Source organism: Pristiophorus japonicus, chromosome 14 (assembly GCF_044704955.1).
Source record: "Pristiophorus japonicus isolate sPriJap1 chromosome 14, sPriJap1.hap1, whole genome shotgun sequence".
Lineage (NCBI taxonomy): Eukaryota > Metazoa > Chordata > Chondrichthyes > Pristiophoridae > Pristiophorus > Pristiophorus japonicus.
The window spans coordinates 172,625,228-172,869,020 of NC_091990.1; the positions used below are offsets into that span (position 1 = coordinate 172,625,228).

General features: G+C 47.1%; 1 protein-coding gene across 1 annotated transcript; it reads right to left on the reverse strand.

The window, feature by feature from the left end:
• Positions 1-52,614: 52,614 nt before the first annotated feature.
• Positions 52,615-240,570, reverse strand: saxo4 (stabilizer of axonemal microtubules 4). Its single transcript, XM_070898673.1, has 11 exons — positions 240,507-240,570; positions 235,331-235,459; positions 231,114-231,177; positions 212,881-212,993; positions 193,166-193,237; positions 190,501-190,587; positions 167,918-168,103; positions 142,660-142,754; positions 139,709-139,873; positions 125,893-125,973; positions 52,615-52,676 (listed from the first exon to the last, which is right to left on the reverse strand). The coding sequence occupies exons 1-10, from the start codon at positions 240,543-240,545 to the stop codon at positions 125,895-125,897; spliced, it is 1,029 nt and encodes a 342-aa protein (XP_070754774.1). The 5' UTR covers positions 240,546-240,570; the 3' UTR covers positions 52,615-52,676; positions 125,893-125,894.
• Between the last annotated feature and the right edge of the window lie 3,223 nt (positions 240,571-243,793).

A 243,793-nucleotide genomic window follows, 5' to 3' on the forward strand; every position in this document is an offset into this window, starting at 1 on the left:
GACCTCTTCAGCCGCAGCCCTATGCGATCCAGTCGCTGGAGAACCTCCTCCACATTTTGTAGTTGCTCGGCAGTGTCCTGACCCGTGACCAATATGTCATACTGAAAGACACCGTGTGTGGTCCCGACTTGAGTAGGCTCTCCATGTTTCTCTGGAAGATCGCCGCAGCCGATCGAATTCCAAACGGGCATCTGTTGTAGATGAACAGTCCCTTGTGCGTGTTGATGCAGTTGAGACCCTTCGAAGACTCCTCCAGCTCCTGCGTCATGTGGGCCGAAGTCAGGTCAAGCTTGCCGAACATCTTGCCTCCTGCCAGCGTCGCAAATAAGTCGTCTGCCTTAGGTAGCAAGTATTGGTCCTCTAGCGAGAAACGATTAATAGTTACTTTATAATCGCCGCAAATCCTGACCGTGCCATCACTTTTGAGTACTGGCCCACTTGCTGAATTCCACTGGGGAGATGATGCCCTCGCGTTGCAGCCTGTCCAGCTCGATTTCCACTCTCTCCCTCATCATGTGAGATACTGCTCGCGACTTGTGGTGAATGGGTCGTGCCCCTTGGACCAAGTGGATCCGCACCTTCGCCCCGGAAAATATTCCAATGCCTGGCTCAAAAAGGGAAGGAAATTTGTTAAGAACCTGGGTATATGAGGCCTCATCGACGTGTGATAGCGCTCGGATGTCACCCCAGTTCCAGCGGATTTTGCCCAGCCAGCTCCTTACAATCAGTTTGGGGCCATCGCCCGGGGCAATCAGAGTGACAGTTCGTGCACCGTGCCCTTGTAGGTGACCTTGACCATGGCGCTGCCCAGGACAGTGATAAGCTCTTTGGTGTATGTTCTCAGTTTCGTGTGGATGGGGCTCAGGGCTGGTCTGAATGCCTTGTTGCACCACAGTCTCTCAAACATCTTTTTACTCATGATGGATTGGCTAGCGCCAGTGTCCAGTTCCATATCTACGGGTAAGCCATTCAATTTTACGTTTAGTATTATAGGTGGACATTTCGACGAAAATCTGTGCACCCCGTATACTTCAGCATCTGCTTCCTCTCTCTGAGGCTCGAAATTGCTTTGATTGGACCGAAATTGGACCGATCTTCCTCTGCCACGTGGTGGTTAGCAGGTTTTGCAGAGCTTGCAGCTTGTTTGCAAGTTCGTTGGAGGTGCCCCATTGTCCCACAGCTCTTGCAAACATACCCTTTGAAGCGGCATGAATAGGCTGAATGGAAGCCTCCACCACGCCAACAAGGTGTGAATTGCCTTGCATTCATCCTTTGTTGGGGAATCTGAGTCATCTGGGTCACCTGAGGCCTGCTGGCAGTTGCAGACTCGTAGGTTCTGCCCTGTACATTTCTGCTCGCAAACACAGTTCCAGTTAATTTATGAACACTGCTAGCACTTGTGTGCTGAGAGATTTGTTTGGTGTTATCACTGGTGGACATAAACACCTGTGCTATCGCAATGGCCTTACTGAGGATCGGTGTCTCTACAGTCAAAAGTTTTCGTAGGATGGTCTCGTGGCCAATGCCCAGGACAAAAAAGGCTCTGAGCATTTGCTCCAGGTAGCCATCAAACTCACATTGTCCTGCAAGTCGTCTTAGCTCGGCGACGTAGCTCGCCACTTCCTGACCTTCAGATCGCTCGCACGTGTAGAACTGATACCTCGCCATCAGCAGGCTCTCCCTTAGGTTAAGATGCTCCCGAACCAGTGTACACAGCTCCTCATACGACTTATCTGTGAGTTTCACCAGAGCCAGAAAATTCTTCATGAGGCTGTAGGTCGGTGCCCCACAGACTGTGAGGAGGACCGCTCTCCTTTTTGCAGTGCTTCCTTCTCCGTCCAGCTCATTGGCTACAAACTACTGGTCTAGCCGTTCAACATAGGCTTCCCAGTCCTCACCCTCCGAGAACTTCTGCAGGATGCCCACAGTTTGCTGCATCTTTGCGTTGGATTTGTAAAGTCGTTTTTCGACAGCATGAAACCACACAAGGCATTTTCTGGGGACGAGGTCACTCTGTGACCTTAATTCTTTATTCACAGGACTCCAAAGACAATGACCCTGCATGGGACCTGCCTTTTTATATCTGTATGATCAGGTAAGGAGTGTCTCCCACAAGTTCACCCCTTGTGGTCAAGGTGTGCATCTAGGTTGAATGTATACAGTAATACAGTGGTGTTACATTGTGGTTACATACATGACATCACCTCCCCCCCCCCCCCCCGACCCCCCACCAACCCCCGCCACAGTCTTATTGGGATCATAGGTTTAGTCTTTCAGGTGTTCTACGCTCCCTCGTTAAGCGCCGCAGTTGGGGCTCTGGTTGTTGGACACTGACGTGAGTGTCTGTCACCTGTGGTGATTCCGGCCTGTCCGGGCTGACCGCAGGGACTGTGCATTCTTCTGATTGCCCTTGTTGCTCGTTCACTGGCGGTGTTGTGAGCTCCATCTCATGGTCTTCTTCAGGTTCCTCCGTGTCGGTGCTGAACCTTTTTTTTTTACTTGGTCCAGACGCTTACGGCATATCTGACCATTGTTGAGTTTTACCACGATGACCCTATTCCTCTCTTTGTCAATTACAGTGCCCTCAAGCCATTTAGGCCCCATGGCGTGATTGAGGATGAGTACAGGATCATTTATTTCTATATATCTCCCCCTCGAATTACGGTCATGGTACTCGTTTTGTGACTTGCGCTTACCCTCAGCTATGTCAGTCAGGACTGAGTGAATGAGGGACAACCGAGTTTTGAGTGTCCGTTTCATTAGTAGCTCTGCGGGCGGGAGCCCGGTGAGCGAGTGCGGTCGGGCTCTATAGGCAAGCAGGAGGTGCGACGGCAGCATTTTAGGGAGGATGCTTGAATCCTGAGCATCCCTTGCTTAATGATTTGGACCGCACGTTCCGCCTGGCCATTGGAGGCCGGCTTGAATGGCGCAGTCTGGGCGTGGTTGATGCCATTGTCCGACATAAACTCTCGGAATTCGTAGCTTGTGAAATATGGGCTGTTATCACAAACCAGGATGTCTGACAAGCCATGGGTTGCAAAGATCGCATGTAGGCTTTCCACGGTGGTGGATGACGTGCATGAATTCAGAATGATGCACTCGATCCATTTCGAGTACGCATCTACCACAATAAGGAACATCTTACCATGGCCTGGTGGGCCAGGGCCACGGGCTGAGCAGGGCCTCCCTGGGGGCATTACCCAGCTGGGCACACGTCGTGGACCTGCGAACACAGTGTTCCAGTGTTCTGAATCAATTCCAGGCCACCAAACGTGTAACCGGGCAATGGCGTTTATCAGCACAATGCCTGGGTGCTCGCTGTGGAGTTCCCTGATGAATGCCTCCCTTTACTTCTGGGGCATAACTACTCGGCTGACCTATAGTAGGTAGTCGGCTTGGATGGAGAGCTCATCCATCCGTCTGTGGAACGGTCTGACCTCCTCAGGGCATGCTCCGTGTGCGGGCGCCCAATCCCGAGTCAGGACACATTTCTTAATCAGGGATTGGAGGATCTCTGTTGGCCCAGATTTTGATCTGGCGGGCTGTGAAGGGGAGCCTGCGCAGTCAAAGGCATCGACAGCCATGACCATCTCGACGCTTTGCTCCGCTGCCCCGTCAGTGGTGGCCAGTGGAAGCCTGCTGAGCATGTCAGCGCAATTTTCAGTGCCGGGCCGGTGCCGGATGGAGTAGTCATAAGCAGCCAGCGTGAGAGCCCATCGCTGTATGCGCGCTGATGCGTTGGCATTGATAGCCTTGCTGTCTGACAACAGGGATGTTAATGGTTTGTGGTACGTCTCTAATTCAAACCTCCTAACAAAGAGGTACTGATGCATTTTTTTTACACCATAGACACATGCAAGCGCTTCCTTCTCGACCATCCCATATTCCCGTTCTGCTTGAGAGAGCGAACTGGAGGCAGAAGCCACAGGTTGTAGTTGACCCTCAGCATTGCCCTGCTGCAACATACACCCAACCCCATAGGACGATGCATCACATGTCAGAACCAATTTTTTACAGGGGTTGTACAGGATCAACAACTTCTTTGAACAAAGTAGGTTTTGCGCCCGATCAAAAGCCCGTTCCTAACAGTCCCCCCAAAACCAATCGCAACCCTTACACAGAAGCATGTGTAGCGGCTCCAACAACGTGCTCAAGTTCGGCAGAAAGTTCCCGAAATAGTTCAACGGTCCCAGGAATGAACGCAACTCCGATGTGATGCAGGGCCTGGGTGTTCGTCGAATCGCCTCTGTTTGGGATTCGCTGGGCCAAATCCCATCTGCAGCAACCCTCCTGCCCAGAAACTCAACCTCAGGAGCTAAGAACATGCATTTAGACTTCTTGAGTCGCAGGCCTACCCGGTCCAGTCGCCGTAGCACCTCCTCCAGGTTGTGGAGGTGTTCCTCGGTGTCTCGACCCATGATGAGGATGTCGTCCTGGAATACGATCGTTCCCGGAATGGATTTAAGCAGGCTTTCCATGTTTCGTTGAAAAATTGCGGCTGCTGATCGAATGCCAAACGGGCACCTGTTATAAACGAACAGTCCCTTGTGCATGGTGATGGTGGTCAGTAGTTTAGATTCGTCGGCCAGTTCCTGGGTCATATAGGCTGAAGTGAGGTCCAACTTGGTGAACAGCTTGCCGCCTGCCAGCGTGGCGAAGAGGTCCTCGCTCTCGGGAGCGGGTATTGATCTTGTAGGGACACCCGATTGATGGTGGCCTTGTAGTCGCCACAGATCCTGACAGAGCCACCCTCTTTTAGGACGGGAATGATGGGGCTCGCCCAGTCGCTGAATTCAACAGGCGAGATGATGCCCTCTCTCAACAGCCGGTCCAATTCGCTCTCAATCATTTCCCGCATCACATACGGCACCATTCTGGATTTGTAGTGCACTGGCCTGGCATCTGGGGTGATGTGTATCACTACCTTAGTGCCTTTGAAAGTCCCGATGCCAGGTTAGAACAGTGAATCGAATTGTTGTAGGACTTGTGAGCACAAACTTCGCTCCACAGATGACATTGCGTGAACATCCCCCCATTTCCAGTTCATCTTGGCTAATCAGCTCCTTCCCAACAGTGCGGGACCATTGCCCGGGACAATCCAGAGCAACAACTGATTCACTAACCTATTGTGTGTGACAGCCAACATTGCACTGCCTAGCACCGGAATGATTTCTTTAGTGTAAGTCCGTAATTGTGTCTCAATACGTGCTAATTTGGGTCTACTGGCTTTAAGTGGCCATATCTTCTCAAATTCCTGAACTCCCATGAGTGACTGGCTGGCCCCAGTGTCCAGCTCCATGCATACTGGGATACCATTTAATAAAACCCTCATCATCATTGGTGGCATTCTGGTGTATGAACTGTGAATATTCGCCACATGGACCCACTGAACCTCAGCATCCATCGATTTGCCCCAAAAGTCATCCTGCCTCAAAGAACCCTCTTCTGGTCCATCAACCTCATATATTAATCTGGTTGCAGACTTCCTGTACATTCGAGCTAAATGGCCACTGAGATTGCAGTTCCTGCAGACAAACTGTTGAAATCTGCAAGATCTGGCTGAGTGTTTTCCCCTACACCTCCAGCATGAGTTAAAGTTTCCATTGATGGGAACAAAGGGACTATGGCCAGGCATTCCGTGCTGACTGACCCTTTGACTGCTCTTAAGTACCCTATTGGTGGGTGTCAATGGCCCCATCCCGGGCCGCATTGTCCACTGTGATGGCGTGAATATCTGTTCAGCCTGCCATTGTCTCTGTTGAAGTCCTACTCTGGTGTCTATTGCTGCCTGCGGAATGTCAGACTGCCCCTGCCTGCCTGCGGGGCTCTGAGTCGCATTGATGATGTTGACTCCCTGATCTATCGCCGCGTTAGAGGCAGAATTGCGCGCGTATATTATTTTCGTCTCTTCCTCCCCCGCCATGAAAGTTTGAGCCATCAACGCCACCGCTTCCAAGGTCAAATCCTTGGTCTCAATTAACTTGCGGAAAATTCCCACATGACCGATGCCCTCAATAAAGAAGTCCCTCAGCATCTTCCCCCTGCAGGCGTCTGTGAACTTACAGAGGCTGGCCAAACGCTAGAGGTCCGCTACGAAGTCCGGTATGTTCTGTCCTTCACGACGTTGGTGGGTGCAGAATCTGTGTCGGACCATATATATGCTACTTGCCGGTTTGAGGTGCTCCCCGATCAATTTGGTAAGTTCTTCAAAAATTTTGTCCGCCGGCTTTTCGGTTGCGAGTAAGTCCTTTATGAGCGCGTAAGCCTTTGGTCCCCAGCTCGTCAAAAGATGAGCCCTTCGCTTGTCGGCCGCTGCATCCCCCAGCCATTCTTTCGTAACGGAGCTTTGCTGAAGCCTTTCGACAAAATCGTCCCAGTCTTCCCCAACACAGTACCATTCCTCTGTGCTACCGGTGGCCATTCTCGTGGGCCGTGAATTCCCGTTTCTCGTCACCAATGTAAAGTCCTTACTCTACAGCATGAAACCACACGAGGCACATTCTGGGGATGAGGTCACTCTGTGACATGCTCTCTTTATTTACAGGACTCCCAAGACGATGACCCTGCGTGGGACCTCCCTTTTCATACCTGTGTGATCAGGTAAGGAATGTCTCCTACAAGTTCACCCCTTGTGGTCAAGGTGTGCATCTAGGTTGAGTGCATATTGTAATACAGTGGTGTTACATTGTGGTTACATACATGACAGGATTCGTATTCTCGTCGCCAGTTATTGTGTTCCTAACACAAATGAGGCGGCACACACGAGGTTAATGTAACAGTGACCTCAGTCTTTAATAAGACACTCCAGAGTGAGGAACAGGCCTTCGCTGGGCAGGTCACATAGTACGCATGCCAGATACGAGACTCCCGAAGCAAATGCTTTATGCGGAGCTCCTTCATGGTAAACGAGCCAAAGGAGGACAGCGGAAACGTTAGAAGCCTCCCTGGTAAAGTGCGACATCACCACTGACACCTGGGAGACCCTGGCCGAGGTGGAGAAAGTGCATCCGGGATGACGTTGAGCTCTTTGAGTCTCGACGCAAGGAGCATGAAGAGGCCAGGCGGAGGCAGCGGAAGGAGCGCGCGCAAACCAGCCCTACCATTCCCTTCCCCCAACGAATGTCTGTCTCACCTGTAACAGGGTCTGTGGCTCCCGTATCGGATTGTTCAGCCATCAAAGAACTCACTTAGGGAGTGGAAGCATGTCCTCCTCGATTCCAATGGACTGCCTATGATGATGACCATTCAATAAGATCATGGCTGATCATGCAATTTCAGTACCCCTTTACTGCTTTCTCTCCACACTCCTTGATCCCTTTAGATGTAAGGGCCATATCTAACACTCTTTTGAATATATCTAATGAACTGGCATCAACAACTCTCTGCGATAGAGAATTCCACAGGTTAACAACTCTCTGAGTGAAGAAGTTTCTCCTCATCTCGGTCCTAAATTGCTTATCCCTTATCCTTAGACTGTGACCCCTGGTTCTGGACTTCCCAACATTGGGAACATTCTTCCTGCATCTAACCTGTCCAGTCAGAATTTTATATGTTTCTATGAGATCCCCTCTCATTCTTCTAAACTCCAGTGAATACAGGCCCAGTCGACCCAGTCTCTTCTCTTATGTCAGTCCTGCCATCCCGGGAATCAGTCTGGTGAACCTTCGCAGCACTCCCTCAATAGCAAGAACATCCTTCCTCAGATTAGGAGACCAAAACTGAATATTCCAGGTGAAGCCTGTACAACTGCAGTAAGACCTCTCTGCTCCTATACTTAAGTCATCTCGCTATGAAGGCCAACATACCATTTGCCTTCTTCATGCCAACTTTCAATGACTGATGTACCATGACACCTAGGTCTCATTGCACTTCCCCTTTTCCTCATCTGCCGCCATTCAGATAATATTCTGAGTTCATGTTTTTGCCACCAAAGTGGATAACCTCACATTTATCCACATTATACTGCAACTGCCATGCATTTGCCCAGGAAGCAGAGAGTCACCTAACCTGTCCAAGTCACCCTGCAGCCTCTTAGCATCCTCCTCACAGCTCACACTGCCACCCAGCTTAGTGTCATCTGCAAACTTGGAGATATTATATTCAATTCCTTCATCTAAATCATTGATGTATATTGTAAATAGCTGGGGTCCCAGCATTGAACCTTGCGGTACCCCACTAGTCACTGCCTACCATTCTGAAAAGGACCCGTTTATCCCGACTCTCTGCTTCCTGTCTGCCAACCAGTTCTCTATCCACGGCAATACATTTGGCAAATGAGTTGAGCAATGCTGAAAATGAACATCAGTGGGTTCAAATGACCAGCCCTTTCAGAGCCAGCTGGAGATGAAGTTAAGGATTGAAAGCTGATTGATGAATGGAACTCAGCTGAAACTCTTTTTGGAGTTCATCTGCAAAACAAAAAACATTAAACCGTGCCACCCGACCTGGGTGACACACCAGACATTTACAAGGCCCTTTTTTTTTTTCCCCTTTTTTTTTGTGTTTTTCTTTTTTTGGTTTTTTTTTTGGGCACTAAAATCACAATTTTCCCCAGTGCCCCCTATAAAAGGGAAGGGGGACACTAAAAGCACCGGCAATTAAAACAAATTAAACTTTAAAACGTAAAATCAAATTAAAATTTGGTTGCCGGGGGAACTCAGCTGAATAGCGTCCCTGCAGCACCCAGCTGAGGCCAATCACACCTCATTTACTGTCCCCCTTCAATCCTGGAGTGAAAACATAGAAACATAGAAACATAGAAACATAGAAAATAGGTACAGGAGCAGGCCATTCAGCCCTTCTAGCCTGCACCGCCATTCAATGAGTTCATGGCTGAACATGAAACACCCAATTTGCCATAATTTGGGGCACTAAATTTTCCCTAAGAAAAAAATTACTGCCCCAAACGAGCCACTGCCCATTTTTGCCCCCAAAAAAGCTTCAATTTTCAAACACCACTTAATAATGATTGTGCTCCTGTCCACAGCAGGACTGGATTGGGGTATCAATGGTGGTAGCGATATAGTCCAGGACAAACCCCAGTCTCTCAATTCACCTTTGGTCTCACCGTAACCCTTCTCCTCACATATTTGGTTTTGGACACATTTTTTTTACACGAGCTGACGACAAATTTTATGGCTGCAATTATAAAAAATCTCGCTTTGAAAACAGAAGCTCATTTTTCATCTTACATCCATGACTCACTCACTGTGTGGAGATATTATTAAGATTATCATCAAGCTTTCATCATCAGCAAAGCAAAGCTCAGAACTGGAGCCTTGAGCCCACTTACTGCTCCACACAAACTCATTCCCTGTCCCTTTGTGGACTGGGACTTGGAACTGCAGCAAAAGCAACTTGTATTCATGCCGCACCTTTAACATAAAGCCTAAAACATCTCAAAGTGCTTCACAGGAGCGTGAAAAAAGTTTGACATCGAGCCATATAAGGAGATATTAAGGCAGGTGAGGTTGGGTTTAAGGAGCATCTTAAAGGAGGAAAGAGAGTTGGAGAGATGGAGGGGTTCAGGGAGGGAGTTCCAGAGCTTAGGGCAGAGGCGGCTGAAGGCCGACCGCCGATGGTGGAGCGATTATAATCGGGGATGCTCAAGGGGGCAGAATTGGAGAAGTGCAGATATCTCAGAGAGTTGTACGGCTAGACAAGATTACAGAGATAGGGAGGGGCGCGGCGACAGGGATTTGAAAACAAGAATGAGAATTTTAAAACCGAGGTGTTGATTAGCCAGGAGTCAATGGAGGTTAGTGATGGGTGAGTGGGACTTGGTGCGAGTTAGGACACAGACAGCAGAGTTTTGGATGACCTCAAGTTTATGGAGGGTAGAACATGGAAGGTTGGCCAGGAGTGCATTGGAATAGTCAAGTCTAGAGGTATGGAGGAGGGTTCAGCAGATGAGCTGAGGCAGGGACGGAGTTGGGCAATGTTCCGGAGCTGGAAATCTCAGAAAAAGGGGTCGGCCATTTCAGACTGAGATGAGGAGAAACTTCTGCACTCAAAGGGTGTGAATTTTTGAAATTCTCTGCCCCAGAGGGCTGTGGATGCTCAGTAGTTAAGTATATTCAAGACAGAGATCATGAACTTTTGGATAGTAAGTGAACCAAGGGATATGGGGATAATGCGGGAAGGTAGAGTTAAGTTAGAAGATTATCCATGATCTTATTGAATGGCGAAGCAGGCTCAAAGGGCTGAAAGGCCTACTCCTGTTCCTATTGCTTATATTCTTATGTTCTTATTAAATAGGTGGTCTTAGTTATGGCACGGCTATGTAGTCGAAAGATCATCTCAGGGTCAAATATAGCACCTAGGTTGCAAACAGCCTGGTTCAGCCACAGAGAGTTGGTAGGGAGAGGGATGAAGTTGGTGGCTAGGGAATGGAGTGTGTGGTGGGGAGCGAAGACAATGCCCCCTACCCTTCCTCCTCACCAACATTAGATGGAGTACAGAACATCATTGCATCAGAAGCAGTTCATTTAAAGCTGAAACACTTGTGTACAGCAACTGCCACATGCTGTGCTGCCAAGCATTCACACACATCTTGCTCTGCATGAACATTATACACTCTCAGTCTGTCTGATCACACTCCAGTTCAGCCTGTGATTGTAACTTCCTATACGGACTTGTTTACATGTAGTCACATATTACTTAAACTTCGATTCCAACATGTTCCCCACGCTTGCTCGAGGTAGAGGGGAGAATCCTCACTTCAGTTAGCGTGTGATATATATCACAAAGTAATCTCAACTCCTGTAACTTCAAATTAAACAACAACTTTCTATGAATCTTCTAAGATGCATCACAGGAGCGTTATCAGACAAAATTTGACATTTGACAATGAGCCACTTAAGGTGATATTAGGACAAGTGACAGTCAAAGAGGTAAGTTTTTAGAAGTGTCTTAAAGAAGACGTGACAGAGCTCGGCCTTTATCCAGTGGCAAGGGTTAACCAGGATGACTGGAGACCAGCTCTGCTGCACAGACCTGGTGCGCACACATATCACAGTGTGGGCCGGCCCGTGCTGTCCCTGGGCCTTCGCCTCTTCTGGGCCCCGTACCCTCATTTGCCGCACCTCCGCCACAATCCCTCGCCGCACCTCCGCCACAATCCCTTGCTGCTCCTCCGCCACAAATATGCGCCGCACCTCCGCCACGATCTCCCGCTGCACCTCCGCACCAAACATTCGCAGGACCTACGCCACAAAGCGTTATCAGACAAAATTTGACACCAAACCACATAAGAAGATATTAGGACAGATGACCAAAAGCTTGGTCAAAGAGGTAGGTTTTAGAAAAAGACTTGCATTTATACAGCACCCCCCCCCACTTCCCCCCGTGACCCCAGGACGTCCCAAAGCTCTCCTCAGTATTTTGGTGGCTATTGTGCAACGGTCACCACATGTTAAAAAAATCCACGCACAGGTATCTTCCACCCCTTCAATTGGTGTTCAGGACTGGAACATTGAGTCCTTCATTGAAACACCGCCATAGTTGCCCAGGAACTTAGAAGCTTTGATATCGACATCGCTGCCCTAAGTGAGACCCGGCGGGCAGTTGGAAGGCCAGCTCAAGGAACAAGGTGGAGGTTACACCTTCTTCTGGAAAGGGAAACCAGAGGCAGAACGCCGCCTCCAAGGAGTTGGCTTCACCATTAAAAACGAGCTGGTTGACCACCTCAAAGATTCCTCCTGCGGGGCTAACGAGCGCCTCAGGGCTCTTCGACTCACCCTATTCCGGAACCAGTGTGCCACGGTCATCAGTGCGTACGCCCCAACACTCGATGCAACTGATGAGGTCAAAGAGGGTTTTTGCACCAGCCTCGAAAAATCCCTGTCCTGCGTCCCCGCGAGCGATAAACTGATCCTCCTCAGTGACTTCAAGTTCAGATTATATTAGCATATCCACTACCAACCTCTCACTGGGTACACCCAAGCTATGGAGTGCATGAATTAACCCTTTCTTACCAAATCATCAAAGTGAAGGCCAGACCATAAACATTTCTTCATTAAATTTATGATCACAATTAGCAGTAATTAAATAAATTATTATTTATAGGGTTAACTGCCACAATGATTAACAGAGGTTATAAAGTCAATTCAGCTATGTCACAGTAATATAGCATTAACTGGGTTGTTAATTATAATTTAGTAGTTAAGATAAGTGTCCTAAGTCGGCAACGTATTGGTGAGATTAGTTTATGGTTGGAGTCCTTACATAGCTGAGAAGTTAACAGCTTCATCGAGCCAGTCTACTGGATATATTAAAGTCTAATGAGTTCAGCTTATTATTGATATGTTTGCTGTCCAGTAATGATTCTAGGAGCTTGTACAACCTTGTCCTCAGTTGGTGTCGTGGAATTGTTTGTTCTCGCCTTCCTCTGGGATGATGATGTTGGCCTCCTGTGGCATCAGTAATGAGCTTCCATCTATAGATGTTCCCGCTGGATCCTCAAATCCCAGATAAATCCACCTTTAGGCTCGGTAGCAATATATGGACTATTACACTCAAATCTTACTTCCCTTAGTGCATTTTCAGACGTTCCATCACCACGGTTGATGTGGTAATAGATGCCATTTCTGGGAGTGGATTAGACAGTTCAGGATCTGAAGCCATTAGAAATAATTGGCCATTCCCCAGTTTCTGTGTTAAGTTAATTGAGCAGGAATTGGAGGCAATAGTTGGCCTTGCGGTTCATAGCACAAGGAAACTTTCAGCAACACCACTTTCCCCGATCGCTATTCAGTAACACCTCAAAGCCTTCCTGATAAAGTGCAACATCCCCACCAATACCTGGGTGTCCCTGGCCAAAGACCGCCCTAAGTGGAGGAAGTGCATCCGGGAGGGCGCTGAGCACCTCGAGTCTGTAAGGTTCGAAAATCCACGGCCGCATTTCCTTTTGGAACACCCTAAGGACAAGAAAACTAAGATGGGATCGTCCTATACATTTTAAATGAATATTTTTGGCCAAGTAAAATCCTCAGACCAGGCAGGCTGGGAAACGTGTGGGCGGATACAGACATTGTGGAGTCTGGCTCACAAGCGAGACAGAGGCACTGACCAATGGGGGAAAAGTGCACTCTGGCAGGCCAATCGGGGTCGAGTCGGGCCTGAATCGGGGAAATCCTCAACCAATGGGGACTACCCAGCCCAGTTCAAAAATATGACTCACCCCTAATCAAATTATGAATTTGGACCATCATCTACCTAATTAATATGGACAATGGACAATAGTCCTGAGATCACTGCATGATGGCCCATCAAGGGGAGGCCCAAACCGATTGACTCCCAGGACTGTTACAATGGACCAGCAGACTTTGAGGCACCAATGTGCACTGAAACAATAACCCTGTCTTCACACCTGCCTGTACCTGTGACATCTTCTGATTAAATATTCAAAGCTATCTCCCTGCCCAAACTTACACAATGGACCACCAACTGAGTTTGGGCACGAAAAGGCAAGAACTAAATTAGGTACAAATATAGGACCTACAGAACCACCAGGAGAGAAACAGCTGGAGCAGTAGGAGAAGAAGTCAAGGAGCAGTAGCAGTCACAGACAGGCAGAAACCGAGAGAGAAAGGAGACGGTCTGTTACCGGCTGGGAGACATACCATCGAACGGGCTCTGGACTCGACTTGTGTGCAGAATATACAACCCAACTACCGAGAGGCCCAACATCGTCTCAAGAAGCCGAGCCGCACACCGAACAACGCTCCGAGGCCAACCAGCTGAAGAACCGGAGACCGAAGTAACTGGGAGAGGGAACATTCACTCCAACTTACCATGGTTAATCAATTGGACTTACCCGTTTTTTTCGTTCCAAGGACCACTTGTCTCTGAGCGTTTTTTTTTTTGTTTTCCTTTCTTTGTAAACCCACAAGGCTAAAAAAAATAACTGTCAAAAGGGATCGTAAGTATTATCCTGGGGTTTCTTTTCCCAACTGTCAGCCAAGGTCAGTCAGGTAAAAAGGGGGGGGGGGGGTGTTGGGGGTGGTGTTGGAAATGTCTTGTAAAGGTAAAATTGTGCAAGGTTTTTGTTGTGTCCGTTTCTTCCCATAGATTTTCATAGTTTATAAGTGTGTGTCAGGTATGTTTTGATGAAGTTTGACCTTGTTAGAAACTTACCATGGTTAATCAATTGGACTTACCCGTTTTTTTTGTTCCAAGGACCACTTGTCTCTGAGCGTTTTTTTTTGTTTTCCTTTCCTTGTGGGAGCTCATAATCCACCAAAAATTCTGAGGTTAGAACCAGTTAGGGGTGCTAGGGCGCTTCGAAACTTCCAGTTTAGTGGCCAGCGAGTCATAAGCTGCTGAGCCGTCCCCTAGAAGGGACAGAGAGGCCCAATACACCAACAATCACCAAAGACCCCCGCAATTGGGCAGAGCAAAAGCCCCCTACAAGTCTCATTGCCGAGAGCATGCAGGAATCAAGCGCAGGCAGCAGAAGGAGTGTGCGACAAACCAGTCCCACCCATCCCTTCCCTCAACGACTATCTGTCCCACCTGTGACAGGGACTGTGGTTCTCATATTGGACTGTTCAACCACCTAAGGACTCATTTTAAGAGTGGAAGCAAGTCTTCCTCGATTCCGAGGGACTGCCTACGATGATGATTCAGTAACACCACTGTAAAGTGTGCATATTGTAAATATCAAGTGAGAATAGGATCAAGCTCAGCTGTGCTTTCCTCCATGGTCAAATAGTTTGTTGGCACTCAATATCTCCCACATAAATACTGTGGCAACAAGAGCAGGTCAGAGGCTGGGTATTCTGCAGCGAGAGTCTCACCTCCTGACTCCCCAAACCCTTTCCACCATCTACAAGGCATAAGTCAGGGGTGTGATGGAATACTCTCCACTTGCCTGGATGAACAACACTCAAGAAGCTCAACACCATCCAGGACAAAGCAGCCCCCTTGATTGGCACTCCATCCACCACCTTAAACATTCACTCCCTCCACCACCGGCGCACTGTGGCTGCAGTGTGTACCATCTACAAGATGCACTATAGCAACTCACCAAGGCTTATTCGGCAGCATCTCCCAAACCCCTAGCCCTCTACTGCCTAGAAGGACAAGGGTAGCGGGTACATAGGAACAACATCACCTCCAAATTTCCCACCAAGTCACACATCATCCTGATTTGGAAATATATCAGCCGTTCCTTCATTGTCGCTGGGTCAGAATCCTGGAACTCCCTCCCTAACAGCACTGTGGGAGCACCTTCACCACACAGACTGCAGCGGTTCAAGAAGGCGGCTCACCACCACCTTCTCAAGGGCAATTAGGGATGGGCAATAAATGCTGGCCTTTCCAGCGACACCCACATCTCATGAATGAATAAAAAAAACTCACACAAAAAAAAATGGTAATTTGTATGAGATAACGGGGGAGGGGGTTGTTCAGGCTCCCATGGATTCATATATTCGCCTGAAGGCATCAAGGATTAGTAATTTGCCTTGGGCAGAAGTGCAGAATGGATGATAGCACACTGGCCGCCCGTTACACACCTCTCTTGATAGTCAGCTCTATTGAAGTCAATGTAATTGAATGTCAAGCAGGCATATCACAGGCAGCCAATACAATACCCTCGCTTTGCACTGCCACCTGTTAGGTATGTATGTAAACCTCACCAATGTGTGAGACTTGCCACTAGGGGGCACACCTGTGGGAGACATAAAGGTCACCTGTGCACCCTGGGCAAGCAGGTATAAAAGATGATTCACCACGCTGCCTCCTCACTGTGGAGTCTGAATAAAGAGACCAAGGTCACAACAATTTGAGTTTACAATACAGTCTTGTGGCGTTATTCTGAACATAACACCGCCCAAGGCAAATTTCTGCCTTCAGGAGAAGACAGAAGAAAATTGAATGGGATTAAAACGTAAGTATGAATTTAAATCTGACATGTGAAGAAGCTGCATCTGTACAGGAAGTTAATCGTTAGGATGGTGATTTAATTAGCATGCAGGGACAAGGGCTGTTTCTAAAAATGACAAAATACAGAGGAACTGCAGGATTGAGTAATCCTGTTGTTGTGCTGGACTGATCCTAGCCATTGATGTCTCAGAAACACTGAAGATCAGTTACAGCACCTCCACTTACCCTGTATCTCCAGTACTATTGCACAAACTATAGCCTTTCTGTGGCCAGTGTTGAGTTTTGTCAATCGTAAGGCAGGATAGTCATGCATGAGGCAGGGTCATTGCAAGCATCAGTATTGATACTCAGTACTGCACAAGTACCCCCAGATCTCGCTGTACTGCAACACTTTGCAATCTTTCTCCGTTTAAATAATAACTTGCTCTTTGATTTTTTTCTGCCAAAGTGCATGACCTCACACTTTCCAACATTATACTCCATCTGCCAAATTTTTGCCCACTCACTTAGCCAGTCTTTGTCCTTTTGTAGATTTGTTTGTGTCCTCTTCACACATTGCTTTTCCTTCCATCTTTGTATTGTCAGCAAACTTGGCTACGTTACACTCAGTCCCTTCTTCCAAGTCGTTAATATAGATTGTAAATAGTTGGGAGTCCCAGCACTGATCACTGTGGCACCCCATTAGTTACTGATTGCCAACCCGAGAATGAGCCATTTATCCTGACTCTTTGTTTTCTGTAATGATATTGCAATGAAATTAAATTTGGTTCATGTGGGGATAACTCCTGGAAACACACATTATTCAGACTAATACAAAAGCACAATACTGCGAATGCTGGAATTGGGTTCCAGTTATTCAGTACTGCCAAGGAAAAGCAATATGAAACCAGTATAACTTTCCCCCCAGCACTTCTGAGAATTCAATAGCTGCAATCAGTCCTACAATGGCCTTAGCAGAACAGCAAGATTGCTCAATCCTGCAGACTCTCTGTATTTCATTGAAACAAACACCTGCCCAGCTCGACTCCCTACTTTCTAGCTATATTTGCATTGTTACCACGTTAAGCAAGATGTTGAAGTCAGTGTGGCATTGCAAGTTATTATACCAGATACATTTTCCATAGTGAATTTTCTTTTGGCTATTGTCAGTGTACAGAATTCTGCTATTTCACCTGGTACTTCAGTTAACGATCCAAGATAAATCAACAGTCTGAATAACTGGAACCCGATTCCAGCATTCACACTATTTTGCCTTTGTATTCGGAGTTATCCCCACCTGATGTGTGCTTCCAGGAATTATCCCCACCTGATCCAAATTTAATTTCATTGCAACATCATTACAGAAAACAGAGAGTCGGGATAAATGGTTCATTCTCGGGTTGGCAATCAGTAACTAGTGGGGTGCCGCAGGGATCAGTGCTGGGACTCCAACTATTTACAATCTATATTAACAACTTGGAAGAAGGGACCGAGTATAACACAGCCAAGTTTGCTGACGATACAAAGATGGAACGAAAAGCAATATGTGAGGAGGACACAAAAAATCTGCAAAGGGACATAGACAGGCTAAGTGAGTGGGCAAAAATTTGGCAGATGGAGTATAATGTTGGAAAGTGTGAGGTCATGCACATTGGCAGGAAAAATCAAAGAGCAAGTTATTATTTAAATGGAGAAAGAGTGCAAAGTGCTACAGTACAGCGAGACCTGGGGGTACTTGTGCATAAAACACGAAAGGATAGTATGCAGGTACAGCAAGTGATCAGGAAGGCCAATGGAATCTTGATCTTTATTGCAAGGAGATGGAGTATAAAAGCAGTCAAGTCTTGCTCCAGTTATATAGGGTATTGGTGAGACCACACCTGGAATACTGCGTGCATTTTGTTTTCCATATTTACGAAAGGATATACTTGCTTTGGAGGCAGTTCAGAGAAGGTTCACAAGGTTGATTCCGGGGATGAGTGGGTTGACTTATGAGGAAAGGTTGAGTAGGTTGGGCCTCTACTCATTGGAATTCAGAAAAATGAAAGGTGATCTTATCGAAACATGTAAGATTATGAGGGAGCTTGACAAGGTGAATGCAGAGAGGATGTTTCCACTGATGGGGGGAGACTAGAACTAGGGGGCATAATCTTAGAATAAGGGGCCGCCCATTTAAAACTGAGATGAGGAGAAATTTCTTCTCTCAGAGGGTTGTGAATCTGTGGAATTCACTGCCTTAGAGAGCTATGGAAACTGGGACATTGAATAAATTTAAGACAGAAATAGACAGTTTCTTAAATGATAAGGGAATAAGGGGTTATGGGGAGCGGGCGGGGAAGTTGACCTGAGTCCATGATGGGATCAGCCATGATCGTATTAAATGGCGGAGCAGGCTCGAGGGGCCGTATGACCTACTCCTGCTCCTATTTCTTAAGTTCTTATATTTATTACATTAATCTGGAAATCCCTGAGGAAAAAAAATCTCAAAACGTGACACTGGTTTTACCTCAAGAGCCAGGAGGGTGGGATGGATGGTTGCTCGGTGTCCAAGGCTACCCACTGGATTCCTTGCTCACGACATCTTCAGAACACCAAAGGACAAGACCCAAAGAGAAATGTTTAGATGCAAAGAGTTGGTGGAGCAGATCATCAGAATGTTAAAGCAAAAGTACATATGCTTCAACCAACTGGAGGAATCTTGCAGTACAGCCCACCCAAGATATCCAAGATTATCGTGGCCTACTGCACCTTGCACAAATTCACCCGACAAAGGGCTATTGCCACAGAGCAGGTCAAAGAAGCGAGATAGCCTCTACCAGTGGCAGGAGCACTCTGACCAGATCCGGAAGACATGTTTGAAGAACCAGGAGTTCACTCAGCAAGAGACTTAAGTCAGTGTACCGTCCAGTGCTCAATGGTCATCTACACATGTGTGCAATACCCTCCCAAATAGCTGGCCTTGTCCCCAACCTCTGAAAAACATCTCTTACTGCACCAGCATGAATCTTTCCTTTTCCCATACCAGCCATTGTATGGTTGCTCTGAATCTGATTGGAATTAGTTACTAGTTGTGGGCACTCTTATGCTGTAGGCCCATGTCCAAGGGAAACAAAAATCATGTCATGTCATCATCGTCATAGGCAATCCCTCGAAATCGAGGAAGACTTGCTTCCACGCTAAAAGTGAGTTCTCAGGTGACTGTCTCTGTCACAGGTGGGACAGATAGTCATTGAGGGAAGAGGTGGGTAGGACTGGTTTGCCGCACGCTTCTTCCGCTGCCTGCGCTTGGTTTCTGCATGCTCTCGGCGATGAGACCCGAGGTGCTCAGCGCACTCCCAGATGCTGTTCCTCCACTTCGGGCGGTCTCTGGCCAGGGACTCCCAGGTGTCAGTGGGGATGTTGCATTTTATCAGGGAGGTTTTGAGGGTGTCCTTGAAATGTTTCCTCTACCCACCTGGGGCTCGCTTGCCGTGTAGCAGTTCCGTTAAAATGCGTTTGCTTTGGGAGTCTCGTGTCGGGCATGCGGACAATGTGGCCCACCCAACGGAGCTAGTCAAGTGTGGTCAGTGCTTCGATGCTGGGGATGTTGGCCTGATCGAGAACACTGACATTGGTACGTCTATCTTCACAGTGGATTTGCAGGATCTTGCAGAGTTGGTGGTATTTCTTTAGCGCTTTGAGGTGTCTACTGTATATGGTCCACATCTCTGAGCCATATAAGAGGGCAGGTTTCATTACAGCTCCGTAGACCATAAGCTTGGTTCCAGATTTGGGGTCCTGGTCATCAAACACTCTCTTCCTCAGGTGACCAAAGGCTGCGTTGGTGCACCGGAGGCGGTGTTGGACCTCGTCATCGATGTCTGCCCTTGCTGATAGTACGCTCCCGAGGTATGGGAAATGGTCCACGTTGTCCAAGGCCGCTGGGAGGCATTGCTGTGTGGTGGGGTCAGGTTGGTGGAGGACCTTTATCTTACGGACACCTTGGTGAAGATGTTGTTGATGGCTTGGAGTTCAGCCTCTGAATGTGCGCAAATGCAAGCGTCATCTGCGTACTGTCATTCGATGACAGAGGATGGGACGACCTTGGATCTAGCCTGGAAGCAGCAAAGATTGAACAGGGTCCCATTGGTTCTATACTTTAATTCCACTCTAGCAGGGAGCTTGTTGTTAGTGAGATGGAGCATTGCAGCAAGGAAGATCGAGAAGAGGGTTGGCATGATGACGCCGCCGTGCTTGATCCCGGTCCGGACGTGGATTGGGTCTGTGGTGGATCCATTGGTCAGGATCATGGCTTGCATGTCGTCATCAAGCAGGCGGAGGATGGTGACAAACTTTTGGGGGCAGCCGAAACGGAGGAGGATGGTCCATGGTTCCTCACCGTTGACAGTGGCAAAGGCCTTTGTGAGGTCAAAAAAAGCCATGTACAAGGCTTGGTGCTGTTCCCTGCGTTTCTCTTGTAGTTGTCGCGCTGTGAAGATCATGTCCGTTGTACCCCTTAGTGGACAGAATCCGCATTGTGATTCTGGGAGGAGCTCTTTAGCCACAGGGAGAAGATGGTTGAAGAGGATTCTAGCGATGATTTTCCCAGTGGGCGAGAGCAGAGAGATTCTTCTGTAGTTGCCGCAGTCGGACTTGTCCCCTTTTTTAAAGATGGTCACGATTACAGCATCTCTGAGATCTCCCGGCATGTTCTGCTCCTTCCAGATAAGAGAGATGAGATCATGCATTCGTGCCAATAGTGCCTCTCCGCCATACTTTAGTGCCTCAGCGGGGATTCCATCTGCTCTTGATGCCTTGTTGTTCTTGAGCTGACGGATGGCCTTTTCTACCTCGTGCACGGCTGGGGTTTTGCTGAGGTGGTGGCGGATAGCATGCTGTGGGATAGAGTCGAGGACACTCGTCTTAAAGGCAGGGTCTCGATTAAGGAGATCCTCAAAGTGCTCTTTCCAGTGGGCTTTGACTGCCTAGGTGTCCTTAATGAGTGTCTCCCCGTTCTTGGCCAGCAGTGGGATGGGACCTTGGGTGCTTGGGCCGTAGGTGGACTTATCTGGGGTGAAGAATCCTCACACATCATGGCTGATACACAGCTGCTGGATCTCCTTTGGTTTCTCCGCCCACCATCTATTCTTTAGGTCGCGGGTTTTTTGTTGGACCTCGGCCTTCAGCTGTATATTGAGCTGCTTTGCTGCTCCCGAGTTGGGTTGCTGCTTTAAGTTCAGAAATGCCCTGCGGTTGCAATTTATTAGCTCCTGGATCTCCTGGTCATTCTCGTCTAACTAGTCCTGGTGTTTCCTGGTTGAATGACCGAGTGCCTCTTCGCAGGCACTGGTTATGGTGGCCTGGAGGGCAGACCAGGCGCTGTGGGCACCCTGCATCTTGGGGGTCATCCAGGGTCGCCAGGTTGGCAGTGAGGTGCTGGCTGTATAGGGCTCTCTTAACTGGGTCTTTGAGTGCCCCGGCATTGATTTTTCTGCAGCATTGCTTCTGTTGCCATCACCGCTTGGGGCTATATTAATGTTGATAACGGAACGGATTAAGCGGTTTATGTCGGACACTTACAGCCAGCAGACTGACAAGGCTTACACCTCATTAGTTTGAGATGGATTCAAATCAGGGCCCAGAAGTGAAAGGACAATGGGCTAGTCTTTCCATTATTGTGCGGATTGCCCAAAAATGAGCGTTATTTCCAGCGTTGCCGTTTATTGTGGTACTTTGAGATCGCCGGATTATCGCCCAGTTTCAAAACCCCTACTTTCCATTTTATAAAGTGGGCGTTAGCGGGAGTGATGTGAAATAGGCGTCAGCAGTCATTTACTTTTTCTTCTGCCGTAAAATGTCGACGTCCATAGCAACGCCATAGCACGGTCTTTTCTCGCGTTTCAGGAGGTCAGGGGTCATCGGTACATGAGAGAGAGAGAACAGAGAGGAAGAGAAAGCGTTTGTGGGTGTGTTGTCTGGTTCTTTGTGGTTTGTTTGGCTGTTGTGGGAGGTTGGAAAGATTTTTGTGAGGAGTAACGAGATATATAAGCACTATTTAGTTTGGTGACACAGAAATATTGAACAAAAAAATAGCTAATAACATGGAAGGCATGGAGCAGGTGAGACAGCACGATGTGGAAGGGGCGGAGGTGGGTGAGGGCAGTGAAGTTGGAGAGGAAGTCGAGTTGGGAGGACAAAACATGCTCGAAGATTCTCCGACGAGGCAAATGCTGCCCTCCTACAGGAGGTGGAGTCACGTTGGGGACAATTGACCCCGGGGGTAGGCATGGGAAGCCCACCCTGAAGGTTTACCAGAAAATTTGGGCCGAAATAGCTGAGGTGGTCTCGTCGGTGAAGCACAAGGTGTGTGAGGGCAACCAGTGCCGCAAGCGCTGGAACGACCTTGTCGGATCTGCCAGAGTAAGTATTACATTTATTTACATTTACTTATATATTTATATAATTGGAATTGTAAGTGTAATGAGTAAATAAATTCAAATCTGATGTATTTCAGTTAGACCGGGAATGTTTTACTCAAAGCCTACGTTTACATTGTACGTGTTTAGGTTAATAATGATAATAATAATTATAATAATTGTAACATCTGCCGGTTATGTATTGTACCTAGCCATGATCTTATGCAATGATCTAATGCCATGTCGTGCTGTTGTTACCTTTTGCAGAAGAAGCTTACGAAGAATAGGGCTGAGGAGCGGCGCAAGGGGGGGCGACCCACCAGTGATGTGTGAGCTCACCGACCTTGAGGAGCGGGCGCTGGCACTAGTGGGGAGCCACCCCCGGTCAGCCACGCATGCAACAGCAGAATCTGATGTGATGCCACGTGAGTAAAGTCTACACCATTGCGTGATGTAAAGTCAATAGATGCCACACCCACTCATATCCAAACAATATGATAGCTGATTGCTGGAAGTGTTATCTAATTAATGATGGGCTCATGAAAATCATTGTAATGCAGAATTTGGTTATGTTCATTAAATGTGATGTCTGTGATTATTTTAATAGCGGTAGTACTGTTCTCGTGCATATGCTGTGTGAAGCGTTTGAATCACCCTGTGACCCTAGCACCCCCTTCTCTTCTAAGTATCTCACTTATGTTTTGTAGCTCAGCCAACAGCAGAGTCACAGGCAACACCACCAAGGCAAGGTACGGATCCTGCATCGGCGGGGGATCATCATTCTGGTGAGGAGCCCCGAATCTCGCCCATGGAGCTGCAGGGTGCCTTCTCCACTGACGACAGTGAGGATTTTGAGGAGCCTGCAGCAACAAGCTCCATCATGTCAACTACACCGATGACATTTAGTGCTCCTGCGGTCATGTCCACCTCCACTGTGAAGGTAGCACCCCAAGCACTTTGGCGAAGGGCACCCCAATATCTCCATGCGGTGCCGACCCCATGGAGGTTGGTTCGATGCAGCAGGACTGTTGCATGATTGGCAGATCTAAGTGGGGGGACATGATTAATTTGTCCAGGAAGAGTGTTGACATAGGTCAGCAGATCCTCCACACAATGGGGGGGGCATATCCCAACAGCTGGCCACAATATCCACGACCATTATAGAGTATGTGCCACCGATAGTGGTGGCCCTGGAGGTGATAGCCAGGAGCACTGGTGCCACAGGGCTACCAGTGTTCCCGGAACGCAGCAATGAACCATGAGGTGCCGCACCCCCATTGCCAACGACACATGCGAGCCAGGAGGAAGCTCTTGCTTCTGGCTCGGAGGACGTTCCCTCCTCGGGACCGTCCTCTCCAGCATCCGGCCAACCAGTGGATCTGCTGTCGGGCCCCCCAATGAGGAGCACTGCGGCAAGGCGGCTTGGAGTCGGGAGGGGAAGGGGAAGGAGTGTGGAGAAGATGCAGGGGGAGAAAGGAAAGTGCAGGAGTTGTAGTTGTGAGAGTATTTTGATGTTGTTGTTGCTATTGACTATAAATGTTGGGAGGTTTGGGGGAAGGTGTGAGGGGGAGAAGGGTACCTTGTTTTTTTACATTTGTGTTCTCTGTGTTTGAAGTCTTGTTGGAAATTTTAAAAATGTAATAGATGATATGTGGGGTGGGGCGTTTTGTACAGTTCTCAGTATGATTTTATACACATATTATTGGCCCTGAAATTCTGGTTTGGCCTTCCCACGGGCATTTTAGAGTAAAAGTACGCACCTACCTTAAGCTGGTGCCCACGTTGGCCCTTCCGATGGTGTGGCCTCCTTCGACTGCGATTCGCAGAGCATGCACGTCAACGCGTGCGCAGGCCTTGAGCTGGAGTCACAAGGTTCTGGGCAACCAATCAGGTAAGGTATCATAGTAATAGGAGTTTCGCAGGGTCCTAAACTCCTATTACTATGATTGTGATAGAGCCCGAAACACCCAAAACACTAATAAAAATAGAAAATAATTACACTACATTCATTTAAATTAAAGTTATTAATTCTTAAAAAAAACAATTTCCCGATTTTTTAAAAAAGTTTTTTTAAATAAACTTAGCGGTGTGGGGAGGGTTTTTAATGATAAAATATGTTTCAATAACTTTATTTTTATATGTTTTTGTGTGTTTTAAAACACTTGCACCTGTAAAAGTAGGCTATGCACCTGCTTTTTCAGGCGCAAGATTTTTGAGGACATTTGTAAGCGTCAATATCGGAAATCTCCATTTGCAAATGTCCTCGCTTCCAAGGTGCGTGCGATCTGTCGAGCCAGAAATTTGACAGATCGGAAATGGCGGTTTTCAACGCATGCGCATTGCGCGCAGGAAACCGACATTTCCAATGCTTTCCAGGGTCTGTAGGAACTCCATACGGACCCGGGGTGGCTGGGATGTCAGGGCCAATATCATTAAATTTCTTTTATTTAACATAACATTGTTGCGAATTTTCTCAGATAAGACCGCTTCGCCCTGTAAGTGCGTCGGGTGTAAGTTCTCGTCCTCCTCTTCAGTCTGCCACCTCTTTGATTGGGCACATGATGCTCTTCATCTGCAGCATGTGCGTAGTCATCAAGACAGACTGAGAAAGTACTGGCCCCATGACTATAACGATCAGTATTATACCTATTGTTCACAAACAATAAATTTACCTACTAAAACAAATAAAAATAAATTCAAATTGTCCACAGTATGATAAGATGTTTGTTCAGATGTTCAAATCACCTTAAAATAACTCAAGATTACATCAAAGCTCCCCAGAAGTTGAAGCAGCCTTTTTGTATGAAAAGTCCTCCGAATCACAACATGGCATCCATACCACTGGGTTAAGTTCAGGTGAGAGCAACTTTTTCTCAACGTTTGTTTCGGCGAGCGATATTTTCAGCGATATATGGGCGAGATGCCAAAAGTAACGCTCACCGATATTATGGGCGTAGTCTCCATTTTTCTGACATTTACGGTAGAAAAAAATGGGCGGGCGTTAACTAAATGCCGAAGGTAACGCTGGGCGATAAGTGGGTGATAAATGGGCATTAGTTTCCATTTTTTTCCTAAATGGGCGATATCTGGGCGGTATACCTCATCTCAGCATTAAAATGGATGTTAAATGGGCGGGAGCGATGCAAAACTTATGGAAAGTCTGGCCCGATGCTCTAACTCACGGTGCTATCCAAGAACTGTTAGGATAATTGTTAATGAATTGTCTGTGGCAAAACTGTTGGCCCTGTCAAGTCCTGTCCCCTCAGTACAGATTCACACGAGGCATGTAGTGAAGTCAAGGTCACTCTGGACCTGCACCTTTATTTCACAGCTCTGGAATGCTGCACTTGCCTGAGACCTGTCCTTATATACCTGTCTCTTGCAAGTGCACCCCCGGTGGTAAGGTATGCTGGTGGTTACAGGTCATATCTTATTACAGTCATGTATAGCATGTTGGGATACAGTTATATATAATGTAAAATATCAGACATCACCCTCCCCCAAGGTCTTATTGTCTTTATAGGTTCAGTCTCTCAGGTGGTCTATGCTCTCGCGTGGAGCGTCTGAGTTGTGGGTCAGTTGTTTGCCTTGGAGTCTGTTTTTCTTTGGGTGTGGTTGCTGGTATCTCGCCTGGGCTGTCTGTTTCGATTGGTGTGATTGTTGTTGACTCGCATGGGCTGTCTGTTGGGATTGCCCTTTCCTCAGTTTGTTCCCTCTGTCTGTCCACCAGGTGTGGTGCGAGTTCCACATTGTAGTCTGCCTCTGGTTCCGCAGTGTTGTTGGTAAATCTGCTTTTGACTTGGTCTACATGCCTCCGGCAGGTTTTGCCATTGTCCATTTGTACTACCAGTAGCCTGTTTCCTTCCTTGCCCGTTACTGTCCCTGCAAGCCATTTGGGACCCCTGCCATAGTTTACGACAAATACTTTGTCCCCTATCTCATTCCATCTCCCCCTCGAATTTCTGTCAAGGTACTCAGTCAGCTTATGGCGCTTTGCCTCAACGATTTCGTACATGTCTGGGAGGATTAATGAGAGCCTTGTTTTTAAAGTCCTTTTCATCAACAGTTGCGCGGGGGGGATCCCAGTCAATGAGTGCGGATGAGATCTGTATGCCAGCAGCAGTCGCGACAGGCGACCCTGCAGCGTGGGACCTTGGATTTTAAGCATGCCTTGTTTAATGATTTGCACTGCTCTCTCCGCCTGGCCATTGGAGGCCGGCTTGAATGGTGCCGTCTTGACGTGATTTATGCCGTGGTCAATTATAAAGTCTTGGAATTCTGCGCTGGTGAAGCACAGACCATTGTCACTGACCAATATGTCAGGGATTCCATGCATTGCAAACATGGTTGCGAGGCTCTCCACAGCGGTGGAGGTTGTGCTCGAGTTTAAAATGGTGCATTCGATCCACTTTGAAAATGCATCTACAACTACGAGAAGCATTTTGCCCATGAACGGGCCCACATAGTCTACGTGTACCCGCGACCACGGTTTGGTAGGCCAGGGGCTCAGTGGAGCCTCCCTGGGGGCATTGCTGAGTTGGGCACAAATGGTGCACCTTCGGACGCAGAGCTCCAAGTCCGCGTCAATACCAGGCCACCAGACATGGGATCTGGCTATGGCCTTCATGAGAATGATCCCCGGGTGCTCGTGGTGGAGCTCCCGGACAAATGCCTCTCTGCCTCGCAGAGGCATGACTACTCGGCTGCCCCACATCAGGCAGTCTGCTTGTAGTGACAGCTCATGCATGCGCCTGTGAAAGGGTTTTAATTCCTCGGGGCAGGCATCGCGAGCGTCTGCCCAGTCACCGGTTAGGCCACATCTTTTTACTAAGGATAACGTGGGGTCGCTGGTCATCCAGGCTATGATTTGGCGAGCCGTCATGGGTGACCCTGTGGACTCAAAGGCATTGATTGCCATGACTATCTCACAGTCCTGTTCGTCAGACCCTTCCATGGTTGCCAGGGGTAGCCATCTGAGCGCGTTGGCACTGTTGTCTGTGCCTAGTCTGTAACTTATGGTATAGTCGTAGGACGCCAGCATGAGTGCCCACCGGTGAATTCGCGCCGAGGCGTTGGCGTTTATTGCTTTGCTCTCGGATAGGAGGGATGTGAGGGGCTTGTGGTCAGTTTCTAATGCGAACTTGGCCCCGAAAAGGTATGACTGCATCTTTTTGACACCGTACACGCACGCGAGCGCCTCCTTCTCTACCATTCCGTACCCGCGCTCCGCCCGCGAAAGTGACCTGGAGGCATAAGCTATGGGTTGTAAATTGCCCGCACTATTGACATGCTGCAAAACGCACCCGACCCCATACGCTGACGCATCGCATGCAAGAACTAGCTTTTTACCTGGGTCAAAGAAAGTCAGAACACTGTTGGAACACAGAAGATTGCGTGCCTTATTGAAGGCGCGTTCCTGGGTGTCTCCCAAAACCAATCGCACCCCTTTCTGAGTAGCATGTGGAGAGGCTCCAGCAGCATGCTTAAGTTCTGCATAAAGTTCCCAAATTAATTGATTAGCCCGAGAAAGGCGCGCAGTTCTGAGACTTTCTGGAGCCTGGGTGCCAGGAGAATTGCTTCTGTTTTGGACTCTGTTGGGCAGATTCCATCAGCGGCAATCCTTCTGCCCAAAAATTCAACCTCGGGTGCGAGAAACAGGCACTTGGATTTCTTGACTTGTAGGCCTACCGGATCCAACCGCTTTAGTACTTCCTCCAAATTACGGAGATGGGAGCCAGTGTCCCTGCCCGTGATAAGTATGTCGTCTTGAAATACAACCATTCCCGGGATGGACTTGAGCAGATTCTCCATGTTGCGCTGGAATATGGCAGCTGCCGACCTGATGCCGAATGGGCATCGATTGTACATGAAAAGGCCTCGATGTGTGTTGATGGTGGTGAGTAGCTTGGATTCCTCGGTCAATTCTTGCATCATATACGCAGATGTGACGTCTAATTTTGAGAAAAGTTTACCTCGAGCCAATGTGGCAAATAAGTCCTCTGCTCTGGGCAGCGGGTACTGGTCCTGTAGGGAGACTCTGTTTATGGTAGATTTGTAGTCCCCACAGATTCGTACGGATCCATCAGGCTTCATGACTGGGACGATGGGACTTGCCCAGTCGCTAAATTCCACAGGTGATATAATGCCTTCCCGCAGAAGCCTGTCAAGTTCGTGTTCAATCTTTTCCCTCATCACATAGGGTACAGCTCTGGCCTTGTGATGGACCAGTCTAGCATCCTGTGTGATGTAGATTTTGACTTTGGCCCCTTTGAAAGTGCCCACACCTGGCTGAGAGAGATGTTCAAATCGCTTTATAACTGTTGAGCAGTAGGTCCATTCCTCTAATGAAATGGCATGGACATCATCCCATTTCCAGTTTAATTTTGCCAGCCAGCTTCTCCCCAGCAGTGCTGGGGGGTCTCCGGGGACAATCCACAGGGGAAGTCAGTTCACTGTCCCTTTGTGTGTGACAGAGAGCATGGCGCTGCTGAGGGCTGGTACGATTTCTTTGGTATCGGTCCTTAGTTTGGTGTCGACCCTTGTGAGTTTTGGTCTGCCTCTTTTATGCGACCACAGTTGATCAAATTGTTGAGCGCCCATGAGAGATTGACTCGCTCCCATATCCAGCTCCATGTTGACAGATATCCCATTGAGTAGGACCCTCATCATTATTGGAGGCATCCTGTTGTAGGAGCAGCGGCCATTGATCGTGTTGACCCACTGTACATCGGTGTCCCGGGTACTGTCCCCACCATCTTCTGGTCCGCTTTCCGACCCATCCGATTCGTATACCAGCCATGCTGCCATTTTTTTGCACATGGGGGCCAAATGTCCTGTATATTCACAATTTCTGCAAACAGCCTGCTGAAATCGACATCCCCTTGACGAGTGCCCACCCCCACATCTCCTTCACAGACCTGTTCCATTGTTCAAAGTGTTCCCAAAGAATGAGCTGCGTCTGGCTGATCTCTCTTGAGCTTCTCTCAGTTTGTAGTTGATTGCTCGCATTGTGGTTTGATGAGGTGTGAACGGCCGTTCCTGTGGCCCTTGATGGCTTCTGCCTGCTGTCGAGTGCCTGTTCTCCTGGTTTTGTCTGTGTGTGGGGGTAGCAGCTTGTTTCATGCTGTGAACTTCTTGTTCCGATATTTCGTTAATTGTTGTACCTGCATTGTAAATCAACCTCGTTTCTTCTTCCCCAACCAAGAATGTCTGTGCAACCAGTGCTGCTGCCTCTAAGGTCAAGTTCTTGGTCTCTATGAGCTTTCGGAATATGCCTGCGTGGCCTATTCCTTCAATGAAAAGGTCTCTCAGCATTTCTCTCCTCAGTTCATCGGAGAACTCACATAAACTAGCCAACCTCCAAAGTTCCGCCACGAAGTCGGGTATGCTCTGGCCCACACAGCGGCTGTAGTTGTAGAACCTGTGTCTGGCCATATGTAGGCTGCTCGCTGGCTTCAGGTGGTCTCTTACCAGTGTGCTCAATTCTTCAAATGACTTGCTTGCTGGTTTCTCGGGTGCCAACAGATCCTTCATTAAGGCGCATGTTTTCGAGCCACAGCTGGTCAAGAGATGGGCTCTTCTCTTGTCTGCCTTATCGTTGCCTAACCAGTCTTTGGTTACAAAGCTTTGCTGGAGCCTTGCTATAAAGTCCTCCCAATTGTCTCCCGCATTGTACTTTTCATCTGATCCGTTGTTCGCCATTCTGTGGATTCTGTAATCCCATCCTTGTCGCCACTGTAAAGTCCTGTCCCCTCAGTACAGATTCACACGAGGCATGTAGTGAAGTCAAGGTCACTCTGGACCTGCACCTTTATTTCACAGCTCTGGAATGCTGCACTTGCCTGAGACCTGTCCTTATCTACCTGTCTCTTGCAAGTGCACTCCTGGTGGTAAGGTATGCTGGTGGTTACAGGTCATACCTTATTACAGTCATGTATAGCATGTTAGGATACAGTTATATATAATAATGTAAGATACATGACAGGCCCCACTTCACAAATATGAAGTGCACGGGGAGGTCAATGAAAAAGTTAAATTGGGGTTAGTGTCTGTTGTGTTAGCGTTCTGGAATTGACAAATCAGCTGATTGTGACTAGTTCAGAATCTTATGCTCTGCTGGGGATGTTTGCAATGTAACTGTTTCATGTCACATCATCGCAGCTAAAATGGATTAGTTGAGAAAGGTAGTATCTGTATATGCTTCCCTGTCTTCGTACTTGCTTAAAACCTGTTACATCTCTAACTTCTTCCAGTTCTGACAAGAGGTCATCAACCTGAAATGTTAACTCTGTTCCTCTCTCCACAGTTGCCTCCTGAACTGCTGAGTATTTTCAGCATTTTCTGCTTTTATTTCAGATTTCCAGCATCCGCAGTATTTTGCTTCAGTACATGTTGGAGCCTGTCATTATTTAGAATTAGCAGCAAACATTGCTGTGTTACTCTGAAAATGAAAAGTCATCCTCGGATATGTATTATTCAATGGGGATGGAAACTGTGGAGTCATTTTTCATCCCCAGCTTGATCCACCATGCAGTGTTGACATCATGCTCTCTTTAATTAGTTCAGACCCTACTCAGTATAACAAGCAAGTGTAATGAGTCTACTGCAAACCAGGTTATGACTGAAACACGATTCCTGAGCCTGGGTCAAAGCACTTAGAAAGACAAAAAATGAGTAGATGGATCAGCTATTCCATTATTTGTTTTCAAGGAAAATGGCAGATGCAGCATAGATGTGAAATCCTGTAACTAAAACACATAGGGAGGTCTTGTGTCTCAGCCCGATTTTAATCAATAATTATCACAGTGTGGTCTATCTCCTTTCACACCCCACCCTTCAGCAATCCAACTGAGACAGAAATTCTTTCCTAGCATCTGCCAGTCCCTTGCTGTGAGAAATCACTTCTCTTTCTAGGTGATGTCTTGGCCCAGCCATGATTGTCATGTGCGGATTTGTATGTATCTGGGGCAGATTCTAACCTTTCCCGTCTGGCAGAAACAAGGCAGTTAAAATGGCCTGGGTCACTTACCCGCCGTGGATCGCGCCGTCCATGATTTGGTCCCGCTCTATAAGCAGACGGCAAGGACACCCACCCAAAGTTGGCAGGGTCTTTCTTTACACGTGCACGGCGGGTCCCAATGAGATTGTCAGGCCACGACTGCAATTTTAACTCAGGCCTGAGTGGGGATGTTGCTGCAGCTTTTCGTCAGAAGGAGATCAGCTCCAGAGGAGATCGAAAAAGTCGAGTGCTTTTCTTTCCTTTGTGACAGCACGAGGAGCAGGTGATCCTCCGGGGCCCACAAGGAAAGCTTATACTTCTCTCTACCCTGGACTTCCCAAAAGTGAGAGCAACCACCCGCACCCCCGCCCACCACAAGTCGCCGCCACCTAACTTGTGTCGGCGGGCGGGCAGCCTCCATGCCGCATCTATTTTTGCCACTTTGCCACCGGCATTCTGCCCAACGGCAGTGGAAAGTCAGCTGGTGGGATTTAAATGAGGCCTGGGTCTCATTCTGCCGCAGGCAGGCAGGAAATTAACTCAGAATTAACTCGGTCAGAAACCCGCTGCCAGTTAAAATCCAGGTCCATGTGTTTCCACTCCATGCTGCAACCAATGCTCGGAAGTGTTAATTGTTATGGTCACATGATCCTCATTTGGGACCACAGGAGTCATAGGCAGTCCCTCGAAACGAGGATGACTTGCTTCCACGCCGAAAAGGGATGAGTTCACAGGTGTTTCAATGAAGGATCTAATATTCCGGATCCTGAACTACATCCTGAAGGGAGGAAGATGCCTGTGCGTGGATTTTTTTAACGTGCAGTGGCCGTTGCACACCAGCCACCACACGGGCTTGACAGAGCTAGGCCTTGGTCCAGTGGCAAGGATTACCAAAGCCTAACTGGAGACCAGTTCTGCTGCACGGACCTAGCGCACACATCGCAGTGTGGGCTGGCCCGGGATGCCCCTGGGCCCTCGCCTCTTCTGGGCCCCGAACTCTTGCCTCTCCTGGGCCCCGATCACGTCCCTCTACAATCTCTCGCCGCTCCTTCGCCCCGACCTCGCTGCTCCTGCTGTACCTGTCCACACTGCAATCAGCCATCAGCCTCCTGCAGCAACAGGCACTGCCGCCACACATTGCTACCTCTAATGGCCCCGGCCTGCTGATGGTCTTGCAGGCCTGGACCGTGACCACAGGAATATTGCTATTCTGAACCCCTTTGATTTTGATGCTGTATCCTTTTCCTCAGCTACAATAGCAGAAATACCTTCATTAAATCTGCTTTTTTTTTATCTTGCTAAGTTTACTGATCTGTTTATTGTGATATTTATCTGCGCTGTGCCTCTATTGAAACAGAATAAAATATGCATCACCTAAAATTGACCTGTTGCATGCTTGTTTTCTCTTCCAAAGAGCTGGGTGACAGTTATTCTCAGTATTAGATGAGCCAAGCATTGTAAGTGCGTAGGGCTAGAATTTCCCTAACCTGTTTTTCTGGCGCCCTCACTTGAGCTGGGCCGCTTTTGTCCGCCTCCAAGCGCGCTGAAAAAAGACCTCCTTATTCTGGCCGCTCCCCAGCCTCTCCTCCGTCATGGCACAGCATGGCCCAATGGATTGGGGGCAGAGCCAGGTCCCGGCGCTGAAAACAGTGCCGCGACCTCTCCACATTCGCGCTAGAGTCTGCGCGCACGTGCAGTAGCTCCTGGCAGGCCGTTTCTGCCAACGCGCACTGCAGGCTGTGTGGGAGGGGCCCGAAGCACGCCATCCCTAGCCCTGGCCGAATGGGCTCCCTCATCGGCGGCCAGAGTGTACTCTGCAGGCTGTGTCATCTGATTGTTTTCTTCCCTTCATGTCAAAAGATGATTTGATTCTTTCAGCCTTGGATTAGGGGATTTACAGATCAGAAACACTTTAAGAAAATCAAGATGGAGCTTTGGCCTGGGAGGGGCCAGCGGTGATGGTTCTTGAATCCACCAGTGGCGATGCCTCTGACCCGATTGTAAAACTCCTGAAGAGTTTCTGGGGCTCTGGGTTTGTAACTCTCCACCAGATGAACCGGGGATTCATGCGGGTGTTTGATGCCATGCCGGACATCAGTCTAGACCTGCTTCGCAAGAGGGTACTTCCACCTCCCCCCCCTTCCCCCTCCTCCTCTCTCCCCCCTCTCCTTTCCTTCCCCCCCTCTCCTCTCCCCCTCTCCTCTCTCCCCCCCTCACCCCCCTCCTCACTCCCTCCTCTCCCCCCCTCCCCTCCTTTTCCCCTCCTCTCTCCCTCCTCCTCTCTCCCCCCCTCCTCCCCCTCCCTCTCCTGTCCCCTCCCTCCCCTCTCCACTCCCACCCTCCTAGCCCTGGCCGAATGGGCTCCCTCATTGGTGGCCCGCTGCATTCCCTAAGGTAGGACTTCTATTTTTTATTTGTTATTTATTGATTGCTTATTACTTTGGTCTTGTTGCTTTAGGGGCAGGGTTCCTTCTATTTTATTTGTTGATTAATTGCTTATTACTTTTTGTGCTTTGTTTGGTGCTTGGTGGTGCTTTAAATATAGTTACTTGCGCCGATTCCTTAACTGTAAGTAAGGTCTTTTTGTGCGGACAAAAGTGAACACATACGCTGCCCTAAGTTAGTTCAGTACAACTTTTTTCTGGCCAAATTGGCATAAATGGTGTAAGTAGCTGGGAACGCCCCCTTTTGAAAAAAAAACTGACCTAACAAAAAACCTAACTAACTCACTTACACTGGCGCAAATTAAATGGCCATATTTGCAACTAAAAAGATACACCAGAAAAATCAAGTTACACCAAAAAAAAACAGTGCAACTCCTGGGGAACTTTGGGCCCGTAATAACATGCATTGCCACAAGAAGAATCTCTAATATTCACATATATTGAAGGAAAGACACTGCATCAATAATTCTTCTGCTGGAGCTGTCCTCTCTGACCTTGTGTTCTCTGTGAAGATTGACAAGAATTAATGAAGCATATTTAGGAAGAAAATAATCATGTTTGGTGTAAACAATGGCACACGCTCTCCCTTGCAGCTCTTCCGTGTTTGTTCATCCCTTTCCAAATCATTTGCATCTTTGGGGAGTTGTATTTTACCGTGTAACAATTTAAAGAAAGTTTATTAGTACTTGCACTTTGTTTTTCTCTGAAGTCAGCCAAATTCAATCAAGTGTGATGAACATGAAAGGTCCATCACTGTAAAACAAAACAAAAAATTATTTCACGGCCTTCAGGTCCACAAGTGTGTTACAGCCAAGTAATTACATTTGAAATATAATCACTGTTGCTTTGTTGGCAAATGCAGTGGCCAAACTATGCACAGCAAAGTCCCACAAACAATGAGGTAAATGACCTGTTAATCTAATTTTGGTGGAGGGATAAATATTGACCAAAGTACCTCCCCTGCTCTTCTTTGAAAGGTATTATGGCACATTTTACATCCATCTGAGAGAATAAACAGAGTCACCTACTCTCTCAGTACTGTCTCAATACTGGACAGAAGTGTTAATTGAGATTATGTGTCAAAGTCCTTATCATAGGCGGTCCCTCGAAGCGAGGATGACTTGCCTCCACGCCAAAAAAGGATGAGTTCACAGGTGTTTCAATGAAGGGCATAATATTCCAGGTCCTGAACTACATCCTGAAGGGTGGAAGATGCCTGTGCGTGGATTTTTTTTAACGTGTGGTGGCCGTTGCACACCAGCCACCACACGGGCTTGACAGAGCTAGGTCTTCGTCCAGTGAAAAGGGTTAGCCAAGACGATGGGCCTAGTGCGCACACGTATCGCAGTGTGGGCTGGCCCGTGCTGCCCCTGGGCCCCTGGCCCCAAACTCTCGCCTCTCCTGGGCCCCCATCACATCCCTCCACAGTCTCTCGTCGCTCCTGCTGTATCTGCTCACGCTCCAATCACCGACCTGGACCTTGATGACGTCACTCTTCGCCTTAAGTGGGGCTTGAACCCACAACCCTCTGTCTTAGAGGCAAGAGTGCTACCATTATACATGATCTGTCAAACAAGCCTCAAGCTAGCTGCAGGTGGCCAAGAATACATGGCTGCAATCTGCTCAGACCTGCCTGTGCTGGTCAGGAGGAGGATATAAATTTTTTTGAAATGAATTGTTTTAAAAAATTGCTGATTATATATTTCTCCATTTCTCTCATCTCCTTCACTTTCTCCCCTTAATACTCTTCCCTATAAGGTGTCACTCATTCTGGGGTATTTCCATGGGTAACTGTCTGGCGCCTCATCAAAATAGCCATTTTAGGCGTGAGCCTAGACATGTGTTAACAGCCTATCCAATTGCTCATTGGAAACCCTGCTTACTTTCCTCCATTTTCCCTTTCCATATCAATGATTCTGAGGGTAATTGTGGTGTTTCAGTGCATCTTAGGCTGAAACCTTTCTTTACATACAAAGACCCACTGTGGTGGACCATTGCAACAGTGGTTAATGTTCAAAACTCATTTAAAAAAGCATACAATTGATGAACCAAACAGTGTAGTGAATTGTAACTCATGGGCTACCTGATATTCCACCCATATCTGAGCTAAGTTATCAATTATGAAGGCAGGTACTCTCGCACTCCTGTCTTGCTATCATCCTTGTGGTCAAGCCCTCCAGAATGGTACACAGTGAACATTGAGTACTACTGGTATACCAACCCGCTGAAGTCCATTTTTGCCTACTGTGTTTTCACCCTCCAACCAGCAAGACATCATAATTGATTGATGTACTGTTTATTATTATACATTTTCAGCCAATTTGCTTCTTTTCTCAACTATTTAAGGTCCTGAAAAACTCTTAACCCAAGGAAAACTTTAATAGGATAAAGACTCAGCCTAGTACTGAGATAGAATCAAACTTGTTGGGGACACTGGAGATCCTTATGCCCCCAAAAGCTTTGGCTTGTCACAAAACTTTCATTGACACTGATACAAAAATTGTGCATAAAGGTATCTACTGGTGCACAAAAATTGCACTCAGCAAGACTTCAGTCCCGAGGTGTTAGTTGCCCAAGGAACAAAAATATCCAAAACTGTGCATGTTTTGGGAGTTGGTCTGATCGATTGTCTCATTCATGTGTATGTGTGAGAGACTGAATGCATGCTTGTGACAGAAAGAGATGACTGCATGGTTCCGGTTATGTTCGTCACTGGAATAACATGATTACTATTTGCCTATGTGTTCTATTCCTTCTGATCCCACAATAAAGGAGCAACTTATTTCCTTGGGGGGGTATTGGGGTAAATCTGGTAATTGAAACAAAATTGGCAGGGCATGTAGTCTAGCTGAAGTCTCACCTGAAACACGTGACAGAAAGTATGATGCTTTCATTATCACTGTGATTGCACAGGTTGAGCGTCCGAAACCTGGAGTTCTGAAATTCATAATGTTCCAGAATCTGGACACTGGGCCGATCCATGGCGGGGTCGTCCGGAATCCGGAAAATGTTACGTAATCCGGACATTTTTTTAAACCGAATTAACCGCTGAAAAATAATGACAAAATAAAAACTTTAACTTACCTTTTTTGCAGGTCTTCAACGCAGGTTTTTCCCGGCCGTCGACCCCTGACCCGGAACCCCCGACCTGCAGCCGATGCTGCCGAATGGAACCGTCGACATCCCCCAAGCCCCACTGCCCGCTGGACGCCCCGCTCCTTACCTCGGTCCCCCCCCCCCGCTCCTTATCTTGGTCCCCCGCTCCACTTACCTCGGCCCCCCCCCCCCCCCGCTCCACTTACCTCGCTCCCCCGCTCCCCTTGCCTCACCGCCCCCCCCCCCGCTCCACTTACCTCGGCCCCCCCGCTCCCCTTGCCTCACCGCCACACCCCCCCGCTCCACTTACCTCAGCCCCCCCGCTTCCCTTACCTAGCCCCCCGCTCCCCTTGCCTCGTCCTCCCCCGCTCCACTTACCTCGCCCCCCCGCTCCTCTTGCCTCACCGTCCCCCCCCCCCCCCGCTCCACTTACCTCAGCCCCCCCCGCTTCCCTTACCTAGCCCCCCGCTCCCCTTGCCTCGTCCTCCCCCGCTCCACTTACCTCGGCCCCCTGCTCCCCTTGCCTCGCCGCCCCCCCCGCTCCCCTTGCCTCACCGCCCCCCCCCCACCCCCGCTCCACTTACCTCAGCCCCCCCGCTTCCCTTACCTAGCCCCCCGCTCCCCTTGCCTCGTCCTCCCCCGCTCCACTTACCTCGGCCCCCTGCTCCCCTTGCCTCGCCGCCCCCCCCGCTCCCCTTGCCTCACCGCCCCCCCCCCACCCCCGCTCCACTTACCTCAGCCCCCCCGCTTCCCTTACCTAGCCCCCCGCTCCCCTTGCCTCGTCCTCCCCCGCTCCACTTATTTCGCCACCCCCCCGCTCCCCTTGCCTCATCCCCCCCTGCTCCACTTACCTCGGCCCCCCCGCTCCACTTACCTCCCCCCCCCACTCCCCTTACCGCACCCCCCCGCTTCCCTTACCTCGCCCCCCCCCCCCCCCCACCCCGCTCCACTTACCTCGGCCCCCTGCTCCTCTTACCTCATGCCCGTGCCCCCCCCTACTCCCCCGCTCCTTACCTCGGCCGAGACTTTTCTGGATTCAGGATGCGGAAAGAAGTTCCGAAATCCGAAAATACCCGAAATCCGGAACGGCCTCGGTCCTGAGGTTTCCGGATTTCGGACGCTCCACCTGTATCACTAAAGCAGAAGAAAAGTTATGTCCTTGTTCATTTTGATTTTGGGAACTTTTTGAGTGATTTGTACCCTTGCTATCAGGATTTCCATTTTAGGAGAAAGTATTATGTTTAAACAATCAGTATGAAATAGATTTGGGTTTGAATTGATAGATTTACTTAAATGCTACTGATCCAACGAATAGCTGCCCATTGTGCACAGGCAGGACCTGAATCCATCAAATCCTAGCTTGTTATTAAATTAATTGTGGCAGTAAAATATTCCTGTTTGTGAAATGTCACTTTGAAAGTGTAGTGATTTTGTATTTTCTGGTAAACTGTGTTGAGTAATTAAAAAATAAATTGGATTTTTATAGCACCTTAGCACATCCCCAGGCTATCTGAATCAATCACGTTTGCCATTTTTGCCAAGCTAGAAACAGGACATGAGTGATACAGAGATAAGCAGTGTTTGAGATTTATGGCTTAAGTTCAAATGTTTACTTTGACTGATAGTGAAAGTTTAGCTAGAATCTGAACAACTTCAATAATTAATGTCTCCAAATGATGAGACTTAGAAGGTAGTGTCACAACCATTCCAAGGACGCTGCACTACACTGAGGTGTCTAGCCTAGATTTTGTGCTCAAGTCTCTGGAGCAGGACCTGACCCCACAACCTACTGGCTCAGAGGTGACAGTGTTACCTCTTATATGGCTCAGAGACATGGACCATGTACAGGAGACATCTAAAGTCGCTGTAGAAATATCACCAACAATGTCTCCGCAAGATCCTACACACCCCCTGGGAGGACAGATGCACCAACGTTAGCGTCCTCGACCAGGCCAACATCCCCAGCATTGAAGCACTGACCACACTTGATCAGCTCAGCTGGGCGAGCCACATAGTCCACAATCCAGACACGAGACTTCCAAAGCAAGCGCTCTACTCGGACCTCCTTCTCGGCAAATGAGCCAAAGGTGGACAGAGGAAACGTTACAGGGACACCCTGAAAGCCTCCCTGGTAAAGTGCAACATCCCCACCGACACCTGGGAGTCCCTGGCCAAAGACCGGCCTAAGTGGAGGAAGTGCATCTGGGAGGGAGCTGAGCACCTCGAGTCTCATCGCCGAGAACATGCAGAAATCAAGCGCAGGCAACGGAAGGAGCGTGCGGCAAACCAGTCCTACCCTCCCTTTCCCTCAACGACTATCTGTCCCATCTGTGACAGGGACTGTGGCTCTTGTATTGGACTGTTCAGCCACCTAAGGACTCATTTTTAAGAGTGGATGCAAGTCTTCCTGGATTCCGTGGGATTGCCTATGATGATGATTTTACCCCTTCTCAATTATTTTTACCCAGCTGACTGTAGACGTTTTACACAGACGGGTCTCTTGGTCCCTGCCAATCTCATTGTGTAATTTGGCATATTTGGGCATTTTCCAATAAACAGCAGACCCCTTTATGAACTTCTCTGACATATTATGGCCAGTGATATTGTTGCACTAAGTAATTCTCAAGTTTGAAATCAAATCTCTGTTATTTTAACTGATCTCTGCTCGACCAACAATGGAAGCATTACATTGGCCCTACTGTGCCTAAACTGGGAGTCAAAAACAAAGTTGGGATAATGCTCCTGATCTTTATCCAGTGCCCCTTGGTGAAAAATTAATTGGTGTGCATGCTGGATGAGGACAGGATAGAGCTTAACTGTGGTGTCACCCATGATTGAATATCCTGCCATGAAGGATGACAACTTGAGGGAGATTTAAAGGCTTCCATCACCCATGGAATTGTACCTCAGTATCAATCTCTTTAAGAGAAGAGGGGAGAAATTGGGATGGGACAGAAATTAGGTATATTGTTAATGCTGATTCTTGGAGAGAGCATGTATAAATACCCTATTCATATCTTATTTCCTCAAAGGAAGTATAAATGGATCAATCATCTTTAAGGGTTTTATGCAATACAGAAAGATAAAATCCAAATTTAGAGCAGAAGATTAAATGAAAATTACATTTCAATTAAAGTGAAGATAATTATTGATACTGTTTACATTCATCAGCATATAAAATTAGGATGGAGAAAATATAGTCTTAGCTAACAGCACTAACTACATTTTATTGATGAATTTATGATTTGCAAGTTAGCTTCCATGGGGAGGAGAAAAGACGTGTCAAGTAATGCGGAAAGTATCCAAGTCCTAACTTTGCACTTTTCACTACTGAGGAGAATACCATTGCTTCTTCTTCTTGCAGTGTATTTTGGAGCAGGATGCTATTACTGTAGCCTGCTTATGCTTAGTAACAATATTCTTTGGAAAGATTATAGATGACAAATTTGCTGGAATTTTTTGAGGATGTAATGAGCAGGGTGGATAAAGGGGAACCAGTGAATGTGGTGCATTTGGACTTCCAGAAGACATTTGACAAAGTGCCACATAAAAGGTTACTGCACAAGATAAAAGTTCACAGGGTTAGGGGTAATATATTAATATGGATGGAGGATTGGCTAACAAACAGAAAACAGAGAGTCAGGATAAATGGTTCATTCTCCGGTTGGAAATCAGTAACTAGTGAGGTGTCGCAGGGATCAATGCTGGGACCCCAACTATTTACAATCTATATTAACGACTTGGAAGAAAGGACCAAGTATAACGTAGCCAAGTTTGCTGACGATACAAAGATGGGAGGAAAAGCAATCTGTGAGGAGGACACACAAAATATGGAAAAGGACATAGACAGACTAAGTGAGTGTCAAAAATTTGGCAGATGGAGTATAAAGTTGGAAAGTGTGAGGTCATGCACTTTGGCAAAAAGAATCAGAGCAGGTTATTATTTAAATGGAGAGAGATTGCAAAGTGCTGCAGTACAGCTGAATCTGGGGGTACTTGTGCAAGAAACACAAAAGGTTAGTATGCAGGTACAGCAAGTGATTAGGAAGGCCAATGGAATCTTGGCCTTTATCGCAAAGGGAATGGAGCATAAATGCAGGGAAGTCTTGCTACAGTTGTACAGGATATTGGTGAGGCCACAACTGGAATACTGTGTGCAGTTTTGGTTTCCATATTTACGAAAGGATATACTTGTTTTGGAGGCAGTTCAGAGAAGGTTCACAAGGTTGATTCTGGAGATGAGGGGTTTGTGTTATGAGGAAAGGTTGAGTAGGTTGGGCCTCTACTCATTGGAATTCAGAAGAATGAGAGGTGATCTTATCGAAACATATAAGATTATGACAGGGCTTGACAAGGTGGATGCAGAGAGGATGTTTCCACTGACGGGGGAGACTAGAACTAGGGGGCATGATCTTAGAATAAGGGGCCACCCATTTAAAACTGAGATGAGGAGAAATTTCTTCTCTCAGAGGATTGTGGATCTGTGGAATTCGTTGCCTCAGAGAACTGTGGAAATTGGGTCATTGAATAAATTTAAGACAGAAATAGGCAGTTTCTTAACCGATAAGGGAATAAGGAGTTATGAGGAGCGGGCAGGGAGGTGGACCTGAGTCCATGATCGGATCAGCCATGATCATATTGAAAGGCGGAGCAGGTTCGAGGGGCCGTATGGCCTACTCCTGGTCCTATTACTTATGTCCTTATGAGCTTTGGTAAGTGTTTTAGTTATAATGTTCAAATCTGGAGAAAGCTGTAAAAGACAGATAGGGCTGAGTAATGTCATCCAATCTAAGGAGGTATTGTAAGATGAATAAACAATGGTATCTTGCAGAAAGTGCAGGAGGAGAGAAAAAACTCAATGGCCTAGAATTTTCTTGAAATCAGTTACGCATCGATTACACAACGAGGTGGGTGACTTTGAGTGCACACTGGAACCCTGCTCCCATCTTCGTCCGACTCTGTCCATGTAATTGTACATTGATGGGCTTGATAAGCCCACCCAGAGCCATTCCCGGCTACTTAAAAGGAAGCAGGTCTGATGACATCATTTGATGATGTGTCATCAGCCGGTTTCCTTAAAGGGTCCATGCCCACATTTTGAAAATTGTGCTGTCAGTGTTCTACAGCATTGAGGTGCTGCAAACACTGAGCAGCACAGCACAAAGGTGCATGGCTGCACCCAGGCTCTCCCATGAGTCCCTCCATATGCTTAATAAGGGAGTCACAACACGTAGGGAGGCTCCCTTCCAATGGGCGGAAGAGACCTCCCCAGGATGCCAACGCAGCCTGGTTGCACATTGCACAGGAGGACACAAGCAGGGATGTCATCAGGAGCACCTGGCTGCAGTGGCACAAACCTTTCAATTTTCTCAGTGGATCACAAAACGTTACTGCAAAGCCACACTCAACCTCATCCTGCTGTGCCACTCATCACATCCCCATCACTCTGCCTTCCCTACACTACTCCTGCACATCCTTACTCACACCAACTTACCTTGCACCTCCACCCATCCCTCCCTCTCTATCTACATTCTCACTTCCCCATCTCACGAGTCACCCCTCACACTCACCCTCATATTTGTCCAATCATACCAACTAACAACACACCAGGATAGGCACGCGTCTTTTAGCCGATGTTCATGTAGAGTTTCTGCTGATGTGATGTCAAACATGAAATCTTTATTTTCAACACTCTGCCTTTTTGGACAGATTTGTGTGCACCTTTGGAAGTGGCTTAGTGAGTTGCAGTGAATGGTGAGTCATAACGGTACCTCCCTCCCCCCCCCTTCCCCCACCCTGCAATGGTGCTGAGTGTGAAAGGAATGGCTTGGGCATTGCAGGGATACGTTGTGGTGTTCACGTGGGGTGGAGTCAACCTGGTGCATCACATGACAGCCAGGGTATACAGCATCAAGTGAAGTAAATTTGGCCGTGGTGAAGACATCCCTGGTGTCCCAGGCAGCAATGTACTCGGGTGCTGATGGCTTCTGTCCTGTGCAGCATCAGGTGATTGCAGAGACGGTTGGTGTTGTTGTTGGTGCTGCTGGTGTGCCTGGTGCTGCTGGTGTTGGGGCTGATCATGGTGGGATTCTATCAGTGGTTTCCCTTAGGTGTTTTCGAAGCACCCCTACTTTACAATAGTTCCAGTGCTGGGAGTGATTACTGTACTGAACAGATGAATGAGCCACGGACAAGTACTTTGGTCTCAACCGGCAACTTTTATTAAAGTTAAAGGACACACCTGCACCCAATAAAACCCTGATGTGTAAAACAAACAAATGCAGTACAATACACAGTCTGACCCATCTAAACAGCTCCCATCTCAAGTACCCACGTCTAAAATCTCCCCTGAAAACCCCTAGGATATTGGTTGGGAGAACCCATGATACCCTCCTCACACCATGGCTGTGATAAAAGATGTGTGTGCGGGGATGATGCTCACCGATTCGTTGGCTTAGTCGCTGCTTCTCCTGATGAAAACGTGTCTTTTCTGCTTTCTTCTCTCCGTCCAACATGGAGGGTTCGGTCCTTGTAGGAGTGAAGCGAGCGAGAGCAGGAGAGCGATGTGTGGTCATGTGGCCTCTTTTATAGCTCCATACTATCCGCCCTTTCAGGCTGAATAAAGTTTGTTGTTGTTTCGAGGCTTCCTGTGGATTTGTCTTCTTTTGGCCCAATAAAGTTTTATCCTTGTTTTCGAGGCTTCCTGTTTTGAGTCCATTGATGGGTTTTCGCTTCTGACCGATCTGGGCTTAATGGCTTTTTATTGTTGTGGTATCTCATCCAGATAATGGCTCGATCACTGATCAGTTCACCTAATCTACATAGAAACATAGAAAAATAAGGGCAGGAGTAGGCCATTCGGCCATTCGAGCCTGCACTGCCATTCCATAAGATCATGGCTGATTATTCCTTCAGTACCCCTTTCCTGCTTTCTCTCCATACCCCTTGATCCCCTTAACCGTATGAGCCATATCTAACTCCCTCTTGAATAAATCCAGTGAACTGGCATCAACAACTCTCTGCGGAAGGGAATTCCACAGGTTAACAACTCTCTGAGTGAAGAAGTTTCTCCTCATCTCAGTCCTAAATGGCCTACCCCTTATCCTTAGACTGTGACCCCTGGTTCTGGACTTCCCCAACATCGGGAAAATTCTTCCCGCATCTAACCTGTCCAGTCCCGTCAGAATCTTATATGTTTCTATGAGATCTCCTCTCATCCTTCTAAACTCCAGTGAATAAAGGCCCAGTTGATCCAGTCTCTCCTCATATGACAGCCCAGCCATCCCTGGAATCAGTCTGGTGAACCTTCGCTGCACTTCCTCAATAGCAAGAACGTCCTTCCTCAAACTAGGAGACCAAAACTGAACACAATATTCCAGGTGAGGCCTCACTAAGGCCCTGTACAACTGCAGTAAGACCTCCCTGCTTCTATATTCAAATCCCCTAGCTATGAAGGCCAACATACCATTTGCCCTCTTTACCGCATGCTGTACCTGCGTGCCCACTTTCAGTGACTGATGAACCATGACACCCAGGTTTCGTTGCACCTCCCCTTTTCCTAATCTGCCGCCATTCAGATAATATTCTGCCTTCGTGTTTTTGCCCCCAAAATAGATAACCTCACATTTATCCACATTATACTGCAAGTGCCATGCATTTGCCCACTCACCTAACCTGTCCAAGTCAACCTGCAGCCTCTTAGCGTCCTCCTCACAGCTCACTCCGCCACCCAGTTTAGTGTCATCTGCAAACTTGGAGATATTACATTCTATTCCTTCATCCAAATCGTTAATGTATGTTGTAAAGAGCTGGGGTCCCAGCACTGAGCACTGCGGCATTCCACTAGTCACTGTCTGCCATTCTGAAAAGGACCCGTTTATCCCGACTCTCTGCTTCCTGTCTGCCAACCAGTTCCCTATCCACGTCAGTATATTACCCCCAATACCATGCGCTTTGATTTTGCACAACAATCTCTTGTGCAGGATCTTAAAAGTCCAAATCCACTGGTTCTCCCTTGTCCACTCTGCTAGTTACATCCTCAAAAAATTTGAGAAGATTCATCAAGCATGATTTCCCTTTCATAAATGCATGCTGACTTGATCTGATCCTGTCACCACTTTCCAAATGCGCTGCTATTTTGTCTTTCATGATTGATTCCAACATTTTCCCCACTACTGATGTCAAGCTAACTACTCGTTTTCTCTCTCCCTCCTTTTTTAAAAAGTTGTGTTACATTAGCTACCCTCCAGTCCATGGAAACTGATCCAGAGTCGATAGACTGTTGGAAAAAGATCACCAATGCATCCACTATTTTTAGGGCCACTTCCTTGAGCACTCTGGGATGCGGACTATCAGGCCACGGGGATTTATCGGCCTTCAATCCCATCAATTTCCCTAACACAATTTCCCGCCTCATAAGGATATCCTTCAGTTCCTCCTTCTCACTAGACCCACTGTCCCCTAGTATCTTCACAAGGTTATTTGTATCTTCCTTCATGAAGACAGAACCGAAGTATTGGTTCAATTGGTCTGCCATTTCTTTGTTCCCCATTATAATTTCACCGGAATCTGACTGCAAGGGACCTACATTTGTCTTTACTAATCTTTTTCTCTTCACATCTTTATAGAAGCTTTTGCAGTCAGTTTTTAAATTCCCTGCAGGCTTCCTCTCGTACTCTATTTTCCCCCTCTTAATTAAACCCTTAGTCCTCCTCTGTTGAATTCTTAATTTCTCACAGTCCTCAGGTTTGTTGCTTTTTCTAGCCAATTTATATGCCTCTTCCTTGGCTTTAACACTATCCTTAATTTCCTTTGTTAGCCATGGTTGAGCCACCTTTCCAGTTTCATTTTTACTCCAGACAAGGATGTACAATTGTTGAAGTTCATCCATGTGATCTTTAAATGTTTGCCATTGCTTATCCACCGTCAACCCTTTTAGTATCGTTTGCCAGTCTATTCTAGCCAATTCATGCCTCATACCATCGAAGTTACCTTTCCTTGACTTCAGGACCCTAGTTTCTGAATTAACTTTGTCACTCTCCACCTTAATAAGAAATTATGGTCACTTTTCCCCAAGGGCCTCGCACAACAAGATTGCTAATTAGTCCCTTCTCATTACACATCACCCAGTCTAGGATGGTTAGCTCCCTGGTTGGTTCCTCGACATATTGGTCGAGAAAACCATCCCTAATACACTCCAGGAAATCTTCCTCCACCGCATTGCTACCAGTTTGGTTAGCCCAATCAATGTGTAGATTAAAGTCGCCCATGATAACTGCTGTACCTTTATTGCACACATCCCTTATTTCTTGTTTGATGCTGTCCCCAACCTCACTACTACTATTTGGTGGTCTATACACAACACCCACTCGCGTTTTCTGCCCTTTGGAATTCCGCAGCTCCACCCATACCGATTCCACATCATCCAGGCTAATGTCCTTCTTTACAATTGCATTGATTTCACCTTTAACCAGCAACGCCACCCCGCCTCCTTTTCCTTTCTGTCTATCCTTCCTAAATGTTCAATACTCCTGGATGTTGAGTTCCCAGCCATGATCCCCCTGGAGCCATGTCTCCGTGATGCCAATCACATCATATCTGTTAATTGCTATCTGCGCAGTTAATTCATCCACCTTATTCCGAATACTCCTCGCATTGAGGCACAGAGCCTTCAGGCTTGTTTTTTTTAACACACTTTGCCCTTTTAGAATTTTGCTGTAATGTGGCCCTTTTTGTTTTTTGCCTTGGGTTTCTCTGCCCTCCACTTTTACTATTCTCCTTTCTATATTTTGCTTCTGCCTCCTTTTTGTTTCCCTCTGTCTCCCTGCATAGGTTCCATCCCCCTGCCATATTTGTTTAACTCCTCCCCAACAGCACTAGCAAACACTCCCCCTAGGATATTGATTCCTGTCCTGCCCAGGTGCAGACTGTCCAGTTTGTACTGATCCCACCTCCCCCAGAACCGGTTCCAATGTCCCAGGAATTTGCAGGCAGCAGGCTGATTTGAAGGACAACTGAAGCATAGCTGATGGAGACAGCCGCATGAACAAAAGCATGGCTAGCCCGCGCAGTACTTAACATTTAGCAAAGTCACACTGTGGAATTTGCAGGACTTACCCTCTCCCTCGAGCGTGGGCCCAGCTTGTGCAGTGGTGGTTGCTTTTCTCCAGGCAGGACCCATCAAAACAGCGACCCTCTCTTCCACGGGTGTCAGTGGGTGCAGATTTGCCGGGCCTCCTCCTGATCGTGTTCTTTCCCTTTTGTTGTGTGCCACCTTCCTCTGCAAAGATAAAAATATAACTTTTTAGTGAGGGTGTCTTTCTGGGGGTGGGACATACAAATGGTCACATTTACAATTGAATAAATGAAAATATTACTTACACTAAGTCCTACCACTTCTTTTTGCATTGGCCTCCAGACCTCTGGGTGGTCACCATTAGACAGTAATCTTCTGCAAGTTGGTTCCAGCGTTTCTTCATTTCTTTAGGTGAAACTTTTATGTGGCCTCTGCTGGTGTCCAGCTCGTGCCACCTGGCCTCAATTACAGTAACTAGTGCCTCCACTTAGTCCTGTGAGAAATTCTTGGTCCTTGAGCCACGTTGCATCTTGTATTGCAGCTCTGATTTTAAATTCTCACACACCACTCAGAATTACAATTCTCACACACAACTGGCTCTTTAAAAATGGGTGAATGCAGACCGGGAGCTATAGTGGGCATGTGCGCCCATAGCAGTCACATAAAAAACGGCATTTTTTTTGGTGCGCATGCGCAGAAGTGGGGAGGGGGACATCGTTTTTTTCGGTGCAGACATTAGGCTCCACTCCGCCCCCCCCCGAAGCTAAAGGACAGGCTGCATGGCATCAATTTCAAAAATTAGAACGGGGAAACTTTCACGTTTTTTTTTTGAGTAGTCGAGGCCAAAAAAAACGGGCGTAACTCTTGAAATAAACCAAAAAATGGCATTGGGGAAAATTGAGCCCTGAGAGTAGTAGTCAGCTTTGTAGCGTCTGAGAGAGCGGTGTGGGCAAGTGACTGTGGTTGCAGACCTTTGTAAAACAAGTCACAGATGCTCTTTTGCCTTTTTGGTGAAGCTGTGGCTCAGTGGGCAGCACTCTCGTCTCTGAGTCAGAAGGTTGTGGGTTCAAAGTCTCACTCCAGCGATCTGAGCACAAAATCTCGGCCGACACTCCAGTGCAGTGCTGAGGGTGTGCTGCACTGTCGGAGATGTCGTCTTTCGGATGAGACGTTCAACCGAGGCCCCCATCTGACATCTCTGGTGGATGTAAAAGATCCCATGGAACTTTTTTGAAGAAGAGCAGGGGAGTTAGCCCCGGTGTCCTGGGCCAATGTTTATCTCTCAACCAACATCACTAAAATAGATTATATGTTCATTGCCACATTGCTGTTTGTGGGAGCTTGCTGTGCGCAAATTGGCTGACATTACAACAGTGACTACACTTCAAAAGTAGTTCAGCAAAATACTGCGGATGCTGGAAACCTGATATAAAAACAGAAAGTGCTGGAAATACTCAGCGGGTCAGGCAGCATCTGTGGCGAGAGAAACAGAGTTAATGTTTCAGGTCAATAAGCAACCTGAAACGTTAATTCTGTTTCTCTCTCCACAGACGCTGCCTGACCCGCTGAGTAGTTCCAGCATTTATGTTTTTACTTCAAAGGTAACTAATTGGCTGCAATGCATTTTGGGCCGTCCTGAGATCATGAAAAGTGTTCATTTTGATATCATCATCATAGGAAGTCCCTCGAAACGAGGATGACTTGCTTCCACGCCGAAAAAGGATGAGTTCACAGGTGTTTCAATGAAGGACCTAATATTCCAGGTCCTGAACTACATCCTGAAGGCTGGAAGACATCTGTGCGTGGATTTTTTTAACGTGTGGTGGCCGTTGCAACCCAGCCACCACACGGGGCTTGACAAAGCTAGGTCTTGGTCCAGTGGCAAGGGTTAACCAAGCTGACTGGAGACCAGCTCTGCTGCACGGACCTAGTGCGCACACATATCGCACAGTGTGTGCTGGCCCGTGCTGCCCCTGGGCCCCTAGCCCCAAACTCTCGCCTCTCCTGGGCCCCGATCACGTCCCTCTACAAACTCTTGCCGCTCCTTCGCCCCGACTTCACCGCTCCTTCTGTACCTGCCCGCACTACAGTCAGCCGTCGCCCTTTTTGATCTGCACCTCCGCTGTTGACAGCTGGAACAGCAGGTATGCTTCGATCAGCTTGCTGGGGGTCTTTCAGGGAGAACAAAGCTGATCTAATTAGCATAGATTGAAGCAGTTGACACAAATGGTTTACTTGATTGATGTGATTGGCACAATCTGAAAAGTGGGATACTTGCCAGGCTGCTCGGGAAAAGAATCAGTACCCCTTTAGGCGCTGTTATATTGATACTGTGCACCAGATGGCTCTAATGCTGTACTCTGTCTCTAGTGGAACATTTTAATATAGAGGAGGCTATTTTCATCCAGCAGATAACATTATGGAATCTTAATTTTTGACAGTCTTAAAAACGACCACCACAAATGAGGAAAAAACATGCCTCATGCTGTTGGCTTTCCAACAGGGATTAGTGGGAGAACATAAAAACATAAGAAATAGGAGCAGGAGTAGGCCACCTGTCCCTTCAAGCCTAATCTGCCATTTAATAAGATCATGGCTGATCTGATCATGGGCTCAGCTCCACTCCCCTGCCCGCTCCCCATAACCCTTTATTCTCTTATCGCTCAAACATCTGTCGATCTCCGCCTTTAATATATTCAATGACCCAGCCTCCACAGCTCTCTGGGGCAGAGAATTGCACAGATTTACAACCCTCTGAGAGAAGAAATTCTTCCTCATCTCAATTTTAAATGGGTGGTCCCTTATTCTGAGACATAGGGCCCAAATTTGGCCCACCCGTTTTTTTGGCGTACTCACCGGAGATGCGCCGACTTCCTAGGGTGAAAACGGCGCCAAAAAGATCTCCTCAGATTAAGGCGACTTTGTGGCATCTCCCATGGCTTGGCGGGGCATGGTTTGTCTATTAGGGGGCGTAGCTAGTGCGCTGCGCGAAAAACAATGCCGGTAGCTCAACGCATGCGCACCGGAGGTTTCGCGCATGCGCAATAGCTCCTGCCCCCAACCGAAGGTGAAGTCTCTCGGAGAAGTCCTCGGAGAAGACCCTCGGAGAAGTCCCTCGGAGAAGTCCTCGGGGAAGTCCCTCGGAGAAGTCCCTCGGAGAGAAGTCCTGGAAGTCGTCGGAGTGAAGTCCTGGAAGTCGTCAGAGAGAAGTCCTCAGAGAGAAGTCCTGGAAGTCATCGGAGAGAAGTCCTCGGAGAGTCGGAGAGTCCTCAAGAGAGTCGGAGTCGGAGTGAGTTGGAGAGGAGTCGGAGTCGGCCCGTTAACTTCTTGGGCCTAGTTAGGAAGGTAGGACTTAAGTTTTTTTTAATTTATTATTGATGGTTTTTATGCTTCTTGAATGTTGTTGTGAAGGTGTTTAGTGCTTTGCAAGGTCCTCTCCACTTCTCTTCCCCCACTATCTCTGGCTACTAGCGCTGATTTCATAACTCTCCGCAAGGGTTTTCTGTGCGGCCACAAGTGGCCACATACGCTGGCCTAAGTTAGTTTGGAGCATCTATTAGCTGTCCAAACTGGCTAAAATGGCCAAAACAGGCGTAGGTGTTTGATAACACCCCTTTTTGAAATAAAAAACTAAACTAAAAAAAATGCTAACTAACTCACTTACACTGGTGCAAATTGAACGTGCAGAATGGGGATTTTTAAGATACTCCAGAAAAATCAAGTTGCTCCAAAAAAAATGTAGCAACTCCTGGGCAAATTTGGGCCCATGATCCCCGAGTATTAGCTTCCTCTATGAGTGGAAATATCCTCTCTGCATCCACCTTGTCGACCCCCCTCATTATCTTATATGTTTAGATAAGATCACCTCTCATTCTTCTGAACTCCAATTAGTATAGTCATAATAATATCTTCATAAGTCAACCCCCTCATCTCCAGAATCAACCTAGTGAACCTTCTCTGAACAGCCTCCAATGCAAGTATGTCCTTCCTTAAATACGGAGACCAAAACTGTACGCAATACTCCAGCTGTGACCTCACCAATACCCTGTACAGTTGTAGCAGGACTTCTCTGCTTTTATACTCTATCCGCCTTGCAATAAAGACCAAAATTCCATTTGCCTTCCTGATCACTTGCTGTACCTGCATACTAACTTTTTGTGTTTCATGCACAAGGACCCCCAGGTCCCTCTGTACTACAGCACTTTGTAATTTTTCCCCATTTAAATTATAATTTGCTTTTCTATTTTTTTCTGCCAAAGTGGATAACCTCACATTTTCCCACATTATACTCCATCTGCCAAATTTTTGCCCACTCACTTAGCCTGTCTATATCCCTTTGCAGATTTGTTGTGGCCTTCTCACAATTTGCTTTCCCACCCATCTCGGTAGCATCAGCAAACTTGGCTACATTACACTCGATCCCTTCATCCAAGTCAGTAATATAGATTTTAATAGTTGAGGTCCCAGCACCGATCCCAGTGGCACCCCACTAGTTACTGCTTGCAACCAGAATATAACCCATTTATCCTGATTCTGTTTTCTATTAGTTAGCCAATCCTCTATCCATGCTAAATATTACCACCATCCCCATGAACATTTATCTTGTGCAGTAGCTTTTTATGTGACATCTTATCAAATGCCTTCTGGAAATCCAAACACACCACATCCACTGGCTCCCCCTTATCCACGCTACTCGTTACATCCTCAAAGAACTCCAGCAAATTTGTCAAACATGATTTCCCTTTCATAAAACCATGCTGACTCTGCTTGATTGAATTATGCTTTTCCAAATGTCCCGCTACTGCTTCCTTAATAATGGACTCCAGCATTTTCCCAACGACAGATGTTAGGCTAACTGGTCTATAGTTTCCTGCTTTTTGTCTGCCTCCTTTTTTAAATAGGGGCATTACATTTACGGTTTTCCAATCTGCTGGGACCGCCCCAGATTCCAGGGAGTTTTGGTAGATTACCACCAATGCATCTACTATCTCTGCAGCCACTTCTTTTAAGGCCCTAGGATGTAAACCATCAGGTCCAGGGGATTTAACCGCCTTTAGTCCCATTATTTTACCGAGTACTACTTCTTGAGTGATTGTGATTGTATTAAGTTCCTCCCTCCCTATAGCCCCTTGATTATCCACTATTGGGATGCTTTTAGCGTCTTCTACCATGAGCCAAGAACAGTAAAAACAAACAACAGTGCTCAGAGGTTACAGGGTTCTACTTGAATGCCACACTCCCAAAGCCCGAGCACCAATATAAAAATTGCCTTTGAAAACATTCCAATTTTCTTATCCCCCATGGAGGCCACCACAGACAAGATCAGCCCTCTGAACAATGGCTGCAACATTGCTACATGACTCCCCCCAATTGAGATGTTAGAATCACATGAAGCTTATTTCTCTTTATCTGCCAGTGTTGAGGATGTGCTCGATCAGTATAAAGTCAGCTGTTTCACATCTCATTTATTTTTAATGAAGTAGGATTGATGGCATATTTAAAACTGTAATGAAAAGTAACTCAAATCACTGGTGATCATTCACATTCTCTAACAACCTCTATTCAACAGGATCAACAAACATTTAACTAAATACAGAGAAATACAATCATGTTAAAACATTCTTTTTGGGAAACTCTTGTCCCTGAATGTTGAAGGGATGTGTGTGTGTGTGTGTGTGTGTGTGTGAAGAGCGATTGCAAATTGCTGAATACCACATTCTTAAAGTGAGCTTGGGTTCAGGAGATATCGTTTTCTTTCTGCGTCTTCTGAAGAAAAGGTCACTGAGGAAAACCAGCACTATCTGTGGAGAGAAAAAAAAGAGTGCTGTGATTGGGTCCAGAATGCCAAACTTCTTTCCATTTCAGCAATTTAGCTTTTTCTTGAAAGAGCCCAGTATCCGGTTAGCTCAGTTGGTTAGAGCATGGTGCTAATAACACCAATGCCGTGTGTTTGATCCCTGTACAGGCCTTTCCTATGTTTATAAAGGGGTACTGAGGGAATGATCAGCCATGATCTTATTGAATGGTGCTGAAGGGCTGAATGGCCTGCACCTATTTTCTATGTCCTGGACGTAATCATTCTTTTTAATGATCTATTGCAGATGATAATCACACTCTAAATAAAGAAATACTTCTTAGTGTTGCTTCTAAACATTGAATCAATGGCCTTCTAACCTGCTGCCCAGGCATTTCTGAAAGTATTGTTCCAGATATACTTTCTCTAACCAGTTAAGTATCATATATTTCCATAAGGTACTCTTTGAGACAGAATTTTTGAGGCTGAAGGACTCACAACCTATCTACTTGTTACATAAGAACACAAGAAATAGGAGCAGGAGTAGGCCATACGGCCCCTCAAGCCTGCTCCGCCATTTAATACGATAATGGCTGATCCAATCATGGACTCAGCTCCACTTCCCTTCCCCGCTCCCCATAACTCCTTATCCCCTTATCAGTTAAGAAACTGTCTATCTCTGTCTTAAATTTATTCAATGTCCCAGCTTCCACAGCTCTCTGAGGCAGCAAATTCCACAGATTTACAACCCTCTGAGAGAAGAAATTCCTCCTCATCTCAGTTTTAAATGGGCGGCCCCTTATTCTAAGATTATGCCCCCTAGTTCTAGTCTCCCCTGTCAATGTTCTTCATAACTTATCCCTCCAACACCAGGGATCACTCTCATTGATTACACTGCAAATAGCAGAGAATTGTGGCACTGAGAATAATTTATCAAGGGTTAGTTGAATGAAAAATGTTGAGTATTTGGTGTTCAGTTTAATTGGTCATAAGTATAAAGTGTCGGGTAATTTTAAAGCATGTGATGAGTTGACATGGATCGGTGGGGGAGGGGGATTTTCCAGGGGGTCAGCGGCTGCGATAGATGGCGGGTTGGGTGGGAAAGTGTTTTTTCCCCCCCCCAGCGGGTCGGGACCCCCGCTGTCAATCTGTCGCCACACTCCTTTACCAAATATCGCATCTGCCAGCGTTGAGCAGACCTGACACACAGTGGCAGGGGAGGCAACTGAAATCATTAGTGGCCTGTTTACAGCCTTTTGACAATGCTTTTTTTCCCAGCCTTTTGAATTTGACAGGTCGCCCACTGGCCTCCTGCTGTGCCTACACCTTGTCAGTGAAGCTGAGGCAGGAGGTCACTTGCTATTGTTCCAGCTGATGAGCTGACAGCTTCAAATGTCAAGTCAAAGCTCCCGGCTGATTGAGAAATGTGCCCTTAGCCACGAGCTTGGCCATTTCCACTACAGATTCAGAAGGCTGCATATCTTTACACAAGTCTCCATCCAGTCTGACCTCATTACCTCTCCCACCATTGACAGATCGCTTCTCTCATCTCTATTTCACCTGCCATCTATTCCATCAGTATCGGTGCACTTTATACTGTCTCACCTTGGTCCTCAGAATCCCACCATGATCAGCCCCAACACCAGCAGCACCAGGCACACCAGCAACACCAACAACACTGACCTCTGGTTAGACCACACCTGGTGTACTGTGAGCAGTTCTGGGCAGCACGCCTTAGGAAGGAGGGAGTGCAGGGTAGGTTTACCAGAAAGATACCCGGACCTCAAGGGTTAAGTTACGAGGAGAGATTACACAAATTAGGGTTGTATTCCCTAGAATTTAGAAGAATAAGGGGTGACCAGATCGAAGTTTTCAGAATATTAAGGGAAACAGATAGAGTAGATAGGAACTATTCCTGCTGATTGGGGATTCTAGCACTAGGGGGCATAGTCTAAAAATTAGAGCCAGACTTTTCAGGAGTCAAATTAGGAAACACTTCTACACACAAAAGGTGGTAAAAGTTTGGAACTCCCTTCCGCAAACGGTAATTGATGTTAGATCAATCGTCAATTTTAAATCAGAGATTGATAGCTTTTTGTTAACAAAAGGTATTAAGGGATATGGGCCAAAGGCAGAGTTAGATTGCGGATCCGCCATGATCTCATTGAATGGCAGAACAGGCTCGAGGGGCTGAATGGCCTACTCCTGTTCTTATGTTCCTAATCTTCTCTACAATCAACTGATGCTGCACAGGACACAGGGCATCAGTACCCAACCATATTGCTCCCCGGGACACCAGGGATGTCTTCACCATGGCCAGATTTACTTCACTTGATGCTGTACACCCTGGCTGCCATGTGGTGCACCAGGTTAGCACCACACCACATGGGCACCATAAAGCATCCCTGCAATTCCCATCCCAAGCTATTCCTTTCACACTCACCACCATTGCAGTCTGGGGGGGCGGGGGGGAGGGTACCATTGTGTCTCACCATTCACTGCAATTCACTAAGCCACTTCTAATGATGCACAGAAATCTGTCCAAGAAGGCAAAGTGTTGAAAATAACGATTTCATGTTTGACAACACATTAGCAGAAACTCGACATGAAAATTGGTTAAAAGACGCAAGTGCCTACCTTTGTGTGTGGTTAGTTGGTATGATTGGACTAGGATCAGGGTGATTGTGGGGGCGGTTAGTGAGATTGAGTAGTGATAATGTAGCTAGAGAGGAATGGGTGGAGGTGCAAGGTAAGTTGGTGTGAGTAAGGATGTGCAGGAGTAGGGTAGGGAAGGCAGAGTGATGGGGATGTGATGAGTGGCACAGCAGGATGAGGTTGAGTGTGGCTTTGCAGTAACGTTTCATGATCTACTGAGATTATTGAAAGGTTTGCGCCACTGCAGCCAGGTTCTCCTGACCACATCCCTGCTTGTGCCCTCCTCTGCAATATGCAACCAGGCTGTGTTGGTGTCCTGGGGAGGTCCCTTCTGCCTATTGGAAGGGAAGAGAATCTCCCTGCATGCTGTGACGCCCTCCATAAGCATATGGAGAGAGTCATGGGAGAGCCTGGTTGCAGCCGTGCACCTCTGTGCAGTGTTTGTCAGTGTTTGCAGCACCTCAATGCTGTAGAACACTAACAGCACAAATGTCAAAATAAATTTTGCGCATGGTCCCTTTAAGGAAACATGAAGTGACATCAAATGATGTCCTCAAACCTGCTTAATTCAATTGGGGCAGTAAACATGTTGGGCGGGTTTAACAAGCCCAATCAGGGGAAAATCAGTTCACACAGTGGGCTGGATCCAGCAGCAAGGCCGCGACATAAGAACATAAGAAATAGGAGCAGGAGTAGGCCATTTGGCCCCTCGAGCCTGCTCCGCCATTTAATAAGACCTTGGCTGATCTGATCTTGGGCTCAGCTCCACTTTCCTGCCGCTCCCCATAATCCTTCACTCCCTTAGCGTTCAAAAATCTGGTCCAGACCAGGGGTCACAGTCTAAGGATAAGGGATAAGCCATTTAGGACCGAGATGAGGAGAAACTTCTTCACTCAGAGAATTGTGAACCTGTGGAATTCTCTACCACAGAAAGTTGTTGCGGCCAGTTCGTTAGATATATTCAAAAGGGAGTTAGATGTGGCCCTGATGGCTAAAAGGATCAAGGGGTATGGAGAGAAAGCAGGAATGGGGTACTGAAGTTGCATGATCAGCCATGATCATATTGAATGGTGGTGTAGGCTCGAAGGGCCGAATGGCTTACTCCTGCACCTATTTTCTATGTTTCTATGTTTCTATCTCCACCTTAAATATATTCAATGACCCAGCCTCCACAGCTCTCTGGGGCTGAGAATTCCACAGGTTTACGACCCTCTGAGAGAAGAAATTCCTACTCATCTCAGTTCTAAATGGGCGACCCCTTATTCTATGCCCCCTAGTTCTAGATTCCCCCATGAGTGGAAACATCCTCTCTGCATTTACTTGTTGAGCACCCTCAGTATCTTATATGTTTCAATAAGATCACCTCTCATTCTTCTAAATGCCAATGAGTATAGACTCAACCTGCTCAATCTTTTTTCATAAGTCAAGCCCTTCATCTCCGGAATCAACCTAGTGAACCTTCTCTGAACTGCCTCCAATACAAGTATATCCCTCCTTAAATAACGAGACCAAAAGTGTACGCAGTACTCCAGGTGTGGTATCACCAATACCCTGTACAGTTGTAACGGGACTTCCCTGCTTTTATACTCCATCCTCCTTGCGATAAAGGCCAACATTCCATTTGTCTTCCTGATTATTTGCTGTATCTGCATACTAACCTTTTGTGCTTCATGCACAAGGACCCCCAGGTCCCTCTGTACTGCACCCACCAGGGATCCCACCACTCACATCGCCCACCATTGACCTGCCAAGGAAGGGAAAATCTCGGCCATCGTGGCAGAATACTGCAGGATGTTGATAGAAGAGACGAGGGTAGCGGGATGGTACAGTACGTGAGTAGAGTAGTTCAGGATGGCAAGAAATTGCTGAGTTCAAATGGACCAAAGTGATGAGGTACTGGGAAGAGACAAGGAGGAAAAATCCAAGGAAGAGTCAAGCTGGGCTGTTCTTATGAATCTAACTTTGGCTGGCAACAGAGTGATGCTTGCAGTGGCTTGAGAGTAGGTCTCCCACCTGTGTTCATTTGCTGAGGAAGATTGTGGCACAGAGAGATTTAACGATGAAAAATAAGTAATACATTTAATAATATGGTGTAACATCAGACCAATTCTAAATCATAGGTTCAATCGTATGTTATGCACAGGTGTTCAAAGTGACACTCTGGTCAGTATGTTGTTACTTCAATTTTCCTTACACTGTGAGGGGTCATTTCACCCACCAGGAGAATGTATCGGTAATTCAGAGGTATATTCCCCATGATTTTCTATCTAGAATGAAATAGTAAATTGAAGGGGTAAGTGGCAGAAGCCCACCTTGCTCTGGCTTGCACTGTCAGCAGGAAGGAATTAATGCAGGTAAGGCACTTCTCTACAGAAAGAAAATCAGAGAGTTGGTGGTATCAAGAGTAGCACTGGATGCAGAACGTTAAACTGTTGTTTGTCTAGAACATAAGAACATAAGAATTAGGAACAGGAGTAGGCCATCTAGCCCCTCGAGCCTGCTCCGCCATTCAACGAGATCATGGCTGATCTGGCCGTGGACTCAGCTCCACTTACCCGCCCGCTCCCCGTAACCCTTAATTCCCTTACTGGCTAAAAATCTATCTATCTGTGATTTGAATACATTCAATGAGCTAGCCTCAACTGCTTCCTTGGGCAGAGAATTCCACAGATTCATAACCCTCTGGGAGAAGAAATTCCTTCTCAACTCGGTTTTAACTTGGCTCCCCCATATTTTGAGGCTGTGCCCCCTAGTTCTAGTCTCCCCCAATCAGTGGAAACAACCTCTCTGCCTCTATCTTGTCGAACCCTTCATTATTTTAAATGTTTCTGGAAGATCACCCCTCATCCTTCTGAACTCCAACGAGTAAAGACCCAGTCTGCTCAATCTATCATCATAAGGTAACCCCCTCATCTCCGGAATCAGCCTAGTGAGTCATCTCTGTACCCCCTCCAAAGCTAGTATATCCTTCCTTAAGTAAGGTGACCAAAACTGCACGCAGTACTCCAGGTGCTGTCTCACTAATACCCTATACAGTTGCAGCAGGACCTCCATGCTTTTGTACTCCATCCCTCTCGCAATGAAGGCCAACATTCCATTCGCCTTCCTGATTACCTGCTGCATCTGCAAACTAACTTTTTGGGATTCATGCACAAGGACTCCCAGGTCCCTCTGCACTGCAGCATGTTGTAATTTCTCCCCATTCAAATAATATTCCCTTTTACTGTTTTTTTCCCCAAGGTGGATGACCTCACATTTTCTGACATTGTATTCCATCTGCCAAACCTTAGCCCGTTCGCTTAACCTATCTAAATCTCTTTGCAGCCTCTCTGTGTCCTCTACACAACCCGCTTTCCCACTAATCTTTGTGTCATCTGCAAATTTTGTTACACTACACTTTGTCCCCTCTTCCAGATCATCTATGTATATTGTAAACAGTTGTGGTCCCAGCACCGATCCCTGTGGCACACCACTAACCACCGATTTCCAACCTGAAAAGGACCCATTTATCCCGACTCTCTGCTTTCTGTTAGCCAGCCAATTCTCTATCCATGCTCACACATTTCCTCTGACTCTGCGTACCTTTATCTTCTGCAGTAACCTTTTGTGTGGCACCTTATCGAATGCCTTTTGGAAATCTAAATACACCACATCCATCGGTACACCTCTATCCACCATGCTCGTTATATCCTCAAAGAATTCCAGTAAATTAGTTAAACATGATTTCCCCTTCATGAATCCATGTTGCGTCTGCTTGATTGCACTATTGCTATCTAGATGTCCCACTATTTCTTCCTTAATGATAGCTTCAAGCATTTTCCCCACTACAGATGTTAAACTAACCGGACTATAGTTACCTGCCTTTTGTCTGCCCCCTTTTTTAAACAGAGGCGTTACAATCCGCTGGTACCTCCCCAGAGTCCAAAAAATTTTGGTAGATTATAACGAATGCATCTGCTATAACTTCTGCCATGTCTTTTAATACCCTGGATGCATTTCATCCGGACCAGGGGACTTGTCTACCTTAAGTCCGATTAGCCTATCCAGCACTACCTCCCCAGTGATAGTGATTATCTCAAGGTCCTCCCTTCCCACATTCCCGTGACCAGCAATTTTTGGCATGGTTTTCGTGTCTACCGCTGTGAAGACCGAAGCAAAATAATTGTTTAAGGTCTCAGCCATTTCCACATTTCCCATTATTAAATCCCCCTTCTCATCTTCTAAGGGACCAACATTTACTTTAGTCACTCTTTTCCGTTTTATAGTTTTATATTAAAGGTCTATTAAAGCTGTGCAGTTTACGTAGCTAAGCCAAGATAAATTCGGGGTCACATCTAGACATACACATACATACCAAATATGCAGCTAAATCATGGTACATGCAAGGTGACTCAGCACTCATAAATATCTATGCAATTATAGACGTTTTTGTACAGTTGGGTGGCCCTGTGTGTAAATGAAGTTGAGGTTACTCCAAGTTCCGGCCTGCTCCGATTGTGCTCGCAGGCCGGGGGCCACGCTGACTGCGATATTGCGATATGTGTGCGCACTAGGTCCGTGCAGCAGAGCTGATCTCCAGTCACCTTGGTTAACCCTTGCCACTGGACCAAGACCTAGCTCTGTCAAGCCCGTGTGGTGGCTGGTGTGCAACGGCCACCCCACGTTAAAAAAATCCACGCACGGGCATCTTCCACCCTTCAGGATGTAGTTCGGGATCTCGAATAATAGGTCCTTCATTGAAGCACCTGTGAACTTTTTGCCATGGAAGCAAGTCATCCTCGAAGGACTGCCTTTGATGATGACTCCAAGTCAGCTGGCTGAAGGTCAAATATTGAAGACTCAGTGCAGACGTCTGTTTTACATTTATTTCGATGTGAGATATTGTCATGTATCTTATAATATTATATATAACTGTATCCTAACATGCTATACATGACTGTAATAAGATATGACCTGTAACCACCAGCATACCTTACCACCAGGGGTGCACTTGCAAGAGACAGGTATATAAGGACAGGTCTCAGGCAAGTGCAGCATTCCAGAGCTGTGAAATAAAAGGTACAGGTCCAGAGTGACCTTGACTTCACTACATGCCTCGTGTGAATCTGTACTGAGGAGACAGGACTTTACAGTGGCGACGGGTTACGGGATTACAGAATCCACAGAATGGCGAACAACGGATCAGATAAAAAGTACAATGCGGAAGACAATTGGGAGGACTTTATAGAAAAGCTCCAGCAAAGCTTTGTAACCAAAGACTGGTTAGGCGACGATAAGGCAGACAAGAGAAGAGCCCATCTCTTGACCAGCTGTGGCTCGAAAACATACGCTTTAATGAAAGATCTGTTGGCACCGGAGAAACCAGCAAGCAAGTCGTTTGAAGAATTGAGCACACTGGTAAGAGACCACCTGAAGCCAGCGAGCAGCCTACACATGGCCAGAGACAGGTTCTACAACTACAGACGCTGTGTGGGCCAGAGCATACCCGACTTTGTGGCGGAACTTCGGAGGTTGGCTAGTTTATGTGAGTTCTCCGATGAATTGAGGAGAGAAATGCTGAGAGACTTTTTCATTGAAGGAATAGGCCACACAGGCATGAACCTGACCTTAGAGGCAGCAGCACTGGTTGCACAGACATTCTTGGTAGGGGAAGAAGAAACGAGGTTGATTTACAATGAGGTACGACAACTAACGAAATATCGGAACAAGATGTTCACAGCACTAAACAAGCTGCTTCCCCCACACACAGACAAAACCAGGAGAACAGGCTCTCGACAGCAGGCAGAAGCCATCAAGCTGCTACCCCCACACACAGACAAAACCGGGAGAACAGGCTCTCGACAGCAGGCAGAAGCCATCAAGGGCCACAGGAACGGCCGTTCACACCTCATCAACCCACAATGCGAGCAATCAACTACAAACTGAGAGAAGCTCAAGAGAGATCAGCCAGACGCAGCTCATTCTTTGGGAACTCTTTAAACAATAGAACAGGTCTGTGTTGGAGGTGTGGGGGTGGGCACTCATCAAGGGGATGTCGATGTCAGCAGGCTGTTTGCAGGAACTGTGAACATATACAGGCCATTTGGCCCGCCTGTGCAAAAAAATAGCAGCTCGGCTGGTATACGAATCAGATGGGTCGGAAAGCGGACCAGAAGATGGTGGGGACAGTACCCGGGACACCGATGTACAGCGGGTCAACACGATCAATGGCCGCTGCTCCTACAACAGGACGCCTCCTATAATGATGAGGGTCCTACTCAACGGGATATCTGTCAACATGGAGCTGGACACAGGAGCGAGTCAATCTCTCATGGGCGCTCAACAATTTGAACAACTGTGGCCGCATAAAAGAGACAGACCAAAACTCACAAGGGTCGACACCACACTAAGGACCTATACCAAAGAAATCGTACCAGTCCTTGGCAGCGCCATGCTCTCTGTCACACACAAAGGGACAGTGAACCGACTTCCCCTGTGGATTGTCCCCGGAGACCCCCCAGCAATGCTGGGGAGAAGCTGGCTGGCAAAACTAAACTGGAAATGGGATGATGTCCATGCCATGTCATTAGAGGAACGGACCTCCTGCTCAACAGTTATAAAGCGATTTGAACATCTCTTTCAGCCAGGTGTGGGCACTTTCAAAGGGGCCAAAGTCAAAATCTATATCACACAGGATGCTAGACCGGTCCATCACAAGGCCAGAGCTGTACCCTATGTGATGAGGGAAAAGATTGAACACGAACTAGACAGGCTTCTATGGGAAGGCATTATATCACCTGTGGAATTTAGCGACTGGGTAAGTCCTGTCGTCCTAGTCATGAAGCCTGATGGATCCGTACGAATCTGTAGGGACTACAAATCTACCATAAACAGAGTCTCCCTATAGCAATACCTGCTGCCCAGAGCGGAGGACTTATTTGCCACATTGGTTGGAGGTAAACTTTTCTCAAAATTAGACCTCACATCTGCGTATATGACGCAAGAATTGACCGAGGAATCCAAGCTACTCACCACCATCAACACACATCGATGCCCATTCGGCATCAGGTCGGCAGCTGCCATATTCCAGCGCAACATGGAGAGTCTGCTCAAGTCCATCCCGGGGACGGTTGTATTTCAAGACGACATACTTATCATGGGCAGGGACACCGACTCCCATCTCCGTAATTTGGAGGAAGTACTAAAGCGGTTGGATCAGGTAGTCCTACAAGTCAGGAAATCCAAGTGCCTGTTTCTCGCACCCGAGGTTGAATTTTTGGGCAGAAGGATTGCCACTGATGGAATCCGCCCAACAGAGTCCAAAACAGAAGCAATTTGCCTAGCATCCAGGCCCCGGAATGTCTCAGAACTGCGCGCCTTTCTCGGGCTACTCAATTACTTTGGGAACTTTATGCAGAACTTAAGCATGCTGCTGGAGCCTCTCCACGTGCTACTCAGGAAGGGGTGTGATTGGTTTTGGGGGGACGCCCAGGAACGCGCCTTCAATAAGGCACGCAACCCACTGTGTTCCAACAGTGTTTTGACTTTCTTTGACCCAGGTAAAAAGCTAGTTCTCACATGCGATGCGTCAGCGTACGGGGTCGGGTGCGTTTTGCAACATGTCAATAGTGCGGGCAAATTGCAACCTATAGCTTATGCCACCAGATCACTTTCGCGGGCAGAGCGCGGGTACGGAATGGTAGAGAAGGAGGCACTCGCGTGCGTGTATGGTGTCAAAAAGATGCACCAATACTTTTTCGGGGCCAAATTCGCATTAGAAACCGACCACAAGCCCTTCACGTCCCTCCTATCCGAGAGCAAGGCAATAAATGCCAACGCCTCGGCGCGAATTCAACGGTGGGCACTCATGCTGGCGTCCTACGACTACACAATAAGGCACAGACCAGGCACAGACAACTGTGCCGACGCGCTCAGCAGGCTACCCCTGGTGACCACGGAAGGGTCTGACGAACAAGACTGTGAGATAGTCATGGCAATCAATGCCTTTGAGTTCACAGGTTTGCACATGACGGCTCGCCAAATCAGAGCCTGGACGGCCAGCGACCCCACATTATCCTTAGTAAAAAGATGTGTCCTAACCGGTGACTGGGCAGAGGCTCGTGATGCCTGCCCCGAGGAATTAAAACCCTTTCACAGGTGCATGCATGAGCTATCACTACAAGCAGACTGCCTGATGTGGGGCAGCTGAGTAGTCATGCCTCTGCGAGGCAGAGAGGCATTTGTCCGGGAGTTCCACCGCGAGCACCCGGGGATCGTTCTCATGAAGGCCATAACCAGATCCCACGTCTGGTGGCCTGGTATTTATGCGGACTTGGAGCTCTGCGTCTGAAGGTGCACCATTTGTGCCCAACTCAGCAATGCCCCCAGGAAGGCTCCACTGAGCCCCTGGCCTACCAAACCGTGGTCGCAGGTGCACGTAGACTAAGCGGGCCCATTCATGGGCAAAATGTTCCTCGTAGTTGTAGATGCATTTGCAAAGTGGATCGAATGCACCATTTTAAACTCGAGCACAACCTCCATCACTGTGGAGAGCCTCGCAACCATGTTTGCAACGCACGGAATCCCTGACATATTGGTCAGTGACAATGGTCCGTGCTTCACCAGTGCAGAATTCCAAGACTGTATAATTGACCACGGCATAAATAACGTCAAGACGGCACCGTTAAAGCCGGCCTCCAACGACCAGGCGGAGAGAGCAGTGCAAATCATTAAACAAGGCATGCTTAAAATCCAAGGTCCCATGCTGCAGGGTCACCTGTCGCGACTGCTGCTGGCATACAGATCTCGTCCGCACTCATTGACTGGGATTCCCCCCGCGCAACTGTTGATGAAAAGGACTTTAAAAACAAGGCTCTCATCCTCCCAGACTTGCACGAAATCGTTGAGGCGAAGCGCCGTAAGCTGACTGAGTACCATGACAGAAATTCGAGGGGGAGATGGAATGAGATAGGGGACAAAGTGTTTGCAATAAACTATGGCAGGGGTCCCAAATGGCTTGCAGGGACAGTAACGGGCAAGGAAGGAAACAGGCTACTGGTAGTACAAATGGACAATGGCAAAACCTGCCGGAGGCATGTAGACCAAGTCAAAAGCAGATTTACCAACAACACTGCGTAACCAGAGGCAGAGTACAATGTGGAACTCGCACCACAGCTGGTGGACAGACAGAGGGAACAACCTGAGGAAAAGGCAATCCCAACAGACAGCCCAGGCGAGTCAACAACAATCACACTAATCAAAACAGACAGCCCAGGCGAGATACCAGCAACCACACCCAAAGAAAAACAGACACCAAGGCAAACAACTGAACCACAACTCAGACGCTCCACGCGAGAGCGTAGACCACCTGAGAGACTGAACGTGTAAAGACAATAAGACCTTGGGGGAGGGTGATGTCATGTACCTTACATTATTATATATAACTGTATCCTAACATGCTATACATGACTGTAATAAGATATGACCTGTAACCACCAGCATACCTTACCACCAGGGGTGCACTTGCAAGAGACAGGTAAATAAGGGCAGGTCTCAGGCAAGTGCAGCATTCCAGAGCTGTGAAATAAAGGTGCAGGTCCAGAGTGACCTTGACTTCACTACATGCCTCGTGTGAATCTGTACTGAGGGGATAGGACTTTACAGATATTATGCTCGAAATGACAATAGCTGAGTTATGTCATAAGAGTGCATTGGGATAGAGATGCCACTTTGGGTGCAATCAGCAAACCGGATGAAAATTGCTCTTGAAATTGCGCTGTTTCTCCAATTATGGTTCAAATTTCTCCCAAATACATTTACATAATCACAAATGTAAAATCTTCCATGAACCATACTCAATCGGTCAATGTAATGGAACGTAATTGTTTTGCATTAAAAAATATTCCTTGATATATTTAAGGATGGTAACCTTGTACAGTTTTATTGACGCAGTGGGGTTTATCCACAAAAAATAATCATTTTTTAGAAAGAGTGTCCAATCCTCCACCTGTGAGTAAACTGATTTTAAATCACTGAAAATGATTTTTTTTAAACTATACTGAACCATTTACTAGTTTTATTGATGTACACTAGTCAGTTCCTTAGTAAATAAAATTTAAAAAATGTTAATATGTAAAAACGTTTGCAATGTGCCTACTGGTGCCTGTGTGCTTAAAAAAATGAGCTCAATTTGAAAAGCCTCCACGAGCGGTCGTAAACAGGCGCTTTCGGGAGAAACTCGTTTTCCTCATTATTCCGAACTGGGGGTGTGGCCAGTTTTGTGGTGGCACCTGCTCCACAATAACATGCGGGCTGTGATCCTTACCAGCAGATCCATTACAGACCCATTCCATGTCCGAACCGGGGTCAAACAGGGCTGCGTCATCGCTCCAACCCTCTTCTCAATCATCGTCACTGTCATGCTCCACCTCACAGTCAGCAAGCTCCCCGCTGGAGTGGAACTAAACTACAGAACCAGTGGGAAGCTGTTTAACCTACTCCGCCTCCAGACCAGGTCCAAGACCACCCAAACCTCTGCCGTTGAGTTGCAGTACGCGGACGATGTCTGCGTCTAAGCACATTCTGAGGCTGAACTCCAGGATATAGTCGGTGTATTCACCGAGGCATATGAAAGCATGGGTCTTACGCTTAACATCCGTAAGACAAAGGTCCCCCACCAGCCTGTCCTCGCCACGCAGCACTACCCCCCAGTCATCAAGATTCATGGTGCAGCCCTCGATAACGTGAAGCCTCTTGTCAACAAAGGCAGACATTGATGAGGAGATTCAACATTGCCTCCAGTGCGCCAGTGCAGTTTTCGGCCGCCTGAGGAAAAGAGTGTGAAAAGACCAGGCCCTCAAATCCAGCACCAAGCTCATGGTCTACAGGGCTGTCGTAATTCCCACCCTCCTGTATGGATCTGAGGCATGGACGACTTACAGAAGACACATTAAGGAGATATATCACCAACGACGTCTTCGCAAGATCCTGCAAATCCCCGAGGAGGACAGACACACTAACATCAGTGTCCTCGCCCAGGCTAACATCCCCAGCATTGAAGCGCTAACCACACTTGATCAGCTTCGCTGGGCAGGCCACATGGTTCGCATGACAGACACGCGACTCCCGAAGCAACTGCTCTATGCGGAGCTCCTTCACGGCAAACAAGCCAAAGGTGGGCAGCAGAAACGTTACAAGGACACACACAAAGCTTCCCTGGTGAAATGCGACATCACCACTGGCCGGAGACCGCCCGAGGTGGAGAAAGTGCATCCGGGAGGGCGTTGAGCTCTTCGAATCTCAACGCTGCGAGCGTGAAGAGGTCAAGCGCAGGCAGCGGAAGGAGCGTGCGGCAAACCAGTCCCACCTCCCCCTTCCCCCGACAAATATCTGTCCCATCTGTGACAGGGTCTGTGGCTCTCGTGTTGGACTGTTCAGCCACCAAAGAACTTACTTTAGGAGTGGAGGCAAGTCTTCCTCGATTCCGAGGGACTGCCTATAATGATGGGGCCGGCTTCCAGCACAACGTGTTTTAAACCAGCGTTAATGACTGCAGAAACTCGATTTATGCTTGATGTAACATGCGTTTAAAATTCTGCGATCTTTCGTGCTGCTTTTTTCGAATTCAGCTGGATTTATTTTTAATTTTTCATTCACAGGATGTGGGCGTCGCTGCCAAGGCCAGCATTTACTGCCCATCACAAGTGCGCTGATTGCACTGATAAAACCAACACAAACTAGCAGAAAGTCGAGGCTATTAAGGTTTCATTCATTATTATCACCAAAAATTATTTTATAGCCTCTTGGGACCTCAACTGCATAAGATAGTGTCAGGCATTCAGAGAGCTATGTCAGGTATTGGGATTCCAGTCTAATCTCTCAATTAATTACCAGAATGATCTCATAGAATGATACAGCACAGTAGGAGGCTTGGAAGAACTATGACATTGAAAGTAGGCATACAGGTACAGCAGGCGGTGAAGAAGGCAAATGGCATGTTGGCCTTCATAGCGAGAGGAATTGAGTATAGGAGCGAGGAGGTCTTACTGCAGTTGTACAGGGCCTTGGTGAAGCCACACCTTGAATATTGTGCGCAGTTTTGGTCTCCTAATCTGAGGAAGGACATTCTTGCTATTGAAGGAGTGCAGCGAAGGTTCACCAGACTGATTCCCAAGATGGCAGGACTGACATATGAAGAAAGACTGGATCGACTAGGCTTATATTCACTGGAATTTAGAAGAATGAGAGAGGATCTCATAGAAACATATAAAATTCTGATGGGATTGGACAGGTTAGATGCAGGAAGAATGTTTCCGATGTTGGGGAAGTCCAGAACCAGGGGTCACAGTCTAAAGATAAGGGGTAAGCCAGTTAGGACCGAGATGAGGAAAAACTTCAGAGAATTGTGAACCTGTGGAATTCTGTACCACAGAAAGTTGTTGAGGCCAGTTTGTTGGATATATTCAAAAGAGAGTTAGATGTGGCCCTTACAGCTAAAGGGATCAAGGGGTATGGAGCGAAAGCAAGAATGGAGTACTGAAGTTGCATGATCAGCCATGATCATATTGAATGGTGGTGCAGGCTCAAAGGGCCGAATGGCCTACTCCTGCACCTAATTTCTATGTTTCTATGTTTCTATTATCTGAATGGTGACAGATTAGGAAAAGGGGTGGTGCAACGCGACCTGGGTGTCATGGTACATTAGTCATTGAAGGTTGGCATGCAGGTACAGCAGGCGGTTAAGAAAGCAAATGGCATGTTGGCCTTCATAGCGAGGGGATTTGAGTACAGGGGCAGGGAGGTCTTGCTGCAGTTGTACAGGGCCTTGGTGAGGCCACACCTGGAGTATTGTGTACAGTTTTGATCTCCTAACTTGAGGAAGGACATTCTTGCTATTGAGGGAGTGCAGCGAAGGTTCACCAGATTGATTCCCAGGATGGCAGGACTGACCTATCAAGAAAGACTGGATCAACTGGGCTTGTATTCACTAGCGTTCAGAGGAATGAGAGGGGACTTCATAGAAACGTTTAGAATTCTGATGGGTTCAGACAGGTTAGATGCAGGAAGAATGTTCCCAATGTTGGGGAAGTCCAGAACCAGGGGTCACAGTCTGAGGATAAGGGGTAAGCCATTTAGGACCGAGATGAGGAGAAACTTCTTCACCCAGAGAGTGGTGAACCTCTGGAATTCTCTACCTCAGAAAGTTGTTGAGGCCAATTCACTAAATATATTCAAAAAGGAGTTAGATGTAGTCCTTACTACTAGTGGGATCAAGGGGTATGGCGAGAAAGCAGGAATGGGGTACTGAAGTTGCATGTTCAGCCATGAACTCATTGAATGGCGGTGCAGGCTAGAAGGGCTGAATGGCCTACTCCTGCATCTAATTTCTATGTTTCTATGTTTCTATGACATATGGAATAAAGGACCCCACAGTGTACCGTGAAGGATCAAACCTTCCGCGCAAAGAGTGGACAACCATCAACCGCCTCAGAACTGGTCATGGTCGATGCTGCCACCTTCTCCAGAGATGGAAGATTAAAGCCGCCCCATCATGCGACTGTGGAGCTCCTAATCAGACCCTGGAGCACATAACTGAGCACTGCCCTCAGAGGGAATTTTCAGGCAACCTACAAGATATCCACGCTGTTACAATGGAAGAAAAAGAAAAGACTTGCATTTATATAGCAACTTGCACAACCTCAGGACGTCCCAAAGCGTTTTACAGCCAATGAAGTACTTTTGAAGTGTAGTCACTGTTGTAATGGAGCAAAGAACAAAAGGGAAGGACTGTGGTAGGGTGGAAGGCAGGAGTGATTTAAATGCCAACAGAGATGATAGTGCGAGGCAAAAAGGGGTGACCATGGGACAAGTGAAGAAATGCATCGAGAGGTGCTGTAAATGGCAAAAGCAGCACCTGCTCTCTGAAAAAATGCGAGCAGTGGTTATGATCTGAAATTGTTGAACTCGATATTGAATGCAGATGGCTGTAAAATGCCTAATCAAAAGATGAGATGCTGTTCCTCGAGCTTCCATAATAGATGGAAAATCACAGGCTAGAGTTGTGCAATTGCCAGTACACCAGGAGCACTGAAGTGGAAGTTTGCCCTTTAACGCACTATTAGTGAGTTTGCTGGTGCATATACCATCCCTAATAAGCATGAATTTCTATAAATAAATAAAGTTACCTCTAAAATGTTCAAAAGTTCATTCTTTACACACTTGACAAGCTTTTATATATATTCGGGCCCGACTTTCCAACCCATTAAATGAATGTATGTATATAAGTCTCCCTAGGCTGACACTTCAGTGCAGTGCTGAAGGAGTGCTGCACAGTCGGAGGTGCCGTTTGTCGGATGAGACGTTAAACCAAGGCCCCAGTCTGCCCTCTCAAGTGGATGTAAAAGATCCCATGGCACTGTTTCGAAGAAGAGCAGGGGAGTTATCCCCGGTGTCCTGGCCTTTATCCCTCATCCAATATAACAAAAAAACAGATAATCTGGTCATTATCACATTGCTGTTTGTGAGAGCTTGCTTGTGCACAAATTGGCTGCCATGTTTCCTACATTACGCACCTTGGCGGCCGGCATGGACACGATGGGCCAAAGTGGCCTTCTTCTGTGCGGTAAATTTCTATTCTATGATTCCAACAGTGACTAAACTTCAAAAAGTACTTCTTCGGCTGTAAAGAGCTTTGAGACATCCGGTGGTCGTGAAAGGCGCTATATAAATCCAAGTCTTTCTTTCTTTCTTTCTTCCTTCCTTCCTTCCTTGCTTCCTCAAAAATGGATCCGGAGAGCAAAATTTCTTAACTTGGCATCATCCTGTGGAAATAAGTCTCTATGGCTTTAATGTCCTTTCTATAATGAGCCACCCAAAACTACACACAGTGCTTTAACTGTGGTGGCCTAATTAATGTTTCATATAAATTAAGCTTTACTTCTTTATTTTTTATTCTTTTACTCTGTGGGGTGAATTTCCACGGTTACCGCTGGGCAGAAAACGGGCATTTTACACCCAACCACTGGAAATTAAAATCTGGTGGTAAGAGTGAAAATGTGCCTCTATTTATAAAAACCTAAATGCTATTCGCTTTTTTTGTGTTACTTTAACCACCTGTGTTTGTACTTTATGGGAATGATGTATTTGAACCATTCGGTTCATCCAAACCCTTTGGTCTCCTTCCATTAAATGTATACTTCCAATTATTGTTTTTTCTTCCAAAATCTGCCACCTCGCCCTTATCCACATTAAATTGCAACTGCCACCTGCCTGCCCATTCTGCTAACCCGTCTACGTCTTCTGAACTCTTTTCTTACAGCCCTCTTCTTTTTTACTGTCAGCAAACAAACATATTGTTCCAAAGAGGCAGGTTGTTATGATCTGGAATGCACCTGAAAGGGTAGTGGAAGGAGATTCAATAATAACTTTCAACATTTTGAAATTGTGTTCTCTATAGACACGTCCATCTATATGTATCGAGAACAAAAGTACACACAGCACTGACCTCTGGAGTGTACCACTTCCAACCCTTCTCTAGTCTGAGCAACTTAGCCAAACTCTTTGCTCCTGTCTAGCAACCAACTTTCTGTCCACGCTGCTACATTTCCTCTGATACAATAAGCCTGAAATTGTCGAACAAGCCTAAGGCATCTTCTGAATATCCACATCTACTACAATCCCATTATCTACACAATCAGCCATCTCTTCAAAAAACTCCATTAACTTTGTCAAACACAACTGGTCTTGAGCAAATCTATGCCAGCGGCTTTCATTAACCAATGCATTTCTAAATGATTACCAATTTGATCTTGAATTACAGATTGTTCACAATTGATGTTAAATAGAAACATAGAAAATAGGTGCAGGAGTAGGCCATTCGGCCCTTCGAGCCTGCACCACCATTCAATATGATCATGGCTGATCATGCAACTTCAGTATCCCATTCCTGCTTTCTCTCCATACCCCTTGATCCCTTTAGCCGTAAGGGCCACATCTAACTCCCTTTTGAATATATCTAACGAACTGGCCTCAACAACTTTCTTTGGTAGAGAATTCCACAGGTTCACTAACTGGTCAATAGATTACTGGTTTATCCTTTGCTACCATTCTGAGACAGTTTGTTACATCAGCCACTTTCCAGTCTCACTGCACAAATTGCATATTTAAGGAAGATTGAAAAATTATGAGCGGAACCTCTGCTGTCTCATCCTAGACTTCTTTTAACAGCCATGGGGTCATGCCATAAGAGCCCGGTGATCTATCCACTCGAGTTCTGAGACTTTTTTCAGAACCAATTCTTTTTCTACAGTTATCTCTATCAATTGTTCCATATTCTCCTCTAGGTTACTTCCACTCATAACAATTTTTTTGTATAAGGCGATGCAACATATTTAATGAATATATCTGCCATACCTTCATCCTCCACAATTAGCTTCCCTCCTCCTTCATCCCTGAGCCGTTCTACCTTCTCTTTGCCTCTTATTTTACTGTTAATATATTTATAAAAACATTTACTATTTCATTATATACTATCTGCTAACCTTTTTCTTATTTCTTTTTAGCTTTTCAAATCTCCCATTTCACCTCCATACTACATATATTCTCCATAATTATCTTTAGCATTTAAGCCCGACTTTATCATATGCCTCCCTCTTTAGTATCACTTTCATTTTAATCTCTCTATTTATTCATGGAATCTATCTTTCATGCATTCCCGTTTTGCCTTCTAGAAATTGTTACATATGCAGACTATAGATATAATCTCTGTGTGGTCACTGTATAGTTGCATAAAATGGAGACTTGTTACCTGATGTACTTCAATAAGGTTTACACTGTGTATATATTATGCTGTCCACCAGAGGGCACTACGGTGGGAGACCTGAGGGTCACCTGCATAGGTGTGCAGGGCCCAGTATAAAAGGCTGCCCACCATGCTTGTGCCTCACTCTGGAGTTACGAATAAAGGACCAAGGTCACTACATTTGAGTACAATACATTGCCTCGTGGAGTCATAAAAACATAGAAACATAGAAAGTAGGTGCAGGAGTAGGCCATTCGGCCTTTCGAGCCTGTACCACCATTCAAGATCATGGCTGATCATGCAACTTCAGTACCCCATTCCTGCTTTCTCTCCATACCCCTTGATCCCTTTAGCTGTAAGGGCCACATCTAACTCCCTTTTGAATATATCTAATGAACTTGCCTCAACAACTTTCTGTGGTAGAGAATTCCACAGGTTCACAATTCTCTGAGTGAAGATGTTTCTCCTCATCTCGGTCCTATATGGCTTACCCCTTATCCTTAGACTGTGACCCCTGGTTCTGGACATCCCCAACATCAGGAACATTCTTCCTGCATCTAACCTGTCCAATCCCGTCAGAATTTTATATGTTTCTATGAGATCCCCTCTCATTCTTCTAAATTCCAGTGTATATAAGCCTAGTCGATCCAGTCTTTTTTCATATGTCAGTCCTGCCATCCCGGGAATCAGTCTGGTGAACCTTCGCTGCACTTTCTCAATAGCAAGAATGAACTTCCTCAGATTAGGAGACCAAAACAGTACACAATATTCAAGGTGTGGCCTCACCAAAGCCCTGTACAACTGCAGTAGGATCTCCCTGCTCATTCATAAGTGCATTGCAGACATAACAGGAATGTGTTTATTTTGCATTCTATGGCATGGAAATGAGTTTTGGCCAGTTTTGGGGTCTCTGAGAGTGCACGCCAGATGCCAGAGGCTCACCCGAAATTGGGTCTTGGGCCTCAACAGCATGTCACCGGACAATCGGGCATCCAGAGGGAGCTCACCGGTTCCACCAGGATGACGTTGGGCCGGCTACCTCTCTGGGTAACAGTCCTCGGGCAGGTCCAGGAAAGGGAGAGGTGCAGGGTTACAGACCTAGAACTGGTAATTGGGATTAGACGGGATAACCTTTTGTTGAATGGTGCAGATCATTATCATCGGCGGTCCCTCGAACGAGGATGACTTGCTTCCACGAATTCACAGATTTTTTAATGAAGGACCCGATGTTCCAGTCCTGAACTCCAATTGAAGGGGTGGAAGATGCGTGTGCGTGGATTTTTTTAATGTGTGGTGGCCGTTGCACATCAGCCACCACACGGGCTTGACAGAGCTAGGCCTTTATCCAGTGGCAAGGGTTAACCAGGACGACTGAAGACCTGCTCTGCTGCACGGACCTAGTGCACACATATCGCAGTGTGGGCAGCAGGACATAGAAACATAGAAAATAGGTGCAGGAGTAGGCCATTCGGCCCTTCGAGCCTGCACCACGATTAAATAAGATCATGGCTGATCATTCACCTCAGTACCCCTTTCTTGCTTTCTCTCCATACCCCTTGATCCCTTTAGCCATAAGGGCCATATTTAATATATCTCTCTTGAATATATCCAACGAACTGGCATCAACAACTCTCTGCGATAGGGAATTCCACAGCAACAACTCTCTGAGCGAAAAAGTTTCTCCTCATCTCGGTCCTAAATGGCTTACCCCTTATCCTTAGACTATGTCCCCTGGTTCTGGATTTCTCCAACATCAGGAACATTCTTCCTGCATCTAACCTGTCCAGTCCCGTCAGAATTTTATATGTTTCTATGAGATCCCCTCTCATCCTTCTAAACTCCAGTGAATACAGGCCCAGTCGATCCAGTCTCTCCTCATATGTCAGTCCTGCCATCCCGGGAATCAGTCTGGTGAACCTTCGCTACACTCCCTCAATAGCAAGAACGTCCTTCCTCAGATTAGGAGAACAAAACTGAACACATTATTCCAGGTGAGGCCTCACCAAGGCCCTGTACAACTGCAGTAAGACCTCCCTGCTCCGATACTCAAATACCCTAGCTATGAAGGCCAACATACCATTTGCCTTCTTCACCGCCTGCTGTACCTGCATGCCAACTTTCAATGACTGATGTACCATGACACCCAGGTCTCGTTGCACCTCCCCTTTTCCTAATCTGCCGCCATTCAGATAATGTTCTGCCTTCGTGTTTTTGCCACCAAAGTGGATAACCTCACATTTATCCACATTATACTGCATCTGCCATGCACTTGCCCACTCACCTAACCTGTCTAAGTCACCCTGCAGCCTCTTAGCATCCTCCTCACAGCTCACACCTCCACCCAGCTTAGTGTCATCTGCAAACTTGGAGATATTCCATTCAATTCCTTCATCTAAATCATTAATGTATATTGTAAATAGCTAGGGTCCCAGCACTGAGCCCTGCAGCACCCCACTGGTGCAGATATAATGGTAAGTATTGCAGGGAATCGAATGTGGCCAGAGTGATCTCCTGGACTAGTTTCGATCCCCTGGATGGGTCGGTGAGAAATTTTTCCAGATTTTTTTTTCCACAATTGGACTGGGTTTTTATCTGTTTTTTGCCTCTACCAAGAGATCACATGGCTCCGATTGGAGTAGAGTGTATGATGTTTTAGTGTAAGGGGTTTCGCAGTTGTGTGGGGTGGACTGGTTGGGCTGGATGCTCTTTACCTTTCCGTCATTGTTCATGAGTTTATATGTAACCTCTAGGGCTGCTGACCAAGGGCCGTGCGGCTCTTTGTCGGCCGGCACGGACACGATGGGCCGAAATGGCCTCCTTCCGCGCTGTAAATTTCTATGTTTCTATGTGATTGGAAGGGCGGGCGGGGTGGGAGGGGTCGAGAGGGAGGGAGGGTGTGAATGGGAGGGGAGAGATGCAATCAGGAGGGAGGGAGGAGCCTATCATAAGGGGAGGGTGAAATCGAGAGGGTAGCAATCGGGAGGGGGGTGGTGGGGTGCGAGGGGCAAGGCGACCAGAAGGGTGCCCGAGGAGACCTACATCAATCCTCGGGACTGCTGTGGGACCAGGAGGAGAGACAAGTGGGTTTAGCCTGAGCCACACTTCTGAAGTTCCGAGCCTTAAAAGCAAAAGTGGCACCTTTTTTAAATCTCTGCTATGCCTTCACAGGATAATATGCAGCCATTAATTAAAATACACTTTCTTTCTGTGGAACTTCATTTCATGGATAATCAGATGTATTTGCCACCAACACTTGGGAAGGTCATAATGTTTATTTTGAGTATGTTCTATCCTTTACACAAACTGTGTTAATGTAGCATCTGTTTCCCCATCAACCTCTCAATAATACCAATTACAGACTAATATCCCTGGGGATTGAATAAATTAATGTAAGCCAGTCCGAGGCCTGAAAGCACATTAATATGCATTAATTTATCAGAGCTCAAAGAATGTTACCAGAGAAATGACATTAATCAGAGGTTAACAAGAAAATGCTGGATGTTGTAGTAATGATTCCATAACTTTAAGAAATGTACTGTGGGAAGGAGTAACATGACTTGTAACCAAATATGGCAACTTAGAGTGGCAGAGAGAATGCTTCTGTTTACAGCATTAGTAATACATTTTAGTGACACTTCATAATGTTATCTATTCCTTGTAAGTGTGCAGAATGGATGTAAAATATTCGAAGTTTGGTTGCTTGGTACAATACAGACCTAACCAGCAAGAGTTCGGACAACGAAATCCCTGATCGCAATACAAGGGGAAAAGAACAAAGCCCTTACCTACCTCACTTGCTTACTCACTCACTCACTCACCCACTCACTCATTCACTCACTCACTCACTCATTCACTTGCTCATTCACTCACTCACTCACTCACTCACTCACTCACTCACTCGCTCGCTCACCCACTCATCCACTCGCTCACTCACTCACTCACTCGCTCACCCACTCACTCTTTCTATCTTTCTTTATTTTTCTATACATGTAATTTACTGTGGCAATTCAGGAGGCCCATTGTGATGTATCTGGTACATACACTTTTATAGGTGCCTGGCCAGATGTTGTGAGCCAACTAGCAGCTATGGCAGGCCACATAGTTCACATGCCAGACACGTGACTCCCAAAGCAAGCGCTCTACTCGGACATCCTTCATGGCAAACGAGCCAAAGGTGGGCAGAGGAAACGTTACAAGGACACCCTCAAAGCCCCCCTGATAAAATGCAACATCCCCACTGACACCTGAGAATCCCTGGCCAAAGACCGCCCTAAGTGGAGGAAGTGCATCCGGGAGGGCGCTGAGCACCTCGAGTCTCATCGCCGAGAGCATGCAGAAATCAAGCGCAGGCAGCGGAAAGAGCGAGCGGCAAACCTGTCCCACCCTCCCTTACCCTCAACAACTATCTGTCCCACCTGTAACAGGACTGTGGCTCTCATATTGGACTGTACAGCCACCTAAGAACTCATGTTAAGAGTGGAAGCAAGTTTTCCTCGATTCCGAGAGACTGCCTATGATGATGATGATGAGGAAGATGATGGTTGAAACTTCTGATGAAAAAGAGCAGTTTGGTGCAAACATTTGGCCCAAAACTTACTGAAGTAGGCCATCTTGGGGAAGCTCGATACATTCTATGTAATCCTGTGGGGTGCGCCGTTAGCTAGACCTTTTCCCTCACCCTTCAGTTTGAAAAATGTTTGTCGTGCAAATTGCTGGAAGTTCAAGCTGATAACAGCACAGCAAAGTCAATGGGGCATCTAGGACCTTGATGAACAATGGGACCAACAACCTATCTCCTTGCCCAATGAGAGTTAAAGACTGATAAAGAAACAGAGGAATAACAGAAAAGGAAATAGAGTGAGTTAGAGTCAAATCAGGTCCAGAAAGAGAAATAGAGAGGAAAAGAAAGATGGGATTACGAGAGACAGAAACAAAGAGATAGAAAGGAAAGGCAAGAAAAATTTGAAACATTTTAAAATCTGCAACAACAATTTACTACCTGCAGGAATGAGACGCCACAATTTAATTTGTTCATTTGCTGGGCCAGAGAGGAGCATAAATGTCATCATTAAAAAAGTACCAGCCCTAATTTTCTGCGCTGAGTTTAACTGACAATTAACGTGAAAATGTAACTATTTCAAACCCGTGGTGGGGCTGAGGCCACGTTTCCATTTTCATGAGGCTAACGGCAATTTTTCCATTTTCATGAGGCTAACGGCAATTTGTGGCAATTCGGCATTCAAGGGGTATCTCTTCCTCACCACAGGTTGCTGGACGATTTGCACAATAATAACGATGTGCGCATTAAACTCGCTGTTATTTTGGTTGCAAATTCTGGATATTAACTTTTACCTGGTTACTGTATTACTAATTGACACATAGCATACAGGTAATTTACACAATGCAATATAAAGAATTGGCATTTTACAAGTGTTGAGGGGAATGATGTAACTAGATGGGTGAGGAAGTTCAGTTCAGGAGCACTATGAAGCTGTTGAACATGAATTAACTTCAAGTTAGTTACATGCCAAGAAATGTGGAAAGGGTTTTCTCAATTGATCGCTGAGTAAATGCACCATGTGGTGTGGCATCGGTTGTGTATCTATAAAGCATGCACTCCCATGTTCCGCCACCAGGGAGTGCATCCCCTGAAGTCCCAAGCATCCCTTGGGAGCACTGTACATAAGCCAGCCCCTAAGGCCTGTTCCTCACCCTGGAATGTCTTCAAAGACTGAGGTCACTGTTACTTTAACCTCCCTGTGTTCAGTCTCATCTGTGTTAGGAACACAATAACTGGCGACGAGTACACGAATCCAACGCAAAGATGCAGCAAACTGTGGGCATCCTGGAGAAGTTCTCGGAGGGTGAGGACTGGGAAGCCTATGTCGAACGGCTAGACCAGTACTTTGTAGCCAATGAGCTGGACGGAGAAGGAAGCGCTGCAAAAAGGAGAGCGGTCCTCCTCACAGTCTGCGGGGCACCGACCTACAGCCTCATGAAGAATCTTCTGGCTCCGGTGAAACCCACAGATAAGTCGTATGAGGAGCTGTGTACACTGGTTCGGGAGCATCTTAACCCGAGGGAGAGCGTGCTGATGGCAAGGTATCGGTTCTATACGTACCAGCGATCTGAAGGTCAGGAAGTGGCGAGCTACGTCGCCGAGCTAAGTCGACTTGCAAGACAATGTGAGTTTGATGGCTACCTGGAGCAAATGCTCAGAGACTTTTTTGTACTGGGCATTGGCCACGAGACCATCCTACGAAAACTTTTCACTGTAAAGACATCGACCCTCAGTAAGGCCATTGCGATAGCACAGGCGTTTATGTCCACCAGTGATAACACCAAACAAATCTCTCAGCACAAGTGCTAGCAATGTTCATAAATTAACTGGAATGTACAGGGCAGAACCCACTGCCAGCAGGTGACCCATATGACTTTGAGTCCGCAACAAAGGATGAATGCAAGGCAATTCACACCTTGTTGGCGTTGTGGAGGCTTCCATTCAGCCTATTCATGCCGCTTCAAAGGGTATGTTTGCAAGAGCTGTGGAACAATGGGGCACCTCCAATGATCTTGCAAACGAGCTGCAAGCTCTGCAAAACCTGCTAACCACCACGTGGCAGAGGAGGATCGGTCCATGGTGGACCAAAGCAATTTTGAGCCTGAGCGAGAGGAGGCAGATACTGAAGTACACAGGATGCACACATTTTCGACAAAATGTCCACCTATAAAGCTAAACGTAAAACTGAATGGCTTATCTGTAGCCATGGAACTGGACACTGGCACTAGCCAATCCATCATGAGTACAAAGATGTTTGAGAAACTACGGTGCAACAAGGCACTCAGACCAGTCCTGAGCCCCATCCACACGAAACTGAGAACGTACACCAAAGAGCGTATCACTGTCGTGGGCAGCACCATGGTCAAGGTCACCTACGAGGGCACGGTGCACAAACTGCCACTCTGGATTGTCCCGGGCGATGGCCCCAAACTGCTTGGAATGAGCTGGCTGGGCAAAATCCGCTGGAACTGGGATGACATCCAAGCTCTATCACATGTCGATGAGGCCTCATGTACCCAGGTACTTAACAAATTTCCTTCCCTTTTTGAGCCAGGCATTGGAAACTTTTCCAGGGCGAAGGTGCGGATCCACTTGGTCCCAGAGGCCGACCCATTCACCACAAGGCGCGAGCGGTACCTCACATGATGAGGGAGAGAGTGGAAATCGAGCTGGACAGGCTGCAACGCGAGGGCATCATCTCTCCAGTGGAATTCAGAGAGTGAGCTAGCCCGAATGTTCCAGTACTCAAAAGTGATGGCACGGTCAGGATTTGCGGCGATTATAATGTAACTATTAATCATTTCTCGCTACAGGACCAATACCCGCTACCTAAGGCAGACAACCTATTTGCGATGCTGGCAGGAGGCAAGACGTTCACCAAGCTCGACCTGACTTCAGCTGACATGACGCAGGAGCTGGTGGAGTCTTCGAAGGGCCTCACCTGCATCAACATGCACAAGGGACTGTTCATCTACAACAGATGCCCGTTTGGAATTCGGTTGGTTTCAGCGATCTTCCAGAGAAACATGGAGAGCCTACTCAAGTCGGTACCACGCACGGTGGTTTTTCAGGATGACATATTGTTCACAGGACGGGACACCGTCGAGCACCTACAAAACCTGGAGGAGGTCCTCCATCGACTGGATCGCATAGGGCTGCGGCTGAAGAGGTTGAAATGCGTCTTCATGGCAACAGAAGTGGAGTTTTTGGGGAGAAAGATCGCGGCGGATGGCATTCGGTCCACAGAAGCCAAGACAGAGGTTATCAGGAACGCGTCCAGGCCACAGAACGTCACGGAGCTGTGGTCGTTCCTGGGACTCCTCAACTATTTTGATAACTTCCTACTGGGGTTAAGCACCCTCTTAGAGCCCCTACATGTGTTGTTGTGTAAAGGTGAGAACTGGGTATGAGGAAAAAAAACAAGTAATTGCTTTTGAGAAAGGCAGAAACATTTTATGCTCCAGCGCTGCTTGTATTGTATAACCCGTGTAAAAGACTCGTACTAGCACGTCATGCGTCATCGTACGGAGTCGGGTGTGCATTACAACAAGCTAACATTGCGGGGAAGTTTCAACCTGTCGCCTATGCTTCCAGGAGCTTGTCTAAGGCCGAGAGGGCCTACAGCACGATTGAGAAAGAGGCATTAGCGTGTGTGGTCGGGGTAAAGAAAATGCATCAGTACCTGTCTGGCCTCAAATTTGAGCTGCAAACCGATCACAAGCCCCTCATATCCCTGTTCGCTGAAAACAAGGGGATAAATACTAATGCCTCAGCCTGCATACAAAGGTGGGCACTCGCGCTATCAGCATATAACTATACCATAGGCCAGGCACCGAGAACTGTGCGGATGCTCTCAGTTGGCTACCATTGCCCACCACGGGGGTGGAAATGGCGCAGCCTGCAAACTTGTTGCTGGTGGTGCAGCCCGCAGACTTGTTGATGGTAATGGAAGCGTTTGAAAATGATAAATCACCTGTCACAGCCCGCCAGATTAGGACTTGGACCAGCCAAGATCCTCTGCTGTCCCTAGTAAAAAACTGTACTGCATGTAAGCTGGGCTAGCATCCCCGTTGAAATGCAAGAGCTAATCAAGGCGAAAGGACAAGCTGTCCATTCAGGCAGACTGCCTGTTGTGGGGTAACAGCATAGTGCTACCCAAAAGGGGCAGAGAGACGTTCATCTCGGATGCCCACAGCACACACCCGGGTATAGTAATGATGAAAGCGATAGCCAGATCCCACGTGTGGTGGCCGGGCATCGACTCTGACTTAGAGTCCTGTGTACGGCAATGCAGCGTATGTGCTCAGTTGAGCAAAGGTGCCCAGAGAGGCACCACTAAGTTTGTGGTCCTGGCCCTCCAGACCATGGTCGAGGATCCATGTCGACTATGCAGGCTCGTTTCTCGGTAAAATGTTCCTGGTGGTGGTGGATGCTTTTTCAAAATGGATTGAATGTGAAATAATGTCGGGAAGCACCACCACCACCACCATTGAAAGCCTGAGGGCCATGTTTGCCACCCATGGCCTGCCTGACATACTGGTCAGTGACAACGGGCCATATTTCACCAGTGCCGAATTTAAAGAATTCATGACCCGCAATAGGATGAAACATGTCACCTCGGCCCCGTTTTAACCAGCCTCCAATGGGCAGGCAGAACAGGCAGTACAAACAATCAAACAGAGCCTTAAACGAGTCGCAGAAGGCTCACTCCAAACTCGCCTGTCCCGATTACTGCTCAGCTACCGCACGAGACCCCACTCGCTCACAGGGGTGCCCCCGGCTGAGCTACTCACGAAAAGGACATGTAAAACCAGACTCTCGCTGGTTCACCCCAGCCTGCATGATAAGGTAGAGAGCAGGCGGCAGCAACAAAATGTAAACGATGGTCGCGCCACTGTGTCATGGAAAATTGATCTGAATGACCCTGTGTATGTGCTAAACTATGGACATGGTCCCAAGTGGATCGCGGGCACGGTGATAGCTAAAGAAGGGAGTAGGGTGTTTGTAGTCAACCTAGACAATGTACAAATTTGCAGAAAGCACCTGGACCAAACGAGGCTGCGGTTCACAGACTGCCCTGAACAACCCACAGCAGACACCACCTTTTTCGAGCCCACAACACACACCCAAAGGATCAATGACACCACGCCGGACTAGGAAATCGAACCCATCACGCCCAACAGCCCAGCAAGGCCAGGCTCACCTAGCAGCCCTGCAGGGCCAACAACATGCCAGCCCAGCGAGGGGCACAGCCAACACACCAGAACAGACATTTGTACCGAGGCGGTCCACCAGGGAAAGAAAGGCTCCCGACCGCCTCACCTTGTAAATAGTTTTCACTTTGACTTTGGGGGGGAAGTGATGTTGTGTATCTGTAAAGCATGCACTCCCATGTTCCGCCACCAGGGAGCACATCCCCTGAAGTCCCAAAGGATCCCAGCATCCCTTGGGAGCACTGTATATAAGCCGGTCCCTAAGGCCTGTTCCTCACTCTGGAGTGTCTGATTAAAGACTGAGGTCACCGTTACTTTAACCTCCCTGTGTGCAGGCTCATCTGCGTTAGGAACACAACAGCATCGAGGTCCAAACATCAGAAATATTTCAAGTTCAATCCATGGTCTGTGCCTGAATTTGCTGATCTCAGTTAGGTGCATTACAGGTGACTCAGTTGAGCGAGAGAAATCAAGCGGCCGGAATTGCCCACCCCCTGTCGGAAACAGAGCGCGCCTGCCGCTTTTGATAAATCCTGGCCACTGCGGTGGCCCATATTGCGAAATTCAGCTCTTTAGCGTTTTTTTTTGGAAAGGGGCGGAAGTTGGTCAAAATGGGGGCGGGACGGAGAAATCAGTTATAAGAGGGGTGGGCGGAGTGTCCCATTCAGTTAAAGGGGAGAGCCGCTGCGAGCTCTGCAGGTTTTTCAGTGAGGTCCAAAGGACACCAGGGAGAGTTTCGGCTGGGCCAGCGGCCTGGCAACCAAGAAGGATTGTGTGCCAGGCTGCCTATTGGCGACCCGACCCGGCCAAACCCGGGGGCAGAATTGTCGGGCCGACCTGGCAGCCGGCCGACAAAAAAAAGTAAGATGGCGGCCACGGCAGTGCGCCCTCCCCTTTAATGGCAGCTGCGCCGCCATTTCCAAGACAGTGCACCGACAGAAAAAACTGTTGGGGTCACCGAGCGGCAGGCCGGAAGATTTTCTCCGCTGAATTTCGCTTCTGGGGCGGAACGTCGTATGTGCGCGCTCTGATGATGCACCGAGGAGGGATCGGCAGCAGCGGGGCAGAAGTGGAGCGGATCTGGTCACTGCCGGAATACCACAGGAGAGCAATTTCTAAAATGGTGGCCATTCGCCGAAAAATCGGCGGCCATTCCGCGCCGCCACATGGCCCCGCTTTCCGGCGGCAACAGGCCTTAACGAAAGGGGCAATTTTGGCGCCAAATGTCATGTCAATGGCCCTGAAAATCTCCATTGGATGTATCCCAGGGTAAGTGCCAGGATATGCCAGCCGAGGCTCTCCAATGCTGACCTTCCCTCCCAAGCCTGGCCTTCCTTGGTCAAACAGCCGATCAGGATTCATTGAATGGCCATATGTGCATGATGCCACAGCATGAATGAAATGAGAGTCGAGGTTTGTAGGGGGGGGGAGAAAAACATTAAGAAAATCGCCTCAGTTCAGTTGTAGTATATAAAATGTATCAACTTCTAATTCCCATTAATGCAAAAAAATTCATTTTGAATTCATTCCCATTATATAAAACTCCTGACCCAGTTAAATGCTGCAAACATATAAGGTTACTGAATTAACTGTGTATTCGTTGCTTAGCATCTCCTAAATATTGCCAACTACCTCTTGCACGCTATCTTCTGATAAAAGATATGCAATACAAATTGTCACACAGATTACACTGCAGCCTGAATGATTACATTGGCTGAAGTGCAAGCACAACAAATAGTACATGTTTTAAAATGTAGACAAGAGTTCATAATCTCAACAGCACTGCGATCTAAACATAGCTTTTGGTTTGCATGCATTCATCAAAATTCATCTGCGGCAAAATGCAATAACTGTACAGGGACAGCAGGAAGCCATGTTTAAAAAGTGCCCGTGTTCTTCATTATAGTGCTTTGGTTATGTTTCATTCCCAGGTGCTGCCAAGAAGAAAAGGGATTAGATACAATATACGGCACAGAAACAGGTCATTCGGACCAACCAGTCCATGCCGGTGTTTATGCTCCACTCGAGCCTCCTCCTGTCTTTCCTCATCGAAACCTATCAGCATAACTCTCTATTCCCTTCTCCCTCATATGCTTGTCTGGCCTCCCCTTAAATGGATCTATACTATTCGCTTCAGCCACTCCCTGTGGTAGCGAGGTCCACATTCTCACCACTCGTTGGGTAACGAAGTTTCTGCTGAATTCCTTATTGGATTTCTTGATGACTATCTTATATTGATGGCCTCCAGGGAGTGGAGACGTAAGTCAGGTCCTTGCTCTCGCTAGGCTGCCATGGCATTTCCAAGTCTTGTTCATGCTGGCCTCTCTGGTGCCCACGTGCACCAGGCGCTCCAATGGCACTGAAGTGGGAGGGGAGAATTCTCAGCCCTCCCGCTTCAATTTCCTCTACGTCCATTAATAGCACACTCGGACACAGGGGTGCCGTAGAACAGCTGGTGGAGGGCTTGCACCAGGACACATCTCAATCCAAAGAGGACGGGTGCAGCAGGGTGGATTATTTTTCTTTTCTTCCAGCAGGATCTCTCAGGATCAGCGTCTTTTGGCTGCTGCTCTCCAGAAATCGCCCAGGTCACTGGCCAGCTGCAGGCCTCTCAGCTTGTTCTGGGGTCATTCTGGGCCCGGGGGGTGGGGGGGGCAGGTAATTTGAGTGATCCGAGACCTTCACAGGTACAGTGCACTTCAAGTATGCTGCACCGGTCTTGTACCTGCTGCAAGGGTGGGAGAGGAAAATCAGTCTGAAGGTGTTGTTTACCAAGTTATCATCATCACAGGTGTTGTGTATGCATGCCTGTTTACTGTGTGATGTCTGTAACACTGCATGCAACACTGAATGTACCCTTGTACCGTACACACCTTACCGGTACACTAGAGGGTGCTGTTGCTGGAGACCCGGGGGTTGCCTGCACACAGCAGGTAACCCAGTATAAAAAGGAACACACAGCTTGTTGTCAGCATTCAGGAGCTGCTTATAAAGGACTGCAGGTCTGCAGAGTTTATGTACCATACCCTGCCTTGTGGAGTCATTACTAAAGGTGCCTACATACACTACAACTGGCGACGGGAATACGGGATCACGAACTACACACTCAACATGTCTAACCTCAGCAACTTTCAGCAATTTACGGAGTGGGAAGATTGGGATACCTTTGTGGAAAGATTGGAACACTTCTTTATAGCCAACGACCTGAAAGGGGACACACCGGCCACACTACCGAACAAACGCAGGGCCATCCTGCTTAGCAGTTGTGGGCCCACCATCTATGGTCTCGTCAGGGACTTACTAGCCCCAGAGAAGACAACCACCAAGAGCTATGAGGAACTTGTAACAATCATACAGGAACAACTAAAACCGAAAGAAAGCATCCTCACAGCCAGGCACCGGTTCTACACTTACCGGCGACCTGCTGGGCCAAGAAATTGCCAAGTAGCTGCACCGTGTGAGTTTGGCGACCACCTTAATGAAGCACTAAGGGACATATTTATCATTGGAATTGGCCACGAATGCCTCCTACACAAATTGCTCTCAGCTGGCATCACGGTCACTCTGCAGAAAGCAATTCAAGTGAGCCAGGCCTACATGGTTTCGGCCAGCGACTCCAGGCGAATACTGACCCAGGACTCTAAACCGGCGAGCGCAGTGCACCGCATGGATACTTCTAAAGGCAGAAATGCTGTCCCGAGTCCCGCAACCCTGAGTCCGCCACATGGGGCAAACCGGATGGCCCCGTGCTGGCGCTGTGGAGGAAACCACAGGACCCACCAGTGCCGCTACAAAGACTATGCATGCAAGGGCTGCAAAGAGAAAGGGCACCTTCAGAGAATGTGCAGAAAAGGCTGAACTCACTGTGTCTCTGATGAGTTGACTAATCACCGGGGCTCCGGCACAGATGAAGATGAAGCTGCTCTAACCCTGGGAGAGGAATATGGAATCTTTACCTGCTCCACCGGAAGTTCTCCGTGGATGATGGAAGTGGACATCGACGGGGTCCCAGTCTCCATGGAGATCGACACAGGGGCGAGCCAGTCTGTGATGAGCCAAAAGACCTTTGAAAAAATTTGGAGGAATCCTGCCACTCGACCAAAACTGTCTCCTGTCCAGGCAAAGCTGCTCACCTACACCAAAGGTAAAATCCAAATCGTTGGCAGTGTAGACATCCAGGTCTCCCAGGGTGGTGTGTTGCACAAACTCCCCCTGTGAATTGTAGCCGGCGACGGTCCCACGCTGCTGGGCAGGAATTGGATGAACCAGGTCCACATCAGGCCAAGTGGTGCTGTGGAAGAAAAGAGCACCACAGCCTGCCTGCAGCAAGACCACAGAATGGCTTCAGCACCACAAGAACGTGGAAGAAAAGAGCACCACAAAATGGCTGCAGCACACCAAGCAGCAGACCTGCATTCAAAATGGCCTCCTCCATGCCACGAGTCAACATGGAGGAGCATCATGTGACATCGAGCAGCCAATCGGATTTGAAAGCTACCTTAAAGGAGACCGGTAACCAAAAAAATTTAAAGGGGAAGTTCCAACAATTTGAGTACACGGACTTTAAAGCTAAAGGTGCAATTAAAGGGAGCAAGTATGAAAATGTATGCAATGTAACCATGAATTGTGATGCTGGTTTAACTAATGTGACTAATGAGATGAATGCAGGTGTCAGTAAGGTTAAGAACAAGTTTATTATGCTTAACAATAATGATAGAGATTGTGAAATGCCTAATATAACCATGTCTGTTGAAACCAGGACACCCAAAAGTGATGCAAGTGCTAGAATGTATAATGCAGGCTCGACTATGTGTGATCAGAACCAAGGTGTCATGTATACCGGTAGGACACTGCCAAATGCCATTGGGTCCTACAGGGACCATGCTAATGCCAATGGAACCCCGCTGTGGGAGACCCCCAGGTCCAGCAGGCTACCTGACCATGTAGCCTGGACCTTTGGAACGAATGTGATGCCCCTTGCAGGACACACACAGCCAGTGGGAGCACACCCACTACAGGGACAGTGGTCAATGGGCAGCCCAGTCACCACCAAATGCAACCTGCACCAGATCAGCCCTACAGCCCCTGGCCACCAGGGCCAACACCAGAAGCATGAGGCCAATACCCTCCAGCTTCCCTGGTAAACCCTGGGATGACCTGACCCTCATCCCTATTGGTGGACAAGGAGCCCATCCGGTCTTGTGGCCCTGCCCACCATCCCGCATCACAGTGTATACACACCATGCACTGCTGCCGTGGCTACCTCCCCGAGGGATCCCACAACAGTGACACCCACTTGGTCTGTGTGTGAGGGAGGGGAAACGTACGAGGCCAGCCTCAAGCACAGGGGTCACACCTGGCAACCACACAACCCTCACCACAACCTCCCATAACCCACCACTGATCACCTCCCCTGGTCATGACAACTAGGATATGAAAAGTGCTCAGGGGGGAGTATTGTTGTGTAGGCATGCCGTTCACTGTGTGATGTCTGTACCACTCTCATGCAACATTGAATGTACCCTTGTACTGTACACACCTTAGAGGGTGATGTTGTTGGAGACCCAGGGGTTGCCTGCACACGGCAGGTAACCCAGTATAAAAAGGAACACACAGCTTGTTGTCAACACTCAGGAGCTGCTTATAAAGGACTGCAGGTCTGCAGAGTGTAAGTACCATACCATACCTCGTGGAGCCATTACTAAAGGTGCCTACATACACCACAATAGGCAGTCCCTCAGAATCGAAGAAGACTTGCTTCCACTCTTCAAATGAGTCATTTGGTGGCTGAACAGTCCAATATGAGAACCACAGTCCCTGTCACAGGTGGGACAGACAGTTGAGGGAAGGGGTGGGTGGGACAGGTTTGCCGTACGCTCTTTCCGCTGCCTGCGCTTGATTTTTGCATGCTCTCGGCGATGAGCGCCCTCGCAGATGCACTTCCTCCACTTAGGGCGGTCTTTGGCCAGGGACTCCCGGGTGTCAGTGGGGATGTTGCACTTTATCAGGGAGGCTTTGAGGGTGTCCTTGTAACATTTCCTGTGCCCACCTTTGGCTCGTTTGTCATGAAGGAGTTCCGAGTAGAGCGCTTGCTTTGGGAGTCTTGTGTTAGGGGGATCAAGGGGTATGGCGAGAAAGCAGGAATGGGGTACTGAAGTTGCATGTTCAGCCATGAACTCATTGAATGGCGGTGCAGGCTAGAAGGGCCGAATGGCCTACTCCTGCACCTATTTTCTATGTTTTCTATGTTTCCATGTGGACAATGTGGCCTGCTCAGAAGAGCTGATCAAGTGTGGTCAGTGTGGTTAACCAAGTTAATGAGACTGTCATAAACATTACCCCTCCCGTATTATTTGAAATGATGCAACACATTATCTCAGCCAGGTAATGAAAATCAATGAAATATCGGTTGTTTACAGAGTTATTTATTGCCTTTGTGGGTCAATAAGCAAGTTAATTTACTTGTTTTAATTTATTCATTGACAGGGTATGTGCATCGCTGACAAGGCCAACATTTAGTGCCCATCCCTAATTACCCTCGAGAAGGTGGTGACAATGTTTTAGTGGTGACCCGCCCCCAAACCCACATGCTCGGGACTGGGCAAATTCCGGCCCATCTGTATAAAGTTGCACTGCTGATTGACTCATGTGACTAATTTCACCAAAGGCTGCTTAGAAATGTAGGGTTGAATCCCTTTGCGGAGGGGAGCGGGTAGGTCCTAGGGCCTCCTCGTAGGACTGCTCCTGGGCACGGCCAAGGGTGCCATCAGCCGGCCCAGGCAGCGGGCGGTCGTTCAGCCTGACAGCCTGCCTCTCTTCCGTGCGTACATCCACGCCAGTGTGTCCTTAGAGATGGAGCACGCGGTGTCCACTGGTACGCTCGTGGCCTTCCGCGAGAGGTGGGCGCCGGAGGGACTGGAGTGCATCATTATCCCCGGCAACCAAATTTTAATTTGATTTTATATGTTTTAAAGTTTAATTTGTTTTAATTGCCGGTTTTAGTGTCCCCCTCCCCTTTTATAGGGGGCACTTGTATATATATATCTGTGGTTTTACTGCCCAAAAAAAACCTTAAAAAAACCCATAAAAATCACAAAAAAAAAACAAAAAAGGGCCTTGAAAAATGTTTGGTGTGTCCCCCAGATAGGGGGGCACTTGATTTAATGTTTATTTTGTTTACTCCAAAAGAGTTGCAGAGTTGCATAAAGATTTATGGCAGCTGTTGCCTTTACAAGAGCTACAGGTCAGGTTCCAATAGCTGGCAAATCTCGCTTACAACATCCGGGGGAAAATGCAACCTTCTTACATACCGCCAAGAGGAAAAATCCAGATCGGACTTCCTTGCTCTTAAGATCCTTTGGTGTGGATAACCTTAATGGGGCAAGTGAGGTAATCTCAGGGTGAGGGGGCAGGTGATGAACACTGAGCAGACGATAGAAACATAGAAAATAGACCCTTCGAGCCTGCACCACCATTCAATATGGTAATAGCTGATCATGCAACTTCAGTACCCCACCCCTGCCTTCTCTCCATAGCCCCTGATCCCTTTAGCCGTAAGGGCCACATCTAACTCCCTTTTTAATATATCGAACGAACTGGACTCAACAACTTTCTGTGGCAGAGAATTCCACAGGTTCACAATTCTCTGGCTGAAAAAGTTTCTCCTCATCTCGGTCCTATATGGCTTACCCCTTATCTTTAGACTGTGATCTCTGGTTCTGGACTTCCCCAACATCAGGAACATTCTTCCTGCATCTAACCTGTCCAATCCCGTCAGAATTTTATATGTTTCTATGAGATCCCCTCTCATTCTTCTAAATTCCAGTGAGTATAAGCCTAGCCGATCCAGTCTTTCCTCATATGTCAGTCCTGCCATCCCGGGAATCAGTCTGGTGAACTTTTGCTGCACTCCCTCAATAGCAAGCACTTCCTTCCTCAGATTAGGAGACCAAAACTGTACACAATATTCAAGGTGTGGTCTCTCCAAGGCCCTGTACAACTGCAGTAAGACCTCCCTGCTCCTATACTCAAATCCTCTCGCTATGAAGGCCAGCATGCCATTTGCCTTCTTCACCGCCTGCTGTACCTGCATGCCTACCTTCAGTGACTGATGTACCATGACATCCAGGTCTCGTTGCACCTCCCCTTTTCCTAATCTGTCACCATTCAGATAATAGTCTGCTTTCCTGTTTTTGCCACCAAAGTAGAGGGTGGGAAGGTTTTTGTGGGATCAGGAAGAGCATGAATGCTCAGTAGCACTAAAGTTTTTGTTTTGTTTTCAGAATGGCCCTTAAAGAACCACTGGTTCGGCCTCTCTATGTCCAGTACCACTCGGGACACCGTGCAAAAGCAATTCATTGCAAAAGGATTTGAGTACAGGAGCAAGGATGTCTTATTACAGTTATACAGGGCCTTGGTGAGACCGCACCTGGAGTATTGTGTGCAGTTTTGGTCTCCTTACCTAAGAAAGGATATACTTGCCATAGAGGGTGTGCAGCGAAGGCTCACCAGACTGATTCCTGGGATGGGGGAACTGTCGTATGAGAAGAGACTGGGTCGACTGGGCCTGTATTCACTAGAGTGTAGAAGAATGAGAGGGGATCTCATTGAAACGTATAAAATTCTGACTGGGTTGGATAGATTGGATGCAGGGAGGATGTTTCCCCTGGCTGGGAAGTCTAGAACAAGGATACGGGGTAAGAAATTTAGGACCGAGATGAGGAGAAATTTTTTCACTCAGAGTGTGGTGAACCTGTGAAATTTTCTACCACAGAAGGCTGTGGAGGCCAACTCACTGAATATATTTACGAGGGAGATAGATAGATTTCTAGACACAAAAGACATCAATGGATATGGGGAAAAAGCAGGAATATGGTGTTGAGATAGAGGATCAGCCATGACCATATTGAATGGCGGTGCAGGCTCGAAGGGCTGAATGGCCTACTACTGCTCCTATTTTCTATGTTTCTACATTTCTATGATGCACCCACTGGCAACTGAAAATTGCTCCGGGGTCCTACAACCAACATAGGACCCCAATTTCAATAATCGCGTGAAGCTCCACCTGATACGGGCAGAAGCACTTGCCATCCAATTTGAGCCCTACTTTAAAATCGGGTCGGACGGGCCTCGGGTGGCCAATGGTTGTGGGATTTGAAAACCTTTATTATTGCCGAGCACCCCATTTTTCAGCTTGAAGTGGTAGGCAGACAAAATTCACTCGTACTGTCTGAACACATCTCTCAGAAATATCTTTCCAAATTCTAATCGGTGGAAATACATCTTCCCTGTCCCTGGCAACTTCTCTTTTAACAGCAACTGTCATGTGTGTACATGCTGTTTGTAGCCACCAGATGGTGTCGTTGTTGGAGGCCACTGAGCAGCATGCACATGGTGCTGCTCTGGTATAAAAGTCCAGCCATTTTGTGAGTCAGACACTTTGGGCCGTAATAAAGCAGAGCCAAGGTTGTACCTTGTTCAGTTAAACAATACTCAGTTTGTACCATTATTGCATACATACCAGCAACATAACCTTTGACTCACTGTTAATAATGTTACAGGAGGTCAGCTAGTATAAGAAAATAGTAAATGGTTGGGAAACAGCACAGTTGCCACTCAGGACCATTGCCCATTGGGAGTGCGGGTATTGTGGAGCTCTTTGTGTTGCTGGAAAAATTGGAAAACAGTAGTTCCAATAGTCGAGTGGACAATGCCACTGGATTGAAAAGCATGTGTGCCAATCATGAGTGAGAGTCCCACTGCTGCCATGTGATAGGCATGATTTGGTGGGAGCACAATAGGACAATGCACTGCTATCACAGAAACTAGTGTAATGACAATGTTCTCCATAAAATGATTCTGGTTTTATTTTGACTTTAATTTATTCAAAAATTCCAAAACTGTGTCTTTTCGGTTAAAATCTAACACCCATATAAAGAAAGATCTACTGTGACTTTGTCGTAATTAAACACATGCATACCCACACACATACTTAATGATGAATCCTTGCACAACTCATCTAAATAAAAAAGGAACTCTAACGACCCTATATCCTCTGTTTTCTTACCTGCAAACACTAAAGTAATGTTCAACCTGATGAAATTGTGCTGAGCATAAGTATGATCCTGCAGTGCATTCCACCTCCACGTTTACGGAGGGAAAAACGTCAGCCAGTGTTCCCAATCTTGACGGCTATGTAATGTATTAATATTAAGTGAGAATGAAATCGGCCTTGATTACAGTATTGGTATTAGGCGGTCCCTCGTATCGAGGATGACTTGCTTCCACATCAAAAAGGGATGAGTTCACAGGTGTTTCAATGAGGGACCTGACATTTTAGATCTCAAACTAAATCTTGAAGGGTGAAAGATGCCTGTGCGTGGATTCTTTTAACGTGGGGTGGCCATTGTACACCAGCCACCACACGGGCTTGACAGAGCTAGGTCTTGGTCCAATGGCAAGGATTAACCAAGATGGCTGGTGACCAGCTCTGCTGCATGGACGTAGTGCGCACGCATGCTCCTACTATCCATAGATCCTTGATTATAAACCCCCCTCTCACACCATCATGCTCAAGTGGCCTAATATCACCAAAACTGCTTCCTCGGCTCATGCATGAATAAAAGACATTTGTACGATTATACTAGAGGGTTGCCTAGCAACCATGGAACCCGAACGTTGCACTTTTAGGACAGAAAAGGAAAAATAATCGGCATTTTTATGAGAGAAGGGACAAAATGTAAAACATAATTTTGTTACTGGAAACTGTCTAATCTACTCCAGCAGAGGTGGAATCAATCGCATATTTTCAGTTCTGATGAAGGGTCATCGACCTGAAACGTGTCATGTATGTACATGCTGTTTGTAGCCACCAGATGGTGTCATTGTTGGAGGCCACTGAGCAGCATGCACATGGTGCTGCTCTGGTATAAAAGGCCAGCCATTTTGTGAGTCAGACACTTTGGGCCTAAATAAAGCAGAGCAAGGCTGTACCTTGCTTAGTTAAACAATATTCAGTTTGAACCTTTATTGCATACATAACAAAACGTTAACTCTGTTTCTCGCTCCGCAGATGCTGCCTGTCTTGCTGAGTATTTCCAGCATTTTCTGTCTTTTCTTGCAGTGTTAGCCATAGCTCAGTGGTAGCTAGAAAAGCAAGGGAGTTTTCCTCGGTGTCTTGGCCAATATTTATTCCTCAACCAACATCATTAATACAGATTATCTAGTCATCATCAAATTGCTGTTTGCAGGATTTTGCTGTCATCATCATAGGCAGTCCCTCGGAATCGAGGAAGACTTGCTTCCACTCTTAACATGAATTCTTAGGTGGCTGTACAGTCCAATATGAGAGCCACAGTCCCTGTCACAGGTGGGACAGACAGTTGTTGAGGGAAAGGGAGGGTGGGACTGGTTTGCCGCACGCTCTTTCCGCTGCCTGCGCTTGATTTCTGCATGCTCTCGGCGACGAGACTCGAGGTGCTCAGCGCCCTCCCGGATGCATTTCCTCCACTTAGGGCAGTCTTTGGCCAGGGACTCCCAGGTGGCAGTGGGGATGTTGCATTTTATCAGGGAGGCTTTGAGGGTGTCCTTGTAACGCTTCCGCTGCCCACTTTTGGCTCGTTTGCCATGAAGGAGTTCTGAGTAGAGCGCTTGCTTTGGAAGTCTCATGTCTCGCATGCGAACAATGTGGCCTGCCCAGCGGAGCTGATCGAGTGTGGTCAGTGCTTCAATGCTGGGGATGTTGGCCTGGTCGAGGACGCTAATGTTGGTGCATCTGTCCTCCCAGGGGATTTGTAGGATCTTGTGGAAACATCATTGATGATATTTCTCCAGCGACTTGAGGTGTCTACTGTACATGGTCCATGTCTCTGAGCCATACAGGTTGTGCGCAACATTGGTTGTCGCATTTCCTTCACTGCAACAGTGAATATACTACAAAAGTACTTCATTGACTGTAAAGCATCTGGGATATCCTGAGTTTGTGATGGGTGCTATATAAATGCAAGTCTTTCTTTAATGGGATTAGGAGTAATATGTTAAGGATTGGTTAACAGATGGGTCATTTTTGCGTTGGCAAATAGAAACTAGTGGAGTGCTGCAAGAATCAGTGCTTGGACCTCAGTTATTCACAATCTATATCAATGACTTAGATGAGTGGACCGACTGTAATATATCCAGTTTTGCTGACAATATAAAGCTAGGTGGGAAAGTAAGCTGTAAGGAGGATTCAAAGAGGTTGCGGAGAGATACAGCAGGCTCAGTGAATGGGCAAGAAAGTGGCAGATGGAGTATAATGTGTGGAAATGTGAAATTATCCAATTTGGTACGAAGAATAGGAATTTAGGTGTCCTTGTACGCAAATCACGGAAAGTTAACAAGCAGGTACAGCAAGCAATTAGGAAAGCAAATGGTATGTTCGCCTTTATTGCAAGGGGTTTAGAGTACATGAGTAAGGAAGTCTTTCTGCAATTGAGACCACAACTGGAGTACTGCATTCAGTCTTGGTCTCCTTACCCAAGGAAGGATATACTGACCTTGGAAGGGGTGCAACGGAGGTTCACTAGATTGATTCTTGGGATGAATGAGCTGTCCTATGAGGAGAGATTGAATAAATGGGCCTATATTCCCTAACATTTAGAAGAATGAGAGGTGATCTCATTGAAAAGTATAACATTCTTAGAGGACTTGACAGGATAGAAATTGTTTCATCGGGCTGGAGAGTCTAGAACTAGGGGCCATAGTCTCAGGGAACGGGGTCAGTCATTCAGGACTGAGTTGAGGGGAAATGTCTTCACTCAGAGGGTTGTAAATCTTTGAAATTCTCTACCCCAGAGGGCTGTGGATGCTCAGTCATTAAATATTTTCAAGACTGAGATCGATGGATTTGTGGACACGAAGGGTATTAAGGGACATGAGGATAGGGCGGGAAAGTGGAGTTGAGATAAAAGATCAGCCATGATCTTGTTGAATGGCGGAGCAGACTCGATGGGGCCGAATGGCCTAATCTTGCTCTTATTTCTTATGTTCTTATTTCTTTTCAGGGTGTTGGATGAAACAATGAGATAAACATCCACTCAGTCCAATGGGATGAGGCCAGAGCATTTTTTAAATGAGCGAACCTCATATTCTGAAACTTCGTATCAGAAGCTGAACTGTAAAAAAGACATCATTTTCATTAAAATGGTTCAAAGAATCTAAAACAGTGAAACATCCACTTGACTGATGAGATGACGAATATATAATAATCCCACTTACAAAATAATTCAGTTTTGTGCAATACATGCTAATTGGTGTAGGTTCTCTGTGGAAGATTACTCAAAATCAACACTGCCAAAGTTAACCTTTTGGCAATTTTCTCTTCAATTTCACAGATATAATTTCCGTCCCTTATGTAAGCATCGGCTCCCCAAGGATTGTTGGATATCTAGACATTGCGTTTTAATATCTCTCACAGAGAAAAAGCTGGCAGCCTGCTGTGGGAGGGGCCCAGGTACTTTTCCATGCTGTACTCGAAATCCACATCTGATGGGCGGGGGTGGTCTGGGACAAGTTACAATGGCCAAGAGAAAGCAACTCATCACAGGTAATGGGCAAAGATGGAGGGTCCATTGTTAAGCAATGTGAACTGGTCAGTGATCAAGCCATTACCTGGATGAGATAACTCCGAGAGGCGGGAAGCCTGAACAATAGAAAGCCATTGAGCCCCAGACCGGTTGGAAGCGAAAACTCATCACCAGCCATCACTGGAATACACATGGGCCACTCAGACAGAAGCCTCGAAACAAGGAAAGCTTTACTGGGCCAGAAAAGGCAAACAGACTTTGGATATAAAAGATGGCCGCATGGCCATAGCTCTCTTTCATTTGCTCTCGCTTGCTTCACCTCTACAAGGACCGAGCACTCTGTCTGGGATGGAGAGAAGAAACCATAGACAGTACAGAACCAGAGGAGACACATTTTCACCAGGAGAAGCCAGCAAAACGGTGAGCATCATCTCTGCCCATGCATCTTTAAGATCATAGCCACTGTGTGAGGAGGTGTCATGTGTTCTCCCAACCAAGCCTTAGAGGGGTTTTAGTGGGGAGGTTTTGCTGCGAGGACCATAGGGGTACGCCCAGCCGGTCGGTACAGATTCGGGGGTACACTGTGGATCCGAACAGAGGGGTTAGACGTTGGGTACGTCGCGATAGGGGCAGTTTAGACACGCCAGGGTGTTGGGCCATACTGCATCGTCACTGTGTTTACTTGTAGTTTTGCTGTGTTGAGGTAGCTTTAATAAAGCATTGACGGTTGAGACCGAGGTATTTGTCCGTGACTCATTCATCTGATCAGTACAGCAATCACTCCCAGGCCTAGAACTATTGTAACATGGGGGCGCGTCGAAAACACCGAAGGGAAACCACTTACACTTGTTACAGGTCGCTCCATTTCATCCAGAGTTACAGCTGATAGGACATGCAGCAGTACTGCTCTCGAGCAGCGCCTGTGTCACACCAGAGAAATTGACTTGGGTTTGCTCCCGATGACAAAGAATCCAGTCTTTGTTTCAACCTTCAGCACTGTTGTCTCATGGTGGTAGCTTTGACATTTTATTTAATACCTCGCCTGAATAACTCAGTTATAAAATACATTTACCATATGAGCAAGTGGGAGATTGGAAACACATCTTCTTGATGGTGCACAATAAGCTAAGCTCAGATGTGATGTTGAAATCTTATGTTCGAACCCCAACTACCCGTTGTGGAGCAGCATAACAGTTGGACAATAATTTGCTGCAATGTAGCAGCGTATGACAAAGCCCTCATATTTCTACAGGGTGACTATTTTCACTGTTTTTTCTGTGCCTGCACCCTCTGGACTCTGCCCCCGATGCCTCTTGTGCACGCGCAGACTCCTCGTACCCGGAACCGGAACCAGAAGTTGGGCCCCACTACGAGGCGCTGCTGATCTTCCGATGAGTCCGCATGGAGTCCACTGCTAAAACATTTTCTGCCACGGCCACTGGAGCTGGATTTGCTTCCAGCCTTTGCATTATTTGGAACATTTTTGTGGTCTTCTGTGGGAAAGAACATATCGGAGGTAGTGGGAGAGAAAGAGATAGAGAGAGGCGGGCAGGTGGGACGAGAGTGAGAGACATGGGGAGAGAGAGAAACACGGTGGGGGGGAAGAGAGAGACAGACACGGCGGGAGAGAGGGAGAGACACGGGGAGCGAGAGAGAGCAGGGGGATAGAGAGACATGGGGGGAGGGAGAGAGACACGGGGTGGGGGGGAGAGACACAGAGAGAGGTGGGCGGGTGGGGAGAGTGAGAGAGACACGGGGAGCGAGAGAGGGAGAGACATGGGGGAAGAGAGAGAGAGTCATGTGGGGGGGGGCGAGAGAGAGACATGGAGGGGGAGAGAGAGAGAGACACGGAAGGGAGATAGAGAGAAATGGGGGGGGGGAGAGACAGAGAGACATGGGGGGGGAGAGAGACATGGGGGGAGGAGAGAGACAGAGACATGGGGGGAGAGAGAGACATTGGGGAGGCGAGAGAGACATTGGGAGGGAGAGAGATGGGAAGGGGGGAGAGAGAGAGAGACAGGGGGAGAGAGAGAGGGGAAGCAGGAGAGGGAATCAGAGGGGAGAAAGGGAACTCAGGGAAGACGTATTATGTCTCTGGAAAGCACACCCGATTTCTCAGTAAGCTCAGTGCATGTGTTACAATGGACATCATGTCTCCTGCCACCCTTCTCTCTCTCCCCGTCTCTCTTCCCTCCTTTCCCCATCTCTCTCTTCTCCCCCTCTCTCCCCATCTCTCTCTCCCTTCCAATGTCTCTCCCTCTCCCTCCCAATGTCTCTCTCTCTCCCTCCCAATGTCTCTCTCTCTCCCCCCCCAATGTCTCTCTCTCTCCGTACCCATTAAACCTGTTAACAATCCGTGACCCGCACACAATGCCCCATCTATGGCGGGGGGGGGTGGGGAAGGGGTGCTGGGGGGGGCGGTGGGGAGCCATGACCTTGGGCTGGGATGGGGTCAGGAACTTGGGAGGCTTTTGCTCTATCCTCTCCAGGTTCTGAAGTTAGAATGGCTCGAATTACATTTTGCAAAGTCACACAGAACTTGGGCTGGGCACTTCCAGTTACACGTTGCAGAGAAACTTCTGGGTGGGGCTTATCCTCCAAGGGAACCAATCAGCAATCAGGTCATGTGATAATGGAGAGCCAATCAGAGCATTTTCACAGTGCACCCATATTTCGGCATTTACTGCACGTGTCACAGTGTGTTTCCCGAGTGTTGCAATTCTGCAGAGTATTTCCAACTCAGTGAAAATATTAGGCCGGAATTTTTTCTGTCCGACAGGCTGGCAGCCCTGGAGCGCATGGAGGATCTGGAAGTTTCAGCAGCGTGTTTAACAGTGGGTTTTTAATGAAACCACTGCATTTGCATCTGACTACGGGTTTCCCAACCAATTAACGCAAGCGGGCGTGAGGACAACATGCATGAGTCTATTCCAGCTCAACTATTTAAAGGGACCTACGAAGATGAATGCTGAAGGATTGTTCAGGTGGGGAAACAGAGGAAGGAACTGCGTTAATGGAGTCTCCTTGTGGCAGGGATGCACCTCACTTAAATGATGCCCTCCCTCGAGCTGATGCTGTGATCTGTAAGGGGCCCGCAGGAATATTCTCTTCTCATGCCGACTCCAGCACGTCACTCCTCATATGTATTTACCGTGCAGGTGCACTCATCCCTATCTGTCCAGGCACCTAAAGCGCATCTTCAGCTTGCTTCCGGTTGCTTGCTCAATGGCAGCTCTTGTGGTCAGGTGGCTTCCTCACGGGCCTCAATTTTTGGGCTCCTAACGGGTGTCATCAGTCACGTCTTCAGGGGCTAGCCCTTGTCTTCAGGGAGTCAGGCGGTAAATCTGCTTCGCTGTCCGAAGACCTCTGGGAGGGTGGACTGACGCAGGGTGAAAGCATCATAGCAGCTGCACACAGGTGCATGATGATCTTGTTTGAGGTTGTATATGAGCCAAACATTGCTGGAGTGGAGGCCCTTGTGGTTGATGAAGACTCCAAGGTGATCGAGGGGGTGTCCTAATTGCCGGTTGTCATCATCATCATCATAGGCAGTCCCTCGGAATCGAGGAAGACTTGCTTCCACTCTTAACATGAGTCCTTAGGTGGCTGAACAGTCCAATACGAGAACCACAGTCCCTGTCACAGGTGGGACAGATAGTCGTTGAGGGAAGGGGTGGGTGGGACAGGTTTGCCGCACGCTCTTTCCGCTGCCTGCGCTTGATTTCTGCATGCTCTCGGCGATGAGACTCGAGGTGTTCAGCGCCCTCCCGGATGCACTTCCTCCACTTAGGGCGGTCTTTGGCCAGGGACTCCCAGGTGTCAGTGGGGATGTTGCACTTTATCAGGGAGGCTCCTTGTAACGTTTCCTCTGCCCACCTTTGGCTTGTTTGCCGTGAAGGAGTTCCGAGTAGAGCACTTGCTTTGGGAGTCTTGTGTTGGGTATGCGAACAATGTGGCCTACCCAGCGGAGCTGATCAAGTGTGGTCAGTGCTTCAATGCTGGGGATGTTGGCCTGGTCGAGGACGCTAATGTTGGTGCGTCTGCCCACCCAGGGGATTTGTAGGATCTTGCTGTATGTGTGCAATTGATGACTCCCTGGTCCTGTGGGAAGCCAGCTAGAGCCGCAAAGCCCAGGGTCAGCTCATTCTGATTGGCCTCAACTGTTTCAAACTGCACATAATTGCCAGCCCGGGCTAACCTGAGTGATGCACGTGTAGGCAGCAGATTGAGATATTCTGCAGGTATCGCCTGCAGATCCCTGGAATAAGCTGGAGGCAAAGAAATTGAGTGGTGCTGACTTTGACAGCCGATGGCAACGCGTGCCCACTAGTTCCACTTGGCAGGAGGTCTTCTTCCATCTGATGCGATACCCTGAGCCTCCTTAGGCACTGGTATTCCGACATGTCCAGGAAGCTGATCCTCTACCTATATATCTGCTCAAAACTGCCACCAAGCTCATGGTCTACAGGGCTGTAGTAATACCCGCCCTCCTGTATGGCTCAGAGACATGGACCATATACAGTAGACATCTCAAGCCGCCGGAGAAAAACCACCAACGATGTCTCCGCAAGATCCTACAAATCCCCTGGGAAGACAGACGCACCAACATTAGCGTCCTCGACCAGGCCAACATCCCCAGCATTGAAGCACTGACCGCACTTGATCAGCTCCGCTGGGCAGGTCATATTGTCCGCATGCCAGGCACCAGGCTCCCAAAGCAAGCGCTCTACTCGGAACACCTTCATGGCAAATGAGGCAAAGGCGGGCAGAGCAAACGTTACAAGGACACCCTCAAAGTCTCTCTGATAAAGTGCAACATCCCCACCGACACCTGGGAGTCCCTGGCCAAAGACCGCCCTAAGTGGAGGAAGTGCATCCTGGAGGGCGCTGAGCACCTCGAGTCTCATCGCCGAGAGCATGCAGAAATCAAGTGCAGGCAGCGGACGGAGCATGTGGCAAACCAGTCCCACCCACCCTTACCCTCAACGACTATCTGTGCCACCTGTGACAGGGACTGTGGTTCTGGTATTGGACTATTCAGCCACCTAAGGACTCATTTTTAGAGTGGAAGCAAGTCTTCCTCAATGCCGAGGGACTGCCTATGATGATGCTGCTGCATTTCTTGCTCCTCATCTGAAATCCAAAGGTAGCAGAAATGACCTCCAAAGCAGTTAAAATCAGCTGTAAAGTAGTGAAAGCACACTCTCCAGAAGCCTTTCACTTAGGCAAGGAAGCAGGTTTGAGGTCTGAGTACTTATAGGGTCATTTGGTCAGTCCCCTCAATTGGCACTGTGATCCCACCTGGACTGTTCCAAAAAGCCCGTCAAAAGTGTGCACTCAAAATTAAAGCTCACAGCTCTTTTAAATACCAGCAATGAAGTCAACAAGCAATGAACCCGTAAATTAACAAAAAAACTTTTAAAGGAACCTTAATAAATCAAATTAAAAATGTGGTTGTCGGGGGTGATGATGCACTCCAGTCCCTCTGGTGCCCACCTCTCGCGGAAGACCGCGTGTGTACTGGTGTACACCGCGTGCTCCATCTGCAGGGACACCCTGGCTCGGATGTAACCGCGGAAGAGAGGCAGGCAGTCGGGCTGAACGACACCCTCGACTGCCCGCTGCCTGGACTGGCTGATGGCACCCTTGGCCAGGCCCAGGAGCCATCCTACGAGGAGGCCTTCTGACCTGCCCACTCCCAGCAACCCAACCCCCGGCCTCCCGGCACCAGGTGCCCAAAGATCAGGAGCGTGGGACTGAAGTGCAGCCAGAAATCGAGGAGCAGCCCCTTCAAAGAGTGAAAGAGAAGCTGCATCCTCTCACATGCTACATAAACATGGAGCACGGACTCCTCTGGGCCGCACAAAATGCAGTAGGCCTGAGAGTCCATGAACCAAAAATTAAAGCTCACATCTGCAGTTAAAACAGCTCCTAATTGTCTCTTAATATCTTTCAATTGTCAACCCGTCTCTCTCATGGGGTTTCTCGCATGCAGCCGAAGGCGGCTTCCCGACCCGCTATCGGTTTAATTGTGCATCTGTAAAGCATGCACCCCCATGTTCCGCCACCAGGGAACGCATCCCCTGAAGTCCCAAGGAAGCCCAGCATCCCTTGGGAGCACTGTATATAAGCCGGCCCCAAAGGCCTGTTCCTCACTCTGGAGTGTCTTATTAAAGACTGAGGTCACTGTTAATTTAACCTTCCTGTGTGCAGTCTCATCTGTGATCGGAACACAATAACTGGCGACGAGAATACAAATTCAACGCAAAGATGCAGCAAACTGTGGACATCCTGGAGAAGTTCTCAGAGGGTGAGGACTGGGAAGCCTATGTCGAACGGCTAGATCAGTACTTTGTAGCCAACGAGCTGGACGGAGAAGGAAACGCTGCAAAAAGGAGAGCGGTCCTCCTCACAATCTGTGGGACACCGACCTACAGCCTCATGAAGAATCTTCTGGCTCCATTGAAACCCACATATAAGTTGTATGAGGAGCTGTGTACACTGGTTCAGGAGCATCTTAACCCGAAGGAGAGCGTGCTGATGGCGAAGTATCAGTTCTACACGTGCCAGCGATCTGAAGGTCAGGAAGTGGCGAGCTACGTCGCCGAGCTAAGTCGACTTGCAGGACAATGTGAGTTTGATGGCTACCTGGAGCAAATGCTCAGAGACTTTTTTGTACTGGGCATTGGCCACGAGACCATCCTACGAAAACTTTTGACTGTAGAGACACCGACCCTCAGTAAGGCCATTGCAATAGCACAGGCGTTTATGTCCACCAGTGATAACACCAAACAAATTTCTCAGCACACAAGTGCTAGCAATGTTCATAAATTAACTGGAACTGTGTTTGCAAGCAAAAATGTACAGGGAAGAAACCACGAGTCTGCAACTGCCAGCAGGCCTCAGGTGACCCAGATGACTCAGAGTCCCCAACAAAGGATGAATGCAAGGCAATTCACACCTTGTTGGCGTTGTGGAGGCTTCCATTCAGCGTATTCATGCCGCTTCAAAGGGTATGTTTGCAAGAGCTGTGGAACAATGGGGCACCTCCAACGAGTTTGCAGATGAGCTGCAAGCTCTGCAAAACATGTTGACCACCAGGTGGCAGAGGAAGATCGGTCCATGGTGGATCAAAGCAATTTCGAGCCTCAGAGAGAGGAGGCAGATGCTGAAGTACACGTTTCCGAAGAAATGTCCACCTATAATACTAAATGTAAAATTGAATGGCTTTCCTGTAGCCATGGAACTGGACACTGGCGCTAGCCAATCCATCATAAGTAAAAAGATGTTTGAGAGAATGTGGTGCAACAAGGCACTCAGACCAGCCCTGAGCCCCATCCACATGAAACTGAGAACGTACACCAAAGAGCTCATCATTGTCCTGGGCAGTGCCATGGTCAAGGTCACCTACGAGGGCACGGTGCACGACCTGCCACTCTGGATTGTCCCGGGCGATGGCCCCACACTGCTTGGAAGGAGCTGGCTGGGCAAAATCCGCTGAAACTGGGATGTCATCCGAGCGCTATCACATGTCGATGAGGCTTCATGTGCCCATGTTCTTAACAAATTTCCTTCCCTTTTTGAGACAGGCATTGGAAACTTTTCCGGGGTGAAGGTGCGGATCCACTTGGTCCCAGAGGCACAACCCATTCACCACAAGGTGCGAGCGGTACCTCACATGATGACGGAGAGAGTGGAAATCGAGCTGGACAGGCTGCAACGCGAGGGCATCATCTCTCCAGTGGAGTTCAGCGAGTGGGCCAACCCAATTGTTCCAGTACTCAAAAGTGATGGCACGGTCAGGATTTGCGGCGATTATAAAGTAACTATTAATCGTTTCTCGCTACAGGACCAATACCCGCAACATAAGGCAGACGACCTATTTGCGGCGCTGGCAGGAGGCAAGACGTTCACCAAGCTCGACCTGACTTCGGCCTACATGATGCAGGAGCTGGAGGAGTCTTCGAAGGGCCTCACCTGCATCAACACGCACAAGGGACTGTTCATCTACAACAGATGCCCGTTTGGAATTTGGTCGGCTGCAGCGATCTTCCAGAGAAACATGGAGAGCCTACTCAAGTCGGTACCACGCACGGTGGTTTTTCAGGACAACATATTGGTCACGGGTCGGGACACTGCCGAGCACCTACAAAACCTGGAAGAGGTCCTCCAGCAACTGGATCACGTAGGGCTGCGGCTGAAGAGGTCGAAATGCCTCTTCATCGCAACAGAAGTGGAGTTTTTGGGGCGAAAGATCGGGGCGGACGGCATTCGGCCCACAAACGCCAAGACAGAGGCTATTAGGAACGCGCCCAGGCCACAGAGCGTCACGGAGCTGCGGTCATTCCTGGGACTCCTCAACTATTTTGGTCACTTCCTACCGGGGTTAAGCACCCTTTTGGAGCCCCTACATGTGTTATTGCGCAAAGGTGAGAACTGGGTATGGGGAAAAAAAACAAGTAATTGCTTTTGAGAAAGCCAGAAACATTTTATGCTCCAACAAGCTGCTTGTACTGTATAACCCGTGTAAAAGACTTGTGCTAGCATGTGACGCGTCGTCATAGGGAGTCAGGTGTGTATTATAACAAGCTAACGTCACGCGGAAGTTGCAACCTATCGCCTATGCCTCCAGGAGCTTGTCTAAGGCCGAGAGGGCCTACAGCATGATTGAGAAAGAGGCATTAGCGTGTGTGTTCGGGGTAAAGAAAATGCATCAGTACCTGTTTGGCCTCAAATTTGAGCTGGAAACCGAATACAAGCCCCTCATATCTCTGTTCGCTAAAAACAAAGGGAAAAATACTCATGCCTCAGCCCGCATACAAAGGTGGGCTCTCGCGCTATCAGCGTATAACTATACCATCCACCACAGGCCAGACACCGAGAACTGTGCAGATGCTCTCAGTCGGCTAGCATTGCCCACCACGGGGGTGGAAATGGCGCAGCCTGCAAACTTGTTGATGGTGGCGCAGCCCGCAGACTTGTTGATGGTCATGGAAGCGTTTGAAAGTGATAAATCACCTGTCACGGCCCGCCAGATTAGGACTTGGACTAGCCAAGATCCTCTGCTGTCCCTAGTAAATAACTGTGTACTGCATGGGAGCTGAAATGCAAGAGCTAATCAAGCCGTTCCAGCGGCGAAAGGACAAGCTGGTCATTCAGGCAGACTGCCTGTTGTGGGGTAACTGCACAGTGCTACCCAAAAAGGGCAGGGAGACGTTCATCTCAGATCTCCACAGCACACACCCAGGTATAGTAATGATGAAAGCGATAGCCAGATCCCACGTGTGGTGGCCCGGTATCGACTCTGACTTAAGAGTCCTGTGTACGGCAATGCAGCATGTGTGCTCAGTTGAGCAACGCGCCCAGAGAGACACCACTAAGTTTGTGGTCCTGGCCCTCCAGACCATGGTCGAGGATCCATGTCGACTATGCAGGCCCGTTTCTCGGTAAAATGTTCCTGATGGTGGTGGATGCTTTTTCAAAATGGATTGAATGTGAAATAATGTCGGGAAGCACTGCCAACACTACCATTGACAGCCTGAGGGTCATGTTTGCCACCCACCGCCTGCCTGACATACTGGTCAGTGACAACGGGCCATGTTTCACCAGTGCCGAATTTAAAGAATTCATGAACCGCAATGGGATCAAACATGTCACCTCGGCCCCGCTTAAACCAGCCTCCAATGGGCAGGCAGAGTGGGCAGTACAATCAAACAGAGCCTCAAACGAGTCACAGAAGGCTCACTCCAAACCCGCCTGTCCCAAGTGCTGCTCAGCTACCGCACGAGACCCACTCGCTCAAAGGGGTGCCCCAGCTGAGCTACTCATGAAAAGGACACTTAAAACCAGACTCTCGCTGGTTCACCCCAACCTGCATGATCAGGTAGAGAGCAGGCGGCAGCAACAAAATGTAAATGATGGTCACGCCACTGTGTCATGGAAAATTGATCTGAATGACCCTGTGTATGTGCTAAACTATGGACATGGTCCCAAGTGGATCGCGGGCACTGTGATAGCTAAAGAAGGGAGTAGGGTGTTTCTAGTCAAACGAGATAATGGACAAATTTGCAGAAAGCACCTGGACCAAACGAGACTGCGGTTCACAGACTGCCCTGAACAACCCACAGCAGACACCACCTTTTTCGAGCCCACAACACACACCCAAAGGATCAACGACACCACGCCGGACCAGGAAATCGAACCCATCACGCCCAACAGCCCAGCAAGGCCAGGCTCACCGAGCAGCCCTGCAGGTCCCACAACACACCAGCCCAGCGAGGGCACAGCCAACACACCAGAACAGACATTTGTACCGAGGCGGTCCACCAGGGAAAGAAAGGCTCCCGACCGCCTCACCTTGTAAATAGTTTTCACTTTGACTTTGGCGGGGAAGTGATGTTGTGTATCTGTAAAGCATGCACTCCCATGTTCCGCCACCAGGGAGCTCATCCCCTGAAGTCCCAAGGGATCCCAGTCTCCCTTGGGAGCACTGCATATAAGCCGGTCCCTAAGGCCTGGTCCTCACTCTGGAGTATCTTATTAAAGACTGAGGTCACTGTTACTTTAACCTCCCTGTGTGCAGCCTCATCTGTGTTAGGAACACAGTCGGTTTGATCCCTTTTAATCAGCCGCCCGCTCCCAAACACACTCACTTTTTGGGGTAAAAGTTCCCCAAATGTTTCTGAGCAGATGTCATCATCATAGGAAGTCCCTCGAAACGAGGATGACTTGCTTCCACGTTGAAAAGGGATGAGTTCACAGGTGTTCCAATGAAGGACCTAATATTCTGGATCCCGAACTACATCTTGAAGGGTGGAAGATGCCTGTGCGTGGATTTTTTTAACGTGGGGTGACCATTACACCCCAGCCACTACACGGGCTTGACAGAGCTAGGTCTTGGTCCAGTGGCAAGGGTTATCCAAGACGACTGGAGACCAGCTCTGCTGCACGGACCTAATGCGCACACATATCGCAGTGTGGGCTGGGCCCGTGCTGCCCCTGGACCCCTGGCCCTGAACTCACGCCTCCCCTGGGCCCCGATCATGTTCCTCTACAATCTCTTGACACTCCTTTGCCCCGATCTCGCTGCTCCTGCTGTGTCTGCCCACGCTCCAATCACCGACCTGGATGTAAGCTACAACAAAACACTTGCCATAACTAATCATATTAATACAACAGCGTATTTTATCAACTTTCTTGTGTAAGCTGATTTGGATGTGTCCATTTATTCGTCAGGAGATGTAACAAAACACAGTTGAGTCCATAATTAAAAGTCAGAGGATATGGAACTGGGTAGCAGGTACCACACTGATCGGAATGCTGATCCTGTCAGAGTCATTTTATTTCCTGCTGGCGTTCCGGTTCACATGCCTCTTTGTGCCATTATTTTTATTATTATTTTTCCTCCTGCTCCGTTTACTGATAGCAATGGGTCTCCCAATGGGAATCCTCAGTGTTGACAAATCTGAAAGAAAAGAAGGATCTATGGAGTAATACCAAGCAGGTCAGGTTTGGAAGACACTCGATGTTCTCCGACTAGTACCCTCACTCCTACATACACAGAGAGGTGAATTACCTCACATCGGCAGATGTGGTGCAACTGGAGATTCCTGTTGCTAATGAAAGCTGGAAGAGCAGATGCTCTCCCTCCATGGTATCGCTCTGATACATAAATGCCTGACTAACTAACGTTGGACAGCTCTTCGGAAGCACCCCATTCACAGCATGTAATGCTTTAGTTGCATCTGCTAAGATGCCACCAGCCAGATTTGCAGGCCCTGACACATTAACCTAGCAAAGACCAGATGGATCTGTCTTCTCTGGGTAAGCAGAGAAGCAGGGTAGAGCTGTGCCTTGTGCTGCAAGAACACCTGTGTGTCTGCAAGATCTGCAAATCCCCTGGGAGGACAGGCGCACCAACGTTAGCGTCCTCGACCAGGCCAACATCCCCAGCACTGATGCACTGACCACACTTGATCAGCTCTGCTGGGCAGGCCACATTGTCCGCATGCCAGACACGAGACTCCCAAAGCAAGTGCTCTACTCGGAACTCCTTCATAGCAAATGAGCCAAAGGTGGGCAGAGGAAACGTTACAAGGACACCCTCAAAACCTCCCTGATAAAGTGTAACATCCCCACCGACACCTGGAAGTCCCTGGCCAAAGACCGCCCTAAGTGGAGGAAGTGCATCCGGGAGGGCGCTGAGCACCTCGAGTCTCATCGCCGAGAGCATGCAGAAATCAAGCACAGGCAGCGGAAAGAGCGTGTGGCAAACCTGTCCCACCCACCCTTTCCCTCAATGACTATCTGTCCCACCTGTGACAGGGACTGTGGCTCTCGTATTGGACTGTTCAGTCACCTAAGGACTCATGTTAAGAGTGGAAGCAAGTCTTCCTCGATTCCGAGGGACTGCCTATGATGATGATGAGAGAGTGCTGGGCTGTTTTCTTCACTTGTCCGCAGATTCACTTGAATTTCCTTTCTTTTCATTTTTGCTTGCCATTCGTAATCCACTGTCCCTTCCGCCTAAGCACAGGCTGCTAATGGGTTGGTATGCCTTTTGAGGCGCTCCAAAGGTTCTTATATGTTTGTGCCCGTTAAATTGGTTGCAACTCTTTAAATTTACCTGACATGCAGTTATACTCACCCATCACTAGTGTGCTACCTAAACCTGTTTGAGTCTGCATCTGGTGTTGTGAAGAATTATGCAAATGAGAAGTGCACCTGTTCCTAACCATTTTGAGCTGACCTACACCAGTCCTGAGTGAAACTACCTTCAGAAGGTGAAGCTCTGTTTAAGCTATAGCAAACACTGTACGCTTATTGAAAGACTTGCATTTATATTGCGCTTTTCACAACCACCTAAGGCGCTTTACAGCCAATTAACTACTTTTTGAAGTGTCGTCACTGTTGTAATATAGGAAACGTGGCAGCCAATTTGCACACAGCAAGCTCCCACAAACAGTAATGTGATAATGACCAGATGATCAGTTTTAGTGATGTTGGTTGAGGGATAAATATTGCCACGACATCGATAACTCCCCTGCTCTTCTTCGAAATAGTGCCACGGGATCTTTTACGTCCACATGAGAGGGCAGATGGGGCCTTGGTTTAACGTCTCATCCGAAAGACGGCATCTCCAACAGTGCAGCACTCCCTCATCACTGCACTGGAGTGTCAGCCTAGATTTTGTTATGTGCTCAAGTCTCAGGAGTGGGACTTGAATCCACAACCTACTGACAGAGGCGAGAGTGCTGCCCACTGACCCACAGCTGACACTGGTTGGGGCATGAATTCTCTCCACATCAGGAAACATTAGAAGAGAGAATATTTTGCATAACCCAAGGTTTCCAGCAATTTTGCACAAAATTAATTCTGTTGAAAAACATTTAATGTGGTAAATTTAAATTTCTGGTAAATTTAACATAATGGAGTTTGACAGTAATAAAGGCTCAATTTACAGTACTGCAAAGAAATCAAGGGTCAGCATTTATGAATTGCAAAACAGAAAAACAATAACAGTACAAAGTCAGGCAACAAGTACAGAGTACTTGCTGGCTGTAATATATTCCTAACTTAGATATAAAACTTTGGACAAGAAAAATAAAACTTTCTGAAAGATTGACTTAAAAGGAAGGAAAAATGCAAGAGCAGATAGCAAGTTTCTTTTGAGATAGCAGAAAATAAGGAATAAAGCTTGTAATACGCCAGAGCATTCCCTCCACCATAGTTGACAGGGCCCTCGACTGTGTCCGTCCCATTTTCCTCTCCCTCCCAGAACCACAATAGGGTTCTCTTGTCCTCACCTTCCACCCCATCAGTCTCCACATTCTCCGCCATTTCGGCGTGATCCCACCACAAAAGGCATCTTCCCCTCCCCCTCCCAGCTCAGCATTCGAAGGGGCCGCTCCCTCCGAGACACCCTGGTCCACTCCTCAATCACCCCCAAAATCCATTCCCCTTCCCACGGCACCTTCCCGTGTAAGCAGAGGAGATGCAACACCTGCCCTTTTAACTCCTCCTTTAACTTATCCATGGCCCCAAACATTCCTTCCAGGTGAAACAGCGATTTACTCATACATCTTGCAATTTAGTAGACTGTATTTGCTACTCACGATGTGATCTCCTCTACATTTTGGAGACCAAAAGCAGATTGGTGATCGCTTTGCAGCACACCTCCGTACGTGTGACCCCGATCTTCCGTTCGCTAGCCATTTTAATTCTCCGCTCCACTCCCACTCTGACCTCAGCCTCCTATAATGTTCTATTTAAGCTCGAGAGAAACTCGAAGGACAGCATCTCATCTTTCAATTAGAGTCTTCTCAACTCAACATTCAGTTCAACAATTTCAGATGATAACCACTGCTCCCATTTTTTCCAACAGCAGCTGATGGTAATGATTCTGCATTTACAGCTCCATTAGACCCATCTTTAGTTTCTTTTCTTGCCCCATTACCACCCCATTTTGCCTTGCACCATCATCACTTTTGTCATTTAATCACTTGTGCCTTCCACCCTATCACAGACATTCGCTTTTGTTATTTCCTCCCCTCGCCCTTCCCTTGTAGAATCAAAGAAATTTGTGGCACAGAAGGAGGCCATTCAGTCCATCGAGTCTGTGCCGGCCGAAAAAGAACTGACCTGCCTAATCCCACTTTCCGGCTCTTGGTCCGTAGCCCTGTAGATTACGGCACTTCAAGTACACATGCAAGTTGGGCTGATAAGTGGCAAGTAATAGTCGCTCTACATAAGTTGCTGCAACAAGTGAGAGTCTAACCACCATCCCTTGACATTCAATGGCATTATCATTGGCGAATTCCCCACCATCAACATCCTGGGGGCCACCATTGACCAGAAACTTAACTGGACCAGCCACATAAATACTATGGCTCCAAGAGCAGGTCAGAGGCTGGGTATTCTGTGGTGAGTGTCTCATCTCCTGACTCCCCAAAGCCTTTCCACCATCTACAAGACACAAGTCAGGAGTGTGATGGAATACTCCCCACTTGCCTGGATGAGTGCAGCTCCAACAACACTCAAGAATCTCGACACCATCCAGGACAAAGCAGCCGCTTGATTGGCACCCCATCCACCACCTTCAACATTCACTCCCTCCACCACCGGCGCACCGTGGCTGCAGTGCGTACCATCTACAAGATGCACTGCAGCAACTCGCCAAGGCTTCTTCGGTAGCACCTCCCAAACCCGTGACCTCTACCACCTAGAAGGACAAGGACAGCAGGCAGATGGGAACTCCATCACCTGCAAGTTCCCCTCCAAGTTACACGCCATCCTGACTTGGAAATATATCGCCGTTCCTTCATCGTCACGGGGTCAAAATCCTGGAACTCTCTCCGTAACAACACAGTGGAAGTACCTTCACCACAAGGATTGCAATGGTTCAAGAAGGTGGCTTACCACCACCTTTTAAAGGGTAATTAGGAAGGGTAAATAAATGCTGGCCTTGCTAGCGACGCCCACATGCCAGGAACGAATAAAAAAAAGTACTTTTTAATGCGATGAAGGTTTCTGTCTCTAGACCCCCACCACCCTCTGGGTGAAACAGTTCTCCTCAACTCCCCTCAAATCCTTCTACCAATCACTTTAAATCTATGCCCCTTTGCTATTCACCTCTCTGTTAAGGGAAATAGGACTGTCCAATCCACTCTATCGAGACATTCTGATTTTCCACACCTCAATTAAGACCACCCTCAGCCTCCTCTGTTTCAAAGAAAACAACCCCATCCTATCTAATCGTTCCTCATAGCTAAAGTTCTCCAGTCTCGGCAACATGGAGATAAATGGTTCATTTTCCGGTTGGCAGGATGTAACTAGTGGAGTACCACAGGAATCATTGCTTGGACCTCAGCTATTTACAATCTATTTTAATGACTTGGATGAAGGGACTGAGTACAATGTATCCAAGTTTGCTTACATACAAAGCTAGGAGGTAAATTAAGTTGTGAGGAGGACACAAAGAACCTACAAAGGGATATAGACAGGGTAAGTGAGTGGGCAATAAGATGGAGCATAATGTGGGGAAACGTGAGGTTATTCATTTTGGTAGGAAAAATAGAAATACAGAATAATTTTTAAATGGTGAGAAATTATTACATTTTGGTACACAGAGAGATTTACAGGAAACACAGAAAGTTAGCATGCAGGTACAGCGAGCAATTAGGAAGACAAATGGCACGTTGGCCTTTAATGCAAGGGGATTGGAGTACAAGAGTAAGGGGGGCCGAAATTGCCCCTTCTAATAAGGCCTCTGGCCATGGGGTGGCACGGAATGGCCGCCCACTGTCTGCGGAAGGGCCACCATTTTGGAAATTGCTCTCCTTTACTTTTGGAGCGGTGTCCGGGACCGCTCTGCCCGTTTTCCTGCCGTGGCATGCACACGCCAACCCCTTACCAACTGGTGGGGAACCCCTTATGAAAATGCCCCTCGGGAAATTGCCCCTTTTGCTGTCGATACACCCTCTGTGGCACAGCGGCTCGGCCGTCCTTAAATTGGAGGGCGCACTGCCGCGGCCGCCATTTTTTTTTTTTTTGTCGGCTGACTGACTGCCAAGTCGGTCCGACAATTATGCCTGCGGGTTCGGCCGGGCCGCCAACCAACAGCCTGGCACCCCCTCCTCCGGGGCCTGGCCGAAATCCTCCCTGGTGGCCCATTGTTTGCCACTAAAGAGCTCGCAGCGGCCCTCCCCTTTAACTGAAGGGGAGAGACATTGTGACGCGCCAGCGCGATGATAACATCAGCGCAACGCTGATGACTGACAGCTTCGGATACACCGCCCCGCCCCCACTTCCGCCTCGATGACGAGGCCACTTGCAGCCCGGTGGTAAGAAAAAAAATCCCGAACTGCTGAATTTCGACGATTGCATGGGGCAGCCAGAACACATCAAAAATGGTGGGTGCACTTCGTTTCCGGCGGTTGGCAATTTCGGCCCCAGGAAGCTTTGTTCCAATTGTACAGGGCGTTGGTGAGACCACACCTGAAGTACTGTGCATAGTTTTTGTCTCCTTACCTGAGCAAGGATATACTTGCCTTTGAGGCGGTGCAACAAAGGTTCACTCGGTTGATCCCTGGGATGAGAGAGTTGTCCTATGAGGAGAGATTGAGTAGATTGGGCCTATACATTCAGGAGTTTAGAAGAATGAGAGGTGCTCTCTTTGAAACATATAAGAAACTGAGGGGGATTAACAGGGCAGATACTGAGAGATTGTTTCTCCTATCTGAAAAGTCTTGGGGGCTGAAAGTGCGCCCCTTTTTAAGGAATAGTGCATACAGTTTTGGTTTCCATATTTACGAAAGGATATACTTGCTTTGGAGGCAGTTCAGAGAAGGTTCACTAGGTTGATTCCGGGGATGAGGGGGTTGATTTATGAGGAAAGGTTGAGGAGGTTGGGCCTCTACTCATTGGAATTCAGAAGAATGAGAGGTGATCTTATTGAAACGTATAAGATTATGAGGGGGCTTGACAAGGTGGATGCAGAGAGGATGTTTCCACTGATAGGGGAGACTAGAACTAGAGGGCATGATCTTAGAATAAGGGGCCGCCCATTTAAAACTGAGGCGAGGAGAAATTTCTTCTCTCAGAGGGTTGTAAATCTGTGAAATTCACTGCCTCAGAGAGCTGTGGAAGCTGGGACACTGAATAAATTTAAGACAGAAATAGACAGTTTCTTAACTGATAAGGAGATAAGGGGTTATGGGAGCGGGCGGGGAAGTGGAGCTGAGTCCATGATCGGATCAGCCATGATCTTATTGAATGGCGGAGCAGGCTCGAGGGGCCATATGGCCTACTCCTGCTCCTAGTTCTTATGTTCTTATGTCCATCACCACTCGCCCAGCCAGCGCTGCACCCTGTCCAACATGTGCTGACCTCTTATCGCCCGTCGGTGGCCCCCAATAGTTTTTCTCGGCGGGAAGCTGCTAGTGGTTGGGCGGCGCGTCCGTCCTTAAAGGGGCAGGCGCTCCGCCGCGGCCGGCATTTTATTTTAATTGTCGGGCCAGTTCTAAAGTCGGCCCAACAGTGGCGGCCGCATGTTTGGCCCGGCCGCCCTCTTGAGTGCCGGACCGCTGGCCCGGCCAAAGCCCTCCCTGGTGGCCCAGTGGGCGCCATTAAAGGGGCTGCAGAGCTCGCAGCGACTCTTCCCTTTAACCGCGCCGCACTGATGAAACCGCCTGCCTCCCGCCCCGCTTCCAACGCACTTCAGCCCCACAGCCACCCCAAACACTCCCGCAACACATTTCGAAAGGCTTAGAGGCCAAAATCCCCTTATTCCCTGCCCCAAGGATTCGGGCAGAGATTATTCATTTAATTCGAATTATCCGCCCCTTTTGGGGTGGAGCACAATTTCTAGCCCTAGAACTAGTGTTTCAGGATAAGGGGGCGACCATTTAAGGCTAAGGTAGTTAGATTTTTGGACTGTCGGGGAACTAAAGGTTCTGGGGATGGGGCGTGAAAGAAGATCAGCCACGATCTTACTGAATGGCGGGACAGGATCGAGAGGACGTTTGACCTACTCTTGCGCCTAATTGCAGGAACAACCAGAACTGCACGCAGTACTCCAACTGTGGCCTAACCAATATTTTATCATCATCATAGGCAGTCCCTTGGAATCAAGGAAGACTTGCTTCCACTCCTGAAGTGAGTTCTTTGGTGGCTGAACAGTCCAATATGAGAGCCACAGTCCCTGTCACAGGTGGGACAGATAGTCGTTGAGGGTAAGGGTGGGTGGGACTGGTTTGCCGCACGCTCTTTCCGCTGCCTGCACTTGATTTCTGCACGCTCTCGGCGATGAGACTCGAGGTGCTCAGCGCACTCCCGGCTGCATTTCCTCCACTTAGGGCGGTCTTTGGCCAGGGACTCCCAGGTGTCGGTGGGGATGTTGCACTTTTTCAGGGAGGCTTTGAGGGTGTCCCTGTAACGTTTCCTCTGTCCACCTTTGGCTCGTTTGCCGTGAAGGAGCTCCGATTAGAGCACTTGCTTTTCAAGCATAACCTCCTTGTACTTGGTTAAAAACCGATTACATCTCTAACTTTTACCAGTTCTAATGAAAGCTCATCGACCTGAAATGTTAACTCTGTTTTTCTCTCCACAAATGTGTCCTGACCTGCTGAGTATTTCCAGCATTTTCTGTTTTGGTTTCAGAATTCCAGCATCCGCGATATTTTGCTCTTGTGTTACACCAGAGCAATTTTCTTCTTTGATAACAGCCGGGGGGAAAGTTTTCACTATTTGCACAGAAATTCTAAATGTGTTCCTTATATATGCATCTACAATTTGGTTATGAACACCAAACAGGGAAAATCTTGCCCCAATGAAACCTTAGAAGCTGTTCAATTCACATGATTCATGAAAAAACTTACATGGATTATGACATCCCTTTGATTGGTTTAAAGAGGAGGTAATGTAATGGCCTTTTAGCTGACCATTGTAATGTGAGGTTGGAAGGTGAAATGGATGAAAGAGATCTGCAAGATTGAGTTCAATTGGCTGTAAATGTGCATTCTTCTCCCGTCGTATCTTATGTAATCTCGATATTGGCCATGAGTATGTTGGCTCATTTAACATTTAATACACCTCGAAGCGCTTTTAACTCTGTTTGAACTCATTATTATTAGAGGCACAAGACTGCAGCTTTTTACTAAACACTAAAAGAAAAATACATTCCTAACAGTTCCCTGGATTAATACAAAGTAAAATCTTCATTCAGAATTGCAGTGGCAGTCATGTTTTTAATCACAATGGAAGCAATTAATTTGCTAAATCAGTTATTTTTAAAAAAACAACTTAATTGCAAAAAACTCTGCTGTAATGTTGCTGATTGCCATTTTAATTACATTCATCAAAGCAAACTCCTGATAATGTTGAAGGATGATCATCAGCTTTAAAGGTGAATGAAAACAGTTTCAGTATTTTGACTCTGAAAGACTGTTTGCAGAATGTATTGTTCTCACCCCTTCACCCACCCACTCACAAACAACTATCCAGTGCAGCAGTATGTTTTAATTTCTTCTCACCAGCCTCCCCCCTTCCTCTGCTGAAGGTGCTGACTCCCGATTGTGGTGCAGGTCCAAGAGCAGTGGTCAGCTCCTTGTACCTTGCCCAACATGACATTCTCCATGTCTCAACAGAGACAGTGGGGCCGAAATTGCCCTCCGCCCCGTTTGGGGGGATAATTAGAATTATTTGGTGAATAATTTGCAGGGCAGGGTGGGGGGGGGGGGTGGATAAAGGGAAATTGCCCTCTTCTGAGAAGTCGTTGGGGCGGAGTTTGGGGCGGCAGAGGGGGCGGAAGCGAGTCGGGAGCGGGGCGGAAGGCGGGCGGTGTCATTAGCGCTGCGCTGAGCACGTCAGCGTGAGGGCAGACATACCGCATCGCGCTGACACTGAGCAACGCCCCTCCCCTTCACTTAAAGGGGAGGAACACTGAGAGGTCTACTTGGTGCCCACTGGGCTACCAGGGAGGGTTCTGGCCGGGACAGCGGGCCGGCACCTAAGGGGGGAGTGCCAGGCTGCCTGTTGGCGGCCCGAACGAATCCGTGCCCGCCACTGTCAGGCCACTTTCAGGGTCGGGAGACAATTAAAATAAAATGGCTGCCATGGCGGTGCGTCCTCCCCTTAAAGGGCCAAAGACGCCGCCCAGCCACTGGCAGCTTCCCGCCGCGCGAAGCTGTCGGGGGCACCGACAAGCGGTCGATCGACTACTTGAGGGCAATGTCGCTTCCGAGCGGGGACCAGGCGATGCGCGGTACAATGACGTCATTACTGCCGTTTGCAAAGGAGCGGGGCAGATACCTTCTCTGCCTCAAAAAATCAAGAGATCAATGTCCCGATCGGCGGGGAGTCCGCCCCGACTGGGCGCAATTACATTGCCGCCTCGTTACTACCTCGTTGGTAACTGCTCGTAAAAAAAGGGGAAATTTCGGCCCCAGTGACTGCCAGCAAATTATTTAACCACTGCGGGAGTCACAATCAGGCATGATGCATCCTAAACTAGGCCATCACAGAATCCATTTTGTCCTAAAATTATTTCAAGGCATCTGCTGCCAATACCCAATCCAGAAATCGATTCCATGGGCAGAGCACCCTTTTGTGTGACTAATCATCATCATCATCATAGGCAGTCCCTTGAAGCGAGGATAGAAACACAGAAACATAGAAACATAGAAAATAGGTGCAGGAGTAGGCCATTCGACCCTTCAAGCCTGCACCACCATTCAATAACATCATGGCTGATCATTCCTTCAGTATCCCGTTCCTGCTTTCTCTCCATACCCCTTGATCCCGTTAGCCATAAGTGTCATATCTCACTCCCTCTTGAATGTATCCAACGAACTGGCATCAACAACTCTCTGCGGTAGAGAATTCCACAGGTTAACAACTCTCTGAGTCAAGAAGCTTCTTCTCATCTCGGTCCTAAATGGCTTACCCCTTATCCTTCGACTGTGTCCTCTGGTTCTGGACTTCCCCAACATCGGGAACATTCTTCCTGCATCGAAGCTGTCCAGTCCCGTCAGAATTTTATATGTTTCTATGAGATCCCCTCTCATTCTTCTAAACTCCAGTGAATACAGGCCCAGTCGATTCAGTCTCCCTCATATGTCAGTCCTGCCATCCCGGAAATCAGTCTGGTGAACCTTTGCTGCACTCCTTCAGTAGCAAGAACGTCCTTCCTCAGATTAGGAGATCAAAGCTGCACACAATATTCCAGGTGAGGCCTCACGAAGGCCCTGTACAACTGCAGTAAGACCTCCCTGCTCCTATACTCAAATCCCCTAGCTATGAAGGCCAACATGCCATTTGCCTTCTTCACCACCTGCTGCACCTGCATGCCAACCTTCAATGACTGATGTACCATGACACCCAGGTCTCGTTGGACCTCCCCTTTTCCTAATCTGCCACCATTCAAATAATATTCTGCCTTCATGTTTTTACCACCAAAGTGAATAACGGAGCAGTCCGGGGAGTTCGGAGAGGCCTATAAAGACCCAGTACGTCGGTGAGGCGGCGTTGGAGGAGCTCGGGAAGTCCGGGGAGTTCGGAGCAGCCTATAAAGGCCAGCTGGTGCAGCTGCAGCAGTGAGAGAAGGCGAAAAAGAAGTAGAAAGAAATCGAAAGGTGACGTCACAGCCAAGGTGGTAAGTGATTGGCTGGTGATTGGTAAGTAGCTTTTCTTTTCTTTTTTCTTTATCAGTAAGTAACCTTTAGCATTGTTGTTGCCAATTTAAGTTTATCTAGGGGTTAAGTCATGGCAGGACAGCTCGGACATGTGTTATGCTCCTCCTGTCCCATGTGGGAAGTCAGGGACGCTTCCGGTGTCCCTGACGACTACGTGCTTGGGAAGTGTGTCCGCCTCCAGCTCCTGACGAACCGCATTGCGGCACTGGAGCTGCGGGTGGATTCACTCTGGAGCATGCGCGATGCTGAGAATGACGTGAATAGCACGTTTAGTGAGTTGGTCTTACCGCAGATAAAGGATCCACAGCCAGATAGAGAATGGAAGAAAAACAGGAAGAGCAGTGCAAGGAAGGTAGTGCAGGGGTCCCCTGCGGTCATCCCACTGCAAAACAGATACACCGCTTTGAGTACTGTTGAGGGGGATGAATCATCAGGGGAGAGCAGCAGCAGCCAAGTTCACGGCCCCGTGGCTGGCTTTGTTGCACAGGAGGGCAGGAAAAAAAGTGGGAGAGAGATAGTAATAGGGGATTCAATTGTAAAGGGAATAGATAGGCATTTCTGTGGCCGCAACCAAGACTCCAGGATGGTATGTTGCCTCCCTGGTGCAAGAGTCAAGGACGTCTCGGAGCTGGTGCAGGACATTCTGAAAAGGGAGGGTGAACAGCCAGTTGTCGTGGTACATATAGGTACCTATGATATAGGTAAAAAATGGGATGAGGTCTTACGAGATGAATTTAGGGAGCTTGGAGTTAAATTAAAAAGTAGGACTTCAAAAGTAGTAATCTCAGGATTGCTACCAGTGCCACGTGCTAGTCAGAGTAGGAATCGCAGGATGGCTCAGATGAATAGGTGGCTTGAGCAATGGTGCAGCAGGGAGGGATTCAAATTCCTGGGGCATTGGAACCGGTTCTGGGGGAGGTGGGACCAGTACAAACCGGACGGTCTGCACCTGGGCAGGACCGGAACCAATGTCCGAGGGGGAGTATTTGCTAGTGCTGTTGGGGAGGAGTTAAACTAATATGGCAGGGGGATGGGAATCTATGCAGAGAGACAGAGGGAAATAAAATGGAAGCAAAAGATAGAAAGGAGAATAGTAAAAGTGGAGGGCAGAGAAACCCAAGGCAAAAAACAAAAAGGGCCACATTATACCAAAATTCTAAAGGGGCACAGTGTGTTAGAAAGACAAGCCTGAAGGCTCTGCGCCTCAATGCGAGGAGTATTCGGAATAAGGTGGATGAATTAACTGCGCGTATAGCAGTTAACGGGTATGATGTCATTTGCATCACGGAGACATGGCTCCAGGGTGACCAAGGCTGGGAACTCAACATCCAAGGGAATTCAGAATTTAGGAAGGGTAGACAGAAAGGAAAAGGAGGTGGGGTGGCGTTGCTGGTTAAAGAGGAAATAAATGCAATAGTAAGGAGGGACATTAGCCTGGATGATGTGGAATCGGTATGGGTGGAGCTGCGGAACACCAAAGGGCAGAAAACACTAGTGGGAGTTGTGTACAGACCACCAAACAGTAGTAGTGAGGTTGGGGACAGCATCAAACAAGAAATAAGGGATGTGTGCAATAAAGGTACAGCAGTTATCATGGGCGACTTTAATCTACATATTGATTGGGTGAACCAAACTGGTAGCAATGCGATGGAGGAGGATTTCCTGGAGTGTATTAGGGATGGTTTTCTAGTCCAATATGTCGAGGAACCAACTAGAGAGCTGGCCATCCTAGACTGAGTGATGTGTAATGAGAAAGGACTAATTAGCAATCTTGTTGTGCGAGGCCCCTTGAGGAAGAGTGACCGTAATATGGTAGAATTCTTTATTAAGATGGAGAGTGACACACTTAATTCGGAAACTAAGGTCCTGAACTTAAGGAAAGGTAATTTCGACGGTATGAGGCGTGAATTGGCTAGAAGAGACTGGCAAAGGATACTTAAAGGGTTGACGTTGGATAAGCAACGGCAAACATTTTAAAGATCACATGGATGAACTTCAGCAATTGTACATCCCTGTCTGGAGTAAAATTATAATGGGGAAGGTGGTTCAACCATGGCTAACAAGGGAAATTATGGATAGTGTTAAAGCCAAGGAAGAGGCATATAATTTGGCTAGAAAAAGCAACAAACCTGAGGACTGGGAGAAATTTAGAATTCAACAGAGGAAAACTAGGGTTTAATTAAGAGGGGGAAAATAGAGTACGACAGGAAGCTTGCAGGGAACATAAAAACTGACTGCAAAAGCTTCTATAAATATGTGAAGAGAAAACGATTAGTGAAGACAAACGTAGGTCCCTTGCAGTCAGATTCAGGTGAATTTATAATGGGGAATAAAGAAATGACAGACCAACTGAACAAATACTTCAGTTTTGTCTTCACAAAGGAAGACACAAATAACCTTCCGATTGTATTAGGGGACAGTAGATCTAGTGAGCAGGAGGAACTGAAGGCTATCCTTATTAGGCAGGAAATTGTGTTAGGGAAATTGATGGGATTGAAGGCCGATAAATCCCCGGGGCCTGATAGTCTGCATCCCAGAGTACTTAAGGAAATGGCCCTAGAAATAGTGGATGCATTTGTGATCATTTTCCAACAGTCTATCGACTCTGGATCAGTTCCTATGGACTGGAACGTAGCTAATGTAACACCATTTTGAAAAACGGAGGGAGAGAGAAATGGGTATTTATAGACCGGTTAGCCTGACATCAGTAGTGGGGAAAATGTTGGAATCAATTATTAAGGATGAAAAAGGGAAATCATCTAGAATTTTTTGAGGATGTAACTAGCAGAGTGACATGGGAGAACCAGTGGATGTGGTGTATTTGGACTTTCAAAAGGCTTTTGACAAGGACCCACACAAGAGATTGGTGTGCAAAATCAAAGCGCATGGTATTGGGGGTAATGTACTGACTGGTTGGCAGACAAGAAGCAGAGAGTCAGGATAAACGGGTCCTTTTCAGAATGACAGGCAGTGACTAGTGGAGTGCTGCAGGGCTCAGTGCTGGGACCCAAGCTATTTACAATATACATTAACGATTTTGATGAAGGAGTTGAGTGTACTACCTCCAAGTTTGCAGATGACACTAAACTGGGTGGCGGTGTGAGTTGTGAGGAGAACGCTAAGAGGCTGCAGGGTGACTTGGACAGGTTAGGTGAATGGGCAAATGCATGGTAGATGGAGTATAATGTGGATAAATGTGAGGTTATCCACTTTGGGGGCAAAAACACAAAGGCAGAATATTACCTGGATGGCGGCAGATTAGGAAAAGGGGAGGTGCAACGAGACCTGGGTGTCATGGTTCATCAGTCACTGAAAGTGGGCATGCAGGTATAGCAGGCGAAGAAGGCAAATGGTATGTTGGCCTTCATAGCTAGGGGATTTGAGTATAGGAGCAGGGAGTTCTTACTGCAGTTGTACAGGGCCTTAGTGAGGCCTAACCTGGAATATTGTGTTCAGTTTTGGTCTCCTAATCTGAGGATGGACATTCTTGCTATTGAGGGATTGCAGCGAAGGTTCACCAGACTGATTCCAGGGATGGCTGGACTGTCATATGAGGAGGGACTGGATCAACTGGACCTTTATTCACTGGCGTTTAGAAGGATGAGAGGGGATCTCATCGAAACGTGTAAGATTCTGATGGGACTGGACAGGTTAGATGCGGGAAGAATGTTCCCGATGTTGGGGAAGTCCAGAACCAGGCGACATAATCTTAGGATAAGGGGTAGGCCATTTAGGACTGAGATGAGGAGAAACTTCTTCACTCAGAGAGTTGTTAACCTGTGGAATTCTCTACCGCAGAGAGTTGTTGATGCCAGTTCATTGGATATATTCAAGAGGGAGTTAGGTATGTCCCTTATGACTAAGGGGATCAAGGGGTATGGAGAGAAAGCAGGAAAGGGGTACTGAGGTAAATGATCAGCCATGATCTTATTGAATGGCGGTGCAGGCTCGAAGGGCCGAATGGTCTACCCCTGCACCTATTTTCTATGTTTCTATGTTTCTCACATTTATCCACATTATACTGCATGTGCCATGCATTTCTCCACTCACCTAACCTGTCCAAATCACCCTGCAGCCTCTTAGCATCCTCCTCACAGCTCACACCGCCATCCAGCTGAGTGTCATCTGCAAACTTGGAGATATTACACTCAATTCCTTCATCTAAATCATTGATGTATATTGTAAATAGCTTGCGTCTCAGCACTGAGCCCTGCAGCACCCCACTAGTCACTGCCTGCCATTCTGAAAAGGACCCGTTTATCCCGACTCTCTGCTTCCTGTCTGCCAACCAGTTCTCTATCCACCTCAATACATTACCCCAAATACCATGTGCTTTAATTTTGCACACCAATCTCTTGTGTGGGACCTTGTCAAAAGCCTTTTGAAAGTCCAAATATACTACATCCACTGGTTCTCCCTTGTCCACTCTGCTAGTTACATCTTCAAAAAATTCCAGATTTGTCAAGCATGATTTCCCTTTCATAATTTCATGCTGACTTGGACCAATCCTGTCACTGCTTTCCAAATGCGCTGCTATTTCATCCTTAATAATTGATTCCAACAATTTCCCTACTACTGATGTCAGGCTAACCAGTCTATAATTACCCGTTTTCTCTCTCCCTCCTTTTTTAAAAAGTGGTGTTGCATTAGCTACCCTCCAGTCCATTGGAACTGATCCAGAGTCGATAGACTGTTGGAAAATGATCACCAATGCATCCACTATTTCTAGGGCCACTTCCTTAAGTAGTCTGGGATGCAGACTATCAGGCCCCGGGGATTATCTGCCTTCAATCCCATCAATTTCTCTAACACAATTTCCTAACTAATAAGGATTTCCTTCAGTTCCTCCTTCTAGCTAGACCCTCGGTCCCCTAATATTTCCAGAAGGTTATTTGTGTCTTCCTTCGTGAAGACAGAACCAAAGTATTTGTTCAATTGGTCTGCCATTTCTTTGTTCCACATTATAAATTTACCTGATTCTGACTGCAAGGGATCTACGTTCGTCTTCACTAATCTTTTTCTCTTCACATATCTATAGAAGCTTTTGCAGTCAGTTTCTATGTTCCCAGCAAGCTTGCCCTCATACTCTATTTTCCCCCTCCTAATTAAACCCTTTGTCCTCCTCTGCTGAATTCTAAATTTCTCCCAGTCCTCAGGTTTGCTGCTTTTTCTGGCCAATTTATATGCCTCTTCCTTGGATTTATCACTATCCCTAATTTCCCTTATTAGCCACGGTTGAGCCACCTTCCCCATTTTATTTTTACTCCAGCTAGGGATGTACAATTGTTGAAGTTTATCCATGTGATCTTTAAATGTTTACCATTGCCTATCCACCATCAACCGTTTAAGTATCATTCGCCATTCTATTCTAGCCAATTCACGTCTCATACCATCGAAGTTACCTTTCCTTAAGTTCAGGACCCGAGTCTCTAAATTAACTGTGTCACTCTTCTTCTTAATAAAGAATTCTACCATATTACGGTCACTCTTCCCCAAGAGGCCTTGCACAACAAGATTGCTAATTAGTCCTTTCTCGTTACACATCACCCAGTCTAGGATGGCCAGCTCTCTAGTTGGTTCCTCGACATATTGGTCTAGAAAACCATCCCTAATACACTCCAGGAAATTCTCCTCCACCGCATTGCTTCCAGTTTGGTTAGCCCAATCTATATATAGATTAAAGTCGCCCATGATAACTGCTGTACCTTTATTGCATGCATCCTTAATTTCTTGTTTCCACGCCAAAAAGGGATGAGTTCACAGGTGTTTCAATGTTCCAGATCCCGAACTAATATTCCAGATCCCGAACTACATTCTGAAGGGTGGACGATGCCTATGCGTTAATTTTTTTAACGTGTGGTGGCCATTGCACACCAGCCACCACCCGTTCTTGACAAAGCCAGGTCTTGGTCTAGTGGCAAGGATTACCCAGGATGACTGGAGACCAGCTCTGCTGCACGAACCTAGTGCAAACAGATGTTGCAGTGTGGGCTGGCCCGTGCTGCCCCTGGGCCCTCGCCCCTTCTGAGCCCCAAACTCTCGCCTCTCCTGGGCCCCGGTCACTAATAACTACCTGATGTTAATTCTAGCGTTGCCTTTGCCAGCTTGAGCTTGAACTGTGCTAATGTCCCTGTTTACCATCTTCCCCTTCGGCTGCCTCCTTTAAGAGCTGAAACGCCTTGGAATGTAAATGTGCCATCTCATCCATTAGCCAACCTTCTGCTTCCCCAATCCTATTCCCTCTAAATTGCTCACCATCTAACTTCCCTTCCTTGTCCCCAGGCTAGCTGCCATTCATTCTCCTCACGCAGTGACCCCTTCCCTTTCACAACTTTTCATCATCCCCCTCAAACCTTACTCTTGACCCCTCTGCACTTGCTCACTACCTCCTCATCTCCAACCTCCCTTTCTTCTCCAAGATCCATGAAACGATTGTTGGCTCCCAGGTCCGTGCCCACCTTTCCCACAGCTCTCTGTTTAAATCCTTCCAATCGGTTTTCCAGTCCTTTCCCAGTATTGAAACATCGAAACATAGAAAATAGGTGCAGGAGTAGGCCATTCGGCCCTTCGAGCCTGCACCACCATTCAATATGATCATGGCTGATCATGCAACATTCAGAACCCCCTTCCTGTTTTCTCTCCATACCCTTTGATCCCTTTCACCGTAAGGGCCACATCTAACTTCCTTTTGAATAGATCTAACGAACTAACCTCAACAACTTTCTGTGGTAGAGAATTCCACAGGTTCACAATTCTCTGCGTGAAGAAGTTTCTCCTCATCTCGGTCCTAAATGGCATACCCCTTATCCTTAGACTGTGGCTCCTGGCTCTGGACTTCCCCGTGAATGATATTGTCTGTGACTGTGGGGCAATATTGCTCTACATCCTCTTTGAACTCTCTGCGGCCTTCAACACAATTGGCCACACCATCCTCCTCCAACACGTCTCCTCCACTCTTCCAGCTTTGTTCTCCAGGTCAGTGGGACCACCCTTGCTTGTTTCCACTCATACCTATCCAATCATAACTGGAAAATCTCTATCAATGGTTTCTCTTCCCACTCTGCACCGTCACCGTGGGAATTCCCAAAGTTCCATCCTTGGTCCCTTCCTCTTCCTAACGTACATCCCTCCCTTTGCAAAATTATCTGGGGCCAACTTTCACATGTATGCCGATAACACCCAACTCTACCTTTCCATCACCTCTCTGGACTCTGTCAGTCTCTCTGTGCTCTCAGACTGCTTGTCTGTCAGCCAGTCTTGGATGAGTTGTCATTTTCTCCAGGTAATATTGGGAAAACTGAAGCAATTATCTTTGATTCCTGGCACAAACACCAATCCCTTGATAGCACCTCCACCCTCCACCTTGGCCATTGTCTAAGGCTAAACCAGATTGCTCAGAACCTTAGAATTTAACCCGAGCTATTTAAAGTACAGAAAATCAAAGTCATGCCTTTATCCCTCCAAAGGTCTTGAGCCATAATTTTAAGCAGTAGTGCAGCATCTATTCTTCTATATTTAAAATATCTTAACATCCGGCACAGGCAAGATTGGCCAAATGGCCTCCTTCTGTGCTGTAAATTTCTAAAATCTTTCTATGATCTCGATTACAGCCTATTTCCAGCCTATTTCTCACTCCCAGGTATCCGTTATTCGGCATCTATATTGCCATTTAGGACCGAGATGAGTAGAAACTCCTTCACTCAGAGAATTGTGAACCTGTGGAATTCTCTACCACAGAAAGTTGTTGAAGCCAGTCCGTTAGATATATTCAAAAGGGAGTTAGACGTGGCCCTTACAGCTAAAGGGAGCGGAAACAGGAATGGGGTACTGAAGTTGCATGATCAGCCATGATCATATTGAATGGTGGTGCAGGCTCGAAGGGCCGAATGGCCTACTCCTGCACCTACTTTCTATGTTTCTATCTAAGCCACTCAGTTAGATTCTGACCTGTAGTTACTTCCCACGTATGTTATATATTAACTTCCTGATTCGCTCTACTATGTTCCAGCCTGTAACTCGCTCCAGTTATCAATTATTGTCTATTTACTTTTGAAGATAATTCTGAGAATCTCTGTGGAGCAAAGAAAATCAACTCTGTATATTGGCCAGCACATCTGGTGACCAAAAGTTGCTCTATGGTACCCGCTGTCTCCAATTCTGTTAATCTGAGGAAACTGGTTCAAGCTTGGCAACTTCATGATGTTTAGTGCTGTGTGTTTTTAGAGTTATTGACAACCAGTGGTGCATTTGGCCTTCTGCACTTACCTTCAGAGGGTCAGCCCAGGTGGACGCAGTTTGTGGTCATAAGTGTGATCATCATGGAATCTGTCAACAGACTTTATTGTCCTATCATAAAGAGAAACATGGGAAATCTGTTAATATTTACTTTATGAATAAAAGTGTTGTGGTTTATAGTGCAATTGCTACAGTTTGAAGGAGCATTCTAGAGTATAAGTTTTCTATATGAAATTGTCTTACAATATTACAATTCGATGACTGAAATTAACATTTCGTAAAAGGGCTGTAGGTGTGTGACATACTAAATAGATTATTCACAGTCACTGCATCCCAAAAGTTATTTATTGTTTGAAAGGCTTTATAAATACAATTTTTTATTCTCTGAATGTATATTGAATAATTATCTCAAAGTAGTGCACAAGGCCGCAAACAAATAAATTATACAATTTGTTCCGGGATGTGGGCATCGCTGGCAAGTCCAGCATTTATTGCCCATCCCTTACTGCCCTCGAGAAGGTGGTGGTGAGCCGCCTTCTTGAACCGCTGCAGTCCGTGTGGTGAAGGAACTCACACAGTGCAGGTAGGTAGGTAGTTCCAGAATTTTGACCCAGCGACGATGAAGGAACACTGATATGTCAGGATGGTGTGTAACTTGGAGGAGAACTTTCAGGTGATGGTGTTCCCATGTGCCTGCTGCCCTTGTCCTTCTAGGTGGTAGAGGTCGCGGGTTTGGGAGGTGCTGTCGAAGAAGCCTTGGCGAGTTGCTGCAGTGCATCTTGTAGATGGTACACACTGCAGCCACGGTGCGCCGGTGGAGGGAGTGAATGTTGAAGCTGGTGGATGGGGGGCCAATCAAGCGGGCTGCTTTGTCTTGGATGGTATCGAGCTTCTTGAGTGTTGTTGGAGCTGCACTCATCCAGGCAAGTGGGGAGTATTCCATCACACTCCTGACTTGTGCCTTGTAGATGGTGGAAAGGTTTTGGGGAGTCAGGAGGTGAGACACTAGCCGCAGAATACCCAGCCTCTGACCTGCTCTTGTTGCCATAGTAATAATTTGGCTGGTCCAGTTACGTTTCTGATCAATGGTGACCCCAGGATGTTGATGGTGGGGGATTTGGCAATGATAATGCCATTGAATAGCAAGGGATGGTGGTTAGACTCTCGCTTGTTGGAGTTGGTGATTACCGGGCACTTGTGTTGCGTGAATATTGCACATGCATTGGCCGAGAATCTGCCTTCACACATAGCAAGGGAGATTGCAAACTCAATGGGCTGATACTTCTATTGCTGTTTATGTTGATGATAACATGACAGCCATCTGAAAAGCTGTAATCTGTTCACAATAGAATTATAAATCATGATAGTGACGCTGGATCAGTGCATGAACTATATCTGAACTAATTAAATTATGGTCCTTGTAACTCCCAAGCATTTTATGCAATATACACATTTATGCTTGTATTGTTAAAGGATGATGAATTATTTTGAATCAGGAATGCTGTGTGTGGATTGTTTGAGTGGAGCCCAACAGGAAACTATGATATGTGATGGGTGCTGTGGTACTAACTTGCTTTCTGCACCAGTTTCCCTACTGCAGTATTATTTCATGCAGAATCTTTCAAGCTCCGAATAAGATTCTGTTGTATTTCATGGCACAGCTCATGTTAATGAAGAATATTAGGTCGAACATGAAGCACTCCGAAGAAGCTCCTGTTACTCCTGGGAATAGACATCTGACATTTTTATCCCAATTTTCTTTCATTCTATCCTCAGGTGGTGATTCATGTCAAAGTACTGTTCCAAGCACATTGGCAGGCCTCTGGTACTGCAATCAGGTGCCCATTTTTTTCATGCGTGAACCCAAACCATGGCCATGATTTCGGCAACCATGGCAGGTCCGGGGCGGCCAGGGTCGGTGGTGGGTCGCGACTCCGCTCCTGACTGCAGCCCGCACTGTGAAAAGAATCTTCCCTGGATTGGGCTTGTTAAGCCTGCCCTGTGAAGTTCCAGGCCAATTGAAAGGAAGCGGGTCTGATGACGTCATTTGATGACGCATCATCAGCCGGTTTCCTTAAAGCGACCATGGTCACATTGATTCTGACAGTTGTTCTGTCAGTGTTCTACAGCATTGAGGTGCTGCACACACAGACAAGCACAGCACAGAGATGCACAGCTGCACCCAGACTCTCCCATCACTCCCTCCAGCCTGGTTGCACATTGCACAGGAGGGCACAAGCAGAGATATCGTCAGGAGGACCAGGCTGCAGTGGCACAAACCTTTCAATGGTCTCAGTGGATCACGAAACATTACTGCAAAGCCATACTCAACCTCATCCTGCTGTGCCACTCATCACATCCCCATCACTCTGTTTTCCCTACCCTACTCCTGCACATCCTTACTCACACCAACTTACCTTGCACCTCCACCCATCCCTCCCTCTCTATCTACATTATCACATTCCCATTTCACTAGCCACACCTCACACTCACCCTCTTCCTTGTCCAATCATACCAACTAACAACACACAAGGATAGACACTTGGGGTCTTTTAGCCAATGTTCATGTCGAGTTTCTACTAGTGTCAAACATTGAAATCTTTATTTTGAAAACTTTGCGTTTTTGGACAGATTTGTGTACACCTTTGGAAGTGGCTTAGTGAGTTGTAGCAAATGGTGGGGCATAAGTTCACCCCCCACAATGGTGATAAGTGTGAAAGTAATGGATTGGGCATTGCAGGGATGCTTTATCATGCTGGTGTGGGGTGGTGCCAATCTGGCACATCATGTGGCAGCCAAGGTGTACAGGGTGAAGTAAATCTGGCCATGGTGAAGCCATCCCTGGTGTTCCAGCAATGCAGTCGGGTGTTGATGCCCTGTGTCCTATGCAGCATCTGGTGATTGCGGGGAAGGTTTGTGTTGTTGGTGATGCTGGTGTGTTTAGTGATTTTGGTGTTGGAGCTGATCATGGTGGGATTCTGAGGAGCAAGTTGAGATTTTTTTCAAGGACACCAATGCTGATGGAATAGATGGCAGCTGAAATTGAGGTGATGGAAGCGATCTGTCAATGGTGAGAGGTTGCTCTAAGGAGGTGACGGTGGATAGAGAGTTCACTACAAACCCTTCCAATCTGCATACAGCCAAAAAGTATCTTCCAAATACTGAAGGCTTCAGCTTCTGACATTAAAAAGTGAACAGCTGTGAAATGGTAGCTTTTTACCACTTCTGCAGCTGTCAACTAGTCAACTAGCCAACTAGTGAACTAGTCAAAGCAATGGAGAGTCATTGAGAACCCGACACACTTACCTGACATTTCCCCGAGGGATGTGAACATAAGAACATAAGAATTAGGAACAAGAGCAGGCCAAGTAGCCCCTCGAGCCTGCTCCGCCATTCAACAAGATCATGGCTGATCTGGCCGTGGACTCAGCTCCACTTACCCGCCCGCTCCCCATAACCCTTAATTCCCTTATTGATTAAAAATCTATCTATCTGTGACTTGAATACATTCAATGAGCTAGCCTCAACTGCTTCCTTGGGCAGAGAATTCCACAGATTCATAACACTCGGGAGAAGAAATTCCTTCTCAACTCGGTTTTAAATTGGCTCCCCCGTATTTTGAGGCTGTGCCCCTTAGTTCTAGTCTCCCCGACCAGTGGAAACAACCTCTCTGCCTCTATCTTGTCTATCCCTTGCATTATTTTAAATGTTTCTATAAGATCACCCCTCATCCTTCTGAACTCCACCCCTCATCCTTCTGAACCTTGTAAAAAATCTTGGAAAAATGGTAAGTACTTGGTAAAATTCTTTTAAAATATCTTTGAAGTACCTCTTAATGATATTAATTGGCTGGCTCATCGCTTGCTGTTGGGTGTGTGAACCGCAGCCAGGCCCGGCACTCTGGAAACTTACAAGGAGGCGGGTTCAGAGCGGGATCCCGTCCGGCTGTCAATCACGGCCATTATGACAGCAGGCCCACCTCCAAACCCGCACTGGCAGGGCTGGTAAGATTCCGGCCTACGAGTGCTGAGGAAGGGAGCACTCAACCTATCCTGATCGTTCTTTACCTGGAGTTAATTCTCGTCCACTCTACAGTAAGAACCAATGGACACTGACCAGAGGCAAGAACCTTGGCTAACATCCCCCCACCCTATCCCATGGAACATTGAGCAATTACAACATCTCAATGTCCAATTCCACCAAGACTGGCTAACTTGGCATACATTGTGCATTTTTTTAAATCTGTGTGGTTCAGTATCATAACGTATATTTGCATTTATCAACTAAACCATGTGGGGGTCCTAGCTGTTTGTTGGTGTTTTGGGGATCTATGATAGCTAGCCAGGTTTGTGAACAGTCCGACATGAACCACTCTAATAAACCTGACACATGTCCATTGCTCTCTTTTGGCTTTGCAACTAGACATGATGGCTCTCAGTAACTTGAGGGAATATATAATTCTAATTTTACTTCAGAGTAGAACACCGGAATAAATATTTGCTAATAAGCTAACTAAATGGGAGCATAATTTGAGAGAAGCTCTTCTTTTGGTCATGAGAAGTCTAAGGGGCGATATTCAAGTATTCTCATGGAATAAATTGAACTCTGGTAAATATGTTCGAGAGTGTCACAAATTCTAGATCAGAGATCATGGGGATCAAACTTAGAAGAGGGAATATGTACAGACAATTTAGATTTATCTACTTCACACAGAGGATGGTGAATCTGTGGAATGGACTGCCCAGGGAGTCAGAGAGAGCAGCTCCTGTGGGAACATTTAAGGGAGATTTTGATAGCTATTTGATAAACTGAGCAATTGAGAGATTTTAGTTTTTGGGAATGACCAAGTGGACTGCAGAGTCTTTTTCCATCCTATACCTTCCTGTGTTCCTATTGTTTGAAGGATGTCATATTTCCAGCTGGGGTCATTCCCTGCAGTCCAATCAGGCACAGAATTAATGTCAACATGTTTATGCTGCGTTAATTATGTACAGTGCACACAAGATCAATATTGGTGCTCTCCACACATTTTGTGGGTTGAGAAGTAGTTGAAAGATCATTTGAGCACAATGATACCCATGCATGAATTGACAGCTTTGTCTCCAGTGTTGGGGGGGGGAACATTGGGATAATTTTAATCTAATCCACCCAGATCGGATTGGCTGCCCATTTTGGACCCCACTCAATTTTACTTCCCATTGAAGTAAAGAAAGACTTGGATTTATAGAGCGCCTTTCACAACCACCAGACGTCTCAAAGCACTTTACAGCCAATGAAGTACTTTTGGAGTGTAGTCACTGTTGTAATGTAGGAAACATGGCAGTCAACTTGCACACAGCATGCTCCCAAACAGCAATGTGATAATGACCAGATAATCTGTTTTTTTTAAGTTAAATAAAAAGGTCTGACAACTTTCTGAAATGTAGATTTTGTAGAGTGGGAAGGAGCAGGAGTGCCCCTAAATTAGCATTGTCCTTGGGCTTATCCGTTATAGCACAACCTCACTGCTCGTTGCCGGAATTGCGCCTGGCACTGACAGATTTACGCCTCATTCCATCTAAACTTGTTTTAGAATGATATGGAACCTTTCATGGCTGTTTATTCTGCAACCCATGTTAAAACAAGTGTACAAAGCAAAAAAAAAGGCCTTTTTATTTTAATTGACTTCTCTTTCTGCTCTAGAAATTGTAAATGAACTGAGAAAAACACTCCCTTCATTGCATTGAAGTTATATTATTTCAGATAATAATATAATCTCAGATAATGTCAGAAGTCTTCTCCTCTGTTAACTCAATGTACCTTTGCTACCATAGCCTGACTTCCTTCTCCTCCATTTGCAAATAAATAGACATCCCTTCAACCCACTACCCATCCTACAACATGAAAATACATCAGCTTTATTTTCCCCGACATGGCCATGCCAGTAATTATCATCACAGTGAATAAATCAGCGTCAAATCAGTGCACCCTTTTCTGTTTGACTGTAACCTCCTTGAATAAAAAGCGCCATGTCAACGCAGCCTATGTAAATATGATAGTTGCGAAGTGCAAACAACCATCCTACTCTCTCCTAACACCATTCTCCTCCTGGATACTTACCTGTGCACTTTTTTCACCTCTTTCACCTCGCTGCACAGCACTGCCCCCCAGTCATCAAGATCCACTGCGCGGCCCTGGAAAATGTGGACCCCTTCCCATATTTCAGGAGCCTCCTATCAACAAGAGCAGACATTGATGACGAGATCCAACACCGTCTCCAGTGCGCCAGTGCAGCCTTCGGCCGCCTGAGGAAAAGAGTGTTTGAAAACCAGACCCTCAAATCCGGCACCAAGCTCAAGGTCTACAGGGCTGTAGTGAAACCCGCCCTCCTGTATGGCTCAGAGACAAGGACCATGTACAGTAGACACCTCAAATCGCTGGAAAAATATCACCAAATATCCGCAAGATCCTGCAAATCCCCTGAGAGGACAGATGCACCAACATCAGCGTCCTCGACCAGGCCAACATCCCCAGCATTGAAGCACTGACCACACTCGATCAGCTCCGCTGGGCAGAAAACATATAGTTTGCATGCCAGACACGAGACTCCCAAAGCAAGCGCTCTACTCGGAACTCCTTTACGACAAACGAGCCAAAGGTGGGCAGCGGAAACGTTACAGGGACACCCTCAAAACCTCCCTGATAAAGTGCAACATCCCCACTGACACCTGGGAGTCCCTGGCCAAAGACCGCCCTAAGTGGAGGAAGTGCATCCGGGAGGGCGCTGAGCACCTCGAGTCTCAACGCCGAGAGCATGCAGAAATCAAGCACAGGCAGAGGAAAGAGCGTGTGTCCCACCCACCCTTACCCTCAATGACTATCTGTCCCACCTGTGACAAAGTCTGTGGCTCTCGTCTTGGACTGTTCAGCCACCAAAGAACTCACTTCAGGAGTGGAAGCAAGTCTTCCTCGATTCCGAGGGACTATGATGATGATGATCTTTCACCTATTCTGCTGCTCCTTCAAAGAGGGCTCGGATTACAGGACATGACTGGCTCCTCATGCTGTATAGAAGGGGCAAGGGAATGGTCGTGCTCATCGAATGACTGCTGGCTCCCGGCCTGGAATGCTGCTGGCTGAATCTGTGAATGATTCTCCAAAGCAGCGTGGCCATGCCCTAGCCCCCAACGCCCCCAACCACCCTCCCATGCTCCAGTGAAACGGTTCTCTCAGGTAAAGGTCAGTGGCTTGACAGACGCTGCAGTCCTGAGAGACGTCAGCCTCAGGCAGGTGGTCTCCAGCCACCGCCATTGCACTGGGCCCTGAATCTGTGGCCCCAATGATCTGTGGCATGGCTGTTCTAATAGCAGCTATTAGATCCTGAAAGCCCTGAGACAGTGCAGTCATCATCATCATCATGGGCAGTCCCTCGGAATCGAGGAAGACTTGCTTCCACTCTGAAAATGAGTCCTTAGGTGGCTGAACAGTCCAATACGAGAACCACAGTCCCTGTCACAGGTGGGACAAACAGTCAATGAGGGAAATGGTGGGTGGGACTGGTTTGCCGCACGCTCCTTCCGCTGCCTGCGCTTGATTTCTGCATGCTCTTGGCGACGAGACTCGAGGCGCTCAGCGCCCTTCCGGATGCACTTCCTCCACTTAGGGCGGTCTTTGGCCAGGGACTCCCCGGTGTCGGTGGGGATGTTGCATTTTATCAGGGAGGCTTTGAGGGTGTCCTTGTAACATTTCCTCTGCCAACCTGGGGCTTGTTTGCCATATAGGAGTTACGAGTAGAGCGCTTGCTTTGGGAGTCTTGTGTCTGGCATGCGAACAATGTGGCCTGCGAACAATGTGGCCTGCCCAGTGGAGCTGGTCGAGTGCGGTCAGTGCTTTGATGCTGGGGATGTTGGCCTGGTCGAGGACGCTAACGTTAGTGCATCTGTCCTCCCAGAGGATTTGCAGGATCTTGCGGAGACATCGTTGGTGGTATTTCTCCAGCGATTTGAGATGTCTACCGTACATGGTCCACGTCTCTGAGCCATACAGGAGTGCGGGTATTACTGCAGCCCTGTAGACCATGAGCTTGGTGGCAGTTCTGAGGGCCTGGTCTTCGAACACTCTTTTCCCCAGGCGGCCGAAGGCTGCACTAGCGCACTGGAGGCGATGTTGAATCTCGTAGTCGATGTATCCCCTTGCTGATAATAGGCTCCCAAGGTATGGGAAATGGTCCACGATCACCCAGTACCACATTCTCAGTACCACTATCTAATTCCCCCGCCGAGTGAAAGTCTCTGAGTTGGTGCCTGGCAGAGAGGAAGCAAATGCTGCAGGTGGTAAGCTGGGACGGAGGAAAACGGGGCCGGAGGAAGAAGCTAGAATTGGTGGGTGTTCTGCTCCTCATCTTGTTCAAGATCGTCATCATAAACAACATGGGAGAAGTAACCTACTTGTAATTCCTCATCACCACCACATTCCTTGTCCTGCCCCCACCTCGTTGCTTGGTGGATCTGCAGTGACGGAGGATAGAAGCCCTGCTGAACCCTGGGTACAGATGGAGCTTGAGTTGTCACAATTCTGCAAAAGTGTAATAATGATATTGATAAGGCATGCAGTGAAGTTATTTGCGACTAAAGTGAAAGAGGCAAGCACTGTTCCTCTCTTTGTTGATTGTCTGCTGCTAAAAAGTGCACGTTGGAATTTCTTTTTAAAGGGTGTGCAGGAGTTTCTATGTAGTTCAGCTGCTTATACCCATTTTTCGTGGGTTTTATACTCATCATCATAGGCAGTCCCTTGAGTCGAGGATGACTTGCTTCCACGTCAAAAAGTTTGCAGGTGTATCAATGAAGGACCTAATATTCCAGGTCCCGAACGACATGTTGAAGGGTGGAAGATGCCTGTGCGTGGATTTTTTTAACGTGTGGTGGCTGTTGCACACCAGCCACCACACGGGGCTTGACAGAGCTAGGTCTTGGTCCAGTGGCAAGGGTTATCCAAGACGACTGGAGACCAGCTCTACTGCATGGACCTAGTGCGCACACATATCGCAGTGTGGGCTGGCCCGTGCTGCCCCTTGGGGCCCTCGCGTCTTCTGGGCTTCGAACCCGCGCCTCTCCTGGGTCCTGATCTCTCGCCGCTCCTTCGTCCCGACCTCGCCGCTCCTGCTGTACCTGCCCGCGCTCCAATCACCGACCTGGATCTTGGTGACGTCACTCTTGGCTGTTGTTGCTCTCCTGCTCCAGCACGTGCTGCTCCCTGGAGCGATATGCCACCATGCTGCTCCTTCCGCTCCCCGGCCTGCTCCGATGGTTTTCTACTAATGACTGCATCAATGCATATGCAAATGAGCAGACCCAAGAACCCCATTTGTAACTCCCTCTGCAGGCCAGTGACGGGGCACAATTTTTTTTTAAAGCTACCCTGTACCACAGCCGTATAATTCACTTCAAGGAAATTCTAGACCATTGCTTTATTGCTGCAGCTGGAGGGGTGATGGATTCATGTCCCACTCTGCTCCCATTGTAACTAAATCTTTGCAGAAGACCATCGGGTTACAGTTTCCACAGAAAACCAACCTGAATTGCATAATATGATCCACTAAAACATCATGCCTGATATCCAATGTAATAGCAAGGAATTTAGCTAATTCAGCTGCCTTGATGCTACATGACCTTGGCTATCGGTCTCTATTCAGGGCAACTTTCCAGTTTTACGTTACTTTTGAGTTAATGGTTCTCTTGGGGTTGTGTCAGCCTTATTTCTTGCTGTGAAACAGTTAACAGAATCGCAAATGTTTCATTTTCCACCCACTCTTGTTCTGATTCTTAGATTATATATCATAAGATACAATGCCGTCACACATCCCCCTCAACTCATTACACATTTGTTGTGGGAGGGAAGGAAGGAAGGAGAGAGAGAGTGCAAGAGTCAGAGACGTACCATGAGATAATCTCAAATAATTAATTGAAAAGTAGTAGTGTCAAACTGATAAAAACTGCTCTGATATTTTCTTAAATCTATTACATATCTGATATCAAATATTATTGGTAAAACTACAATAATTCACAATCTAATCTCTCTTTGCTGGATGCTGATGCCCAGCCAAGATACTGCTATTTCCTGCCAAACGTATTGGTGGATTTCTTCCTTTTAGTTTCCCATAATGCCTTAGTTATCTATTGGGGATTTTCTGTCACTGAACTCAGATCTGCTGAAGTGACACAGTCTGTATATTGTTGGCACAAAGGCAGACCGCTCAGGCTCTCGGGACACAAGACTGCACAGTAAACGCTCCAGGGACATGAGAGTGCACAGCTCAGACTCCAGGGACATGAGTGTGCGTAGCACAGGCTCCAGGGACATGAATGTGCGTAGCACAGGCTCCAGGGACAGCTCACGCAGATTGCAAGGACATAAGGTTGCATAGCATTATCATTGTTACGTCTTGGATAAGGAGCCAGACTAGATACTGCAAGCTCAAAGTACGGTGCGACCGTAGTTCTTTATTACAGATCTCAGAGTGCCTCGCCAGCCTGTGAGGCCTCCTTATATACAGGTGCTCCCAAGGGATTGTGGGATCCCTTGAGACTCCAGGGGACAAGCCCTCTGGTGGTTAGACATGGTAATTACAGGCTTACATACATAATAATCATCATAGGCAGTCCCTCGGAATCGAGGAAGACTTGCTTCCACTCTTAACATGAGTCCTTAGGTGGCTGAACAGTCCAATACGAGAACCACAGTCCCTGTCACAGGTGGGACAGATAGTTGTTGCGGGAATGGGTGGGTGGGACAGGTTTGCCGCATGCTCCTTCCGCTGCCTGCGCTTGATTTCTACATGCTCTCGGCGATGAGACTCGAGGTGCTCAGCGCCCTCCCGGATGCACTTCCTCCACTTAGGGCGGTCTTTGGCCAGGGACTCCCAGGTGTCAGTGGGGATGTTGCACTTTATCAGGGAGGCTTTGAGTCCTGGTAACGTTTCCTCTGCCCACCTTTGGTTTGTTTGCCATGAAGGAGTTCCGAGTAGAGCGCTTGCTTTGGGAGTCTTGGCACAGGCTCCAGGGACAGCTCACAGCTCAGACTGCAAGGGCACACAGAAAAGACTACAAGTGGCACTTCTTGCTACTGGTGAGCTCTCTCTGGGGTTGATTTTAACTTGCTGAAACCTGCGTGAACGCGGCAGTAAGGGTCCCAAAATGCGGGCAGCAGATTCACAGCTCAGGCTCATACCGCTGCCATTTTGTGTACTTGCATTGGGGGCAGATCAGGAGCGTTCGTCCTGGCTCCACAAAAATACTGCGGGCTGTTGCTGACGTTTCCACCCCCACCACCCCTGCTCACTCCCTCGGCCTCGCCTACTTCCAGGATCTTTCTGCAACCTCTTTTTGTTTAATTTCGGAGATTGACGGTAATTGCCATCATCAATTAAAGGGGTCACAACCAATAAAACTGTATCTGAAACAGAATTTAAAGGAAACTTAACAAATTCGATCCAAATTCTCCTTTGGGGGTGGGGGGGGGCGGTGGGGGGTGATGATGCACTCCAGTCCCTCCGGTGCTCGCCATGTGCTGCATCTGCAGCATCACCCCTGGCGCGGAAGAGAGGCAGTTCAGGATCTTTCTGCAAGTGCCGCTGGAAAACCAGCAAGCTGACACCCATTTGGTGTCGGCAGCTCGCAGTTGGGATTTAAATGAGAATCGGGCATCAAAATCACAATGGCAAACTGCTGGAACGGTGGTCATCTGGTGCATTCTGCTGAAAAAATACCATTCTGGGTCTCCCTCTCCTTAATGTCTCTGAGCTCTAGGTCAGTCTCCCACTCCTTAATGCTGAATCATCGTTAACTTCAAAATCAATTTCCTCGGGTGCCTATAAGGGGGTAGAGTATTGTAAGATGTCACCAAAGTGGAAGTAGACAGACAGATTGTCACTAAAGTGGATACTGAAGGTATCTGACACATAAAATGTTCCAGATTAAAGGGCTTATCAGTATTAGGAGGCTGTGAGGAGTTGGGAGTTCCTCCACCTCACAGTAGGGATTGTAATATATCGCCTATTGACAGATTGCATGTAAAACTTGCTCTCAAATGAGTTTTAAAATGGAGAGAAGCTAAGAAGCAAAGCTTGATTGTAAATGAACCATCCTAAGTAACTCAACAATGTGTTGAACTTTAGTCAACAAATTGGGAACTTACATATTCAGTACATTTAAGGGAACAACACCTACCGAGGACAATAGGGAGTAAGCTGTCGGAAACATAGATTGTACCAGCAGCTGCATTCATGGGAACGAGATAGTTTTGGCTGGAACTCTTAGGAATTGGCTGATAAGAAACCAAGTGCACAGCAAACCCAGGGAAACAAGGTTAACCAACAAGTCATAAGGAACTGAGGCAAAGTTGACACTGTAGGACAACACATGTCAGCAGGGTGACATGCGATGGGAGGTGGACAGGTTGGGAAATCACTCAGCAGCCAGTCTGATAAGGGTCGACGAATCAATGAAGCTCCGCTGATAAGCTGTCGGCCAACCAGTGGTCACAGGAGTTTTGTAGGAGGGTCGCACACCTCGAAATATTGTATAACGCTGCATGTAGAACCATTGTACTTTGAAGGGTTCATCGGAACTCTTCCCCTGCATATGACTGAATAAAGATCGGTTAAACCGAGGTTTCGTCTGAGTGATTCCGTGGTCCCATTAATGGGCGGGTGTCGACCCTTATTTCACGGGATCCACCTTGAAGAAGAGAAGTCTGCTTTTCACCCCAACAGTGCCACACCCGAGAGCCCTGTAGGTTATAAATGTTTCACACTTTGAGCCCACTTTTCGCATATCAAAAATTTCTAAATACACCACTTCTATGTATTTTTGCTTTCACCATACTACAACTGGATGAACATTGGTTGTAGCTGCATCTTAAATCATGATGAGTTCATACCTTACTGCACTCATTATAACAACTTCAATTTTTTTTAAGCTGTTTTCCACCTTTTCTGAGTTAAAACACCAATAATACAACGGCATTACTTTCATGATTGCTCTGATAATGTCGGTATGATGCATCGTCTGAAATCTATCTTAGCAAGACCTTGTAACAATGGTATAGCAGCACCCGTGTCATCACCCTTAGCTCAGTGGTAGCACTCCTGAATCAGAGGGCCATGGGTTCAAGCCCCACTCCAGAAGCCTGAGCACATTATCTAGGCTGACACATCAGTGCAGTACAGAGGGAGTGTTGCACTGTCAGAGGTGCTGTCTTCCACATGAGATATTAAACTCAGACCCTGTCTGCCCTCTCAGGTGAATGTAAAATGTCCCATGGCACTAGTCGAAGAAGAGCAGTGGAGTTCTCCAGGGGTTCTGGTCAATATTTAACCCTCAACCAACATGGCTGTAAAGCCAGAAGATTGTGAAAGGCTCTACATCAATACAAATCCTTTCCCCCTTTACATCGTGTTGCTATGACATCCTTTGTTCGAAGTCAATGCCCTCCTCAACAACAACTTGCATTTATCTAGCGCCTTTACTGTAGGCCCTTCACAGGAGTGGAGGGAGGGAATTCCAGAGCTTAGGGCCAAGGCAGCTGAAGGAATGACCGCCAATGGTGAAGTGACTAAAATCAGGGATATGCTCGAGGCCTGGATTGTATGAACGTGAAGCTTTCGGAGGGTTGTAGGGTTGTAGGTTTACAAAGGTAGGGAGGGGCGAGGCCATGGAGGGATTTGAAAACAAAGATGGGAATTTTAAAATCGAGGTGTGGCGGGACTGAGAGCCAATGTAGGCCAGCAAACACGGGTGATGGGTGAGCGGGACTTGATGCGAGTTAGGATACAGGCTGCCTTTTGCTGAATCGGAAACTTGGTTGCTACCTGGCTACATGGGGGTGAATCCGGCGTAAACTTTCAATGATGTTGTAGTCAGGGCTAAGCTTATGGATGTTGGTGCGAAGATCGTAAGTGTCAGCCAGTTGTTTCTGGATTCCTCCCCTTGTCCAACCCTCTCTGTCCTCTCCTTTTGGAGTTTTGTCATAATACCTGAAATTGTGAAAAAATGAAAAAAATCAGAACATCAATTTTTAAAGTAACAGCTCATTAGATTGAATAAGCCTGTACCTTTTCCTTAAATTAACCTCAACCATCCACTATCTCACTATATCCATCAATTCCTTCTTTCCACAGTGGTAATTGCCCCACGGTCACGTTTATATTTTCTGTTTCAATCGCCTTCTTTGTACATTATTCCATTTTCCTTTGGGTGAGAATGAGAACATAAGAAATAGGAGCAGGAGTAGGCCATACGGCCCTCGAGCCTGCTCTGCTATTTAATATGATCATGGCTGATCCGATCATGGACTCAGCTCCACTTCCCCGCCGCTCTCCATAACCCCTTATTCCCTTATCGTTTAAGAAACTGTCGAGCTCTGTCTTAAATTTATTCAATGTCCCAGCTTCCACAGCTCTATAAGCCTGCGAATTCCACAGATTTACAACCCTCTGGGACAAGAAATTCCTCCTCATCTCAGTTTTAATAGGGCGGCTCCTTATTCTGAGATTATGTCTTCTAGTTCTAGTCTCCCCTATCAGTGGAAACATCCTCTCTGCATCCACCCTGTCAAGCCCCCTCATAATCTTATACGTTTCGATAAGATCACCTCTCATTCTTCTGAATTCCAATGAGTAGAGGCCCAACTTACTCAACCTTTCCTCAGCCCCCTCATCCCCGGAATCAACCTTGTGAATCTTCTCTGAACTGCCTCCAAAGCAAGTTTATCCTTTCATAAATATGGAAACCAAAATTGCACGCAGTATTCCAGGTGTAGCCTCACCAGTACCCTGTATAGCTGTAGCAAGACTTCCCTGCTTTTATACTCCATCCCCTTTGCAATAAAGACCAAGATTCCATTGGCCTTCCTGATCACTTGCTGTACCTGCATACTATATCTGTTGTGTTTCATGCACAAGTACCCCCAGGTCCCGCTGTACTGCGGCACTTTGCAATCTTTCTCCATTTAAATAATAACTTGCTCTTTGATTTTTTCTGCCAAAGTGCATCACCTCATACTTTCCAACGTTATACTCCATCTGCCAAATTTTTGCCCATTCATTTAGCCTGTCTATGTCCTTTTACAGATTTTTTGTGTCCTCACACATTGCTTTTCTTCCCATCTTTGTATCATCAGCCAACTTGGCAACGTTACACTCGGTCCCTTCCTCCAAGTCGTTAATGTAGATTGTAAATAGTTGGGGTCCCAGCACTGATCCCTGCGGCACCCCACTGGTTACTGATTGGCAACCCGAGAATGACCCATTTATCCCGACTCTCTGTTCTCTGTTAGTTAGTCAATCCTCTATCCATGCTAATATATTACCCCCAACCCCATGAACATTTATCTTGTGCAGTAACCTTTTATGTGGCACCTTGTCAAATGCCTTCTGGAAGTCCAAATACACCACATCCACTGGTTCCCCTTTATCCACCCTGTTCGTTACATCCTCAAAGAATTCCAGCAAATTTGTTAAACATGACTTCCCCTTCATAAATCCATGTTGACTCTGCCTGACTTAATTTTGCTTTTCCAAATGTCCTGCTACTGCTTTTTATTTGGAAAGTTTCACCTAACTTCCCTTGTTACTCCACTCCACTCTTCTAATGCCAGATTACTGTTCATTCCGATGCTTTCTGCTTTACCTTGATAGCCATTATTTCATCCACTGAAGCACTTTCCTCTAAAATACTCTCTCACAATCGATTTGTCTTGTCAGATTCCTCCATACCTTCAAAACCTCCTAAAACTCTGCCCCAATTAAAATTATATTTTCTCCTGCTCAGTGTCCACCTTTGCCTTTTTCCACTTTGTTCAATATGGGGATATTTTTCTTTACATGAAGAGCACCATGGAAGAGTAAATTGTGCCATTGTAGCTTTAATTCCTCATTTCACCTTAGCATTTGAAGAAGTTGAGAATACAGGAAAGCTTGGAACAAGTAAGGGTTATTTAACCCATCAATGTTGTGCCTTGCATAGTTCATGAATGGCTATCTCAATTGTTGAATCCCCTTCCCACCCAATATTCCTGCAATCTCTTTGTAATCTGCAGTCCCTGTCCTTAACCAGTATTAATCCACTTCCTTTTTAAAGGTATCAACTGACTCAGAAAAAAACAACTTTTTCTTGCAATCTGTTCCACATGGTCACTATCATGTGGGGGAAAAATATTTTTCCAATATATAATCTTGCTCAGCGCTTGTGAATTTTGCAATTGTGTCCGACAGCTGTGTACCCATTGTCCATATTAAATCGCCATCTTACCTATACTTTATGTACACCTTTCAATGTTGTATCGTTTCTCTTAAATGAAAGTATATCTTGTCACCTGTGTCTTTCTTAATAATCTAATCCCTTAAAGCTGGTTATGCCTCGATCAATTTTGTCATGTTCCCTATAATGTTCTTTTAAATTCTGGCATTTGATTAATTAGTCCAGGTTTATCCTGGCTCCTGAAGCAGAACTGGTAATAAGTATTTCCAGTTCCCAAAACCCATGTGCACATTAATATGCTTTTGTCTCTGGGGTCATTTTGTGAGGTTGCACTTCCCTCAGAGAGCTCTCCTGCTTGCAGCACACATCGGGAAATAGCAGTCATGCTGCCCGCTATCTTCAGCCCATTAAAAAGAGATGCAAGACCAAGGGTAGTGCATCAGATACACTGTCAATGAGTGAGGCTTCTGACTGGCAGCACAAACTGGGGCAATCTATATATCCTGTTGTAAAATATCACCCGATTTCACTTTTATTTTTATTGTTTCCCACTGTAACTCACCCAAGTTTATAATTTGTCAAGAATCTGCCAGCATCTGTTGCGTTCTTGGCTGGATAAATATAACCCTTCTGATTGATACTAAATCCAGTAAGTTCCTGAAACCAAGGAGAAAATCAGAAAATTTCCCTGCAGCAAATGCTCTGAAGAATGACATAATTCAATGGTGCTTATAATGCAGACCAACGATTGATGATAAATCTCACGTGTAGCCCTCAGCAGGCCTGTTGCATGTACTGGCTCCTAAATCAGAAATGAGATGTTGGTGAGAGGTGGGGTGGGGTGAGGGGGATAGACAGCGAGCAAAATATGAACAATTAGCTCTCCAATGGCCTAGTACGAAGCCACGCTGACCAGAGGCTCTTAGGTTTATGTATGCCGTTAGCTCAATTCAATTGGACAACTACAATTGGCCTTAATTACTCCTAGTCTAGGGAGGGTTGAAAAATTAGCCAGAGTTTAACATCTTGATGGCAATAATTCATGTGGGAAATTGTGTATGTGAATAATAAGAACATAAGAAATGGGAGCAGAAGTAGGCCATACGGCCCCTCGAGCCTGCTCCGCCATTTAATACGATCTTGGCTGATCCGATCATGGACTCAGGTCCACTTTCCTGCCCTCTCCCCATAACCCCTTATTCCCTTATCATTTAAGAAACTGTCGAGCTCTGTCTTAAATTTATTCAATGACCCGGCTTCCACAGCTCTCTGTGGCAGCGAATTCCACAGATTTACAACCCTCTGAGAAAATAAATTTCTCCTCATCTCAGTTTTAAATGGGCGGCCCCTTATTCTGAGATTATGCCCCCTAGTTCTTGTCTCCCCCATCAGTGGAAACATCCTCTCTGCATCCACCCTGTCAAGCCCCCTCATAATCTTATACATTTCGATAAGATCACCTCTCATTCTTATGAATTTCAATGAGTAGAGGCCCAACATACTCAACCTTTCCTCATAGGTTAACCCCCTCATCTCCGGAATCAACCTAGTGAACCTTCTCTGAACTGCCTCCAAAGCAAGTATATCCTTTCGTAAATGTGGAAACCAAAACTGCATGCAGTATTCCAGGTGTGGCCTCACCAATACCTTGTATAACTGTAGCAAGACGTTTATACTCCATCCCCTTTGTAATAAAGGCCAAGATTCCATTGGCCTTCCTGATGACTTGCTATACCTGCATACTAACCTTTTGTGTTTCATGCACAAGTACCCTCAGGTCCCGCTGTATTGCAGCACTTTGCAATCTTTCTCCATTTAAATAATAACTTGCTCTTTGATTTTTTTTCTGCCAAAGTGCATGACCTCACACTTTCCAACATTATACTCCATCTGCCAAATTTTTGCCCACTCACTTAGCCTGTCTATGTCCTTTTGCAGATTTTGTGTGTCCCCCTCACACATTGCTTTTCCTCCCATCTTTGTATCATCAGCAAACTGGGATACTTTACACTCGGTCCCTTCCTCCAAGTCGTTAATACAGATTGTAGATAGTTGGGGTCCCAGCACTGATCCCTGCGGCACCCCACTAGTTACTGAGTGCCAACCCGAGAATGAACCATTTATCCCGACTCTCTGTTTTCTATTCATTAGCCAATCGTCTATCCATGCTAATATATTACCCCCAACCCCGTGAACTTTTATCATGCAGTAAGCTTTTATGTGGCACCTTGTCCAAATACACCACATCCACAAATACATCCACTGGTTCCCCTTTATCCACCCTCTTCGTTACATCCTCAAAGAATGTTATATGAGAACAGAAATACACTTGACTTCACAATTTAATAGGCTGTTGAACTTACAGTCTGCAGGCTCATACATTAGGAACAGCCACTTGGGTGAGATCCTGACTGGCTACCAGTACTCGTGGAGCTATACCCCAAGAATTAATGCTTTCAGGAGAGGAGAGGAAAAGAGGGGAGAAAATTGGCATGGGTAAAGAAATAAAAGTTTTATGAGAAAGGGAAGCACATGGTAAGTCTATGATTGGCCATCAAGCTGTTCAGGACTGTGGCTCTCGAGAATATGTGATGCCAAGAGGTTTGTGACCATAAGCAATAAACTACTGGTGAGACACAAATGCATACAAATTCCCGCTGCTGATCGAGGAGCACATTTGGCAATACAAAAGATGAGTGACAAAAGAATAAAAAATAATTCATAATAACATTCACAGTGGCTTCTGATTTAGGATTTTCAAAGCACATATTTTAATAATTCTCTCATTGTGTCTGCTCAAACCCACCACAATTTTACTTTCAACTTTTTCTTTGATCCATCATTGCAGCATTCGGCAACACTAGCAGTCGTGCTGTTATAGAACCATAGCATTTTACAGCACACAAAAGGACAACTTGACCCATTGCACTTGTACTGGCTCTCTGAAAGAGCTCTCCAATTAGTCCCAGCCCCCTGCCCTTGCCCCATAGGCTTTTAGATTTTCCTTTTTCAAATATTTATGTGCTTCCTTTCCACAACCGATTACGGATTCTGCTTGCACCACAATCCTAACAATTAGCTGCATAAAAGAATTCTCCAAACCTTTCCTTTGCTCGTTTGGTGGTGATCTTAACTTTATATGTAGGTGGGTCCCTCGAACGAGGATGACTTGCTTCCACACCAAAAGGGATGAGTTCACAGATGTTTCAATGGAGGACCTAATATTCCAGTCCTGAACTCTAGGGGTGGAAGATGCCTGTGCGTGGATTTTTTTTTAACGTGTGGTGACCGTTGCACATCAGCCACCACACGGGCTCGACAGAGCTAGGTCTTGGTCCAGTGGCAAAGATTAACCGATGACTGGAGACCTGCTCTGATGCACGGGCCTAGTGTGCACACATATCGCAGTGTGGGCTGGCCCGTGCTGCCCCTGGGCCCTCGCCTCTTCTGGGCCCCGAACTCTCGCCTCTCCTGGGCCCCGATCATGTCCCTCTGCAATCTCTCGCCGCTCCTTCGCCCCGACCTCACCGCTTATGTTGTACCTGGTCCTCCAAGCAGTCTTTAAAGAGGTCACTAAAAGCTGTTCACAGAATGGCCCAAGAAGCTGTCAGGACTTTTTTGGTGTATCCAGTAAGAACAGTAATACTCTTCCTGAACCTCCCAAAAAAGCCTCTTCAGCTGACTGCCTAGCTGTTTGAGGTCCTCTTGAGATTGCCTTCCCAACTCCCCCCACCACTGCTAACCGCTCCCTCACCTCCCCAAGACCTGACCTGCCAACCAGCTCAGAATGGGAGCCAGAGGATTTCCCTCCCACCCAGAATCGGCGATTTGCGGCAGGGAGTCAGCTCACCAGTGCCACGCTAATGAGACCAAGGCCTCAAAATGGCTCAGGCCTAGTGCCAGCATCAAGGGGCAGATAGAGCGGGGCACAACTTAAAAACCACCCCCTCTGAGTATGGGGAGTTGGGAAACACTTATTTTGCTGCAAATCATTTTTGTCATCCTATCCAGACGTACCTGGACTTGCTGCTTACTGCTTCTGACAGAGATGGATCACCAGGAAATGTTGGCTTCACCCAGTCAGCCCCTATCAAGGGTCAAGGATGTCACTGAATGGCTGCAATATATTCTGAGGGAGGAGGGTGATCAGCCAGCGGTCGTTGCCCACATCGGTACCAACGACATAGGTAGAAAGCGGATTGAGGTCCTGCAGGGAGATTTTAGGGAGCTAGGAAAGAGTTTAAAAAGCAGGACCTCAAAGTTAGTAATCTCCGGATTACTCCCGGTGCCACGTGCGAGTGAGTATGGAAATAGGAGGAGAGAGCAGATGAATGTGTGGCTGGAGAGATGGTGCAGGAGGGAGGCTTTCAATTCCTGAGGCAATGGGACCGGTTCTGGGGGAGGTGGGACTTGTACAAGCTGGACGGGTTGCACCTCAACAGAGCTGGGACCAATATCCTCACCAAGGGGGTTGCTAGTGCTGTTGGGGAGGGTTTAAACTAGCTTGGCAGGGGGATGGGAACCTGGGAGTGGTTTCAGAAAGGAGATTGGAAGGCAGAAAATTAACGTGAGTTTGGAAAGCAGAGGAAAAAAAAGCTAGTAAATAGACCACAATAGAGTTTGACTGTACTAAATGGTATATACTTCAATGTAAGGAGTCTAGGGAATAAGGCAGATGAGCTGAGGGCACAGATAGACACATGGAAGTATGATATTATAGCTATTGCTGAGATATGGCTGAATGAAGGGCAGGTATGGCAGCTCAACTTTCCTGGTTACAGGGTTTTCAGACGGGATAAAGAGGGGGATAACAAAGGATGGAGGTCTGTAAGAAGATACAGACCCTTATTTCTTAATTTTGGTATATATTAAAATGCTCTGACAAGCAAAAGGTTTTTCAAAATGAAGTAAAGGCTACCAGACTGTTGTGTCTCTGCACCTTGTTACAAACTCACACGAGGCATGGATATATCAGACACGGTCACTCTGTGACCTTCACTTTATTTTCAGGACTGAAGAGTGCTGATCCTGGGTGGGACCTCCCCTTTTGTACCTGGAAGCCCAGGTGAGGAGCTCACTCCCTGTGGTCAGGGTGTGCATTACAAGGGTACAGGTACAGTATGCATGAGTTACAGTTACATACTTATAGTCATTGCAAGATGGTGAAATACATGACATCACCTCCCCCCTTAGGTCTTTTAGTTTCAGAGGTTAAGTCTATCGGGTGGTCGACGCTCTCTCGTGGAGCACCGCAGTTGGGGCTCTGGTGGCTGAGCCTCAGCACGCGTCTCTGTCACTTGAGGTGATTCCGGCCTGTCCGGGCTGGCCGCAGGGATTGTGCATGCTGAGGGCTGTCTTTGTTGCTCGTGCGCTGGCAGTGGTGTGGGTGCTATCTCATCATGCTCTTCTTCCGGTTCCTCCGTGTCTGCACTGAACCTTGTCTTTACTTGGTCCAAGTGTTTGCGGCATAGCTGCCCATTGTTTAGTCTGACCACCATGATCCTGTTTACTTCTTTGCCAATTACGGTGCCCTCAAGCCATTTGGTTCCCAAAGCATGGTTAAGAACAAATACCGGGTCATCTATTTCTATACACCTCCCCCTTGAGCCTCGATCATGGAGCTCGGTTTGGGACTGGTGCTTGCCCTTAACAATGTCTGCCAGGGCTGGGTGAATGGGGGACAGCCGCATCTTGAGCGTGTGTTTCACAAGGAGTTCCGCTGGCGGGACTCCCGTGAGCGAGTGCGGCCGGGACCTGTAGGCCAGCAGGAGGCACGATAGGCGGTACTGAAGGAAGGGTCCTTGGATGCATAACATGCCCTGCTTTATGACTTGGACCGCCCGTTCCACCTGGCCATTGGAAGCTGGCTTGAACGGCGCTGTCCGGACGTGCTTGATCCCATTGCCCGACATAAACTCCTGGAATTCATGGCTGGTGAAACACGGGCCATTATCGCTGACCAGGATGTCCGGCAAGCCGTGGGTCGCGAAAACCGTATGCAGACTCTCCACAGTGATGGATGTTGTGCACGAGTTAAATATGATGCACTCGATCCACTTCGAGTATGCATCGACAACGATCAGGAACATTTTTCCCATGAATGGGCCAGCATAGTCCACGTGAATACGTGACCATGGCCTGGTGGGCCAGGGCCACAGGCTGAGTGGGGCCTCCCTGGGGGCATTGCTCAGCTGGACACACGTCGTGCACCTGCGAACCCAGTGTTCCAGGTCTGAGTCAATCCCCGGCCACCACACGTGTGACCGGGCAATGGCCTTCATTAACACGATGCCAGGGTGCTCGCTGTGGCGTTCCCTGATGAACGCTTCCCTTCCTTTCTGGGGCATGACTACCCAGTTGCCCCATAACAGGCAGTCGGCTTGGACGGAGAGTTTATCCATCCGTCTCTGAAACGGCCTGACTTCCTCGGGGTATGCCCTGTGTGCGGGTGCCCAGTCCCCAGTCAGGACACATTTCTTTATCATGGATAGGAGGGGGTCCCTGTTGGTCCAGAGTTTGATCTGGCGGGCTGTGATGGGGGAGCCCGCAGTGTCAAAAGCCTCAACGGCCATGACCATCTCGGTGCTCTGCTCCGACGCCCCCTCGGTGGTGGCCAGTGGGAGCCTGCTGAGCGCGTCAGCGCAATTTTCGGTGCCTGGCCGGTGCCGTATGGTGTAGTCATACGCAGCCAGCGTGAGGGCCCATCGCTGTATGCGAGCTGACGCATTAGCGTTGACAGCCTTGCTGTCGGACAACAGGGATGTTAACGGCTTGTGGTCGTCTCTAGCTCGAACCGTCTACCAAAAAGGTACTGGTGCATCTTTTTCACACCGTACACACACACACACACACACACACACACACACACACACAAACACGAGTGCCTCCTTCTCAACCATGCCGTATCCACGCTCTGCCTGGGAGAGCAACCTGGAGACGTAAGCGTCATCATTACCCTGCTGCAAAACACACCCAACCCCGTAGGATGACACATCGCACGTTAAAACCAGTTTTTTACAGGGGTCATACAAAGTTAACAGTTTGTTGGAACACAACAGGTTCCTCGCCTTATTGAAAGCCCGTTCTTGACAATCCCCCCAAGACCATTCACAACCTTTACAGAGGAGCATGTGTAACGGCTCCAACAATGTGCTTAAGTTCGGCAGGAAGTTCCCAAAATAGTTCAAGAGTCCCAGGAATGATTGCAACTCCGACGTGTTGCCGGGCCTGGGCGTCCGGCGGATCGCCTCAGTTTTTGATTCAGTGGGCCGCATCCCGTCTGCGGCAACCCTCCTGCCTTTGGCCTTTTTCAGCCGCAGGCCTACCCGTTCCAATTGGCGTAGCACTTCCTCCAGGTTGCGGAGGTGTTCCTCAGTGTCTCGACCCGTTATAAGGATGTCGTCTTGGAACACAATCGTTCCAGGGATGGACTTGAGCAAGCTTTCCATGCTTTGCTGAAAGATAGCCGCTGCTGAATGAATGCCAAACAGGCACCTATTGTAAACAAATAATCCTTTGTGTGTCGTGATGGTGGTCAGAAACTTGGATTCTTCAGCCAGTTCCTGAGTCATGTAGGCTGAAGTGAGGTCCAGCTTCGTGAACAGCTTACCACCTGCCAGCGTGGCAAAAAGGTCCTCCGCTCTCGGGAGCGGGTATTGGTCTTGCAGCGATACTCGGTTGATGGTGGCTTTGTAGTCGCCACAAATCCTGACCAAGCCATCTGCTTTGAGGATGGGAACCCAGTCGCTGAATTCAACGGGCGAAATTATGCCCAATCTGAGCAGCCTGTCCAGTTCACTTTCAATTTTTTCACGCATCACGTACGGCACCACTCTGGCTTTGTGGTGCACTGGTCTGGCATCCGGAGTGATGTGTATCACTACTTTGGTGCCCTTGAACGTTCCGACACCGAGTTGAAAGAGTGACTCGAATTTTTGCAATACCTGCGAGCATGAACTTCACTCCAAGGATGAAATGGCGTGCACATCCCCCCATTTCCAATTTATCTCAGCTAGCCAACTCCTCCCCAAGAGCGCGGGGCCATTTCCCGGAACAATCCAGAGTGGCAGCCGGTTCTGTGATCCATCATGCGTTACCACCAAGTTTGCACTGCCCAGCACTGGGATGATCTCTTTGGTGTATGTACGTAGCTGTGTCTCAATGCGTTCCAATTTGGGCCTGCTAGCTCTGTGTGGCCATAGTGACTCAAATTGTTGGGCGCTCTTGAGTGACTGGCTAGCTCCGGTATCCAGCTTCATGTGCATCGGGATGCCATTCGGTAAGACTTTCATCATCATGGGTGGCGTTTTGGTGTATGAGCTGTGGACGTCAGCCACATGAACTCTCTGAACTTCAGCATCCATGGTTGTTCCCCAGGCCTCATCCTGCATTTCAGACACCTCGTCTGGTTCCTCCGTCTCGCAGATTAGCCTCGCTACTACCTTTTTGCACATCCTGGCCAGGTGTCCCTTGACATAACAAATCGTACAGGTGTAAAGTTGGAACCTGCAGATCTTTGCAGTGTGTCTGCTCCCACATCTCCAACATGAGTTGAGATTGCTGTTAACAAAAGGACTATTCCCAGGCATTCCTCTCTGATGGCCCTTTTGGCTATTTCTAAGCACTCTGATGGAGGGCGTTAATTGTCCCATCACAGGATGTATTGTTCCTCATGATGGCGTGAATTGCCAATCCCCTTTCCATTGTCCCTGTTGCCAGGAGCTAGTTGCTGCCTGAACGGTGTCGAATTGCCCTTGCCTGCCTGCCTGGATGGTGTTGAATTGCCCTTGCCTGCCTGTGGGGTTCTGTGTCATTTTTATAACATTGATTCCCTGGTTTAACGCAACTTTAAAACCAGGGCTGTGTGCGTAGATTAGCTTGGTCTCCTCTTCCCCTTCCATAAAGGTCTAAGCTATCAACGCCGCCCCTTCTAAAGTCAAATCCTTAGTCTTTATGAGCTTCCTGAAAATGGCGGCATGATTAATGCCCTCGATGAAAAAGTCCCTTAACATCTCCCCCCTGCAGGCATTGGAGAACTTACAGAGACTGGCCAAACGCCGCAGTTCCGCCACGAAGTCCGAGATGTTTTGACCCTCCCGACGTCGGTGAGAGTAGAACCGGTGCCGGGCCATGTGTACGCTACTTGCCGGCTTGAGATGCTCACTGATCAGCTGGCTGAGCTCTTCGAAGGACTTGTCTGCTGGCTTTTGCGGTGCGAGCAGGTCTTTCATCAGCGCATACGTCTGTGGACCACAGCTGGTCAGTAGATGCGCTCTCCGCTTGTCAACCGCTGCCTCTTCCAGCCAGTCCTTTGTGACAAAGCTCTGCTGGAGTCTTTCCACAAAGTCGTCCCAGTCCTCACCCACACAGTAGTGTTCCTCTGTGCCACCGGTAGCCATCCTCGTGGTTCGGTGATTCCCGTTTCTTGTTGCCAGATGTTGTGTCTCTGCACCTTGTTACAAACTCACACGAGGCATGGATATATCAGACACGGTCACTCTGTGACCTTCACTTTTTTCCCAGGACTAAAGAGTGCTGATTCTGGGTGGGACCTCCCCTTTTATACCTGGAAGCCCAGGTGAGGAGCTCACTCCCTGTGGTCAGGGTGTGCATTACAAAGGTACAGGTACAGTATGCATAAGTTACATACTTATAGTCATTGCAAGATGGTGAAATACATGACACAGATATTTGTTGGAACAGGTGTGCAGACTTGTAAACAGAGCTGTTGGAAGCTTGTAAACTGCTTTGTAAGTTCAAAGGCTGTGTTCCAGATGGCCTAGACTGGACAATGGTCGCAACCACTGTGGGTGGGCAAGACAACAAGAGATAAACAAACCCCCTTTAATGTCAGGAAAATCTGTAGACTTCATGACTGCAATGACGAAGCCCAAGTTGTATTAACCGTATTTGTGTTTACCAGGAGGAGGTCAAACCTGGAGGTAACAGGTGACGATTGACCAGATGGCTTGTTGCACACGTCTGCAAAGTCTTTATGAAGTGTGCCATGAAGTCCAATGAAGATTGGACAATGTGAGCTTTGATAATGGCAGAGAACGCAGGATGTGTTATGTGTGAAAATGTCACAACTCACACAATTCGAATCAGGACAGTAAAAGAAAGCTTTGCATGATTTTGGCTTATTGATTTACTAAGAAAGGCAAGAAAACCTGTATAAAAGACTGGTCAAAAGATATTGTAACTGCAGTTGGAGGGAATGGCCCGAGAATGATCATCTCACCTATAAAGAACTGCTGCAGTCAGGGAAAGAGGACCTACAATCAACGCTGGACTGATCATCTGCAGGTAGTTGTACGTATGATTTCTTGTAACATTATTGGTGTACTGCTCGAATAGTGGTTAGGGGTTTTGAATCTGTTTTTTGTCAATAAAAGGTTAAAGGCAGAACTCACGTGTCTTGTGTAATTTCTCGTAAGTCTCAAATCTGAACTTTATTATCTGTTGGACGGGGTGACAGGTAATCACCGCATGTCCTACAGGCCGCAGTATTGTTTATAGAAACAATGATAGCTGTGAGGAGGGACGATATGTTAGAAGGATCATCAAATGAGGCTATATGGGTTGAATTGAAGAACAAAGAAGGGGAAGTCACACTGCTGGGAGTGTATTATAGACCCCCAAACAGTCAGAGGGAGATAGAAGAGCAAATATGTCGGCAAATTTCTGAGAAGTGCAAAAACAATAGGGCAGTAATAGTAGGGGATTTCAACTACCCTGATATCAACAGGGATAGTATTAGTATGAAAGGTATAGAGGATGCAGAATTCCTAAAATTCATTCAGGAGTACTTTTTTTAGCCAGTACTTAGCAAGCCCAACAAGAGAGGGGGCGGTTCTGGTCTTAGTTTTAGGGAATGAAGCTGGGCAAGTGGAAGGGGTATTAGTGGGAGAGCATTTTGGTGCTAATGATCATAATTCAGTGAGATTTAGGGTAGTTATGGAAAAGGACAAAGAAAGACCAGGTATAAAAGTTCTCAATTGGGGAAAAGACAATTTTACTACGCTGAGATGTGATTTAGCCAAAATGTACTGGAAACAGTTACGTGAAGGTAAATCAGTGTCAGAGCAGTGGGAGGTATTCAAGACAGCGATCATGAGGGTTCAGAGCAAGTATGTTCCCGTAAAGAAAACTAACAAATCTAGAGCCCCCATGGATGTCAAGGGCCTTACAGGGGTTGGATAAAGAAAAAAAGGGAAGCTTCTGACAGATACCGAGGGCTCAATACTGCAGAAACTCGAGAGGAGTATAGAAAGTGCAGGGGTTAAATTAAAAAGGAAATTATGAAAGCAAATAGAGAGCATGAAAACATTTTGGCAATTCAAATCAGGGGAAACCCAAAGATGTTTTAAATACATTAAGAGCAAGAGGATAACTAAAGAAATAGTAGGGTCTATTAGAGACCATAAAGGTAATCTGTATGTGGAGGTGGAAGATGTGGGTATGGCTCTTAACGAATATTTTGCGTCGGTTTTCACAAAAGAGAGGGTTGATGCAGACATTACAATCAGGGAGGAGGAGTGTAAACTATTAGATGATACAAACATAGTGAGAGAGGAAGCATTTAGGGGTTTAGAATCTTTGAAAGTGGATAAATCCTCAGGCCCAGATGAAATGTATCCCAGGCTGTTAAGAGAAACAAGAGAGGAAATAGCAGAGGCTCTGACCATCATTTTCGAATCCTCTCTGGCTACAGGTGTGGTGCCGGAGAACTAGAAGACTGCTAATGTTGTACCTTTTTTTTTTAAAAAGAGGGAGAAAGGGATAGACCAAGTAATTACAGGCCAGTCAACCTAACCTCAGTGGTGGGAAAATTATTGGAAAAAATTCTGAGCGACAGGATAAATCTTCATTTAGAAAGATACTTGATTGAATTTTTGAGGAGGTAACAAGGAGGGTCGATGAGGGCAGTGCATTTGATGTAGTGTATCTGGATTTTAACAAGGCTTTTGATAAGCTCCCACATGGCAGACTGGTCACGAAAGTAAAAGCCCATGGGATCCAAGGCAAAGTGGATCCAAAATTGGCTCAGAGGCAGGAAGCAAAGAGTAATGGTTGATGGGTGTTTTTGTGACTGGAAGGCTGTATCCAGTGGGGCTCCACAGGGCTCAGTACTGGGTCCCTTTCTCTTTGTGGTATATATCAATGATTTAAACTTGAATGTAGGGGATCTGATTAAGAAGTTTGCAGATGATACAAAAATTGGCCGTGAGGTTGATAATAAAGAAGAAAGCCAAGGACTGCAGGAAGATATCAATGAACTGGTCAGGTGGATAGAACAGTAGCAAATGGAATTCAATCCTGAGAAGTGTGAGGTAATGCATTTGGAGAGGGCTAACAAGGCAAGGGAATAAACATTAAATGGTAGGACACTAAGAAGTGTAGAGGAACAAAGGGAACTTGGAGTACAGGTCCACAGATTGCTGAAGGTAGCCGGACAGGTAAATATGGTGGTTAAGAAGGCATATGGAATGCTTGCCTTTATTAACCGAGGCAAAGACTACAAGTGCAAGGAGATTATGCTTGAACTGCATAAAACACTAGTTAGGCCACAGCTAGAGTACGGCGTGCAGTTCTGGTCACCACTTTACAGGAAAGATGTAATTGCATTAGAGAGGGTACAGAGGAGATTTACGAGAATGTTGCCTGAACTGGAGAATTTTAGCTCTGAGGAAAGATTGGATAGGCTGGGGTTGTTTTCTTTGGAGCAGAGGAGGCTGAGGAGAGACCTACTTGAGGTGTATAGAATTATGAGGGACCTAAATAGAGTGGATAGGAAGGCTCTATTTCCATTAGCAGAGAGGTCAACAACCAGTGGGCATAGATTTAAAGTAATTGGTAGGAGGTTTAGAGGGGATTTGAGTGGAATTGCTTTTACCCAGAGGGTGGTGGGGATCTGGAACTCACTGCCTGAAAGGGTGGTAGAGGCAGAAACCTTCACCACATTTAGAAAGTACCTGGATGTGCATTTGAACTGCCTTAACCTACATCATCATCATAGGCAGTCCCTTGGATTCGAGGAAGACTTGCTTCCACTCTTAAAATGTGTCCTTAGGTGGCTGAACAGTCCAATATGAGAACCACAGGTGGGACAGATAGTCATTGAGGTGGGTGGGACTGGTTTGCCGCACGCTCTTTCCGCTGCCTGCGCTTGGTTTCTGCATGCTCTCGGCGATGAGACTCGAGGTGCTCAACACTCTCCCAGATGCACTTCCTCCACTTAGGGCGGTCTTTGGCCAAGGACTCCCAGGTGTCAGTGGGAATATTGCACTTTATCAGGGAGGCTTTGAGGGTGTCCTTGTAATATTTCCTCTGCCCACCTTTGGCTCGTTTACTACAAGGCTATGGACCAAGAGTTGGAAAGTGGGGTTAGGCTGGATAGCTCTTTGTCGGCCAGCACGGATACGATGGGCCGTAATGGCCTACTTCTGAGCTGTAAATTTCTATGACTCTATGATTCTATCCACTGTTAGGACTTCTCAGGAATACATATGGCATTCCCTATGGGAACATCCTTGTATGCCGTTATCATGGAGGAGGAGGAAAATCAGCACAGGATGGAAGAGAGTCAGGCAGCATTTAAGGGCAAAGTAACCGACCAGATATTACTTTTGTCCCATTGAATATAGAGGCAGCACCGGTCAGATGAGGGCCTTGCTGAGGAGATGTGTACTAGAAGAGTGTGGCTCACCAAAAAGGCAATGGTGAAGTTCTGTTACCGACTGCGTTTAGACCTGCAGTCATATTCTGCCCGCACTGTTCCCTCTGAGGCTATGAAGGTGACCATCGCACTCAACCTTTATGGGACAGATGCATTTCTGGCAACCAATGTGCGATCTCTGTAATAGCAGATGGGCTGAAGTACATTTTTGCACTATTCAAATGACTAAATGATTTACAGTACAGCTGGGCAATTTGTCACCTTTGGCATCAAAGCAAGACTGCAGGGAAATAGGACCATCCAGTTATGCGGTGTTGCCCCCTTTCCCAAGGTCCAGGATGTAATTGATGACACCTACATGGTGACTTGGACAGGTTAGGTGAGTGGGAAAATGCATGGCAGATGCAGTATAATGTGGATAAATGTGAGGTTATCCACTTTGGTGGCAAAAACAGGGAGGCAGAATATTATCTGAATGGTAACAGATTAGGAAAAGGGAAGGTGCAACGAGACCTGGCTGTTATGGAAACATCAGTCATTGAAAGTTGGCATGCAGGTACAGCAGGCGGTGAGGAAGGCAAATGGCATGCTGGCCTTCAGAGCGAGAGGATTTGAGTATAGGAGCAGGGAGGTCTTACTGCAGTTGTACAGGGCCTTAGTGAGATTACACCTTGAATATTATGTATAGTTTTGGTCTCCTAATCTGAGGAAGGACATCCTTGCTATTGAGGGAGTGCAGTGAAGGTTCACCAGACTGATTCCCGGGATGCAGGACTGACATATGAAGAAAGACTGGATCGACTAGGCTTTTATTCACTAGAATTTAGAAGAATGAGAGGGGATCTCATAGAAACATATAAAATTCTGACGGGATTGGTCAGGTTAGATGCAGGAAGAATATTTCCGATGTTGGGGAAGTCCAGAACCAGGGGTCACAGTCTATGGATAAGGGGTAAGCTATTTAGGGCCGTGATGAGGAGAAACTTCTTCACTCAGAGAATTGTGAACCTGCGGAATTCTCTACCACAGAAAGTTGTTGAGGCCAGTTCATTAGATATATTCAAAAGGGAGTTAGATGTGGCCCTTACGGCTAAAGGGATCAAGGAATATGGAGAGAAAGCAGGAATGGGGTACTGAAGTTGCATGATCAGCCATGATCATATTGAATGGTGGTGCAGGCTCGAAGGGTCGAATGGCCTACTCCTGCACCTATTTTCTATGTTTCTATATTTCTATGTGAACCTCCCTCTCAACGTACTCAACATTAAGGACCTTCACTCTCTCAATGAACAGGTTGCACGGGACAATATGCAGAGGATTCTATATGGCAACACCAGATATGCTGGAAGTTGTCATGATACAGTCATCCTTCAAAATATGAGCTCCCCTAAACTTCTTCAAGGAAGAAAATCAGGTTAATGGAAAGTGAAAAAGCCTGCTTCCTGCTCCCATGGGTAATGACTCCACCAAGAGTAGCCCAAAAATTATCGGGAGGACCATCAGGGTCTTAAAGGCACACATGAATGAGCTTGAGTCTCATCTAAATTCCTTCATCTCCCTCTTCATCATCATCTCCTTGTCTATCTCCTTATTATCATCATAGATCTCAAGGAGGTAATTCCGTCGCTGTTCTTCCTCTTCATCATCATCAGGTGGTGAAAGTGCCATTTCCGGTAGGTTTGTTGCCATGGACACCCAGCAGCCTGTGGCTCCTGATGTCAGTTTCCTCGAGGAGGGCCTGCTGGACTGAGTTGGTGAAATTATGGCACTTTCTTTTTCTGTGCCTGTGTGCCACACCCTGCTACCTTGTTTGGATGCACATGCCAGCTGATCTTAACATAACATCCTCACCGACTCTTGGGAATCCCTGGCCAAAGACCGCCCTAAGTAGAGGAGAAGCATCCGCGAAGGCAGCGAACACATCGAGGCTCTTCGTCGGGAGCACGCGTGGAAGACAAGCGCAAACAGCGGAAGGAGCGTTCAACTAACCAAGCAACCTACCCACCAACCACCATTTGCCCCACCTGTGACAGAGACTGTAGTTCCAGCATTGGGCTCTTCAGTCACCTAAGAACTCATTTTAGTGTGGAAGCAAGTCTTCCTTGACTCCGGTTGACTGCCGACGTAGAAGAGACATTCTTGAAAAGTATCACAAAAAGATTTATGAGGCATGCAGAAAAGTTGGATGAGAGTCAAGCGAGTGAGCCAAGCACTGTTCCATACTTACTGCTTGTCGACCAGTTTGCTGCTATAGTGTTCAGCCAGAACTGTCTTTTTCAAGGCTGCACATAAATTTTGAAAATGCTACTCTTACTGTAATGACTCAAGAGTCTGGTTACTGTAAACTCACTCTGGCGCAACCTGATCCATCTTTATTCCAGCCCAAGAGTGCCAGCGTGACAAAGCCACCCAGCTTATATATACATGTAACCAAGCACACATGCCACATGCATACAGCCCAATGACCTCCGACCGCGGCACCCTTCTGGTGTCTGGTAATGCCCAAGCATTAATACATAACAACATCCCCCTTTTAAAATCTTAACAACAGTCTATTTACAAATTAAGTCGGTCTGGGGCTTTCCTCTCACGAGTTGATCGTTTCAGTTCAACTTTGGCTCTGGGCGAGCGTTCTGAGTCCGTTAAGACTGAGGGCGGAGTAGCCGATCTGATGGGAGTGGTCATGACCACATCAGAGACTGAAGGTTCAGAGTCAGTAATGTCAGCAGAGTCCAGGTGAATCTGCATCTTGGCTCCCGTAAAATTACCAGTGCCCGGTTCAAACAAAGAAGGAAACTTTTTCAATACTTGAGCACACGCCGAAGTATGATCCACCGAGGACAACATCTTGACATCTATCCAGTTCAGCTTGATTTTCTCGAGCCAATCCCTGCCGAACAGCACTGGACCATTACCTGGGATGATCCATAATGGTAGCTCGTGAAACACACCGTCATATGACACCTCGATTGCTGTACTGCCGAGCACTGGTGTGAGTACCTTAGTGTAAATACGCAACCTGGCATTGACTGGACTCAGCTTCGGTTTCTCAGCCTTCGTGTCCCACAGCTTGTCGAATGTCCTTTGGCTCATTATCGACTGGCTCGCACCCGTGTCCAGCTCCATTGATACAGCTTCACATTAACGACTATCGGCTGGCTCTTGCTCAGGAACGAATACAGTCCATTCACTTCCTCCTCGGGTTGCGTATCCGGGCCATCACTGAACTGGTCCTCATCAACCACGTGGTGAGCCGCACCACGCTTGCTCCGTTGTGGACACATCCTGTGAAGATGCCCCACTTTCGAACCATTCCATGAGTATTGTCTAAACCGACACTGATGAGGCCGATGATTGCCCCCACAATGCCAACAGGGTGAAATCTGGATCGAACCAGTTGGCTGGCCCTGAGCAGCGGCAGGTTTCGCGTAGGCAGCTCCGCCCGAAGACGCCGCCATCTTGTTTACAATACTTGCCGTGGAACTCCGACTCGTCGATGATATCTGCTTCAAATTATCATCCGTCAGCATGCATGCCTGGGCAGTCGTGATGGCCTTTTCAAATCCAGCGTCTCTGCAGCCAACAGCTTCCTGAGGATCGCATCATGGCTGATGCCTATCACGAAGACATCACGCAGCATGTCTTCCAGCATGTTCCCGAACTTACACGGCTCAGCAAGATGTCGCAGGTCGGCGACAAATCCCAACACGTCCCTTCAGCACGAACACGCGTTTAGAAACGGTAGTGTGATATGATGATCCCCTCTTTTGGCTTCAGATGGTTACCCACCAACGTACACAATTCCTCGTATCCTTTTTCCACTGGACGTACAGGCGAGAGAAGATTCTTCATGAGGCCGTAAATTTTCGGACCACAAACGGTGAGGAGAACTGCCCTGCGCTTAACTGCGTAGAAACATAGAAACATAGAAAATAGGTGCAGGAGTAGGCCATTCGGGCCTTCGAGCCTGCACCACCATTCAATAAGATCATGGCTGATCATTCACCTCAGTACCCCTTTCCTGCTTTCTCTCCATACCCCTTTAGCCATAAGGGCCATATCCAATTCCTTCTTGAATATATCTAACGAACTGGCATCAACAACTCTCTGCGGAAGAGAATTCCAAAGGTTAACAACTCTCTGAGTGAAGAAGTTTCTCCTCATCTCGGTCCTAAATGGCCTACCACTTATCCTTAGACTGTGAACCCTGGTTCTGGACTCCCCCAACATTGGGAACATTCTTCCTGCATCTAACCTGACCAGTCCCGTCAGAATGTTATATGTTTCTATGAGATTCCCTCTCATTCTTCTAAACTCCAGTGAATACAGGTCCAGTTGATCCAGTCTCTTGTCATATGTCAGTCCTGCCATCCCAGGAATCAGTCTGGTGAACCTTCGCTGCACTCCCTCATTAGCAAGAATGTCCTTCCTCAGATTAGAAACCAAATCTGAGCACAATATTCCAGATGAGGTCTCACCAAGGCCCTGTACAGCGGCAGCAAGACCTCCCTGCTCCTGTACTCAAATTCCCTAGCTATGAAGGCCAACATGCTTGCCTTCTTCACCGCCTGCTGTACCTGCATGCCAACCATCAATGACTGATGTACCATGACACCCACGTCTCGTTGCACTTCCCCTTTTCCTAATCTGCCGCCATTCAGATAATATTCTGCCTTCATGTTTTTGCCACCAAAGTGGATAACCTCACATTTTCCCACATTATACTCCATCTGCCAAATTTTTGCCCACTCACTTAGCCTGTCTATATCCCTTTGCAGATTTTTTGTGTCCTCCTCACAATTTGCTTTCCCACCCATTTTTGCATCATCGGCAAACTTGGCTACATTACACTCAGTCCCTTCATCCAAGTCACTAATATAGATTGTAAACAGTTGAGGACCCAGCACTGATCCCTGCAGCACTCCACTAGTCACTGTTTGCCAACCGGAAAATGACCCATTTATCCTGACTCTCTGTTTTCTATTAGTTAGCCAATCCTTTATCCATGCTAATATATTACCCCCAACCTCGTGAACTGTTATCTTGTGCAGTAACCTTTTATGTGGTACCTTATCGAATGCCTTCTGGAAATCCAAATACACCATATCCACTGGTTCCCCCTTATCCACCTGCTCATTATATCCTCAAAGAACGCCAGCAAATTTGTCAATCATGATTTCCCTTTCATAAAAGCATGCTGTCTCTTCTTGATTGAATTATGTTTTTCCTAATGTCCCACTACTGCTTCCTTAATAATGGACTCCAGCATTTTCCCAATGACAGATGTAAGGCTAACTGGTCTATAGTTTCCTACTTTTTTCTGCCTCCCTTTTTAAGCACGGATGTTACATTTGCGGTTTTCCAATCTGCTGGGACCACTCCAGAATCCAGGGAATTTTGGTAAATTACAACCAATGCATCTACTATCTCTGCAGCCACTTCTCTTAAGACCCTAGGATGTAAGCCATCAGGACTTTTCCGCCTTTAGTCCCATTAGTTTATCTTGTACTACATCATTAATGATAGTGATTGTATTAAGTTCCTCCCTCCCTATAGCCTCTTGATTATCCACTATCGGAATGTTTTTAGTGTCTTCTACCGTGAAGACCGATACAAAATATTTGTTCAACGTCTCTGCCATTTCCCTGTTCTCCATTATTAATTCCCCAGTCTCATCCTCTAGGGGACCAACATTGACTTTAGCCACTCTTTTCCTTGTTATGTACCTGTAGAAACTCTTACTATCTGTTTTATATTTTGTGCTAGTTTACTTTCATAATCTATCTTCCCTCTCAATCATATTTTAGTCGTTCTCTGCTGGCTTTTAAAAATTTCCCAATCCTCTGGCCTCCCACTAGTCTTGGCCACATTGTATGCCTTTGTTTTCAATTTGATACCCTCCCTTATTTCCTTAGTTAGCCATGGATGGTTATCCCTTCTCATACAGTCTTTCCTTCTCATTTGGATTTTTTTTGTTGCGAGTTATGAAATTTCTCCTTAAATGTCTGCCACTGCTCATCAACCATCCCATTTGCTCGTCTTCTTTAGAGAGAACCTGCCTGTGTGCTGTGACTCCTTCTATAGATATATGGAGGGAGTCATGGGAGAGTCTGGATGCAACAGTGCATCTCTGTGCAGTGCTTGTCAGTGTTTGCAGAGCCTCAATGCTGTGGAACACTGACAGCACAACTGTCAAAATTCAAGTGGACATGGTCCCTTTAAGGAAACCGGCTGATGACGCATCATCAAATTACGTCATCAGACCTGCTTTGTTTAATTGGCCAGGAACCTCGCTGGGCGGGCTTAACAAGCCCCCAATGTAAAATTACTTAAAGAGAGCAGGCTGCAGCCAGGAGTGGGCTGGCACCTTGCTCCAGACCTCGGCTGCCCCTGACTCACCTTGGTTGGCGAAATCACAGCAATGCTTTCTAATCCAGATATTTTTTTATTTAATTAAATGAATATAAATTCCCCAGCTACCGTGATGGGATTTGAACTCATGTTCCCGGATCATTAGTCCAGTCCTCTGGATTACTAGTCCAGTCATCATCATCATAGGCAGTCCTGCGGAATCGAGGAAGACTTGCTTCCACTCTTAAAATGAGTCCTTAGGTGGCTGAACAGTCCAATACGAGAACCACAGTCCCTGTCACAGATGGGACAGATAGTCGTTGAGGGAAGGGGTGGGTGGGACTGGTTTGCCACACGCTCTTTCCGCTGCCTGCGCTTGGTTTCTGCATGCTCTCGGCGATGAGACTCGAGGTGCTCAGCGCCCTCCCGGATGCACTTTCTCCACTTAGGGCGGTCTTTGGCCAGGGACTCCCAAGTGTCGGTGGGGATGTTGCACTTTATCAGGGAGGCTTTGAGGGTGCCCTTGTAACGTTTCCTCTGCCCACCTTTGGCTCGTTTGCCGTGAAGGAGTTCCGAGTGGAGCGCTTGCTTTGGGAGTTTCGTGTCTGACATGCAGACAATGTGGCCCGCCCAGCTGAGCTGATCGAGTGTGGTCAGTGCTTCAATGCTGGGGACGTTGGCCTGGTCGAGAACGCTAATGTTGGTGCGTCTGTCCTCCCAGGGGATTTGTAGGATCTTGCAGAGACATCGTTGGTGGTATTTCTCCAGCAACTTGAAGTGTCTCCTGTACATGGTCCATGTCTCCGAGCCATACAGGAGGGTAGGTATTACTACAGCCCTGTAGACCATGAGCTTGGTGGTGGATTTGAGGGCCTGGTCTTCGAACACTCTCTTCCTCAGGCAGCCGAAGGCTGCACTGCTGCACTGGAGGCCACTGTGCGACCGTTCCAGAGAACTGGTGCATGCAGCTTGCTGACAGCATTTATATGGCATCGAATCTGTTTCAGGCGGATGCGAATTTCTCGGCCACAATGAGTAAAGCAACAGGTAAAGAGATCGTAGGGCTACTCGGGGATGAAAGAGGAGGGAGCCTAATAGTGAAGGATGAAGCTATGGCAGAGATATTAATTAAAAATGCTGCATCTATTTTACAAATTAATTTTTACAAGTGGAAGTGAGAAGGAGATTATGGAACAATTGATAGAGTTAACTGTAGAAAAGGAATTCGTTCTGGAAAAATCAGAATTCAAGGTGGATAAGTCATCAGGCTCCTGTGGCATGTACCATATGCTGTCGACGGAAAACAGGAAGCAGCAACGTTTCCGACCACAATTTTTCAACCCTCCTTAAATATACAAATTTTGCCATTGGACTCATGAGTAGCCAAGGGATAGAATAATGAATCAAGTAACTATTGGGCAGTTAGCCTAACGTTGTCTGTGGGCAAACTCATAGGGGCCGAATGTGGTGTAGGTTATGCCCACAACCGCCGAGAGTCCGCTGGAAATGTATGTTTTCTGGGCGATTCTTCCGGAACGGCCCGTCTTCCGTCCAGGTGCCGCCTGGTGCGAGATTGGTGGCGGAGGGCTCCGCCGGAGTGACGTCATGCCGCCTGCCCATGCCGGATGCTACAAACCGGCCATTTTGGTGAGGGATGCGGGCCTCAGAGCGACCTGACACCCGCCAGAAGGACCGCTGGCAAAAAGCAGGCGTGAGCTGGCCGTGAGTCGGACGGCAGGGAGAAGGGCTCCGAGTGCTGCAGCGCGGCACATCCCGGGGATCGGGCAGATCCCGCACCATCAGGAGTGGGACTGCCGGAAAAAAGTTTGGTGGATGTTGCTTCACTTTATTGCTGATGCGATAAAAGCGGCTGAAATGTGTCTCGGCTGATGGAAACTTTTTTTCTTTGACCTTGCTGAAAGACCTTCATTGAGAAGCCCAATGGCGAAGACAAAATAATTCTGAAAAAGTGGAAAGTCACATTCTGTCCATCAAAGCTGATTAATTAATTATTTGACACCGTCCTTCAAGAAGTTCTCAAGGAAGCACTACATATCACATAGAGGGTGAGAGGGTTAGGGTTGGAAAGATCTATTGTGAGCCTGAGACAGCTGCAGACTCTGACAACATTTGTATGGGGGGAAAAGGGTATAAAGTTACAGCTATTCCACTTTAGGGGCAGCGCAATTACAGACCAAACTGAAGAAGGACTATGGTTAATAGAGCACAGCAAGAGACAAATGCCGTGGTGACTCAGTGGCCTACCATTGAGGTTTCAACAACTAGACTGTCACTATCACCTTGTTAATGTGTCTTTCTTTGTACTGCAAGGAAACTACTTCATAAAATCTGTTCTGATTCATCACAAACGATCTGTACCCAGCATGCCTTGTTGTGATTACGGGCATAAGTCCATTCTGAGAGATGTAATTAATCTGACATATCGAATAACCCTCACAGCACGTACAGCGTGTTGCGATGGCCTGGTGACCCTACCCATTATACAGTGCAGTCATATGTGAATGGCAAGATATTCCTGATAAAGCAGATGACCTGGGGGTCAGATGTATGTTTCTCACAAGGCACCACACATGACGTTAAAATCAGACACTCACCAAGAGAGGGCCAACAATGTGAGTGTATTTACAAGTGTACAATAAGAAAGGTTACAGAACATGATTACATTTACACCACCAACACCCACTCCTCCACCCGGCACCACCACCTCTCTTCCCCTCCCCTTGAAGCGATGCCCAAGCTCCCCTTCCTCGCCCCGCCTACACCACGGTCCCGCTCCCCTGCCCCTCTCTGACTCTGGTTGACGAGCTTGTGCAGGAGGGCAGCGGGATGTCTGCAGACATGTGCGCCTTGTTGAGAAGGCAGGGGGCGTATGTAATTTTGCGCATCCCATTATAGTAAGTACGTTAAAACTATTGAGAGAGTACTGCATAGAGTTAGCACAGATGGGAAACAATAGTTATGAAGAGAGACTTGAGATATTAGAACTATTTTCAATGGAGCAGAGAAGGCTTCGAAGAGGTTCAATAGAGGTTATTTAAATGATGAAGGGTTTTGATGGAGTGAATAGGGTGAGGCTTTTTTCTTTAGTTGGGCAGTCATTAACAGGAAGATATCAATTTAAAATGGTCACTATGCTGGTGAGTAGAGTGGGTGGGAAAAATGTGAGGATTGTTGGAGAATGCAGTACATTGCTACAGGGTGTGATTAGCTATTGGGCACTACGAGCACACCTTAAAATATAGGGTGCTCAGGCCACTTATGTGATTGACCTGAGAGAATATGTATGGCAAAACCCTAAACTTGTCACAGGCTAGAGTGTTACCAAATGAGACACCAGACTCCCAAAGCAAGCACTCTACTTGGAACTCCTTCACGGCAAACGAGCCAAAGTTGGGCAGAGGAAACGTTACAGGGACACCCTCAAAGACTCCCTGATAAAGTGCAACATCCCCACTGACACCTAGGAGTCCCTGGCCAAAGACCACCCTAAGTGGAGGAAGAGCATCCGGGAGGGTGCTGAGCACCTCGAGTCTCACCGCCGAGAGCATGCAGAAACCAAGCACAGGCAGCGGAAAGAGCATGCGACAAACCTGTCCCACCCACCCTTTCCCACAACGACTATCTGTCCCACCTGTGACGGGGACTGTGGCTCTCATATTGGACTGTTCAGCCACCTAAGGACTCATTTTTAGAGTGAAAGCAAGTCTTCCTCGATTCCGAGGGACTGCTTATGATGATGACCAAATGACTCAAACCTGCAAATTGGTACCGATGCTGAAATCTCCATCAGTGCTGTTATAAGGTTTATCATTTAGTGCCAATGATTTAACAATGAGAAAGTCATATATAACCAACAGTGAGGAGTAATGCAGGGAAAGCTTGAGATTCAGTAGAGTGTACTTTAAAAATGTTCAGGCCATTGGCAGTACAATAAAATCTCTGTGTATTCTGGGCACCCGGCCACATCACTGAACTCGAGGCTGATGAAATGATCGAACAGTGTGGTTCATGTGTTTTTAATGCTATAATGAGATGTGGTAATAATGAGCGTTCCAGATATATAGATCATTCCAGTTGCCTCTAAAAATATTAACTGTAATGAAATGGATTTCTTGGAATATGTACATGGTAAAGGCAATAATTTGGTAATATGACCAGCTTTGTAGCATAAAATATATCCACATCAGCGAGGTATTCCCTTAATAGGAATTCAAACTGATAGTAAGTATGTTTGTGCAGTACAGCAGCATTTCTTGGACACTTATAAAAGATTTATGTAATGTAAACTTGTATTCTTCTGGGAGGTAAAAAAAGTTCTAGGAAAGAGTCAACTAGCATAGGAGACTTGGGCCTTGATTTCAATACAGTGAGAATGCAGGCAGGAAGAAAGACGTGTAGGATAGTATATTCTGTGCAACACATGTTTGGCCTCTACAAATGGCTGCGTGTTGTGTGGTGAAAAATATATGAAATTGGAGAGGCTGGGGAGTTCTGAATCAAGAGCATCAGCTGTGGGGTTGCAGGGCTGAGATGTTCCGAATCGAGGATTAGCTATGGAGTTGGGAAGGACTGGAGAGCCAAGAACTAGGGGGAGCTGGAATTCTGAGGAGGAAAATACTGTGCCATTGGCATATCTGGACAAATTAATAGCGCATGCATCACTTTTAATGCATGGGGTTCAGGTGGGCACAACTTGCCTGGTTTACCCAACTATGTAAAAAAAATCAATTTGCTATAAATGAAACCCAATCAATCTGATGTGAGTGTCCCGTCTATTAAGACTGTCAGCTTGGCTCAGTTGCTCTCACTACTGAAGTAGGTCGTGGGTTCAACCCCACACCAGGACTTGAACGCGTAATTTAGGCTGACATGGCACTGCAGTACTGACAGAGTGCTCCCTTGTCAGGGTGACATAAGAACATAAGAAATAGGAGCAGGAGTAGGCCATACAGTCCCTCGCGCCTGCTCCGCCATTTATTACGATCTTGGCTGATCCAATCATGGACTCAGCTCCACTTCCCTGCCCGCTCCCCATAACCCCTTATCGGTTACAAAACTGTCTATCTCTGTCTTAAATTTATTCAATGGCCCGGCTTCCACAGCTCTCTGCGGCAGCAAATTCCACAGATCTACAACCCTCTGAGAGGGTTCTTCTGACTTCTGATCTGCCGGTTCAGGTGGACCTTAAACACGCTGTGGCATTATTTGAAGGGAATTCTCCCGCAGTCCTGGCGAAAAGTTCCTCTTTCAACCACCACCATCAAAAATAAATGAATTGGTCATTCATTACGATCATCGGTTCCTTACTGATAAAGTACAACATCCCCACCGACACCTGGGAGTCCCTGGCCAAAGACCACCCTAAGTGGAGGAAGTGCATCCGGGAGGGCGCTGAGCACCTCGAGTCTCATCGCCGAGAGATTGCAGAAATCAAGCGCAGGTAGCGGAAAGAGTGTGCGGCAAACCAGTCCCACCCACCCCTTTCCCTCAACGACTATCTGTCCCACCTGTGACAGGGACTGTGGCTCTCGTATTGGACTGTTCAGCCACCTAAGGGCTCATTTTTAGAGTGGAAGCAAGTCTTCCTCGATCCCGAGGAACTGCCTGTGATGATAACGATGGTTCCTTTCATTACTATTTCTGGGATCTCGCTGTGCAATTGTTGACTGCCACATAACAACCGTTACAGACTCCAATTCTAAAACACGTAAAAAGGTGCTATGGCACATAAAGCCAAGCCTGGCACAAACGAGGAAACCACTTCCCTTACCGGAGTACCAACGTGAGCCCGTCCCAGCAGTTCTGTCTGTGATGGTCTATGCTGTGGTTTTGTGTAGGTCAGGGTGTTGAGGCTGCTCGGTTCGTCATGGTGGGTTCTGTTGAGGTACTCAACTGGGTCTTCCTTCTTTAGCTTCTCTATTTTATCAGCAGGGAGGTTCTGTAGCCCGCTTGGCAGCTACGATGAAGAGGTGGATAACGTTAGCATGAATCCTGAATACATTTACTGCCCAAATATTTAACCATTGGCAGGAATTATGTTATATTCTACTGGGTGTGGTTTGCATATCATTTTTATCTTCAAAATGAAACAGGCAGCATAAAAATATTTGTGATTACCAAGAAATTCAAGAACGCAATAAAAATTTACACAGCTAAATTTAGTCATCATCATAGACAGTCCCTCGAGTCGAGGGACTTGCTTTCAAGCCAAAAAGTTCACAGGGGCTTCAATGAAGGACCTAATATTCCAGGTCCCAAACTGTATGTTGAAGGGTGAAAGATGCCTGTGCGTGGATTTTTTTAACGTGGGGTGACCGTTGCACACCAGCCACCACACGGGCTTGACAGAGCTAGGTCTTGGTCCAGTGGCAAGGGTTATCCAACACGACCGAAGGCCAGCTCTGCTGCACGGACCTAGTGCGCGCACATATCGCAGTGTGGGCTGGCCCGTGCTGCACCTGGGCCCCCGTCTCTCCTGGGCCCCAAACTCACGCCTCTCCTGGGCCCCGATCACACCCCTCTACAATCTCTCGCCGCTCCTTCGCCCCGACCTCGCCGCTCCTGCTGTACCTGCCCACGCTCCAATCACCGACCTGGATCTTGGTGACTCCCATGGCGAGCACCATCGGAGCAGGCCAGGGCGCAGAAGTAGCAGCGTGGAGGCATACCACTCCAGGGAGCAGTGCGTACTGGAGCAGGAGAGCAACGGCAGTGAAGAGGGCGACTGGACTGGACGTAAATTTAGTATGCAGTCAGGAAACTGCACGCTTGGAATTATTTGAACTTGTGTGTGTTCTGATTCCCAGAGGCCACAAATTTGTCTCCCTTCTTAATTATGTACCCATTTTCTTTTCTTTGCTCCTGAAACAATACTCTTCATGTACAAAAGGAGAGCCAGCAGGCTATTTCACTGCTGCAGACACATGGCTGATCCTGTGCTCCCCTGACATCTACACACGAGCACTTTCTACCAGGAGTCACAGTAGCAATCATGGCTTTGGCTGATTCTCTTCCCTCCCGAGCCCTAAGATACCAAACCGATTATAGCACACCAATCACATTCTGGCTGAGATCAGTGAGAGAAAACCACAAATTTAACCTGTTTATCCCAGTTTAATAGTGCCACAGTAATCTGCTGAAGGAATCTTAAAGTTTTGAGATATGTGAATTAGGGCACAAAGGAAATAGTCATGGGAATACTGATTCGAAAGCCAAATTTAGGAATGTTGTCAGAAAGTTCTTAACACGAGAAACAGATTTCTGGGTTGGGTAATGGAGGCAAAAATATTTGGATTCATTTAAGAAATTTGCAGGTTTTTGTTTTCTTTATCTCAGCATGGGTGAACTAAAGCTCAACAGCCTTTCTAACTTGTTTGGACAAATTTGCTAGCTAAGTTGATGGTTGCTGTCAGCGTGGAATTGGGTGAACAGAGTCTGAAGATCCATGCTTCTGCACACCTACTCAACTCATGCATCATTGGGCTCAAGTTTGCCCGCCCGCTTAGAACGCCGCACTTCCGTGAGGTGCGCCGACTTTGTAGAAGACAAATTGCGCCTAAAACTTACCGTGGTATTCTCCCCGCTGCTGGAATGTTGCAGGCCCTTGGCGTAGCACAGCAGAAGGAATGGGGGCCGGAGCCAGGTCCCAGCGCTGAAAACAGTGCCGGGACCTTTGCACATGCGCGCTAGAGTCTGTCCGCAAGCATTTGGAGAGGAACAGGAAGGATAAAGATGCCAAGTTCCATTTGATTCTTATTGAGAGCAAAATCTACAGGCTGGCTTGTTATTACAAGTCCAAAAGGGTACTTCCACCTAACTGGAAGGATGAATCCTCCATAGCTTCAGCACTTGTAGCCTGAGAAGTTTCTTCATTGGTTTATTGGATCTAAAAAAAAATAAAATGCTCCCCCTCTCCCCATCCCCTCCCCCTCTCCCCATCCCCTCCCCCTCTCCCCTCCCCACCCCTCCCCCTCCCCCGATGCCACGTTGAGCCTAGCCTCCCGGTGTGCGTCTACCGCCCCTAGCCCTGGCTGAATGCATTCCCTCATCGGCGGCCCACTGCCTTCCCTTCACATAAAGGTAGGACTTCTATTTTTTATTTGTTATTGATTGATTAATTGCTTATTACTTTCGTCTTGGTGCTTTATGTGCAGGGTTCCTTCTATTTTTTATTTGTTAATTAATTGCTTATTACTTTTTGTGCTTTGTTTATTGCTTTGTAAGTCTTGGTGCTAGGTTTGGGAGTCTTGTGTCTGGCATGCGAACAATGTGGCCTACCCAGCGGAGCTGATCAAGTGTGGTCAGTGCTTCAATGCTGGGGATGTTGGCCTGGTCGAGGATGCAAACTTAGACAGTAACTATCATTAGCTCATGATAGGAAAATGAGAAAAGCAGAGTATTTTTTAAATGGTGAGAGATTGGGAAATGTTGGTGTTCAGAGGGACCTGGGTGTCCTTGTACACAGTTACTGACTCCTCTCAGCTTCCTTGTATTTTTTATTTGTTATTGAATGCTTAGTTTTGTGCTTTGTTTAGTGCTTGGTGCTTTAAATGTACTTATGCTTCTTTAATGTTGTTGTGAAGGTGTTTAGTGCTTTGCAAGGTCCTCTCACTTCCCTTCACCCCCCTCATCTCTGGCTACCTGCGCTGATTTCTTAACTCACCGCAAGGTTTTTCTGTGCCGACACAAGTGGCCACATACGGTGGCCTAAGTTAGTTTGGAGTAACTTTTAGCTGGCTAAACTTGCTTAAATGGCCAAAATGGGCATAGGTGGCTGGTAACGCCCCCTTTTTGAAAAAATAACTAAACTAAAAGAAAACCTAACTAACTCACTTACACTGGCGCAAATTAAATGGGCAGAAACGCGATTTTTAAGGCACTCCAAAAAATCTAGTTGCTCCAAAAAAAACGGAGCAACTCCTGGGGAAACTTGGGCCCATTGAGTCTTCTGTCTGGCTAAAGTGCTTTCAAACATTCTGCTTCATTCAAATATCATAATGTGTGAAAATTAGAGGAGGCTAGAAAAGCATATAAGGGATAAGGGAATAGAGGGTTATGCTGATAGGGTTAGTGGAGAAAAGATGGGAGGAGGCTCGAGTGAAGCATAAACGCCAGTATGGTCTGGATGGGCCGAATGGCCTCTTTCTGTGCTTTATATTCTCTGTAATCCTGGATGGTTTTGGCAGAGAAGACCGAGGCCCAATTGCACTTCATGTGGTTCAGCTAGATCTGGCGATGAAGGACTAAACCAGTTGACGCCAGATACGCTCAGTACTCGATGGAGCAACATTGAAAGCCAACAACCAGGATGGGAGAGAATCAAGGTCTTACTGGGAGCAAGGGCATCAAAGATGGTGGTACAACTTTACTTGAGCAAATCAACAGGTGCAGACATGTCACGGCAGTTTCTAATTCAGAGATGCACAAAGTTTTCAGCGTACACGTCCCACAACCTGAGCACTGGGATTTAAACATCCACCCTGTGATTCTCTTTTAAAAATCCTGTACATGTGCCATTTTTATTTTAAAAAGCGCAGACAAAAATAGGAGCAAAATATACACACATAAAAATCTTTGGTATGGGAAGATATAAAAAACATTGACCTATCTGTGTCTGTCTAGAGTACCTTCTTTGGGAGCTATATTAAAGCTGAATTATAATCATGCAAAGACTGCTTTATATGGTTTCTGTACCAGAGGGAGACATAAACAATTATAGTGTAATCACTGTTTGAGAGGCGCATTCTGCATGGTTTTCTCTGGGAAGCGAGCTGGAGTAAAACATTCACATATACTTTATAAGCCAAGTGCCTTTTGATGTGTCAGTGAGTCAGATTGAATGTTTTGTGTAAATTCTGGAAGTTCCTGGTCCAGCTGACTTTCGCTGCAGTTATACAGTTTCATTGGATAGTAACCCGTGGTCCTTTTATCTCCAGTAATTCTGATTCCAAAATCAGTGGAGTGGCATTACCAGTTCTGGTGATGTCAGACCGCCAACACAAAATAGAACTGCTGCCCAGTTCACCTGCACATGACAGTACCATGGTTTTCCTTTGATGGCATGTATAAACTTTTTCCTAGCCATCAGGAAACATAAGAACATAAGAAATAGGAGCAGGAGTAGGCCATTGGGCCCCTCGAGTCTGCTCCGCCATTCAATAAGAACATGGCTGATCTTCTACCTCAACTTTACACTCCTGCACAATCCCCATATCTTTCGATTCCCTTAATATCCCAAAAATTATAAAAGGTCTAACAAGCAGAAGTGAGAGTCTAGATTAGCGATTTTCAAGCAACAGTATGAGTGCAGTTACTATGGAACATGCTCTGCAACGAGGGCCGGAGTAAGGGCCTGATGGGCCTGGGGCAAATGGATCCTAATGGGCCGATTGGTTTCTTTGCATTACATTACATATATGATTCTGATTCTGAGTATGAAAACAGAGCCCAGTATATTCAACAATGAAAGCATATATTCTGTATTAAGTAGGTATATATTCTGGTTCTGGTAATATTGCAATACGAGATTCCTATATTTATATATATATATATATAAGAACATAAGAAATAGGAGCAGGAGTAGGCCATACGGCCCTTCGAGCCTGCTCCGCCATTTAATACGATCATGGCTGATCCGATCATGGACTCAACTCCAATTCCCCGCCCACTCCCCATAACCCCTTAATCCCTTATCGATTAAGAAACTGTCTATCTCTGTCTTCAAGTTATTCAATGTCCCAGCTTCCACAGCTCTCTGAGGCAGCGAATTCCACAGATTTACAACCCTCTGAGACAAGAAATTTCTCCTCATCTCAGTTTTAAATGGGCGGCCCCTTATTCTAAGATTATGCCCTCTAGTTTTAGTCTCCCCCATTAGTGGAAACATCCTCACTGCATCCACCTTGTAAAGCCCCCTCATAATCTTATATGTTTCGATAAGATCACCTCTCATTCTTCTGAGTTCCAATGAGTAGAGGCCTAACCTACTCAACCTTTCCTCATAAGTCAACCCCCTCATCTCCGGAATCAACCGAGTGAACCTTCTCTGAACTGCCTCCAAAGCAAGTATATACTTTCGCCAATATGGAAACCAAAACTGCATGCAGTATTCCAGGTGTGGCCTCACCAATACCCTGTATAACTGTAGCAAGACTTACCTGCTTTTATACTCCATACCCTTTGCAATAAAGGCCAAGATTCCATTGGCCTTCCTGATCACTTGCTGTACCTCCATACTAACATTTTGTGTTTCATGCACAAGTACCCCCAGGTCCCGCTGTACTGCAGCACTTTGCAATCTTTCTCCATTTAAATAATAACTTGCTCTTTGATTTTTTTCTGCCAAAGTGTATGACCTCACACTTTCCAACATTATACTCCATCTGCCAAATTTTTGCCCACTCACTTAGCCTGTCTGTCCTTTTGCAGATTTTTTGTGTCTTCCTCACACATTGCTTTTCCTCCCATCTTTGTATCATCAGCAAACTTGGCTACCTTATACTTGGTCCTTTCTTCCAAGTCATTAATATAGATTGTAAATAGTTGCGTCCCAGCACTGATCCCTGCGGCACCCCACTAGTTACTGATTGCCAACCCGAGAAAGAACCATTTATCCCGACTCTCTGTTTTCTGTTAGTTAGCCAATCCTCTATCCATAGAAATATAGAAAATAGGTGCAGGAGTATGCCATTTGGCCCTTCGAGCCTGCACCACCATTCAATATGATCATGGCTGATCAAGCAACTTCAGTACCCCTTTCCTGCTTTCTCTCCATACCCCCTGATCCCTTTAGCCATAAGGGCTACATCTAACTCCCTTTTGAATATATCTAACGAACTGACCTCAAGCACTTTCTGTGGTAGAGAATTCCACAGGTTCACAATTCTCTGAGTGAAGAAGTTTCTCCTCATCTCGGTCCTAAATGGCTTACCCCTTATCCTTAGACTGTGTCCCCTGATTCTGGACTTTCCCAACATCAGGAACATTCTTCCTGCATCTAACATGATAATATATTACCCCCAACCCAGTGAACTTTTATCTTGTGCAGTAACCTTTTATGTGTCACCTTGTCAAATGTCTTCTGGAAATCCAAATACACCACACTTTGTCCACCCTGTTCGTTACATCCTCAAAGAATTCCAGCAAATTTGTCGAACATGACTTCCCCTTCATAAATCTATATATATGCAAACTTCTCTCAATAACATGTGAAATAAAACAGGCTAGTACATATTCTGTTCTGTAGATAGGTGGGCCTGTGTTCTTTGGTGGGCCTGGGGATGCACCCACAGCCGCCCCACGGTTAATCCACCCCAGCCCCCATTATCTGAATGGTGGCAGATTAGGAAAAGGGGAGGTGCAACGAGACCTGGATGTCATGGTACATCAGTCATTGAAAGTTGGCATGCAGGTACAGCAGGTGGTGAAGAAGGCAAATGGTATGTTGGCTTTCATAGCTAGGAGATTTGAGTATAGGAGCAGGGAGGTCTTACTGCAGTTGTACAGGGCCTTGGTGAGGCCTCACCTGGAATATTGTGCTCAGTTTTGGTCTCCGAATCTGGGGAAAGATGTTCTTGCTATTGAGGGAGTGCAGCGAAAGTTCACCAGACTGATTCCTGGGATGGCAGGACTGACATATGAGGAGAGACTGGATCAACTGGGCCTTTATGCACTGGAGTTTAGAAGGATGAGAGGGAATCTCATAGAACCTTATAAGATTCTGATGGGACTGGTCAGGTTAGATGCGGGAAGAATGTTCCCGATGTTGGGGAAGTCCAGAACCAGGGGACACAGTCTTAGGATAAGGGGTAGGCCATTTAGGACTGAGATGAGGAGAAACTTCTTCACTCAGAGAGTTGTTAACCTGTGGAATTCCCTACCGTAGCGAGTTGTTGATGCCAGTTCATTGGATATATTCAAGTGAGAATTAGATGTGGCCCTTACGGCTAAAGGGATCAAGGGGTATGGAGAGAAAGCAGGAAAGGGGTACTGAGGGAAAGATTAGCCATGATCTTATTGAATGGTGGTGCAGGCTCGAGGGGCCGAATGGCCTACTCCTGCACCTATTTTCTATGTTTCTAATGAGAAGGACCACCCAGCATATTACAGTTTGAGCAGTACCTGTACTGTAATATAAGTGTGGAACTAGATGGATGATTTTTTGCTCGAGGTACTGCGGCAGTGCGCCCAGGAGGGCATTTCATATCACACAGCATGGCAGGAGTCTCCCAATATTTTTCAAGCTTCCATGATCGAAGAATTGATGGCATGCTCCCAACGCTGATTGGTCCATGTGCTGGAAATGTGGAGGCCGGGGAAGGACGTCAAATTTAGGGCAGGAGAAATTGATTTTTTTGAATTTATTGTTCTGCCTTCTGTTGACTCAAGGATCTGCAAGGAAGCTGGGAGGATGTCTTGCTTCTTAGACCAAGCTCTGTAAGTGATGCAATGGAAAGTAGCCAGCTTTGGTTGCAGGGTGCACTGGCCTCAAAACAACAACAAAAGCAACAACTTGTATTTATATAGCGCATTTAACATCGTGAAACATCCCAAGGCGCTTCACAGGAGTGTATGAGATTTATTTAAATTGACACCGAGCCACACAAGTAGAAATTAGGGCAGGTGACCTAAAGCATGGTCAAAGAGGTGGGTTTTACGGAGCTTCTTGAAGGAGGAAAGAGAGGTAGAGAGGCGGAGAGGTTTCGGGAGGGAGTTCCAGAGCTTGGGACCTAGGCAACAGAAGGCACGGCCACCAATGGTGGAGCGATTACAATCAGGAATGCTCAAGAGGGCAGAATTGGAGGAGCGCAGACCTCTCGGGGGGTTGTGGGGCTGGAGGAGATTCAGAGATAGGGAGGGGCGAGGCCACGGAGGCGATTTGAAAACAAGGCTGAGAATTTTGAAATCGAGGCGTTGCTTAGGTCAGCGAGCACAGGGGTGATGGGTGTCCATCTGGGCAATGCGGAACGATGTAATGGAGCAAATCACTGTGGTGTCTGCTGTTAGGCGTTCCAAAACAAGTTCAACACTTTGAAGGAATTTGCATAGATCAGTGCCTGCTGTTGTCATCTCTTCATGATATTCTGGCATAGCATGGAACACACACTTTCTCCTCAACAAATTCCTTGCTCACATAGAATAATTACAGCACAGAAGGAAGCCATTTGGCCAGTCGAGCCCGTGCCGGCTCGCTGCAAGAGCACCTCAGCCAGTCCCACTCCTCCGCCCTTTCCTCCTAACCCTGCAAATTTTTTTTCCTTCAGGTACTTATCCAATTCTCTTCTGAAAGCCATGATTGAGTCTGCCTCCACCAACCTTTCAGGCTGTGCATTCCAGATCCTAACCACTCGAAAAATTTGTCCTCATGTCGCCTTTGGTTCTTTTGCCAATCACCTTAAATCTGTGACCTCTGGTTCTTGGCCCTTCCACCAATGGGAACAGTTTCTCTCGATCTACTCTGTCTGGACCCCTCATGATTTTGAACACCTCGATCAAATCTCCTCTCAACCTTCTCTGCTGCAAGAACAACCCCAGCTTCTCCAGTCTATCCATGTAACTGAAGTCCCTCATCCCTGGAATCATTCTCGAAAATCTTTTCCGCACCCTCTCTAAGGCCTTCACATCCTTCCTAAAGTGCAGTGCCCAGAATGAGGCCAAACCAATGTGCTATAAAGGTTCATCATAACTTCCTTGCTTTTGTACTCTCTGCCTCTATTTATGAAGCCCAGGATCCCATATGCTTTTTTAACCACTTTCCCAACCTGCCCTGCCACCTTCAACGATTTGTGCACATATACCCCCAGGTCTCTCTGTTCCTGCACCCCGTATAGGATTGTACCCTTTAGTTTATATTGCCTCTCCTCGTTCTTCTGACCAAAATGTATCACTTTTCTACGCTGGATTTCATCTGCCACTTTTCTGCCCATTTCACCAACCAGTCTATGCCCTCTTGAAGTCTATCACTATCCTACCTCATTGGATATTTCCTCATCTTTAGAGACTTTAGTTCTTTGGGGCTCAATTTTCCCCAATGCCATTTTTTGGCGTATTGCAAGAGTTACGCCTATTTTTTAAAATCCCAACTACTCCAAAAAAATAACTAGCAAGTGTCCCCATTCTATTTTTTGAAATTGGCGCTGCTCAAAGTCACACTGTGGAATTTTCAAGACATACTCTCTCCCTCGAGTATGGGCCCAGCTTGTGCAGTGGTGGTTGCTTTTCTCCAGGCAGGACCCATCAAAGCAGCGATCCTGTTTTGGGGGGGGGTCTGCGCTGAAAAAACGATGCCCCCCCCCTTCTGTGCATGCGCGAAAAGATAAGGACATTTTTGACGTGATTGCTATGGCGCACACGCCCAATGCAGCTCTCGGTCTGCAAACGGTCATTTTTAAAGAGACAGTTGTGTATGAGAATTTTAATTCTCATTGGAAAAATCGCAGCTGCAATACAATATGCAACGTGGCTCAAGGACCAAGAATTTCTCACAGGATGAAGTGGAGGCACTAGTTACTGTAATTGAGGCCAGATGGCATGAGCTGGACACCAGCAGAGGTCACATAAAAGTTTCACCAAAAGAAATGAAGAAACGCTGGAAACAACTTGCAGAAGATTACTGTGTAATGGTGACCACCCCGAGGTCCAGAGGCCAGTGCAAAAAGAAGTGGCAGAACCTTGGTCAAGCAGTTAGTGTAAGTAATATTTTCATTTATTCACTGAAATTGCAATTGTAAATGTGACCAGCTGTATATGTCCCACCCAGCAGAAAGACACCCGCTCTAAAAAGTTATATTTTCATCTTTGCAGAGGAAGGTGGCACACAACAAAAGGAAAAGAAATAAACAGGAGGAGGCCCGGCAAATCTGCAGCCACTGACACCTTTGGAAGACAGGGTCGCTGCTTTGATGGGTCTTGCCTGGAGAAAAGCAACCACCACTGCACAAGCTGGGCCCACACACGAGGGAGAGGGTAAGTCCTGCAAATTCCACAGTCTGGCTTTGCTAAATGTTAAGTACTGCGCGGGCTAGCCATGCTTCGGTTCACGGGGATGTCTCCGTCAGCTACACTTTGGTTGATGTAATGTGCCATCATTCATCGTGGTCCTTCAAATCAGCCTGCTGCCTGCGCTGTGTGAGCCGACTCATGCCACCCACCCTGGCCCCTCCTCTGCTGCTAACCATTTGTCTGTTCTGTTATATTTTGCAGAACTTGAGGCCAACCCTGACAAGAATGAAGCCGATGCAGAAGAAGATTCAGACGAGGATGAGCCTGAAGAGGAGAACATCTTCCAATCCCACCTTCCAGACCAAGAGCATGGGGGTGGGGGGCGGGGGCGGGGGGGTGAGGGGGAGGTGATGGATGAAACCCCCACTGTTGTACTCACTCTGGAGGAGGTGCAGGTGCTGCCCATTGAGGTGCCAGCCCCTTTCCTGAGTGGTACGAGTGTTGGGACATTCCATGGTTTCTCACTGTCCGAGGCTGCGGGTCCTAGTGGGAAGCAGCGAGGCACACCCAAGGCCCCACCATCCAAGGCTGCGGGTCCCAGTGAGATGCAGCAAGGCACACCCAGGGCCCCACCGTCCGAGGCTGCAGGTCCCAGTGGGATGCAGCGAGCCACACCCAGGATGAGAAGGGGAAGGAGAGCTCGACAGCGCTCTCCTGAGGTGCAGGATCTAACAGATGTGGTTCAGTAGTTCACTCCTGGACAACATCAATGGGATGAATGGTGAGGTAGTGGGACTGTCGGGAGAAGTAACAACACTCTCACAAGAAATGGGAACACTGTCCATGAACATGAGGGAGGGAATGTCGGAGTTAGCTGCTGCAATAAGGAAACACACCCAGACCCCGCGGCCATTGACAGCATCAACTGCCATTCCCACTCCAATCCCCAGGCAAGCTTCTAAAGAGGCCCAAGCCGGGCCTTCCACCTTACCGCCTGCTCCTCCCCATCCCTGCCCCCCCCCCGCCCCCTCCGCCCCCACCTGAAATGCTCAAAAGAATAAGCTTGGTACCAACCCGAGAAACACTGTGCCACCGCCTGCAGGCAAGGGTGGAGTCACCAAGACCAAGCGCAGCGGACGGTCTTAGAATAAGGTGGAGGAGAGATGGGTGCAGCCTTTCTTTGCTGCTGCTGTTGTTGTTCTTCAACTTATTGTTGTTGTTACTGTTGTAACTGTTCTCAACTTAAAAGTTTTTTGTAAGTTATGTAAATTTACAACTTTAAAACTTTGTAAGTGATCCTTGAGTTTGTAAGTGATCTTAACTGAAAACTTTAAAGTTCATACAGAATATATTTATTAAAGTTACGTACAAACAAGTGTTTGATGAACTTTTGAATAAAATATATTCTAAATTATAACTGAATCATTTAGAAACATAGAAAATAGATGCAGGAGTAAGCCATTCGGCCCTTCGAGCCTGCACCACCATTCAATATGATATGTCTGATCATACAACTTCAGTACCCCATTCCTGCTTTCTCTCCATACCCCTTGATCCCTTTAGCCGTAAGGGCCACATCTAACTCCCTTTTGAATATATCTAACGAATTGGCCTCAACAACTTTCTGTGGTAGAGAATTCCACAGGTTCACAATTCTCTGAGTGAAGAAGTTTCTCCTCATCTCGGTCCTAAATGGCTTTCCCCTTATCCTTAGACTGTGACCCCTGGTTCTGGACTTTCCCAACATCGGGAACATTCTTCCTGCATCTAACCTGTCTAATCCCATCAGAATTATATATGTTTCAATGAGATCCCCTCTCATTCTTCTAAATTCCAGTGAATATAATCCTAGTCGATCCAGTCTTTCTTCATATGTCAATCCTGCCATCCTGGGAATCAGTCTGGTGAACCTTTGTTGCACTCCCTCAATAGCAAGAATGTCCTTCCTCAGATTAGGAGACCAAAACTGTACACAGTATTCAAGGTGAGGCCTCACCAAGGCCCTGTACAACTGCAGTAAGACCTCCCTGCTCCTATACTCAAATCCTCTCGCTATGAAGGCCAACATGCCATTTGCCTTCTTCACCACCTGCTGTACCTGCATGCCAACTTTCAATGACTGATGTACCATGACACCCAGGTCTCATTGCACCTCCCCTTTTCCTAATCTGTCACCATTCAGATAATATTCTGCCTTCGTGTTTTTGCCACCAAAGTGGATAACCTCACATTTATCCACATTATACTGTATTTGCCATGCATTTGCCCACTCACCTAACCTGTCCAAGTCACCTGCAGCCTCTTAGTATCGTCCTCACAGCTCACACTGCCACCCAGCTTAGTGTCATCTGCAAACTTAGAGATATTACATTCAATTCCTTCGTCTAAATCATTAATGTATATTGTAAATAGCTGAGGTCCCAGCACTGAAACTTGCGGTACCCCACTAGTCACTGCCTGCCATTCTGAAAAGGACCCGTGTATTCCTACTCTCTGCTTCCTGTCTGCCAACCAGTTCTCTATCCACGTTAATACATTACTCCCAATATCATGTGCTTTAATTTTGCACACTAATCTCTTGTGTGGGACTTTTGAAAGTCTAAATACACCACATCCACTGGTTCTCCCTTGTCCACTCTACTCGTTACACCCTTTGTTCTCCTCTGCTGAATTCAAAATTTCTCCCAGTCCTCAGGTTTGCTGCTTTTCCTGGCCAATGTATATGCCTCTTCCTTGGATTTAACACTATCCCTAATTTCCCTTGTTAGCCACAGTTGAGCCACCTTGCCCGTTTTATTTTTACGTCAGACAGGGATGTACAATTGTTGAAGTTCATCCATGTGATCTTTAAATGTCTGCCATTGCCTGTCCACCGTCAACCCTTTAAGTATCATTTGCCAGTCTATTCTAGCCAATTCACGTCTCATACCATCAAAGTTACCTTTCTTTAAGTTCAAGTCCTTAGTCTCTAAATGAACTGTGTCACTCTCCATCTTAATGAAGAATTCTAGCATATTATAATCACTCTTCCCCAAGGGGCCTCGCACAACAAGATTGCTAATTAATCCTCTCTCATTACACATCACCCAGTCTAGGATGGCCAGCTCTCTCATTGGTTCCTCGACATATTGGTGTAGAAAACCATCCCTTCTTCACTCCAGAAAATCCTCCTCCACCGCATTGCTACCAGTTTGGTTAGCCCAATCTATATGTAGATTAAAGTCACCCATGACAACTGCTGTACCTTTATTGCACGCATCCTTAATTTCTTGTTTGATGCTGTCCCCAACCTCACTACTACTGTTTGGTGGTCTGTACACAACTCCCACTAGCATTTTCTGCCCTTTGGTGTTCCGCAGCTCTACCCATACAGATTCCACATCATCTAATCTAATGTCCTTCCTTACTATTGCGTTGATCTCCTCTTTAACTAGCAATGCTACCCCACCTCCTTTTCCTTTCTGTCTATCCTTCCTGAATATTGAATACCCCAGGATGTTGAGTTCGCAGCCTTGGTCACCCTGGAATAATGTCTCCGTAATCCCAATTATATCATATCTGTTAACAGCTATCTGTGCAGTTAATTCATCCACCTTATTATGAATACTCCTCACATTGAAACACAGAGCCTTCAGGCTTGTTTTTTTAACACTCTTTGTTTTTTAGAATTATGATGTAACGTGGCCCTTTTTGATTTTTGCCTTTGATTTCTCTGCCCTCCACTTTTCCTTATCTCCTTTCTACCATTTGCTTCTGCCCCCATTTTATTTCCCTCTGTCTGCCTGCATAGGTTCCCATCCCCCTGCCATATTAGTTTAAACCCTCCCCGACAGCACTAGCAAACCCCTAGGACATTGGTTCCGGTCCTGCTCAGGTGCAGATCGTCCGGTTTGTACTGGTCCCACTTCCCCCAGAACCGGTTCCAATGTCCCAGGAATTTGAATGCCTCCCTCTTGCACCATTCCTCAAGGCACGTATTCATCTTAATTATCTTGCTATTTCTACTCTGACTAGCACGTGGCACTGGTAGCAATCCTGAGATTACTACCTTTGAGGTCCTACTTTTTAATTTAACTCCTAACTCCCTAAATTCCATTATTTGTTACATTATTAACAGAACTTTTTGAAGTAAAGAAGAACCATTTCCATTATTTGTTCCATTAACAGAACACAACATTACGAAATAGGTCCAAGCAGTAAACATGGTCCATATGGAATATTTGCCGCTGAGCCTTCAGGTAGCAAAGCGTTCACGGATGAGCTGCTGGCGGAAGGCTTGATCAATCGTTAAAGGGGCACGATAGCCCGACCTCCCCCGCCGTCGTTCTTTGGGTTCAGGTATTTGCATGGCTTCCTCCTCTTCCTCCTCCTCCTCATCATCTGCATCTTCTTCCTCAACATCCGCCACTCTCACCTCAGGTGGTTCTCCCACTACCAGCTGCTGCTGCCTCATGATGGCTAAGTTATGCAGCATGCAGCAGACAACAGTGAACTGACCAACAATCTCAGGGGAGTATTGCAAGTAGCCTCTGCAACGGTCCAGGCATCGGAAACACTGTTTCAAGATGCCAAAGGTCCTCTCTATGATGCTGCACGTCGCAATGTGCGACATGTTGTATTCCCAGTCAGCTTCCGTCCGGGTTACACGTTGGGGCGTCATGAGCCAGGTGACGAGGCCGTACCCTTTGTCTCCCAGTAGCCAGCTCTGCCCTTCTGGCTGCTGCTGAAACATGGCAGATATAATGATCTCGAATAGAATGAATGCATCATGGGTGCTCCCAGGGTACCTCGCATCAACTGACATGATGTGATTCATGTCGGTCACACACGAGCTGCACATTAACCGAGTGAAAGCCTTTTCTGTTCCTGTACATCTCGGAATCCTCCAAAGGTGCTCGCAAGGCAATGTGGGTAGGTTAAATGCAGCCCTGTACCTTTGGGAAGCCAACAATCCTGGAGAAGCCCACAGCCCTTTCATGCATTGCCTGGGCGGTCAGAGTGAACTTTATGTCGTCATTCCTCCGGGCTTATAGTGCAGCAGTCACATGTCGAATACAGATATGTGTTGCATGTTGAGAAATGGCACACACCTCCCCAGTTGTGGTCTGGAATGATCCATTGCATAAAATGAAAGTGCAGCTGTAACCTTCACTTCAACTGACAAAGCAGTCCTCCTGATGCTTCTAGGTTGCCGGTCTGCTTTCATTAACTCACAGATCTCGGTTACAACTTCTTTGTAGAAACGCAGCCTTCTCTCACAGTCTGCATCACTCAGGTGCAGGTACGAACGCATGTCTCAAGATACCCGATGTGGGTAAAGGCTCCTGCCCATCATCCTACGTGCTCTGAGGTTCATCATGCGATGTTGTCAAAATCAATCATCTCCTCCGCAGCACCATCATGCAGAGGGCTTGCACCAGGTATGGCATTGTCAGTATTGCCCCCATGATTAAATATGTTCCTTTGCAAGAAGCTCAAAACAGCAGGACAAGCTTCTTTGTTGTCTCTTTCCCCAAGGTGGACGCCCTGGTATGGACCACACCCTGGTCTGCGCACGCGCAATAGGCTTGCTTAGAACGGGAAGCTAGACATTCAAATCAGGACATTTGGGGCAACGAAGTCTAAGGTAATTCTTTAAGATTAGATTTTTCTCAAAGTACCACCCCACCATCGACCGAACATCTCCTCGCTGGGCTCGAGGGTCGGCCGGCAGAATCGCTCCCTCGCCCGGACACAGGGGTCGGCAAACACCACCTCCTTCCCCCCGTGGGCTTCTTTTGATGCTGCTGCACAGTGTAAGGGTTCTCATCCCTTCAGTTTGGCCTCCACCCTCCCCGGGCTTCTTTTGAAGCCAAGCCCCTGTGTCCGGGCGAGGGACTGATTCTGCCGGCCGACGCTCCGACCCTTGAGCCCAGTTTGTTGACATTCGGTGGTGGCGCGGCACTTTGAAAAAAATCCAAAATTGAAGAATTGCATTAGACTTCCATTTTCTGCGTTTTAAGTTTGTAAAAAATTAAGCTTGATGATGCATATTTACTGTGTTCTTGATTCCCTCCAAAACTTCGCCTAAAAACAATGGCGTCTTTCGGCGCCGATTTTTTTAACGTGCGCTGGTTTTTCTTAAGTGCCCGGAAGGTTTTTTGGGAGTGGTCACATACATCGTCCGAGGAAAAATGTAAGTTGGCCAAACTTGCTTAACTGTGAAAAACTGGCGCAGACATCAGGTCTGCACCAGTTTTTCACATTTATGCAAATTTGACTCAAAAAAAACTCTACCTAAAAAAATCATAACTAACTGTGTTACGCTGGCGCACAATCTTTGGGGAAACTTGAATATTTAAATTTAGGCCAAATAAAACGGCGCGCGCCAAAAAAAAACGCACAGATAACTGGGGGAAATTGAGCCCTTGGTCCTTGTGCATGAAACTCTTTTGAGTTTACCTGCAAAAACATAAACATTAAAACCATGCCACCCGACCTGGGTGACACAGCAGACATTTTTTTTTTTTTTTTGTTTTGGTTTTTTTGGGGCGCTAAAATCAAATTTTTCCAGTGCCCCCTACAAAAGGGGAGGGGGACACTAAAAGCACCGGCAATGAAAACAAATTAAACTTTAAAACGTAAAATCAAATTAAAATTTGGTTGCCGGGCGTGATGATGCACTCCAGTCCCTCCGGTGCCCACCTCTCGCGGAAGGCCGCGAGCGTACCGGTGGACACCGCGTGCTCCATCTCCAAGGACACCCTGGACCGGATGTAAGAGCGGAAGAGAGGCAGGCAGTCAGGTTGAACGACCCCCTCGACCGCCCGCTGCCTGGACCGGCTGATGGCACCCTTGGCCGTGTCCAGGAGCAGTCCTACGAGGAGGCCCTCGGACCTACCCGCTCCCCTCCGCACAGGGTGCCCAAAGATCAGGAGAGTGGGACTGAAGTGCAGCCAGAATTTCAGGAGCAGCCCCTTCAAATAATGGAACAGGGGCTGCAACCTTGTGCACTCAATAAAAACATGGAACACGGACTCCTCCAGACAGCAGAAATTGCAGGCGGCCTGGGAGTCCGTGAACCGGCTTAAAAATTTGTTGCACGGCACTGCTCCGTGCACCACCCTCCAGGCCAAGTCCCCGATGAATAGTGGGAGGACCCCTGCGTAGAGTGCCCTCCATCGGGGACCCCCGCCACCTCCGGACGGCAAATCCTTGTGCATGAATCCCAAAAAGTTAGTTTGCAGGTGCAGCAGGTAATCAGGAAGGCGAATGGAATGTTGGCCTTCATTGCGAGAGGGATGGAGTACAAAAGCAGGGAGGTCCTGCTGCAACTGTACAGGGTATTGGTGAGGCCGCACCTGGAGTACTGCGTGCAGTTTTGGTCACCTTACTTAAGGAAGGATATACTAGCCTTGGAGGGGGTACAGAGACGATTCACGAGGCCGATTCCGGAGATGAGGGGGTTACCTTATGATGATTGATTGAGTAGACTGGGTCTTTACTCGTTGGAGTTCAGAAGGATGAGGGGTGATCTTATAGAAACATTTAAAATAATGAAAGGGATAGACAAGATAGAGGCAGAGAGGTTGTTTCCACTGGTCGGGGAGACTAGAACTAGTGGGCACAGCCTCAAAATACGGGGGAGCCAATTTAAAACCGAGTTGAGAAGGAATTTCTTCTCCCAGAGGGTTGTGAATCTGTGGAATTCTCTGCCCAAGGAAGAAGTTGAGGCTAGCTCATTGAATGTATTCAAATCACAGATAGATAGATTTTTAACCAATAAGGGAATTAAGGGTTATGGGGAGCGGGCGGGTAAGTGGAGCTGAGTCCACAGCCAGATCAGCCATGATCTTGTTGAATGGCGGAGCAAGCTCGAGGGGCTAGATGGCCTATTCCTGTTCCTAATTCTTATGTTCATATGTTATGTTCTTATGTTATTACTAAACAGCCCAAGTTCATGGATGACGCAGCTTGCTCATTCCCAGGAAACCGCTCACTGAGTGTAAAGGACCATAAAATACTCCAGCAAAATCCATATGCATAGTGCGTCCTCTCCAGATAGCATAATTTTGCAGCATACCATACACAACTGTAATTTTGGGGACCTTTTTGGGTTTCTACACAAAACATATAAGATTATGAGGGGGCTTGACAAGGTGGCTGCTGAGAGGATGTTTCCACTGATGGGGGAGACTAGAACTAGGGGGCATAATCTTAGAATAAGGGGCCGCCCATTTAAAACTGAGATGAGGAGGAATTTCTTCTCTCAGAGGGTTGTAAATCTGTGAAAGTCGCTGCCTCAGAGAGCTGTGGAAGCTGGAACATTGAATAAATTTAAGACAGAGATAGACAGTTTCTTAATCGATAAGGGAATAAGGGGTTATGGGGAGCGGGCAGGGAAGTGGAGCCGAGTCCGAATGATCGGATCAGCCATGATCGTATTAAATGGCAGAGCAGGCTCGAGGGGCTGTATGGCCTACTCCTGCTCCTATTTCTTATGTTCTTATGTTCTTATGTACATAGTATACCCTAAACCTGTTCAGACAGAGGAATCTTTATTGTAGCAAGCCTTCTCTAAGTTCAATTTGTATCCTTATAGTGACATTTGTCTCATTATATATTCTTCCTGTTGTAGTCCTTGGATTGTACACTGCTACGTTCAGCCTCTGCTCAAGAATATATCCCTGGTTTGTCAGACACATGCATCTAAGTGTCTTGAAATATGACGTGATTGTAGATTGGCATAGGATTAATGCATTAGAGCAGCTGCCAATGTACCTGACACCAAACTGCATGATGTAATTCTGATAGCACAAGCAACCTGCACTTTCATGAATATGTTGGTCACATCGGTTCCATCAATGAATCCTTGCACTTTTACGAAGCCAGCTAAAAAGTGAAAAGCCCTCTCTTGATGATGATCATTCACCTTAGAAACAATAATAAAGCCCTTGGTCCCAGCAAACAATGTAGCATTGACCTGATGTGTGCAACAGTGCATGGTAACTCAACCGATCGGACAGGTGTCGCCCACAGTGGCTTGAGATGGGCCAATGGCATACAGATTCAAGGCAGGCATAGCTTTCACCATCACAAGCAGAGTGGTCTCATCCTGTGGCCGAAGATTGGAAGTTTGGCTGCAGAAGACATCAAAGTTCTCAGACTGCTTCCTCAGTGAAGCGTAAGTAGCTCCTTGGAAATGTTGTAGTAACTGTGGTATAAACGGACAACGCTGGAAATACTCAGCAGGTCAGGCAGCGTCTATGGGGAAACAGAATTAACGTTTCAGATCCATCATCTTTCATCTGACAAATCGACCTGAAACGTTAACTCTGTTTCTCCACAAATACTGCCTGATCGACTGAGTATTTCCAACGTTTTCTGCTTATATTTCAGATTTCCAGCATTCACAGTATTTGCCTTTTGTACAGGTAACTGTGATGTTGTCTGTACACCAAGGGGGCCAAATTGCCCTGTGCCCCGATTGGGGCAGTAACCATCTGGGGGTGGGACTTTCTGTGCCCAGCGCAGAAGTCCCACCCCCGCTGCTGAATTCGGCTTACCGCCCCTCAAAGGAAGCGAAGCGCAATCTCGTGCCCTCCACTTGGTTTACCGAGGCGCTACTGGGGGTACTGGGAGGGAGGGAAACGCTGCGCGGATGCTCTGCGTAGTGCTGACGCGCTTCAACGCCCCTCCCCTTCACTTAAAGGGGAGGGCCGCTGCACGCTCGGGAAGGCCTCTGATGGCCTCCATTGTACCGGGCCAGCAGCCCGACACCAAAAACGGAGTGCCAGATTGCATGATGGCGGCCCGGACCACGCTACGGCTGCCATCATAGAACTGACCCAAGAGTCGGCAATCTAAAAAAGATGGTGGCCCAGGGCCCATTATTAGCACCCCGAGAGCGGATGTCGGCCAACTTCGCGACCCGCAAAGCTGGCATTGACATCCGCTCACGCCAGTCAATTTCCATCGCGGGGCATTAAGGGGTCGGCTCGGGGCAGTGCGGGGTCACTGCAAACGGGGATGACATCATTGCCGGTGAGCAACCCCGTGCGCGGCAAACTCCCAGGCATTTTCCCTGGAGACAGTAGCGCCCCCATCGCCGGACAAAAAGTCTCCTCCGCCCCTCTATCACCCCCCCCCCCCCCCAAGGCGCTAACGGGGCTTTAAAAAGGGGCAATTTCACCCCCCACCCCCCCGGTTCCTTGGGTAGGAGCAGATCTTTTGAGCTCATCTCAATGCCGGTGCACTTGCCTCTGCTCATGGCTATAGAAGACATTCTTATCCTTCAATTCCCTGTGGGAAATACAACTCCCCAGAAAGGAACTGTAGCTATCTCAGTTAAATTCCCTTGAACTTAAAGGTGAAAAAGAGCAATAGCAAAAAAAAAATGCAAAAATAAAATCAATGCTTCGGAAAAAATTGCAAGAAAAGTAATTCAAGATAAAAACGTTCTGAATCATTGTCCGGTAAAGTGCGCAGTTTTAAGAAACTCAGGAAGATCCCTCTCTTGGCTGCACGCCTGCTTTAGTCACAGTGATGCCATTGCGCAGGTGACAGTAGTCCACAGGAAATGTGTGATACGGAGTCCAAAGGTCCAATGAAGCTTGCGCACTGGAACAGTGTAAGCTGCCTGCTCCCCCATTGCCCAGTGCGAAAATATACGGCAGCATTCTACTGATGAATTTTGAATGGTCAATCTCTTCTCCAGTTTTCACAACCACCCTCCCATCCAGCACCTCGCCTGAGCTTGCACCACAGGCAGACAGCAGCAGAAAATATACCCTTAGATCGGATCATTATTTCAGATATACATCGGCAGCCAGATCCACGCGTGAGGGTGTTACTAGTCTTTGAAAAATGAGCTGTTTCTTATTGGCATCTTACTTCATTATTCATGAAAAAAGAATAGAGTATTCAAATACAGCTGCGTTGAGTAGTGATGATTGGGAGGACAGTAAGGCTACAGCCAGGGAACCGTGGCACTGTAATTCAATCACTCAGTGCTGTTGATATTATTAGCATCATCAGCAGAGCCGTGACTGGATTACCTCCTTAAGCACAATGTTATTTGCAAAGTTATGTTTCTGATTTCTTCTTGCATTTTACAGTGTGCACGTAGGATTAAGGTGGCTTTGATGTACGTGTAAAGATGCTGCTGCTGAAAGCCGATTAAAAGTGGAACGTATCGGGCATCACATAGCCAGTGTGATACTGTTACAGCTTTATTTTCAGCTGCGTTCGGTACATTTAACACCACACTATGATTTATTTATTCCACATGAGATAATTAAACAGCGTCAAACAGGGCTGCACAGCAAAATAACTCAATGGGCTCAACTGGGCAGCTGCTGACATGCAAACTTTGCCCTACTCAACCTTGCATCGCTTGTCTCAAATAATTCTGTATCAAAGGATATTGTTGTTCATTCTATTCGTTTCTAGTCATTCTATCATTTCCCTCTAATTTTCTTTCTCATCTCCTGAAGGCAATGGCAGTTGTTGGATGCTCTCTGGGAAATTATCTGGGACTTTGTCAAAAATGTTAATTCTTCATATCATCATCATAGGCAGTCCCTCAAAACGAGGATGACTTGCTTCAACGCCCCAAAAAAAAGGACGAGTTCACAGGTGTTTCGAATGAAGAACCCGAACTGCATCCTGAAGGGTGGAAGATGCCTGTGTGTGGATTTTTTTAATGTGTGGTGGCCATTGCACACAAGCCACCACACAGGGTTTGACAGAGCTCGGTCTTGGTCCAGTGGCAAGGATTACCTGCTCTGCTGCACGGATCTAGTGCGCATATATATCGCAGTGTGGGCTGGCCCGTGCTGCCCCTGGGCCCCTGGCCCTGAACTCACGCCTTTCCTGGGCCCCGATCACGTCCCTCTACAGTCTCTTGCCGCTCCTTCGTCCCGGCCTCGCCGCTCCTGCTGTATCTGCCCACGCTCCAATCACCGACCTGGACTTTACTGACGTCACTCTTCACTGCCGTCACCCTCCTGCACCAGCTCGCACTCTGTAGCGGCCTCCACGCTGTCCAGGGACCACCGCTCGCCACTCCTTTTATGGTCCCCTACCTGCCGCTGATGGTTTCTTCCAGGGTGGGGCTTCATTCTTCATATCGGATCCCAGACAATCACAGGCTATTTGTTCAAGAAAAGCATAGCAGCCAAACGTGATCCTGCCTTCACATGACATACATGCAATTTCCTACAGGAAAGCACTAAATAACAACCACGAGTAGGGGATTCTGGTAAATTTAACAATGCTACATAAATAGTCAGAAATTTAACTTGAATGTATTAACCAATGCAGAGAGGAAACTAAACCCCTGAGTACATTCTACTTGTGAAGCAAATATGATTGACGTACGTCTACCAATTTGTGAAATGAAAGTTTGTATTAGTTGATGGAAACAGTACTTACAGTTGTCTTCACTGCTACTTCATCTTTGTGAGTGTAAGCGGTGCCTCTTTCAGACCTATTTGCTACTGCAGGCAGAAATTCATCTCCCTGTGTAGCAATCAGAAAAAAAAAAAATTTTTACATTTCAATTTTACATGAGAGGACTCTATTTCTAAGTGAAAAACAGTCCTGCTGACTAGGATTGTGTAAGCAATTCTGGGTGATGCAACTTTACTCACAGCCCATATCCCACAAAGCACAGATATGGTAATGTATTGGTTACAATATTGGACTCGCAAATTCCATCATGGCATGCTGTGAGGACTTATTAAATAAATCTGGTATGTTGTGGGCTAGCACCATAAAGATAACCATGAGAGTTGTTGGATTATTGTAAAAAGCTAAGTGGTTCACTAATGTCCTTCAGGGAATGGAATTGCTATCCATACACTCCGACCTACTCACGATTCTAGTGGTTGACTCCTCATATCCTCTGAAGTGGCCTAGCAAAGCACTCGGTTGTACGAACAATTGCTATACAAGAGAAAACCCACCACCACCTTTTCTAGGGCATCTATGGATGGGCAATAAATGCAGCCTTGCCAGCATCACCACATCCCAAGAACAAATACAAATAAAAAAGCTTGTGTGACATACCAATTCAATTAGAAAGCTCATGGAGCAGGCCATGTTAAAATGAGATACCAATGATGCATGGAGCAGACATGGGCATTTTAATATTTCGGAGTGACTTCTGACAACGAAACTTCTGACAACGAACCGGAAGCTACGAATGAACAAGATTTTTTTTAACAGCTTCTTTATTCCTGGTTTTGGAAAGTCCAGCGACAATTGTAGCTTCCAGTTCATTGTCAGGAGTGACTCCGAAATATTAAAATGCCCAAAAAAACTCTGGAACTGCGTATGCGCAACTTCCGGTTCGTTGGCAGCAGTCGGGTCCTATTGCAACTACTTCCAGTTCGTTGGCAGCAGTCGGGTCCTATTGCAACTACTTTCAGTTTGTTGGCAGCAGTCGGGTCCTATTGCAACTACTTCTAGTTCGTTGGCAACAGTCGGGTCCTATTTATAACTCAACAGCACTCCAGTGCATTGAGGGTGCAGTGCATTGTCCTTCAGCTGGGGCGTTACACCTATGAACAGTAAAGATTATCTGATAATATTCAAAGAAGAACAAGAAGTTATTCACTTTCCCTGAACCATCAAAAGACAGACCCACCAGTCATGTATCTGGGACTTTGCTGTGCTGTTTCTAGGACCTTGCTGCACACAAAATGATTGTTGTGTTTGCATATATCACAACAGTCACTGCATTGCAAAAAGTAATTCATTGTGGGTGAAGCATTTTGCAACATTTCAGTGATGTGATTAAATAAATATGTGTCTGCGCACACAATACTTTAAATAGGAAGTGCATTCTACATAATTGCCTGATAACCCGAAATGCAGTGAAAGGAGCTACGTACACTACACAGCAGGGCTCAATCACCTCTTGTTGCTCTGGTTTATATTTCGGAAATGCTCTGCCTCCCCATCTCTTTTAACTCAGTTGTTAGTTCCCCACATTGATCAGCTCCCCTGGGCAGGCCACACTGTCCGCATGCCAGACACGAGACTCACAAGGCAAGCGCTCCACTCGGAACTCCTTCACGGCAAACGAGCCAAAGGTGGGCAGAGGAAACGTTACAAAGACACCCTCAAAGCCTCCCTGATAAAGTGCAACATCCCCACCGACACCTGGGAGTCCCTGGCCAAAGATCGCCCTAAGTGGAGGAAGTGCATCCGGGAAGGCGCTGAGCACCTCGAGTCTCATCGCCGAGAGCATGCAGAAATCAAGCGCAGGCAGCGGAAAGAGCGTGCGGCAAACCAGCCCCACCCACTCTTTCCCTCAACGACTATCTGTCCCACCTGTGACAGGGACTGTGGCTCTCATATTGGACTGTTCAGCCACCTAAGGACTCATTTTTAGAATGGAAGCAAGTCTTCCTCGATTCTGAGGGACTGCCTATGATGATGATGATAGTTCCCCACTCAGCATCCTGCTCTGGCTTTCCCCACTCTCTCATGATTGCCATGGCTCCCAATTCTATACCTAATATAAATAAATTCTGTTTATAATTTGTAAATTGCCCAAGCGTCTTGGAATACCAAATCTCTACTGATAATATTCTTCCCTATTCTCCTCTACTTAGTTTGTGAAGTGGGAAATACTAGTGCAGTTCAGATGCCACTAGCTATTCATGTCCATGGGCTTCAGTATCTTCCTGCCCTGATGGACCAATGTATTTGTCATTGTGCTAGTTCCATGTTTCTTAAAAAAAAATGAATTATTTTAAATACTGCTGTTTTTTTGTGGGAAATATTTTTCTCTTTATCACAGTATCACATTATCATGTATCCCTCATGTCCCAAATTGGAAAAAGCTGCACCAATAAAATTTTTGAACTTTAATAGATAAGAATTTTTCCCCGATGGACTGCCACAACTCAATTGAAGGAGTGAATAAAGTTGCCTGTAGGAGTCTAAGTAAATTGAAACATCAGGTATTTAGTGAATTTTGATCCACTGAATACCAGATTGGAATGCAAATCACATAATTGCACAAGTTGACATTTAATTGTTTTTCCATCACTCCTCAAATAATTTCCTTGTGCGCAGAGTTACTTACATGTAAAGTTCCAGATGGTAGATAGTCCGATTGTGTTATGGAGATTCCAGTTGGTCGGTCTGTGATATATCCCTAAAAAGGAAACATAAATAATATTTAAATGGAACTGTAACTGTCTATAAGCCTTTTAATAATATTAAAATTCCCTTCTTTAATTATTAAACAGCTTGCTGTCTTGATATAGACAAAATAACTGATGTGTCAGGCATGCATGCTACTTTTCAAATATAATATATATAAGACAAAAACCACAGAAGCCTTCAGACTATTCAATGACCCGATCCCCATTTCCTTGTGGCAGATATACAATCCTAGTCTTGAAAATGGCTCTTCACAGAATGTTGCTTTTGGAGCTTGTTGTCAGTGAGGTCAGTGCTGGGAGACAGAATTGTCATCGATTGCTGACAGCTAAGGGCAACATCAAATACTCTCAAGTCAAGGTCAAGTCAATTCAATAAATGGTGATTTTGTTTTTGTTATTGTAGTTATTGTTTTGTGATGTTTCAGACCAGAGAGGAATAGAATGCGAACATTTATGACTTCAACCCAGAAGAAAGGACTGACTGAAAGGGTTGTGCCATTATTTAATAATGGGCAGTATTGCAGAGGTCAACAAGCACCCACTTTGTTTTATGTGACAAAGTTTTTTTCAGGGTCAGGAACTGAACTAGAATGATTTGGAAATTTGTCATGCTGCTAATGCCATTTTTTTTATCCTGACCTAAAGAATAGAAAGTAGCACATGTCGTGATACCTGCGAGGATAATGTCTGTAGTCCAATCCCAGGTAGACTAGGCCAGTAATGGGGAGGCAGCAACAAATCAGCTGCTGTGTGTAAAATGTCAAATTGCCAGCTATGTATTTGTCTATACTCTTCTGCTCTGGTGGCAAATGCCTGCTTCACAACGTCTCCGCCATTTCAGTGTAGGCCAGTGCAGACCAGGCCAATATCCCCAGCATTGAAGCACTGACCACACTGGATCAGCTCCACTGGGCAGGCCACATTGTCCGCATGCCAGACACGAGACTCCCAAAGCAAGCTCTCTACTTGGAACTCCTTCACGGCAAACAAGCCAAAGGTGGGCAGAGGAAACGTTACAAAGACACCCTCAAAGCCTCCCTGATAAAGTGCGACATCTACACTGACACCTGGGAGTCCCTGGCCAAAGACCGCCCTCAGTGGAGGAAGTGCACCCAGGAGGGCGCTGAGCACCTCGAGTCTCGTCGCCGAGAGCATGCAGAAACCAAGTGCAGGCAGCGGAAAGAGCGTGCGGCAAACCTGTCCCACCCTCCCTTTCCCTCAACGACTATCTGTCCCACCTGTGACAGAGACTGTGGTCCTCATATTGGACTGTTCAGCCACCTAAGGACTCATTTTAAGAGTGGAAGCAAGTCTTCCTCGATTCCGAGGGACTGCCTATGATGTTGATGATAATGATAGGTAGCCCCAGAATTTATGGGGCTTTCCTAAGAGTGGAGGTAAGCTGTTACTGAGGTGGGAGAGAACGTTCCAAACCTCTCGCTTCCCAGACAGATGGCTCGCCGGGAACTCCAGTGCAGGAGTGCCCACAAAATATGGCGCTATCGAACCCTTGTCAAAGTGAAGGAGCGCAGGGGTCCTGGGGGCAGGTCGAAGAGGTAGGAACATTTTGTAAAGTTACCTCCTCCCCCCCCACCCAGATATTCAGGTTGAATCAGAATCTCTATCAACAGTGAGGTAATCTTGATTTCTGCGGCCCAGCAAGCAGCTGCCTCTTCCATTGGTGCTAAGCCAATCAGGGGTCAGTGGCCTGCAGCAAGAGTAACTCAGACCACATAAATAGCCCAGGGCAATGATTCCTAAAACACCCGTGCAGTGCCGGCTGGTGTGGGGGAGGGCAGGAAAATCTGATCTTTTATGCGGCCAATGTGGGTCCAACTAAAACTGACCTGATGTGTATTGTTATGTGTCTGAGTGATCAGCACCAGGCCACGTGATGTGGGCTAAAGGTGAGTGGCACACTGCTTCTCTTCAGTCTCAACTAACTTTTTGTTTGCATTTATCTGTGATCTGCACTTTATCCATTTTTTTTAAATAAAGAAAGAGCTGTCTGAAACTATTTACTTAAGGCATTGCTATCTCCCATTATAAAGCACTGGTTAGAATCAAAGTAAAGCTCCCTCTCTACACCAAAAATGTGCTTTGACACCAATCTCTTATGATCACACCTGCTCAGGATGATTTCCCCCCGCTCCCCCCACACCCACCGTGCCCCTGCTCATTTCTCAAATCAACTGTTCTGCTAGCCTCTGACTAAAATTATTAATTTGTGTCAAGTTAAATGCCCACGACCCCATTACGTACCAAGTTACCAACTCTCAGCAGGTCATTGTATTATTTTTCACTGTTGTAATTTGTACACCAAATATCACCTCTCACTTCCTCTCCTAAAGACACAAGAGGTTGCTTCTATACAGCATCTTTCATATCCTCAGAAAATCTGAAAGTGCTTTATAGGCACTCAAAGCACCGCCTCCTTGTTGGAATACAGTTCAAGGGCACCGGGTACTGAACCATTCTTAATGTGTTAGCCATGAAAAGACAATGTTGACTGACTTCACTCTATATCTTTGCAATCCCCACCCAGAGAGAAAAACATAGAATAGGAATTCATTTTATAGAATTATGGACATGAACTCTTATCTGAATGCTGTTGGTGCCAAAGTACTGTCCCGTAAGAACATAAGAAATAGGAGCAGGATTAGGCCATTCGGTCCCTCGAGCCTGCTCCGCCATAAGATCATGGCTGATCTTCTACCTCAACTCCACTTTCTTGCACTATTCCCACATCCCTTGAGTGAAGAAATTTCTCTTCGTCTCAGGCCTAAATGGCCGACCTCTTATTCTGAGACTGTGACCCCTGGTTCTAGACTCCACAGCCAGGGGAAACATCCTGCCTGCATCTACCCTGTAAGAATTTTTTACGTTTCAGTGAGATCACCTCTCATTCTTCTAAACTCTGTAGAATATCGGCCTAGTCTACTCAATCACTCCTCATAGGACAATCACTCCATCCCAGGAATCTGTCTGGTGAACCTTTGTTGCACTCCCTCTAGTATATCCTGTTGTGTATCTGTAAAGCATGCACTCCCATGTTCCGCCACAGGCGGGAGCGATCCCCTGAAGTCCCAAGGGATCTCAGCATCCCTTGGGAGCAATGAATATAAGCCGGCTCCTAAGTCCTGTCCCTCATTCTGGCATGTCTTAATAAAGACTGAGGTCACTGTTACTTTAACCTCCCTGTGTGCAGTCTCATCTGTGTTGGGAACACAATAACTGGCGACGAGTATACGAATCCAACGCAAAGATGCAGCAAACTGTGGGCATCCTGGAGAAGTTCTCGGAGGGTGAGGACTGGGAAGCCTATGTCGAATGGTTAAACCAGTACTTTGTAGCCAAGCAGCTGGACGGAGAAGGAAGCGCTGCAAAAAGGAGAGCGGTCCTCCTCACGGTCATCGGCGCACCGACCTACAGCCTCATGAAGAATCTTCTGGCTCCAGTTAAACCCACAGATAAGTCGTATGAGGAGCTGTGTACACTGGTTCGGGAGCATCTTAACCCGAGGGAGAGCGTGCTGATGGCGAGGTATCGGTTCTACACGTGCCAGCGATCTGAAGGTCAGGAAGTGGCGAGCTACGTTGCCGAGCTAAGGCGACTTGCAGGACAATGTGAGTTTGATGGCTGCCTGGAGCAGACGCTCAGAGACTTTTTTGTACTGGGCATTGGCCACGAGACCATCCTATGAAAATTTTTGACTGTGGAGACAACGACCCTCAGTAAGACCATTGCGATAGCACAGGCATTTATGTCCACCAGTGATAACACCAAACAAATCTCTCAGCACACAAGTGCTAGCAATGTTCATAAATTAACTGGAACTGTGTTTGCGAGCAGAAATGTACAGGGCAGAAACCACGAGTCTGCAACTGCCAGCAGGTCTCAGGTGACCCAGATGACTCAGAGTCCTCAACAAAGGATGAATGCAAGGCAATTCACACCTTGTTGGCGTTGTGGAGGCTTCCATTCAACCTATTCATGCTGCTTCAAAGGGCATGTTTGTAAGAGCTGTGGAACAATGGGGCACCTCCAATGAGCTTGCAGATGAGCTGCAAGCTCTGCAAAACCTGCTAACCACCACGTGGCAGAGGAAGATCGGTCCATGGTGGATCAAAGCAATTTCGAGCCTCAGAGAGAGGAGGCAGATGCTGAAGTACATGGAGTGCACACATTTTCGATGAAATGTCCACCTATAATGCTAAATGTAAAATTGAATGGCTTACCCGTAGCCATGAAACTGGACACTGGCGCTAGCCAATCCATCATGAGTAAAAAGATGTTTGAGAGACTGTGGTGCAACAAGGCACTCAAACCAGCCCTGAGCCCCATCCACATGAAACTGAGAACATACACCACTGTCTTGGGCAGCGCCGTGTGAAGTGTTCCCAAAAATTCCCATGAGTCCCTCGCCCTGTAAATTAAAGAAAAGCTCCTCTTAGACTGTTAAAAATGAGCTTTGGATTTTTCAAGTGGAGATCTAAGTTTTAAAAGGAAAAAGGAAAAAGGGGGCCAACCTCATGGAACAGCCCCCACCCCCCGCCCCCCACAGTGTTTGGACTTTTTGAAGAGAGAATTCAAAATGGACCTAAATTACAGAAGCCTGAGATCTCCTAAACATCTATGGGAAGGAGCATATCAATTTTAAGATTCGACAACATTTTGGCTGCGAAAAAGAGTTACCGAATACAGGAGGTGGGGCTAACTGCTGTGAAGCAAATTCGTGTATTAAGGATCCCAGATTGTCTGGGGGAACTATGCAGCACCAATTCACCCCCTAAGGGATAATCAAATTACCAGCCATTATCTAAACTACAGAACTCATCCAAAATATGCAAGAAGCCAATTACCCAATCAACCACTGTGGAAATCATGGGCCCAACTAGATGGCCAGGAAACTGGGCAATCCTAAAACAATGCAAAACCAGTGATAGCACATTATCACACCCTAATCGAGTTACTGCTGACTAGCCCACCAAAAACACTGACAAAGGAGACATTTGAAAATCAATGGACAGAACAGTTTAAACAAAGCCCAAGAACTGATTTGGCGCAAAGATAAGGAAGATTGCTTTGGTATAATTGAAGGCCTGTTCTGGCAGTTAGGTGTGCTTCTAGAGACACTATTAAGGTAGCAGTCTCATTGCATAAGTTTAACACCAGCCTCAAAAAGTGGGACCCCGATACATCGGCGAAAGGAATCTCTAAAACCCAGAAGGACAGCACCACGACAGCAAACAGGCTTGCAAAACGACTATCGGAAAGTTTCGGACCATCGCGACCAATCAAACAGTCAACCGGAACCAACCCGACAAAACCGAAGAAAAACCGAAGATTTTTCCACTCTACAAGCTGGTCCTACGCTACCAAGGAGTAAAACATTACCTAATGAAACTTTTAAGACTACCCTGACCAAGGAAAAGTGAATACTCACCCCACGTCCAATACGCACCTTACCGCATCAGCAGACTCAGCCCAACTGAAGAAGTGACGCAGGTTGAAGTCCGGGGTACAGACTACAGAACCCAGACAACTAAGGCGAACCCCAGAGTTTGGAACAGGACCAGGACAACTGAGGCGAACCCCGGAGTTGGAACTGTCAAAACGGAATTGGTGAGCATGGTCCCTGAAACCCCAGAGTTCAAACCTAGCTAGATAGTGGGTCTGGGAGGTTGGGTTTATCTTACTGTTCCTACCTGTTGATGTTCTTGTGTGTTTTCCCCTTTCAGGTTGAGTGCATAAGTATTTTGGGAGGTGGGAGGACTGTGTTCTTTTAATCTGTTATATATATTATGTGTTCTTCCCAAATATAGAGCATTTGAGTTGCCATTTCTCCCTACTTGTACCTGATTACTGTGATTATTAAAAACATGCCCTTTTACTCTGTTTGAACACAATAAAACCAGTTTTGCATCCTAGTCAACTGACTCTGTCTCAGTTTCTCACAACCCCCAAATCAGTACACAGTCTAGAATCCAGGGTGTGGGGCGCCTCGAAAACGCCAAGGAGTCAGAGAAATCTGACCAAAACACCACCCCCTACACATGTTCAAGGTCACCTACGAGGGCATGGTGCACGAACTGCCACTCTGGATTGTCCCGGGCGATGGCCCCACACTGCTTGGAAGGAGCTGGCTGGGCAAAGTCCGCTGGAACTGGGATGACATCCGAGCGCTATCACATGTCGATGAGGCTTCATGCGCCCAGGTTCTTAACAAATTTCCTTCCCTTTTTGAGATAGGCATTGGAAACTTTTCCGGGGTGAAGGTGCGGATTCACTTGGTCCCAGAGGCACGACCCATTCACCACAAGGTGCGAGCGGTACCTCACATGATGACGGAGAGAGTGGAAATCGAGCTGGACAGGCTGCAACGCGAGGGCATCATCTCCCCAGTGGAGTTCAGCAAGTGGGCCAGCCCAATTGTTCCAGTACTCAAAAGTGATGGCACGGTCAGGATTTGCGGCGATCATAAAGTAACTATTAATCGTTTCTCGCTACAGGACCAATACCTGCTACCTAAGGCAGACGGCCAATTTACGATGCTGGCACGAGGCAAGACATTCACCAAGCTCGACCTGACTTCGGCCTACATGACGCAGGTGCTCGAGGAGTCTTTGAAGGGCCTCATCTGCATCAACAGGCACAAGGCACTGTTCATCTACAACAGATGCCCGTTTGGAATTCGGTCGGCTGCAACGATCTTCCAGAGAAACATGGAGAGCCTACTCAAGTCGTTAACGTGCACGGTGGTTTTTCGGGACGACATATTGGTCATGGGTCGGGACACCGTCGAACACCTACAAAACCTGGAGGAGGTCCTCTAGCGACTGGATCGCGTAGGGCTGCGGCTGAAGAGGTTGAAATGCGCCTTAATGGCAACAGAAGTGGAGTTTTTGGGGGGAAAGATCGCGGCGGACAGCATTTGGCCCACAGACACCAAGACAGAGGCTATCAGGAACGCACCCAGACCACAGAATGTCACGAAGCTGCAGTCGTTCCTGGGACTCCTCAACTATTTTGGTAACTTCCTAACGGGGTTAAGCACCCTCTTAGAGCCCCTACATGTGTTATTGCGTAAAGGTGAGAACTGGGTATGGGGAAAAAAACAAGTAATTGCTTTTGAGAAAGCCAGAAACATTTTATGCTTGTATTGTATAACCCATGTAAAAGACTCGTGCTAGCATGTCATGCGTCGTCGTACGGAGTGGGGTGTGTATTACAACAAGCTAACGTCGCAGGGAAGTTGCAACCCGTCGCCTGTGCTTCCAGGAGCTTGTCTAAGGCCGAGAGGACCTACAGCATGATTGAGAAAGAGGCATTAGAATGTGTGTTTGGGGTAAAGAAAATGCATCAGTACCTGTTTGGCCTCAAATTTGAGCTGGAAACCGATCACAAGCCCCTCATATCCCTGTTCGCTGAAAACAAGGGGATAAATACTAATGCCTCAGCCCGCATACAAAGATGGGCACTCGCGCTTTCAGCATATAACTATACCATGCGCCACAGGCCAGGCACCGAGAACTGTGCGGATGCTCTCATTTGGCTACCATTGCCCACCATGGGGGTGGAAATGGCGCAGCCTGCAAACTTGTTGATGGTGGCGCAGCCCGCAGACTTATTGATGGCCATGGAAGCATTTGAAAATAATAAATCACCTGTCACGACCCGCCAGATTAGGACTTGGACCAGCCAAGATCCTCTGCTGTCCCTAGTAAAAAATGGTGTATTGCATGGGAGCTGGGCCAGCATCCCCGTTGAAATGCAAGAGCCAATCAAGCCGTTCCAGTGGCGAAAGGACGAGCTGTCCATTCAGGCAGACTACCTGTTGCAGAGTAACCGCGTAGTGCTACCCAAAAAGGGCAGGGAGACATTCATCTCGGATCTCCACAGCACATACCTGGGTATAGTAATGATGAAAGCGATAGCCAGATCCCATGTGTGGTGGTCCGGTATCAACTCTGACTTAGAGTCCTTTGTACGGCAATGCAGCGTATGTGCTCAGTTGAACAATGCGCCCAGAAAGCCACCGCTAAGTTTGTGGTCCTGGCCCTCCAGACCATGGTCAAGGATCCATGTCGACAATGCGGGCCCGTCTCTCGATAAAATGTTCCTGGTGGTGGTGGATGCTTTTTCAAAGTGGATTGAATGTGACATAATGTCGGGAAGCACCGCCATCGCCACCACTGAAAGCCATGTTTGCCACCCACGGCCTGCCTGACATACTGGTCAGTGACAACGGGCTATGTTTCACCAGTGCCGAATTTAAAGAAGTGCCGCAATGGGATCAAACATGTCACCTCGGCCCCGTTTAAACCAGCCTCCAATGGGCAGGCAGAGCGGGCAGTATAAACAATCAAACAGAGCCGCAAATGAGTCACAGAAGGCTCACTCCAAACCGTCTGTCCCGAGTACTGCTCAGCTACCGCATGAGACCCCACTCGCACACAGGGATGTCCCCGGCTGAGCTACTCATGAAAAGGACACTTAAAACTAGACTCTCGCTGGTTCACCCCAACCTGCATGATCAGGTAGAGAGCAGATGGCAGCAACAAAATGTAAACGATGATCGCGCCACTGTGTCACGGGAAATTGATCTGAATGACCCTGTGTATGTGCTAAACTATGGACATGTTCCCAAGTGGATCGCGGGCACGGTGATAGCTAAAGAAGGGAATAGGGTGTTTGTAGTCAAACTAGACAATGGACAAATTTGCAGAAAGCACCTGGACCAAATGAGGCTCTGGTTCATAGACTGCCCTGAACAACCCACAGCAGACACCACCTTTTTCGAGCCCACAGCACACACCCAAAGGATCAATGACACTACCCCGGACCAGGAAATCGAACCCATCATGCCCAGCAGCCCAGCAAGGCTAGGCTCACCCAGCAGCCCAGCAGGGCCAACAACATGCCAGCCCAGCGAGGGCACAACCAACACACCAGAACAGACATTTGTACCGAGGCGGTCCACCAGGGAAAGGCTCACCTTGTAAATAGTTTTCACTTTGACTTTGGGGGGGAAGTGATGTTGTGTATCTGTAAAGCATGTACTCCCATGTTCCGCCACCAGGGAGCGCATCCCCTGAAGTCCCAAGGGATTCCAGCATCCCTTGGGAGCACTGTATATAAGCCGGCCCCGAAGGCCTGTTCCTCACTCTGGAGTGTCTTATTAAAGATTTAGGTCACTATTACTTTAACCTCCCTGTGTACAGCCTCATCTGTGTTTGGAACACAATAGTTATGAAACTGAATTCAATAAATCTGTTTATTTTCAGCTGGCACCAAGAAAAGTGACTACTGAAACTGTCAGTTTGTTACGAATGCTTCACTGATGAACTGGCCACTCATCCTTAGTTTGGGCTATACGTGACTCCACGCCCGCAATAGGTGGTTGAATCTTAATGCCTTTTGAAAGGGTATAGAACACCAGCATAAGAGAAATACGAGAAGTGCTGAAGGGATGGAGTAGGAATTTGGGAGGGTGGAGTATCCGAAAGGGGATGAATGAAAGGGGGCATGATGACAGGAGAGAGGGACCTAGGAGGGTTAAAGAGAAAAGAACAAAAAAAGGGAGAGAAAAAAAGTGGAAATAGAAGTGCTGGACTCGGCAGCCAAAATGCGCCTGCAAATAGACACGGGGAAATCTCACGTTACATAGGTTTGGTTATGCAGCAAGATTAGGATACATATGGGGAATGGGGAAGAGGCAATAGGAAGGAATCCAGAAGTATTGTCAGAGGTCCCGTGGTGTGATCGAGTTGATGTGCGTCGGGTGGAGTCAGCATCGAGCATCAATGAACTGATGCCAGGTTCGGAGACTTGTGTGGAGGACGAGTGAGCCAGTCACTATTTGAAGGGTAGCGTATCGGAGGACGCACTGCTGGAGGTATTTCTGTGGGGGTAAGGAGCCAGGTGGTGTGCAGAAATGGTCGTGGGGCAGAATGACGGCGGTGAAGCTGGAGGTCACGATAAGATCCAGAGGCGGTGAAGAAATGGACGATCCCAGACTCCTCCTTCAGCAGCCCTGTCCCACCGGTAGCATAGCTCTACCAGCAGTGAGGCACATGGTTTACCGTCAGGTGGTCTTGGCCATGGAAGTCCTCAACATTGACTGGTGACTACATAAGTCTCATGGCTTCAGTTCAGAAAGGGTCAAGGAAACTTTCTGCTAATCACCACCTATCGCCTCCCCCTCAACTGACAAATAAGAATGGCTCCATTCTGATCATCACTTGGAGGTAGCACTGAGGGAGCCAAGGATTCAGATTGTACTATGGGTGGGATTTCAATGTCGACAACAAGACTGGCTAAGTAGTATCAGCTTGCCAAGTCCTAAAAGATATAGCTGCCAGACTCAGCCTCTCCTTCATGTAGTGCAGCACTATTATTGTGGTAAGCAGGACAGACTAAAGAAAGATCTAGCATCCCATAACTTGGCATCATTTGGGCCATCAGCAGCAGCAGTATTCTAATAACACCACAATCTGTAACCACGTGGCTCAACATATTAACATTCTCAAATATGGTGGAGCCCGTTAAATGAACACAAGAGATATGTCTGAAGTTTTTGCAAATATCTTCAGTCTTCAGTCAAAAGTGACAAGTGGACGATCCATTGGGCTCCCTCCTGAGGTCCCGACCATCATAGATGTCAACGTCTACCCAATTCAGTTTACTTCACGAGATTAAGAAGGAGCCCTAGCCAAACGGAGGTCAAAGAGAAAAACCATCCCCAGTGGCGGAGGTTATACCCGACACAAAAGATGATGATTTGTTCAAGGCTAATCACAGTATCCCCATTATTGCAGGAGTTCTTCAGCGAAGTGTCCTCAGCCGAACAATATTCAGCACCTTTCACCGTACGATCAGGAATGGGGCTGTATGCTGACAAGGCTAAAATATACAGCACTATTCACAACACTACTGCCAATGAAGTAGACCATGTCAGCATACAGCAAGACCTGGATAATGTCCAGGGGTGGGCTGACACATAGCAGGTAACATTCGCACCAAAGTGTAAGGTAATAACCATCTCCAACAAGCAAAGTACCAACTATTTCCCCCAACCTTCAACAGCGCCACCATTGCTAAGTACTCCAGGATCAACATTCTGAGGCTCACCACTGACGAGATACTGAACTAGACCAACCATATTAACAATATAACTAGATGTGCAAGGCACAAGCTGGGTATTCTTAGATGAGTGGCTAATCTCTGGACCTCGCAAAACCTCTCCACCTTCTGCAAGTCAGGGGTTCCTGAGGCCTGTTCCTCACTCTGGAGTGCCTTAATAAAGACTGAGGTCACTGTTACTTTAACCTCCCTGTGTGCAGTCTCATCTGTGTTGGGAACACAATATATCCTTCCTTAGGTAAGGAGATCAAAACTGTACACAATACTCCAGGTGTGGTCTCACCAGGGCCCTACATAATTGCAGTAAGACATCTTACTCTTATACGAACATACGAACAATGACGGACAGGTAAAGACCATCTGGTTCATCCAGCCGGCCCCACACAATTGTGACACCTTGTGTATCACAACATATACACGCCACCCCACCCAAAACCATGTGATCTCCTGGGAGAGGCAAAAAACAGATAAAAAAACCCAGGCCAATTTGGGCAAAAAAATGTGGGAAACTCCTCTCCGACCCGTCTCGTCCAGGAGATCGCTTTGGCCATTAAATTCCCTGCAGTACCTGCCTTCTGTAAGAGGTGATCTCCACCGCAGCCAGAAACAAATCCAGCTCTCGCTTGAGGGAATTCAGTGAGTCTGCATCCACCACATGAAACGGCAGCTTGTTCCACAGGTCTACTATTCTCTGGGAAAAGAACCATCTTCTGACATCTAACCTAGATCTAGCCCTATACAACTTAAATGTGTGCTCCCTGGTCCTACCTAACCTATTTAATTGAAATAAATGGTCAGCTGGAACACCGTCTATTCCCTTCATTATCTTATAAACCTCAGTCATATCCCCCCTAAGTCTACGCTGCTCTTAGGTATAGAGTCCCAACTCTTTTAGCTGATCTTGATAACTACGATGCTTTAGACTTGGAATTAGTCTAGTGGCCCTCTTCTGCGCCCTTTCCAGAACCTCAATATCACCCACCATGTGAGGAGAGCAAAACTGGACACAGTGTTCCAAGTGCGGCCTGACTAAGGTCTTGTATCAGGACAAAACAGGACGCCTCGTCTTATACTCAATTGTCCTATGGATACACTCCAACACCCTACTTGCTCTGGCTATCACTGCATGGCATTGCTCGTGTACCTTTAAGGATGTATGCACTAGAATGCCCAAATCTCTTTCTATCTCCACCATCTTTAATGCCTTTCCCTGGAGGGTGCATGAATGTTGAGCATTTGCCCTGCCCACATGTGTAATCCTGCACTTATCTAAGTTATACATCATTTTCCAGTCTTGAGCCCAATTTCCTAACACATTACGATCTGCCTGAATCAGACGAGCCTCTTCTACAGTTCTAGCACTCACACAGATCTTGGTATCATCTGCAAATTTGTAAATTGTGGCCCCCAACCCCTGAATCCAGATCATTAATAAAAATAGTAAAAAGGAACGGTCACAACACCGATTCCTGCGGGACACCACTGGTGACCGGTCTCCAAACAGATCCAAATCCATCTATAACTACTCGTTGCCTGCATCCTGCCAGCCAGTTCTGTATCCAACTCAATATATTTCCACTAATACCAGAGGCTCCGATCCTATAGAGAAGCCTCTTGTGTTTTTTGGAAGCTTTTTAGAAATCTAAGTAGACAGTGTCTACTGGGCTTCCCTCATCCACCAACTTTGTAACTTCTTCAAAAAATACAGTTAGATTTGTGAGACATGACCTCTTTTTTATGAACCCATGTTGGGTGTCCCTAATATGTCCCTCTCTATCCAAGTATTCACATATTGCATCCCTTATGATTCTTTCAAGCATCTTCCCTATTACTGATGTTAAACTGATGGGCCTATGGTTACCTGGGTCTGCCTTGTCACCTTTTTTAAAAATTGGGACTACATTAGCCTCCTTCCAATCTGTAGGAACCATTCCAGAGTTCAGTGAGCTGTTAAACATACAGGCCAGAGGCTCGCACAGCACATGTCCCATCTCCTGGAGGACCCTCGGGTGGCTATCAACTGGCCCTGTTGCTCTATCTATTTTTAAGTTCTTAATTTTTTCTAAACCAATATGCTTATCTATGTTAATGTTACTAGTAGTAAAACTAGTATTATTAAATTCTAATATTCGAGCATCATCTCCAAGGGTGAATACTGATGCAAAGTACTCATTTAATATTTCCACCATACTCAGTGAGTCCTGTGTAACATGTCCTTGAATAACCTTCAGTGGCCCAATACAGTCTTCGATAATTCTCTGACTCTTCACATAACTAAGAAAGCTCTTCCCATTACTGCCACAGTTGTCTACAATCGTTTTTTCCATTAGTCTTTTTGCTGATCTAATAGCAGCCTAAGTTTTCTTTAGTTGTTCTTTGTATTCAACCCTATTTATTTGAGTGTTAAATTTCTTTAATTTATAGAAACATTTCCTTTTACATCTTATTTGTCTTTGTACATACCCAGTCAGCCGCCTTGGCTTTTTCTTATCACATTTCGTTCTTTTGATTTTGGGTACATGTTTGTTTACCACATTTTTTAATTTGATTCTTAAAAACTTTCCGTTTATATTCAACATTAGTCACATCACCACCGAGGAGGGTTAGCCAATTTACCTGTCCAAATCATCTGCCATTTTGGAGAAGTTTGCCCTTCTTAAATTCGGTACGAGTTGCAGGTTCTCAGTATCTTTGGTTCTCCCGGCCAATTGGAACCATTTAATGTTGTGATCACTGTTGCCCAGATACTCCCCCACACAGAGGTCTGATACGAGGTCAGACTCACCACTAAACACCAGATCCAATATTTGATTTTCCAACGTTACTTCATTAACTCAAATCCTCTTGTAATAAAGATCAACATACCATTTGCATTTTAATTGCTTGCTGTATCTGCATGTTAACTTTCAGTGATTGGTGTACAAGGACACCCAGGTCCCTCTGAACATCAACACTTCCCAATCTCTCACCATTTAAAAAATACTCTGCTTTTCTATTTATCTTAACAAAGAGGATAACTTCACATTTCTCCACATTATATTCCATTTGCAATATTCCTGCCCACTCACTTAGCCTGTCTATACCCCTTGAAGCCTCTTTGCATCCTCCTCACAATAGAGAAATGTCATTAGATGTCATTATTGTATCGATGATGATGAATATGCAATAGAAAAAATATTATGCAGTATGATCCTCTGTGATACTGCTAATTTATAATTTCAAACTTCTCTCTTCACTACCACCAACAATGACTAGAGCAGCCAACATTAGAAAATCCAAGTATGAAAAATTTCAGTCATGATTCATGCCAGAAATATGAATGTGGTTGAGAGCATTGCAACCATCACGAGAATGGCAGCTAAGTTTTGGCCACAAGGATCTGCATTTGTATAGTGCCTATAATGTAGAAAAACATTCCAAGACGCTTCACAGAGGCATGTTCAGGAAAATGGGCACCGAGCCGAACAAGGAGATATTAGAACTGGGAGATATTAGGAGAAGTGGGTTTTAAGGAGGATCTTAAAGAGGGAGATGGAGAAGTGGAAGGGTTTTGAGAGGGAATTCCAGAGTGTGAGGCCCAGGCGATTGAAGACACATCTGCCAATGGTGGTCAAAAGAGAGGGATGCACAAAAGGCTAGAGTCAAAGGAAAGAGATGTCAGGGAGTGGGGATTGGTTACAGAGATAGGAAGAGGCAAGGCCACAAAGGGATTTAGACACAAAGATGAGAATTTTAAATTTGAGATACTGGGGATCCAGATGGCAACGTAGGTCGATGAGGATAGGGGTTATAGGAAAGCAGGGCTTGGTGCGGGTAGGATATGGGTGGCAGAGATTTAGATGAGCTGATGTTTAGAGAGGGTGGAGAATGGAAATTCTCAGCAGCAGATGGGCTGAGACGGGGACAGAAACAGGTAATGTTACAGAAGTGGACGTATGCAGACTTTGTGACACAGTCAGAAGCTGAACTTACGGTCGAATAAGACACTGAGACTGTGAGCAGTTTGGTTCAACCTGAGACAGGGGTCACGGAGAGGAAGAGGGAGGGGGATGGAATTGGTGGGAAGTGTAATGTCTGTAATGCACTTATGAATGACTCCACGAGGCAATGTGTTGTACTCAAACTGTTGTGACCTTGGTCCTTTATTCGTAACTCCAGCATGGTGAGCAGCCTTTTATACTGGGTCCTACAAACCTATGCAGGTGACCCTCGGGTCTCCCACCACAGTGCCCTCTGGTGGACAGCCTCTGCCACAGGGGCAGGAAACCCCGGTCTGCACCAGTTGCACCCTCCAGTGGTGCCCGCATAGTATATACACAGTGTAAACCTTATTGATAGTACATCAGGTAACAAGTCTCCATTTTATGCAACTATACAGTGACTGCACAGAGAGTATATCTATAGTCTGCATATATAATAGAAAGGGTACGGAGTTTGTGGCAGGGACCAACGACAATTACTTCTGTCTTCACAATGTTTAACTGGCAGAAATTTGGGATCATCCAGGGGTACAAATTGCCTCTCCTCCCGCTGCCTGAAACAGGGCGCACACACCCAGTTTCGATGTTTTTTACCACAGCTGCGGTTCAGGTGGACTCTTTCGGGAAATTCCACTCCTTGTTTTTTTTTGTTTTCATCCGGAAGTCGGTCATAATGGGGGCGGTGACTACACCTGAGGGGCAAAGACGCGGCAATGACAGCAACTGAGGGACGGAAGTTGGGGGCGGTGTGCATTCACCGCCGCGATGATGTCATCGCGGCACCGAGTCACCACGGCCCTCCCCTTCACTTAAAGGGGAGAGCCTCCGCGATGTTAAAACTTCGGGCCTCTGGGCGTTCAGGGACGGTTTTGGCCAGGCCAGTGGCCTGACACCTAAGTCGGGGAGGGTGCCAGGCTGCCTGTTGGCGGCCTGGCTGAACCCGGGGGCATAATTGTCGGGCCGACATGGCAGTCGGGCGACAAAAAAAAAATGGCGGCAGCGGCAGTGCGCCCTCCCCTTTAAGGGAAGCCACACCGCCGTTGCAGAAGGTCACAGCCTCACTGGTCCATCAGGAAAAAGCTTGTTTTGGCACCGACGGGCGAGCCGAAGATTTTCCGAGTGGAATGTCGCCGTCGGGGGGGTTAGATCGGCGGTGCGCACGGCGATGAAGTGCTTCACACCGATCGGCAGCAGAGGAGCGGTAAGGGAGAGATCGGGGCACTGCCGGGAAAGCTCGGGAGGGCAATTGGGCTAGCAGCAGCCATTCCACCAAATGGCACTTTACTTCTTAAGCTGACAGCTCCGGTCTCCCTGGGAAACCCATGCAGCAACTGCGGAATTTAAATCAGCCTTCCCATTGCACTGCTGAACCTGATTTAAATATGTTAGTGGGGCACTTCCATACCTCGAAACCAACCACTGTGAAAACAGCAATGGGCGCGTAGATGGCAGGTTGGGGACGCAGTCCTTGATTTCAATTTTTAACACACTACCCCCTCCTGCCACAACCCTCTCCTGTCCATTGTGTGGAGGGTTAGAAACATAGAAACATAGAAAATAGGTGCAGGAGTAGGCCATTCAGCCCTTCTAGCCTGCATCACCATTCAATGAGTTAATCGCTGAACATGCAACCTCAGTATCCCATTCCTGCTTTCTCGCCATACCCCTTGATCCCCCTAGTAGTAAGGACTACATCTAACTCCTTTTTGAATATATTTAGTGAATTGGCCTCAACAACTTTCTGTGGTAGAGAATTCCACAGGTTCACCACTCTCTGGGTGAAGAAGTTTCTCCTCATCTCGGTCCTAAATGGCTTACCCCTTATCCTTAGACTGTGACCCCTGGTTCTGGACTTCCCCAACATTGGGAACATTCTTCCTGTATCTAACCTGTCTAAACCAATCAGAATTTTAAACGTTTCTATGAGATCCCCTCTCATTCTTCTGAACTCCAATGAATACAAGCCCAGTTGATCCAGTCTTTCTTGATAGGTCAGTCCCGCCATCCCAGGAATCAGTCTGGTGAACTTTGTTGCACTCCCTCAATAGCAAGAATGTCCTTCCTCAAGTTAGGAGACCAAAACTGTACACAATACTCCAGGTGTGGCCTCACCAAGGCCCTGTACAACTGTAGTAACACCTCCCTGCCCCTGTACTCAAATCTCCTCGCTATGAAGGCCAACATGCCATTTGCTTTCTTAACCGCCTGCTGTACCTGCATGCCAACCTTCAATGACTGATGTACCATGACACCCAGGTCTCGTTGCATCTCCCCTTTTTCTAATCTGTCACCATTCAGATAATAGTCTGTCTCTCTGTTTTTACCACCAAAGTGGATAACCTCACATTTACCCACATTATACTTCATCTGCCATGCATTTGCCCACTCACCTAACCTATCCAAGTCACTCTGCAGCCTCATAGCATCCTCCTCGCAGCTTACACTGCCACCCAACTTAGTATCATCCGCAAATTTGGAGATACTACATTTAATTCCCTTGTCTAAATCATTAATGTACAATGTAAACAGCTGGGGCCCCAGCACAGAACCTTGCAATACCCCACTAGTCACTGCCTGCCATTCTGAAAAGTACCCATTTACTCCTACTTTTTGCTTCCTGTCTGCCAACCAGTTCTCAATCCATGTCAGCACACGACCCCCAATCCCATGTGCTTTAACTTTGCACATTAATCTCTTGTGTGGGACCTTGTCGAAAGCCTTCTGAAAGTCCAAATACATCACATCAACTGGTGCTCCCTTGTCCACTCTACTGGAAACATCCTCAAAAAATTCCAGAAGATTTGTCAAGCATGATTTCCCTTTCACAAATCCATGCTGACTTGGACCTATCATGTCACCTCTTTCCAAATGCGCTGCTATGACATCCTTAATAATTGATTCCATCATTTTACCCACTACCAATGTCAGGCTGACCGGTCTATAATTCCCTGTTTTCTCTCTCCCTCCTTTTTTAAAAAGTGGGGTTACATTGGCTACCCTCCACTCCATAGGAACTGATCCAGAGTCTATGGAATGTTGGAAAATGACTGCCAATGCATCCGCTATTTCCAAGGCCACCTCCTTAAGTACTCTGGGATGCAGTCCATCAGGCCCTGGGGATTTATCGGCCTTCAATCCCATCAATTTCCTCAACACAATTTCCCGACGAATAAGGATTTCCCTCAGTTCCTCCTTCTTACTAGACCTCCCGACCCCTTTTATATCCGGAAGGTTGTTAATATTGAGGTTGATGTCTTTGGATGCTGTCACCAAGGTGTGGATGAGGAAGCACAGTGGGCGAAGGGACTCTGAGGTAGTGGTTTAGGGGTGGGAAGAGAAGCTGTGGCTACAATTGAACAGTTAAAAGTGGAACCAAGCTGCCGACCTAAGCTGAGCAATGGAGGAATGGCCATGGAAGAGGATGATGAGTTCGACTGTGTCAAAAGCTATAGTGATGTCGAGAAAGACAAGTCAAGCTAGTGACCATGTCTCAGTAATGGCATGAAAGCCTTCTGTTAAAAGTTTGGCCACGTAGTTTCAATACAACAACTACTTATATTTATCTAACATTGTAACATACTAAAACATTCCAAGGCACTTAACAGGAGCATTATACAATAACAGGTCTTTATTATCACTGTGAATGCTGGGATATAATGACTACATGGCTTTCTCTCATTCTCCAGTGAAAGAAAGCAAGGGAAATGCCTGGTACTATTGAAACAGCCCAGAAGAGCAAGAGAGTAAGATACTGATTATAGATTGCTGTATAGCTCAACATGCCCTCTGTCTGTGTGTATGTGTGTGTGAGAACCGGGGACCAAAAATGGAACCGGACTGGGAGAATGGGGACCGAGAATGGGACCGGACCGGCAAGCCCTTCGGGCAGGGTTGGAGGTAAGTTGCTGCTATGTGTTTTTACAATTCTTTTAGTCTGTCCGGGAATCTGCTGCACCGATTTCCATACCTGCGCCGATTTCCTTAACTCTCCGGAAGGTTTTTCAGCAGAGGCCACATACACTGGCCTAAGCAGAACTGGAGTAACTCTCAGCTGGTCAAACTTCCCTAAATGGCCAAACTTCCCTAAATGGCCAGAATTGGCATGGGTGGCTGGTTACGCCCCCTTTGGCTGAAAAAAAAACTGACCTAAAAAAATCGTAACTGAGTTACACTGGTGCAACTTGATTGGGGAAACTGTGGTTTTTCAACTTAGGCCAAAAACAGCAGCCTGCTTCAAAAAAACGGCGCAAATCACCGGGGAAAATTGAGCCCTATAATTGCACTGCTGGGTGTTATTCATAGTTCAGGTGAACAGCAAACATTTCACTCACAACCTGCCCAACATCTCACTGAAATCCTTGTGTCAGCCATGGCACACAAATGTGTTGGAGCCCCAAGAACGCTGTGAATTGCTTACTTTTAAAAGAGATTTAAACATACTCTGGGATAAACTGTGCATGTACTGCATTTGCTGAAAGCATCGGTCACAGTGCTCTCTTTCAACTTACCGGCAGGTCACCTCGGTATGCTAACTGGTGGTGGTAAGTGATGGGTTTCAGATCGGAGCCTTCTGTGAACCCGGAGTTCTCCGTTTTCCCCACTGTTTTGTGTTGGGAAAAGACTGTTGATATATAAAATAATCAGTAAAAGCATGTCAGTACCTGATCGAATGTAATTGTGTCAAATATGCTGCTGCTTCATTCCATACACGCGTGTTAAGTTGTTATGTATGCAATAAAGGTTCAAACTGAGTACTGTTTAACTAAGCAAGGTACAACCTTGCTTCTGCTTTATTTAGTCCCAAAGTGCCTGACTCTCAAAATGGCTGGCCTTTTATACCAGAGCAGCACCATGTGCATGCTGCTCAGTGGCCTCCAACAATGACACCATCTGGTGGCTACAAACAGCATCTACATACACGACATAAGTGTACAAACTGGTGGTCAGTGCTTCAATGCTGGGGATGTTGGCCTGGTCGAGGACGCTAATGTTGGTGCATTGAAGCACTGGCCACACTTGATCGGCTCCGCTGGGCAGGCCACATTGTCCGCATGCCAGACACGAGACTCCCAAAGCAAGCGCTCTACTCGGAACTCCTTCATGGTAAGCGAGCCAAAGGTGTGCAGAGGAAACGTTACAAGGACAACTTCAAAGCGTCCCTGATTAAGTGCAACATCTCCACTGACACCTGGGAGTCCCTGGCCCAAGATCGCCCTAAATGGAGGAAATGCATCCGGGAGGGCGCTGAGCAACTCGAGCCTCATCGCCAAGAGCATGCAGAAATCAAACGCAGGCAGCGGAAAGAGCGTGCGGCAAACCTGTCCCACCCTCCCCTTCCCTCAACGACTATCTGTCCCACCTGTGACAGGGACTGTGGTTCTCGTATTGGACTGTTCAGCCACCTAAGGACTCATTTTAAGAGTGGAAGCAAGTCTTCCTCGATTCCGAGGGACTGCCTACGATGACAAACTGGTCAGATCACAAGATAAGTATAGATGATCAAGGGCATTCAACCAATCTTGATATATCCGTCAAGAAAACCTACAATCCCTCGATAAAAGACTCCTCACAGTTTTTTTTCTTGCCCTCCCTGACTTCAACTCCAGTATGTTCTAATGCAAAGAAAATAACTTGATCAATTCATGTTTCCTTGGAGATTTCTGCAGGTAAATGGAATGCCCAGTGTGAAGCTGTGCAATACAAAGTCGGAATGTTGCCGCTTTGATCCCCGGTGTGTGTCGATTAACTGCTCTCAGCTGGTGCAGTGGGTTGCGACAGGACGTCTGACAGCTGATCGATCTTATGCAGATATATGAGATAATTAAGAGAACGAAAAAGGTAAATCCAAAATACTAATTTAAGTTAAATTGTGAGGGTCGGAGAATGGGACATAGATTCAAATTAGTGAAAGATAACTTTAGGACTGATGCCAGGAAATCCTTTGCACTGACAGATCACGGTATGAAGCAGACTTCCAGGAAGTGTAACTGAAACAAACACTCTGGAATGTTTTAAGAAACAACTGGATGCTGAAATGGGAGAACTTTAGGATCTTTCTCGATGGATTAACAAATTTGGGACTAAAGGCCTTCCTCATTGGTAACTGTAGTGTATTTGCTTCATGCGTTCTTTGCCTAAGCATTCACAGCTACATATTTGTTGCAAAGAACTAGCTAGTTTATTTGCAACGGTTTAACAATCAAACTGAACACTACAAGTTCATCCACCAGGCTCACAATTGCACACCTCATCGTGGAGAACCTGGACTCAATTAACTGAGGTTTTATTGAGTCTTGTGAACATCACGTGACTGGCTAAGCCACTCACAGTGCAACAGCTCCACCACTATTTTTGTGTAAAACTTTTAAATCAAGTGCCCCTTTTTTAAGGACACAACCAACAGCTCTACAACTATTTTGAGTTGTATCTGTGAAAACATAAATCATTAAATCAAGTGCCCTCTGGTTAAAGGCGGGGTGGGGGGGGGTCACACTATAAAAGCTTTCAATCAAGTGCTCCCTTGTTTTTTGTTTTGAGGGCACCAGAAACACAAATTATTCAAGTGCCCCCTGGCTAAAAGGGGCGGTGGGGGGGGCACTAAAACCGACAAACTTAAACAAATTAAACTTTAGACAGGTGGTTCAAATTAAAATTTGGTTGCCGGGGGTGATGATGCTCTCCAGTCCCTCCGGCGCCCAACTCTTGCGGAAGGCCGCGAGCGTTCCGGTGGACACCGCGTGCTCCATCTCCAAGGACACACTGGCTCGGATGTAACCGCGGAAGGGAGGCAGGCAGTCAGGCTGAATGACCCCCTTGACCACCTGCTGCCTGGACCAGCTGTTGACCCCCTTGGCCGTGCCCAGGAGCAGTCCTACGAGGAGACCTTCCAACCTGCCTGCTCCTCTCCGCACAGGGTGCCCAAAGATCAGGAGTGTGGGACTGAAGTGCAGCCAGAATTTGAGGAGCAGCCCCTTCAAGTAGTGGAAAATGGACTCTTCCAGACGGCAGAAATTGCAGACAGCCTGGGAGCCCATGAACCGACTTAAAAACTTATTGCACGGGACTGTTCCGTGCAACACCCTCGAGGCCAAGTCCCCAATAAATAGAGGGAGGGCTCCCGCATAGAGTGCACTCCATTGGGGACCCCCGCCTCATCCGGCCCGCAAGATGGTGCGCCATGGCGTGTCCAGATGGCAGACGAGGATAGCAACGTGGGAAGTGTGCAAGAGCAGCCCGTACAGGAATCCCCTCCGTACAGAACTCAAAGGCGCGGAGGAGATTTCCCGGAGGAGGCTCAAGTTGTGAGGCACCAGTTCCCGAGGGAGGTTTCAGGGCTTGGCGCCGATGAGGAATTCCATCCGGACGGGGGTCAGTTCGGACGGGATCTCCCCACGTGCCTGAGCATTCTCGACACACCTAACGGAGTCAGGGCCCAGAGCTGTTTTTAGCGACTCGATGGCATTGGCTGCGTGCCGGACGTTGGCCCAGTTTAGGCGCCGTGCCGGCACATCTGGCGCCATCCAGCCCGCTCCTCCGCCATCGAGTAGGTCCCTGACCCTGGTCACCTTGCCAAACACAGCTCTATCATCCCGCCTGCCACCTAAAACCGCGATTGTGGAGGTACGGATTCCTGAGCAGCGGCTCCTGAAGGACAGCCGCTACTCCAGACGGGGTAGAACTGTGCTTGGTGGTGACTCTGTTCCAGACTCTGATGAATTTTTGGTAAAAGACAGGCAGCCCCCGCATAGCGATCCTGATGCCCCCCAGGCTCACAAACAGGAGCTGCGTGTCATAATTGAGGCAGTACTGCTGGCGAAAGAAATACGTCGCCAGCGCACACCATCTAGGAGGGTGCTCGACGTAGTAATCTCTGCAGGGTCTGAAGACGGAAAGTCACAGCCTGGGTGCTCACGCGCACCAACGCCTGGCCGCCCTCCCTAAGCGGGAGACTCAAACCACAGCAGTTTGGAACATTTCTCCCAGTTTATCCTGGCAGAGGACGTGCCGAGTAAATCTCCTGCCACTCACACATCCTCCGCAGGTCAATGGGATCCTCGACCATGAGGACCACGTCATCAGCGTAAGCCGAGAGGACGACCTCCACACCCTGCCCTTGCAGAGCCAGTCCCGTCAACCTCTTCCGCAAGAGGCGCAGGAAAGGCTCCATATGGCATATAACTGGCCGGACATGAGGAATCCCTGGCGCACCCCTCTCCCAAAGCGAAGGGGCGTCGTCAAAGACCAGTTAACCTTAATCAGACACTCTGCGGCGGCATACAAAAGTCAGATCCGGGCGACGAAATGCGTCCCGAACCCAAAAGAGCGCAGAGTTCCGAAAAGATACCCGTGATCCACCCTGTCAAACATCTTCTCCTGGTCTAGGGAAAAGAAGGCAACCGACAGGCCAGCCTCCTGGGAATGGTGGACCAGGTCCCGGACCAGATGGATGTTGTCGTGGAATGTCTGGCCCGGGACCGTGTAGGACCGGTCGGGGTGGATTATGTGGTCCAGCACGGCGCCAAGGTGAGCAGACATCACCCCGGCAAAAATGTTGTGATCCATGCAGAGGAGGGAGACCGGGCGCCAGTTCTTAAGGAGGCGGAGATCACCCTTCTTAGGCAGCATGACGATGACTGCCCTGCACCAAGAAAAGTGCATCTCCCCAGTCACCAGATTTTCCCCCAGGACCTGCGCATAGTTGCCCCCCCCAGGATGTCCCAGAATGCCCTGTGGAACTCCACGGTCAGCCCGTCCAGCCCCGGGGACTTTCCCCTCGAGAGCTGGTTGAGGGCACTGGTCAGCTCCGCCAGACCTAGTGGAGCGTCCAGATTTTCGGCGCCCTCCGAGCTGATCTTCAGCAGGTCCTCCCACAAAATTCTGCGTGCTTCCTCACTGGACGGATCAGGAGAGAACAGAGCCCCGTAATAGTCTCGGACCCTGTTACTAAGGCCCTCCAGATCCAAGGCCAGAGATCTGTCATCGGGCCAGCAGCGTCAAGAGCTGCTTACGGACCCCCTGCCTTTTTTCCAGCGAGTAGAAGAAGGGGGAGTCGCAGTCCAGGTCCTGGAGGGCGCCGATAAAAGGTGGTGGTCCAAGCAAGGCACCGGCCGCATGGAAGCCGCCGGAATGCAGGAGACGTATGCCCGAGACATAAAAAGGCGGTCGATTCTGGACCACCCTCTTCCTGGCCTCACCCAAGTGAAGGCGCTGGAGTCGGGATGGGGATTTCGCCAGGCGTCCACCAAGTCGAAGGACCCGACCAGGTCCCTCAACTTCTCCATCACCGTCATGCTCTGCGGGGCACCAGACCGGTCCATCGCCTCGAAGGTGCAGTTAAAATCCGCCCCCCCTGAGGACAATGCAGTTGCTGATGTTGATGGAGCGTAAAAGAGTGGACACTTCTTCGAAGAGACACACTTGCTGCGGACCGGGCTGGGGGGCATACACGTTGCAACGGCTCCACAAGTCTCAAGGCATGTTCACAGGTGCATACATCACAGTAACTATCTTGTGAACAGCATTTATTGGGCTAGTGAGGAGAAAATAAGGCATGTCTATCCATTGGAAAGTATGCACTTGTGGGTGCTGGGTGCAGTTAGCTTCAGAGTCTGCCTCACCCCACCCAATAGCCTATTGGCACTCACTCTCTAGGCTTGCACATTCAGAAGGGTGTAGGAGCGAAAAACCTTAATCAGAGGTAAAGTAATTTGGTGTAATTAAAATATAAAGTAAGAAAGGCTGAGAGAAAGGGTTAAATGCGTTCATGGTAGAATAGCTGAATCCCACATCCCAGTGATTAGGCTGAAGTACAGAAGGTCAGAGCAATTCTCTGAGGAGATAAGAACACCCACAAGATTTATGTAGACAGTGCACAGAAATAACGAGAGGAGGCCACTATGTTCCAGCCACACGAGATAACAGCAACAAAGCCTCTTTTAGCAGAGGGTAGCCATATGTCTGCCAAGGACATTAGTCTGAGAATTAGCCTGGGAACACGTTCCCAGAATTGTAACACATAACCTGCAGGGGGCTATTCCCTAGCAACAGTCATCAGAACTGAATCTACCAATGGAATTATTAGAAATTACAGTAACCAATGACATTGCTGAAAACTGTATTAACCAATGTATTAGTAGCAGGTGGGCGGGGACTGTTGGCAAATAACCAATGGAATGCTTCCCCGCCGAGTTTACTGTATTTCGACTCTTTAGACTGTAACTGCGCAGCCTGTCCTGTGAGACCGGCGAGGAGAGCAATCAGTGACCGCACTGTTGCAACCGGCTCTCCCTTGATTAATCAGGTTTTAATAAACTATTCTTTTCTCTATATACAAACCTTTCATGTCGAGTGTTATATTTTTAATACTCCACAACAAAGGGCCACTTGAGTGAAGAACTGGAGGTAAGGATGCCACCTATGCAGCAGGAGCCCTGGCCAATTCTCCAATTCCTAACCTCATATCATATCATCATAGGCAGTCCCTCGGAATCGAGGAAGACTTGCTTCCACTCCTGAAGTGAGTTCTTTGGTGGCGGAACAGTCCAATACGAGAGCCACAGACTCCGTCACAGGTGGGACAGATAGTCGTTGAGGGAAGGGGTGGGTGGTATTGGTTTGCCGCACGCTCTTTCCGCTGCCTGCGCTTGATTTCTGCATGCTCTCTGCGTTGAGACTCGAGGTGCTCAGCGCCCTCCCGGATGAACTTCCTCCACTTAGGGCGGTCTTTGGCCAGGGACTCCCAGGTATCAGTGGGGATGTTGCACTTTATCAGGGAGGCTTTGAGGGTGTCCCTGTAGTGTTTCTGCTGCCCACCTTTGGCTCGTTTGCCGTGAAGGAGTTCCGAGTAGAGCGCTTGCTTTGGCATGCGGAGTAGAGGTGCCATTACCAACTGCATTGCCCCAACTGTCTGCTGATTGACATCAACTAATTCAGCCAGGACCAGGGACTGAACCTGGGGTAGTCTTCATCGAAATAGCTCAGCTATTCACTGCCTTACCACCTGAGCCAATGGGGGGGTCAGAAGAGACTTTATTCAACTTAACGTTTCAAAATAGAATGGCCAAAGATAATTTCATATTTAGATCACGAGCTGTCAGAATATAAATATATTTTATATTGGCCTTCTGCAGCACATGGTGAAATTGAATATTCATCTCTTAAAACGTTAATATTAACATGATCCATTGCCACTGCTGTAATTGATCTGGCAGTGTAGGTACAATATGTGCACATATTTCAGTGTGGTCCACAGAAGTGCCTAATTTTTCAAACTATAAAAGTCCCTAATAGCTCTTTGCATTGTTTGCACATTATAGCATGACCTCTGGCACACTTTGAACTTAAGAACATAAGAAATAGGAGCTGGAGTAGGCCATTCGGCCCCTTGAGCCTGCTCCGCCATTCAATAAGATCATGGCTGATCTTCTACCTCAACTCCACTTTCCTGCATTATCCTCATATCCCTTAATATCCAAAGATGGGTGGGGAAGCACATTGTGAGGAGGCCACAAAGAATCTGCAAAGGGATATAGACAGGCTAAGTGAGTGGGCAAACATTTGGCAGATGGAGTATAATGTGGGAAGGTGTGAGGTTATCCACTGTGGTAGGAAAAATAAAAAAGCAAATTATTGTTTAAATGGAAAGAGATTACAAAATGTCGCAGAACAGAGGGACCTGGGGGTCCTTGTGCATGAAACACAAAAAGTTAGTGTATAGATACAGCAAGTAATCAGAAAGGCAAATGGAATGTTGGCCTTTATTGCAAGGGGCAAAGAGTATAAAAGCAGGGAAGTCCTGCTACAACTGTACAGGGTATTGGTGAGGCCACACCTGGAGTACTGCATTCAGTTTTGGTCTCCTTATTTAAGAAGGAATATACTTGCATTGGAGGCAGTTCAGAGAAGCTTCACTTGGTTCATTCCTGAGATGAAGGGGTTTACTTACAAAGGGCATGTTGGATCTATACTATGGAGTTCAGAAGAATGAGAGGTGATCTTATTGAAACATATAAGATCCTGAGGGGATTCAACAAGGTAGACCAGAGAGGATATTTCCACTCGTGGGGGAATCTAGAATGAGGGGGCATGGTTTAAGAATAAGGGGTCACCCATTTAGAACGTGAGGAGGAATTTCTTCTCTCAGAGGATCGTAAATCTGTGGAATTCTCTGCCCCAGAGAGCTGTGGACGCTGGGTTATTGAATATATTTAAGGTGGATATAGACAGATTTTTGAACGATAAGTGAGTGAAGAGTTATGGGGAGCAGGCAGGGAAGTGGAGCTGAGCCCAAGATCAGATCAGCCATGATCTTATTAAATGGCGGAGCAGGCTCGAGGGGCCAAATGGCCCACTCCTGCTCCTATTTCTTATTCCTATCAATCTATGTCTTGAATATACTCAATGACTGAGCCTCTACAGTCCTCTGGGGTAGAGAATTCCAAAGATTCACCACCCTCAGAATGAATAAATTTATCCTCATCTCAGTAATAAATAGCCAACCCCTTATTCTGAGACTGTGACCACTAGTTCTAGACCCCCCCAGCCCGGAAAAACATCTTTGCTGCATCTCCCCTGTGGAAGAACTGCTATGGTCACACAATGTAGTGACATCATACATAAATTTATAAAGATTTATTTCATCAGGCTATCTATTTGATTACATTTACTAAGAAAAAGGTTGACTTTGGACCAATCCCATATGCCAATAATGATCACTCAATCATTTAAATCTGAGATGCACTTTTAGGTAATCTCATTGGTCAATGGTGACTACATGACCAATTTAGTTTGTTACTTTCCGGCAATGTCATTGGATTCAGCTAAGCAGGTTGCAGACTTAATTGGCCTGTGTCTGATCAACAGAGCTCTGGACCAATGCCAGAAAAGAGATGCAGGATGGGGAAATCTGCAAGAAGTCATTTATATAATCATTGGGCTAAATATTCGGGGGTTTCGCGTCACCTTGTTACCGCAATATTCGTGGAACAAAATGGCAGTCAACTCACTATCACCCGCTCCTGCCAGGTCCGGCGGTGGCCGCCATTTTCGGCAGCCCTGCCGTTGCCTGTGGTCGCCAAAAGTATTGTGATGAGTCAGAGCGTGACGTCAATCGGCATGCAACGTCCAGTTGACGCCCGCTCATCTATTATCTCCTATTCTCACCCTCTCTAAAGCACGCCACTGCTCATCATAGGCAGTCCCTTGAAACGAGGATGATTTGCTTCCACGCAAAAAAAAGGATGAGTTCACAGGTGTTTCAATGAAGGATCTAATATTCCAGGTCCGGAACTACATAGTGTAGGGTGGAAGATACCTGTGCGTGGATTTTTTAACGTGGGGCGGCCGTTGCACACCAGCCACCACACGGGCTTGACAGAGCTAGGTCTTGGTCCAGTGGCAAGGGTTAACCAAGACAACTGGAGACCAGCTCTGCTGCACGGACCTAGTGCACACACATATGATCAAGAGATCAAGGGGTATGGAGAGAAAGCAGGAAAGGGGTACTGAGGGAATGATCAGCCATGATCTTATTGAATGATGGTGCAGGCTCAAAGGGCCGAATGGTGTACTCCTGCACCTATCTTCTATGTTTCTATGTTTCTATATCACAGTGTGGGCTGGCCCGTGCTGCCTCTGGGCCCTCGCCTCTTCTGGCCCTAAACTCGCGTCTCTCCTGGGTCCCAATCATGTCCCTCTACAATCTCTCACCGCTCCTTCGCCCCGACCTTGAAGCTCCTGCTGTACCTGCCCACGCTCAGAGAGGCGGTACTGAGGGAGTGCCGCACTGTCGGAGGGGCAATACTGAGAGAGCGTTGCACTGTCGGAGGAGCAGTACTGAGGGAGCACTGCATTGTCAGAGAGGCAGTACTGAGGGAGCATTGCACTGTCGGAGGGGCAGTACTGAGGGAGTGCTGCACTGTCGGAGGGGCAGTACTGAGGGAGCACTGCATTGTCAGAGGGGCAGTACTGAGGGAGCGTTGCACTGTTGGAGGGGCAGTACTGAGGGAGCGTTGCACTGTTGGAGGGGCAGTACTGAGGGAGCACTGCATTGTCAGAGGGGCAGTACTGAGGGAGCGTTGCACTGTCGGAGGGGCAGTACTGAGGGAGTGCTGCACTGTCGGAGGGGCAGTACTGAGGGAGTGCTGCACTGTCGGAGGGGCAGTACTGAGGGAGCACTGCATTGTCAGAGGGGCAGTACTGAGGGAGCATTGCTCTGTCGGAGGGGCAGTACTGAGGGAGTGCTGCACTGTCGGAGGGGCAGTACTGAGGGAGCACTGCATTGTCAGAGGGGCAGTACTGAGGGAGTGCTGCACTGTCGGAGGGGCAGTACTGAGGGAGTGCTGCACTGTCGGAGGGGCAGTACTGAGGGAGCGCTGCATTGTCAGAGGGGCAGTACTGAGGGAGCGTTGCACTGTCGGAGGGGCAGTACTGAGGGAGCGTTGCACTGTCGGAGGGGCAGTACTGAGGGAGCACTGCATTGTCAGAGGGGCAGTACTGAGGGAGCGTTGCACTGTCGGAGGGGCAGTACTGAGGCAGTGCTGCACTGTCGGAGGGGCAGTACTGAGGGAGTGCTGCACTGTCGGAGGGGCAGTACTGAGGGAGCACTGCATTGTCAGAGGGGCAGTACTGAGGGAGCATTGCTCTGTCGGAGGGGCAGTACTGAGGGAGCGTTGCACTGTCGGAGGGGCAGTACTGAGGGAGCACTGCATTGTCAGAGGGGCAGTACTGAGGGAGTGCTGCACTGTCGGAGGGGCAGTACTGAGGGAGTGTTGCACTGTCGGAGAGGCAGTACTGAGGGAGCGTTGCACTGTCGGAGGGGCAGTACTGAGGGAGTGCTGCACTGTCGGAGGGGCAGTACTGAGGGAGCATTGCACTGTCGGAGGGGCAGTACTGAGGGAGTGCTGCACTGTCGGAGGGGCAGTACTGAGGGAGTGCTGCACTGTCGGAGGGGCAGTACTGAGGGAGTGCTGCACTGTCAGAGGGGCAGTACTGAGGGAGTGCTGCACTGTCGGAGAGGCAGTACTGAGGGAGCGTTGCACTGTCGGAGGGGCAGTACTGAGGGAGTGCTGCACTGTCGGAGGGGCAGTACTGAGGGAGCATTGCACTGTCGGAGGGGCAGTACTGAGGGAGCGCTGCACTGTCGGAGGGGCAGTACTGAGGGAGCGCTGCACTGTCGGAGGGGCAGTACTGAGGGAGCACTGCACTGTCGGAGGGGCAGTACTGAGGGAGCGCTGCACTGTCGGAGGGGCAGTACTGAGGGAGCGCTGCATTGTCGGAGGGGCAGTACTGAGGGAGCGCTGCACTGTCGGTGCTAAAGGCGCTTCAACAGCGTTAACGGCCAGGAGGAGTCTGGCAGGACTTGGTAGATTATATACGAGGATGGAGGCTGACAAATGCAAGACACTTCAGAGAGATGCCAGAACTTCAACGTCTCCTTTGCCAAGGTTCTTCTTTTATACTTTCATTTTTTGCCCATCAGTGGTGGGGGCGGGGGAGATGGTTGCATTTTCAGCAGGCTTTCCGAGAGGCCCACAGTGTTTGTGGGTCAGTAAATCAATGGGTGAAACCTCGTGGAACAAGCATTTAGTTCAGAACTGAACACCTGCACCAAACTGCAAATCCCACGGCAGATTTCCAACAAATAAAAAAAAACGCCTTCCAAAGAGCATCAGATTGGCTCGAACTCCATTGCAATGTTTGAAGATCATCTCTGATAAGATCTCTTTTAACTTTATGGTAGCATCACCAGAACATCACCCCCCCCCCCCCCCCAGCAAATCTGGACTTAACTGCTTAAGATTTTAAGAAATTATAATTAATTTATTCAAAATCCTGTAACCAATTATTTATCAAATTATTATTTTTTGTCGAGTATGTAAGACCCACTAAAAGCTGACACAATTACAACACATTTAAACACTTTCAAGAGTAACCATTGGGGAAAGATTAGTGTTACAGAGAACACAGATGCATTTATTTCATGAATTATTAAACAATCAACATAGTTAATTGTAATGAATGTAATGACTCACAAGACTTGTTGCTGTAAACTGCCTCAGGTGTAAACCTGATCCAACTTTATTCGTGCCCAAAGTAACCTGCGTGACATGGTACGCGCGCTTATATACCAGTGACCGCGCACGCGCGCGTACAGCCCGAAGACCTCCGACAGTGGCGCCCCCTGGTGTCTGGTGACCCCAAGCATAAATACATAACAACATCCTCTTTCAAGACCTTAATATCAGTCTTTTTACAAATTAAGATGGTCTGGGACTTCCCGCTGATGAGTTGATCGTCTCAGTTCAACTTCAGTTCTTGGCGAGCATTCTGAGTCAGTTGTGACTGAAGGCTGAATAACCGATCTGATGGGAGTGGTAATGACCACATCAGAGACTGGAGGTCCAGTTTCAATAAGGACAGCAAAGTCCTCTGATGAATGAATATTGGTTGGTTGGTCACTGACTGCATCTTCCTCAAGCAGTTACAGTTCATCCGTGTGCCGCAGTTTAACCCGGTCAAGGTATTTCCTGCATGTTTGCCCATTCTTGAGCACGACAATAAACACTCTGTTATCCTCCTTGGCTGTAACAGTACCGGCGATCCATTTGGGACCTTGGCCATAGTTCAGTACATAAACCAGATCGTTGACAGAGATGGCACGTGACACCCTCGCTGACTTTGACGTATGTTTTCAACACCATCATTAAAATCGGGATGAACAAGAGAGAGCTTTGCCTTGAGACTTTTCTTCATCAGTAGTTCAGCAGGAAACACCTCAGTAAGCGTATGAGGTCTGGTCCTGTAACTGAGCAGTATACAGGACAAGCGAGTCTGCAGTGAACCCTGAGTTACACGTTTCATACTCTGCTTGACCGTTTGAACAGCACGCTCTGCTTGACCATTAGAAGCAGGTTTGAATGGGGCTGACCCCACATGGTTAATACCATTGAGTTTCATGAACTCTTGAAACTCCAGACTTGTGAAGTAAGATCGGTTGTTGCTCACAACAATGTCAGGCAAACCATGAGTAGCAAACATGACACGAAGGCTCTCAATAGTAGCTGTAGATATACTGGATGACATAATAATACACTCTATCCACTTTGAATATGCATCCACCACAACAAAAAACATCTTTCCCAGGAAAGGGCCCGCAAAATCGCTGTGGATCCTCGACCATGGTTTAGATGGCCACGACCAAATACTCAGCAGAGATTCCGCTGGTACTTTGCTTAGCTGCATGCAAGTATTGCACTGATACACACATGTTTCCAGATCAGTGTCAATTCCAGGCCACCATACATGAGACCTAGCAATGGACTTCATCATGACAATACCAGGATGAGTGCTATGTAGATCATGTACAAATTTTTCTCTACCTTTCTTGGGCATAACAACACGATTACCCCACAGGAAACAGTCTGACTGAATGGACAGTTTATCTTTGCGACGGTTGTAAGGTTTGGTCTCTTCACACATCTCCATAGGTATGGCAGACCAATCACCACTGAGTACACACCATTTCACAACCGATAAAATAGGGTCATGGCTGGTCCAGATCCTAACTTGTTGAGCAGTGAGGAGTTCCTTCACTCTCAAAAGCATCCATTACTAACAGTAGATCTGCAGGTTGAGGCATATCCACCTGAGGTGTGGGCAACGGCAGACGACTCAGTGCATCGGCACAATTCTCATTACCAGGTCTATGACGAATAACATAATCATAGGCAGACAATGTCAATGCCCACCTCTGGATACGGGACGATGCATTGGTATTAATTCCGTTGTTTTTCGAAAACAATGAAATGAGTGGTTTGTGATCCGTTTTGAGTTCAAAACAAAGACCAAACATGTACTGATGCATCTTTTTGACCCCATACACACAGGCCAAAGTTTCTTTTTCTACCACGCTGTAAACTCTTTCCACCTTTGACAAACTTCTCAAAGCTTATACAACAGGTTGTAGCTTGCCCGATTCATTTGCTTGTTGGAGTACACAGCCAACCCCATATGATGAAGCATCACAGGCCAATACAAGACGCTTACACAGGTCATAATGAACAAGCAACTTGTTTGAACATAGCAGATTCTTAGCTTTCTCAAGGCTCTATCTTGAGACACACCCCAGACCCAGTTGTTGCCTTTTCTGAGTAGCACGTGCAGTGGTTCTAACAAAGTGCTCAATCTGGTTAAGAAATTATCAAAGTAGTTGAGTAGCCCAAGCAATAAACGCAGCTCCGTTACATTCTGCGACCTGGGTGCATTTTTGATGGCCTTGGTTTTCGAATCAGTAGGCCTGATGCCATCAGCAGCAATCTTCCTCCCCAGGAATTCAACTTCAGGTGCCATGAAGACACACTTCGAGCATTTCAGCCTGAGTCCCACTTTGTTCAGATGTTCAGTAGTGTCGTGACCTGTGACCAGAATGTCATCTTGAAACACAACAGTTCTAGGAACGGACTTCAGTAAACCCTCAATATTCCTCTGAAATATGGCTGCAGTCAAACGAATTCCAAAAGGACACCTGTTGTAGACAAACAGTCCTTTATAGGTGTTGATGCAGGTCAGTTTCTTTGAAGTGTCGACAAACTCCTGTGTCATATAGGCCGTCGTCAAATCCAGTTTAGTGAATGACTTTCCACCAGCTAGCATGGCGAACAGGACATCAGCCTTCGGTAATGGGTACTGATCCTGTTTCGAAAATCGGTTAATCATACCCTTGTAGTCTCCACAAATCCTGATGGTGCCATCGCTCTTCAACACAGGAACAATGGGACTAGCCGAATTGTTAAACTCAACCGGTGATATGATCCCTTCACACTGGAGTCTGTCAAGCTCAATTTCAACCTTCTCCCTCTTCATTTACAGAACAGACTGAGCCTTATGATAGACAGGCCTTGCATCAGAATCCAGGAGAATCTGCACCTTGGCCCCAGTAAAATTACCAATGCCCGGTTCAAACAAAGAAGGAAACTTCTTCAACACTTGAGCACACGAAGTGTCATCAACGCTGTGATCTCATTCCAATTCCACTTGATTTTCTTGAGCCAATTCCTGCCAAACAGTATTGGACCATTACCTGGGACGATCCGTAACGGAAGATCATAAATCACATCGTCATACGACACCTTGACTACTGCCAATCATTGGTATGAGTTCCTTAGTGTAAGTACACAACTTGGCATTGACTGGACTCAGCTTAGGCTTCACAGCCTCAGTGTCCCACAGCTTGTTGAATATCCTTTGGCTCATTACCGACTGACTCGCACCCGTGTCCAGCTCCATTGAAGCAGGCACCCCATTCAGCTTCACATTAACAATTATCGGCTGGCTCCTTTCCAAGAACGAATACAGACCATACACTTCCTCTCGGGTTGTGTATCCGGGCTAGCACTGGACTGGTCATCATCAGCAATGTGATGAGTGGCAGCACGCTTGCTCAATTGTGGGCACATTCTCTGAAGATGCCCCACTTTCGAACAGCCATTACAGGAGTACTGTTTAAACTGACACTGATGAGGCCGATGATTGCCCCAACAACGCCAACAGGGTGAAATCGGATTCGACCCAGTTGGCGGACTTTAAGCAGCTACAGGTTTCACATAAGTCGAGTAGGCCCTGCCATAAGCAGCTCTGCCAGACGATGACACAATCTTGTTTACAGTACTTGTCGTGAAGGTCCAACGCTTCGATGATATCTGCCTCAAATTATCATCAGTCGTCATGCATGCCTGGGCAGTCGCGATGGCCTTGCTCAAATCCAGCTCCTCTTCGGCCAATAACTTCCGAAGAATCACATCATGGTTGATGCCTATCACAAAGAAATCTTGCAGCATATCTTCCAACATGTTCCTAAATTTACACGGCTCAGCGAGAGGTCGCAGGTCGGCGATGAATCCCGACACATCCTGGCCCTCAGCACGACATGCATGTAGAAGCGATAGCGTGAGATGATGAGCTCCTCTTTTGGCTTAAAATGGTCATGCACTAAAGCACCCAAATCCCCGTATTGTTTGTCCATTGGACGTAAAGGCGAGAGAAGATTCTTCATGAGGCCATAAATCTTTGGACCACAGATGGTGAGGAAAACCTCCCTGCGCCAAACTACATCAGCCTCTCCCTTCATTTTGTTGGCCACAAAATACTGATCCAGGCGGTCGATAAAATCTGCCCAATCCTCGCCATCCGCGAATCTCTCCAGAATTCCAATAGTGCCCATTGTACATGCGAAGGTTCTTAAGTTACCTCGTCACCAAATGTAATGAATGTAATGACTCAAAAGACTTGTAACTGTAAACTGCCTCAGGTGTAAAACTGATCCAACTTTATTCGCGCCCAAAGTAACCTGCGTAACATGGTACCCGCGTTTATATACCAGTGACCGCGCACGCGCGCGCATACAGCCCGATGACCTCTGACAGTAACGCACCCTGGTGTCTGGTGACACAAGCACAAATACATAACATTAATAATCGGGTGGCAGGCAATATTGTTGTAACTAGTACAGCAACTGTTCTGTACATGGCCTGCATGTTCGCTACTTTCTTCACTGTTTGCCTTCACCACAAGCGGGCAACCTTCGGCCTCCTGCTGAGCTAAGGGCAGGAAAGAGCGCATTACACCACAAAATCAATGCTATGCTGGTGTTCATCAGCAGCAAAATACCGGTGCTGCCTGTGCTCTCTTGGTGGGCGGCCGTTAACCTTGGCCAGCGCTGTTACCGGCACGTTTCCAGCGTACTCGAATTTTTTGCCCATTGAATCTAACAGCACAGAAGGAGGCCACTCAGTCCATTGCATCTGTGACGGCTCTTTGAAAGAGCTATCAAATTAATCCCACTCCAAAGCCCCCCCCATCCCCTTTCCCTGTAACACTACAGTGTTTTCCTTTTCAAGTACATGCACTTTGGCAGAAAAAAATCAAAGAGCAAGTTACTATTTAAATGGAGAAAAATTGCAAAGTGCTGCAGTACAGCGGGATCTGGGGGTTCTTGTGCATGAAACACAAAAGGTTAGTAAGCAGGGACTGCAAGTGATCAGGAAGGCAAATGGAATCTTGGCCTTTATTGCAAAGGGGATGGAGTATAAAAGCAGGGAAGTCTTGCTACAGTTATACAGGGTATTAGTGAGGCCACACCTGGGATACTGCGTACAATTTTGGTTTCCATATTTACGAAAGGATATATTTGCTTTGGAGGCAGTTCAAAGAAGGTTCACTAGGTTGATTCCGGGGTTGAGGGGGTTGACTTATGAGGAAAGGTTGAGGAGGTTGGGTCTCTACTCATTGGAATTCAGAAGAATGAGAGGTGATCTTATCAAAATGTATAAGATTATGAGGGGGCTTGACAAGGTGGATGCAGAGAAGATGGTCCCACTGATAGAGGAGACTAGAACCAGGGGGCATAATCTTAGCATAAGGGGCCGCCCATTTAAAACTGAGATGAGGAGGAATTTCTTCTCTCTGAGGGTTGTAATTCTGTGGAATTCGCTGCCTCAGAGAGCTGTAGAAGCCGGGACATTGAATAAATTTAAGACAGAAATAGACAGTTTCTTAACCGAGAAGGGAATAAGGGGTTATGGAGAGCGGGCAGGGAAGTGGAGCTGAGTCCATGATCGGATCAGCTATGATCTTATTAAATGGCGGAGTAGGCTCGAGGGGCCATATGGCCTACTTCTGCTCTTATTTCTTATGTTCTTATGTTACATATCCAATTCACTATTGAATATGCTTCCACCAACCTTTCAGGCAATGCATTCCATATAAACATGACTGATTGTATCCTGAAAACCCTATGATTATTGTTTGGATTGGAGCAGTGTGATTGATCTGTATAACAAATCAAAAATATCCCATGAAGATTTCCTCTATCCGAGTTTCCGATGAACTAACCATCTGCACTCTTCCGTGTGCCATGAGTCGGATAGTGTGACACAGACAAACAATTAGTATTTAAGCTTGTATACCACATTGAAGACCACCTGAATGTGCACACATTCTCCTTTATTCTCTGAAAGCAGGTAAATATCACATTGTTAGATTAATGTGTAATACTAAAATAAATAGATTTATTTGCAGATAATTACGCATCAGAACGAGACGCAATAAGAAAATATGGGTGCAAATTGGCACGTTTTCTGGTCCATTACCAGCAGCGCTCCAATAGCACCTGCCCAACTTAGGCTGCAGCTGTCGCTGAAGATTCCTGAGCAGAGCAGGCCGGGCAATTCCTGCCAGGGTGCCTAAACCAGGTGTTCGGCTCCTCATTTACATATATGAGGGGCACAGCACCTGTTTTAGGCGACTGCCATTAACGCCTGCAATAACCTTTACAACACGGCGAAGCTTCTCTGCTGAGGTGCAGATTGGGAGTGGAACATTGCACCCTGAGGTTGATTCTATTTTCCCCTGTCCAGAAAATGGGTAACAATGAGGACCAATTTCTACTCCTATAAATGCATTGCTTGCCTCATCTATTGCAAAATTAAAAATAAAGACAGTCCAAACTCTTTGAAGTTCTTTAAGTAGCTTTTGACTGAAGAACTGAAATCCATGGAAGGAAAATCCGGCTGGTGATCCAGGTTGCTGCCCAGACAACAAAGTGGACAATTACCTCGAAAGGCCCCCTGCAGCCCACGTGCTCTCTCTGCAACATACCAGTTTTTGCACCTGTTACAAGGGCAGATGCTACAACTGTGGATTTTAAAAGGTGACGTGAAGATTTTAGTAATTTAAGATTACTTACCTGGCAAATCCAGTGGCTTGAGTTTATATTTCGCATTGTATTCTGTGGACATGTAGTTTGGTCCCTGGAACAATACAAATAGGAAAATGTCATTGTATTTCAAAAACCAAATGTCTCCAATAGCTTAATGAGTAAATGGAGGGTATGTACTGAGATTTGTGGAGCAGAAAGATCCCAGGTTCAGTCTCTGGTCTGTGTGGTTAGCAGATTTCAGGTGGGGCTGCTTGGGGAGATCACAACATCACCAGGATAGGGAGGGCGAAAAAGAAAAATGGCCGACAGCTCTCCATCCTTATCGTTGTCCAGCAGCCTTAGCTGAAAGAGGGGGAATATGAATATTCACAATGAATCAAGTATGGTCAAACAGCCTGCCAATACGAACTAAATCAGGCTCTTACCACACAACAGCATGAGAAAATCAGAGAGAAAGTCGGAGAAGGAAAAAGTATTAATTATTAATTAAACTTGAGATTGTTTAAAGGGCTAATATCCCATAAGGCCTACTTTGCTGAATACCTCTCATCACGGTACCTCTCGTCACAATAAACTCAGAGCAATATCCATTGTTTTGGGAGATTGGAACTGAGGTGATAATTTGTGGCCATCTCAGTAATCTGATTCAAGCGAGGCGAGTCCCGAGTACTCCAGTTTGCACCACTGATTGACCAGCCACCCTGATTTATTAATGGGATTTGGAAGAGTAAACCTGCTTCAGGTAATACCCGAAGTCAATTATCCAATGTATAGGGTACTCTTAGCTTTTTTCTAATTATTATTATTATTCAATCTCTGGATTGGGGCATCGCTGGTAAAACCAGCATTTATTGCCCATCCCTCAGTGCTCTGGGAATGATGTTGGGACTTCTTCTTGAACCACTGCAACTGAGTGGCTTGCTAGGCCACTTCAGAGGGCCTAAAGAGTCAACTACGTTAGTGTGGGGCTGGAGTCACGTTTACGTCAGACCTGGTAGGTTTCTTTTGTTAAAGGACCTTATTGACATCAATGACAATGCAACAGCTTCATGGCCATTGCTTGTTTACTGATTACTAGCTTTTTTCAATTTCCAGATTTTTAAAATTGAAATTGCTACATTCTTATGCGTCCAACGTGGATGAATTGTTGTAAAAAAACAGTTGAAAAATGCTATAAACAATGTCAGTCTGTATCTATTCTACACTTTGGTGTGACATACATCGTCCATGCCTCAGATCCATACAAGAGGGCGGGTATTACTACAGCCCTGTAGGCCATGAGCTTGGTGGTAGGTTGGAGGGCCTGGTCTTCAAACTCTCTTTTCCTCAGACGGCTGAAGGCTGCACTGACGCACTGGAGGCAATGTTGAATCTCCGCATCAATGTCTGCCTTTGTTGATAAAAGGCTCCCGAGATATGGGAAATGGTCCACGTTGTCGAGGGCCGGTCCGTGAATCTTGATGATTGGAGGGCACTGCTGTGCGGCGGAGATATATCACCAACGATGTCTCCGCAAGATCCTGCAAATCCCCTGGGAGGACAGGTGCACCAATATCAGTGTCCTTGTCCAGGCTAACATCCCCAGTATTGAAGCACTGACCACACTCGATCAGCTTCGCTGGGCAGGCCACATAGTTCGCATGCCAGATACGAGACTCCCTAAGCAAATGCTTTATGCGGAGCTCCTTCATGGTAAACGAGCCAAAGGTGGGCAGCGGAAACGTTACAAGGACACCGTCAAAGCCTCCCTGGTAAAGTGCGACATCACCACTGACACCTGGGAGACCCTGGCCGAAGACCGCCCGAGGTGGAGAAAGTGCATCCGGGAGTCTCAATGCAAAGAGCGTGAAGAGGTCAAACGCAGGCAGTGGAAGGAGCGCGCAGCAAACCAGCCCCACCCACCCCTTCCCTCGACGAATATCTGTCCCACCTGTAACAGGGTCTGTGGCTCTCGTATTGAACTATTCAAGCCACCAAAGAACTCACTTTGGGAGTGGAAGCAAGTCTTCCTCGATTCCGAGGGACTGCCTATGATGATGATGATGATGTGACATACATTATCACACAATCCATGGTCTGTGCTGAGTTTACTGAACTCAGCAAGGGCAGCATTGAGAGTACCACAATTAGTCTGTGTCCCTGAACTAGGGAGGGGAAAATAAATCATTAGGGTTTTCTCCCTTCATCAGTAACCAGTGACCCTTGCTGGAAAGTACTTGTATGTGGATGTAGGATGAAGACAAGATCGGTCTTAGCTATGATGCTTCCATCATCGAGTAGGCTGCCAGTGCTCACTGGTGTGCATATAAAAAAAAGGCCACTTGGATACGGTACTGGAGGATTGCTGGTACTTGTGAGGCTGTAGGTAACTGAATCACGGCCTTCAGGAAAGAAAAGAGATGATTGGGAATTAATGGAGAACTTCATGGCTGTCAACAGTCAGCTAATGTTGGGCTTCCAGCCTCAGCCTCACTGTCGCAGACATTAGAAGTTAGTCACCCCACTCAGCGAGGAAGGGTCATTTGGATTGGTAGTACCGGTATTGACTTGTGCATCGCCAAGTTTCTGATTGTGCAGCGAAGGATTTTGGACGTTTCATTATGGACTTTTGATATTTCTTTTCAAGAAGACTCGATTTCTTGGTAAAAGAACACAGCTTGACCCAAATCAGGATGCATGATGGTTTTTGCTTATTGTCCAGGATGTTTGAAGAGAGAAGCGTATGTGTCAGCGAGACTGAAGGGAGCCTTTGTAAGCTATAAACTGAGTAACTAAATAGAAGAAACAATGCTGACAGTTGCAGAGATAAGGAAGCAAGGACTTCAAACTGACCTGACATTCTTTGGTGTTTAAAGCAACCCAGATAATGGTGATCAAACAACTGATTTAAAAGAAAACAATTTGAAAGACCCCATTTTACAAGGGTTTTCAGGAGAGCCACGTGTGACGTCCGGACAAAACGGCATAGGAAAGGGACCTTTTTTTCTCCCAAGCCAAAGAACTTGACCAATTCTTTGCCGCGAGTTGTATTCATTAGAAAAGGTTGTATGAAAAGTAACGACTTTCTTTCTGGTAAAAATTGTTGCATTGTCTGTCAAATTAGTGTCTTGCTTGATCCTTGGCCTCTTGTATTCTGAACAAGAGAGAAAATAAATCCTATAGCAGCAGATGGCTCACGTTAATGCAGATAAGGATCTGGTGTGAAGGGTAACTAATGAAAAATAAATTATGGTAGAGTGAACTTTTTTCTATCAGTCAGTTATCTTACACACACAGAAACCCACTGCCGTGTTTAAGAGTTTGAAAACAAAGCTATGGTTTCACTCACTCCACGCCCCCCACCCCATTCTTCTCTTACTACTGACCATCTCGGCCGCCCTGAAGTTACAATGTTAAAGGTGCTATATGAATGGGGGTTATTGTTGGCATACCTCGCTAAACCCCAAAAGTTCATTTCAACCATTAATGACAAGTTGGCAAGAGGGGTTTATTTTTTTCTAGTCAAAAAATATGGCCATGACAAGTTGAGAAGTTATTAATGTAGATGAATTGTTGTAAAAAACGTGAAGCGTGATTAGACATGGCAGTTACTCTGAAATTTCATCAGCATCATCATAGGCAGTCCCTCAGAATCGAGGAAGACTTGCTTCCACTCTAAAAATGAGTCCTTAGGTGGCTGAACAGTCCAATATGAGAACCACAGTCCCTGTCACAGGTGGGACAGACAGTCGTTGAGGGAAGGGGTGAGTGGGACAGGTTTGCCACATGCTCTTTCCGCTGCCTGCGCTTGGTTTCTGCATGCTCTCGGCGATGAGACTCGAGGTGCTCAGCGCCCTCCCGGATGCACTTCCTCCACTTAGGGTGGTCTTTGGCCAGGGACTCCCAGGTGTCGGTGGGGATGTTGCATTTTATCAGGGAGACTTTGAGAGTGTCCTTGTAACGTTTCCTCTGCCCACTTTTGGCTTGTTTGCCGTGAAGGAGTTCTGAATAGAGCGCTTGCTTTGGGAGTCTCGTGTCTGGCATGAAATTTATAGTCTTGTGAAATGGACAAGAAAATGGTCCATGATTGCTTGACATGGTTGCTACAGGTTACAGCACTCATGAATGAAAAGGTTTGTGATTGGACAACAAATGGTTATTCACCCAGATTTATAGACTTTATTTTGAGAACAGTTGGAAAAGAAATCATTTAAATTCAAGAAAGGGTAGATGTGCAACCGCCAGCAATGACATACTGCACTTACATAGCCTCCATTCTCTTCCATCACTGGATCCTGTGGTTGAATTTGATGTAGTAAGGGTGTGTGCTTGGGTTCAATTCCTGTGATAGAAGATGGTCCATGGTGTCTTGTGTCAATATGGACTTCTTTCATCTGCATGATGGAAGTGACGAGAAAAACATTAACACGAGAGTTAAAAATGTGACACACATTGTTTAACTTATGTCACACCCGCTTACTAATCCTGTCACCTATACTGATCAGTCCATGAGGTAAAGGCCAATATAAATGATTTTCAAAAATAAAATTTCTCCTTAATAGACTTAAATAGAAAAAAAATACTGATAATCCCACATATAAAATGCTTCATCCAAAAGCACACCCAATCTTGTAATACATGTGTTCGTCTGGAACATAAAATCACCGGAATGTGCAGGCCCAGAAGAGACCACTGTGGTCTAATTGGCCAGTCGCAAAGTTTGGAAAAGTTCCATACATTATCTCAGCTCCTCAACCTGCCAAATATCTATCCAGTTCCTCCATATCCAGTGACACTGTCCACCTGCACAGTCTGTTCCATATGTCCCGCACCCTCTGTTTAAGGTAGTTAAACCTAAATTGAATTTTTTTAACATTTCCTCTTAGCTTCAATCCATGTTCTCCCTTATTATAGAGTTTGCGATTATATCAAATATAGTATTAGGGTTCAAGTTATCTACACCCTTGGGATACTGAATACTTCAGTAAGATTTCCCCCAAGGCGTTTTTTCCCTAGTGTAAACATTCCTATTTCTATAGCCTAGGAACCTAATCCCCAATATCAGGTTAATTGCTCTATGATGTGTATTCTCCAATGCCAGCATGTCTCCACTGAAGTACAATGATAGGGATTAATTGGAGTAATATAGTATCCAATGTATATCCATCATAAAGTGCCTGTCAGCGGGAATTTTTCAATCTCTCTCAGATTGTTTCATCAATTAGGAAACAAAGGTGCTGCTAAAAAGTGAACAATTTTCAATTGTTCTCCCACTTTCCATTAAGGGTCACTAGTTACTGATGAAGAGAGAAAATCCTAAATGATTTATTTTCCCCCAGGCAAGCTCTTGTGTTCTTCTCTCTGATGATTACAGTTGTATGATGGATATTTCCAGAGTGATTAAGAAAAAGGATGGACTTAAATTGGACTACTTCAATCAATGTTTTCATCCAACATAGAGGTACTGTAGTAGATAAAAAAACAAGCTGAATTTTCTTGAATTTTACTTTCTCTATGAAGGTAATAAATTCTGCCTGTGGAGGTTAATTTAGGAAGGTTCAGCAAACATAACAAGACTAGGCATCAAAGCATTTTCAGCCTGTTTGTTGCTGATCTCTGCTATATGCCCCTAAGTTCTTGCCTGTCATAAAGCCAGACTTTAGAAGGTGGGAAGATGCAAGGATCAGTAATATGCAATACAATCTTTGCACTTTGTTGAAGTTCAACTTCAGTAGAAAAAATTAAACTAATCTTTTATCCACTATGGCTACACTTATTTAGCTTCAAACTGTCCAGCCAAGGAGAAAAAGGAAGACTTACGTTTATATAGCGCCTTTCACGACCACCGGATGTCCCAAAGCGCTTTACAGCCAGTACTTTTGAAGTGTAGTATCTGTTGTAATGTAGGAAATGCGGCAGCCAATTTGCGCACAGCAAGCTCCCACAACCAGTAATGTGATAATGACCGGATAATCTGTTTTTAGTGGTGCTGATTGAAGGATTAATATTCATTGATCATAGAATGGTTCAGCACAGAAGGAAGCCATTCCATCCATCGTGCCTGTGCCAGCTCCTTGAAAGAGCGATCCAATCAGACCCACTTCCCCTGCTCTTTACCCATAGCACTGCAAAAGAAAATCCCTTCAAGTATGTATCCAATTCTCTTTTGAAAGTTTCCATTGAATCTGCTTCCACCGCCCTTTCAGGCAGCACGTTCCGGATCAGAACAAGTCACGGTGTAAAAATATTTCTCCTCATCTCACCTCTGGCTCCTTTGCCAATGGCCTTCAATCTGTGTCCTTATTTACTCTATCAAAATCCTTCCTGATTTTGAACACCTCAATTAAATCACAGAAGAGCAGGTTGCTGGACACAGATATACCATGTCCTTCTGCATCTGTTCCCAGGAAATAGTGGAAGTAGTAATATTTTAGCAGCTTTCAAAATGAATTTGTGTGTCAATTTTAGCAGTCCTTAATTTCAGATATGATGGTTTTTGCATCCAGGGATCAGTTTTCTGCTATGATCAAAGGTGGTGGGGGAAGTTTGCAAAGCAGCTTTAGCATACACCAGAGTGATGCATGTCCAACCATTACTAATCTTCTGAGGTCAGAGCTATTACCAATTCAAAGTCAGCCTCCTGTACATATGAAGCCTTGTACTGGGAGCTTGACATGGTGGGGTGAAAAATTGCATGTCAATGGCCCTTATGGAGCCCTATGGTTAATGGTCAAATTTAAAGGAGGTGTTCTTTCACAGATTATTATCCACATATAGGAAGGCAAAAATTGTTCAGCCTTTACAAAGGATGTGTATGTGTTCAAAAAAAAAATTCTGCCTTTACAAAGACTGTACGGGCAAGTTACTGTGAAAACCAATGGCAACCAAACAAATATGGAGGTATAAACAGAAGCTGTAGACAAATGGCGGAGTGGTGTAGCATCCAAACACCCTATTTGAGAGCTGGTGAAGTCGTGATGCTTCTGCATGACATGGCTTCAAGGATGTTTACCACCCAAAGGAACCATTCCCAGAGGAGAGCAGAAAGAACTTGCCTGCAAAGTGATAGCAGCCAGTGTCACATTGTATGCAACACTCAAAAGAGTTGGGAACAGATACAGAAGAACATGACATACCGATGGAAGCTGCCGAGCTAAGGCTATCCAATTGTAATATTTACCAAGTAGATGGCAGAAGTACGCATGCCACAAAGCATTGCCCGTCAACCTGTGGCTCTTTCACTGCTGGCCGATGCCAAGTCCTTAAACAACCTTATAGCACTTGAAAGGCATAATTATATCCCTGTAGTGCATTCGTGCAAGCTTCAACTTCCAACTGACACTATGAGTACACTCAGTGTCAGCTGTGGCTGAATGGGTAGCACTCTTGTCTCTATATCAGAAGGTTGTGGGTTCAAGTCCCACTCCAGGAACATGAGCACAAAACAATCTAAGCTGACACCCCAGTGCTGTGCTGTGCTGTGGGAGATGTTAAACTAAGTGGATGTAAAAGATCCCATTTTGAAGAGCAGGTGACTTATCCCTGGTGCCCTGGCCCATATTTATCCCAAAATCAACATAATAAAAAAAAAACATTATCAGGTCATTATCACATTTCTGTTTGTGGGAGTTTGCTGTGTGCAAATTGGCTGCCGCATTTCCTACATTACAACAGTGACTACACTTCAAAAGTACTTCATTGGCTGTAAAGCACTTTGAGACGTCCGGTGATCGTGAAAGGCGCTATATAAATCCAAGTCTTTCTTCCATATCTTTAAAGGGCTTCACATATAAAAGCATTACTACATAACCTAGCTGTATGATGCTTAGTCACTTACTAACACATAAAATTGATTCAGGTTGACAAATGCCTGTCATTATGTATGTCCTCCTTCAAATTGCAATATCAAAAGACTAATTTGATGATTGCTTGATAAGTTGGCACAGAATAGAAGGGTGTGCCTGAATTGGAGGAGGACTCAGACATTATAAGCCTTACATTCCACGCAATTGCACAAACATCACACATAATTAGCAGAGAGCTCTGTTGGAAGGCATAGTTTGGAGCCAGCATTCTAACACGTGTTCCTTTTCTGTCATTAGCCCCTTACCTTTTGAATGCTTGCAATGCGTCTGTACTGACTGCACGTGGGAGCAACATGTTTCAAAGGTCAAGGACTCTATGCAAAAGAAGTACTTCTGAACATCTAACCTAGTTCTACATTTATGTAACTGACACTTACGTTCCTTCACCCTCCTTAACCTATCTAGCTCAATAATGAAAGGATTAAATTTGATCTGTGTAGATAGGCCCATTATAAATAACAAGCACCTCCACGTCAGGAATAGCACATTTAAATGCAGAGTAAAGTGTCCTCTACACGGCCCCAAATGTACCTCAGCCCCAACCTTAGAAGAGCACCTTCTGCTGCCCCAATGTGACAATTTTCCAATTTCCACACTAGCCATGTTCAGTTTGCCAAAAAAATCCTGAATTGGCAACAGGTTTAAAGCTCTTCAACAGAGAAATAAAGAATGCTATCTGTAATGCATGCACCTGTGGGTATGCTTACAGGTTTGTAGAGATGTTGAAAAAAATATATATAAAAAAAGAGGGCAGTTAAAAGTGTCTGGAGTTATCACCAGATCGGGGGGTCACTTTGATCTAATGTTTATTTTGTTCCCCCCCAGAAGAGTTGTAGAGCTGTTGAAACCAAATTTAAGTTGATGGTCAAAATTTAATTTGTTTATTTGTCGGTTTTAGTGCCCCCTCTAATAAGGGGGCATTTGATTGATGGTTTCAACTAAAAAAGTTGCAGACCTGTTGATTGTGCCCTTAAAAAAGGGGCACTTGATTTAAAAGTTTTACAAAAATTGTTGTAGAGCTGTTGAGTTCTTAGTCAGTAATGTGATGTTCACAAGACTCAATAAAACCCCAGCCAGTTGGGTTCAGGGGATCCACAATGAGGCAGGTGATTGTGAGCCTGGTGGATGAACTGGTGATGTGAAGTATGATTGTTAAATCTTTTGCTAATCAACCAACTGTAAAGCTGTGGAATTTGCTGCCTCAGAGAGCTGTGGAAGCTGGGACATTAAGACAGAAATAGACAGTCTCTTAAACGATAAGGGAATAAGGGGTTATGGGGAGTGGGCAGGGAAGTAGAGCTGAGTCCATGATCAGATCAGCCATGATCTTATTGAATGACGGAGCAGGCTCGAGTGGCCATATGGCCTACTCCTGTTCCTATTTCTTATGTTCTTATGTTCTTAATAGCAATATGTTGCTATGAATTCTTAAGCAAAGAACCGATGAAGCAAATACATTACACTATCCATGCTACATTTGAACTTAAGTCTCATAAATAAAAGGCCAGCGTCTAACCCATTACACAACCGGGCCCCATAGCGTTTGTAACTTTAGGTCCATTGAACGTTTTCTTACATCTTTGAGGAATGGAAAGTTCAGAGGCTTTGTCCGCATGAATCCACTGCCTACAGAATGTAATTTGTGAGGAAAATCGTCTTTGCCATCAGCATGCCCATAGGGCACAAAGTGTTTCTTGGTTATTGAGAGATAGTTATCTTGTAAAAGTTGCCTAAAGACAAAAGTGTGAAAAGTTAAGTTAATGTTTCAAAGCTATTCAGCTCCACTTACCCATTTTTCTTCTACATTCCTCTTCCCTCTTCTGAATGTGGTTGGTCATACTGAGGCATAGGCGCATAGGTAAACGAGGCAAAGGTGGGCAGCAGAAACGTTACCCTCAAAACCTCACTGGTAAAGTGCGACATCACCCCTGACACCTGGGAGACCCTGGCCGAAGACCGCCCTAAGTGGAGAAAGTGCATCAGGGAGGGCGTTGAGCTCTTCGAGTCTCAACGGAAAGAGCATGAAGAGGTCAAGCGCAGTCAGCGGAAGGAGCGCGCGGCAAACCGGCCCCACCCACCCCTTCCCTCAACGAACGTCTGTCCCACCTGAAACAGGGTCTGTGGCTCTCGTATTGGACTGTTCAGCCCTCAAAGAACTCACTTTGGGAGTGGAAGCAAGTCTTCCTCGATTGCAAGGGACTGCCTATGATGATGATAGGCATTTGCAGACTCCCACTACTGCACCCAATCTCCACATCCATGCACTTGGAGCAGTGTGGGGGTTGCATTTTGAGGCAGGAACTGGAGTAAGAATTCTGTTTCATTCCCCCCCGCCCCCCTGCTCCCCTGTAAAGAGGGACACTGAGGACAAATGTACTGCCCCCAGCATCATACTGGCTGAGACTGGATTACAGCACAACTCAGGGATGCAAACCTAAGACCTCACTGATCCTTAAGACTCAGCACTGCATAAGATTTGTTTTCCAGTAATATATCTGAACCTGCAGTTCCTCTGGTACTGAGCAGGATTATTATTGCAATAACCCATCATCAGTAGGGTAAAACTAACCAGTCTCATAACGGTCTAAGCCCAGCTCACGTTCCCTATTAGTGAGTGAACAATCCAAGGCTTGTTGAATTCTGCTTCAGAATGATAGGAAGATGCCTACTGGGTCTGGGCCATAACTCCAAGGAAAATGTTGATTTTTGAGACATAGGGGCTGATACTCTTTCTCTCCCCACCTCCCCCCATGCCTCCCCCCAAACTTAGATACAAGTCAGGAGGAGTACACCCAAAAGGTGCTCGCGCTGACCTGACCTGTACCTGCCTGTATCAGAAGTACAGATAATCACTGAGGCCTGACCCATCACCAGCGTAGGAATGCTCCTCGATAGGGGACTGGAAACGGAGGAGGAAAGTTAACCACTGATGCAAGCCTGAGAGGCCTTCAGTAGCAGCTTTGTTCACCAGCTTCATTATCTTCACACCGCAGTCCAAAAACAGCATCCTGATGCCTGGAAAAGACAGCAGCATGTGGAACATCATCATCATCATCATCATCATAGGCAGTCCCTCGAAACGAGGATGACTTGCTTCCACGCCAAAAAGGGATGAGTTCACAGGTGTTTCAATGAAGGACCTAATATTCAGATCCCGAATTACATCCTGAAGGGTGGAAGATGCCCGTGCGTGGATTTTTTTTAACGTGGGGTGACCGTTGCACACCAGCCACCACACGGGCTTGACAGAGCTAGGTCTTGGTCCAGTGGCAAGATGACTGGAGACCTGCTATGCTGCACGGACCTAGTGCGCGCACATATCGCAGTGTGGACTGGCCCGTGCTGCCCCTGGGCCCTCGCCTCTCCTGGGCCCCGATCATTTCCCCCTACGGACCCCCGCCGCTCCTTTGCCCCTCCTGCTGTGCCTGCCCGCACTGCAATCAGCGACCTGGCTTCATAGCCATCACCCTCCTGCAGCAGCACACTGCTCCCTCCAATTGCCCCGGCCTGCTGATGGTCTTGCAGGCCGGGACCGCGCCAATCATGTGGAACAATGTGCTTTTGACAGCTAGCCTTTTCTCAGATACTACTGTCTGATGGGGGCTGGATGCAATCAGTTGAGTCCATTATCTGCTGGTGCTCCTACATTTGGGCCTCTGCCACATGGAAAGCCAGGACAGTGAGGCATGACCCATGGTAATGTCACGCCAACTCATTGTTATATAATGACATTGCATCCACTTGTACAATGCTTCTCTTCAGAGAAACTTCAAGAACTACACAAGTAACGCAAAGGGAGAGTAACATCAGCATCACAGGTCTCTAACCTTTTTCCTACTTTGCACCTAGGAAATAAGTGTTCCCTAGGCACAAAGCAAATAAAAAGGAGCGGTAAGGGATCATGATGGAGGTGCGGTGAATGTTTGTGGCAGAGGAGCAATGAGAGATCGTGGTGGAAGTGCGGCAAATGAGGGTACGGGGCCCAGAAGAGCCGAGGGCCCAGGGATAGCACAGGCCAGCCCACACTGCGATATGTGTGCGCACGAGGTCCGTGTAGCAGAGCAAATCTCCAGTCGTCCTGGTTAACCCTTGTCACTGGATAAAGGCCTAGCTCTGTCAAGCCCGTGTGGTGGCTGGTGTACAACAGTCACCGCACGTTAAAAAAATCCACGCACAGGCATCTTCCAGCCCCTCAATTGGAGTTCAGGGCTGGAACATCGGGTCCTTCATTGAAACATCTATGAACTCTCATGGAAGCAAGTCATCCTCGTTCGAGGGACCGCCTATGAATAAATGATGATTGTTGTCTTTACTCTGTTGAGGACATACTTCCTTTCACCCTTTTTCCTAAAATTTATTGCTGCACATTTCTCTGCACTGAACTTTATCTGCCAACTATGTGCCCACTCCATTAACCTGTCTATGTCCTCTTGCATTCTCTTTGCATTCTTCCTCATAGTTGGCTACACCTCCTAATTTAGAATGATTACCTAACTTCAATACAATTTCCCTTCAGCTGATGTCCAAATATTTGTATGTGTGGTAATTAAAAGTGACCATAGCGCAGATCCCTGGGGTACATCACTACGCACATTCTGCCAATCTGAGGAACATTTATTAATCTTTATTTTCTGTCCCTGGCCATCTGTCTATCCATGCAGCTACATTCCCTTTAATTGTCGTAACAAGTCTCTTATGTGGCATCTTACAAAATGTCTTCTGAAAATCTGTATGTACAGGGCATATTTTCCTTTGGAGATAGACCAGCTCCACAACATAACTGTAATGCACAGGGGCAAAAAATCAGGCAAAAAGCCATTCCAACAGGTCCCTAACACCCGGCGACACTTCCAGAATGTCCCA

Excerpts from the sequence above, each read along its gene's own strand:
- saxo4 (XM_070898673.1), bottom strand. The coding sequence starts at position 240,545 with ATGCGGACAAAGCCTCTGAACTTTCCATTCCTCAAAGAT. Across the intron at positions 235,460-240,506 it reads ACTTTCCATTCCTCAAAGAT|ATGAAAGAAGTCCATATTGA; the intron begins GTAAGAAAACGT and ends TCCATCATGCAG. Across the intron at positions 190,588-193,165 it reads TACCATCTGGAACTTTACAT|GGAGATGAATTTCTGCCTGC; the intron begins GTAAGTAACTCT and ends ATTGCTACACAG.